This window comes from Chelonia mydas, chromosome 1, assembly GCF_015237465.2.
Source record: "Chelonia mydas isolate rCheMyd1 chromosome 1, rCheMyd1.pri.v2, whole genome shotgun sequence".
Lineage (NCBI taxonomy): Eukaryota > Metazoa > Chordata > Testudines > Cheloniidae > Chelonia > Chelonia mydas.
In genome coordinates this window covers 40004258-40225657 of record NC_057849.1, presented here as the reverse complement: position 1 = coordinate 40225657, position 221400 = coordinate 40004258, and the positions used below count along the sequence as shown (strand labels likewise).

General features: G+C 43.6%; 3 protein-coding genes and 1 non-coding gene across 13 annotated transcripts; 3 read left to right on the top strand and 1 right to left on the bottom strand.

Moving 5' to 3' along the window:
• Positions 1-13486: 13486 nt before the first annotated feature.
• On the top strand, positions 13487-97524 carry CRYL1 (crystallin lambda 1). Of its 5 annotated transcripts, XM_037890834.2 has the most exons (9): positions 17794-17999; positions 19501-19545; positions 20697-20804; positions 43717-43843; positions 57079-57240; positions 59691-59885; positions 79780-79885; positions 92763-92869; positions 95578-97524. In XM_037890834.2, the coding sequence occupies exons 1-9, from the start codon at positions 17959-17961 to the stop codon at positions 95689-95691; spliced, it is 1005 nt and encodes a 334-aa protein (XP_037746762.1). In that variant the 5' UTR covers positions 17794-17958; the 3' UTR covers positions 95692-97524. The 5 variants fall into 5 exon arrangements, with proteins under 5 accessions (XP_037746783.1, XP_007059187.2, XP_037746789.1 ...); XM_037890855.2 differs by lacking the exons at positions 17794-17999; positions 19501-19545 and adding an exon at positions 13487-13623; XM_007059125.4 differs by lacking the exon at positions 19501-19545 and having other exon boundaries at positions 17701-17999.
• Positions 97525-104099: 6575 nt separating this feature from the next.
• On the top strand, positions 104100-173685 carry LOC102936122 (gap junction beta-6 protein). Of its 3 annotated transcripts, none has more exons than XM_043530486.1 (2): positions 104100-104199; positions 170782-173685. In XM_043530486.1, exons 1-2 carry the CDS (start codon positions 104195-104197, stop codon positions 171593-171595), a joined length of 819 nt encoding a protein of 272 aa, XP_043386421.1. In that variant the 5' UTR covers positions 104100-104194; the 3' UTR covers positions 171596-173685. The 3 variants fall into 3 exon arrangements, with proteins under 3 accessions (XP_043386421.1, XP_037746733.1, XP_043386426.1); XM_037890805.2 differs by lacking the exon at positions 104100-104199 and adding an exon at positions 156016-156235; XM_043530491.1 differs by lacking the exon at positions 104100-104199 and adding an exon at positions 163586-163606.
• On the bottom strand, positions 113444-113516 carry TRNAR-UCU. Its single transcript has one exon. It is a non-coding gene; the product is annotated as a tRNA-Arg (tRNA).
• A 30482-nt stretch (positions 173686-204167) lies between the features above and the next one.
• On the top strand, positions 204168-211792 carry LOC102939285 (gap junction beta-6 protein). 4 transcript variants are annotated; one of them, XM_037890788.2, is made up of 4 exons: positions 204174-204293; positions 205698-205784; positions 206946-207041; positions 208093-211792. In XM_037890788.2, exon 4 carries the CDS (start codon positions 208115-208117, stop codon positions 208790-208792), a length of 678 nt encoding a protein of 225 aa, XP_037746716.1. In that variant the 5' UTR covers positions 204174-204293; positions 205698-205784; positions 206946-207041; positions 208093-208114; the 3' UTR covers positions 208793-211792. The 4 variants fall into 4 exon arrangements, with proteins under 4 accessions (XP_007059201.2, XP_037746716.1, XP_037746722.1 ...); XM_037890794.2 differs by lacking the exon at positions 205698-205784; XM_037890779.2 differs by lacking the exon at positions 206946-207041.
• Positions 211793-221400: the final 9608 nt, after the last annotated feature.

Genomic DNA, 221400 nt, shown 5'->3' with positions numbered 1-221400 from the left:
CAAGTTATTTAATCAACAATTAATTTTAAAAAGAATAAGGAAAAATGGGAAAGGTTAATGGAAACACATCAACCCGCTCTGTGGCAGGGAACATCACAAAGAGTGTCTCTGGAATGTCAGGGCAGTTCACAGTCTGTTCCTTGTAAGTCCCAGGCCTTCTTCTCAGGCCCTGGTTTTGCTGCAGGGATGCTGTGGGTTGGACACTTGCTCTGGTGGTGGCCACACGCTCTAAGTGTTAGGACCCTTCTTTCCAGTGTCGGCCCTGCCCTGTCAGGGTTACGATCCAAGACTGGCCTGCAGAGCCTCTTGGCTGAGGTGTCTCCCTGTGCTGGGCCCGCTGCCCAGGGTCCCCCTCGGTCTCCCCAGCTGCTCACTGCACCCAGCTCCGGACTGCTCCAGCCCCAGCTCCACCACTCTGTCTCTGCTGCTCTGCCTCCAGATCCCTGGGCTGCTTCTCTGGCCCCTCTGGCTCTGGTTGCTGCAGCTCTGCTCCCAGGCCAGGTCTGCACTGCAGGCTGCTTCTGTGACTCTGCTCCCAGCACTGACCTGCTTCATGGGCTGCTTTTCTGGTCCCTCTGGATCTGGCACAGCTCTGCTCCCCAGCTTAGCTTGGGCCCCTGCTTTCTCCTTAGCTCAGCCCCACTCTGTCTGACCCAGGCAAATCCAGCTCACACGGAGGATGGGACCTCCCTGACTCCCTGATTAGCCTGCTCGCCCTATCATTCAGGCTGACCTGAAGCATGAGCCTCTCCCCATTGTTCCTAGGAGCTGTCAGTCTCAGGGTCCTGATTCCCCATCGACCCTTCCCCCTTTTTAGTATTGGGAGCTAGCAACTAAAACACCCCAAGTGAATGTTAGTAAGGGGGCAACAGTCCCCTTACATGTATTTGACACTGGTGCAATTGCTGCTGGATCCTCTAGCCAGTTCTGGTGACAACAACTAAAGAAGGATATTGCTAAATTGTAGAGGGCTCAGAGAAAAGCCACAAGAATGATTAGAGAGTTAGAAAACTTGGCTTTAAGTGATTTACTCAAGGAGCAAACTGTATTTAGTTTAACAAAGAGAAGGTTAAGGACTGACTTGATTAGTCTACAATTACCTAAATGGGGAACAAATATCTAATCTATCAGAGAAAGATATATCACAATCCAATGACTGGAAGTTGAAGCCAGCGCTGGCTGTAGGCACCAGCTAAGTAAGCTTGTGCCTGGGGCGGTGCTGCTGAAGGGGCGGCACTCCGGCTGTCGTTGGGGTGGAACTCTGGCAGCAGCCCCGGCGGCAATTTGGCAGCAGCTCCTCTCCGTTGTTTCCCGCGGAGGCAATTCAGTGGCGACGCTTCTGACTTGGGTCTTGCCGTCAGTGGCAATTCAGCGGCAGCTCCCTCCAATGTTTCTGTTCTCTCCAACGGCGGCGTATTCGTCAGGTTTTTTGTTTGTTTGTTTGTTTTTTGGTGCTTCTTGGGACGGCAAAAAACGTAAAGCCGGCCCTGGTTGAAGCTAAACAAATTCAGACTGGAAATAAGGCATAAATTTGTAATGGTGAGAGTAATTAACCATTGGAATAATTTCTCACTGGTCATGGTGGATTCTCCATCACTGACCATTTTTAAATCAAGATTGGATGATTTGTGGGGGATTTCTATGACCTGTGTTATACAGGAGATCAGACTAGATGATCACAGTGGTCCCTTCTGGCCTTGGAATCTGAATCAATAGGAAAAAAGACTAGTGAAAACTTTTAGGCCCTGATCCTTCAAGAGAATTGCGTGGACCACTGGGATAGATCAGGCACCTAAATATTTTGGTTAATGTAGGTTGACTATTCCTGTTTGATCCTTCTAGGATTCTGTGTAGCATCCATCATCATACCATCTAAGACACCAATCCTTCAAACACTTATGCATGTTCCTAATGTTATGCATGACCTATTGAGGTCCCTTCCAGTCCCATGATTCTATGTGAGTACTTTATGGGTTACGTTAAGCATGTTTATGAATTGTAGCCTGTGTGCTTACCAAGGGGCAGCATATTCTTCTGCTCATCTTTCCTCATCCTTTAGTCCAGAAAATTAGGACGGCTGATGCTAATCCTATATCCTGTCAGAATATGCTTTCCCTCATTCACCATTCCTCATCCCCTGATCCAGGGATAGCAAATTCTGACAGATGATCATCTGTCAGAATTTGCTATAGTTGTACCTGGGAAGAAAGATAAGCATTTTGATAGGGAGGCAAAAAATGAGATGCCCTCAATATGGGATGTGTTTTCTAACTCCCGCTCTCAGCATCCTGCCAGTCATACAGTGCAGAGGCTGGAGTCCCGGATGATCTAATCTTGACTGGCCTCCAAGAAAAGTTTGTCTGCTTTATTGGGAGTGGTGAGCATTGTATGCTTAGCGTGTGTATTCTGTTTTGGTAATTCTTAATAGAGGTTAAGGATATTACTGTGTAAGGTTCTTTTGAGGGCCTTTTACCAGTAAATCTGCAGAAGATTTTGCCTTGAGCCCTAGGAATTGGGTAAGGGTGGCCCTAAGCCCTAGGAACTGAATAAGGGTAGTTTCCTTTCACCCTGAGCCCTAGGAACTGGGTAAGGGTTGGGGTGCTTAAATTAACTGGGTTATGCCTTGAGCCCACCGAAGGGTAACGGTGGGGTGCCCTAGAGTGTGTGGGTAACACATTCTGGCAACTCTTTTACTATGTTGCTCTATATTGCATATAATAGAAAGTCATAATATTTATAACTCGTTTATTATTTGTATTGCCCTAGTGACTAGGAGCCCTAGTCATGGACCAGAACCCCATTTTGGTAGGCATTGTACAAACTCAGAGAGATGGTCCCGAGCCTACACCAAAGAGTTTACAATCTAAAGCTATGTCTAAACTAGAAAGTTTTCCTGGTAGAACATTACCAGCATTTCTATGGTCAGTGGAGCATGTGCACATTTAGCAGCCTTTGTTGCTACGCTTCCTCGTTGTCAGAAGTTCTGTCAGCAAAAGATGTGGTGCAGTATGTTTACGTATCCTAGTGTACCAATACCACCATCTGGTGCACACCTTTCTGCGTAATATTTGCAGTGCATTGTGGAATACCAGCAGTACATTCAGAAAATTATCGGAGCTCAGAGTTAAATTCCTGCAATTCCCTTTCTTCCAGCCCATAACTTCTGTGACTTTTTAAAAATTTGCACAGTTCTTTGTGCTGCTCTTTCAGTGTCTGCTATCTTGCCATCCAGGATCACCTTGAACAGATTGGCATTATTGTGTTTGTTTTAAAGACAGGTCTCATGATTCTTCTATATTTGCAGAGCTTCAATGACTGCCACAGAAACTGGTGATTCTGTGATGAAGATGAGACAAACAAGAAGGAAGAATGGATGATGCAGAAAGTGCATAAAAATTGCAAGGTGCTGCTGGCATTCGCTGATCAGCTCCACATGATCAGGTGGCACTTCTGGGCTCATGAAATGAGGACGAAGTGGTGCAACTATATTGTGAGGCAGATCTGAGATGAGCAGTAGTTGCTGTAGAACTTTAAAATACAAAGACCACTTTCCTGGGGTTGTGTGTTGAGCTCGCCTGAGCCCTCCATTGCAGAGACATTAGAATGAGAGCTGCTTTGACCATAGAAAAGAGGGGCCTGCTTTGGCCGTAGGAAAGAGGGTGTGCTCTAGAAGTTTGCAATCCCAGGCTGCTATCAGTCAATGGACAATGAGTTCAGTGTTGGAAAATCCATGGTGGGGGTGGTTGTCATCCAGGTGTGCATGACTATTAAGCGTGTCTTGCTGCATAGTATTGTGACTCTGGGCAATGTGCAGGAAATAATAGAGGGACTTGAAGCAATGGACTTCCTGGACTGTGGTGGGGTAATAGGCTGCATAGCCTGATTCTGCTGCCTGCTCCCCCACACCTTACTCCTTAGTACATAAACAGAAAGGGGTACTTGTGCCTGGTTATGCAAGCACTTGCGTATTACCGGAGGGTGTTTCACTGACATTAATGATGGCTGGTCAGGGAAGACACATGACGCTCATGTCTTTAAGAATACAGGACTTTTTGAAAAGCTGTAAGCAGGGATACTTATCCTGTACCAGCACCACCACATTAGCACTGCTAGAATGCAGTGACATTTGCCAGAGTACAATCTGGACTGCTGCACAGCTGTGTTCCCTCAATTCTCCAAGCCAGGTTGCCTTTTACACTGCTTTGCTTTGAGAGCAACCTCTCCTGGCCTGCTCACAGGCAGCCTCTAGCATGTAAATTACTCCCAGCTGAGTTATAGGTGTGTTCCTAGCCAGCCACTCCTGAATTATATTCTAGAGCAATACCAGCAAATTCTCAGTACCAGACTTGTCCCCAGAAATGTGCATCTTGTACTGCCCAGCACCCTCTGCTGGGCAGTACAAGCTCACAGAAAATGAAATGACAGACTAACAGAAAATGATATATACAAACCCTCTTATCTCACATGGAGAGTCCAAACACTTCAGTCCAAACACACACAAACATGTTTATCAACTACAGAAAGATAAATTTTAAGTGATTACAAATAATGAGGCATAAAAGTCAGAACTGGTTACAAAGAAATAAAAGGTAAAACACAAACTAATACCTAACTTAAAAAGCTAAGTGAACTTGAAGCAAAAAGGTTTTTCTCACCACATGCTCACAGCACTCTGGCTGGATTCCTTCAGCCAGGACCACTCCCCCAGTTCAATGGTGCTTCATTTCTCTTTCAAACATTGCTGCTGCCATGAGCCGAAGCGAGAGGTGAGATGTGTTTTGTGTCTTCTGTTCTCCCTTCTTATAGCATTTCTCTTCTTTGAGAATTATCTCCAGCTGGGGTTCAGGCGACAAGAAGTCTGTTAGCCAAGATGTAAGTTTCTCACTCACACTCTTCTTCCTGCCAAAGAATGGCCGCTTAATCAGGTGATAGTCCATTTGATTTTGTTGACACTTGGTTGAGGCATCAGTTTTCCTTTTGTCTCTGAGGAACTGGTGTCTGTCTGCTTTTCTAAACTTGGATCATGTCTCAGCAATGTCATACAGTAGAATCTTATAACTTTACATATAATGTTGCCATACACATTTTACCAGGACAACGATGATCAGCAAATTATAAGGTTTCAAATGATACGTCACAAAGAATAACTTTGTACAAGATTTATCTTAGTTTTGTAAAAAGGATGAACACCAGGGTACAAACTGTCACAAATGCCACTAGTGATTCTGGGGAAGCTGCCCTACCCTTTGTATCCCTGGCTCATGAAACCATATACCAGATACTGGACAGCATCAAGGAACAATTTAATTACTCTCTGAGCAGGTGCAAGATAACTGTTGAATGTGCATGTGGCAGATTGGAAGGACACTGGCAATAGTTCATGAATAGGTAGGATCTTAGTGAGGCAAACATTCCTGTTTTGCTTCTATTGATTTCAATGGAAGTTAGGAGCCTAAAAACCCTTAAGTAGCTGGGCCAAAGGTGCTTCTTAATAGCAAGATATCTTTAATGAAACAAACTAATCATCTGCGGATTGTTGACTGATACATGTTTTTAAATGGTTATGGTACATTTTAACCTAGTTTAGATTATAGCAAGGAACAAGTTGTACCATGTTTACTTAATAGAAGAACATAGGTCAGCTGTAATTCTCTGGCTGTCTTGAGGGCTGGGAAAGGCTACACTGTGAAGGTATTGGACACTCAGGTTAATTAATGACACTAACTTATAGGAATTGTACCTTTTTATTCTTTCCATAGCTGTAGTGGCTCAGGATCCCAGACAGGAATTAAGACCTTCTTGTACTATACCTTATACAAATAAATAACAGAAGAAAATCCCTGCCCTAGAAAAGTGGTTCTCAGCCTTTTTGGGCTCAGGAACAATTTGTAAACTTGATAGCCTGTCACAACCTAATAAACAGCTTTAGAGCAAAACAAATAAATGAACCTCATTTACTTAATATTCTTACCCACAGTATATAATATACACATTAATATAATAAGTACACTATGTGTACCGTAGTGGGAGCTCCTGCCCCACAGGTCTGGCTGGACTTGGCTTCCTGCTCTGGGTGTTGTGACATACAGGGTCGTAGCGTCACTCAGGGGGGCCAGCCAGGCCAAATTTGTATAAGTGGCATTGCAAACTGGCACCTGGGATCACAGTACCATTCACTCAAATTTGGCATGGATGGTTCTCCATCATCATGATGGAGGGCCAAACCTGAGTGGTGCTATGACCCCTGAAAGAGGTAGCAACTCCCCAAGTGGGAAGCCGAGCCCCGTCAGCCCCAGATTTGGAGCCGCAGGAGCTGCTGCTGTGACATAGGTGCAGGGTCTGAACCCCTTCCACCACAAGCCTTCCACATCTCTGTGGAAACAGGACCCAACTCCTCTCCTCCCCTCAAGGGCCTCCATGTCCCTTCAACACATTCTGGTGATTCAATTTTGGGTCATGACTCATGACCCACAAGTTGAGAAAACCTGTTCTAGAGACTTTGCAATCTAGGATTTAGACATTTAAGTTGATACAATTTTGTAGATAAATGGCCCAATTGAGAGCTAGTTTCTAGGCCCTGCAAAGCCCATGGCAACTTTTCCCCCTCCCCCTTACCCCACTACTTCATTTTTTAAAAATGTAGTTTTCTGTCCCCTTTCCTGGCAAAGATATCCTGATATAAACTGTTTGCTATGATTGAAAGTTTGTCATCAGATTATAGTCTTTCTAAAGATCATAGTATTTATAGTCCCTCCCTGTAGCTGGCCCCTGGTGTCCACGTAAACCAGAGCCAAAGGTACTTTGATTTTTGGCAGAATGCCCATTCAGTTCATGGCTTTTTATGAGGCACTGCCTTTCAGGATTCTGTTGCTGGTAGTACAGCTGCCACAGTTCCCTTCTAGCTGTCTGCTGGTAGCTGAGCTGACTCACCTGTTGATAGCCACTGTAGCGTAAAGAAGAGGAAGCCAAAAATAGCAAGAGGAAGTATGATCTAGTGGACTAAACACTGGACTGAGAACAAGGGACTTCTGCATTCTACAGCCCCATATATACAACAGTAATAAACATGTTTAATATGGTTATAGCTAAGCCATGTTATAGCATGTTTATTCTTTCCCACGTGGAAGGAACCCCTCCCTCCACTGTTTTAGCCATGTTAAGGAACCATATTTTAGCCTAGGTAGCTATCAGCATTAAAATATAGTTTTCTTATAGATTTCTGGTATTGTTTTTATTTTTTTGTCTACAGAGGCAGTTTTTAAAAAAGTTATAATGTGGTGTGTCTACAACCATGTTTAAACATGGTTATCTTTGTTGTATAGACAAGGCCTAATCCCAGTGTTTATAACAACTCTTTCAAAGGGAATGAACAGAAGAGAGCAATTATCAATTATCAAGTGATCCATCCCCTGTCATCCAGGCCCAACATCTGGCAGTCTGAGGCTTAGAGACACCTAGAGCATGGGGTTGCATGCGCTTGGCTAATTGGCATTGATAGACCTATCTTCCATGAATTTATCTAATTCTCTTTTGAACCCAGGTATACTTTTTGTCCTTCACAACATCCTCTGGCAACCAGTTCCACAGATTGACTGTGCATTGTGTGAAGAAATACTTCCTTTTGTTTGTTTTAAACCTGCTGCCTATTAATTTCATTTGGTGACCCTACTTCTTGTGTTATGAGAAGGAGTAAATAACACTTCCTTATTTACTTTCTCCATACCAGTCATGATTTTATAGACCTCTATCATATCCCCCCATAGTCATCTCTTTTCCAAGCTGAAAAGTCCAAATCTTATTAATCTCTCCTCATACAGAAGCTGTTCCATACCCCTAATAATTTTTGTTGTCCTTTTCTGAACCTTTTCCAATTCCAATATATCTTTTTTGAGGTGGGGCAACCACACCTGCACGCAGTATTCAAGATATGGGCGTACCATGGATTTATATAGAGGCAATATGATATTTTCTGTCGTCTTATCTATCCCTTTCTCACTGATTCCCAACATTTTTAGCTTTTTTGACTGCCGCTGCACATTGAGTGGATGTTTTCAGAGAACTATCCACAGTGACTCCAAGATCTCTTTCTTGAGTGATAACAGCTAATTCAGATCCATCGTTTTGTATGAATATTTTGGATTATGTTTTCCATTGTGCATTACTTTGCATTTATCAACAGTGAATTTCACCAGCTATTTTCTTCCCTAATCACCCAGTTTTGTGAGATCCCTTTGTAGCTCTTCACAGTCTGCTTTGGACTTAACTATCTTGAGTAGTTTTGTATCATCTGCAAATTTTGCCACCTCACTGTTTACCCCTTTTTCCAGATCATTTATAAATATGTTGAACAGTATTGGTGCCAGTACAGATACCTGGGGGATGCCACTATTTACCTCTCTCCATTCTGAAAACTGACAATTTATTCCTACCCTTTGTTTCCTATCTTTTAACCAGTTACCAATCCATGAGAAGATCTTCCCTCTTATCCGACGACATCTTACTTTGCTTAAGAGCCTTTGGTGAGGGACTTGTCAAAGGCTTTCTGAAAATCTAAGTACACTATATCCACTGGATCCCCCTTGTCCACATGCTTGTTGACCCCCTCAAAGAATTCTGGTCGATTGGTGAGGCATGATTTCCCTTTACAAAGACTATGCTGACTCTCCCCCAAGAAATTATCTTCATCTGACAATTCTGTTCTTTACTATAGCTTCAACCAGTTTCCCTGATACTGAAGTCAGGGTTACCTGCCTGTAATTGACAGGGTCACCTCTGGAGCCCTTTTTAAAATTGGTGTCACATTAGCTATCCTCCAGTCATTTGGTGCAGAAGCTGATTTAATGATAGGTTACAGACTACAGTTAGTAGTTCTGTAATTTCACATTTGAGTTCCTTCAGAACTCTTGGGTGAATACCATTTGGACCTGGTGACTTCTTACTGTTTAATTTATCAATTTGTTCCAAAACTTCCTCTAATGACACCTAAATCTGGGACAGTTCCTCAGATTTGTCACCTAAAAAGAATGGCTCAGGTTTGGGAATCTCCCTCACATCCTCAGCCGTGAAGACCAATGCAAAGAATTCATTTAGTTTCTCTGCAATGGTCCTTGAGTGCTCCTTTAGCATCTCAATCATCCAGTGGCCCCACTGGTTGTTTTGCAGGCTTCCTGCTTCTGATGTACTTAAAAATTTTTTTGCTATTAGCCAAAGATTCAAAAGGTATCTGTTCTTCAAATTTTTTTTGGCCTTCCTAATTATATTTTTACACTTCACTTGCCAGCGTTTATGCTCCTTTCTATTTTCCTCACTAGGATTTAACTTCCACTTTTTAAAGAATGCCTTTTTGCCTCTCACTGCATCTTTTATTTTGTTGTTTAGCCACGGTGGCACTTTTTTTGTTCTCTTACTATGTTTTTTAATTTGAGGTATACATTTAAGTTGAGCCTCTATTATGATGTCTTTAAAAAGTCTTCATGCAGCTTGCAGGGATTTCACTTTTGGCACTGTGCCTTTTAATATCTTTTTAACTAACTTCCTCATTTTTGTGTAGTTTCCCTTTCTGAAATTAAATGCTACCGTGTTGGGCTGCTGTGGTGTTTTCCCCGCCACAGGAATGTTATATTTAATTATATTATGGTCACTATTACCAAGCGGTCCAGCTGTATTCATCTCTTGGACCAGATCCTGTGCTCCACTTAGGACTAAATCAAGAATTCTCTCTCGTCTCATGGTTTACAGGACTAGCTGCTCCAAGAAGCAGTCATTTACAGTGTCAAGAAACTTTATCTCTGCATCCCATCCTGAGGTGACATACCCAGTCAATATGACAATAGTTGACATCTCCCATTATTATTGGGGTTTTTATTTTTATTGCCTCTCTAATCTTCTTGAACATTTCACAGTCACTATCACCATCCTGGTCAGGTGGTCAGTAGTATATCCCTACTGCTATATTCTTATTATTCAAGCATGGAATTACTATCCATAGAGATTCTGTGGTACAGTTTGGTTCATTTAAGACTTTTACTTTACTTGATTCTGTGCTTTCTTTCACATATATTACCTCTCCCCCACCAGCACAGCCTGTTCTGTCCATCCGATATATTTTGTACCCTGGTATTACTGTGTCCCATTGATTATCCCCCTTCCATCAAGTTTCTGTGATGCCTATTATATCAATATCCTCATTTAATACGAGGCACTCTAGTTCACTCATCTTATTATTTAGACTTCTAGCATTTGTGTATAAGTACTTTAAAAAACTGTCACTTTTAGCTGTCTGCCATTACATGATGTAATTGAATGGGACTCTTTTTAATTTGACTGTTTCTCATCAGATCCTAACTGTATTTTATCATCTTCCATCTTCTCCTTCTAGCACATAGAGAATCTCCATTAATAGATCCTCTCCTAAGGGATGTCTCTGTTCGAACCACATGCTCCTCCGCACCTGTCAGCTTTCCCCCAGCCCTTAGTTTAAAAACTGCTCTACAACCTTTTCAATGTTAAGTACCAGCAATCTGGTTCCATTTCAGTTTAGGTGGAGCCCATCCTTCCTGTGTAGGCTCCCCCTTTTCCAAAAGTTTCCCCAATTCCTAATAAATCTAAACCCCTCTTCCCTACACCATCACCTCATCCATGCATTGAGACCCTGCCATTTTTCCTAACTAGCCCTGCGTGTGGAACTGGAAGCATTTCAGAGACTGCTACCATGGAGTTCCTGGACCTTCAATCTCTTCCCTAAATTTGGCCTCCAGGATCTTTCTCCTTTCCTTCACTATGTCATTGGTACCTACATGTACCCTGACCACCAGCTCCTCCCCAGCACACTTATCTAGATGTCTCGAGAGATCCGCAACCTTTGCACCAGGCAGGCAAGTCACCATACAATTCTCCCGGTCATCGCAAACCCAGTTATCTAAGTTTTTAATGATTGAAACCTCCATAACTATTACCTGTCTCTTCCTAATACCTCGAGTTCCCTCCCCGGAGAGGTATCCTCAGTGCGAGAGGATACTATGACATCATCTGGAAGGAGGGTCCCAACTATGGGATCGTTTCCCTCTGCTCCAGTTGGATATTTTCCTTCCCTGAGACTTTCATCCTCCTCAACAGCACAGAGGCTGTCAGACCAGGGGTAGAACTGTTCTACTGTGTCCTGGAAAGTCTCAGATATGTAACTGTCTGTCTCCCTTAGCTCTTCCAGTTCAGCCACTCTAGCCTCCATAGCCCGTACACAGTCTCTGAGGGCCAGGAGCTCCTGGCACCAAATGCACACATATGCCATCTGTCTATAGGGCAGATAATGATACATGCTACATGGAATGCAAATAAACTGGATAGCCCCAACTCTGTTGCTGGACTTCTGCCTGCATTCTCTGTTTACTCCTGCGGCTCCTTCCTTTGTTGTTTTGTTTTTATCAGGGGTGTTTATTGCCTTAAGTTTAAAGAATGTTAAGTATATCTAGCTTCCCCCTCACCCTCCCCTTCTAAACTCCCTAGCAAAACTCCCCTGTTTACTAACTCCTCTGGTTGCTTAGGAGCAGGCTGTTTAAAGCCCTAGTCTTCCTCAGTAGCCCTGCCCCCTGGTTAAGGGTTGATGGATGCTAACGGGCTTAGGGATCAAAGCCTTGTTAAGAAGCTCTCAGCCTTGCCTACCAGGCCCCTAGGCTTGGCACATGATCCCCCAAACGAACACACCACACCATATTTCAGTCAAGCAGCAAGCACACCACAAACACACATGCTACAGACAACAAACTTACCCCAAGGGTCATGTAATCACTGTTGTTTTATCCCACAATGCTTTATGTGCTGCACTCCACTATTTGTGGGAGTCCATGCAAACCTTGTAAGTTCTAAGGGAGGGGGGGGTGTTCATTGTGCAATATCTGCCTAATTAATTATTATACATAATATGCTGCAAAAGCTATTGCTTATGTAGTTGGCTACTAGACAGTTATAATCAATACAGATAATGTGTTGAAATGAGTCTTTTAAAACGTTATTTAATAAATTAACTGATAAGCTTCTTGATTGCTATATCTTGGGGAAAAGAGCTTGCAAGATGTGTCTTATGTTGCCTGTTATATGTATATGTTTTTTGTTAGAGTACATGAACAATATGGATATTTGAATCTATATACACATCAACTCTTTATCCATACTCAATTTTTTTCACCATTCTTGATATTTATTTCTTCCAATGCATAGTACTTACTATAGCAACTTTAACTTAAAGAAGCTTTTTTTGGTCTGTATGTGAAATGTAGCCCAATTAAAATAATGGTAGGAAGTATTTGCACGCCTGGCTTTCTAAAAGGTTTATTTATAAAGTGTATTGATATTATTTTGTTTTTTGATTTAAGAGAATAAAAGTCAGAAAATAGTACTGGAGTCCATAAGGCTACTCATGGTACCAGCAGTAAGCAGTAGGCCCAATAACGTTTTCAGAATTGGGCTCTTTAACGAGGGAGTACTGCAATGACATTTTTTCCTTGTCTTCCATATTACACTAAAAATGGTCAACAGCAGATATTTTTAAAAACTGATCTAGAAAAGTAAAATATACAGCACAAAAGCAAAATTAATCACAGTAATATAGTTATGAGCCTAGGTGATCTAGTGTGTATATATAGTATTCTATTCCAAACAGCAATTCAGTGTAGTCTCACTTTACCTAAATACATAAACTGATCCAATATGGAATTTGAAAATAAATAAATAAGTCTAAAATATATAGTGAAAAAAATCTTGATTATGAACAGTGCTTGTGTTGTAGTTGTGTGTAAAGCAGATGTTACCTAACAAGGAAATCCATCTTTAAAACATTTTTCTGTAAAATCACATTTATAGCATGTCCTTTGTAACATCTACCTTCCTAATACACTTGCTCTTTTGCCTCATGTAGACAGCTTTTTACAGGATCATAGTATTTTTACATATAAGATTGGTTATAAGTTAGAATCACATAATTTGCATTGAACATTACTGGCTACATTTAACTTTACAAAAGATGGATAAATGTTACTAAAACAAAAGCATTTTAATTAACTTTTCATTTTTCAGCATGATCAGTTTTGTCTGAGCTTTTAGTATTGTAACTAGCAACATACCTTAGTTTGTTTCAACTGAAACATGCTGTTTCCAATTGCTTTAGTGACCAAGTAATGCGTTTAATATTTAACAGATGTGAACTATGCCTCTGTTTTCATTCCACTCCAGTGGGTTTGGTAAATTTTTCCTAACTCAAGAAACACTTTGTATTTCAGAGATACATGATTCCTTGCTTTCCTGGGAGAAAACAAACATTTACTTTCCTGCATATATCCATTTCAGTCTTTTTAAAATAATAATTTGCTCTGCCCTGCTTTGCTTCACCAAGCTACTCTTATAGATCCCTAGCTCCTCCCCCTACAGTAAGATCCTGTCTTCAGCCAATAGCAGGTTTTTTGCCCTTATATGGTATAGAAGTGGAGCATGTTTAACAGAGAACACATACCAAAAAATAATGGAGTGGTCATCTTTGCTGCTGTCAATGAAACTGTGAAAGGCTTCTCCTACTGCTTCTAGACGAAGAAGAAAGAATCTCTGCATTGAGAGAAGAAAAGAACGCCCAGTTTGGTGAGTGCATGTTTGCTCCAGTTGGACATCTCATATGTCAAGATAAACTCTGCTTTCTTTTTCTAATTAAGCCCAGAATCTTTCATCACATCTCTGCTAAATAGGCTTAATGTTTTTGATCTTTCCACAGGGATCACAGTGTAACCCTTCTGCCCATCAGAGTTGGCAGCAACAAGGGCCGGGTTCAGTATCTAGGGGTTCCATTCCAATAACACAATGCAAAACTGTCTTTAGCCCCCACCCAGTGACCTGGGACAAACATATACCACTACCCCTGGGCACCTCTAAGAGGCAATACTTCCCCTCTCGCAAGCACAGAGTCTCAGTGTAGCAAAAGCCTTTTGATAACAGAGAGAAACAATGTGGCATTATGTTGGGGAAACACCACCAACAGGATTCATAACACAACCCATGAGCAAAAACCCACCCCAAGCAAATTGGGCCATGTCCTTTCCCTTTGGTTTTTGAGTCCAGCAACCCAAAAGTCACCCAAAGTCCCAAAAGTCCAACAACCCAAAAGCCTCTGTCCCTGGTCAATGCAGCCCCAGAGTTCAAAAGTTTATCTGCAGAGTTTTACTCCCAGCCTGGGTGGAAATGCAGGGGCGAAGGGGCACCTTACGTGGTCCCAAGCCAACTGCTCCGCCAGCCATCCCATAAGCCACCCTGCAATATATCTTCAGGCCTTGCGCCACCTAACACAGCACTCACTGATTTCACCTTTTAGTAATTTTAACTCTTTAGTAATTTCAGCTTGTAGTAGGGGAGCCTCAGTACTGGTGAATTCAGCTCACAGCTTGTAACTAGACTCCTAATAGAATCAAAATTAGCTCTGATATTCCACAGTGGAGAGAGGAGACAGTGCAATTAGAATTTAGGGCCCTCACAGGGGGACATACCACAAGACATTTAATACCTATCCCTAGCCTCTCTCAATTCACTGGATTTTGGAACCCATGACCCTTGCCTAGAGAGTGCTGCTTAGTTGATGGCGAGTCCCTCCATCATAACAAAAGGCCAAGTACAGTTCCACCGTCCTTGATTCACATAATCAGGATAATAACAGTTTATTCTTTCTGCCCCAATAACAGAGAAACTGGGGTTCCTACAGCAGCCAGAGTGACCATCTAGGTGGGGTGGGTGTGCCTATACAAATGAGATCAGCCCCTGAAGTTCTTTTCCACAACTCGCCACCAGATATCAGGGTAGAGCTCATCCTGACTCTGCTTACATCAGGAAAGAGAAGAGTCACCAGCCATCTACTCAAATTAACGGATCTGCAAATATTTATGTTGTGACAGACAAGGGAACTCTTCTTTCCTTATTCCACCCGCTCTCGTGTCATTTTGACCTTGGAAATCTCACTTCCCATGTACTCCCCTCTTCCTTTTCTAATCTTTTCATTGTTCTTCTTTTTCCTGTTCTTGCCCATCCATCTATTCATTGACCACGTGGAAGCATTAGACTGTCTGAGCAGGGAATATGCCTGTTGTCTTGTTCTTACACAGAAGAATCTGTTATTGTCTTCTGTGGAAGTTTTGCCTGGGTAATGGCTAATGGGGTCAGGCTCCAGTATAGGATTGCAAGGCATGTGGTTTTCGACCGGAATGCCCAGTTGAAAGGGGACTCTGGTAGCTCCGGTCAGCACTGTTGACCGTGCTGTCAAAAGTCTAGTTGGCCGCCCACAGCGGGGCAGGCAAGGTGCCAACCAACTCCGTGGCTCCCAGAAAGCTGCAGGCATCTCTCTCTGGTTGCTAGGCTTAGGGGTGGCAACGGGGGCCCTGCATGCTGCTCCCCACCCCGAGCACCGTCTCCGCAGTACCTATTGGCCGGGAACCGCGGCCAATGGGAGCTGCAGGGGCAGTGCCTGCAGGCAGGGGCAGCCGCAGAGTTGCCTGGCCAGGCCTCCGCCTAGGAGACAGAGGGAAATGCTGGCAGATTCCTGGGAGCTGCCTGAGGCAAGCGCCACCCGGAGCCTGCACCCCAAACCCCCTCCCATGCCTCAACCCCCCTGCCCGAGCCCTGAGCCCCCTCCTGCACTCTGAACACCTCAGCCCCAGCCCAGAGCCTCCACCTGCACCCCAAACTCCTCATCTCCGGCCCCACACCAGGGACTGCACCCCCGGATGGAACATTTAGAACATTTAGAAAATGACATTTTAAATTAATTTAATGAAGAATTAAAAAGAATATGTGAAAAATACCTTTAAAATGCTAGGCCATTTGTGAATTACCCCAACAGAGGTTCACCAGACTCTACCAAGAAAATAACAAACATTCACATTTGGTCTGAGTATAATAATTTTTAACCCAAATTTTTCTGAAACGTATAAGCTCCTGAAAACAGGTGCTTAGAATGGAAGTGTCTTTTCAACCACTACTGTAATGCTAATACCACAATGCTATAGCTTTTAAGAGCAGGTGTGACAAAAGAAGGTTAAGGGTGATGTGATCACAGTCTATAAGTACATACGTGGGGAACAAATATTTGATAATAGGCTCTTCAATTTAGCAGGCAAAGGTATAATATGATCCAATGGCAAGAAATTGAAGCTAGACAAATTCAGACTAGAAATGAGATGCAAATTGTTAATTGCTGTGGATTCTCCATCATCGGCACTGTTAAAATCAAGATTGGATATTTTTTCTAAAAAAGAGGCTCCAGTTCAAACAAAAATTAATTGAGGTAAGTCCTAAGGTCTGTGTTATTCAGAAGACCATGCTCAGTGATCACAGTGGTCCCTCCTGTCATTCTAATCTATGAATTTAAAATATTAACCTTTTTATTTTTTGTTTTCACGGAAATCCAGCGTAAGATTACAAGAGAGAATGCTTAGACATGAGGCGAATCCATTCGATTAGTGCACAATGATGGGAGACGCAGCACTACAGTAGGAACAGAGGATACTGTAAACCAATTGAAGGCATTAAATGAATATTATCAAGTCAAATGTGGCACAACATTTTGTTTTTTAAAGAAATAAGTTTTTACAAAACCAGATCAACAGAAATATTTCCATTATTTTTTCTTAGTTCTAATGGAAACTTACTGTTTTAAAATAATAAACCTCTCTTGCCATACAAATGCACAGAATGGATTTTGAAGGTTTCAACCTCAGTATGGAGCTGCTATCAAGGCACATCACTGGTTAGGCTTAAGGCAAATAGTTCATTTGGAAATGAGGACAACCGTGGTCTGACAAATTATAGTACTTCTTTCTGTCCAGACTCTGTGTTAGGAAAAGACCTGCCAATCTCATTATTGGGAACTTTAAATTTAAACAAAGAGGGTCAGCTCAGCAATTCCTCTTTCTGGGGTAAATACACTGAGTACCCTGCACTTTAATGTGTGTAGCTCTTTCAAAGGACCTTAAACACTCGAGTCCTGCCTGTACTGCATGGACATTATAGGTGGCATGGCAAAAGGGTAGGAGTTTGTCATCTTTGTAGGTAAAACAGTGGTGGGGTAGAGAGGGAAGAGGTGGGACATTGCCTGAATGACAGGCACACCAATCAGGGCAGAACAATTGTAGAACCATGTGCTCCTTTTTCCTTGCTGATGGGCAATAGCTGGAATTCCATGTCCCCCCTCCGCAGCGGGATGCTGATCACCCGCCTGTGCAACGTGCTGGTGCCCTGGGCCTCAGCAATGACTGCACTGCCTGGTGGGGAGGGCAAGGGGATGTTTCCAGTGCACCCTCCCGCTGCCCACGGAAGGGTAGGGAGAAGAGGCACCACCAGGGGGAGCTGATGTGAAGGTGGGGGCAAGCAAGAGAGAGGTGGCATTCCTGTAGGGGAAGCTTTGGGAGGAGTTTGGGGGGAAAGGTAGGAGAGATGGGAGTGAGCTGTACTGGGGGGAGGGTTGCAAGGGGGAAGGAGTTAAGACTAGGGGACTTTGTATGGGGGCGTTTGGGGGCTTGTGGTGAGGACGGGGAGATGGGGCTCCCCAAACATAGCCCAGCTGGAGACTCTCTGCCTCCAAATTCCACCCTCCCCAGTGGTTCTCACAATGAGCGAGGAAGAGAATCACGCTCCTAACCCCTGGTAATTACGGGTTGATGGTTGTCGTGCCCGCCCGCCCCTCTTTTTTTCTCCCCGTCGGGAAAGCGAAACGTCTCGGCACAGGGCCTCCATAGGAGCCGCTGCTTAGGGGCCTTTCAGAGAGCCAATCGGAACACGTGTACAGGGAGCCAATCAGAGAGGCTGTGACATCCTGTGAGGGATGGGGAGAGAGCGTCCCCAAGCAGGAGGCTGCCCCAGGAGGTTACGGCTCTGGTGGTGCGTCCCGCTTCTGCCGCTCTAGCGCCCCTCCTGCAGCGGCAGGGGTCCCTCCAGGACATGGAGCCTACCCAGGCGGGACAGGTTGTGGTGATTGGCAGGTAAGCTCCAGCGGTCTCTCCTGTTTGGAGGCAGGGTCTAGAGTCTAGATGCAGTGGCCAGAGGGAGCAGCAGGTCCCGGCGGTGCTGAGAGCCACCAGGGGCTCTGGTGACAAATGCCACAGGGAAGTGGGAAGGGTTTGGGCATTTCACCTCAACCCTGCCGGTGAAACCACAGCCCTGGACTTCGGGCTGTTGGTATCGATTCCTGATGCTGTCTGTGTGCTGCCAATAGGTGCAGGCACAAAATGTTGCCTTAGTTTTTGCTGCTGTAACAGCAGCCAGATACCACAGCGAGGTGTTAGCTGAGAATAATCTATCTAAATTGTGCAACAGTGAAGATTACTCAGAATTAGTACAAAAGGCATCAGCTTTAAAATTATTCTCCAGCTGGGAAAACTTTTGCTCTAATGTGATTGGTTTACTATATGTTCATGTGTCATTCTGTTGCTGATAAATTTGGATCCTTCTGAAAACTGTGTGCTGCAGTCCAGTGTAGTCTCGTTTGTTACGCCTTTTTATAGCTTGGTGAGAGTGTGCTCATTTTCTCCATATTCATTTACTGTGAAGCACAACCCTCCATGTATTTTTCTGCGTGATGTGTGAGTGAATAAAGTTGTGTTCAGGTTTACGTAAAGGTCATAAAGCATGCAGAGAAGCTTAGAGATAAGATACAATATCACAATGATACTTATTTGAAGCAAGACATGAAGAAGTAGCATTTTGGGACTGAGGCATTAATGCAAGTCTCATTTCAATTTGTTTTTGAGATTAAATAAAAAAGCTAATCAGTTTTAAAAAGTAGCTTTTTCCGGTTACTTCAGATTTATCAATGGCTCTGAGTAACTACTGTAAATGCACACTTGCTACTGACTGGCTAAAGTACTCTGCCACCTGCCTTGAGAGACCATTTGAGGTGTGACTTATATTTTCAGGCATGTGTCTTCATGCTGTCACATGACAGTGACTAGACTAATACCTAGGGGTCACACTTAGTTACCCGTCATTTGCCATTGGTATGCTGAGGGTCAGAAGGCTTGTCCTGTCTGTACATAATGTGTAATGCCACCATACGACATGACCTAACCAAGACAAAGTGTGGGAATGTTGTGAGAAGTGGGCACACTATAGCTACCTGAAACTAAGTCCTGGGTCCCTCCTGCACCAGTGTTGTTTTGACATCTTACAAGTGCTGTGCTCTCTGAGTGTGTTAGTCAAAGTATAGAACGGAGATTTTAAAAAGCATGCTAAAACTTGACTTCTTTCTTGGGATCAAGACACCACAATATATGGATTTCTCCTTAATATTGAAGGTGCAAAATAATAAGAAGTTTATAATAGTTTAAGAAGCACTTGACAAATACTTCAGTGATAACCATAATATAAGGATGCCACAGTGGCCAACAAGTTTTAATCCCATATCTGCATGGGTTCAGTAAACTGCTTAGAAGTTGATGAGAACTGGGTTTTTTTTTTTTAATGGAATCCTGTTTCTTTTTTCAGAGAAAGAGGAGAGAACAGCTTTGCGCCAGCTCAGCAACATTTAATGTGAAGTTAAATTCTGTTTTTGTTCCAATTATTTCCATTGTTTCCTTCTGTCTCCTTGAAAAGCTTCCTGTTTTGTTTTTAACTGAAGGCTGGAGCAAGACTTTTCCGGTTTTCTTTTCTCTTCTGCCTTTCCGTTGCCCCCTGGCCTGTTGCTGGTTCTCTCTTTCATTACCCATGTCCTTCTTCACTGTTGGTCACATGGCCTTGTAGAATGAAACTTTCCAAGTCTGTGGCACTCATGCAGTTCAAAGGAAAATACAAGAGCAGTTCCTCTCAGCAACAAGAGGAAACATGGTGTAATAGTTAAAAAACACATGAATGGAAGTAAGAAGATCTGGTTTCTATTCTTGGCTTTGTTACAGATTTGCTGTGTGACAATAGTCAAGTCATTTAACCACTCTGTACCTTAGTGTCCCTATTTGAGAATAATGGATATTGTGAAGCTTAATTTATTAATATTTGTGAATTGCTTTGAGATCCTGGGAGAGTAGATGCTATAGAAATATGAACTATCATTGTGCTGCTCTTCACTCGTTTGTACCATGCATGTTGCAAGCTGTGACATGACCTCTCCAAAGGCTGTTGACTGAGCTCTTCTGCACAGGCTACAGCCTGGTGGCACACCTCAGCATGGGAGTTCTTAGGCTGGTCTAACTCAAGCTTTGGGGTGTGTCCAGAATTCAGAGGACACAAAGATGCCTTAAAGCCATATTTGCCCCTCTTCTCATCCCCTGCTGTACCTCCTGAACTGCACTGTCCAGGAGGTGTAACTCAGAACAGAGTATTATGTTTTCAGTGACTTGTCACATCATTGAGAGCTTATTTTAACAGTTTAAATAAAAAACAAAACCACAAATTATTTGTGCCCCCCTCTTTGTCCTTCCCTCTTCCAGCCTTTCACTATTACGTCCTCTTCTCTAGTTTCCGTGCTACCTGCCCCTCCAAAATCCTTTATGATTAGTCATATAAATTATTATATTGGTGTTCAGATGGATAGAGGCCATATTGCAGTCTACTGCATTCAGTGCACATTTTTCTCAGGTAGGAAAAGTCAGTACTCATTTAAATCAATTGAGTGCCAATCCTTTTGATGGTGCAGAAGTGAACCATGTAGTTACACGCATAAACATTTTTATTTATTTCCTCTTTAGCGGACTCATTGGTCGCAGCTGGGCTATGGTGTTTGCTGGTGGCGGCTTCAGAGTGAAACTTTATGATGTTGTGCAACAGCAGATAACAACTGCTCTGGAATACATTAGGTAGGTCACCTGATTTTTTTGACTGAGATAAACTGGCACTGCAACATAAATCTCTATTCAGGTCTAGCATTTACAATTATGAAAATATTCTGACCACAGTCCCTTTTCTTAAAAAAGGAGCCTAAAGTTAGCTTGTCAGGTGGTAATTTTCAAAAGTGCCTAAGTGACTTAGGAACACAAGTACCATTGAATTCAGTTGGATTGTGCTCTTAAGTCATTTAGGGTCTTTAAAAATTACTACCTGTAGGGGCCTAAAGATGGATATGGAGCTTAATCTCCTATTTTTGAAAACTTCGGCCTACAGGATCTTAGGGTTTAGTCACCCACCAATTCTAAACTTGGTGATTTCATAATTCAGGAATGGAGTACAAGAGAGAATTTGGTACTACTCTACAATTGTAAGTTGAAAATATATGCACATAGAGGCTTTTGAATGAAAAGGAAGCAGAGTCTAAATAGTTTCCAACATGGAAGGATATCAATGGTTGTGTTCCTCAGTGATCACTACTGGATTCAGTGTTCTGTATCTATTAACAACCTGGCAGAAAGGGTGACTAGTGAGGTAGCAAGTTTTACTGATGACTCAGTTATTGTTAATTGAAATGGGGAAGTGTTATAAAGAACTGTGAGCCATCTTAGGGCTAGTGACAATCTAGCCCTTATATGATCATGTGGCGGGGGGGGGGGGGGGGTAAAGCTTTTCTCCCTTCTTCTCCAATTTGACTGCCGAGTTAGAGCTACGTGGATCTTACCTCCAAGTGCTGGGGGGAGCACAGAGGCTGAGAGCCAGATGTTACATCCCAAGGAAGCAAGTGGGAGAGGTGACGTGTAGGCTGAGCCATGGTTCTGGTGGGTGGAACATGGGGCGGCAGAGCGAGTTGACTGTGTGGGGAGAGAAATATGAACCAAAAAGGGTTGTCGCAGATTACACACCAGTGAACTAGGGTGGGCAGAAAAGCACGTCTTCTGTGGTTCTTTGTGGTGCAGTCCAGCTACCCACTGTTTTACTCAGGGCTGTGCTAAAATGCATTGTCTAGCCCTAAACTAGGAAATTGGTCAACGTGATGGGAGATGAGTCCTTCACTTACTGTAGGCATGACATTTTGTTGTTGCTTTGTGATGTTTGTTGTGACATGAAATAACCTCATATGTTCTGGTGACACCATAACCCAATATAAATACCTTTATTCCACAATATCACAGGTTGTGCCTATCTGAATTAGAGAAATCAGTGGTGGCTGTGAGGGAGTTAGAGTATCTACAGGAAAGTAAAGGCTGGACTACACTGAAAACTTCCATCGGTATAGCTACTTCTCTCAGGGTGTGAAAAATTCACACCCCGAGAGATGTAGCTGTAGACAGTTCTAGGTCTACTGAAAAATTCTTGTCAGCTTAGCTACTGCCTCTTGGGGAGGTGGATTAACTGCAGTGACGGGACAACCCCTTCTGTTACTGTAGTAGGTGTCCGCAAAAAGAAAAGGAGTACTTGTGGCATCTTAGAGACTAACAAATTTATTTGAGCATAAGCTTTCGTGAGCTACAGCTCACTTCATCGGATGCATTCCTGTGGCACCTTAGAGACTAACTTCCTGTGGCACGTTAGAGACTAAATTTGTTAGTCTCTAAGGTGCCACAGGAATGCATCCGATGAAGTGAGCTGTAGCTCACGAAAGCTTATGCTCAAATAAATTTGTTAGTCTCTAAGGTGCCACAAGTACTCCTTTTCTTTTTGCGAATACAGACTAACATGACTGCTACTCTGAAACCTGTAGTAGGTGTCTACACTGAAGTGTTACAGTGGTGCAGTTGCAGTGTTTTGAGTGTAGACATATCCTAAGAAAAGGTTATGTGTGAAATGCTGGCAAAACTCCCAGGGACTTTAATGGGGTCAGGATTTCACCCAAGCACTTTGAGCACAGAAAAAAAAGCATAAAAGGAGATAGACTAGTTGGATGTTTCCACATAGTCTCTTCCTTCATGCATAACTCTTAAGGCACTCTGTAGTAAAAAAACAATACATGTCAAGAGACTTAATTCTTCCGTAACACAATATAATTAATCGGTGAAACTGAGGCCTTGGCTACACTTGCAAATTACAGTGCAATAAAGGAGCCCCGGGTGCACTAGCTCGCTACCTGTCCACACTGGCAAGGCACGTAGCACGCTCTGACTCTGTGGCTACAGCGCTGCTGGTACTCCACCTTGGCTAGTGGAATAACGTTTGCTGCGCCCCCGCTGGAGTGCTGGGGCGCCAGTGTGGATGCCCTGGTCCTGTAGTGCGCTCTGATCGGCCTCCAAAAGTGTCCCACAATGCCTGTGCTAGCCACTCTGGTCATCACTTTGAACTCTACTGCCCTGCCCTCAGGTGACCAACCGTCAGACCCACCTTTTAAATTCTCTGGGAATTTTGAAAAATCCCTTCCTGTTTGCTCAGCCAGGCGTGGAGTGCTATCAGCAAATCTTTCCAGGTGACCATGCTTCCACGTGCCAGGCGAGCCCCAGTATGGAGCAATGGTGAGTTGCTGGACCTCATCAGTGTCTGGGGGGAGGAAGCTGTCCAGTCTCAGGTGCGCTCCAGCTGTAGGAATTACAATACCTTCGGGCAGATATCAAGGGACATGATGGAAAGGGGCCATGACCGGGACGCACTGCAGTGCAGTGCAGTGCAGGATTAAAGTGAAGGAGCTGCGGAATGCCTACCACAAAGCCCATGAGGCAAACCGCCGCTCCGGTGCTGCCCCAACGACCTGCCATTTCTACAAAGAGCTGGATGCGATACTTGGGGCGACCCCACCTACACTCCAGGGACCGCCATGGACACTTCAGAGCCCAGTGCAACGAGGCGGCAGGAGGAGGAGGAGGAGCAAAGCAGGCGCGAGGGTGCTGAGGCAGAGGAAGACACCCCGGAATCCCTAGGTGCATGCAGCCAGGAGCTGTTCTCAAGCCAGGAGGAAGGTAGCCAGTCGCGGCGGCCGGTGCTTGGGGAAGGACAAACACCAGAAGAGGTTCCTGGTAAGTGGCTTTTAGTTTGGGAAGGAAGTTATTTGGTGCGGGGTCTTGGGGCTAGGAGAGTTAGAGCTGTATGCATGCCTAGATACGTAATAGGGCGTTGATGTGCTCTCTCACATCGCAGTAATCATCCTCAGTGATCTCTTCAAAGATCTCATCCAGAACTTGGACAATGCGCTTGCGCAGGTTTCTCGGGAGAGCCACTGTGGTCCTTGTCCCAGTCAGTCTAACTTGTCCGCACCACTGTGCCGTGAGGGGCGGGGGGACCATTGCTGCACACAGGCAAGCTACATATGGGCCAGGACGGAAGCTGCATTGCAGTAGAAGACCCTCCCTTGCTTCCCAGGTACCCCTCAGCAGCGAGATATCTTTCAGGACGAACTCCTGTGGAAAATGTGGGGACAGTGTTCAGTGTAGGGGCCCCCTGCCACTGTTGGCTCTTCCTATGACACAGAAACCCAGAGGACAGTACAGCCGTGAAACAATCAGTCACGCTTGACCCTGTGCTTAGTCACCATTTAGGGGCTCCCATGGGTTATGTGCACTCGTTTTGGGATGGGCAAATTATGCTGTTGTGTAGACTGTGCTTGCCCTTAAGTACGGGGGAATCATTGCTCTGTCTGCTGTGAACAATGCTGCCTCTGTTAAGTGTTGCATTTTGCCTTTACAGATGCAACCTTCAGATCTCAGCCGTCCATGTTATCACCGTCTGAAAGACTCCAAAGAATCAGAAAGAGGCCACGTAGAAGCAAGGAAGGCGTGTTGCATGAAGTAATGAAGCATTCAAGTAATGAAAATCAAAAAGTGCAGGAGTGGCGGGAGAGTGAAAGGAGGGTCCTCCAGCAGAATGTGGCTCGCCGGCTCCAAAGCATGGAGCGGCTGCTAAGCATCATGGAGTGCCAAGCGGACTCAATAGAGGCGCTCGTAGCAATGTAGGCAGAGCACTACCGCGCCCGCCCGCCCTTGCAGCCCTTGTCCCGAAACTCTTTCCCTTGTGCCCCCATGTCACCTCCAACCCACTTTCCCCAACATCTGAGTTCTTACTGCCACCAGCTGCCTCCAACACCTGTAGCTTCACCACCCAGCCTTGAAAACTACGACCCTTACCCTCTGCACTCAACCCCCATTACCATGCAGGATAGCAATCCTGAAGTGCAGCACTCATTGCACAGCACTCCAGACAGGACATACACAAATCTGTGATTGTACTGTTCCCCACCCCCTTGGCCTTTCTGTTTCCCAAGCAGTTGTGTCTCTTTTCAATAAATGGATTTTTTGGCTTTGAAAACATTCTTTATTATTGCATAAAGTAAAAGATACCGTAGCCCAGGAAAGAAACAGGCACTGCAAGTTAGCGTAGCAAACACCGATTCCTACTAACATTGGAACAACTGCACTTCACTCCCGTGCAGGGCACCAGACATTACTGGGGGCATTCAGCCTCAAATTGCTCCCTCAAGGCATCCCTAATCCTTGCAGCCCCGCGCTGGGCCCCTCTAATAGCCCTGCTCTCTGGCTGTTCAAATTCAGCCTCCAGGTGTTGAACCTCTGAGTTCCATGCCTGAGTGAATCTTTCACCCTTCCCTTCACAAATGTTATGGAGGGTACAGCACGCGGATATAACCGCAGGGATGCTGTCATCGGCCAGGTCCAGCTTCCCATACAGAGAGTGCCAGTGGCCCTTTAAACGGCCAAAAGCACACCCCGTAGTCATTCTGCACCGGCTCAGCCTGTTGTTGAACCGCTCCTTGCTTCTGTCAAGGCTCCCTGTGTAGGGTTTCATGAGCCACGGCATTAAAGGGTAAGCGAGGTCTCCAAGGATCACAATGGGCAATTCGACTTCCCCTAAGGTGATCTTCTGGTCTGGGAAAAAAGTCCCGGCTTGCAGCTTCCTGAACAGGCCAGTGTTCCGAAAGATCCGTGCGTCATGCGTCTTTCCAGGACAGCCTGCGTTAATGTCAATGAAACGCCCACGGTGATCCACAAGTGCCTGGAGAACCATCGAGAAATACCCCTTCCGATTAACATACTCGGAGGCTAGGTGGGCTAGTGCCAGCATTCGAATATGCATCCCATCTGTCGCCCCTCTGCAGTTAGGGAAACCCATTTGTGCAAGGCCAGCCGCAATGTCATGCATGTTACCCGGAGTCACGGTTCTTCTGAGCAGGATGCAATTAATGGCCCTGCAAACTTGCATCAGCACGATTCCAACCGTCGACTTCCCCACTCCAAACTGGTTAGCGATCGATCGGTAGCTGTCTGGAGTTGCCAGCTTCCAGATTGCAATAGCCACCCGCTTCTCCACCATCAGAGCAGTTCTCAATCTCGTGTCCTTGTGCCGCAGGGTGGGGGCGAGCTCCTCACACAGTCCCATGAAAGTGGCTTTTCTCATCCGAAAGTTCTGCAGCCACTGCTCGTCATCCCAGACTTGCATGACGATGTGATCCCACCACTCGGTGCTTGTTTCCCAAGCCCAAAAGCAGCGTTCCACGGTGGTGAGCATGTCCGTGAATGCCACAAGCAAACTCGTGTCATATGCGTTACTCGAGTCGATATCTTCGGAGTCCTCACTGTCACTTTGGATCATAAGGAATAACTCGACTGCCAAATGTGATATGCTAGCAAGACTCGTCAGCATACTCCTCAGCAGTTCGGGCTCCATTCCCGCAGACCGAAAGGGAAGACAGAGTGCGCAGTACAAAAAATGTTGAAAGATGGCGCCAAATGTGGACGGAAGCAAAGGGAATGCTGGGATGCGAACCAATGCATCACGGGGCGTTGGGACAGAACCCCACCCCCTTCCCACAAGCCACAGCGCCAGAATGGGAAGAGGTGCTCTGAGGGATAGCTGCCCATAATGCACCGCTCCCAATGCCGCTGCCACAAATGTGGCCACACCAGTGCGCTTGACAGCGTGGACAGACTGCAGCGCTTTCCCTACTGCGCTCTACGAAGGCGGGTTTAACTCACAGTGCTCTACATCTGCAAGTGTAGCCATGCCCTCAGGGACACAGCATATTTTAATAGAAGTAGATTGCTGAATGATTTTCTGAAACTCATTCAATATTTATATGAGTAAGAACAGATTGTGCAATTATATTAGCTGATGATAAAAATTATATTGATAGTTAAAATTCATATTAGCATAAAAACTTTTAACACTCTGACTTTATTGCAGACTGCTATAATTCACTCTGAACCACTGCCATGATGCTGGGTTCTGCTACAGGAGCTGAAATATTTAATTGCAGTGGAAGCTGAGTAAAATGATGGTTTTACATGTTGTTCTTGAATGCATGTACTGTGTCCCCTACAAAACAAGTTGACAGCTACTCCTTTGTGAATTTGGTGTTATTGGTTTTCCTTATTTTTAACTCCTCTAAAAGAAGATTGGGCAAGATGTCAGCATATCTATCATGTTACACACCTTTAAAACTGAAAAAAGGGAATTTTGTTCCACTATAATTAGCTTTTGTATCAAATATCTACTGTTTTATGGTTCACATACCCTGAATTTATTGTATGCAATTATTTGAAACCATGAGAAATTTGAGTATACCAAAAAGAAAAAATGTAGATCACCCTTTTTACCAAGAGAAAATGTGTTTAAAAATAATAAATGACTGCAGAAGCCAAATTACTTGTGCAAAGAAATGGAATAAAACTTGGGTATTATTCATCACTTTTTAGGATGTAAACCTTGTTTATAAAAGGAAAACCCAGAGTAATGGTTTGCAAACCATATTTGAAGCAAGTGTTTCAGATTTTATGCAAGTTTTACACAATGGATATTAATGGATAATGCATCTGCAAAACAGACTAAATTATTTCCGTCATACATAGCTCTGTGACTGGAGAGGAGATCCAGGTGGAATTAGAGTATCAATAAAGCTGCCTCAATAATAATGTCAGTATTGAAAATTAAAAGCATGCTCTGTGGCAGGTGTGTTGACTAATAGAGTAGTTATATGCTAGGAAATAACAAATGAAATAATGAAATTTGGGCCCACTCTGGCAAGATTGAAAATATGGAGGTGTATTAGCAGGGAGCATACATACAGCACACCAGGTAAGGAAACAGGAATGTATAAGGCATAATACTAAGTGAGACAGATTTCCTGCCTCGCTAATCGTTATCAGGCACATAGCAGTTAGAGTCCTGACGCAGAGGAAATAGGAGGAAAAGGGGAAGGTCATGCTGTAAAAGTGACATACACCCAGCTAGAATTAACACTAGTAGCATTCTTAACAAGAATTCACTATATTGGAACAGCCTAGAAGCGCTCAGTTGAATGGACAAGTTAATGAAGAATTCTACAATTGCTAAATTCTCATGGTCTCTGTTCAGTAATGGTGCAACCTGCTGTGTAAAGTGTATACTTTATAACCTTTTTGCAATTCATTAAACTCCTTTCCTGCAAGTAGCAGTCCCTTTGGTTTATGAATACAGAATTCTTTGAGATCAGCGTGTTAAAGTTGAAAGTTAGTGGGTCAGAAAACCAAGTAGTACCCTATTTCTGATACTACACACAGAACTCATGTATATTGCATTTGCTTATGGAAAGGCAAGAAGGAAGCTATATAAAGTAATGGGAAGTCAGATTCCAGAAAGACTTTGTATGAATGTGGCTTCATATTCTGTTCTATGAAATGTTTACACATTAAAAGTGTTTCATCCTACTGTGCACTGCTTAACTATGCAACTGAGATAAGAAACGTCTGAAAAGGATGACAAGTATTTTCCCTTAGGTCACTGATTCATGTTTTATGGAGTAATTTTTGTTCCACATCAACATTTAACTTATAAGGAAAAATAATGTAAGGGAAAAAGTGAATTATCGGGAAAAAGAGGGGGAAAAGGAACTTGTGTTAGTTTTGTGGTCAGTTTTTCTTCTTGCAGAAACTAACGTATTCTGATTGTAGCTGTGCGTGGCCGGCTTTTACCCATATATTATTGTATGTATTTTTAAGGATGCCACTTACAAAATTGCACCACAGCTAACACTTAGAGATACAGAAGCAAGACTGAGTAACATTATTCTATATAAATAAAACACTATTCTCTGTATATCCTATTAATTAACTTTTTAAAAAGAATTCCAAAGCCGAAATTCAATAGAACAGACTCTTATAGAATCTTGAGTGGTAAAACATTGGACAGTAATCTTTCATCTCCTAACTATATCAATGGAAGTTACTGGCAAAATACTGGAAACAAATACCGTATATATCTTTATAAAAGTTCTTTTTTGTCCCCCCATTTCTCCCTCATATTCACCAAATAGAGATATTTCTGAGATACCCTGAGAAGTTTGTCACTTTTTGAAGTGGTCCTGAGTAAGCTTATCTGAAAGTTGTTTCTTTGCTCATGCATTTAGTGTACACGCCAAAAGAAAATCTAAGCATTTGAGTTAGGAATTTAGAACACTACAGTAAAAAATGACCTAAGTATTAGAATCTGGAAATACCTAGCCATAGCACCAGCAACGTGTTTAATTTTGGCTCTTCCTGGGGCTTGTGGTGGCTGTCCAATCAGTAAGGGAGAGCTCCACTAATCACTGTATGAAAGAAATGAAGACCAGAAGCTTTAAACCTAAAGTTAGGTTCCTGAAGCAATATTTAGGTACCTAAATAAATAGCCTGATTTTCAGTAGTGCTGAACACCCATAAATCTTATTGAAGTTAGTGGGAGATACAGGAGCTCACCATCTTTGAAAATCAATACACTTTTACTAGGAGTCTAGCTTTAGATTAAAAATTAAAAATTTTAATTAAAAATTAAAAATTCTGGCCTTAGTTTCTTTTGTTACATATATGAATTCATAAGTATTTTTCTTTGTGTTTTCTTTCTTAATATAATCTGCACCTACCTTTTTGGTTTACCAGGTATAGCGAAATCTTGCGGGGGGTGTGTGTGTGTGTGTGTGTAGCCTTGCTTAAACCAACAGACTCCCTAGCCACCCACTACCCTCAGATACAGCGGCAGGGTGCCCTCTATCACTAGGCCATGGACTTCTACTTTCTGTACTTTCTGAATCTATAGGACAAGTTAGGATAGTCCCTCCATCTCCCTTCCTCCCCACAGCTACAGGATATTCTGTCACATAGAATCCCACAATATGCTATTCCAGAACAAGACTTCATGAGCTCTACCTATCCCAACCTCACAGCTTGAATTCAGTGCCTTATTGCCACTGCTGTTCAAGCCAACCATCCATCTGCACATCTCTGCGATCTGAGTCACAGCAGGAAGGAATAGACAGAGGAAAGACAAGCTTCTGGGTTGTGATCTTGCCATGTCTCAATGCCACATTGCCTATACTTAATTTTTTTTATTTTTTTTTACGAAAGAATCATGTAAAGAAATTCTTCCTTCAAAAAACATCTGAAAATTCGCTTGTTCTGGGAAGTATCCTGGTTGTAAATAACATACCCAACTTATAGTTCTGCATTGTTTTGTACTGGCTTGTACACTTTAAAATGTGATCTCCGGGCAGGGTCCCTGGTCTCGCTGTGTATATGTATATTTTTCCCACTCCAGTTGCCGCTTATCCTAGCATTATTTGTTTCTCTTTCTTTTAAAAACAGCTATCCACACAACTCCCTTGAACAATGGGCCCTCTTCCTTTACATAACATCTTAACTCCTCTCTCCCAGCACACACACATTTGGATGCCTGTGTCAGGAATCTCCTGCTGTCTTTTGCAGTCCAGGGGTCTAGGGTGGGTTCTTACAGCCAATGGACAGAAGAGGGCAGAAAGTTCATTGGTCAGTTTTGGAATGTAAGCTCATATGTCACTACTGTCTGGGACTGTGAAGTTGCCACTGGGGCTTGTCCTTACCTACCCCTCTTCCCAGTTATCTCCACATGCCCCTTCAACCCCACACAACTGTCTCACACCTCTCACTCAAGCCATCAGTCTCCCAAAACAGCTCACAGAATCCAGAATTGCTGACTGAATGGCTTTTGTCTGTGTAAATGTGCTGCCCTCTGGTGCTGCGGGAAGGAGGAAGGCAGACTGCTGTAGCTACTGGCTCCTTGTTTGGGCTTGTCTAGTCCTTGCCCCTAATGCTGCTGAAGATTGCTTCTGTTGCTCTTTTCTTCATGCAGGATGCTGGCGGCTCACCCTGGGAAATTCTGTGGAGGGTTCCATCCACAGAGTGCTCTGATGAGGGGTATGGTGGTAGCTCTAGCGTCATGTTGTGGCTCCTGTGACAGAAACTTTTATCAGGGTAGCCTTCCCTTTTATCATAAGATAACCCCTTCACTGCCCTTCTCCAAACCCAGCAGTATTTTGTTTCGTCTCTTGCTCACTTGATCAGAAGCAATAGCTAACTAACAAATCTCAAGAAGTATGCAGTACAGATGTAATCATTTCAAGAGCTTTCAGAGGGAAAAAATGGGAAGGGACAGCATTGCTAGGAATAGTATTTTTCAAGTTTCTAAAAATCAGGGAGGGTGCCAAATGAATAATCAGTAAAACCAGTAACTTGTCAGTGTATCTCATTATAATTTTGTTTATTATGGTACTGCCTAAGGCCCAACCAAGAATGTGGCCCTATTGTGCTAGGCACTATACAGAGTAGTAGATGATCCCTGCCCTGAAGAGCTTAAAATCTAAATAGACAAGATGGACGCAGGGCCGGGGGAAGGGGTGTAGCACACAAGCAGAGTGTACAATGTGATGGCTGCAAAGTTGTGTTAGTTCCACAGTTTTTTGGGGGGTGGGTTTATTTAGGAGGGGATAAGCTAAACGGAAAGAGAAGCAAAGAGAGAGAGAAAGTTGAAGGGAAGGGATGTTTATGGGACAGGGTAGGGGAGATGAGAGTAAGAGGGGCAAGTGTGGACTGAACTGTAGTGACAAGACTATGAGGGAAGGTGGGGAGAGAAGGTTGGCACAAACAGCCAGTCAAGACAGAGAACGTTCAGTTGAAACAGTTATTAATTAATAGGATATGTTGTTACATACAGTACCTCAAAATGGACCCCATCTGACATAGATTGGTAATGTGAATATTAATAATCAGCAACAGAATTCCAGGAGTGATAATACAGTGCACTTTGCAATGCCAAAATATTCTTGCCTCTCTGAGAGTAGTTGAAAATACTAAATGCTTATGGAAAAGTACAGAAAACTAGATCACATTTCTTAATCCTTTGTAACACATTTCGTTTGAACAGGAGGTATTTTGTTCCTTACCTTCACCTTCAGGATGCTTCAGGAATCTCTTTTTGCTTAGGCTAGTTGAAGCATGGGGCAAATATGTAAGCATGGGATTAATATATCACTCCTAATGCCTTTGGCAAGTTACTAACCTCTCTGTCTTAGTTTGCACACCTGTAAAGTGGAGAAAATAATATGTAATTACCTGGTCTACAAGGGGTTGTTGTGAGGATTAAATAGTTAATATTTCTATGGAACTTTGAAGATGTAACAAGCTAATTATTAATAATTAATGGTGGTGGTCGTATTGAGTGGAGGCAATATTGTGTAGTAAATGTGGCATGAGACTCAGGTCCAGGAGACTGAGGTTCTGTTCCCAGCTCTGCCACTGACCTGCTGTGTGACCTTACGCAAGTTACTTCACCTCTTTGTGCCTCTGTTACTCTCTAACTCTTACTCTCTTTAGGTCTGTGATTGTCTCCTGCTCAGTATATATACATTGTTTAGCAAAATGGGGTCTTGATCCTGGTAGAGGCCTCTAGGTGCTACTATAATATAAATAGGAAAAACTATATTGCTCCAGCTCAAAATTGATTCAGGCATCACAGTGGTGACCCCTCCTTTTCTGTATTTAAAAAATGATTGGTAGCAAAATTTTGGCTCTAAAGACTTTTCCTTTGTAGTACATATCAGTGCAGGCAGTTCTCTGCTTCTAAAAGGCAGGATTCACTCAGTTCAGTACAGGGATTTCCCAAACACTTAGGTCTGGTCTAAATCCAGAGGATGCTAACAAAAGGTTTAATTAACGGTATTGCTTTTTTTTTAAATTGATTTAGTTAAACTGGTCCAGTTTTGTGAGTGGTGAAGCTTACATTGGTTTCAACCTGACTTACAGCAGGTTAACAAAATAAGTTTACAAATAAATTACACCAATTTAACTAAAGGTAACGTGTGTGTATACAAGACAAAAAAAAAAGGCAAATACAGTACAGCACTGTGTTAAACATAAACTGTTAAATAAAGCAGCATTTTTCTTCTGCATAGTAAAGTTTCAAAGCTGTGTTAAGTCAATGTTTAATTGTCAACTTTTGAAAAAACAACCATAATGTTTGTTCAGAGTTACGAACATTTCAGAGTTACAAACAATCTCCATTCCTGAGTTGTTTGTAACTCTGAGGTTGTATTGTACCACTTTTCAGAAAGGATGTGGAAAAAATGGAAATTATTCAGAAAAGATCTACAGAATGATTGGAGAGCTAGAAAACCTGTTTTACAGTGAGAGACTAAAAAGCTCAATTGATTTAGTTTATCCAAGAAAAGGGTTAAGAGGTGACTTCATGACTACCTGTAAGTACCTACATCGGGAGAAGATTTCTGATGATAGAGAGCTCTTTAACCTAGCAGACAAAGGCATAACAAGAAGCAATTGCTGGAAGCCGAAGCTAGACAAATTCAAACTAGACATAAGATGCATTTTTAACAGTGAGGATAATTAACCATTTGAATCATTTACCTATGGGTGTGGTGGATTTTCCATCTCTTGAAATCTTTAAATCAAGATTGAATGTCTTTCTAAAAGGTATATGCAATAGCTAAAGTTATGGTCTTGATGCAGACATTACTGGGCAAAGTTCTGTGACCTGTATTATTTAGAAAGTCAGACTAGATAATCATTATGATCCCTTCTGGCTTTTAAAAGCAATGAATCTAGATGAGTTTGTAAGTAGAATTAACACTCTGTCCAGCAGAGGTCATTGGTGCACAATACTATGCATAAGCAAGCCAGTGCATTACAAACTATTTAAAACTATAAGGAATAAGAAAGACCATGGGAAGTCTCTCTTCCTTGCCCACCAACAAGAGATTCCAGTCTAGGAAGACACGGCCCATGATCCAAAGAACTAACAGTGGCAAAGAGTCCAGACTAACACGGCTACCCCTCTGATAAAGAACTAACAGTTTAAGACAAGACACAAGTAAGTATTATAAACCATACAAGAGAACGGGGAAAAAGGAGACAAAATGTGACAGTAATAACTTTTCATCATTATATAGGGTAGTTGTGTGCACCTTTTGATGTATTTGAATAAGCGTTTTTAATAAATACCAGTTAACACTGACCTCTAGTTAACCATTGTTGATTGGCTGGGTTTTTTTGTAGACATAAGAGTAGAAATGGGTCTTGAGGCTGGATTGTAAGGCTAAGAGGGCTGTGGCCTTATAGGTTAGTTCAGGGATGGTGTTTAATGTGCACAGAGCAGTGTTTAAGAAAGAACCTGGAGGGCTAAAGGAGAGCTGAGAACCTGGAAGCTCAGTCTTGTTGAAACGTTTCGATTTCAATAAATCTGTATTCTCCAGCAGAAAAATATTCCATTAGAGAATTTCCAACCAGCTCTAAATTTCAGGCAGAAAAGGTCTGATTCTTCTTTGAGTGCTGGTTCCTGTATGTATGGGCACACATGCATTCATGTGCATGAGACTGGAGTTTTATATCAAGTAGTGTCCGTTGGTCCATATGTGTGCAATTGCTCTCCTTGTGCTCCAGACTGAGGGTATAAGGCGTGGTGTGGACCGATGTCTCTCCAGTTCCTTCTTACCTCTGTTTGGCCTGAGTCAGAATACTGTGTCCACTATGATCTTCCTCTACAGTAAATACAGATTGTAAAAAGTTTTTGACAAGTTTAGACTTAGTGTTTCGTGTTTTTTATCGTTAGTTTAGTCACCCACCTATGGGAGCTTCTCCCCAAGGAGGACTGGTCCAAGAGCCATGGGTCTCTTGCCCCTGTTTCTTATCCATCAGTGACAAGCTCCAGCACTGCCTTTACTGCTTTGGGTGGGGGGGGGCGCTCACATTGCCACCCCAAGTGCAGCACCTGCAGCTTCCGACCCTCCTTAGTCTTGTGAGGGACAGTAGCAGCTTGTGGATCAGGCCATGAGGCCCCAGTTGGATCAAGGCCGAGGAGATTCCCCCCCATATAGACTGTGAGCAGTGCTCCTCTGAGCACAAGCTCCAGAGTAGAGGCAAAACAGTTAAACCTAAGAAACCCTCTCATGAGAGTTGGGGACATGACCATAGCATAAGGACAGATCCTCATTCAGATCTGCCTCTAAGAAAAGGATTCCCTTCCCATCTTGATCCAAATTGGGTGAGTCCTTGAGCAGAGGTCCTAAGGAATTAGGCCTGCACATACCTTCCATACAAGAAGGAAAGACTCAAAGGAAGAAGATGTATCAGTGCTGGTTCTGGCGCTGTCCAAAGACAAAAAGATCACCCACTGGTCCGGTCTGGAAACACTATGCTGGACCCCCATTTGACAGATCCAGCACATTCCCTGTGGGATCCTCTGAGTACCAGACCAGTGGACACCCCTGATTAATTGGTTCCCACCTCAGGGACTCCTCAGACTCCGGGAGGGACTGAAACCTTTACCTCACCAGAGGATATTTTCACTCTGCCCTATCCACAGTCTCCTCCTCTATCGGCCTGAGTCCTCCTTAGAAACATTTCTACACCCAAAGAGACCATCTTTACCTGTCCTCCTTCCCCTCTGCTTCGGATCCCATCTGATTCACGATAAGAGAAGGAACTGGAAAGGTGTCAGTCTGCTCTGCCATTTGTGCCCTCAGTTCGGAGCACGAGGAGAACAACTGTACCTGCATGGACCAACAGACATTACTTTCACAAATCTCAGCCGCAAGGAGCACATGTGTACCCACTTGTGGAATATAGATGGGAACAACACATCTTGAAAAATCTCCAATTACAGGTCAGTCACTTCCATTTTCTGTCATACTTATGGTGAACTCTCAATATTGTAGATGCATTTGCAATCAAAACAGGCAAGAATTTATGAATAGAATAAAAGTCTCAGCAGAAGGTTAAAAATGTGCATATACTAAAATGTAAATTCTAATGCCGATTATGGATTTAAGAAACTGCAGGGAGTTGCAAGCCAAACTGACCCCAGAAATTTTGTTTTCATTTCAGACTTCTGGTTTCATTCCCCTAACAAAGAATGAATAATTGGATTTTTTTTTCAGTAAAGATGCTCAAGAGAGAATAGGAATGCAATATCTCTGGCTGTTCACCCAGGCTCGCACTTCTTAGATTGGAAGTTAAAGATCATTGTGTCATTGATCCATTTTCTTTTTGTTTTTGTTGGCATTGTCGACTCTACAGCACAGTAAAAGTTACCCAGAGTTACTTACAAAAAAAAAATGTAAACTCTATTTAAAGCAAAGGCCAAGTCAAGAGGAAAAAGTTTTTTTAAGAATCATGAGCCAGAGTACATGCTGACATCTTGCATGTTCCAAGCAATGATTAGCCTCACTTGTTCTTTCTAGTATAATAAAAATTCCACCTTCTTTATAATCCATTGAGGACATTTGGAGTTAAAGTCCATAACTAGGGCTTCTTTAGGGTTTATTAACTTTATTTTTCAAGGTTTATTTTTAGCAATTTGTGTTCTATATAGATGTAGAAAAATCAGGCGTTTTGAGGGGTTTCTCTTTGATACGTAATGGGAAGACTCTTGGTAGCTTGTTCCAATGGTTAATCACCCTCACTGTTAAAAATGTCTTATTTTTAATTTGAATTTGTCTGACTTCAGCTTCCAGCAGGGTGGATTTGATTTAAATCAAATTGATTTAAATCATGATTTAAATCACTAGTCAGGAAGACTCGATTTAATCATGGATTTCTACATAAAAGTGCATTCTTATTGGTTGTTATAACCTTTATACATATTCTTCACAACTCAGAAATAGATGTAGGTTTCATTTTTAGAAGGTATACGCTATTGATTTTTAAGTGATTTATTTTGAAAACTTTTCAGATTAGTTTTACAGCTATATCAGAAAATTACTGATTGTTTAGTTATTTCATTTACCAAAGGTAATTGAAGCAGATATTTATGAAGTCATTGGGAGGTGAACTATCTCCAATTCAGCAGGTTAGTATTTGGAGGATTTTCTTGCCATGCTGTCTTAGGAGGAGAACATCACCAGACAGACATTTAAATTGTTTTATGTAACTAAAACAACAATGTTATGTATTCTGGATGTTTTTCTTCAACAGGAAACATAATATTTTAACAAAACAAGCATATGAATTTTTGAATTTAGTTAAACATTCAAGTTTTTTAAAATCAGGTTTGTTTTTGTTAAAATTGTTTTTAACTAAAATAGTTAAATGAAATATTTAAAAAAATATAATTAAATTGACTATGGCAGCCAGGTCAACATGAGAAACTTCAAATATTGGCTTCTGCAGCTAACTCAGTCATCTTCACCTCCATTTTCCTGTTTGTTCATAATCTGGAAAAGAAAAACAAGCTTTCCTGCTTTTTCAGGTCCCAAACGATTTCTCAATTTGGAATGAATTAGTCCAAAGAAAATATTCTTTCTACACCGGCAGAAGAAGCTACTGCTGTTAAAAGTGAGATTATCACTTCAACAGTCTCTGAATCCAAGTGCTTAAGTGTGACTTCTACCAGTTCACTGGTGTGACTTTCTTTAAAACATCATCAGCAAACATATATTGCTTGAATGGTTCACCCTTAGCTCTGAAGTTTGTTATAGTTGGCATTATGGAGGGATGATTGCTGGATGTCCATGTCATAGCCAACTCCTCTTCTTCAGCAGTTAAGGTTTGACCCTGATACCGAGTACTGAGAATATTTGCAAGAAAAAGAGCTGGCGATAGTGCTTGTCCCATTTGTTTTTTTAATGCTTGTAATTTAACTCTGTTATTGCTTATTTCTCTTTAAGATCTCACTCAGTTCATTCCAAATTTCAACAGCATGAGCAATAAAACAGCTATTTCCCTGCGTTTTGTTCAAGGCTACAGAAATAGGCTTCAGCGTACTAAGCATGTGTTCAACATTTCTCTTAAGCCCATTGTTGAGAACTTTGTGACGGTGCCATCTCTTTTTTCATGATTTTGTTCACAAACTGTTATCAGATTAGGCCAGTTCTTGGTATAGTGCTCAAAACAGTCCACTATCGAGGTCCATCGCACGTCTTGTGGGAGAGTTAGCTTGGTTCCGCCCACTTTTTTCAGAGCAGCTGCTGCAAAGTGGTTGTTACGGAAGTACAGTAACTCCTCACTTAATGTTGTAGTTATGTTCCTGAAAAATGCAACTTTAAGTGAAATGACGTTAAATGAATCCAATTTTCCCATAAGATTTAATGTAAATGCGGGGGGGTTAGGTTCCAAGGAAATTTTTGGGGGGCAGACAAAAGGCATTATATACTGTATGGTACTGTACTGTACTGTGGTTGAGAGGTGCCCCTGGCTTACCCCACACAGACACAGCCCACTGCAGACAATGAGGCAGGCAAGGACGCTAGGAAGCACCTTGTGCAGCAGCAGCGGCAGCTTCCCCCCAGAAAAACAGGTGCTGACTTTGCCCCGGGATGCTCCAGGCCCACCTCTTCCCATCACTGCTCCACTCCAGGCCCACCTCTTCCCACCCCTACTCCACCTCCTCCCCGGAGCACGCCACATCCCTGCTTCTCCCCCTCCCTCCTAGCACCTCCCTGCTGCCAAACAGCTGTTTGGCGGCACTTAGGACTTTCTGGGGAGGAGCGGAGACACAGCGCTTTCCCTGCTCTCTCCCTCCCTCCCAGAAAGTCCTCAGCACCGCCAAATAGCTGTTTGGTGCCAGGGAAGCACTGGGAGGGAGGGGGAGGAGACGGAGAAGAGGAACTTGTGCAATGCTCCCTTGTAAAGTCGCTGCTCTTCCACAGAATCCTACAAGCAGTGGACAGAGCAGGCAGCCAAACAATATTATAAGGGAGCATTGCACAATTTTAAACGAGCATGTTCCCTAATGGAGCAGCGACTTAACTTTGAAATAACGTTAAGTGCGAGGACGTTAGGTGAGGAGTTACTGTATTTTGCAGTTTCAACAACATTAGCCTTTATTTCTGGAACACTGAAATCTTTGGCTAGGAGGTGCATCAAATGAGCACTGCAACTGTGTGTTATTAGCTTGGGAGTCTCTTCACTACTAAATTTTTTTCTCTTCTTGGATACATTTGCAGCATTGTCTGTGACCAACCTGCGTACTAGACATTTGAATTTTTTTCCAGTTATAGCTTTTACTGCTACTTCTTGTAAGTATTCTGCTGTGTGTACATTTCCTGATGTATCAATTGTTTCTGTAAGGAAGACATTCCCTTCTTCTGTTGTCACACAAGCACATACAACAAGATCATTGTGGACCTTGCTCCACCCATCAAGACTCAGGTTAACAATTTTACCCTCTAGACCTTTTGCACACTGCTCAGTTTCTCTTTCATACACTTTATCCAGCAATTTGCCTGCAACATCTCCTCTGTTGGGTGGACTGTATCCTGGTCTTAATGACTGAAGCATGTTAATGAAGTGTGGGTTCTCAATCATACGGAAAGGAGAGTTTGTTGCACGAACAAACCGGGCAATTTTTTCATCAATAACCTCTTTTTGTAATCTGCTGGTTCTTATCACAAACTTATCTATGGTTGTTTCTGGATGATGGAGATTTTTTTTTTCTTTTTGCTACAGGTGATATACTGTGGCTCTGTGACATACATGATGTGACTGAAACACTGTCATTGGAAAATTGTATAGAAAATTATTGTGATATTGAAGGTGGATAGTCTTCAGAATCCTGTATGTTGAGGATGGATTCTCCAAAACAAAATAAGTCAATGCAGTTATTTAATTATTATTACCATACTGCTCATTTAGTATTACTCATTGCATTCACTGACACTGGGTACTACTTTAAAGGTGAAATTGTAAAAAAAGATCTGCCTATTTCAGCCATTTATTATTTATCACAACTGCATCTAAAATGATAGTACCATAGAGTAACAACTATATTTTTTTGGTCAAACATGAGAATTCAAGAACAGTCCAGAAGGAAGAGGGACAGTCCTTAAGAAAGAAGTATGAAATAAAGTTTACCAACCTGAAGATCCTGCATGTTCAGACACGTTCCTTTCATCATGTTCAGCGCAGCTTCCTCCTAAGAAGGAACACTTCTCATGATGTTGTTTCATTCGGGCAATCAGGCCTTGCATTTCTTTGTTCCACTGTTTGAATTTTGCACACCTGCCTGTCTTACCCACAGGTAGAGGAACTTTATTAAAATATTCCCAAACTGGGTCTCTTTTACAGCCTGCTGCCATTATAGGTTTTCCCTTCTAGTGAGAGAATGGCATGCTAGATCTCAAATCAATGAAGGCTACACTCAGAAAGACCCCAAGACTTCTGAAATATGCTGCTCAAACAGTTTCACTTTTGTTTTTACTGCCTGCCCCTCCCTTCCCACATTTATCTCCAGACTTCTTCTCCTTGTTCAGATCTATTCCGCCCCCAACAATCTTCTATTCATTGAACTTTTTGAAACTTTGTACTTTTAGAGAGAGGTAAGGGATTGACTCTATGTACGCAAATTTGCAGAGGGACAATAGGGTTGAGGTCTGTTACCTCTATATATTATTTATTTATTATTTTATTTAAAAACATTTTTGCTGTTAACAAGCATGTTATCTCTGGAAACACAAATCCACAGTTTGAAAACTGCAAGAGTAAGCATCTCTGATGGTATCTTCTAGACTGAGCATTGAATCCCATTGGGTAGATAGAAAGATTAACCCATAAGATTGAGTCCCTAATCCATGAACTATTGGAACTCATTTACAAAACTTTTCTTAAACATTACATGAATATATTGTCTCATACTATAGCATTAGAATTTATAATCCCTATTCCATGATGAGATATCTTTAAGCTATAATGTACCTTAATTAAAACTATTTTTAGATAGGTTTTTTCCTCAAAAAGCATTTTATCAAAAAAATCTGATTTAAATAAAAAAAAATCTGATTTTTTTTTATTTAAATCATTGATTTTTATCCACCCTGGCTTCCAGTCATTGGTTCTTTTTTATGTCTTTCTTCACTATAATCAAGAACCTTATGGTACCCAGTATTTTCTCCTTGTGAAGGTACTTACACCTTGAAATCAAGTCACCTCTCAGTTCTCTTTAAGCTAAGCAGATTGAGCACTTTAAACCTCTCGCTATAAGGCATTTTCTCCAGCCCTCAAATCACTTGTGTGGCTTTTCCCTGCTACCTCTTCAATTTTTCAATATTCTTTTAAAAATATGGGCACCATAACTCTACACAGTCTTATCAATACTATACAAAGATTAAAGATACTGTACACCTCCCTGTTCTTACTCCCCTGTTTATATATCCAAGGATCACGTTAACCCTACTTGCAACATCATCACACTGGCATTTCATGTTGAGTTGTTTGTCCACTATGCCCCTTAAAACCTTTTCAGTGTCACTGCCTTCCAGGACAGATCCCCCAAATGCAGTAAGTATGGCCTCTGTTCCTTCTTCCTAGATGTGTTAATTTGCAGTCATTGGTTCTTTTTATGTCTTTCTTCACTTTAATCAAGAACCTTATGGTACCCAGTATTTTCTCCTTGTGAAGGTACATACACCTTGAAATCAAGTCACCTCTCAATTCTCTTTTCAATAAGCTAAACTGATTGAGCACTTTAAGCCTCTCGCTATAAGGCATTTTCTCCAGCCCTATACCGGAAACTTACTGACCGCTATTCCTACCTACATGCCTCCAGCTTTCACCCAGACCACACCACATGATCCATTGTCTACAGCCAGGCTCTACGATACAACCGCATTTGCTCCAACCCCTCAGACAGAGACAAACACCTACAAGATCTCTATCAAGCATTCTTACAACTATAATACCCACCTGCTGAAGTGAAGAAACAGATTGACAGAGCCAGCAGAGTACCTAGAAGTCACCTACTACAGGACAGGCCCAACAAAGAAGATAACAGAACGCCACTAACCATCACCTTCAGCCCCCAGTTAAAACCTCTCCAACGCATCATCAAGGATCTACAACCTATCCTGAAGGACGACCCATCACTCTCACAGAACTTGGGAGACTGGCCAGTCCTTGCTTACAGACAGCCCCCCAACCTGAAACAAATACTCACCAGCTACCACACACCACACAACAGAACCACTAACCCAGGAACCTATCCTTGCAACAAAGCCTATTGCCAACTGTGTCCACATATCTATTCAGGAGACACCATCATAGGGCTTAATCACATCAGCCACACTATCAGAGGTTCGTTCACCTGCACATCTACCAATGTGATATATGCCATCATGTGCCAGCAATGCCCCTCTGCCATGTACATTGGTCAAACTGGACAGTCTCTACGTAAAAGAATAAATGGACACAAATCAGACGTCAAGAATTATAACATTCAAAAACCAGTCAGAGAACACTTCAATCTCTCTGGTCACTCGATTACAGACCTAAAAGTTGCAATTCTTCAACAAAAAAACTTCAAAAACAGACTCCAACAAGAGACTGCTGAATTGGAATTAATTTGCAAACTGGATACAATTAACTTAGGCTTGAATAGAGACTGGGAGTGGATGGGTTTTACACAAAGTAAAACTATTTCCCCATGTTTATTTCCCCCCCCCCCCCCGCACTGTTCCTCAGATGTTCTTGTCAACTGCTGGAAATGGCCCACCTTGATTATCACTACAAAAGGTTTCCCCCCACACACACTCTCCTGCTGGTAATAGCTCATCTTAAGTGAGTTAAGTTACAGTGTGTATGGTAACACCCATTGTTTCATGTTCTCTGTGTATATAAATCTCCCCACTGTATTCTCCACTGAATGCATCCGATGAAGTGAGCTGTAGCTCACGAAAGCTTATGCTCAAATAAATTTGTTAGTCTCTAAGGTGCCACAAGTACTCCTTTTCTTATTACAATAGAGATTAATCTTAAAAAACACATTTGAAGGAAGACAGAGTAGTGGCTCAGATAATTGATTTGGAGAAGTTACATAAGGGACAGCATAGGGACAAGCCCCACAAAATTGCATTTAAAAACATAAAAAGTATTTCTAACATATATGAGAGTAGGCGATTCCTTTAACAGTGGCTTTTTCCCCCCTAGGAAAGCAAAGGTTAAATAGAAAACGCCTTCTTTCCAGGCTATGACCATACACTAAGTTCTAAAACAAACCATAGTTAACTTCATGTTATAAACACATGAAATATTAGGTTTAAAATAGTACAGACCTCCACTTTCATAAAATAGTGCTTGATGCTCTACAGTCCATTAATGCAATCAAAGTATGTTCCCTCTTTCTGTAGAAATTGATCTGTCCTAAAATACAGACACTTTATGTGTAGTCGGCTTGGTGATACAGGCCCATTTCAGGATGGACCATTTATTGACCGTCACTCTTACCACCAGTGCAACCACAGTAAGGGCCTGATCCTCTTTACATTGAAGGGAATAGCAAAGCTCATTGATTTCAATGGTGCAGGATCACACTATTTGATTATTTAAAAAATTGATGGAACCAAGAATGATCCTAGAGCCATATTGAGGAGGACATAAGTAGGGTAATAAAAAGTTGTGTGTAGGGGGTCATGTACTTTTCACCCCTCCCTCCCCAGTGATTTCACCTGTGCTCTCCTTAACTCTTTCTCTCCTCCAACTGGGAAGCATTAACTTTTAACCATGCACTTAAACTTATCAAACTCATAAAGTGACATTGCAAAATAACAAAAATACAGTTTTCAAAGGATGGCTAGATATGGTTGCCAGCTGGTAAAAAGAGCATGCGGTGTAACAAATTTATATGTGTATTCTGTGTTTTCACTAGCAAAGAAATGAAGGAGCTGGAAAAGTCAGGAATGCTGAAAGGAACTCTGAGTGCAGAGAAGCAATTGTCTCTCATTAGTGGCTGTACTGACTTAAAGACAGCAGTAGAGGGTGCTATGTTCATTCAGGTGAGTTGAGGACTTTTCCATTTCTAGCAAACAAAGGTTATTGCAATATTTTGTGGTGTTCGGTCGGGGGCACATTGTTGAATACACACCAAAGCAGTAAACTTTAAACCTATATATATCTTCATTTATCTGCTTAACTCTTTTTTATTTGAAAAAAAAATTGTCATGCAGCTAATATGAGACTTAAAATCCTGACACCTTATCAGGCCTCATAATAATATTTGCTAGCTAAGCTCTGTTATAACCCATTATCAAAGTTTGATCATTTAGAACCTTATAGTAGTTGGCTAAAAGTGAAAAATGATTTGAATTCATCTTATTCACTTTCTGCCAGAACTTAAGAATCTCTGCACTGGAGCATGTTATTTCTTTTGTCTTGGTTGTCAGTCTGCACCCTTCACTGTACACAAATTTGTAAAAAGTGGCCACGCTACGTTTTTTGTGTCTCGTGCAACAAAAATGATTAAAGGTCTAGATAACATGACATATTAGGGAAGATTGAAAAAACTGGGTTTGTTTAGTCTAAAAAAGAGAAGACTCAGAGGTGACATAACAGTTTTAAAGTACATAAAAGGTTGTTACAAGGACGAGGGAGAAAAATTGTTCTTCTTAACCTTTGAGGATAGGATAAGAAGCAATGGGCTTAAATTGCAGCAAGGGAGGTTTAGGTTGGACATTAGGGAAAACTTCCTAACTGTCAGGTTGGTTAAGCACTGGAATAATTTGCCTAAGGAGGTGGTGGAGGTTTTTAAGAGCAGGTTAGACAAACAACTGTCAGGGATGGTCTAGATAATACTTAGTCCTGCCGTGAGGCCAGGGGACTGGATTAGATGACCTCTCAAGGTCCTTGCCAGTCCTATGATTCTATAAAAGCAAAACAATAACGAGGTACAGATTTTACACCCACAACTGTTGATAGGTGACTCCTTGCTAGACAGAATGCTGTCAAACAAAGTTTTCTTTAAACATCTTAAGATCTGTGTCTTTATCTGATGGTGATAGGTACTGTTAGGACAGGATCTCCTTCTTAACAGCCCGATATTGTATTATTCTAATGTAATTTAGATGGAATGTGAGGATGTGTCTTCCTGCTTCTGGGCTCATGACTGCTGATCTCCTAATATGGTTGCAGAAAAAGCCTCGGAGCTTAACGTATGCCGCTAGTGATGGCTTCCGTCGTTCAGTCAGTAATGGTGTTGAACAAATCAGGGGCAGCCACACGCCATTGACAGACACTTCTATTGCACTCAAACCAGTTGGACATCCTAGTACCGAAGAAGACACAGCTCTCGCTATGGCAGTGCATTTCTCAGGAAGATTAAGGAGTTTGTCATGCAGATAGTGCCAAAGGGAGCGATGATCAACAGAGGGAAAGGCAGCTTTTAAATAAATAAAGACTATAGACACCTCATCTTTCCTGGGACAAAACCCTTGGACTTTTACTGTTACACAAATTATTGAAAAAATCTGCGCTGTGGTTGATCATCCAGGCATAAACCTGGTTTGTTGTAGACGGTGTAGATTGCTTTTGGCAGGCGTAGCACGTTCAAGAAGAACCAGCATGAACAGTTTGCTTGGAATGGAAAGCAAAGTGATGCTGTGTTGATGGGAACACATCAGAGCATCGCCTTTCCCTTTCCAAAGTGGGAGAATAATCCCCCAGCACCAGTCGTCCGGTCATGTGATAGAATGCAGGGAGTGAGTAGGTGAGCCTGCACTCTGATCCAGGAGACGCTGATTGGGAGTAATGATCTAATCAGGCTCGTGGGCTAGGTGGGGTAAGAACTCAATTGGCCCCATCATCCCAGAGCTGATAAAAGAGACACAGGAAGAAAGTGGAGGGGGGAGAGAGGGAGGAACAGAGCTAGCTGAGCCTAGCCATACAGAGGCCTCAGAGTTGGGAGACTTCTGTTCCCCTCAGGTCCTGCTGAGAGGGCCTAAAGCTCACCAAAGATTGTAAATAGGCAGGAGCATGGGGGACTGTGGTGATATTGGTGAAGAGAAATAGAAATAAAGTGTCACTAAGTTCACCCCTGGTGGAGTCTGTGAAGTTTCTGCAGCAAACTGGATGGGGGAGGAGCCAGGTCTCTGTTACAAGTAGTTTCTCATGAATCCGTACTTTGTTGCTAATGTGAGTCAGCCGCTCCAATATGGAATCCCTTTCACGCTTGATCAACTTAGCAACTATAAGACAAATACTGGCAGCATGGCCATTCTTGAGTTTACAGGCTGCTCTTTGAACCTCCTTGACAGGGATATCCTCTATGTTACGTGGAAAGGCAGTCACTGGACTCTCAGGTGCTCCTGCAGCTGCAGATCTGCAGCGCGGATGTGGTGGTTAAGAAGCTCGTGAAAGTTTTCTTTCCATCTACTGAGACATTCTGCCCTGGGGTTCAGTATGTTACCACATCCATCTTTGACAAGCCAAAGTTTGTTTCATGGACTGGCTTTTAAGTTGTGCTGTTCTTTATAGACAGTGCTGTAGTTGTTTCTGGCAGACGCAGCTTTCATCAACTGAGCCTTCTTTGCCCAAAACGTCTTACTGTCCTGTTTTAAAGCTGTGTTATGCAAGGTACTGAGGAGTTGGTATTCTTGGTTGGTCCTTTAAGCAAGTCATACATCATTTTTCTATGATATCCAGGGTCTGTTGACCGATCCATTGATGTTTGGGTCTGAGATGCCGTTTTCCCAGCACTTTGTGTGACAGCCGTAACAGAAGACTGGAAACTGTCCTACACATTGTTTATTTGCTTGTGTTCAAGGCTTTCATCTGCAAGGGCTAGAACATCAAATCGTTTGCAGATTTCAGTCTGGTATTCCATTTTGACAGCAGCCTCAGCATTTTCGGGGTTTGGGCTGTGGAATTGCATCATCTCCTCTCTTCCAAGATTCCCCCACCCAAAATAAATAAATACAACCTAAAATCCTCTAGAAGATTTCCCTGCATAAGATCATGCTGGATCTCTCTGTCTGTTATATATGTTTGCAATATTGTAACCGTGTTGGTCCCAGGATATTAAAGGCTCGAAAGCCTGTCTCTTTCACCAACGGAATAAAAGATCCAAATAAAAGATACCTAGCCCACCTTGTCTCTGATATACATATGTAAAGTACTTCAGCTGTCTAGTTAATAGACTATATTAAAGGGTACAACATAGAAGTGGAAGACGGGGGAGGTTAGTTAAGTAATGTAGTTCTGAAAATTAGTGTCCATGTACCCTTTCTTGTATTTTATATTGAGTAAAGTTGAACAGACACTTGTAAGGCAGTTACTTGCTCTGAACAGCATGCAGTAGGTTTCAAGTACAGTAATCTGAAATTGAAGGAACTAGAATACTGATAGCTTATTTGTTTTCTGAACTGTAGAAAAGTACAAAATGTTTCTTTCAAGATTCTGGGTTTCACCTTACTGAGTTAGTGGTTGTCTGTACAGTATCATACGGGTAGAGATTTTTCTGTCATTTTAAGAGCCAGTGTATTTAGCAAGCATCAAATTTCACATTAGTATGAGCTAAAGCATTTTGGATATCTGAGGAGTTGTTTTTGTTTCTTTAGCCTTGAGAAGACTTGCAGTAACTGAGTTAGGAGTTAGTCATATTAAAAAAAACAACTAGATTGGCCAACACTTTAATGGATGCTTTATAATACCTGTATAATAAAAAAAAAAGTAACGAGGGCTGTCGATTAATCACAGTTAACTCGTGATTAACTCAAAAAAATTCATTGCGATGAAAAAAATTAATTGCAATTAATCGCAATGATAAACAATAGAATACCAATTGAAATTGATTAAATGTTTTTGGATTTTTTTTTACATTTTCAAACATATTGATTTCTATTACAATACAGAATACCAAGTGTACAGTGCTCACTTTGTATTATTATTTGTTATTACAAATATTTGCACTGTAAAAATGATAAACAAAAGAAATAGTATTTTTCAGTTCACCTCATACAAGTATTATAGCGCAATCTCTCAATTGTGAAATTGTAACTTACAAATGTAGATTTTTTTTGTTACATAACTGCACTCAAAAACAAAACAATGTAAACCTTTAGAGCCTACAAGTCCACTCAGTCCTACTTCTTGTTCAGCCAATTGCTAAGACAAACAAGTTTGTTTACATTTCTGGGAGATAATGCTGCCTGCTTTTTATTTAAAATGTCAGCTGGAAGTGAGAACAGGTGTTCGCATGGCACTTTTGTAGCCAGGTTGCAAGGTATTTGTGCCAGATGCTAAACATTCATATGCCCCTTCATGCTTCGGCCACCATTCCAGAGGCCATGCTTCCATTTTGATGATGCTCGTTAAAAAAATAATGTGTTAATAAATTTGTGACTGAACTCATTGTGGGAGAATTGTATGTCTCCTGTTCTGTTTTACCCACATTCTGCCATAGATTTCATGTTATAGCAGTCTTGGATGATGACCCAGCACATGTTCGTTTTAAGAACACTTTCACTGCAGATTTGACAGAACACAAAGAAGGTACCAATGTGAGATTTCTAAAAATAGCCACAGCACTCCATCCAAGGTTTAAAAATCTGAAGTGCCTTCCAAAATCTGAGAGGGACAAGCTGTGGAGCATGGTTTCAGTAGTCTTAAAAGAGAAACACTCAGATGCAGAAACCCGAACGACCAAAAAAGAAAATCAACCTTCTGCTGGTGGCATCTGACTCAGATGATGAAAATGAACATGCATCAGTCTGCACTGCTTTGGATCATTATCGAGCAGAACCCATCATCAGCATGATTGCATGGCCTCTGGAATGGTGGTTCAAGCATGAAGGGATATGAATTTTTAGTGCATCTGGCATGTAAATATCTTGCGACGCCCACTACAACAGTGCCATGTGAATGCCTGTTTTCACTTTCAGGTGTCATTGAAACAGGAAGCGGGCAGCATTATCTCCTGCAAATTATAACCAAACTTGTTTGTCTGAGTGATTGGCTGAAGTTTCAATTGGTATTCTATTGTTTAACAGTGCGATTAATCACGATAAATTTTTCTGAGTTAATTGCATGAGTTAACTGCAATTAATCGACAGCCCTACTTAAAATCTATCTCTTTATATTTAATAAACTTGTTTTATTGTTTTATCCTACCCAATGTGTTCAAGCTGAAGTGTCTAGGTTACTCCATTTGGGGTAACAAGTTGTGTGCATATTATTCTGTTAAAGGAATAATGGACTTAGTGTATTTGTACTGTCCAGGAGGGGGCTGGGCAGTACAGGATATATGTTTCTGGGGAAAATCTGGAATTGGGAGTATGTTGGGGTCACCCTGTGGTAGACTTTAAGGCTGGTAAGAATCAAGGTGTGGCCAGTTGGCTGCAGCACACACAGACAAAGTTGGGAGTGACTTACAGTCTGGAGGCTGTTTGTGAACAGTCCAGGCTGATGCTACAGCAGCAAGGCATTGTAAAGTGAAACCCCTGTTACAGGGCAGGGATGGCACAGCTACTCGTTAGTCTGAATTGTACCCTGGTATGGCACAGTGGCATCCGGTCCTGAAATTCTGTGGCCTGTGTTATGCAGCAGCTCAGACTACATAATCATGATGGTTCCTGTTGGCATGAAAATCTGTGAATCCATAATATATTTCCAAACAAAAGTTTCACTAAGATAGCTGCATGTGTGCATTATACCGCATATGTGGAGATGATATCCATGAGATAAACTGCAATGGCATGTATTTATAATGCACTTTGGAACACACAGATCCATCTCCATTGAGACTGCTTCCAACGTTGCAAATGTCTGAGTTGCTTCCAACAGTTACTTTGGAGTTACTTTATTTATTTTATTTTTGACAATGACAATTGTCAAATGACAATTTTTGACAGAAAAATATTTCCTTCTTTCCCTACATATTCCACTGTCCCGACCCCCTGACATGTGATATGGGTCTGATAGCCAGTGTAGGGAATATTCAATCCTGAAGTTTAAAGTCTATTATCTCACAATGCTGAAGGGTTAGAAATGGGAGCTTTAAGGCAATGGAAATGAGAATACTCGCGTCCCAGTGCAACACGCAGCACTTGCTTCTGGGCCTGGAATGTCTTGAGATATTGGACTTTTTATATGCTGTTTTTTTAATTGTAGATGTACAAAAGTCATTTTTTAAAATCATTTTTAAGGTTTTTTAAATTTTATAATGCATTCATTCTCTCTCTCTCTCTCTGTGTCTGTGTGTCTCTCTCTGAGACCTGTATAGGCTGATTGATTAATGCAGGAGAATTCATCCCTGTACTACAGCCCTATTGAACTGTCTTAATCAGTGCATAGGGGCCATCCGGCCCTCCTGGGAATGCTCCTATATGGGGCATTCTAGATTTTATGGGGGGGGGAGTAGTCAGGGCAGTCCTGTGGTCCAGCAACACTACATACCGCAATAGCCCTTAGGATCCGCAACAGCAAGGGCAAGAGATCGGACAGCCCTCAGGGCTGAAGCAGACATAAGTTGCCTCTCCTCTTGCAATGAATCTGGTCCAGAGTAACCAAGGCATCTGGCTATAGAGATGGCAGGGATACAAAATATTAATCTTAGTAAAATGCTTAAAACTCTCTAAAATAGTCAGTACACAGACAAGTGTCAAAACTTATCAGACATGACATGCAGCAGTTTATTTACCTTACATGTATACAGCCCCTTCACATTGTGCATCGTATAGAAAACAAAACACAATTGTGGAACAAACACAGTTACTCAGCAGGAAGATGATGCAGCTGCTAACAGGTGTACAGTGAAGTGTGGGAAAATGTGTGCTTGGCATTCTATGGAGTCAGAAGCCACTGTCTGATTTCTATCAACTTGTCTTTGGTGGTGTATTCTATGGTCTTGGCAAGCTTTCTACCATTTTTTATTTAGATCAATCACTTCTGAACTATCTTCTATGTCCTGGAGATTTAATAAAATGCATGCAAATAAATTTATCTGCAGTTTTTTAATTAAAAACAAAACCATCCCAAAAGTGTATCAGTGGAAAAATTCAAAGGTATTCCCATTTTCACAATGCTGAAAGTTTTAACTGATTTGTTAAATAAGTGTAAATCTTTGGAAGCGCTCTTCTCTTTATTTAAGTTATTAGATATATTTTGGTGTATCTATCATTTAACTGTTTATTAGAATGGCAGCGAAAACTACATTTGCCAACAATATTTTTTTTTACAGTTTTATTCATGATATTTTTTGCAAAAGGAATGGGCACATATAACAATAATTTAGGATTGGAAACAAAATTGGTGCTTTCATCTTGGCTGTAATAACTACAAATAGCAATTTTGTTTCTCTGCTTGTTCCAGAAGCTGCTTTAAAACAACCAGCAAAACAAAACTTTGCAGTCTAAATGCACCACTAACTTTCATTTTGTAATCCTTCTTATACACTAACCATTTAATTTTTTTTTTTTTTGTAGACAGTAGACACTGGTGTAAGAATAATCTTAAAATTCTAGGATTTCAGTGTGTGAATTGCTAGCTTCAGGCAGATAATTATTGTTCACTGAGAAGACTGCACATCAGGATATGATATAGAATGCAAGAAAAATGGCCACCTGTTCCCTAGCTCTAATTTACATTTTCGGACTTCGAGGAGAAAAGTACGATATAGGTCCCAATCCTGCAGCAGAGGCCTGAGCTAGCAGAACTAAGAATCATAAGTAAAAGACTTTGAAGTTGGATAACCTAATATTTTAAAACTATTTTACTTAAAACTTCTTCAGACAAGATCAGTAAACTATATGTAAAACTTTCTGACGTGAAACAGCTTTTTAGAGAATATGAGTTTTTGGCGATCATACCACTATCAAAATGAATATGCCAGGTTTACCACAGTTTACCTTTGTTCATTTACCCAGTATGCATGCCCACTGTGTGTTGCTTTGGGACTCATTCAAAGCCTATTGAAGTCAATGAGGAGCCTCTTCATTAGTTTCAGGGAGCGCTGAATCACACCCTTTGTTAGTCTTATTGTACCTTGCACAGTTTCACTGGTCTGCTGTTGTGTGGTTCACTTATTATGACTGATCATGCAGGTCTCCAGTGCCATACAGACACAAATCTCTGTTGTGCTTGTGGCTTTGATCATAGACTACACCTCTTCAGCATTCTGGTGAACTCGTGCTGGGCGTAGCCTGTAGCACTGCTCAGCAGCCGTAGAATTATGGTTTCTGTTTCAGTGAACATCCTGTTTCCTGATGTGTAGCCTAACCAAATTTCTGCTTATTCTCCCCTTTTCTAGTAAGCACATTGACTAATTGGGACTCCATAGCTTGGTTGCATGGATCTTAGTCTCTTGTTTTCCTCACTGGAATGTATGAAACTGTGTGTGCAAAGAGGGGATTCTGCATATGTACTCCCATCTGTTTGTTGTACTGTTGAATCCACTTTTGTCAGTACCTTTCTGACCCACTTCATAATGAATGTATGGGTCTGCAGTTTATCTCATCATGTATTTCAGCTCTTACGCATGCATCCTTCCTATTGGAGGGGTTAGCCAAAATATGGATGTACTCCTGTACTGCCACGTACGTCCTCCCCCCCCCCGCCCCCCCAAAAAAATCTTAAATGCTAATTTTGGAAGAAAACTAGAATTTGCTCATAAGTTATAATGTTCAATTTGCCTAGAGCTAAGCTTGGACTATTTCTTGACAGTAACTTTGGAGTGTGCACATTATTTCTTTCCAGAGTGGCCTGCTTTCTACAGGAGTCACTTTTCTAGTAAAGATATGCTGCAGTCTTACAAAATTATCTTTAATTTACTGTGGCCACCAGCTTTATAGCTAAGTGACACAATGAGAGAATTTCAAGGGATTCTTGACTAAATTTCCAAATAACTTTTCCAAATATTTGGTGGTGCCTATCAATACACTGATAAGCTGCCTCCATATTCTTTATGTAGGTTTACGCTTATCAGGCCTTTTGTTTTTAAATCCAGGTGGCTTTCTTAGCTATTTCAGTAGTTGGATGATAATGCAATAACTATGCTTGAATTCTCTGTTTATCTTTTCACACTGTTTTTCTGAGTGGATTTTATCTACGAAAGAAGATGAAAGTATTTAGAAAAAGTGATTAGACTTATCACTTTATTTTTCTGCTGGAGTTTACTGAGTCCGTCTCAGAACCGTAAGGTTTCTTCTTGTGTTTTAATCCTTCCATTCACTGCTGCATCTCAACAACTGTCCCACTAGCTGAGGGCTAGACTGGACATAGCTCCTGTCACAGTAGTGCTGCAGTGGTCAGAGAGATTAATGATCTGCTGTAAAGTATATGTATGAGAAATCATCCTGCCAGGGTTTGTAGTGTAGGGAAACCTCGAGCTAATTTCACATAACCAGAGTACACTTTGTAATCATCAGAAAGTGATCAGGATTTCTTTGTCACAGCTTCCTTGGTTCAGCAGTTACTCCCACAGCCACAGGAAAGACATTATGGGCTTGATTTTTAGAAGTGCTGAGCACCCATCATTCCAGTAAAAGTCAATGGGACTATCTGTGAGTGCTCAGCATTTCTTGAAATCAGGCTTTATATGCTGAAAAGCGGAAGAGTGAGCCAGTGGTTAAGGGAAGACCTCAGGTGCCATTATGCCATGTTGATTTTTGCTTTTCCTTTCAGAGCTCCTCCCCCCACCCCACAGGTTTTTCATTTAAGAAAAAAACAAACAGCTCCTTGAGGCTAGAAGCTGAGACTCTCCATTACATAAGAGTTGCTCAACCCCATGCAAGAGAAAAATAGGCAGCAATGTGCACTGTGAGATGTAATTTCTAACGCTCACTAATGTATTGCGCATTAATTGGTCAGTGTAGATGCTGCGGGTGCACACTGAAGGTTCCCTAACATGCTTCTGAAAGCAGGCCGGGGAGCCTTTAATGCACACTGGCAGAGTCCTCACAGACCAATTAATGTGCAACTCATTAGTGTGCTTTAGAAATCACACCCCCATTGGGCGCATTACCCAACTGTACAGACAAGCAAATAGTGAAAATTGTGTTTAGGATTACTATAGCCACAATCCTGCAATGAGATCTGTGGAGTCAGACCCCTTTGCCCATGCAGAGCACCACTGCAGGATCCAGGCCAAGACTGTACGCTCTTTGAGGCAGGGACTTCTTATATATGTGTTCGGTGTCTATAAGAATGGAGCTCTGGTCCCTGACTGGGGCCATGAGATGGTACTGCAGTGAAAATACTAAATAATAATTACTTGCATGCACATGCAGAAACAGCAACTTTGGAATAGGCATTCACATTTAAACATGAAAATCTTTAATGAAAGTGGCTCATAAATATTGTAACAGCTATGAAACATTTATTTTAGCAAACGGTCATGTATTACTACTGTACATTAACGTTAGGACTTAATCACAAAAAAAACACTGATTGAGTTTTTGAAACAACTACCGGAATGTTTAGTAGTTTTTACTAAAAACGAGGATCTGAGAGAATGTCCTGATTGGTCTGTCTTACAAAGAATTGAACTAGTATCAGAAGACCATATCAATAATAATAATAATAAACACCTTTAGCTGTTATAGAGTACCAGACATTGACATAGTACCTATGAATTTGCTTTTGGCAGGTACAGTAAGTTAAGATTATGAAGGCTAGAGACGGCTTTTAAAAAGTTTGTTGAATGCACAATGTAGCAAAGTTGTACAAGATAATTCAATCTACTTGAAGTCTTTGGGTTTGTCTGCACTAGGCTTTCTGACCACAAGTTAATTGATTGCCAATTAACTGGAGGTAGCTAAGTTTTTAGAGGCTTTTGTTCTGGGTTACAAACATTTGTACTTCTACCCAAGGCTGAGGCATAGCAATAAATTAACTTGAGGTAAAAAATTCTAGTGCACAGCTACCCTTTTAGAATTGCCAGATCTCTCAGGATCAGGCTCTTAATTGGCAGGTGGAGTCAGTGTTTCCAGTTTGAACATGTATTTACTCTGAATTGTTTGAATTTATATTTTAGATTCACAGAGTGGTTTTAGATTCACTGGAAAGTTTCCACTGTTCGGAAGTTGGTTAAAATCTAAAAGGTATTAAACAAACTTTTGTACAGTGCAGCCTCTCCAGGGCATTGTTGTTGAAAGCCAACAAATTGGCATGTTCTCGTGAGGCTGTTACAAAATATGTTTATTGTAAGGTTTAATTAAGTTGAAAGTTGGGTTATAGTGATCTTATTCAAGCATTAGAGCCCTGGAATAAGGGTGTACTATTTGCAGCAAAAGAGAAGCGTGATAGCCTCAAAAAAAGTGTGGGGGTGGGGGGGGGGAGGCACAGGCACAGGTATATACAGTGTCACTTAAAATGCATTCAGATGGATTCTAACCTTATTGCACTGACTATTCCAGAGACCATATGAGAGGCTTAGTACTGTATTTTAACTACTTATTATTTGATCTCCTTTTTCTGAAGGTAAACAGAATAGCTACAGATTTCTCCAAGTTTTCTAACTGACAGCAAGTGAAGTTCCAGATTAATAGACTGTTTAGGGCTTAATTTTCTCTCTGTTCTTCAGGAAGTCAGGATCCCTGACTGAGAAAATAATTCCATGCTTCACAAGGACAGAAACTTTATTCCACTGGTCCAACAGATTGAATACAATTGTGTCACTATACAAGAAACTTCAAGCAAATGTTCCATTCAGAAACCTTACATAATCATAGCTGGTTTGGGTTTCCTACAGTTTTGAGCTTTCCCCTTTTGATTATCATATGATCTGAAAGAAGGCATAGTATTTCAGGTAGAGAGTCTCACAATAAGTTCTCACAATAAAGCAATTCAGTGCAACTCTTTTATTAGTTTGAACAGTATCTGCAGAGTTCTCTTCATCTGTGGCTTTGCTAAAAGAAACTATTTAAATTTAACCAACTTGCTATCTTAACTGATCCAGGAATTGCAAGCAAAGTATCATTTTGTTTTGATAATGGAATTTATTACAATGGACTCTATCTACCATTCTCAAATGACCTCACTTATCCTTTCTGAGTCATGGACATTTTATAACTTAAAGCTTAGTAAAATTCCACACAAACTGATTTAAAAAAAAAAAAAGATTTTTTACCTATTTGTATTCAGTCTGGTGGAATTCCGTACCCCAAACATCCACAGAGAGTCCATCTGAAGTTTTATAAACCAAGTGTAAGCCTACTCCCCCATCTCTTTCCATAATGTAACACTGGGGAGTAATGCTGATGGGTGGGTTGGGGCTCTGACCCCAGGAGATGATGGAAATGTTATCTGCCCTTTTATTGAGGGGCTAAACCTGCCTTTTGTTACAGAAATTCTGACCTCTGCCTACTGTTGGGTGTCCAGAGAGCAACCATAGCATGTAGAAAAGAGTTGTGTGTGTTTTTTGTTTTGTTTTTATTTTTTGCCATCTTCACTTGGCAAAGAGGTTGCAACTTTGGCTCTTGGATATGGACTTCACTGTAGTCATCCTCTGTGCCTTTGTTACTTCTAGACTGGCTTACTGCAGCATGCTCTGCATGGGGTTGCACTGGGAGACCATTTAAAAACTTCAGTCAGTGAAGAACATGGCTGTCCACCCATTTAGTAAAGTTTCGTACATGTGCTCCACAGACTGCATTGACTTCCAGCTAGTTATTTTGAATATTTTGACCTACAGTGCCCATTAAGGTTTGGAGACCTCTTCTCTCCTTCACAGATGAACTCATCTGGAGCACTTCAGATGACAGTCCCTAGCTTTGCATGTCTCAGGGCCACTGGCAGACATTTCCAGTGCAGGGTCCTGATCTCTGAAACGTGCTTCATCCTCCTTGGTCCTACAGATCCTGAGTTCGTCTACCTTTTAAGGCACGCTGCATTGCCTATCTGTTCACTTATGGCTTGCCTACATAGGGAGATTGACCAGCATTGCTACAGCAGAATTATGCTGAAGAAGAATAATTGTTCTGAAATAAAGTCCCTTTTATTCCAGAATAGAGCATCAACGTGGGGAAGTTACATTGGCCTACCATAGCAAAAGAATTATTTCCTTTGTCAATTTCCTCATGTAGGCCTGTCCTAAGTGGATGAGTTGATCTGAGAAGAGTATTATGGCTGGCGGGTACATCTAAATCTGTTTGCATACATATTTTAGGTTGTTTGTTTGCCTGGTTGCCTAGATCTCTTTGGAAGCTTCAAAAGTATATACATTGGAAAAATAAATAAATGTATTGATAACTAGTATTAACTGGAGGATTTCTAATGCTATTATTACTACTTTTTATTCCAGGAATGCACGCCAGAGAAACTAGAATTAAAAAAGAAAATTTTTGGTCAGTTAGATCTTATTGTCAATAATGATGTTATCCTAAGCAGCTCAACTTCCACGCTTTTGCCTACTAAGCTGTTCACTGGCCTTAAACATGTGAAGCAGTGTATTGTGGCACATCCTGTAAGTATTCCGACAGACTCTGTTAATTGCTTTATGTTTAATCCTACATGTTTAATCTGAGTCTTAATGCCAGGGTGGTATCCTGCAGGCTGCTGAGTGCTCCTGAAAGAAGTCCAGAGTGCCCAAGGGCTAATGCTGAGTGCTCAGGACCTGACTTTCAGAAGGGTAGAGGGTTCACAAATCCAGCTGAAGTCAGTGGGAGGTTCAGGTACCTGAAAATCAGGCCCCCTGTTAGCTCAGGATCTGTGTAGAAAGGCTTCTTCTTCATAACAAGAAGGATGGTCCAGTGGTCTGGGCACTAGTCTCGAATATGAGAGACCTGAGTTCAAGTCCGTGCTTGGTCACAATCTTTCCATGTGATCTTGGGCAAGTCACTTAGTCTCTCTGTGCCTCAGTTCCCCCTCTGTAAAATGCAGATAACTGTATTTTCCTAATTTTGGAGTGTGAGGTGCTCAGGTGCTGTGGTAATGAGGACTATAGGAGTACCATAGATGGATAATTTGGAGAAAGGGCCACATTGCTCACCAAAGTCTGCACTGAGATGAGCACAGTTGAGGAAAAGTGAATGTGATTACAATTGCAATAGGGGATGGGGGCAACATTGGTGCTTTATTACAATCCAGTGTATGCAAATGCTATGTATAGTGGCCATTTATAGCATTTCGGGTGCTCTTGCTGGACAATACTATTGGTCATGGGAGCTGCATTTACAAGAACTTGAGAGCAGGGCATGAGGACCAGCCACTGACAGAAATCTGCCCATGCAGACCTTGAACTGTCTGCTGAAACTCACATGGGTGCCAGTTATTTTGTGGCTCCATGGACTGCTGGAAAGGAACATGGGTACAATTTCCAGGTGTTTATAGAACTTTCTTTCAGAATTCAAGAACATTAATGAACTGTTTATTTAATTATTCCTTAATGTTTACATAATAAAGTTCTTGACTGTGGTGAGAAATGCTGTTTGGGATTGGGATATGGCTGGGAGAGATTTCTCTTTTGTTAAATGAATGGGTGTAGTTTTTGGAGGCTGTCAAAAATATAAAAGGAAGGGTAACCACCTTTCTGTATACAGTGCTATAAAATCCCTCCTGGCCAGAGGCAAAACCCTTTTACCTGTAAAGGGTTTAGAAGCTAAGGTAACCTTGCTGGCACCTGACTGAAAATGACCAATGAGGGGACAAGATACTTTCAGATTTGGAGGCGGGGGGGAACAAAGGGTTCTGTCTGTCTGTGTGTTGCTTTTGCCGGGAACAGATCAGAAATGCAAGCCTTCCAACTCCTGTGAAGTTAGAAAGTAATCTAGCTAGAAAATGCTTTAGATTTTCTTTTGTTTAATGGCTGGTAAAATAAACTGTGCTGGAGGGAATGTATATTCCTGTTTTTGTGTCTTTTTGTAACTTAAGGTTTTGCCTAGAGGGATTCTCTGTGTTTTGAATCTGATTACCCTGTAAGGTATTTACCATCCTGATTTTACAGAGGTGATTCTTTTACCTTTTCTTTAATTAAAATTCTTCTTTTAAGAACCTGATTGATTTTTCACTGTCTTAAGATCCAAAGGTTTGGGTCTGTATTCACCTGTACCAATTGGTAAGGATTATTATCAAGCCTTCCCCAGGAAAGGGGGTGTAGGGCTTGGGGGGATATTTTGGGGGAAGACGTCTCCAAGTGGTCTCTTTCCCTGTTCTTTGTTTAAAACGCTTGGTGGTGGCAACATACTGTTCAAGGACAAGGCAAAGTTTGTACCTTGGGGAAGTTTTTAACCTAAGCTGGTAAGAATAAGCTTAGGGGGTCTTTCATGCAGGTCCCCACATCTGTACCCTAGAGTTCAGAGTGGGGAAGGAACCTTGACAGAGGCACTCTGTCTTGTAATTTTCTTGGAATGGTGTTTTATGTCATATTCACTAATGCACCCAGAGTATGTTAGGGGGCAGGTCAATATAATTTAGTAAGTAAAATAAATGAATCTTGAAAAGAAGTTATGTAGACTGCTTGGAAGTGTAGGTCACTTATGACAACAGCAAAATTATTGCGGAAAATCTTTCCTTTGAGATGCTCCCTTGAAAAGAGGTATGTTATTTATAATCAGCATCTGAATAACAAACAGTTTTGAAAATTAGAAATGAATTAATTGAATTGAGTTCGCATAAAGTACACTGATAATATTGGAGTGAGCTCATGCTTGGTGTAACTCCATTGACTTCTGTGGAGTTACAACCATGGTGGATTTGTCCCCCACGGCCTGATTCTCTGATATGTTGAGTGCATGCCATTCTTGTTGTGAACTGGCTTTGTGAGTGCCTTGTACTTTTGAAGATCAGGCCCATCCTGTTTATTGGAAAAGGCCCATTCTGTTATAAAATTGTACAAGCAAAAATAGGCTTTACATTTAATTGATTCAATGTAACAATGTTAATTAATACAATTTTTTTTTGTTGGTTCTTGTTAAGGTAAATCCACCCTATTATGTGCCGCTGGTTGAACTGGTTCCCCATCCAGAAACAGAGCCTTCTACGGTGGATAAAACCCATGCTCTGATGAAGAAGATTGGACAGTCACCCGTCAGATTAATCAAAGAGATAGATGGGTTTGTTCTGAACCGTCTCCAGTATGCAGTTATAAGTGAGGCATGGAGACTCGTGGGTGTACGTGTAACTTCATTTTCTTTACATATGCTACTAGTTTTATAGGCACAACAAACAAAGAGTATTGTAGTATTTAAATTTCCTTTAGCTTTCTGTCTTCATCATTATTAAATGTTCAGCCCCTTAGATTACATGAAAATAAAGACAAGCATGTAAATTTTACAAAAATTAGAAGTTCTGATGCTATTAAATACTGAAGACAGAGGAAGAAAAGCTAAATGATAGCAAAACGAGAAACACTAGAGCTGTTCCAAAATATGGTCATTTTCAGAATAGCCAGAAGAGCAAGGTTAAAGGGTCAGAAACCACAATACTGATTTTCAGGTTGTCTCTTTTCATTTCCTGCTGCTTTCAGAATGTTATTGGCATACTTTTTGCGCTCAGTGAAAGGGTAATGAAAATAATATTTTAAATAGAAATCCATTTACCTTTCAGGAATTCCTCTCTCGGGTAGCTATTTGATACTGGTATTTAAAGACAGATTTCTCCACCTCCTTCCCATTCTGACTTTTAGCTCATAATCATCTGTTTGTGACACTGCAACTTTTCCCACAGCTACACGTTCTGTGCCACAAAGTACGATCTTTCAGCAGGAGGAGATGAGTAGTGCACCCACTATTACTGTGGGAGATTAAATTGTGTTTTGAACAGGGCTAGTTTTTTTTCTTGAAGAATGTTCTGGTTTCTCAAGCTGTTTAAAAATAAAAAAGCACAGGAATCTCAAGTTTGTAAGTCATCATAAAGAGAGTAATAATAACTAGATGTTTATCTACCACACTTCCTGAAGGATCGCAAAGCACTTTACAAATTTTATATTTATATTTCAGTTCACCCATAACTGATGCACAGCCTCTGTTCATAGTCCCACAGGAACACCATCTAATAGTTTAGATCAGGAAGTGAATAAGAAGGCTGCAACCAGTTTATACTATGTTGTGGGGGTATTGACTGACCTGGAATGTATAATGGGAATTGCTTTTTATAAACAAATAATTCTGACAAATAAGTTCAAATAGTGAACAAAATGGTGCTTGAAGTTCTGAAGTATAAGATATTTCAATGTTTTAGTTAAAGAAGAAAGTGTAACAATGCTGTGATTCTAATTGCCATGTATTATGGTGTAGGTTCCCCTCAGATATGTTAGTTTTAAGTTGTCCTCCATTTGTGTTAAGTGGGATAATAAGACAGTTACTCTGTCTCAACTCAAAAGAAAGTGAAATATAGTGAAGTGTTTAAATCGTTGATAGTTGAACCTCCAGGAACAGAACACTCATCCACAAATCTCAGGCTGCACTCAAGTTTCTAAGGACACAAGTTCATAGGGCCCTTTGGAATCTTTGGTTCATGTGTTCCCTGTGTGCTGGAAGAGTCTGGAATATATTTTTGGTTATTTTTCCTGAATTTCATTATCAAAGCCCTCAGGGAGATGATCAGCCTTCACTTTTTCCAGCAGCCTCATAAGTGAGTGTATAATGCCTGCAGCTTTGCAGTCTCACCAGTGGATAATTGTCTCAAGTGAGGCTGAGGTTTGGAAAGTTAAGGACCTTACTACTGGCATATGTTAATCATGCTTGTCTTTTTCTACTCTCAGCACCTAGTTTCACTTTTGTCTGCCATTATACTTGCCATAATTTCTGCACTTGGATCAGACCCCACTGACTTTGTTGTATAATTTTATTGTTCTTCTCCATATAAAGACGTGTGTATTACTGGTGTCAACACAATTAATGAAGAATGTAGATTAATAAGTGCTTGGGTGCCTTGGTGATATGTGCCTTTACATACCTAAGAGACAGACAAATCCTCTCCCACCAAAAACCTACAAATCTGCAAATGCCTTGCCCTGGTCTGATTCTCCGGCATTTTTATGCAGGGCAGGTGCACTGTGGACCTTTAAACAGACGTTGAAGAGTCCTTAGTCTGTCATCTCGTCCTCTGTGTGGTTAGTGGATGGATCTGTTTTATTTATACTTTGTCAGCTCCCATCCAACAGTCCATTAAGAAGTGAACTTTGAGGAGGAATTTGAAGGAAGGAGATGGAGGCTGCATGGCAAATGAGATTGAGGATGTTATTGCAAGCGGAAAGGAAAGGTTAGAGAAATGACAGAGGTGCCAGAGGATGCAAAGAGGACGTGAAGGGAAGCAGAATTAACACAACATAAATCCTGAGTGGCAGAGTGGCGCAAGAGGAAAATGTAGGAAAAGCAGTGGTATGTAGAGCCTTGAAGGTGGGGGATTGGAATTTGAGGAATTAATGTGGAAGGAGTTGTAGAGCCTTTGAAGAGACTCAGGAGGAAGAGGATGTGCTCAGAGGGGCAGCAGAGCATCTAGCTCCCTCAGGGATTATGCTTTAATGGACTTTCCTCCGTATTTTGAACTTTTGATCAAAAATATCGAGTCCACAGTTCTGAGCTATTTTTATTGCAGGTGCTTCCAACAGATCTTGGAAAGCTAATGAATTCCTCCTTCCCCACCCCTCCACCCCTTAGTGTCTCCAGTAACATAAGCATCACATCAAAACCCTGGAGTTGGGTAGTACTGAATGCTCCCTATTTAAGATAATTTTTAATGATGCACAATTTAAAAGTATTTTGAAAGATAATTTTTAAAGAATTGCACCCCCCTCCCAGAGCTTGATTACTTTATGCAGGAAGTTCTTTGAAGCAGTCAGGACAAAACCAAACTGAGTGTTGGGGTATGTTAAAAGAGCTTTCCCTTAAGCATGTGTTAACCTTTTTTTGAAGGATTCCTCTATGATGGCCAGTTTTTTAGTTGTTGGTGCACCCAGAAAAGTACATACACGTTACCTATTTCTCCCACAAAATCTGTAATTGTGAGTGCAAATACTCTTTTGAGGTCCCAAAGTGAACTACTGCACATGCAAATCAGTAGTAGTAAAGCACACTGGATTGTGCATGCAAATACCGTATCGTAGGCATGTGTGCACTTTTTATGCACACGTTGCTCCCACAGTGGAAAACTTTTGCTCACTACACTCAATATCCAAAATTTTGGTTTCTGTGAAATAAGGATACTAGGACTTTAAGTGTTCGTGGCATTGTGTATATATGGCCAAAATTTTCAAATTTAGGTACCTAAAGTTGGGCATGTACAATAAGTATATTTAGCCACCAAAATAAGTGGCTTGATTACCAAAGATGGTAAGAAAACCAATCCCCTTTGAATTCGCTGTAAATTATATGGGTGTCCAGAATTTTGGAAAATCAGGCCTCTGACTTTGTGCCTAAAGATGGGTTTAGGTGCCTAACTCTCTGAAAGTTTTGGCCATATTTGACAAAATACTGAGTACAAAGTGTTAAGAACTTGAAAGTTCCTAGTTAATTGTTAAAATGTTGACTTACAGTTTTGCATTCTCTAGCTTGCTTTTAATTAGAGTTGGACTTTGGCCCTAAGGAGATAGTGCTGACAAAGAGGCATGAAACTTGCTTGCTTAGGTTTTACCCAAACCTCCAAGTTTTACACCCCTGCCCCACCGCTATTCTGTTCTCTTATAACATAACTATATTTCAGACAATTATGGTTGTAATCATTAACCACTTGATGACTAAATGTACATTCTGTGAGATTATACAAATAGAATAACTCAAGTATTATTGGGACATTGTGATTCCTAGCTTTGCCTACTACTTTCTTGCCAATTTTTGCAATTTTATTGCAAGTTCTGTGATTCTTGGTATTTTTCTAAACGCCTCAGCTCTTGGAGTCATGTTGCTATGCGAGAATCTCAGCTTTCATTTGAAAAAAAAGTCACTTTCTAGCCCGCAAGGATGAGAAGAAAATCTTGTAAATGTGAACTCTAAAGGTACAAAAAACAGTTAAAAGAACCCCCATATATATATATACATATATTGTGTCAATGGCTTGATTTTGTGAGGGCGTCTGACTCATGATTTTTGAACTCTTGGGGTTGGCAATATTACTGCTCTTAATAAAGAAATATTATATGCCTCACACAACTTGCTGCTTAACTCCGGCAGGTGTGCAAGCGAGGTAAGACAGTGGTCATGCCTTCTTGGGGGCAAAGGGCATCACTGGGCATGCTGGCTGGTCAAACAGGCTAGCACTTAAAGGCATGTTGTGTTTAGAATCTGGGTGTCTCCTGTGACCTCTCCTCATTCACTACACCCTGGCAGGGGGATCCACAATTTAGCCCGTAAAGTATTGTTGATGGAAATGCACTAGTAGAGATACAACGGATCCTTGAAAGTGAGATCTGATTTAAGAGCTATCATTTAAAAACTATACAGTTATTTAACTTGTTTAAATTTGGTGCAGTTTCTCTCACTTTATGCTGTTTTTCAGTGGTGATCATTACTTAGCATGAACTCATTCATGGCACTTTTATGTTACAGAGCCAAATTCTGTTCAGTTATATAGGAGCAATCCCACTGATGTCAGTGAAAGAACACCAGGGTAACCTTGGTTCCATTCCTGCAAACTCTTACACATCTGCAGAAAATACACGGTCATATGCATAAGTCTTTCCAGGACTGAGGTGTATGTGCAGAATTCAGCTCAGAAGTAGCAGAAAAATTTAGAGTAGAAATGAACATATAGTAGAACCTCAGAGTTACGAACTGACTGGTCAACCACACACCTCATTTGGAACTGGAAGCACACAATCAGGCAGCAGCAGCAGAGACAAAAAACCCCAAACTAAATACAGTACAGTACTGTGTTAAACATAAACGACTAAAAAATAAAGAGAGATTTATAAAAAAGATTTGTCAAGGTAAGGAAATTTTTTCCTTGCTTGTTTCATTTAAATTAAGATGATTAAAATCAGCATTTTTCTTCTGCATAGCAAAGTTTTAAAGCTGTATTTAGTCAGTGTTCAGTTGTAAACTTTTGAAAGAACAACCATAATGTTTTGTTCAGAATTACCAACATTTCAGAGGTACGAACAACCTCCATTCCTGAGGTGTTCAGAACACTGAGGTTCTACTGTATGTATCAGATCCATCAAATATGTTAAGCTTAAGGCCCTGTTCTGATCTTCAGAACTTAGGCATGTTTATCTTGACTTTCATTTGGTGATGTATCTTGCATGTGATTTGAAGGATGTAGTTCCCAGTATTTTGCTCTTTACAGCATTGCAAAATGGCAAGTAGGAGAAGATTTAGTTCAGGACACATTTTATTGTTCATTTTATATTGTGCTATGGTTAAAGCAAACTTAAAGAAACAATATAAATACACATGCATAATTAAACAAATAATCTTATTCCTCTGTAAATATGCACTGTATGCAAGGGGGAAACAGGAATATTTTAATCATGCTGTCCTAAAAAGAAGAATTCCTTTGGAGCTGGGGATGTTGTCAGTGGTCCATCCCCTGTGCCTTCCAGAGCCTGGTTCAGAAAGATGCATACACCTAGTCCTTCATACCCACAATAGATCATACTCTAGAAGATGTTACACGAAAGCCAATGGAATCTCTTATCAAGTGCTACAATGTACAATCAATGTCAGGGGTTAAAGAGAAATTTAGAATATTTATTTAAAAGTAGATTAGATTACAAAAGAGGTGAGTTTTAATGCAAAAAAAATCATTTTGTCCAATGATTCCAAGGTTACGATTAAGAGAAGATGATGGTATGAATAAATTACTGACAACACTGTATTCAACCTGTTAGCATTTTCTTTGTTTCTTTGCTTTAAAGGGATGAGAAGCTAAGGAAAATTGCTTACTTTGTGCATTTCCTAATCCCTTTTAAAGGTGAACAGCAAAGCAAAAGTAGAGTTTATGCCTTTTCCCCCTCATTTATGCTGTAGAAGATATCCTTTAAAAATATCCTGCTTGTTTTTCCACATTAGGAATATCAAGCCTATCCTCTTCTGGAGTTCTTAGTTAGGGCTAGGGAGAGATACAGCTCAGGTTTTGTCCTTTTATGATATCACCATGCAGGCCTTTGAATGATCTTGCTGAGGTCCTCCGACAAAGAGAGGGAAATCTAGACATGATGGGGCAGATCCTTAGCTGAATCCAGTAGAGCTATGACAATTTACATCAGCTGAGAATCTGCCATGGTATTTCTAGAATAAACAAGCACACAATTTTTGTGGGCAAAACTCTGAAGACTTTATACATTTCAGTCAGCTGAGTTGTGAATTCTTAAACCTCTCAAAATTCTAGATACCTTGTTAAAATTGAATATTTAAAACACATGCATATCACACAGAAAAGAGGTGATAACTTCATTGCTTTTGAGCAGGTGCACTGTGATCCAATTTTAATACTAGCCTTCCATCACTTAAACCTCTCAGTAATATGTATGAGTTTTATATACACACAAATAAGACAAAATTGTCTTCTCCAAACCTAAGATGTTTCAATCCACATTTGATTTTGCTTTTACCCATCTCTGGGTCAATATTTCCATAGTCTCAGCACATTTACAGTGTGGTATCCACCGTGAACTTAGGGTATGTCTACACTATGAAATTAGGTCGAATTTATAGAAGTCGGTTTTTTAGAAATTGGTTTTATATATTCGAGTGTGTGTGTCCCCACAGAAAATGCTCTAAGTGCATTAAGTGCATTAACTCGGCGGAGTGCTTCCACAGTACCGAGGCAAGCGTCGACTTCCAGAGTGTTGCATTGTGGGTAGCTATCCCACAGTTCCCGCAGTCTCCGCTGCCCATTGGAATTCTGGGTTGAGATCCCAATGCCTGATGGGGCTAAAACATTGTTGCGGGTGGTTCTGGGTACATATCGTCAGGCCCCCGTTCCCTCCCTCCCTCCGTGAAAGCAAGGGCAGACAATCGTTTTGCGCCTTTTTTCCTGAGTTACCCATGCAGACGCCATACCACTGCAAGCATGGAGCCCGCTCAGCTCACTGTCACCGTATGTCTCCTGGGTGCTGGCAGACTTGGTACTGCATTGCTACACAGCAGCAGCAACCCCTTGCCTTGTGGCAGCAGACGGTGCAATAGGAGTGGTAGCTGTCATCGTCATGTCCGAGGTGCTCCTGGTCAACTGTGTGAGGTTGACCAGAAGCGCCTGGGCAGACATGGGCACAGGGACTAAATTTGGAGTGACTTGATCAGGTCATTCTCTTTAGTCCTGCAGTCAGTCCTATTGAACCATCTTATGGTGAGCAGGCAGGCGATACGGATTGCTAGCAGTCCTCTTGTACCATCTTCTGCCGAGCAGCCATGAGATGTGGATGGCATGCTGTCCTTCTGCACCGTCTACTGCCAGCCAAAGATGTAAAAGATAGATGGAGTGTATCAAAACAAGAAATAGACCAGATTTGTTTTGTACTCATTTGCAAACTCCCCCCACCCCCCGTCTAGGGGACTCATTCCTCTAGGTCACTCTGCTGTCACTCACAGAGAAGGTGCAGCGAGGTAAATCTAGCCATGTATCAATCAAAGGCCAGACCAACCTGCTTGTTCCAATAAGAACAATAACTTAGGTGCACCATTTCTTATTGGAACCCTCTGTGAAGTCCTGCCTGAAATACTCCTTGATGTAAAGCCACCCCCTTTGTTGATTTTAACTCCCTGTAAGCCAACCCTGTAAGCCATGTCGTCAGTCGCCCTTCCCTGCGTCAGCGCAACGGCAGACAATCGTGCATCTGAGTTGAGAGTGCTGTCCAGAGCAGTCACAATGGAGCACTCTGGGATAGCTCCCAGAGGCCAATACCGTCGAATTGTGTCCACGGTACCCCAAATGCGACCTGGCAAGGCCGATTTAAGTGCTAATCCACTTGTCAGGGGTGGAGTAAGGAAATCGATTTTAAGAGCCCTTTAAGTCGAAATAAAGGGCTTCATGGTGTGGACGGGTGCAGGTTTACATCGATTTAACGCTGCTAAATTCGACCTAAAGTCCTAGTGTAGACCAGGGCTTAGAAAACATAGAAAGTAGAAGGTTCTACAGCATCAGCACTTGTAGTTGCACATAGTGGTTATCACTCTAAAATGTTAGGGGGGGTGTCAACTAGTGAATAGAGAACTTGCTTGGAGAATTCAGAAATAAATATTAAAAGATGCATGTTTTTAACATAGAAAATTGTTTAAGATGATCATCACCCCAGAAATTGTGGGCTATGCCCTTATTCCAGAAGAGATCAGTTCTGTTTGATTTAGCTTCTTATTCTCTGATGATCAGAAAAGTACCTTGAATGATTAGTTCATAGGTTCCTCTTCTCATGGCTATTCCTTTCTCTTCTCGGTAAACTCAGAAGAACAGTAGGGATTAGATTTCCACAAGCGTACGCACAGCTGTGCATAAATCAGGGTTTGCATATATACATCAGAGTTTGTATCAAATCAGGTACAAACACTTCTGAAAACCTGACTCTCTCTAAATTTTCCCTCTGTAGCAGGAAAAAATAAAAACACGGGTTCCTTTCTCAGCAGGATCAGATAAACACTGTGGGCCAAACTGTGGTGTAGATCAGCAGAGCTCTATTAACGTCAATGCAGCTATGCTGATTTACACTAGTTGAACATCTGACCCTGTGGGTATGTCTTCACTGCACAATTAATCTGGCTTCTTACTTGGTTATTACTTAGCCCACCCCCTCCACCATACTCACAGAGAAATCTCTGACCTGAGTTTGGTGGTGCTTCAAGCCTGGACTAGCTTACACAGTTTGGGCAGTGGATTAGAGCCAGAGTTCCACTTTAACTTGGGCTACAACACCTCCACTCCTCTCCCACCACAAACTTTAGAATGACCATGCAGGCAAAAATCACTCAAGTGCTGATAGTACTCCAGTGTTCATCCCATAGTACCCCCTGAAGGACTGACAGGTTTTCCTGCAATTGACTGGGAAAGAATCCTGGAGTGTCTCAGCAAACAGATTCCTGGGATGTGCCCCTAGAGACACATGGGAGAGTGCAGAAACAGTGAGGACACAGTTGTGCCGATACAGCTTTGCAGTGGGAATGCTCATACGTGGGCTAGGCTAACCCAGGTGCTGAGACCCAGATGCCAATCACACAGGCTACTGTACAGTGAAGACATATCCTGTAAGTCTTCCTTTTGCACCCAGAAAAGTAGCCACCCAGCTTCATCCTTTGCTTTTTTTAGAGCATTCCATCGTAGGCCTTCTACTCAATGTGAGACAAAATTCAGAACTTTGCTGCCAAAAACCACTCTCCCCCTCCCCACACCTTCTTTATGGTTGTGTCTTAATGAGCCACACCTGAAGGTTCATTAAGAGATCTAGCTCCTTTCCTGTTCATATGGTTCTGAAGTATATACACTCCATTTATTCCATTATTTATTTTAAAATTCCAGACAATTTGAAACTGTTTGACTTAAGTTTTAGTAGAATATTTCACATGAAACTATCCCAGCAGTAAAAAATATGTGTGTCTGAAATTCAGTTTTACGGGTATGATGCAACAGTTAAAAGTAACGCACCATCATTATTAGTCAGCAACATGCTCATGTTACGAATTACACCTGATAGGACACGCACACAAATGTTGCGAATTATACCTGATAGGACACGCACACAAATGCTACGAATTACACCTGGTAGGACACGCACACAAATGCTGCGAATTATACCTGATAGGTCACGCACAGTTCGAATCTAGGCTGAGGCACGTAAACAAAGTCTACAACTGCAGAGTTCCCAAAAGACACTAAGTTTATTACGCTCGAGCGTGGTGCCCCCCTGCTAGCCAGGAGGGGAACCCCGAATACAGATTATGCAAAGGTTATATACTTTTTAGCAAAGCATGTTGCCCTCGTGCATCGGAAACCTTAGCCAATAAACAAACCCTTTTCTTATCTACCACCTATCCCTGCTTGGTGCATTCCTCGTGAGCAACTGAGCAAGAATGTTGTGTTATGCATGGAAGGATAGTTTAATGCTAATACAAGCAATTTACATATTTAACCACAACAACATGAGTAACATGGCAACTTTGAGCATGCATGTTTTACTATATTTTGCTTTTAATAATCTCTTTTTTGGCTCCCACTCAGCATGCTTCTCAGCATGAACGATGACTTTATCATAGTCATCTAAATACTGCTCTGCGTTGGGGCTGTGCCCATTTGGAACTATGGAGGGAACTATGCTTATATTAGTATTGTTAGGTAAGATTTGCTTCTAAGGAGCATGCTGCAGAACATCCACAAAGGGAATTATGTTTCAGGGAGAAAAATGGGTATTCTTGTTCTTTTGGGCGCCTAGATCCTGAAAATACATCGCCCCCCTCCAACCCACTCCATCAACCACTGCCCACCATCCAAATTCCCCAGTTCCAAAGGTCTCAAAGGTTTCAGCAAAGTTTTTAATGGTTAGTGAATAGTCCTGAAAGCATTTGTTGAGGGACCAAATGGGCACAGTTTTTGTCCTTCTCAGTTTCTAGGTAGTACCTTAGCTGGGGTACAGTTAATTGGGGTTCAGTTGCAGTGTCCTGATTTTTCCATGCAAGTTTCCCCATTGCCCAGAGATTGACTTTGCCAAAGTAGTTCTCCAAAAGGAACAGCACATAATCCATCTACAAAAATGATTAGCACTGAATAAATCCTATTTCCAATTCCAGTGTGACGCAGCAAAGGAGCTATATGTTTAGAATTTTCTAGAAAGCCTGTTGGCAGCCTGCGGAGCGCTTGCCTGTTTAAAGCAGTCAATGAACTAACAACCAGCATGTTAGGTTAAGGATACTTTTTATGGTGGATGAGGGCAATAATTTTACTTAGCCACCTGTCAAAATCAGTCTTTTTTTTTTTTAACTGACTTGATTTTGGTTGAGGCGGGTACTGAAGAAATAAATAAATAAAATATGCATTGTTGATGGAGTACCACAGTATCAATGTACGGTAACAGTTCCTTGGCGATATTATCAGGTGCTCAGATGCTGTGGTGATAAGGGCCATACTTGTACCTAGACAGACCAGCAGTCTTCATGAAAGTGTCTTGAGTCCACTTGAAGAATACATTAGTGGTCCATATAACAATATTAAACCAATTCCTTTTAAACAAGCAGCTGCCTTCTCAGTCTGCTGAGGACTGCTTCTGCTGGGAACTGAGCTAGGGAACCTTGGTCCTGGTCTAAACTTAAAACTTCTTCCAGTACAATAATGTTGGTTAAGGGTATGATATGTATATATTAAACTACAGCTTATTTCATTTGGGGAGCTGATATAAAGTTCTACCGGCAAAAGCAAACGTTTGCTGGTATAAGCTGCATCTAGACTAGAAGAGTTTATCCTTATAGGTTTACCAGCAAACCTTTTCTACTGTAGACTAGGCCTTCAAAAGCAGTAGCATTACCAATTTACTCTAAACGGAGTATCCAATAACTGCCATCAGCCACTGTGAGGCAAGACCACTGGAATGAGATGCTTAGTAATATGCTGTGTCTGACAGAAGAAAGGCAGACCATTCAAAGTCTGTCAGAAATCATTTTGTCATGCTATTTTGACATACACCTCACAGCAGCACTCAAACCGCTCAAGCATTTGTGGCCACAGCACTTCAGTATCACTTGCCTCCCCTTACTCCAGATTCACAGTGGTCCTACTTTTGCTATACTTGGTCAGTATGTTTCAAGCTCCAGGTCTCTGCCTGTGTCTGTGTTTTCAAGGTCACCCACGGGTGCCTTCCAGGAGAAGTTAACACACAAGCATCCCTTTCTTTCAGGCTTGCTTGTGGGAACAAGCTTCATGTTTATTGTTGGGATTTTTATATACATCAGCTATAGCTATTATACGTTTTTTAAAAGGGAGGAACAATTAGCATATCTCAAAGACTTTTTGCTGTTGTAATCCTCATCCTTCCACTTTACTTCCATTATCATCTTCTCTGTGTTATATCTTAGATTGTAAGATCCTTGTTGCAGGGACCTATCAATTTATTTGCTAAGCACTGTACACACCCACAGCACTGTATAAATAACAGCGGAATCCATTTACAGTTCCTTATCAGTACCCCACCTTTGTACAGTGGCATGGGACTATATTGCAAAATCAGACAGTTGGGCTCTATCTTACTCAAAAGATAACCATAAAGCTGTAGGGAACTCTTCCTGCCACCCAAGATCATTTATTACAATAGTTGCTTTGAGATAGTTTGGTCTTGTTTTAAAATTGAGGACTGTCTTCCTTTTGTTGATTGATCATCAAGACCTTATTACAAATACCAAGCTGGTGTTTGGAGTGGTTCATATGACATGGCCACGGAAATCGTGAGGAGTAACAAGGCAGTTTTTCAGGAGGTAATGATCCGCTCACACTAAGGTTCTTGAAACCAGCATCAAACTTGAGCTCCTGGTTAGAACCTTTCCCCGCCGATGAAACTTGAATGTACATTTTAGGATTCTGTAATTTTCCTCTATATGAGACCTGGAAACAGTTTCAATTTATTTTCTGTTTAAAAGTGGGTTACTTGTGGCTTGTCTAATCTAAAGGAAGAGAAGGGAAGAACTGGAAGCCCTGTCATTTGGCCTTTGTTACCAGCCTCTTGCAAAGACAGTCATTTTTGTGTCCATTCAGTTAGCTTTCATAGCAACCAGGTACTCTGGCTTCACTCCCTAGCCTCTGTACCTCTCCATTCTCAGTTGAATAGCTTTGACATTCCCTGAATATTGACAGGGATCTTTATTTCTATAATCATTGTTATGTGTTGTTTTATTTGTATTACAGTGTTTGAGACAGAATAAGGAGGACAAGGTAGTGGCTTCACTGGCTAGTTTGGCAAGGGTGTTCCATACATGAAGGGTGGCATGAAAGAAGGTTCAAAGATGCCAGTGGGAAAAACTGGACAAATGGATGACTGAGGCTAATGTTGTTGGGAAGTGGGGTGGATGAAGGGGCAATGGAGTGAGGTACATGAGCAGAAAAGGAAGGAGGCGCGGAGCTGTGCTGGGCCTTAAAGATAAAGACAAGAAGTTTGAATGTGATTAAATGGAACACGGGGGAGTTGGTGGAGGGATCAAAGAGAAGAGTGACATAGTCAGAATGACAGGACAGGAAGCTGTGTTTTTAATGGACTTGATGAAGATGAGATAGGTGTCAGCGAGGCCAGAGGAGGAGGCGGCAATAGTCAAGCTGGGAGAGGAGGGCCTGGATGATGGTCTTAGTGATGTTCAGAGAGAAATGGCTGGATCTTGAACATGTTGTGGGGGAAGAAGCAGTGGATTTGGACAAGGGGGCCAGAGAGAGGACTGAGTCAAAGATAAATCTCAGGTACGGGCCTGAGTGAGGATGGTGATGCTGTCAACAAAGAAAGAGGCTGGCATGCAGGGTTTGAGAGGAAAGGTAAGATTCAGTTCTGGCCATGCAAAAGTTACGTTGCTGGTACGCCATTGTCAGAGAGATGGGCCAAGATGTGTGATTGGGTGAAGAGATGGGGTAAAGATAGACTTCTGAGTCACAGGCATATGGATTTTGGTTAAAGCCATGCAGTGAATAAGCTCACGAGAGAAGTTGGGGACCAGAGGTGGAGCCCTGTGAGACCCCTCCCCTCACAGACAGTGAGAGAGGGAAGAAGAACCCTGCAATAGTCAGAGACCCTGAAGGAACAACAAGACAGATCAGGGAAGAACTGGGAAGGGACAGAATTGCAGCAGCCTAGGGAGAATAAAATTTCAAGGAGGATGTGATTAGTGGCATCACAAGCAGCTTAAAGGTCAAGGATGGAGCAAAGGCCCTGCAGCATAACCAGGAAGACGTCATTAACAACTGTGGTGAAAGCAGGATCCACCTAAGGCGCTGATCCTATTGCCAGTAAAGTCAATGACTATGCATGTTGCAGGGTTACCACCACCTCCAGATGAACATATATTTCACTTTTCAGAGTAACAGCCTTGTTAGTCCGTATTCGCAAAAAGAAAAGGAGTATTTGTGGCACCTTAGAGACTAACCAATTTATTTGAGCATGAGCTTTCGTGAGCTACAGCTCACTTCATCGGATGCATACTGTGGAAACGGCAGAAGACATTATATACACAGAGACCATGAAACAATACCTCCTCCCACCCCACTCTCCTGCTGGTAATAGCTTATCTAAAGTGATCATCAAGTTAGGCCATTTCCAGCACAAATCCAGATTTTCTCACCCTCCGCCCCCCCGCACACAAACTCACTCTCCTGTTGGTAATAGCCCATCCAAAGTGATCACTCTCTTCACAATGTGTATGATAATCAAGGTGGGCCATTTCCAGCACAAATACAGGTTTTCTCACTCCCCCCCCTTTTTCCCAAAAAAACACACACACACAAACTCACTGTCCTGCTGGTAATAGCTTATCCAAAGTGACCACTCTCCCTACAATGTGCATGATAATCAAGGTGGGCCATTTCCAGCACAAATCCAGGTTTTCTCACCCTCCCACCCCCATACACACACAAACTCACTCTCCTGCTGGTAATAGCTCATCCAAAGTGACCACTCTCCCTACAATGTGCATGATAATCAAGGTGGGCCATTTCCAGCACAAATCCAGGTTTTCTCCCCCCCCCCCCCCCACAAACTCATTCTCCTGCTGGCAATAGCTCATCCAAACTGACCATTCTCCCCACAATGTGCATGACAATCAAGGTGGGCCATTTCCAGCATAAATCCAAGTTTAACCAGAACGTCTGGGGGGGGGGGGGTAGGAAAAAACAAGGGGAAATAGGCTACCTTGCATAATGACTTAGCCACTCCCAGTCTCTATTTAAGCCTAAATTAATAGTATCCAATTTGCAAATGAATTCCAATTCAGCAGTTTCTCGCTGGAGTCTGGATTTGAAGTTTTTTTGTTGTAAGATAGCGATCTTCATGTCTGTGATTGCGTGACCAGAGAGATTGAAGTGTTCTCCGACTGGTTTATGAATGTTATAATTCTTGACATCTGATTTGTGTCCATTTATTCTTCTACGTAGAGACTGTCCAGTTTGACCAATGTACATGGCAGAGGGGCATTGCTGGCACATGATGGCATATATCACATTGGTGGATGTGCAGGTGAACGAGCCTCTGATAGTGTGGCTGATGTTATTAGGCCCTGTGATGGTGTCCCCTGAATAGATATGTGGGCACAGTTGGCAACGGGCTTTGTTGCAAGGATAGGTTCCTGGGTTAGTGGTTCTGTTGTGTGGTATGTAGTTGTTGGTGAGTATTTGCTTCAGGTTGGGGGGCAGTCTGTACGCAAGGACTGGCCTGTCTCCCAAGATTTGTGAGAGTGTTGGGTCATCATTCAGGATAGGTTGTAGATCCTTAATAATGCATTGGAGGGGTTTTAGTTGGGGGCTGAAGGTGATGGCTAGTGGCGTTCTGTTATTTTCTTTGTTAGGCCTGTCCTGTAGTAGGTGACTTCTGGGAACTCTTCTGGCTCTATCAATCTGTTTCTTCACTTCTGCAGGTGGGTATTGTAGTTGTAAGAATGCTTGATAGAGATCTTGTAGGTGTTTGTCTCTGTCTGAGGGGTTGGAGCAAATGCGGTTGTATTGCAGACCTTGGCTGTAGACGATGGATCGTGTGGTGTGGTCAGGGTGAAAGCTGGAGGCATGTAGGTAGGAATAGCGGTCAGTAGGTTTCCGGTATAGGGTGGTATTTATGTGACCATTGTTTATTATCACTGTAGTGTCCAGGAAGTGGATCTCTTGTGTGGACTGGACCAGGCTGAGGTTGATGCTGGGATGGAAATTGTTGAAATCATGGTGGAATTCCTCAAGGGTTTCTTTTCCATAGGTCCAGATGATGAAGATGTCATCAATATAGCGCAAGTAGAGTAGGGGCGTTAGGGGGCGAGAGCTGAGGAAGCGTTATTCTAAATCAGCCATAAAAATGTTGGCATACTGTGGGGCCATGCGGGTACCCATAGCAGAGCCGCTGATCTGAAGGTATACATTGTCCCCAAATGTAAATTTCACTATAGCTCAGCTTCCTCTTGCCATTTGCATAAGTGCTCAGCCGACAGGCTTATCACTGACTGCTTGGGAGGCAGAGGGGGACAATGCCTTCAGGAAGGTTGGGTTCCACACCCAAGCACAGTGGGTTGGGAGTCTTTCTTCTTTACTTTCTTCCCATAAGCCCCAACCCTTGAGGAAAACACCTTGCTGACTGCAGCTTTTTTCCTTTCCCCTTTGCTGAATCATTCCACCAGCTAACATTCTCCTTCACTTTAAATGGGAGCTGGAACATTCCCGAGGGAGTTAGTTTAGTGGGTTCGTTATTTGATTTTCTTTAATTTGTGAAGAAGTCATAAAGCTAAGGAAACAAAGGCTTTTGTTTTTATAGTGCTCTGCCTGGCAGCAGAGAAGAAAACATTTTTCTTTGAACAGCTGAGCCCACTTCACTAGGGTAATGTGAAACCTCAGCTAAAGGAATCTGTCATGCATCTAGCTGGAAGGCCATCTACTTCTCTTATTAACATTTTGACTGGACGAGACAGTGTCTTCAGATTCAGCGAGCCATAAAGTTTGTGGAAGATATGGACTGAGAGCAGAATTGTAGTTTAATGGTTTTGAGTGTGTTGCTCTTCATATCTCAGCATTGTGAAACTGGTGGGTCTATAGTAGCAGAGAGACTAATTTATTTCTTATTTGAAAATGATCTTACAGTGATTCAGAGCTATTGTGAGAATCCTGCCTGACTCTGGAGACCTGTGTTCAGTTCGCAGGTCTGCCGCAGACTTCCTGTGTGACCTTGGACAAGTCACTTCATTGTACCTCAGTTCCCTGTCTATAAAATGGAGATCACACTTCTTCCACCATTGTCTGTCCTGTCTAATTAGACTGCAAGCTTTTCAGGGCCTAGCAGAGAAGGGACCTGTTGTTAGCTGGGGCATCTAGGCATTACTGTAAAACAAATAATTGTATGACCTTTTCCTTGATATACAGGGTGATGTTAATAATAACAAGCCACATGCAACAATGAATCAGCTGAATGCTACATCCTCTAACAGGATCAACACCTGCTAACCAATTGAGATTTAACATTAAGACCTTTAAAGAGCTCCTTTTAAGGCTGTGGTGCTGAAATCTCCATTTCTTTGTACTCGGTGAGGATGTGCTCATCAAGTAAGGCTTCTGGTGTCATTAGCTTGTCAGTTCTTTGCTTTTCATGGTTGTGTACTTACCCAGTCTTGTAGATGATGTGAGAGGTAAAGCATCCTGCTGTTATATCTTTATGGGGTTTGCAATGAAGTTCTTGTTTCTGGACCTCAGTTCGCGATTGAATCATAGCATTCAGCGAAAGGACAGGTGGAACCCTCATGTTGGGCCTCATCCTGACAGACACTGAGTGCCCTTAACTCCCACTGAAAGCAGTGGGATTTGAGGGCGCTCACAGGCTCAGGCTTTATAGGAGGGAGTAGTAAAAAGGAATTCCTTCCATCAACCAAACCTTGTCAGCCACGGAAAAGAGGTAGGCCACCAGGAGGGGAGGAGAATAGCATCCCTTTCCCCTCAAACAGCAAGAAGGGAGAGGAAGAGGTAGAAGAAGCCTGACAACTCTTCTACCTTCCCAGCAGCCAGGAGAATAAATTGTTAGGTGTCCACTGGGGCGAAGTGGGAGGGCTTGATGGAATGGGGTAGAACATGGTCTTAGTTCAGTCTTAGCTTTCTAATCTGAGAGAGGGCAAGAAACATCCATATAAAGGAAACATTATTTTCAGGAAAAGATTTGAGGCGCTGTAACCTGTAGAAAAGAAATGATGTGCCTGTCCCAACTGGTTATGAGGTGTGATGGCTTCTTTGTAAGTGTACCCCAGGGGTGTGACTGCTGTGCTGAGCTTTCAACAAGAAGGTTCTCCATTTCACAGACTCAGTGTCCTGCCAGATCTGAGACTTGAGGTTGGCAGTGAACTCGAGAACCCAGGCAGTTTGAGGCTGAGCAAAGTTCCATACATGATGTAGCCAGTTTCCAGTTAAATGAGTGACACCTGCATTGTCTAGCTTTAATCATCGTTTTCCCAGCTAATTCCTTGGAATGGTTTCAGGGACAATGAGAAACCTGCCCTCTCTCTCAAAATGATTATTTTGCAGTAAGAGCCAGGAACTGGGGGGACAAATGCGAGAGAATAAAAGAGGGGCATGAACACTAGCTGAGATTCCTGCATTCAAAAGTTCTGCTGCAGTATATGGATTTTGATAAAATAATCTCTTGATTTGGTTCTGTCAATGATCTTATGCTCAGCAATACTATGTCCTTTGCTCCCTACCTTCTGAGAAAAGCACATAATGACTAAAATTAATTAAAATTTGTAATATGCAGATGTAGTAAATAAATAATAGAAAGTGGTCTGACAAGTTAGTGAATGTGCTTCCCCGACTACTGTATGTCCTGAGAGATCTCCCAGTTACTGTTCCTCAGTTTTATTTTAGGAAAACGCAACAAAATTTTTACAATATTTCTCTGGGGGTGGGGGGCCAAAACTTGCTTTGTGTAGATTGTAACTCCCAATCTCATCTGGATCATTATCATACAGTCTATATCTTTAGCCAGGCAGCCTGGTGGCTCCAGACGGAATAGAACAGACCTTTCCCTGGCTGCTGCTGGAACAGGAGCTGGTCCATCCCCTCCCACTCACAGGAATACTGGGTTCAGTGTGTTAATGTTTTGTTTGTAAAATGTCCCCTACGGTATTGGCTACCATTCCAGTCACTCCAACAACATTACAACCTACCTGGTCCAGCTGCATGGCATTGCCTGCATCTTAAGCATCTCTTGAAGGATATATTTGGTCCTGATGCCCTGGGAGCACGAGAAACTCCAGAATTGTTGTTGTGGAGAGAGCTCCATAGGGTCAGCCAACCAGCTATAGCCTGTTACAACTTCCTGGTCCAAAAGAACTTCCCTAATTTAGATTGTCTGTTCCAGGCCTGGAACGAAGATTTGTGTATATCTTGAACCCTAGCCAATGTGGAGCTGTCTTGCAATACATTAATAACTCTACTATTGCTCTGTGATGAAGGTTGATCCATCAGAAGATTATATTTTGTTCACATTGGCCCTTGGATAGCTTACAGTGCCTGGGCATTGTCAGAACAAACTGCTGCTGGAGATGTGGGTCTCTCAGAGCCACACTGGCTCATCGTATCCTGGGACTGTCCCAGGATACAATCTTTTTGACTAGAAGTAGGCAGGAGGATGAAGAGATAATGGATAGCCCCTTAAAAACTAATTCCCAGAATTGTGTTCTGGGATATATCCCATCATCTTGGAAACTCTCCAACTCATGGAAAGCTTGGTTCTCTAGAGCACTGCTTGTAACCAAATAACTCATGTTGCTTAGGTGGAAGAGCAGACTGCCTCCTGCGATAGAAGCATGGCTCAGCGACTTGGTTGTCCTGACAGCTAAAGAGTGGGCAACGTTCTGGAGAAGAGGAACTTTAGACAAATTTGAAAAGATTTGGTCTGACTTCTTAGAAAATTTTGATGAATCCCTAGTGGATGGAAACTGAGATGTTGCTTTTTTTTCCCATTCCTGCCTCCTTCCCTTCCTTCCTTTCCTTTTCTATTCCTTTACTTCTTGTGGTTTTGGGGTCTTCCCTTATTTTTGGGGTGGGGTGTTGGGGAAGAGAATAAATAAAATATGAATACACTTAAACAGAACTTCCAAGCAATTTCATATTTCTTTCTGGTTATTTCCCCCTTAAAAATAAATACTGTCCTAAGCAACCCCTGGGATCACAGAAGAGACTCATTTGTTTAGATTTGCAAAGAATATAATTTGGTGCTAAAACATGACAATCATATGCAAAAAACCCACCTCTTAAATTAGCTAATACGTATAAATGCTAAACAACAATAAGTCCTGTTATAAGAGAGATGTGTCTGGGGATCTGTTTTTCTATTTGGTAGTATTTTCTATTTTGCTATAACAGATTATATTCTAAATAAAGAAACTAAGTGAAATTCTATAAAATTCTGTGCACTTTGAGATTTTTCTGTCCCTCTTTTGCCACTTAGGAAGGAGTAGTATCTCCTGCTGATCTAGACCTTGTGATGTCTGATGGATTGGGAATGCGGTATGCATTTATAGGGCCGCTTGAAACGATGCATCTCAATGCAGAAGGTATGCAATTTTTATCCCTTAAGACTTAAATATAATACTTTTCAAGGCAAGGATTTTTTGCATAAAGCTTTGCTAATATTGTCTTAACAGTTCAGACCAGTGTAAAATTGACTGTAAATGTCTTTTCTCTTTTCATAATAAGGTAGGTCTCAAGTCTTGAAATCATATGAAAGCTTTCACAGTTTCAGGGTAACTGCACCTGTATTCCCCCTTCCATGTCCCTTGAGGGCAACACTTGAAGATTTCTGGCTCCCAGTCATCACCTTTCTTTGACAGAGACCTGCGTCTCTCTCCCTCCTGACTGGGGTTTTTAGGCTGCATAGCTCCCCTGGATTTATATGTGATCCTCAACAAGCCAGGCTGCCTAAACAAGCCAGTGCCTGCTTTCTTTAAGAAGGCTATAACCAGTGTATTTTCTGCAGTTATAAATTATCACACAGTTTCTAAGCAAGTACATTTATTCTTGAGGTAATAGCATTACAGAGAAAACATATAAACACCAATAATAAAAACTGATAAAAGTTCCTATGTACATGTTAACAGATTACCAGAGGTCACCCATCAATCTTATGCAAGTCAATTCCTTCCAATCCTTCCACAAGGATTACCCCCACCCCAATCCTGCTTGGCCATTTGCTAGATCAGAAAGAAGGCCCTGAGTCAGTTTAAACTCAGGCTGTTTATCTAAAAGTCCTTTTTATGTCTGTTGGTCTCTGGAGAATGTGGTTTGAACTGGTATATGCCTTTGCTCGCCAGGAGGTGGTACCTCTCGAGGACGCTACACCTGGCTGATTTGCCTTAATTGGTACCCACTGTTTATTTCCTGGATGAGCTGTGGTAGCTGCGCTCCCCACTGGAGCAGAACACAATCATACATAAATCATCCATTTAAAACAATGAACCCCAATGATATGTCTCATCTTCCCCCAGGGAGGTTACATTCAATCCCGGCTGACATAATACATAAATGTAACACAATATGGGCTTTCAAGGATATTGCAGGAGATTGCCATATCTGTCACAGAAGGGGTGGATATTGAGAAACTCTTTGTCTGAGTCTAGATTAAGTTTCTGTTTTTTAACTCTCAGTAATTTAGGCTGAGTTACTAATTTTTGTCCCAATCCCTTGGAAACATTCTCCTACATGTAATTTAGCCCGGTTTTAGGGCCAGCAGCGGAAGAACAAGTCAGAAAAGTTCACCAGAGGCTGAGGTGCAAATACAAGATCACTCTCTTCGGGTGTGTGCAGGGGTTCTAGGTTCATTCACATTGATACCAATTTGATAAATGTGTCTAGGTGCTGTGAGTACAATAAGTGTTATATGCAATGCCCTAAGCCACTGCAGTTGATCAATTAACAATACCACTTGATGTTTCTCACATGTTTTAAAGATATTGTGTTAGTCATAGTCATAGATATTAAGGTCAGAAGGGGCCACCAGATCATCTAGTCTGACCTCCTGTATGTCACAGGCCACCAACACCACCCATCACCTGCACACTAAACCCAACAACCGAAATTAGGCCACAGTATTACAGCCCACAGGAGACTAGACTATTACATGCCACAGGCAGAGAATAGGAGGGACTGAGGTGCCCCAGTGCCTGAAGCCCCTGCAGTGGAAGGGAAATGGTTAAGTGAGATATACCCAGATAATCCTGTCAGATGATCCACACCCACATGCTTCACAGAAGGGTGAAAACCGTTGAAGTCACTGCCAATCTGACCTGAGGGAAAATTTCTTCCTGACCCCACATGTGGTTATCAGTTAGACCTTGACAATGTGAACAAGAACCAGCCAGCTATGCACCTGAGAAAGAGAGAATCCCCTGGCCCACCCCACCCCACCTAGTGTCCAATCTGCAGCCAGGACCATCCTCGATGCTTTAGAAGATTTTACAAAATAAACCTCCCAGAATACTCTGGGGGAATCCCTTCCTGACACCTGCAGGTGGAGGCTGAAGCCCTGAAGCATGAGCTTGCTTAGCCAAAATACAGATTTAAAATACCTTTAGAATTTTGTTAATTTTATTAACCACAGTAAAATGAACAAAAAATGGTAAATGACAGAAAATAAAGGTGGTTACAAAATTTTAAAGAATTGTTAACACAAAATGTGACCATATCAAGAAATAAAAATCAAATCACTGCAAACCAAGAATATATATGAAATATAATCACACAGTAGTGAAATAATCACAGAATGTAATGGCATAGTTATAAATTTTATCCTAAGTCTATATCTTCAGTTAGTCACGGAATGGAAACTTGTCTTACATCTCTACTCTCTGAATAAGCAATTTTGGTACCAATATGGAATTATGGATCCTCAATGTAGATCCTTCAATTTGCCAGTCCAGTTGCATACCAATCAACATAAACACCACTTAAAGTGTCTAGTGTTGTGTACTCTTGCGAAGTTGCATCTCCACTCTGGAGAGCAAGGTCCATTCTAGATATTTTCATTTTTCATCTGCTGATTTCTTGCGGTTTTTCCATCCTCTTCAGGGTTTATAACTCAGCATATAAATCACATAGATATTTTCTCTCTGCTTGGTACAGCAGACAGGTAATGAAATGGCAAGGCACAGAAACTGTGTGCTTCTTTATCTGTTACATCTTTGTTAACTTTTCCTTTCAGTCATGCAATTAAGATCACTTGTGCCTGTGTTTCTCAACTGGGTTTGGTTTCAGAGGGGTAACTGTGTTAGTCTGCACCAGTAAAAACAATGAGGAGTCGTTGTGGCACCTTAGAGACTAACAAATTTATTTGGGCATAAGCTTTCGTGGGATATAACCCACTTCATCAGATGTATGGAGTGGAAAATACAGTATTCCTTCTTACTGTATTTTCCACTCCATGCATCTGATGAGGTGGGTGTTATCCCACGAAAGCTTATGCCCAAATAAATTTGTTAGTCTCTAAGGTGCCACAACGACTCCTTGTTGTTTCAGCTGGGTTTGTGTTTCCAGTTGACAAGTGTCTGTGAGTATTCAGTGCCTTGCATAATGACAGGTTTCAGAGTAGCAGCCGTGTTAGTCTGTATTCGCAAAAAGAAAAGGAGTACTTGTGGCACCTTAGCCCTGGTCTACACTAGGACTTTAGGTTGAATTTAGCAGCTTTAAATCGATGTAAACCTGCACCTGTCCACATGATGAAGCCCTTTATTTCGACTTAAAGGGCTCTTAAAATCGATTTCCTTACTCCACCCCTGACGAGTGGATTAGCGCTTAAATCGGCCTTGCCGGGTCGAATTTGGGGTACTGTGGACGCAATTCGACGGTATTGGCCTCCGGAAGCTATCCCAGAGTGCTCCATTGTGACCGCTCTGGACAGCACTCTCAACTCAGATGCACTGGCCAGGTAGACAGGAAAAGAACGCGAACTTTTGAATCTCATTTCCTGTTTGGCCAGCGTGGCAAGCTGCAGGTGACCATGCAGAGCTCATCAGCAGAGGTGACCATGCAGAGCTCATCGGCAGAGGTGACCATGATGGAGTCCCAGAATCGCAAAAGAGCTCCAACATGGACTGAACGGGAGGTACGGGATCTGATCGCTGTATGGGGAGAGAAATCCGTGCTATCAGAACTCCGTTCCAGTTTTCGAAATGCCAAAACCTTTGTCAAAATCTCCCAGGGCATGAAGGACAGAGGCCATAACAGGGATCCGAAGCAGTGCCACGTGAAACTTAAGGAGCTGAGGCAAGCCTACCAGAAAACCAGAGAGGCGAACGGCTGCTCCCGGTCAGAGCCCCAAACATGCCGCTTCTATGATGAGCTGCATGCCATTTTAGGGGGTTCAGCCACCACTACCCCAGCTATGTTGTTTGACTCCTTCAATGGAGATGGAGGCAACACGGAAGCAGGTTTTGGGGACGAAGAAGATGATGATGATGATGAGGTTCTAGATAGCTCACAGCAAGCAAGCGGAGAAACCGGTTTTCCCGACAGCCAGGAACTGTTTCTCACCCTGGACCTGGAGCCAGTACCCCCCGAACCCACTCAAGGCTGCCTCCTGGACCCGGCAGGCGGAGAAGGGACCTCCGGTGAGTGTACCTTTTAAAATACTATACATGGTTTAAAAGCAAGCATGTTTAATGATTAATTTGCCCTGGCATTCTCGGCTCTCCTGGATGTACTCCCAAAGCCTTTGCAAAAGGTTTCTGGGGAGGGCAACCTTATTGCGTCCTCCATGGTAGGACACTTTACCACTCCAGGCCAGTAACACGTACTCGGGAATCATTGTACAACAAAGCATTGCAGTGTATGTTTGCTGGCGTTCAAACAACATCCGTTCTTTATCTCTCTGTGTTATCCTCAGGAGAGTGAGATATCATTCATGGTCACCTGATTGAAATAGGGTGCTTTTCTTCAGGGGACACTCAGAGGTGCCCGTTCCTGCTGGGCTGTTTGCCTGTGGCTGAACAGAAATGTTCCCCGCTGTTAGCCACGGGGAGGGGAGAGTGTTGAGGGGGTAGCCACGCGGTGGGGGGAGGCAAAATGCGACCTTGTAACGAAAGCACATGTGCTATGTATGTAATGTTAACAGCAAGGTTTACCCTGAAAGAGTGTAGCCACTGTTTTATAAAATGTGTCTTTTTAAATACCGCTGTCCCTTTTTTTTTCTCCACCAGCTGCATGTGTTTCAATGATCACAGGATCTTCTCCTTCCCAGAGGCTAGTGAAGATTAGAAAGAAAAAAAAACGCACTCGTGATGAAATGTTCTCTGAGCTCATGCTGTCCTCCCACACTGACAGAGCACAGACGAATGCGTGGAGGCAAATAATGTCAGAGTGCAGGAAAGCACAGAATGACCAGGAGGAGAGGTGGCGGGCTGAAGAGAGTAAGTGGTGGGCTGAAGAGAGTAAGTGGCGGGCTGAAGACAGGGCTGAAGCTCAAATGTGGTGGCAGCGTGATGAGAGGAGGCAGGATTCAATGCTGAGGCTGCTGGAGGATCAAACCAGTATGCTCCAGTGTATGGTTGAGCTGCAGCAAAGGCAGCTGGAGCACAGACTGCCACTACAGCCCCTGTGTAACCAGCCGCCCTCCTCCCCAAGTTCCATAGCCTCCACACCCAGACGCCCAAGAACGCAGTGGGGGGGCCTCAGGCCAACCAGCCACTCCACCACAGAGGATTGCCCAAAAAACAGAAGGCTGGCATTCCATAAATTTTAAAGTTGTAAACTTTTAAAGTGCTGTGTGGCATTTTCCTTCCCTCCTCCACCACCCCTCCTGGGCTACCTTGGTAGTCATCCCCCTATTTGTGTGATGAATGAATAAAGAATGCATGAATGTGAAGCAACAATGACTTTATTGCCTCTGCAAGCGGTGATCGAAGGGAGGAGGGGAGGGTGGTTAGCTTACAGGGAAGTAGAGTGAACCAAGGGGCGGGGGGTTTCATCAAGGAGAAACAAACAGAACTTTCACACCGTAGCCTGGCCAGTCATGAAACTGGTTTTCAAAGCTTCTCTGATGCGTACCGCGCCCTCCTGTGCTCTTCTAACCGCCCTGGTGTCTGGCTGCGCATAACCAGCAGCCAGGCGATTTGCCTCAACCTCCCACCCCGCCATAAACGTCTCCCCCTTACTCTCACAGATATTGTGGAGCGCACAGCAAGCAGTAATAACAGTGGGAATATTGGTTTCGCTGAGGTCTAAGCGAATCAGTAAACTGCGCCACCGCGCCTTTAAACGTCCAAATGCACATTCTACCACCATTCTGCACTTGCTCAGCCTGTAGTTGAACAGCTCCTGACTACTGTCCTGGCTGCCTGTGTACGGCTTCATGAGCCATGGCATTAAGGGGTAGGCTGGGTCCCCAAGGATAACTATAGGCATTTCAACATCCCCAGCAGTTATTTTCTGGTCTGGGAATAAAGTCCCTTCCTGCAGCTTTTGAAACAGACCAGAGTTCCTGAAGATGCGAGCGTCATGTACCTTTCCCGGCCATCCCACGTTGATGTTGGTGAAACGTCCCTTGTGATCCACCAGAGCTTGCAGCACTATTGAAAAGTACCCCTTGTGGTTTATGTACTCGCCGGCTTGGTGCTCCGGTGCCAAGATAGGGATATGGGTTCCGTCTATGGCCCCATCACAGTTAGGGAATCCCATTGCAGCAAAGCCATCCACTATGACCTGCACATTTCCCAGGGTCACTACCCTTGATATCAGCAGATCTTTGATTGCGTGGGCTACTTGCATCACAGCAGCCCCCACAGTAGATTTGCCCACTCCAAATTGATTCCCAACTGACCGGTTGCTGTCTGGCGTTGCAAGCTTCCACAGGGCTATCGCCACTCGCTTCTCAACTGTGAGGGCTGCTCTCATCTTGGTATTCATGCGCTTCAGGGCAGGGGAAAGCAAGTCACAAAGTTCCATGAAAGTGCCCTTACGCATGCGAAAGTTTCGCAGCCACTGGGAATCGTCCCAGACCTGCAACACTATGCGGTCCCACCAGTCTGTGCTTGTTTCCCGAGCCCAGAATCGGCGTTCCACAGTGTGAACCTGCCCAATTAGCACCATGATGCATGCATTGGCAGGGCCCATGCTTTCAGAGAAATCTGTGTCCAGATCACTCACGTGACCGTGCTGACGTCGCCTCCTCGCCCCGTATCGCTCTGCCAGGTTCTGGTGCTGCATATACTGCTGGATAATGCGTGTGGTGTTTAATGTGCTCCTAATTGCCAAAGTGAGCTGAGCGGCCTCCATGCTTGCCTTGGTATGGCGTCCGCACAGAAAAAAGGTGCGGAATGATTGTCTGCTGTTGCTCTGACGGAGGGAGGGGCGACTGATGACACGGCTTACAGGGTTGGCTTCAGGGAGCTAAAATCAACAAAGGGGGTGGCTTTACATCAAGGAGTATTTCAGGCAGGACTTCACGGAGGGTTCCAATAAGAAATGGTGCACCTAAGTTATTGTTCTTATTGGAACAAGGAGGTTAGTCTGGCCTCTGATTGTTACATGGCTAGATTTATCTTGCTGCACCTTCTCTGTGAGTGACTGCAGTGTGACTTAGAGGAATGAGTCCCCTAGACGGGGGAGGAGGGGAAGCAAATGAGTACAAAACAAATCTGGTCTATTTCTTGTTTTGATCCACTCCATCTATCTTTTACATCTTTGGCTGGCAGCAGACGGTGCAGAAGGACTGCATGCCATCCACATCTCAGGGCTGCTCGGCAGAAGATGGTACAATAGGACTGCTAGCCATCCTCATCTCTTGCCTGCCCGGCAGAAGATGATGCAATAGCACTGCTAGCAATCCGTATCACCTACCTGCTCACCATAAGATGGTTCAATAGGACTGACTGCAGGACTAAAGAAAATGACCTGATCAAGTCACTCCAAATTTAGTCCCTGCGCCCATGTCTGCCCAGGCGCTCCTGGCCAACGTGGCCAGGAGCACCTCGGACATGACGATAATGGCTACCAGTCCTATTGCACCGTCTGCTGCCACAAGGCAATGGGTTGCTGCTACTGTGTAGCAATGCAGTACCACGTCTGCCAGCACCCAGGAGACATACGGTGACAGTGAGCTGAGCTGGCTCCATGCTTGCAGTGGTATGGCGTCTGCACAGGTAACTCAGGAAAAAAGGCGTGAAACGATTATCTGCCCTAGCTTTCACGGAGGGAGGGAGGGAACAGGGGCCTGACGATATGTACCCAGAACCACCCGCGACAATGTTTTAGCCCCATCAGGCATTGGGATCTCAACCCAGAAGTCCAATGGGCAGCAGAGACTGCGGGAACTGTGGGATAGCTACCCACAGTGCAACGCTCCGGAAGTCGACTCTAGCCTCGGTACTGTGGAAGCACTCCGCTGAGTTAATGCACTTAATGCACTTAGAGCATTTTCTGTGGGGACACACACACTCGAATATATAAAACTGATTTCTAGAAAAACGACTTCTATAAATTCGACCTAATTTCGTAGTGTAGACATACCCTTAGAGACTAACAAATTTATTTGAGCATAAGCTTTTGTGAGCTACAGCTCACTTAAAAAAAAAGTGGCAATTCTTCAACAAAAAAACATTAAAAACAGACTCCAACGAGAGACTGTTGAATTGGAATTAATTTGCAAACTGGACACAATTAACTTAGGCTTGAATAGAGGCTGGGAGTGGGTCATTACACAAAGTAAAACTATTTCCCCATGTTTATTCCCCCCACCTCCACCCCCCACTGTTTCTCAGACGTTCTTGTCAACTGATGGAAATGGCCCACATTGATTATCACTACAAAAGGTTTCCCCTCCCCCCCGCTGGTTGCTTGGTTCCTTTCATCATCTGGAGTGTTGATCTGCTCCCAGTCCTGCTGATGCAGGCTGGGAGTGCAAAGAATCTGCTTATATAGGATCAAGCAGACAGTGCTGCCACTGATTGCTCTCATCAGAGAGGATTTAATAGCGTCGTTTGCTGGATGCCATGCCTCATTGCAACCAATGGACATCAGCTTCAATTCTGTATCAGCTTTCTCCTTGCTCTTCCAACACTGCTTTAGATAGTGTGAGAACTAGCTGTGTTAGGTCCCTCTTCCTTCCCCAGGATAGATCTCCTGGACCTACAGCACTAGCTTCATCTTCCAATTTGCAACAAATGGGGAGAGGGTGAGGTGTAGGTGAACTCTCCCTTCCTCTTACCAGTCTCCCTAGCCCAGCAGATCCCACCAACCCAACAACAGCTGCCTGCAGCCAGCCAGCCAGCATCTCTCTTCAGCCAGAAATCCACCCTAGCAGCCTGTCTGATGCCTAGCCTTGCTTCAGGTCAGTAAGCAAAGAGGGAATCAACATAGGATTTGGGAGGTGAGATACAGGAAGAATTAGTGAGGATAAAAATGGAATTCTTTGGGAGGGGCGTGAAGGATGAAATTTTGGATGTGGGGAGAGAGGGATTTATTTTGGAAGTGGAGGAAGTGATAGTCTTCTCTTTTGGGAGAGGAGAACCTGACTCATAAGGATACTCCTGGAGGACAGCGTTGGTTTGGTTGTGGGAAGAATACCTGAAGGTCTTCCTACAAACCACCCACCTGCAAATGCTCCAACCCCCTAACCTCCCTTACTCTGTCTCTTATTTTCTTTTCCCCCATTTTTGCAAATTGACTGACCAAAGGCTATTACCTAGATCACTTTACCTTATTATTCAAGCAAGAGATTTGAACATACAGTACTGTGCCAATAGTCTTGAATACAGAACAAAATGCCTATCTCAAGTCACTAATGGCATTGAGACAGAAACTTGAGAACTGAATGGGAACAGACAGAAAGGAAGTCCATAAAAACAAGGGAAGTACTATGGACATTCAACTTAACATGATGATGGTGAATGTTGATTTCAGATCCAATAAGTTCCTTACCGCTGAGTTGGTTATTTTAAGATTTGGCATGGTACCACCTCACAGAAATGCCATCAACCCTTTACCTGGCAATAAACATCAATATCGTACTTTAGAATCTTTTCTCATTTATCTATCACAGTATTATTTTAATACACACAATACCTCCTTGTATGTGTAATGAGCTATCTGTTAATCTTTTGACGTTTGTCCAGACTCTGTAAGATTATATGTTTGTTTTTAAGCTTTCAGAGTTACTTCAATCTCTGTGAAAAATCAGCTGTCAAACAAGAGAATAAGTGGTCATAAATATAATTTTTAAATGCTTAAATCTGTAAAAAGGGTATGGGGGGATATGGGCTCTTCTGATTTCAGTTGTTTCAGTGTAGTTACTCCAAATTTATACTAGTGAAATGCAAAACCAAAATCAGAATCTGGCCCTAACTCTAGCACAGTGGTTTCCAAACTGTTTACTAAGGTGACACACCAACTGCATTTTCTCTCTTTTGGGGGGACCAGCCATTACTCCTGCCAGCCCCCGCCACCCCCTATATCCTGCTCCCCACACTGCTGCTTGCTGCGTGAGAGCATGTGGGAGTTCTTCTGGGGCATGAACAGGCTGGTGACTGATCTGCTTGCTGGCCCAGCTGCTTCCGCCCACGCTGCTGCTGCCCTTGCCTGGCTCCAATTCTCCGCACTGCTGCCCATTGCCCAGGGGAAGTCAGAGCAGGATCCAGGCAGCAGCAAGCAGACAGTCAGCATCCTCTCCCTGTCCCACCTGTGCCCAAAGGTGCTTCCTCCATGTTGCTGGTGCTGCCACCCAGACCCCGCTCCCCATAGTGCTATCTGCTGCCCAGGGGATGTAAGAGTAGTGGGATAGGGGGCTGCAGAGGGCAGCTCCAGGACATGCGTGACCAACCAAGACCCTTCCTGCAACCTACTGGTGGGTCGGGACCCATCATTTGGGAGGCAATGCTTTAGCACATGTGCTGGGTATTGAGACTACGAGGGACTTCTAAATAGTGTGAGAATAAAAATAATAATATGCAGTTTTAGGATTATGTGCTGTCCACCATCCACTGTGGGGATTTCCACTTCTATCAGCAGGAGTTGGATAGAGATTAAGAGCAGCACATGGCCTCAACTTTATGGTGAAACTTATGATTTTTCTACCACTAGTGGGCATTCTTGCTCATTTTAGAAATCTCTCCAAGATGGGTAGGGTTGTGGTGAACAGGGTGTGAAATGTAAAAAGCACTAAATATCAAAATGAAAAAGAAACATCAAACAATGATCCAGAGTCACTTTCTTTGCTGAGCTTCATAAAATATAGCTGGGTGTGGCTTTTATATACTCAGCTATAGTTGAAATATATGCTTGTTATTAATACATTTCACTCAACAGTGTAGATGATTTGTATTGTCCTGCCCACTGGTTTAGTGGTGAAGTGTTTTGTGCTACCATGTAGGGAACTAGTTTTCATCAAGTTCTAGATGGTTGCAAAAGGTGAGAGTTTCCCAAACTTAATATGATCCACTCGAGAGTGAGCAAGAACTTTTGTGCCTCTATTATGGCAGTGCCTAATGAATGATTTGAGTACTAATTTATCTGATCATGCCATGAAATATCCTCTCATCGGCCAATCATTTATTTCTCACTTTAGTAGGATCAGTAAAGCTGAAAAGTTCTGTTTAGGCTCTCCTGAAATGGAATTTTTCTTAAAATCCCTTTCTGCAAAAAGTTTCATGTTTTTAATGTTTCATCTCTTTTTGGGATTAAACTTTTTCTTAAAAACATGAAAAGTGTGGAAAGGTGTCCCCCTTTTCAGCCAGCTCTATTTGTGACCCTTAGTCATGGTGCTGTGTTGACTGTAGATTCCACGCTTCTTTGGGCAGGAACCAGGTTTATACATATTTTTGTGAAACATCTCATTTTGGGGTGACTGAAGAAAAAAGTACAAGTCTTTACATTGTTTTAAAGATCTGTGTCAGACATTCCTTTCCCAGACACTCCTTCCTCAATCCTGCATCAGCTCCACCTTCACCGTAGATATCCAGGTTTACACCACACTAGCTCCTTGGGTTTTCATGAACTGAGTACAAGAGGACACATGAGTCTCTCCACTGTGAGTCAACACTCGCCTGTTTGTGTCCGGGGAAAGGGAGCAAACTGATCTGCCAGTAGTGGACACCCTTTGGTAAAGTGCCTTCATGAGGCAGGCAGTATAGGGTTGACCTTAACTAACTACCTCGAGGTAGAAATTACAGTGCCTTAGCTCTCTCGATGTACGATCCTAGTGAAGACATCTTGTTAGCTATCTCAGTGTAAAAATAGTCCTTTCTTTGCAGTGAAAATTGAAAACATAGCCTATGTGACTTGCCCAGCATTATATAGGAACTTAGTGAGAGTGGCTGGGATAGCATCCAGTTCTCCTGGGTGGCTTTCAACAGTCTTAACCATGAGACCATCCTTTCTGTCTTTGTCCAGTGTCACTGTTTCCCAACCCCTCTCCCTAGTGGCAGTGTCTCTCTATCCCATGGCTCCTTTCCATGCTTTGTCCCAATCTACCGAGAAACCGCACCCAACTCATAGGCGCCAACTTCTCCTGGCGCCAGTGGGTGCTCGTGCCCTCCCCCTAGCCCCGGCCCCACCCCGACTCCACCCCTGTCCCGCCCCCATTCCAACCCCGTCCCCAAAGTCCCTGCCCCAACTCTGCCCCCTCCCTGCCCCTGTTGGACTCCTTCCCCAAATCCCTGCCCTGGCCCCGCCTCTTCCCCGCTTCCTCCCCTGAGTGTGCTGTGTTCCCCCTCTTCCCCCCATCCCTCCCACAGCTTGTTACGCCGCGAAATAGCTGTTTCGCAGCAGCAAGTGCTGGGAGGAGAAGCGGGGAAGGCGCGCTCAGGGGAGGAGGTGAGGTGAGCTGGGGCAGGGAGCTGCCGGTGGCTGCAGAGCACCCACCAATTTTTCCCTGTGGATGCTCCAGCCCCAGAGCACCCACGGAGTCGGCGCCTATGCCCCAACTTACTCCTGAAACTCCAGCTTTGCAAATTACATTGTAGAAATCTACAAGCTACTGGTAACCAATTCAACTGCAACAGCAAAGATTGTACAGCAGTTCTCTCCTGTCATCTTCACCACATACGTACCTGTCAACTTCTGTAGCAAATGACGCCGGGGTCCTACAAGCAACAGCCTCATTCCCTGTGAAAACTTGAGTCATTCCCAGAGCACCATTTCTCCTGTGCACTGAATGAGGCAGGGATCCCTTGGAAAAGAATAAATAAAAATGCATAAGTGGGGGTGAATGAAAGTTGCACAGGCAATCCTAAATCTGACATTTCCTAACTTTGGAGGACTCAACTTTGCAAATTTAAGTGTTTTTTTTAAACATGGTGTGTGTGTGTGTATATGTATATACTACTAGTGCTGAAAGTACTTCATATCTATCCAGACAGTCCTTAAGCACAAAGTTTTATATTATTGAAACAAACTGTAGGAATTTCTATTTTGGAACAGACCAAATACATTTTTTCACTCCTGTTTTAGGAATGACAAATTATTGTGAAAGATACCGTGAAGGAATGATACATGTTCTGAACACCTTTGGGCCAGTACCAGATTTTTCAGGTGAAATTGAGCAGCAAATCAGCCAGGTGAGTGTACAAGACTGGATTGATGTGATGTCATAAGGACAATCAAAATAACAAATGTTGGCTTTAATTTCTTTGAAGTGATCACTTGTTTGAGTGACTCTTCGAAGTGCCTCTGATCTGTATTTCACAGTGGGGGTATACACTTGGACTGATTGAAAATGCTAAAATAGAATTGATATAACATAAATCCCATTGCAAAGCGTTTTGAGATCTATGGATGAAAAATCATAGAAATGTAGGACTAGAAGGGACCTAGATAAGTCATCTGGTCTAGCCCCCTGCACTGAGGCAGGACTAAGTATTATCTCTGGACCATCCCTCACAGGCGTTTGTCTAATATGCTCTTAAAAACCTCCAATAATGGAGATCCTAGAACCTCTCTAGATAATTTGTTCCAGTGCTTATAGAATCATAGAATATCAGGGTTGGAAGGGACCTCAGGAGGTCATCTCGTCCAACTCACTGCTCAAAGCAGGACCAATCCCAGCCAGGGCTTTGTCAAGCCTGACCTTCAAAATATCTAAGGAAGGCGATTCCACCACCCTGACATGCTTGACTACCCTGATATGCTTACCCTTAAGTACTATCTAAGAGCTACGTAGCATTATTATAAGCTTTTCACTATGCCTTGGAAGAACTCTGAGAGCTAGTGTAGATGCATCTCACAGTGTTCATAGATAATTACTGGTTGTACACAACAGTAAGAGATCTGCTTTCTGTAGCTTTTGTTCCCGTCTATCTGTTCTGATGAGCTGAACTTGGAGGTCTGATTGTTGGCATACCTATGTGACAAGTTATGAATAATATTTGATAACAGTTTCTTGTTTTTATTCTTTTATTTATATATTCTACTAACTAAAACTCTAATCTGCCAAGCATTTAGACACATGGCTAACTTGATTACTCACATGCTTAAAGTTAAGCACCTCCTTATGTGCATTGCTGGATTGGGGCACACGGTTGTTTATCTTGCATCTGAGTTCATCACCAGTGTGATTTCAAATATATAATCACCGCATGGGTTTATTGCTGAATCAAAATAAATCAGGAAACAACAATAGATAGCAAATTATGCCTTTCCATCTATCATCCTTCTTAATGCCTCTATAAATGAAAGCATAAAAACAGAGTTTTATGATCTTCTCAGAGTGCTATATTCCCATTTGGCCTCAGGCTGATTCTTTCTCCTTTTTCCTTGGGCTTCATCAAAGACATGGACAAAACTAGGCTTACAAGGAACCTTCCCCAATGGCAAAACATTAAACACTTTTTATGCTGCTTTCTGCCCCCCATGTTGCTCTAGAATAACTGCAACTTGTGAATTATTATTCCTGGCAACAACAGTGCTGCAAATGACTTGGGCCCGAGTTTTATCCGGCTTCTGTTATATTGCTAATTGTTTATCTTTTAAATTTCTGAACTATGGGCCGCTCCTTTTGGCAAAGATGGCATTGGGTCTGTCTCTGTACTTTCGGAAATACTTCCCTCTCTAAGAGCACATCAGTCAGTAACATGCAGCTGGCACGAGCTTATTACCTACTGTTGCTCTTCTTGCAGTGATCCATTTAACATATAGCTCTTCAGGTCCTTAATCCTTGCACTCAAACACTAGGGTCCACTTTCCTGCACGTTGTTTTAGGTATTGTTTTTTGCCTCTAGGTGCAGCCTGCCACGTTGTCATGGCTTTTAGCACTGGAAGCCCATTTAATAATTTCAGCCTGCTCCTGACCCCACGCTTGCAAAAAGTGATAGCTTCATTTCTTGGATGTGCCTTACCTTATAATTTTATCTCTCTAAGGCTGCACTCCTAAAAAGTGACACCTTCATAAACGTGGTTTATGAGGAGTAAAAAAAAATCAAGTCTTCAAACTCCTACATGTGTACTTGGATTAGAGCACGTATCTAGCTGCCTAAAAGGCCAAGGCTGGGTCTCCTCCTTCCAAGTTAATAAAAGAGTTTTGTCAGAAGGACTTGACAGCTGCCTCATGGGCAAACCAAGCAGATAGGTTAATGCCAAGTTGCTGCTGATAGACTTACATGGCCTTGTGTGAGAGCTGGTGTATACTAGAATGCTAGATTGACCTAGCTATGCTGCTCAGGGCTGTGAGAAAGTCAAATCCCTGAGAGATGGAGTTAAGATAACCTAAGCCCCAGATGTAGACAGCACTGGGTTACCAGAAGAATTGTTCCATCAACCTCGCTGCTGGCTCTCAGCGAGATGGATTTATAATAGTAATGGAAGAACCTCTTCAATCACCATAAGAAGTGTTTACATTACAACACTGTCACTGTAGCGTTTCTAGTGTAGACACACAATATTAGGCTAGAATGTTCTCCAAACTGCAGTGAAAGGTGAGAGCTCCCACCTTCAAGTACTTCAGGTCTTTCTCACTGTCCACCCTGTCAGATCCTCACTGTCCACCGTAGAGATTAACTAACTTCTAACTAGTGGATTGGACAGCCTGCAAAAAGGAAAAAAGATGAATTAACGGTATCTTCCTTTCCATGAAAAAGAGGCATGTTGGCCTTAAACAGGCAACTAGTGGCCCTTGTGACCCTATTGTCTGTTGTCAACAGAATCAGAACCCGTATGACAATTACCAGCATGGATGTTAATTGGAAGAGGGGAGAAAACCGACAAAAACAATCTTGGTAAGAAATTTCCAACATGCAACAGGAGATTTAATCTTCTATTTTCTTTATTTCAGGCCATGAGTGAAAAAACTCCAGCTGATCCAGAACATCTAAATGCCAGGAGAGCAGGGAGAGATGAATGTCTGATGGGTCTTGCCAAATTGAAAGAACAAATGAAATCCAACTGAGTTGCATCCTCTGTAATACACAAAGGCAAATTATCGGCAGGTCTGCACAAAAGTGGGTGCTTCCATTTCCACAGGCAAAAGTCTGTATTTGCAGAACAGGTGACTCAATATGCAAGCAATGATTTTTGCCCTTGTGCGAATGCAGAGGCTGATTCAAAATGTGATCCATTTGTCATTACATTATTAATTAGTGACAGGAACTGCTTAAGAAACTAATTCATAAAAAAACTTTTTATCTGATTACTCTAAATGCTTTAATACTAGCTTATGCAGATTTGTTGTAGCCCTGTCAGTTCCAGGATATTAGCGAGACAAGGTGAGTGAGTGAGGTAATATCTTTTATTGGGCCAACTTCTGCTGGTGAGAGAAACCTGAAGAAGAGCTCTGTGTAAGCACAAAAAACTTCTCTCGCACCAACAGAAGTTGGCCCAATAAAAGATATTATCTCACATACCTTGTCTCTTTAATACTAGCTAGCATCAACATTATTAATACTGTATAATAGACAGGCAAACAATAGGTTTTAAAATTATACATTTGATAATCTTGCTTGGAGATATGTAGCCTCAGCAGCGCTTGCATTTGCTGGGGTCCAGGAACGGTCAAACATCAGCTGTTTGTCATTATGGGACAAATTCTGCTCTCCATAACCTTCTGGGGGCATGGTGAGCTCTGTCTAATTTGACTGCATTGGGGTGAGAGGAGAATTTGTGGAATGCATACAGGGAACGTCCTTGCACCCCTCCCAGGGAGAATAGGAGAGGGGTCCACTGGTCATTCTCCCCACAGAGTAGGAGCACGTTAGCTTCAGGGGTTGCTGCAACCCAGCTCTGTAGCTGTTCACAATCTTGGTGAGAGAATTACTTTTTCCTTCCCTTCCCCCCTCCCTTAGGCACTTAGATACCATGGTGATAGGCAAGGCATAAGTACCTGAATCGAATAGAGCAGAATCCCTCCCTGCCCCCCAGCTCCTATAGAATTCATCAGAGCCTCACCCAGTTTTTCAGGCTGTGCGCTTGACAGCCCGTGACTTTGCCCTGACCATAGTGAGAAGTTTGATGTCACCAGTGGTTTATTGCTACCTAAAATAAGTGTGTCCCATTTAGGCCCTCTCTAGAAGAGATAAAAAGGTGGTTAGAGTTATTTTTAAATTGTTAGCTAACTTACGAGGCAGTAGGGTCTAGTGGACAGGGCACTGATCCGAGACCTGGGTTCTCTTCCCAACTGTGCCACTGACATGCTGTGTGACCTTGGGCGAGTTACATCTCCTCTCTGTGCCTCTGTGTCGTCTCTCACCCATTGTCCATTTAGACAGTTCATTCTTTGGGGCAGGGACTGTTTCTTGTTATGGGTCTGTATAGTGCCTAGCATGGTAGGGCCCTGATCTTGATTTGAATCTTTGGACACCAGTGTAATATAAATAATAGATAAGAATGATTTGAAACACCACATAGAACTTAATGTAGCCACTGCTTAACATCTTCAAATTCCAGTAGCTGGTCATATTGTAACCTAGGTTACCACATAATGTACAAGGTGTGAAGCAGTGGCTATGCTACGTGGCGCTTCAAATCCTGTTAGCAAATATAATTTTAAAAACACCTTTCTCCCGATTCTAGACAAGGTCATAGGAGGTTTTAATAACTCTTTTTAAATATAAGATTAGTTCCTCTTTGCTATGTGCATGTCCACAGTAACAGTCTCATTATGTCTTAGCTGGTTAGTTGCTCTGCGCTAGCTTGTTTTGAAATCTTTGAAAATCTATCACATCATCAAATATCTGCCTCCATTTCTGTTCTTTGCTTATGAATAAAAGCTTGTAATGAAATATGCTGACTTCCACAAAGGTCCTGTGTGATATTTTACTGGTTACACTCAGAGCCGTAATCACAGTGGGGCAAGTGGGGCAGCCACCAAAGGCACAAAGCTGCGCGGGCGACTCAGGCCGTTGACACCAGCCACAATGGGGCTCGGTGGGGCTAGCTCTGTATGGTGAGGCTTGGGGAGGGAATGCCACCTTCACCTCCTGACTCACCTCAATGGACCACCCATCCTGTCTGGGTTGGGCGGGGGTGCAACTAAAAAATCAGTGGGGCACATGACACTGCGAGTCCCCCAATGCGTCGCCTGGGGGGTGCATATATGGTTGCTCACACTGGGTGCTAAAATGCCTAGTACGGCTCTGGTTACACTGAATGTTGGTTTGAGATGGTGCACTCTGTTAGGGGTGTAAGTGTGCTGATTTAAAATGTTGCTGAGGTCAGTTTGGAATCAAATCATCAAGAAATAATGCACAGTCTCTGAGAAATGGATGCTAGTTACCAAGTATGCACTATTGTCACCTAGTGCAAGTGCGAGGCATTTAATAGCAGTGAGTAACTTCCTGTCAAATTGCCTCATGGAAAGCCTGGGGAAGGAGGGACACTGCAGAACAGTGGCCAAAAAGGGAGATACTATGCTGTAGGATAGAGCTCTGGGGAGTGACGGTATCAGTGTGATTCCAATACCTCTGCCTCCCATCCACTCTGAAAATACCACTCTTCGAGTGTTTGCTCATGTCGATTCCATTCTCAGTATGTGAGTGCCCATGTGCACAGTCGTCAGAAATTTTTTCCTTAGCGGTATCCGTAGGGTTAGTTGTGGCGCCCTCTGGAGCGCTGCGCTCATGCACCGGTATATCAGGCACCGCCAGCCCTACACCCTCTCCATTCCTCCGTTCCGTGACAGTTGCTTGGAGCAAGTGGATAGGGGCTCTTCCCGTCATCCTTTCTCAGTGCCCTGTAAATAGTTTGTTTACAGTTAGTTAGTTAACAAGTTGTTGTTAAGTAGTGTAGTTAGTGAGTTAGAGTCCCAGCAGGGACTTTGCTCTAGGCAGGGCATCCCCCAGTCTCTGGGTTTTAAGCCCTGTTCTGCCTGCAACAAAACTTGCTCTTACTGAATCTTCGCTAGACTTGTTAATCTCCTAAAAGAAATTTCTTTTCTTGGCAAATACTGCTTTAAATTGCCGAACTTTTTCTTCTCGAATTTTTCCAGTGAATGCATCATATTTTTCATGGTGCATCGTGTCGTAGTGCCAATGCACGTTGTACTCCTTGAGAACAGCAATTGTTTGCTGACAAATAAGGCATTGAATTTTATCTTTTACCTCTGTGAAAAAATATAAATTCTCCCATTTGTCTTGGAAAACTCTCTTTTCTTCCATGAGTGTTCTTTTTTTCAAAGAAGTCATTTCCGAGCGGTTTTAATAAAATATAAACACTCAGTAATGCACCTCACTCAAAGGCCAAACCTTCATTTACTTTTAGAATTACTTCTGTTAAAGCCCCCCGCTCTGCCCCTGGCTCTGCCCTCACTCCACCCCTTCCATGAGGCCCCACCCCTGCCCCGCCTCTTCCCACCCCAGCTCCACCCCCTCCCCACCCCTATTCCAACCCCTACCCCAAATCCCTGCCCCGACCCCCCTGTTCTCCGCCTCCTCCCCTGTGCGCGTGGCTCCCTGCTCCTCCCCCCTCCCTTCTGGAAAGTGCTAAGCACCGTCAAACAGCTGTTTGGCAGTGGGAAGCGCCTGGAGGTAGGCAGAGGAGCAGGGATGCGACATTCTGAGGGGGGGTGGAGGGTGAGGGGAGTTTGGCGGCCACAGGAAATAACTCCGGGGTGGGGCAGGGGGTGAGGGGAGCATGGCGGCTGCAGGAAATAACTCCGGGCGGGGGGGGAGCTTGGCAGGCCGCAGCAAATAAGCTTGGTGGGCCGCGTGTTTGAGACCCCTGGTCTACATGGCCTGTCTATATCCCAAACAAGCACAATCTGGACCTGGCAGTCAGAGTACCAGACCACATCCAGTCATCACCGGAATGGTGGTTGGACCCCGGGTCAGTGTTGGAGGGAGTTCCCATCGCAGTCCTGTCCCTGTCGCTGACCCTGGCTTCCAACGCCTCGGACCTGGGCTGGGGAGCCCATGTGGGTGAGCTCATATGCAAGGCCGCTGGTTGCGGGACGATCACTCCCTCCACATAAACGTCAGGGAGCTCAGAGGGTTCAGTTGGCCTGCCAGGCTTTCCGGTCCCACTTCAAGGGCAAAGTGGTACACGTCCTGATGGACAACACCACCATGATGTTTTATATCAACAAGCAAGGCAGAGCCAGGTCGTCGGCCCTTTGCCAGTAAGCTCTCTGGCTCTGGGACTTCTGTGTGCAACGTGCTATTCATCACGTGGCCATGCATCTTCCGGGGACTAGAAACGTACTAGCCGATTGCCTCAGCAGAACCTTCTTGTCTTGCCATGAATGGTCACTGTGATGTTCCCCTGGTGTTATCTGGACAGGTGATCTGCTAGGTCACTCCAGTCTTTGACTCTGGGAGCCAGCCTTACCTCATCAATTTAACAAAGAAATTGATATGCACCAGGCTTGTTATCCCAAGGGGAGTCTCTGACACGATTCAAACCAAGCACATTGCTTTAGGTAGAATAAACAAACAAATTTATTAACTACAAAGATAGATTTTAAGTGATTATAAGTCAAAGCATAACAAGTCAGATTTGGTCAAATGAAATAAAAGCAAAATACATTCTAAGCTGATCTTAACACTTTCAATGCCCTTACAAACTTAGATGCTTCTCACCACAGGCTGGCTGGTTGCCCTTCACCCAGGCTCTCCCCTTTGATTTGCGCTTCAGTCGCATGGTGGTGATGTCTGTAGATGGAAGTGGAAGAGAGAGGAAGAGCATGGCAAACGTCTCTCCCTTTTATCATGTTCTTTCTTCCCTCTTGGTTTTGCCCCCCACCCCTTCAGAGTCAGGTGAGCATTACTTCATCGTAGTCCCAAACTGACCAAGGGAAGGGGGGGTGACTCACTCAAGAGTTCAACAGATCATTTGTTGCTGCCTAGGCCAGTGTCCTTTGTTCCTGTGAGGCTGGGCTGGGTTTGTCCTATACATGCCCTGATGAGGTGTGACCTGCCCCTCTGCTCTTGGAGAGTTTTTGCCTGGGCTTGTTTTAAGCAATGAGGACACATTTTCAGCCTCATAACTATATACATGAAATTACAACCTATAACATTACTATAACAACAATGCTAGGTGCATCATGAGCGTTCTGAAGACACCCGACATGACAAACTTTGCATTGGATACCACACAATCATATTATAAGGATGAACATGGGGGTGCAGGGTATTTCCCCGAGGTACAGAATGTCACAATCATTCCACCCCGAGGTGGTCAGCGTTATCTTCCAAAGGTGGGGAACTCCCTGAGTGGACTTGTTCACAACTCGTCAGAACAGGAAATGCCACATGTTCTGTTTGATTCAGGAGCTTGACAGGGACACCCTGTCAGATGCCTTCTTACTCCCGTGGTCAGGGGCTTTGATGTATGCCTTCCCACCGGTGCCGATAATCCACAGAGTCCTCATGAAGAGCAAACGGGACAGGGTGAAGGTAATCCTGATAGCCCCGGCTTGGCCTCGCCAGCACTGGTTCGGCACACTGTTAGACTTCTTGGTGGCAGACCCGCTGCAGCTGCCTCTATGGTCGGATCTGCTGTCCCAGAACCACAGCAATCTCCTGCATCTGAACCACTTGGCCGCTATATCAGCCTTTCACCCTCCATTTCAGGGCAGGTAGGTCTTCGCTCATGACATGACAGTCCGGTTTCTAAAAGGTCTGGAGCAACTCTACCCCCATGTCCAGGACCCCGTCCCTCCTTGGGACCTGAATCTAGTGCTGGTGCAGCTCATGTGGGCCCCCTTCGAGCCATTGTCTTCCTCTTCCCTGCTTCCACTTTCCTGGAAGGTGTCCTTCCTGGTGGCAGTAACGTCTGCCCTTAGGGTCTCTGAGATTAGGGCACTTACCTCGGAGCCACGCTATACAGTGTTTTTCAAGGACAAGGTCCAGCTGCGACCGCACCCAGCTTTCCTGCCCAAGGTTGTTTCACAATTTCACATGAGCCAGGACATATTCTTGCCTGTCTTCTTCCCAAAGCCTCATAAGTCTCAGGAGGAAGTGTAGATTGCACTCTCTGGAAGTCAGAAGAGCACTAGCCTTTTACATTGAAAGGACCAAGCCATTCTGTAAGCCAACGTAGCTGTTTGTCATGGTGGCAGACAGAATGAAAGGTCATCAGGGGTCCACCAAGAGGATTTCATCATGGATTACCGCTTGCATCTGGTTTTGCTATGAACAGGCAAAAGTGCCTCCACCGGCGATTGTAACCACCCACTCGACTAGGACGCAGGCCACCTCAGCGGCCTTCCTGGCCCAGGTGCCAATTCAAGATATCTGCAGGGCCGCTACCTGGTCATCCATTCACACGTTCTTATCTCACTACACGCTTATCCAGCAAGCCCGAGACAACACCGGCTTTGGTAGAGCAGTATTACCAGCCGCACGTCTGAACTCTGAGCCCGGCTCCATGGATATTAATTATGAGTCACCTAGATTAGAAACGACATGAGCAAGCACTGGAAGAAGAAAAAATGGTTACCTACATTTTGTAACTTTTGTTCTTTGGGATGTGTTGCTCATGTGCATTCTATTACCTGCCCTCCTGCCCCTCTGTCAAGAGTTGCTGGTAAGAAGGAACTGAGAGGCGCCGCCGGCCTTACACCCTGATATACTGACACATGAGCGCGGCACTCCAGAGGGCACCACAGCCAAACTATGGATACTGCTAAGGCAAAAGATCTCCAACAACTGTGCACGTGGGCACATACTCACCTAGAATGGAGTGGATTTGAGCAACACATCTCAAAGAACAACAGTTACAAAAGGTAGGTAACTGTTTTTTGTAGGCTGCACTGGAACCACTGACATGAACAAAAGACTTAGGCCTAGTCTACACTGAAAAGTTATATCAGCATTTCCACGGCATAGCTATGACAACAAAACCCCCAGCATAGACGCAGCTATGTTGATGGAAGAGGGCTTCTGTCAACGTAGCTAACTTCATTCAGGGAAGTGGTGTTTCTACATGACAGAAAGACCCCTTGTGTGGGTAGGCTGCTTCTATACTACAAGGTATGCCGGCATAGCCAGGAGTGATGGAAGCTCCCTGAAAGTAGGGGGGCCACTGGCTCCTGAACCGTGGCCCTGCCCCCTGCACTCCCCCTTTCCCTGGGGCGCTGCCTCTTCCCCCGAGGCCCCACCCCTGTGCCACCTCTTTCTCCCAAGATCCCGCCACCCCTCTCCCACCATTGCTCACCCTTATAGCCAGTAACAAGTGGTGGGACCGTGGCCTCCTGGCCCCCTCTCTTCTGGCGCCCCTGGGCATAGCTACACCGACATAACTATGCAGGTATAGTCTCAGGCCTGGTCTACACTTAAAAATTAGAATAACCTAGCCACATCGCCCAGGGCTGTTTAAAAAAAAAAGTTCACACCCTGTGCAACATAGTTAGGTTGACCTAACCACTGGTGTAGACGTGGCTAGTCGATGGAAGAACTCTTCCATCAACCTAGCTATTGCCTCTGGGAGAGGTGGATTATCTACAGCAATGGAAAAGCCCCTTCTGCCGATGTAGGAAGCATTTACATTACAGTGGCACAGCTGCAGCACTGTAGCTGTGCTGGTGTAGTGTAGACATGGCCTCAGCAGTGGTGACATATCCTTACACTACCAATCAATGGTCCCAATGCTTGTAAAACTCCTAGGATGGCATTGGGGTGTGGACACAGTTTTACAGATGATGCAAATGCTCAGTGCTACATCCAACCATTGCTTGACCTCCATTTTGCCTACTGTAGACAGGAACTGTCTGTCTTTTCTGTTCTCACGTGCAGACAGGGTATTTAAGTACACGAGAATCCTCCTTGGAGTGTTTCAGGGAGGATGGAGCTGTGTGCAAGGACATGCCTTCAAAACAAAGCTGGTACATCTCATTTAGGATCTTTATTTTCTTCCAGCCCCTTTTAGAAGCCTGGGTTTAGGGAAACTCGCCTTAGAGGGGAATGAAATGAATTTTGAGAATTCTTCTATACCCATTCCCTGGGATTTTCACTCCACTCATAGCAAAGCTTCACCTGATTTTGGCCTGGTTTATATTAGAAAAGTTTCACTGGTTTAACTAAATCAACTGAGATGCATTCCTGTAGATACACTTACACCATTTTAACCCTTGCTTTCACTAGTTTTTCTTAAGTTGGTCAGTTATCAATGCAAGACAAACTGATTTTAGGAAAGGATAAACTGGCTTAAGAGCATTTACTAGATAGATTTTGAACTGAGTTAGTTAAACTCTTGCAACTTTTCTCAGTAGGAAAGCCCTTGTAGTAAGTGCCCTGCACCATGCTATGGTAATCCCCTGAGGGTGCAACCGGCCAGTAAGTGATAAATGCTGTATTCGCATTGGGATTAGCATCTCCCCTTTCTCCTCCCTTCCCCTATCAGCCAGAGCACTGGGAGCAAGTCAGAGGACGGAGAAGAGATATCCTATTGTCACTACCCCATCGGAAGACACATCTTTCCAGAGACACCCGAAGACTGCTGTGGAGAAGAGAAGATCTTCTATGAGGTAAGACTTCTCTGCTTCTAGGGAAACTCGGTGTAAAGGTGGGTTTTTGTGTGGAAATAACCAAACTAACTTCCACCCTAGAGCAGGGTTACTTTCCCTATGTTTTAATCCATATTCAAATGATAGCTTCAGTATGTTACATACACTATTAGAAGAATTGTTCCCTGCTTTCAGAGATTTTTCAGCATGGGGCTATGTCACATAAGTGGCTACCGGTAGGGGGAACAAATTCTAAAAGTAACATTTAGGCTCCATTTATTTTCTTACCTTAAATCAAATCGCCTGTCACCCCTGCCGATTCCCAGTGTCTGAAGTGGCTTTTCAGGGCTCAGGCTAATGAGCTCCTTCCACTGCCAGGAAACATTCTTTTCTGATTTTTCTCTTGCCCCTGTTTTCTTTTCCTTTTTCCCACTCCTTTCCCCCTTCCCTGTGCTCTCCACCACCGAGTGCTTTTCCCAGAACTAAATGTTGATAGAACTTCTAGCATCTACTGTTAATACTACTAGCAATTCTTTGCTTGGACAGCGCACCAGGGTGTCCCAACTGGAGGAAGAGCAAATGATGAGGCCTGGATTGTGCGTCTGGGGTGAAAATCCTGGCTCTGAAATTAACTCTGGTGGAAGGAATCAATTTCATTAAAATAATTCTAATCTAATTACTGCCCTTCCTTCCATCCCATCAGGGAGTTTTCTTAAGGTAATATACAAATGTGTTTATAAATTGTACCTGATCTGTGTATTGAGTGTAATCCACATACCTACATAACAATTCATGTTTAACAAACCCAATATGGCTGTGTAATATTAGTGGGTATTATGTAAATAGATAGCAATTGTCTAAGTCACTTACAATCTACTACCACCAAAACAAAATCATACTCCCAGTTCTCTTTTCTGAACAATCACAACAAACAAACAACTTCCCCTCCCAACTATTATAAATGTCCCAATTGCCGCTATACATCTTTTTATGTAAGTGCAAGAAAGAAGGTGAGTGATTCTGAGCCAACTTGGGATAGTATTATTTAAAAAATGCAATCACTGTAATTCTACACCATTCATTAATTCATTTCTTCACTGCATTGAATTTTTCTTAATTTTACCAGTTTATATGTTTTGTTTTAATCCATGTTCAAATTATAGCTTCAGTATGTTACATAAACTATTAGAAGAATTGTTCCCTGCTTTATTTTGAAAGGGTGGAATATATATTCACACCCAAACCTTTATTTTAGTTTAGATTGCATAACGTCTATTTGGAAATTAAACTCCATGGTATGTGTAAACTGGGGACAAAAAGATAAATAACAAATAATATTAATTTGCTTCTTCAAAGAAAATCTAATGTCTCTATTACCTATCCCTTTGAATGTTCAAGGAAGTGGCTTAAATATAGTATATATAGAATATTTAAGCCATGAACATCCAAAGGGATAGGTATTAGAAATGTCAGGTTTTCTTTGAAGAAGCAGATTAATATTGTTTTTATTTGCCCTTTTGTCCCCAGTGTACACTGTCCGAGGAGTTTAATTTCCAAATAACAGTTATGAAATCTAAACTAAAATAAAGGTTTGGGTGTGAATAGATGCAAATGAAAACCTGCTGGTAAATTTGTGTAATTAGTGTTGCATCATAGTTGTAATTTGACAGTTATGTTATGAGCGCCTGGTGATGGTGATGAATTTGGCTATCCTAATGTTAATAAATGATGTATTACCCTATGTACCTCTTCTTGTAGGCCGGGGGACGGTGTACCTGATGTCCTGTATACATTAGAAACCAGAACTATAGTTATGGTTTATAAAACTTTTAAAAAATAATTTGAGTCAAAATAAGATAAGCTTAAGGTTCAGATTTTCAGCAGGTAGAAGCCCTGGTCAGCCCCAGTTGTGCGTGCAATGACATGTCATGCTTACAGTTCACGGCGGCATGTAATCAGGTAAATTCCCCTAGTGCATGTAATTGCAGTAACCTTACATAAATAGAGGTATAATGTTGTATGCACTAGTTTCCATAGGGACAAAGATCTGGAAATGTAAGCATGAATAATTTGTCTTTGCTAATACCATTTAAGCTTTATGATATGTTGTTATGAACCAGTGCAAAGACTACAGAGCCCTTACAGAAGTCCCGTTAACTAAACTAAATAAATATGCAGTGGAATTTGGTTTTACTGCCTACCACTTGAAGTGGTCATTTGGCTGTGTGGGTTAACTCTTACTTTACAAGATCCAGTTCACATTTTGTGCTAGGGTGACCAGGCAGCAAATGTGAAAAATTGCAGCGGGAGGGGGGAGTAATAGGAGCCTATATAAGAAAAAGACCCAAAAATCAGGACTGTCCCTATAAAATTGGGACCCTGGTCACCCTATTTTGTGCTGACGTATTTGCCCCTCACTTATACTGCTCAATAGGTTTTTCCATTGTAGAGATGGGTCCTAATCCAAAGTCCATTGAAGACAATGGAAAGACATACACTGGAATCAATGGGAGGGCTCCCATTGACTTCAGTGGATTTTGGATCAAGCCGTTTGATAAGGATTTCTTTCAGGTTTCTTCAGTAATTTCAAAGGTAGGGAAAAAATCCTCCCAGCTTTGAGTGACCACTAATAAGACTTAGACAATGGTACAGCTTGATAGGCTGCCAATTAAAGCCAGTTTTAGCTTGATCAGTGTTTCTTGTCCTGAAAATTATTGATCCAATTTTGCTCCACCCTTCCAAGAGGGAGGGTTTCCTATATGTGTCTCTGATTTGGAAAACTAACACTTTAGTAAGTCTCACAGACAGCTCATTTTAGATGTGAGGATCAAATGGACGGAGTTTGTATTGATCCTTATAATGTATTGTCTATGTATAGGAGAGAGAGGAACAATCGGAACTCAAGTATGGGCACTTAACTGTAGATAACCAAACTGCACAAGAGCAAAACTCCGGAGAGAAGATTTAGCCGAACAGCCTAATATTAGTAAGGAATGAAATGTTACCTACAGAATCCCACTGGGGAAGGTGTTACGGAGGCCTGAGTTTCCACTGCCTTGTTCCTTGTATTGTACAATGCTATCAAATCAGAAAAGTAGATACACTTTCCACAGGTGCATATGGTGAAGAGTAGATACACGCACTATGCACAGGTGCAGCGCAATAGAGAATGAGACTCCATATTTTTTGTATAAACTGGAGATCAGAAAATAATCTGTATATTAAATGTAAAACAGGACAAAACTGGTAGTTTGACAAAAAAATGGAGAAAAAAATGTCAGTGTCCAGCATTGGGGCACATTAGACGCAAAACAAGGTGACCTTGAATGAGCTGAAACCAAGAATTTGCTTTTTGCATTCATGATTTACATACTCTGATATGTTATCTTGAGCCACTCTCAAAACAGTTTCTGGCTCTGATCTGATTGTGGATGACTGGAGGGCAGCTGCAGGTGAAGCCTTGACCAATGCAGGTGGGTTGACAGCCCTGTGTATATAGCGCACCAAGAATTGGCTGGTTACACTTTTTATAGTGTGGGAAAGGCATGTCTCATTCTGCATATTTTCAGGGCCTCTTGCACTGTGGGTAAAGGTGCACCTCCGTACAATTCAATGGAAAATGCATAAAGTTTAGTTTTTGGGGGGTTTTGCATATGGCGCTGTTCACCTTTATGAAACATTTTCTTAATATCCCTTTAAATTCAGAAAATTGCTCCCCAATGTTGCTGCCTTCTCAATCCTCCTCCTTTCATATTGCTGTGGCATCACAGGAGAGCACATTCTGTTAGGATCGGTCCCAGAAAACCCTCTCCTCTGCAGTGATGGTGACATACTGTGCTTCAGAAGAGGTGTAATGTTGGGCCTATGCAATACAGTTGAAAAAAGCAGGAAAGGTTGTGGTGGTTACGCGCCCCATTGGTAAGACTGCATTGCAAGCAGTGGCAATCACTCAGCAGTTGTACAGGTGTGCAGTACAAAGTTTTGTTGGCATTGCTGTGTCCGTCGGGGGGGTGAGAAAAAGCCACACCCCTAGCTGATATAGCTGTGGTAGTAAAACCCCCAGTGTAGACCCAGCTATGCCAGATACAACAGGGCTTCTACCAGCATAGCTTATGTCATTCAGGGAGGAGGTGGCATTACTTTACTGGCAGCATGGCTTCTCCTGTTGACATGCACTGAGTCTACATTAAGGGGCTCTGCTGGTAGTGCTATACCAATATAGTTGTATCAGCAGAGCCTGTGGCCTCCATATTCCTCCCTCACTCAGTATTGCTCTGGCTAGTGGGGACACCAGGATTCTATTCCCATCTCTTCGACTAGCTTATTGGTGACCAGGGGCAAGTGACTGGGGACCAAATTTTCAAAAGTGGCCTCTGATTTTGGATGCCTCAGTTTTTGAGTGTCCAGCTGTAGATACCCAGGGTATGATTTTTTAGAGGTCTGGTGTATCCACAGCACCTTCACCTACCGCCGCTCTTTGGGGGTGGTTTAATTAAGATGATGGGTGAGCTCTCTCCCATCAGCACAGAGCAGCTACACAAGCGATCTTACAGTGGCGCAGATGCATCAGTAGTTGTTCCACTGTCAGCTCTCTAGTGTAGACATAGCTTTAGTAAATCCCCTGGTGAAAATTCTGTTTTTATCATGGGATCTGTTAAAACTTTAACATCCGATTTTGTTTGCCTTCTGGCAAAGTTATAACCATAAATGCTTTCCATGTGGGACCAGGCGTGTCTGGAAAGTACCAGCACATTGTGAGTGCTGCCATAAAGAGTAAATAAAAATAATAATGTGGGTCACACTTCTTGCAGCCCAGTGATATGATGATGAGAGAGTCACCCTGGGACTGGCCCACCTCCAAGTGAGAGCTTTGCCATGTGTCCTGCATTACTTATGAAGTTTTGTTTCTTACAAAATGGAACTGGCCTTTGGTGAAGTGTTCCAGGGAACTGGGTAGAGTTTAAGAGTTGTTATAAAGAAGGAACAAATCGATTTTAACTTTCCCAACTGTTAACTGTTTGTTAATACTTGAATTTGAATGGCTGCCATTAGTGAAAATGTGTGATACGGTTTCACTGTTCTTCAGTTATGCAGCCCACGCAGTGGAAACCTTGGGCATTTTCATATGGGGCACGTTAGCTTGTGAAACCACAGGTTGTACGTTGCTTTTGGATACCAAATGGGGAGAAACTGCATAGCAAAGCTACAACTCAACTTTCATTATAACCTCCTCTTGTCACTTTTTCTTAAATGTCTCTTTTTAAACTGAAACTTTATATACCTGATCCTCACTAAACAGTTATTTGTGTGGGGGAAGTTGGGTCAATTCAGCTGTTTTTGAATTAGGCATGCAGGAATCAAACATACTTTCCCCATGTTTCATGTATTTTTAAGACTTTTTGTACACACAGATAGCTCAGATGGCTGAGTTTTTAAAACAGCACATGTGGCTAATCCTCCTTGAGGTATAGGTAGCTATTTGTTAAGTTGGAAAGAAAATATTGTAAAGTGATAATTAAAAAAATCTTCATGTGTTGTGAAAAGCAAATTCTCTTTTGGCCTCCATTACAGTATAGTCTGCAGTTCTGTGGAGTGGCACAGCTCTGTATCTGCCACATTATAGTATCAGAACTAGGTTTTTCCTATATCTACAGTGCAATGTCATTTAAACCCCAGAACACTGTGGGAAAATGCACTCCATGGGTCAGTGGGAAGGGTTTGTGTGGAACCCAGAGTTCTGCAGTCAATGGTGTTATATAAAACAGAATTGCATAATTCTGTAAATCAGAACTATATCTTGATTTTTTTTCACTAGGAAAAAGGAATTAAAAGCAACAGCTTCCCTCCCTCCCCACCCCCCAATATGTATCAGTGGTTAAGGATGACTTTATATCTATATAGAAACCTAAAACATTAATTTTGAAAAAGTTAAGGTTGCTAAATGACAACAATGTAGTTATACATTACTTCTTTTGCAAAATATAGCTATTAAAGGCAAGGAAATTAATAGTTAAGGACATCATAAATGGTACAGTCCCCACATAAATACATTATTCTTATCCACTGCAAAGATAAACATATTTAATCACAGCAGCACAACCTTACCTTTGACCCCTGGGTTATTCTTATATATTATTTTTATTACTTTATGTTAAGGGGAAATAATCCATTAATATATTTATCAACTGATAATAAAAATTTTGGTTCTTTTAATTATTATTGATTATGATTGCACTGTAGTTATTTATGTTGAAGTAGTACACAAGTCCTCTCTCAAGATTGGTGTCCTACTGTGCTAGGCATTGTACCAATCCCATATAAACACTCTGCCTTGAAGAGTTCCCAGGAGGCAACAGAGGAATGTGATTAAAAAACCAAAAGGGACTAGGGAATGGAGGACTGACATCATGCAGTTAGGCTTTGATCCGGTAAAGAATGTTAGCATGTGCTTAACTTTAAGCACATGAGCAATTTTTTAATATATGAATGGGTTGACGAATGAGATAACTCAAGGTCAGCCTGTGCTTTGCTGCACTGGGGCCTCACATGGATTTACATTGACTTGTTACACAACTTGATGATTTCAAATCTGACTTTTTTTTTTAACAATGAATAAATAAAATTACCTATCCCTAATAGCCACACACGCTAGTTGTAATAGTGGTTTTCTGAGAATACTGTTTGTTTATATATATGTCTGTCTGTTACCGGGTTTGAGGTGCACAATCCAGACCAGTGAATGGCTGTGTCGTAACTTGCCCTGCAACCCGGTGTGCCTCACAGAGCTTTGCAGCTGCAGTTCCCAGCCTGGGTTGCTCACAACCAGCCTACATGAATGCAAGTCACAGCCTGAGTGTCTGTGTGCTAGCCGGCCCTGGTTCAGCAGCTCTGACCCAGCAATCTGTGTACAGCTCTACAGTTCCACTCTGGCTTCCACCAGAGTCGATTACTACTTGCAGGGTGACCCCAACACACTCCTGGTCCTGAATTTCCCAAAACTGTGTGCTTTGCAGTGTCCAGCCCATTTCTGGACAGTTCAGAGAAATAATAAGATTCGTTTGTTCCCTTAAAGCAATGATACTCAACCTATTTACCATTGTGTGCTGCATATGCAGCTCTCTGTTATGTGGGCCGCATCCACACAATATATATACTACCTGTATGGCCCTGAGAATGTCACATGGGCCGCAGTTGTGTGCTGATTGGGCCGCAAGCAGCCCAGGAGCTGCGGGTTGAGAACCACTGCCCTAAAGACTCAAAAACACATCACAGCTTATTAACTTAACTGGGTACATATACCCTTCCATTTAAACACGGTACTGAGTTGGTTTATAGTAAAAATAAAACAATTGTATTAACAAAAGGACATAGGTTAAGTGATGCCAAGTAAAACAAGTAAAGTTAGAAAGGGTTACAAGCAAATAAAAGTGAAAACACGCATCTGAGAATATAAAACTTAATCTAGCAAGTTACAGGGTTTGCTCAAGATGTTTTCTCACCTATATTCAGTTTCCAGAGACTTCTGGAAGGACCCATCTTTCTCAGCTTGCAAGAGCTCTGTTCCCTTGTGTCTGTCTAGTGATGGATGCCAAAGATGGTTTCTGTCTTTGCTTATACAGTAACTCCTCACTTAACATTGTAGTTATGTCCCTGAAAAATGCGACTTCAAGCAAAACAATGTTAAGCGAATCCAATTTCCCCATAAGAATTAATGTAAATGGGGGGTTAGGTTCCAGGGAAATTTTTTTTTTGCCAGACAAAAGACTATAGTTTATATATACACACGCACATAGTATAAGTTTTAAACAAACAATTTAATACTGGTACACAGCGATGATGATTGTGAAGCTTGGTTGAGGTGATGGAGTCAGAGGGTGGGATATTTCCCAGGGAATGCCTTACTGCTAAATGATGAACTAGCAATTGGCTGAGCCCTCAAGGGGTTAACTTGTTGTTAATGTAGCCTCACACTCTACAAGGCAGCAGGAATGGAAAGAGGGGAGACAGCATGGCAGACAGAGACAGAGACACATACCGTGTGTGTATGAGAGAGAGATGCGCATTTCCCCTTTAAGTACACTGACCCACTCTTAAGTATACTGCCTTGTTAAGTTAATCAGCAAGCTGAGACCACAGCTGCTGCCAGGAAGCTCCCTCCATCCTGAGCCCTGTTGTGTGTCCCCTCTGCTCTATGGAGATGGGGTAAGTGGGGTGCAGGAGCAAGGGGGAGGGGGACACCCTGACATTAGCCCCCTTCTTCTCTCCCCCCTCCCCCGCACAGGAAGCAGGAGGCTCGGGGAGCAGCTCCAAGGCAGAGGGCAGGAGTAGCACATGGCAGTGGGGGAGGGACAGCTGAACTGCAGGCAATTGACAGCCTGCTGGGTGGCTGCTGCACAGGGAACTTAGGGGAGCGGGGAGCTGATAGTGGGGCTGCTGGTCCCGCCCCTGGTTCCAAGCCCCCACCAGCTAGCTCCACCGGGCTGCTCTTCCTGCAAGCATGGACAAAGCAGGCAGTTGCCAAACGACGTTATAAGGGAGCATTGCACAACTTTAAATGAGCATGTTCCCTAATTGATCAGCAACGTAACAATGAAACGTTAACCAGGACGACTTTAAGTGAGGAGTTACTGTATCTTCGCATGTTCAGTGACTTTTGTTTCAAGAGGCAGGGTGACTTCACGCTGCTTTTTCCCTTCCTGGGGGCTTCCCATCGTGTAAATGGAACTTCCATTGTTTTGATTCCATCATGCTTATGTAGGAGACAGGTAAATAACTGCCTTCTCTCCTGTTTGAGAGGGAACCTGTTTCTCCCTATGTGGCCACATACTTTAAAGCATAATATCATTAAGTATCCATATTTCCTCATATAGTGTTAGTACATACATTACACAATTGTATAAATCACCAGTGTGTTGTTTGCGTCCAGAAAAGACCTCACTCTCTACACTTTTACGATGCAGTAATATTGTATACAATCAGTTGATTCAACTGTGTTTCACTTGAGGTTCAGTCCCCCTGCCTTTATAGACCAATACATCTTTGAAATGAATTCTTCTGAGGGTTACCCCTCCAAGTAAAGCTTATTCAAGCTGTGAGGAAGGCAACATGAAGTTTAGTGGTGAAGAAAGTCCATCAAGTGATCCATTCCTAGCTTCTCGCAGACAGATGCTAGGGACACCATCCCTGCCCATCGCCATGGATGGACCTATTCTCAAAGAATTTATTGAGTTCTTTTTTTGAACTCTGTTGTAGTTAAAATCCTGCTTACCCCAGATGGGATTTGAACCCATAAACCCTGGCTTAGAAGGCCAATGCCTTATCCATTAGGCCACTGGGACTGCTACTGTCATGAAGAAGGACAAGGAGTTGCATTTTTTCTATTGAATTGCAAGTTAGGAGTGGAAGGGAGATTTTTGTTGAAGAGTGTAATCTCCCCTGACTGGGATCAAACCCCAGGCCACTGTGGTGAAAGGGCCAAATCCTAACCACTAGACCACCAGGGAGACTAAAAGTTAACCCACCTCTGATCTACTTCAAAGTGCTATAGCAGTGTCACAGCAGCACTTTAAGTGTACGCAGCCTACGAGTGAGACCAGGTCTGGCTCCAGTTGGCTCTGCGGATGCTCAGGCAGTAAGACAACAACAGTAACAACACGCTAATGCTTCTATAGTTGATAGGATTTGAATGGGGAGATCCCAATGGATTTCTAGTTTACTGCTTTAACCACTTGGCCACAACTGTGTGATAGGCAAGACTAGGACTCAGGTCTTCTGAGTCCCAGTCCAGTGTTCTATCCACTAAGCCACACTGTGCATTCGAGTGCTATGCTCTTTCTCCTCCCAGCTGTTTGCTTAATAGCTTTGTTTGCCTAATATATAGGTCCTAATGGACCTTATTGTTTTTGCCTGAAGACTGGGCTGGTCAGGGAATCAAGTACACATTCCTTTGTCTCAGACAGACCTGTTTACCAACTCTCCCTGACATACCTGGTTTAAACACACTTTAGGCATAATTCCAGCATATGTTCATAATTAATTATCTGTGAATTATTAGTTTTCCAATGATCTCTTACATGACAACCACAAATACAGATTATGACCATAGTGAGTTGGGGCACACTGAATTGGTCAGGCCAGCTGCAACTCACTACCTGATACCAAAGGAGTACTTGTGGCACCTTAGAGACTAACCAGTTTATTTGAGCATGAGCTTTCGTGAGCTACAGCTCACTTCATCGGATGCATAGCATATCGTGGAAACTGCAGAAGACATTATATACACACAGAGACCATGAAACAAAACTTCCTCCCACCCCACTCTCCTGCTGGTATCTACAGCATTTGCTCAAGAAACTTCCTGAAAAAGCACAAGATCAAATCCGCACAGACACACCCCTGGAACCCCAACCTGGGATATTCTATCTACTACCCAAGATCCATAAACCTGGAAATCCTGGGCGCCCCATCATCTCAGGCATTGGCACCCTGACAGCAGGATTGTCCGGCTATGTAGACTCACTCCTCAGGCCCTACGCTACCAGCACTCCCAGCTACCTTCGAGACACCACTGACTTCCTGAGGAAACTACAATCCATTGGTGATCTTCCTGATAACACCATCCTGGCCACTATGGATGTAGAAGCCCTCTACACCAACATTCCACACAAAGATGGACTACAAGCCATCAAGAACACTATCCCCGATAATGTCACGGCTAACCTGGTGGCTGAAGTTTGTGACTTTGTCCTTACCCATAACTATTTTACATTTGGGGACAATGTATACCTTCAGATCAGCGGCACTGCTATGGGTACCCGCATGGCCCCACAGTATGCCAACATTTTTATGGCTGATTTAGAACAACGCTTCCTCAGCTCTCGTCCCTAACGCCCCTACTTTACTTGCGCTATATGATGACATCTTCATCATCTGGACCATGGAAAAGAAGCCCTTGAGGAATTCCACCATGATTTCAACAATTTCCATCCCACCATCAACCTCAGCCTGGTCCAGTCCACACAAGAGGTCCACTTCCTGGACACTACAGTGCTAATAAACGATGGTCACATCAACACCACTATACCGAAACCTACTGACCGCTATTCCTACCTACATGCCTCCAGCTTTCACCTGACCACACCACACGATCCATCGTCTACAGCCAAGCTCTGCGATACAACCGCATTTGCTCCAACCCCTCAGACAGAGACAAACACCTACAAGATCTCTATCAAGCATTCTTACAACTACAATACCCACCTGCGGAAGTGAAGAAACAGATTGATAGAGCCAGAAGAGTTCCCAGAAGTCACCTACTACAGGACAGGCCTAACAAAGAAAATAACAGAACGCCACTAGCCGTCACCTTCAGCCCCCAACTAAAACCCCTCCAACGCATTATTAAGGATCTACAACCTATCCTGAAGGATGACCCAACACTCTCACAAATCTTGGGAGAAAGGCCAGTCCTTGCCTACAGACAGCCCCCCAACCTGAAGCGAATACTCACCAACAACCACATACCACACAACAGAACCACTAGCCCAGGAACCTATCCTTGCAACAAAGCCCGTTGCGAACTGTGCCCACATATCTATTCAGGGGATACCATCACAGGGCCTAACAACATCAGCCACACTATCAGAGGCTCGTTCACCTGCAAATCCACCAATGTGATATATGCCATCATGTGCCAGCAATGCCCCTCTGCCATGTACATTGGTCAAACTGGACAGTCTCTACGTAAAAGAATAAATGGACACAAATCAGATGTCAAGAATTATAACATTCATAAACCAGTCGGAGCACACTTCAATCTCTCTGGTCACGCAATCACAGACATGAGGGTCGCTATCTTAAAGCAAAAAAACTTCAAATCCAGACTCCAGCGAGAAACTGCTGAATTGGAATTCATTTGCAAATTGGATACTATTAATTTGGGCTTGAATAGAGACTGGGAGTCGCTAAGTGTGTGAATAGGTCAGACCTGACAAGAGTTGCTGACACAGAGTAGTGAGCCACAAATGGGCCTCTATGTCACACTGTTTTAACAGGAAAAGTGAATAATATTGTCAAGGTATGGTAAAATTACAGTATGTATGTATGTATGTATGTGGACTTGTGCTTGAGACTGATCAGTGTGTGTGTCCACATACAATTGTTATGTCCCTTTTACAGAAATGGTTTATATGGTATATTTTGTCAATGGTAAGGATATGTGTGATGAAACATGCATTTTGCTGTACTTGATAATAATAATGTGCATGAATGTTATGTGGGCAATGTAAGATTTATGATGTCCTTAACCAATCAATTCCTTTCTTTTAAGCCCTTGGGTTGTGTGAACGATTGTTACCACTTAACAACACTAGTTGGTTTTTGAAACAAACATTTCATAAGAAAGACAGAAAAAAGATATCAAAATATTGTTGTATTTGATACTCTGTATAAACTTATTGCAATAGCTTGATCCAGATACATTATAAATGACATTTATAATATTTGCATTTATTTATGTAGTTTAGAAAATATAAAGTTGTGTTTACTTACCTGACTGTGCAATAATCCTTGCTCGATTTCTTTTTGTATCTTACCAAATGTTTGTTCAAGCAAAATTGTGATTTCCCCCTCCCCCTTCCCCCGTGTAGTGTCTTATGAATCACAATGTGTGTTACAGTGGATTCTTGCTAAACAACACTTCACTACTCTACCTACCCTATAATTCACACACAAAACATGGGACTCACATAACAGAGTCTTCTACTGTGGTCTCAAAATACCAAGTGCTACTTCTAGAATACTATGAAGTAATATCCTAGACAATCAAAGGAAACTAAATTTGTCTAAATGAACAAAGTATATCATGTGATAGACTCATAGAGTTTAAGGACCTTCATAATCATCTAATCTGAGCTCCTGCACATTGCAGGCCAAAGAACCGCCCATTCCTGTAGGATGCCCATAAACTCTGGCTGAGTTATTGAAGTCCTCAGATCTTAATTTAAAGACTTCAAGTTACAGATAATTTGACATTTATTCTAGTTCAAACCAGCAAGTGACCTGGGCCCATGTTGCAGAGGTGGGGCAGGGGCAGAGCTTCATGGAATGGGTGGAGTTGGGGGGGGGGGCAGAGACGGGGGTCAAGCACCCAGGGAAAAGGGGGGAAGTCAGTGCCTATGATCAGGTGGGTCTGGCCTGATCTACCTTTTGTAAAACCATCTTGTATCTTATCCCAATTACCATTTACCTCTGTGTTTTTAATTACTCTCTCTTTCAAAATTTATTCCAATACCTTGCATACAATTGAGGTCCAACTGATAGCTCTATATTTTTCAAGATTCCATTTTTCCCCTTTATTAAATATAGGAACTATATTTGTAATTCTACAGTCATAGGGTACAATCCCCAAATTCATGGATTCCTTAAAAATCCCCGCTAGTGGACTTGCAATTTCATTGCCCGTTCCTTTAATATTCTTGGATGGAGATTATCCGGATCCCCTGATTTGGTCCCATTAAGCTTGATTATCATACACATTGTAAGGAGAGTGATCACTTTAGATAAGCTATTACCAGCAGGAGAGTGGGATGGGGGGAGAGAAAACATTTTGTAGTGGTAAACACCCATTTTTTTCATGCTTTGTGTGTATAAAAAGACCTTCTATACTTTCCACAGTATGCATCCGATGAAGTGAGCTGTAGCTCACGAAAGCTTATGCTCAAATAAATTGGTTAGTCTCTAAGGTGCCATAAGTACTCCTTTTCTTTTTGCGAATACAGACTAACACAGCTGTTACTCTGAAACCTCCCATTAAGCTGTTTGAGTTTGGCTTCCACCTTGGATTGGTAATTTCTACTTCCATATCCTTGTTCTCATTAGCCACCCTGCCACTGCTCCTGAGCTCCTCAGTATCCTTATTAAAAACTGAGGCAAAGTATTCATTTTGGTGTTGGGCCATACTTAGGTAGGTTATCTTTAATCTCCACCCCATTCTCAGAGTTTGGCAGTCCCACTTCTTCTTTCCTTGTTTTAGTTTTATTTATATGGCTAAAGAAGCTTTTACTATTGGTTTTAATTTCCTTTACAAAGTCCAACTCTGCTTGGCTTTTGGCAGCTCTCACTGTCCCTGCACCTTTTGACCTCCAAGAGGTAGCTTTCCTTGCTGATCCCTCCCACCTTCCATTCCTTGCAGGTTTTTTGCTTTCTTTGAATCACCTATTTGAGATGCTTGGTCTGCAACCCTTCCCTACAAATTTTTCTCCTTGCTTGGGATGCAGGCTTCAGATAATTTTTGCAACTTTGACTTGAAGTAATTCCAAGCCTCCTCAGATCCTTGAGTTCTTCAGGCCAGTCCACTTCCCTAACTAATTTCCTTAATTTTTTAGAGTTTGCCTTTTTGAAATCAAGGACCCCACTTTTAGACCTATTTTTCTTTATCCTTCCATTTAGTTTAAACTGAATTAACTCATGATCACTCAAACCAAGCTTGTCCCCAGTTCATCTATGAGGTCCTCAGTACTTACCAATGCTAAATCTAAAATGGCATCACTTCTTGCTGATTCAGTGGCTAGTGAAGAAATTTGTCAGACATCACAGCCCTACTATTATTAGTAGCAGTTTTTCTCCAGTCCATATCTGGGAAATTAGTCTCCTGTAATCATACAATTCATTATAATCACTTTTTTTTATTGTTACTGCCTTCTGGCCAGATTCAGCTCTCACCAGTGTGAGTGAGAATCTTTCCATTGACCTTAGTGGGTGTTGGATTAGGCCTTTACTCATCTATTTAAAAGTCAGTGATTCATATTAGACTGCTACCAATCAGTCTTGCCATCCCACTTTGAGGTTGAAGAACCCTAGTCTTCATCTAGTTTTTCTTACTGATTTTTAGTTAACTTACAAAATTTCTCACATTAGGTTCAGTCATGAGCCACTGAGCACCTGTGCAGGGGATTAAGGAAACATAAGAAGACCCTTATTCCCCTGAGTAGGGCTTCTGGATTGCCAAACCCTGCACTCATAGGCACCGAGTTTCTAATCTGACCGGGGGGGGGGTGCTCCCCCAGACCCCACTCCCACTCCACCCCTTCCCCCAATGCCCCACCCTGCCCTGCTTCTTCCCACCCTGTTCCACCCCCTCCCCCAAGTGCGCTGTGCCCTCACTCCTCCCCCATCATGCCCCCGTGCCTCCTGACGCCATGAAACAGCTGATCCATGGCAGGCAGTAGGCACTGGGAGGGAGGGGGAGGCGCTGATTGGCAGGGCCCGCGGTGGGCGGGAGGTGCTGGGAGGCGGGAGAGGAGTTGATCGGGGGGCTGCCAGTGGGTGATACACCCACCATTTTTTCCCGTGGGTGCTCCAGTCCCAGAGCACCCATGAAGTCGGCGCCTGTGCCTGCACTAGTAAGCTACTATTTGTAGTCCAGTCATGGGCAGTGTGTGAACCGCCAGCTGGGGGAGGCTAGGCTCCAGCCCCGAGCTCACCCCCCACGCCGCTCCTGACCCTACTGCCTCCTCCAGTCCCCAGCTATGCAGTGGGACACTGGCCCCGGGCTCCTCTCCCCACACATGCCGCCCCTTACCCCATTGCCTCCTCCAGCCCCCGACTCATCCCTCCCCTCCCTACTCCCCTCACCTCCCTGTCCAGGGCTTAATTTGTCCCCCAGCTTGCTGGGGCTGCGTAAGTCTGCTGTGAAAAGTGATATTAACAAATATACAACTCTCAGTTTTCACAGTAGCAGACTTCCTAGCTAGCAAGTCTGGGGAAAAAACCAACCAAAAAAGCAAACCATGCAAAGCACCTTATTTGTATTTCTAGTCTGTGTAGGTCCAGTAAAGAAGAGAGACAACTGTCCCTTATTTTTATTATTGAGTCTGCAAAAAAAAACCCTCCACATAAATTAATTACAATGATTTGGATGTGTAGATGTGCATATTTATTTGTTTTTCCTAAAGTTAATAAAATATTTTAGGAAAAATTCAGAGCAGCCACCAGCAAGAGTTGGCCACCAAAAAATTTGCTGTGAGAACCCCTGTTCTGGCTCCTGTCCAGTGCAGGTGAGCAGGGAGTGAGTGGGCAGGGGTGGTGAGTGGGTGGAGCCTTGGCCTGCATCAGAGGTGAAAGTAAGCCGGTACACCCCGGTGTGGCGTACCAGCAAGAGCCAATGCACCGTACTGGGGCAGCCCGGCTTCCCCGGGGGCAATTTAAAGGGCCTGGGGCTCCCAGCAGTGGCTGCAGCCCCATGCTGTTTAAATTGCCTCCAGAGCCCCGCTGCTGGAGCCCTGGGGTAGCGGCTGCGGGGCTCCGGTAGCTATTTAAAGGGCCTGGGGCTCCCCTGCTTCTACTGCCCCGGCCCTTTAAATAGCCACCGGAGCCCCGTTGCCGCTACTCCAGGGCTCTGGGGGCTATTTAAAGGACCGGGGCGGTAGAAGCAGGGGAGCTGCAGGCCCTTTAAATAGCCCCCAGAACCCTGGAGTAGTGGGGGCTCCAGGGGCTATTTAAAGGGCTGGGGCTCCAGCTGCCTCTGCCACCCCAGTCCTTTAAATAGCCACTGGCGCCCCGCCGCTTCCCCAGGGCTCTGGCGGCTAATTAAAGGACTGGTGCAGTAGAAGCAGGGGAGCCCCGGGCCCTTTAAATAGCCCCCTTTAAATATATCAGAGAAATAGAGAGTGAGGGAATGACTCTAGCTTTATTGTTAGGACAGCCACTTGGGAGTGGGGAGACCATGGGGCCAGTCCCCCTGCTCCAATGACTCTTTCATTATTTAGCCACAGTGGAACAGCTTCAAGAGCAGAGACTGAGGAAACCCCACCTCAGAATAGCCCATAGCTCAGCAGTCCCAGAACTCTCCGGAAAGGTGGGAGACCCCGACTGAAAAGCTTTCTCCTCCTTTGGCAGAGAGGGGGGGAATTGGTCTCCCACATTCTAGGTGGGTGCTCTAACCACTGGACTCCAAGTAAGAAGGTAGGTGACACCACCCCCACCCCGAGTTCTGTGTGGAGAATTGCAGGCACCTACCTCAGTCCCACAGCGAAGTGGCTTACGTGTCTCACCCACCTGACTCCAGGCAGCAGGTTCATGGTCATAGATCTCAAGCAGAGATAGGTGCCTCCCTGCAGCCTGGAATTAGGCACCTATCTATGCCCCATGAGGGGGCAGGGCCTAGCACACACCCTTCTCATCAGCGTCTCCCATTACGTAGTGTCAGCCACTCCTCCCCTAGCGTGCCGGCTTTTGTGGATCGCATTCTCAGGTGCCTCTCTCTCCCCATCCATTGTATAGGGTGCCTAGGCATCTAACTTGGCTTTGTGGATCTCAGCGTTGTAGCTGATTTTCTAGATGGCTAAAAGTTAGGCATTGTGACAGTCAGAGCTGCAACACCTAAGTGCCTTCGTGGATGCCACCCCAGGTGCTTATCTTGAAGCATTATCAGGAGACTGTGGTTAGACACAGGGTAAAGCGCAGTGGTAGGACCCCATGGGTTCCTCAGCATTAGCTACCTCCTAGACTATCGAACCTTAAAGAACCGCTGCCTCAAAGCATACTTGTAATTTACCAAACCTAATCAGGGTGAAGCAGCAGTCACGGCCTGAATTGTGTAAATAATGCTCCCCAAGTACAGAGTTCCCTTTTCTCTGCTGCTGTGTTGTCTCCCCTCTACCTAAGGCCCTGCAGAAATAATAACCAGACAAAAACCATCAGGCACCAGAGAATGGGGGCCGTGAGGAGGAGCATGCCACCAGCCCTCCCTTGCTGCAGGCTGACTGTGGACTAGCCACACCCACCTGACTGTCCTCTTTCCCCACTGCAGCTCATACAAAATACTCATGTTTTATGCAAACGGGAGGTGATGAGGATATTGAGGCTGGCTAGAGACCACAGAAGCTCCAAGCAGGGTGGGGGTCATTCCAACCAGCTGTATTGGAGCCTCTGCATTCACTGTGGCTGCAGGTGTTATACAGACCTGCAGGAATTTCATCATTATTACTGCCTGAATGGAAGCACATATGAAAAAAATATAGTCCAGTTAATTAGGTCTGTCTGAGGCCATTACTCATCAGTGGTTTCCTTGTTTTGTAACTATGCTCTGAAGACATGTTTGACTCATCTTATTTAAAACATCTCTGATGGGGCGGCTGGTACCAGCATGCAGTGACCACATCCTTTTCTTGCCCATGATCTTAGGCTCTGGCAATGTCATTTAGAAGAGAGGAAGTCTTAGGTGACTTTAAAGACTGACTTCAGTGTAGAACAGTATTTTAACGTATCCTTTCAGGTATGACAAAAGCCAACTAAAGGAAGATGACAATTACTTTAAACTTTAATCTATCTTAAAATGTACTCATTTCAGTATAGCAATCCTGGGTCACAACATTACTGTTTATACGCTGGTTCGTGCTCAGTAATGGGATTGCCACCTGATGGTTCAGTTTCACTCCTCATTTCAATTCAGTTTTTACTAAAATGCAGTATTATCAGTAGTTTTTTAAGATAGTGCAGGATTCTAGTTTGCTCTTATACACCAGCTGGCGAACTCACTGTAGAGCAAAAAAGCAAGTTCCTATCCTGATCCTACAGGTCGGACTACTCAGTCCATGGAGCTGGCATACTTCAAGGATTTACGCCCACACCCACACGGCATGTGATTTCAATATCACTCAGATAATCTTTCATCATAAATCAGGCTCAAGCCTGCATGATCAGGTACGATTAGCTGAGCAAACAGAAGAGAGAAATACGAGTACCTATTGAAAAAAAAAAATAGAAACCTACTTACTTGAAATGTCCTGTCTTGTAAATAAAGGTTCATTCTAACAATGACTGATGTTCATTAAAAAAGAAATTGTATTTCTTTAAATACATTGGCTGGTTTATATAGAATAAGATCACTACTGCAATGAATTCGGGGACTTTGCATGAAGAATCAGACTTTATTGAGCTATTTGTTTTAAGTGATGTTGCCTATTTCCTGTTTCCTTCTTTTTTGCATGTGCAACTGCCCTGCATGTTAAGGGAAGTGGCTTATGCACACTTTGAGAGGACAATTGAGAATTTTACATGCAGGAGGTGCAGGGCACGAAGAGTTAAGTTTAGACTGGCCGATCTCCTTTTCATTGTGTTGTGTTAACTGGTGCTACACATTTCCTAGGGTTATCTCTTACAGAACATTGTTTTAGTTACAGATCCATGATAATGAATGGCTGAAATCTGGATTTGAGTTGCTGTATTCAGATGACACAGCATATTTGGATGCCCCTGAATGTAGGCCCTCAAATACTATGCACAGCCAAGTACTGGCCTATTGGACCACCAAATATTCCTCTCTAAGCCCTGGTCTATACTAGGAGTTGAAGTCGAATTTAGCAGCGTTAAATCGATTTAACCCTGCACCTGTCCGTCCACACGATGAAGCCCTTTTTTTCGACTTAAAGGGCTCTTAAAATCGATTTCCTTACTCCACCCCCGACAAGGGGATTAGCGCTGAAATCGGCCTTGCTGGGTCGAATTTGGGGTACTGTGGACGCAATTAGACGGTATTGGCCTCCGGGAGCTATCCCAGAGTGCTCCATTGTGACCGCTCTGGACAGCACTCTCAACTCAGATGCACTGGCCAGGTAGACAGGAAAAGGCCCGCCAACTTTTGAATTTCAATTTCCTGTTTGGCCAGCGTGGCAAGCTGCAGGTGACCATGCGGAGCTCATCAACAGAGGTGACCATGATGGAGTCCCAGAATCGCAAAAGAGCTCCAGCATGGACCGAACGGGAGGTACGGGATCTGAACGCTGTTTTGGGAGAAGAATCCATGCTATCAGAACTACGTTCCAGTTTTCGAAATGCCAAAACATTTGTCAAAATCTCCCAGGGCATAAAGGACAGAGGGCATAACAGGGATCCGAAGCAGTGCTGTGTGAAACTTAAGGAGCTGAGGCAAGCCTACCAGAAAACCAGAGAGGCGAACAGCCACTCCGGGTCAGAGCCCAAAACATGCCGCTTCTATGATGAGCTGCATGCCATTTTAGGGGGTTCAGCCACCACTACCCCAGCCGTGTTGTTTGACTCCTTCCATGAAAGTGCCCTTACGCATGCGAAAATTTCTCAGCCACTGGGAATCGTCCCAGACCCGCAACACTATGCGGTCCCACCAGTCTCTGCTTGTTTCCCGGGCCCAGAGTCGGCGTTCCACCGCTTGAGCCTGCCCCATTAGCACCATGATGCCCACATTGCCAGGGCCCGTGCTTTGAGAGAAGTCTGCGTCCATGTCCTCATCACTCTCGTCACTGCGCTGACGTCGCCTACTCGCTTTGCCGGGTTCTGGTGCTGCAAATACTGCTGGATAACGCGTGTGGTGTTTAATGTGCTCCTAACTGCCAAAGTGATCTGAGCGGGCTCCATGCTTGCCGTGGTATGGCGTCTGCACAGAAAAAAGGCGCGGAACGGTTGTCTGCCGTTCCTCTGACGGAGGGAGGGGCAACTGACGACATGGCATACAGGGTTGGCTTACAGGGAATTAAAATCAACAAAGGGGGTGGCTTTGCGAGAAACTGAATGGCCCCCTCAAGGATAGAACTCAAAACCTCAAGGATAGAACTCAAAACTGGGTTTAGTAGGCCGTTGATTTCACAGAGGGAGGAGAAAATGAATGCAAAACAAATCTGGTCTATTTCTTGTTTTGAGCCACTTCATCTATCTTTATACATCTTGGTGGCAGCAGACAATGCAGTACGACCGCTAGCCATCGTCATCTCCTGGGTGCTCGGCAGAAGACGGTGCAGTATGACTATTGGCCATTGTCTTCTGCTAGCTGCAGATTAAAAGACAGTCCACTGCTGGTAGGACTCAATCGCCATGAGACGAAACAAGGGAAATGACCTGGTTGAGTCACTCCCATGTTTACCCAGGCGCCCCTGACCTCATCGAAGTCGGTTAAAAGAGCACCCAGGACTATGTCGACGACGGCTAACAGTCATATTGCATGTCTGCTGCCAAAAGGCAATAAACTGCTGCTGGGTAGCAATGCAGTACCGCGTCTGCCAGCACCCAGGAGATGTACGGTGACCGTGAGCTGAGCGGGCTCCATGCTTGCCGTGCTATGGCGTCTGCACAGGTAACTCAAGAAAAAAGGCTCAAAACGATTGTCTGCCCTTGCTTTCACGGAGGGAGGGAGGGAGGGAAGGGGGACCTGACGATATGTACCCAGAACCACCACGACAATGTTTTAGCCCCATCAGGCACTGGGATTTCTACCCAGAATTCAAATGGGCGGCGGAGACTGCGGGAACTGTGGGATAGCTACCCACAGTGCAACGCTCCAGAAGTCGATGGTTGCCTCGGTACTGTGGACACACTCTACATGCACTTAGAGCATTTGTGTGGGGACACACACAATCGACTGTATAACAACGCTTTCTACAAAACCGACTTCTTTAATTCGACCTAATTTCATAGTGTAGACATACCCTAATGGTACCTCCCCTGTGCCTGCAGTCATAATCTTGGTGAGGGCAGCTTGGAGCAGTGGCATTGTAACAGTTTGTATAGTGGGGGTACTCAGGGCCATTGAACAAGCTGTACACCCTGTATATGATGGACACCACTTCAAGCCAGGGGATGTAGCTGTAGCCCCAGTACCCCTAGATCCAGCACCCCTGGCTTGGAGGCCATGTATATATTTTTTCAAATCTCTTTGAGGCTGGCTTGCTGGCATGCCCTCCTCCCCCAGTCCCATTTCTCATCAAGTGACTATCTGGCCCATGGCTCTCATGCACCTGATCCTTCCAGCAGCCAGCAAGTAGACCCACTGCCAACCCCAGTCCTGCAGTGATTTCATGGGAGGGGTGAGTAAGAATGGACAGCCTTCCTACTCTCACCCTTCATTCAGCAGAAGTGAGACTGAAAGTCTCCTACTGGTCTCAGGCTGACTGAAATGCCCTGGGCTGTCACATGGAGAAAACAATATTATTACTGATCAAGCGAGTAAGCAGCTCTGGTTTGGACATGCCTCTGCAAGCATCTGCTTCAACTCTGCAAGACTAATCTTTGGCGCATTCACCTTCGGAGACATTCCCAGACATGCACAGTGCAACCCCACGGTGAGGTCATGGGCCCGTGGAGCAGCAGCGGCAGGGCCAGCTCCAGGCCCCAGCGTTCCAAGCAGGTGCTTGGGCAGCAGTGAAAAAGGGCCGGCAGTTCCTCCGGCTGCGGCGGCAATTTGGCGGCAGCTTCTCTGTTCCGCCCACCACCGTGGCAAATCGGCAAATTGCCATCCGCAGAGGCAGTTTTTTTCACTGCTTGGGGCGGCAAAAACTGTAGAGCCGGCCCTAAGCAGCAGCTGCACTGGGAGGGCCTGTCCTGTCCCATGGCTGCTGAGCGGGGGAGAACCAGGCCACCTCACAGAACCGGACATGTTAGTCTCTAAGGTGCCACAAGTGCTCCTTTCCTTTTTTTGGTATTCAGTTTGCCTCTCCCTGCATTCTGCTTCCCCTCAGCTCCCATGCTATAAGAGGCATCTTATATGATAGGCAAAGAGCCCTGTGTAAATAAGACACAGTGGGTCGACCTGTGCTCTCACTTGCATCCATGCAGTCCCACAAAAGACAGCTTTGCTGCAGTCATGCAACTCAGGGCTGAATATGAGCCCTGTGTATTAATCATAATCCTTCCCCAGTACTTGGGAGGGACAGAGGAAAGAGTGTTTAAAACTACATGGGACTGGCCTAGAGGCAGGATGGTCTTGGGTTAAAACACAAGGCCATGGGTCAATAGACTTAGGGTCTTTTTTCTGGCTTGACACAGATCTCCTGTGTGACCTCAGGCAAGTTATCTTACATCTTGGGGCTTCATTGTGCCCCAAGGAAAGAACACTTCCCTGGCTGAGAGGGCCCTTTCATTAATGTTTGTAGAAGGCTTTGAGATCCTTAAGTGGAAAGGGCTCCATAAACATAGTGTTTTCATTTGTGTTCTGCAGTGCCAACAACGGTTCAAGCTTGATTCTGGCATTGTATCCAGAGGTCACGTGTTCAGCCCTTCTGGATATAGTGCAATTGATGTCACTTGACAGTGACTGATTAAAGAGGTAATGGGCATCCCACCCTCTCTCTTGCTTAAAAGGAGTTGCGGTTGCAGCTTGGGTCCTTCAGGGTGGGAAAGTAAGAGGAGGGGTCCAAAGAATGCTGATCATTCTTTGGAAGAACTCTCTCCCCACAAGGATAAAAGCTGCTTTTATTTTTTTTCTGTTTTATGTGGAATGAGACCTTTCTTCCCTCCTGAGATCCTCCCCAACGATGGAAACTCTAGAGAACAGTCTTAGGTAAAATGAATCTTGGATACAGAAATGCAAAAATCTGTATTGTCCAGTTTTGTCCAGTTAAATCTGCATGTTTCAGGGCAATAGCCAACCTCTAGCTGATCCTTAGCTCATCCCCTTGTTATGTTCATGGCAGCCAAACAGAGAAATTAGATACAAATATCAAATACTCTTGCAGGAAGGTTGCAACGTAATACTACTGTATTACTTAGAATTCAGGACAATAACGCACAAGAATCCCAAACCAGAGAGACACAAAGTAGGCTGCTCCCTAAACCAGAGGCACAATGCACCCCATCTTACTCTATGCTGACTTTCTGAAAACTGACTCTGGATCTGATTACATGCTTCCCTACATAGAGTCCCCTGCCTGCAAGCAGGGCCAGGAAATCCCTGAGCATTTAAAATACTCCACACTCCTATTAGCAAATTATCCCATAACTGCCTGCTGCAGGGTTTCTTGCATCTTCCTCTGAAGCATCCGGTGTTGGTCACCATCAGACAGAGAATATTGGACTAGATGATTCATGGGTTTGAACAGGTTTTGCAATGCCTATGTACCTGTCAGTATTGTTTCATTCATTCTGTACATCTTTGAATTTCCAGCCACAAAATGAACACATTGGGCTAGTCCCTGCTACTATGAAGATAAGATCTCTGTTTAGATAAGGCTTTCAATTCAAAATGCCTGTAATCATACACGTAAACCAAGGACATGCTTTCTAAATAATTCCCCTTGTAGAAAATCACCACTTTGCACTAACTGTTCACAATAAAAACTCCTGAAGTCTTTCCCCAAGCACGAGAGTGAAGTGATCCCAGGCCCCTGGGGCGGAGCCTTCAAACCAACACACCCCTGAGTGGGCAGGCATTTTGCAATATGGGAAAGCCACACCTTTTGTTGTTGTTCTGCTGCATTTGATATAGCAGGAAGAGTTGGGAACATGTGCTTTACTGGCCCACAGGGAATGTTCCCCAACTTTTTCTGCTCCTTTGTGTGCATCTCTATGTAGCAATCTAATCCTTCCAGAAAGTAGAACGTCAGGATTGCCAAACAGACCCAAGTTACGTGAAGGTTGACACTTGTTCTCTCATGACGCACAGATAGTCCTCAGATCCATGTCCCAGTGGCACTGTGGAGTTCCCTGTTTATAATGGCTCCAGATTAAATGTACTCAATTGACAAGTAAATGGATGGGTTTTCTAACGCCCAGCCCTGCAATGTCATTCTGGGGTTTGAGAGCTTTCCAATTTGTACATCATCATTACCATGGTAATAAATGTTCTGCAGGCCAGACTATGCACTCCGTTTCTTAGATTCCAAGGCCAGAAAGGCCAATTGTGAACATCTAGTCTGACCTCCTGTGTAACACAGGCCATAGGACTTCCCCCAAATAATTTCTAGAAGCAATCTTTTTGAAAAACATCCAATCTTGATTTAAAAATTGCCAGTGATTGAGAATCCCTCACAATGCTTGGTAAATTCTTCCAATGTTTCATAGGAATTCCTGTTGTGTCTGTGTAACCTCATTGTCTCCAGATTATGCCCTTGGTGACACCTGTGTAACTTTATCGCCCATAGTGAGCTTGCACTATAAATGATGGGACCTGTAATTAGAATTCTGCTGACGATGTGCAAGAAGGAATTGAATCTGACAATATCTCTCATAAGAACAGCCATATTGGGTCAGACCAATGGGCCATCTAGCCCAGTATCCAGTCTTCTGACAGTGGCCAGTGCCTGATGCTTCAGAAGGAATGACCAGAACAGGGCCATTATCAAGTGGATCCATCCCCAGTCATCCAGTCCCAGCTTCCGCCAGTCAGCTCTTTTGGCTCTGCAGAGCTAGCTAGAAAGACTAAAAGGTGGTACAGAGTAATCTGAAGTCACTGCTGTCAGCAGATGTGACTCTGAACATATACATCTGGTGAATAAAAAGCTGCCAGTCTTACAGAATCACTTTTCAGACTAGAACCACAGTGTATTGGCCTAGACCCATTGTACAGCTCAAGCAAATCCTGAGGAATCTTCCCTACTAGGCCACTTTGTGTAACTACTGCAACCTCAGAGTTATAGTGGCTCCTGTGCCTGATAGTTCCCCCATCAGAAACATGGGAGGGTTGAGTCAAGAAATCAGTCTGGTCACAGATCCACCAGCCACACCCTTTCCCCAGCCTGTGCCTCACATGTCTCTCCACATTGGGACGCAGGTGGTGTATTTTATGGGACCCAAGGCTTGTAAGCCCCTTGGCAAACTCCTCATCCTGCTCTCCTTGCCCCCATGCAGCAGAGCTGTTCAGTTTCTTCTGTGTTCAGGGTCTTCCATGAATGAGGAAGCAGGATTTGCCCCTTCCTGAGGAACCCAGGACCAGGGTCTTCTGTAGTGACAGACTTTTCCTTCCCTCAGTGACTGCAAAGCTGTGGATCTTTCCCAAGGCTTGGCTGTCAAATCAAAGATATTGTGTTCAAGTTTTTCTGAGACTGATCATGGTCACAGACTGGGGACACTAGGGAAAGGGAAAACAGGTCATCTTTTCTACTGATTGGGCAGCCAGGCCTTCACCTGATGGGCTAGCCCCTTTTATGAACCACAAGGCGAGATGTGTGGCCAGCTCAGTGGCGTCTGAGCCTGAGCAGAGGGAAGTACCAAATAGTGCTCCTACTCATCCTGCATACAGTTCTATGCTAAACCCCCAGAACCACTGTACACTGGTCTCCCTGATACTGGAAAACCCCTGCCCTTGCCATGAGGGGTGAGAAAATGTCCTAACAGTTTCGTGTTCTCTGGCCCACGAAGGGGAATGAGAACAAAGCATCGCCTACTTCTGTAGAGGCCTCCCTTGGCTTGAAGAAGAAGAGGAGATGCCTGTGGCCTGGCCACCTTCTCCTGTGGGAAAGAGGAGAGAAAGCTTGAGCTGATTTTCCTGGCTGGAGCCCCTCTCATTCCCTAAAGGGGCCAGGGAAGAGCCTAGTGCTGCTCCCCAGGCTGTAAGAATCCTGGGACCAGCTGCCAAGTCCCTTTCACCCTCCTTGTGGTTGGGTTGGGGAAGAGGAGTGGATTGGAGGGTGTGTGTGTGGTGAGTGGTTGTGGAAGAGGAGTGAGATGGGCCATGGTGCCAGGAAGTTGTGAGAGTGTGAACGTAGGTGTGCCCCCTGCTAAACTGCCTTGGTTTTAGGTTACAAGGGTAAATGAGGCAGCAACTGGCTGTGTTTGCATTGTCACGTTTTCATTTTGGCATTGCCAGCTACTCTGAAATAATTTCTGTCTGTTACTGTTTGGTTTTTACCAGGCTCAGCTGTCAAAGGCCCCCCCTTTACAAACACATTTCCTTGGGGCACATGTTGATGCACAGACTCTGGTTGGCTGCTACATGCTTCAGATTAATCCCTCCAAATCACTCTACAGTACGAATCAGATGGTTGTCATTGCTAGCTAGTAGTCCCATTGACCCTTCAAGTCTGGCAAGACAATAAGCAACGTTTACAAACCCATTAACTTTCCCCTCTTTACAATTCATCAGTGATCGGTTTAATCCCAGTTGCATGTTACGATGACAGCAGGCAGCTTATTCTGTAAGATGCTGCTGTGCAGGGCAGCTTTGGGTTTCCATCCATGAGGCACTCCCGTGCTCCATAGTACATCTGCAGGTGTTAGCTCAGCTAGTCCATTCCCTCCGCGGTGTAGGTTTGCTCCTGCCGCAGAGATTTAAGAGCCAAGTATGTTAGTGAGATCTCATATTACCCAGAGTTTACTAATGGTCACAGAACAAGCAGTATTATCATAAACGATTACTGCATGAACCGAGATCGTTCTGTGACGTTGTATCACTGCTTATATTTTTGTGTTTGCTCTGTTTGGTTATGGCTACGCTACAAGTACTCCAGTGGCTCAGCTAGAGCTCTGCAGCTATCCCGCTGTGGCGTAGACCCATTCTACATTGACTCAACAGAAGGGTTTTTCTGCCCTTGTAGTAAATCCATCTCTCCAAGAGGAGGTAGCTAGGTTGGGAGAAGAAGGGAGCTAGGTTGAGGGAAAATGTCTTCCATCCACCTGGCTGTGTCTGCCCCAGTGGTTAGGTTGACCTAACCACTGCACTGGAGGCATGGCATTTTTCACAGCCCCGAGTGACATAGGTAGGTCAATCTAATTTTTAAGGGTAGACCAGGCCTTATTTTGTTAATTTGCTGATTCCCAGGGAAAGGGTCTATTGTGGTATATTCTCCAGGGCTTTGCTCAGTCTAGTTTTAAATCACTCTTGTTACAGAACTTCCACCATTCTCACTAAGAGGCTCGTAAAACTCACCATTAGATCTCTGTTTTCATTCTCAAGCCCACATTTTCTTGTGCTCATTTTCATCTCATTGATCTTTAGTTCTACACTCGTGAGACACCCTAAACACCTCCTCTCCCTCCCTGGCATCAGTATTTGGGCATGAAAATGGAGGGGTGAGAAGAAAGAAAGGGAAGAGCAGGAATAGTTACATTTCATGTAAGGGACGAACAAAAATTGGCTGCTCCACCAAGGTGGCCACCTAATAAAGGTGGTAGCACAGGGGTGGCCAAACTGGTAAAGTGCAGCTCCCAGAGCCCCCCGCATCCCTCCTATTCTCCGCCTACCAGACCTGGCGGGAGGCTGGGGGAAGAGAGCTTGGGATCTCTGCCTTGCAGGTGAGCCCCGGCTCTCGAACTTCTGAAGATTGTCAGATGGGGTTCAGAGGGTCAGTAAGTTTGGCCACCCCTGGTGTAGCAGAACTGAACTCAGATTTTTGGGCTGTCTCTTAATTCAAGAACTGCCTTATAAAGGTAATTGCTTGTACGGGTTTCACTGTGTAGTGCAAAAGTAAACGGGAGAAGGGCAAATGCAAATATAATATTGTTATGCAGGAAGGTGCTAATGGCTGCCATCAGGCATTTCTTTGATCTATAGATAAAGTACAGACCTGTTAAATACAGTGTTATTGTAGCCATGTTGGTTCCAGGATATTAGAAAGATGAGGTGGGTGAGGTAATATCTTTTATTGGACCAACTTCTGCTGATGAAAGAAAGAAGCTTTTGAGCTACACACAGTTCTTCTTCAGGACTCCAGATCCTGGTCTCCAGACCTGAAAAAGAGCTCTGTGTAGCTCTGTGTTGCCTCTCACCAACAGAAGTTGGTCCAATAAAATATATTACCTCAGACATGGTTAAAGTCAATGGATGTACTAAGTACCCTTCATTCAGGCTAAAGGGAGGGAACAATTTAGCTTCTTTAGTGTAGTGATAGCTGAAGCAATAGAAGTCACTGGCCAGTATGGTAAGTCCTGAGCAGAAGATAAGCGATGGGTTTTCCTGGGGACTGATTACAAATGCAGGAGCTTGTGGATTGATTGGTTACAGCTGTGTGTGTGAGAGACCAAAAGCAATGAGAAAACCAAAATAACGATACATGCAGCTAACAAGAGAGGAAGTTGTCAGAGTGGTCCTGAGAGGGAGCAAAAAACATAGTTCCTTGGAGCACAGGACTGGCTGTAGAGGCGGGTTTGGAAGTTGTGAGCAACAAAACTACCTGGTGTTGTTTGTTCCTACTGTGTTCAAGGAAACAGGACTTTGTGTACAGCCTTTTTAAGTAAGTCGGATTCCACCAATCTCTCCTCCTAACAAAAGGCCAATAGAATATTACATAATTATTAGTTATCTTTTGTATAAAGCCAACAGTGCATTAGGCACCCTCCTGAAAGACAAGAAGACAAAATCTCTTCCTTTAAGAACTTACAGTCTGATGCCAATACAAGAAAGGGAGCGGAAGTTTGACTGCATTGTGAAGTTTAGCTCATACCTTGTTAATACTGCTCCATTTTTGTTTGGATTGTAAGATAACAAAGAGAGTGGGCAGAGGAGACAGGTTCAGGCCCAGCAAATTTAGCAAAAAACTGTATTTAATAATGTTGGAATGTGAAGGATGCAGCTTTTGAAAAACCACGACTCTTCTGCCTAAGAGGGACATGTAAGTAGCCCCCTGCAAACATTCTTGAGAGCAAAACCTGCCCAATTTACTTTCTGCTTATTTGTCCTCCTGGTCTTCCATGTCTCCAGTCTCTTCTTCTGAAAATGGAGCCTCAGAAGTTTTCATGGAGTTCTTCTCTGACTGTTTTCTTGCAGCCATTGGGTTAAGCATTATACTCACATCAGTATATGGGCAGGAGTTTCTAAGGAGAGCTTTCAGAGTAACAGCTTGATGATCACTTTAGATAAGCTATTACCAGCAGGAGAGTGGGGTGGGAGGAGGTATTGTTTCATGGTGTCTGTGTATATAATGTCTTCTGCAATTTCCACAGTATGCATCCGATGAAGTGAGCTGTAGCTCACGAAAGCTCATGCTCAAATAAATTGGTTAGTCTCTAAGGTGCCACAAGTCCTCCTTTTCTTTCTAAGGAGAGCATTTCACTCATCCCACATTCCAAAAAATTTCTTTAAACTTTCTGAATCCCATTTTCCTCAGGCAAAATTGCAGTTTTCTTTCTTTACAATGCTTTGAAAGCACAGCAGTGGGAGAGCAGGTATGTTATTACTGACACTCCCTTTCAACTGACATTTTTGCCTTTGTTCAGCAGATGCTAATGAATGCTGAATTTTTAAAGAGGAAACTTACTGTTTCCATCCTGTTAAATCTCTCTGCAGTGTTTTGCAAAGGGAAGAATCTCTCTCTCCCTCCCCCACACCTTCCCATCACCATAGTGCGTGAGCTTCCACATTTATAAAATTAATACCTAGAAAAACCGGAATACAGATTATCCTTGCTCCGCAGTGCATGCAAAATGCTATTGTCTTTTTAGTCATAGAACAATGACACTGATAAAGGAGATACATTCAAATTTGGCATTTCCTCTAAGGAAGCCATTGCCTGCTCTGACAACAAATCTATTCAATACAGTAACATGACAAAGAGCATTGTCCATCCATGGAGGAAGAGTATATTATAGTGCTAAAAAAGAAGATAATATTTTCTCCTATACCTTTTCTTATGTTCACATGTGGCTATATACTCCATTAGGCCAACCAGCTGCAATTTAACTAAGAAAAAAATATATAAAAATTTCAGAGTTCACCTAGCTGCCTGATGGTTCCATTCTAAATGGTAAGCACAGAGTTAAACTGAGAGCCATAGGTGTTCTGAAAGTTTCAGTACATCTGTGTGATTATCTGAACCAGTTTCAAATGTGTCCATCAGCCGGGTGTCCCTGCAATCTGGGAAGAATGGTATCCATGCTTAGCTCTTACATAGTACTTTTGAGCCATAGGTCTCAAAGCATTCTATAAAAGGAAGCAAGTACCATCGCACCCATTTTTAGAGATGAGGAAGCTGAGCCACAGTTACTTGCCTATGACCACGTAAAAGTTTGGTGGCAGAGCTAACCCTAGCACCCACATCTCCAGACTCCCAGTCTAGTGCTGTATCCTCAGAACCATGCTGCAGTTTTAGCAGCTTAATAAAATATTCTATCATTGCCATTTTTGCAACCCATATTCTGTATCTGTCATGGGACTCAGGCAGTGTCCCAACTCTTGTTCTCCCAGTTTTACAGCCCTTTCTATTACACTTTTTCCTCCTGATTTAAAAAAAATATTTTGTGTGAATAGTGCTAAGTTGGCAGCCCAAACCTAACACAGACTCTGAACCTTTAGTTTCCCCCATCACTAGCTGCCCTCCTGCATGACCTCTTCAGCTGTACTAGTGACCTGTCTGTGGTTCCACTTCACTGATGTATAATAAAGATCACACAGGACATACAATGGGAGTAGCTCATACTTGGCATGCCTCACTGTTTTTATTATGACTCCTCCCACTCATCTGCACTGTTGTGATATATAAACAGTCTGTTTAGAAAATTAGATAGTTTTCTTGACTTCCCCATTTCATCATATGTTCTAGGGACAAGGGTGCTGTAGCCTGAACCTGGAAAAATGGATCTGTACTTTTCAGAGTTATTTTACGAGGGAAAACTTCTCTGAAAAAATGAATTAGTAATAAGAAAGGCACATTCTGGGCTATATATTGCAATATTTTTTCTCTTTACATATCTTTTCTATACTGTACTTTTCACAAAAGTGCTTTTTTCCCCCTTAAAGTTTCCATGATGTTTCTGTGAATAGAAGTTGGCAGCACAATGTGTATATGCTGGAAATAGCTCATGATAAAAATTTGGCACGTTACAAAGTCTTGCAGTTGATGTAAAACTGGGGAATCAAAAAATCTAGTGTCATAATTAGTGGTAACTAATTTTAACAAATGCTTCACAAAAACAAATAAAAAAATATGATCCTTGCCCTGAAAAGTGCACTGTCTAGATTTGACATAATACCACAAAGGGCATAAATAGACATGGGGTGATGTGGAGAAGGAAGCGCAAGGGCAAGAGTGACAGTAATAAGACTATGTGGTAGCTCACATCTTCAAGCATGTACACATCTTCAAGGTTTTGGTCATTGTTTTCTTTGGGGGTCGTTATCATTCCCTCCAGTGAGATGCCAAAAGTGAAATTAATGTGCAATTTTTGTTCCTTGAAAAAATAGATAGTAAAGAAAAAACTATTGCACCATTTTGGAATCTTGGCAGTCCGTAAGAGTAGAACTAGAACACAGAACTCAAACTGAGCATTACAGGAAAGCTGGGAACTGATACGGGACAGTTTCTTTGCTCTTTGTCCTGAAAAAGATAAGAGTAAGCAACAAGTTAAACACTGGTAAATATTTGTTTTAGTTAATGAGAAAAAGTGGGATCTCAGCTAGATTTTCTATTCTTGACTGCTAGATCCAATTTCTGACAGGGAGATTACTGGCTACTCTGTCTTGTGCTCACTTAGTCAAAGAGCTTAGTGGAGATTTCATATATTAGGACAGTTGTAACTTTGGTTAATGCACCATGAAGTCACCATGACTCAGGTTAGGTGGCTTTCCATAGTTAGGGCTCGATTCTGGAAATACTTCTGTACGTAAATACATTTACTTATGCCAGTAGTCTCGGTGGCTGCTCACTTAAGTCTACATGATTTTGCAGGATCAGGCCCTCAGGTATTAAGGGGAAGATACCCAGCTGGTATATATTGTACCAGAGCCCCATTTGAAGTCAAAGGAGATATGACAATTGATGCCAGCTGAGGATCTGTCTCTTAGTCTTTTGTTTTTTCCTTATCTGTCCTCCAGGAAGTTGGGGAAGTTAGAAGTGATCACAGAGTTAGTCCCCCACCTACTCCCTGTAATAGTTAAGGTTATTTTGTTGTGAATAATTATACTTTCAGCAGTAAACATGGACTCAGGGTTAATAAGTCAGAGACCAATGAAAATATTCAATACATCTCACCATAATCATCTTTTTCTGATCTTTTGTGACTGTAACATACTGGTGGTCACAGTTCAGGGCAGTTGCATCTGTATTCTCCTTCCATGGTCCATAGAGGGCACCCATTCTAGACTCCCAGCTCCTCAGCCATTGCCTCTTTTGGGCAGACCTGTGTCTTTCTGCCTCCTGGCCAGGGTCTTTCCAGGTTGTGTGGTTCCCTGCTTACACTGTGGTACCTCCTGCAAGCCAGACTGCCTCAAGTAGCCAGCACCTGGACTTGGCTTTCTCTCCCAAGGGTATTAATAGCATAATTGCCTGCAGTTACCACACAGCTCTTTCTAAGCAAGCACATTTATTCTTAAGGTGAAAGTGTTACAGAGAAACATATTAAAAACAATAAAAGAACCTACACCCATGCTAAAAAGCTTATCAGAGATCACCCAACTCCAACCTCAGGCTCTGGTAGGTGTTAGTTCTTCAAAACCCACAGTTGTGTTTTCTCTGTGGTTACAAGTTCATAACTGTCTCAGATTCAGAGCCAGAACTCCCATGAATATCTCAGTCCTTCCTTTATACAGCTTGAGCCTTTGAGCTTGGCCTCATCTAACAGGTGATCAGCAGACAATGGCCCACTCTTCAGCATGTAGCTCCAAAAGGTTGGGTTTTTATATAACCAGAGGTAGGGAATTTGCATTCACCTCCGCGTAGATATTCCCCAGGAAAATCACTTAACACTTTTTGTTCCAAAAGTCTATTCTTGTGTGGCACATTGTTCAGCACATTTGAACCCCCCTGGTCTCACCCCTGTACATCTCCCCCCTTAGAGGTTACATATAATAATACATAAATCATTCATTTTATACAATGCACCCCAAAGATCTTTAAATGTACTTCATTAAGGTCTCCCAATGATATGATAGGAAATTGCCTTATCCGTCTAGTCTGGTGATAGCTGCCATAGCTGGTCTGATCAAAAGTCTTTCATTTATAAAAAAAAAATAAAAAATAAGCAAGTTGGATAAAGAACAGCAGGCTGTATAACAATGTGATATCTAGAAATAGCCATAGAAGAAGGGAGTAAACATTCTCTAGCAGCTACATTCTCCTAAGCTTAGCTCCTCAAAGGTATTTAGCTGCCATTCCCATTGAAATCAATAGGAGCCTAAATATATTTGAGGACCCGAGCCTAAGTTAATCAAGACACAATTAGGACTAATTTGGATTCCACACTCCTGGGTTTCATAAATCCATGCGCAAATTACAACTCTAGGACTTGATCCAGCAACGGTTTAAGAGTTAACAATCAGTCTATTCTTTGTATAGCATCTGTCCTGCAGACTATAGCTCATGAGCACAGTGACAAGCATTTAATAATATGCTCCCTGCAGATGGAGAAAAATAGTAGACCTTGGAAGAAAGATCTGCTTTTAATAGAGTGCTTAGATACTATGCTGGTGAGTGCTATAAAATCTAAGATAGCAATTGGGTTGGAGCTCTGAATAGGAGATGTCTGGAATTAAGATGCAGCAATTGTTCTGTTAAACTTGACCATTGGAAAATGGCTCTCATACCTAACATGGCTTTTGTTTCATATCTTAAGATGGCTTAATTTATTTTAAACTAATTTGTTTTCTTTTTTTACATGTGATCAAGTCTAAAGCAGTCATTTTTCTCCCTCCACAGAATGGAGCCTAATCACAGCAACACAAACAGATGTTCAAAATAAAGCTATAAATAGTTTTGCTAACTCACAAAGCTAAGCATTCACTTCAGTTATGAAAAAGCTGATGGTAAATGCACCTGACTGAACTAGTGAAGGCAACAGATAGCCTATCTGAATAGAAAGTGTGTGTCCTTGATCAAACTCCTCTACCAGAGCTGTCTTATTTTTAGCAGATAGAAATGTTTAAAGTTCTTAGGCCAAATTCTGCTCTGGTTTACATCAAGGTAAATGTAGCATAACTACATGGACATTGAGTTACTCCAGGTTTAACCCACTGTAAGTGAGAGGAGTATTTGGCCCTTTGACTCTGTGTGAAGTACAGTTTTTATCCTTATTTTGTTATTATAACGTTTGTTTCTTTTAAAAGTGCTCTTGTATGCGAGTCACTAGTTATGGGCCTGATCCCACAACCCTTATTTGCACTAGTCAGGACTATGCACGTGTGGAAGGGTTGTATGATCAGGTCCTGTGACTGTTAATACAAAGTAACGTTTTCTTTTTAGTTCTGTGGTCTCCATGATCCCGACGACAGCAAAATACCTTTAAGTGCTGTGGTGGACAATGAAGCAAACATACTTAAACTAATATTTAACCTGGAAGGCTTAAATTGCAAAGAAAAAAAAATCCTTCCATTTCAATAGAATACAGCAATGTATTCCAAATGGGGGGTACTGAATCACTCCTGGAGAGATTCAGAGTGGGTATTTCCCAGCACTGATTACCTGGAAAAGTTTCAGATAATAAACATACTCTGGTGACATTTGAAGATTGTCTAGTGCAGTGGTTCTCAACCAGGGGTCCGGGGCCCTCTGGGAGGCCGCGAGCAGGTTTCAGGGGGGCCGCCAAGCAGGGCCAGCCTTAGACAGGCTGAACCCTGGGGCCCTGAGCAACTTAGCTTTGTGGAAGCCCCTGTGATATGGGGCCCCAGGCAATTGCCCTGCTTGCTACCCGCTAACGTTGGCCCTGGCTTTTATATGCAGAAAACCCATTGTTGTGGCCCAGGTGGGCCGTGGAGTTTTTATAGCATGTTGGGGGGGCATCAGAAAGAAAAAGGTTGAGAACCCCTGGTATAATGCACATGCACAGGAGGAATCAGGCTTCCCCAGTTACAGCTTAGCTTTGAAAGGATTAGATTTTTATTGGTAAATGTCAATAAACATGGATTTCACTGTACACGCACAAACTGACAAAAAATGTTTCATTGATAATTATTGAAATTTACAGACAGGCAAAGTCAGAAAAATGCTGCTAGAGAATGTAGTGTTTGATTTAAGGCTGTTTAGTTTGCATAGTTTGACATGTAACATTGACAATGTGCATGTTAGAGGTTATAAAGCTTTCACTTTTGAATCTCAGCGTCTCCTGTCATTAAATAATTGTCTGACCCCCCCCCTCACAGTTTCCTACAACTGTGAACATTTAAATTGAGAAAAATAGAAATAAAAATGCTTAAAACCCATAATTTTGCACAACTGTGAAAATGTAAATAGATAAAAATAAAGCTTAAAAATAAACATTGATAGTATTTGTCAAAAATAAATGAAATAAAAATCTAATTCTGTCAGGCTTATTTATATTGTTAATAATAACATTTGTAGCATTTGGCATTTTCAAACTGTTGTGTAAGTTAATTAACAATTAGCATGTTACGCAGAGTTCAATACTCTCACAGTACCCCTCTGAGGTAGGCAAGTATTATTATTTTAATTCTCAAATCTCTGCTTTTCCTCCTAAGACAAGACTTAGCGAGTGAAAACAAGGAGATTCCCCACGTTAAATTTTTGTAGTTTGAACAATATCAATAATGGGGTTTTAGAAAGCTATGGGACTATTCTCCCTTTAATACATGGGTTTCCAGTTTTAAGCCTCAAAACATGAATTATCACCCAGTCGTGATACTTTGTGATGCTTTGGCAGAAAAGCTCTAAATATTGTAAAACTCCATAAAAATTATGAGACACTCTTATTTAAAAAAAACTGCTCAACTCTTAAAATATCCCAAAGCTAAGGACAAACCTCTTTGAAAGAGCTTTCTTGAATGAGTTGTGTTTAGAGATTGGTAATTTGGAAGGTAGGTTATCTGCACAACCGAGGTGTCTATTGATAAGATCCCAAGAAAAACCTAGGACTGGAGAAAGAAAAGCTGATAGTGCTACAGTTGTCATCGAGGATTGAAAAGTGACAGGGAACTAGACACTACTTTTCCACCTGTAAGGAACAGGTTTTTTAAATCTTCATAATCATTCCCTAACAACCAAAATCTACCATGTACTCACAGAGAACAACTGATCCTGAGCCATTGCAGTCAGTGGAACTTTTCCCTTTGACTTCAATCAGTATTATTAGTGTTTTTGAAATGTATCTGTATTTCACTAGATCAGTGATACTCAGGCTGAGAGTCATGAGCCGCAAGTGGCCCTTTAATGTCTCTCATGCAGCTCTTTGCAGCACATGATATTAAAGTTATTAACTAATCAGGTTGCTTTTACTGTTATTAACCAATTAAGGTATCAACTTGCACTAAGTTATTAACCTATTTGCTGTGAGAATAATATATAAAATGAAATATTTCCCCATCATACTGTTTGAATATGAATATATAGTACTATAGTAAATGAAATAACGAATTCACACTACTGTGGCTCTTTTGGGTAATGTTGATCACTAATTTGGCTCCTGAACCGCTGATGTCTGAGTATCACTGCACTAGATCCTTGTTCAATGGATGCAGATTCAAGCCCATAATGAGTGATACTTATGAGGGTCTCTACAATGTTAAATTTTCCAAGGACACTGTTCTGATGTATTATAGCTGTAACTAGGTTTTACAGTTTAAGATGATGGACTATAGGTTGATTTTTTTTTTCATTTCTTTACTAGCCATATTGTCTGATTCAGGCCTATTGGAAGTGTGTGGGGAAAATGCATTGAAGTGCCTGACATTTACTCTTCTGATACAGGCACAGAATACCAGTTAAGCACTGGAGGGTTCAACTCAGTAAATAAGATCTACATATGGCCACAGCCATTGTCTGCTGGCAAGCACCACCATTAGATCACTGTGATGGTGTGATGCTCCTCGGGGTACCTAGGACTGAGAATCACCTTGTGTATCCCCCCCCCCCTTTGTTTCCAGCGAGAAGGAGAATTATTTGTACTTAGCTGGGTGTTAGCTCCCTGACATCACCAGCCTGTCAGCCACCCAACAATCTCCTCTGAGCTATGCCAGCCCTTACTTTGCCTTGCAGGTTAACAACAGGTGTACCCCAGCACCTGAGCCCCTTTGAAATGTCCCCCTGTAGAGTCCAGCTCCTTATCGACTGAACACTCACAGTAATAACAGGTCTACTATCCACAAAGGAACAATGTACAATGATTCAGCTCAGGATCAGCACCTTGTATAATACCACAGCACTGAGATATATTTATAGTGAAAATAGCAATACGTTTATTATCAAAGATTCAAGATATAGTGAGAAGGGATAATAGAAACAGAAGGGTTACATATAAAATAAGTTTAGTCTCTAGAAATGATTATGATTTTAACAGATTAACCTTCTATCTAAAGAAGTTTATCTCACCCAAATGTCCTTTGTAGAGTTTCCAACCAGGACAAGTTCCGATCTCGTTTTTCATCAGTGTAATCACACTGGTCAATTACTTCCTAGCTGCAGGATAAATGGGTATCTCCTTGCCTTCTCCTTCCCCAAAGTTCATTGTCTGTACCTCAGAGTCAGATAACCTCCCGGAGCTTATTCTCCAGTGTGCTGCCTCCCTGTTGATTTCACATCCCCCTGTTCACTTTATATGTAAATAGCTTATAATGCTTGATTGCATGCAGACTGAGAAAGACAGGTAAATAAACATCTTTTGTCTGTCAGAAGCCTGTTTATCAGCTCTGCCTTGATACAGACTTTATGATCATATTTTCACTTCATACGTAACTCCTTACATAGTATCTGTACGTACATTTCACAACCATGTTAATGACCAGTGTGACCCTGGCTTTTATTGAAGACCGCCCATGATATTTTTTGGGGAAGCAGAATGTACGTATCAGAATATTCTGGTAAGCCCATTGCCAGCTGGCATTGAGTGGTTTGTGGGCCACAAATGGGGTTTGGGACTGGAAGTGGAGGTCCTCCCTTAGATGTGCAGCCAGGGCCATTTCTAGGAGCTGTCAAAGAGGGCTGTCGCCCTGGGTGCCAACTTCCAGCTGGGTCCTGAACTGCTCTGCTGCTTGGCATTTATGTTGCTCAGCTCCCGGCTAGGGCCACTTTTGTGTTCAGCAGCTGGAATATTGGCACTAGAACTTGGCATTCTCTTTGGAAATGGATTCAGTAGAACCTCTACTGCACCTTTTTAAGCTCTTTTCCCCCTTCACATATATCGAATGATATGTCATGGATAAACCCATGGCACAGGCTTGTCCAGAAATGTGGGTACAACCGATTGCTATATAGCATGATTCCCAGCTGGATTCTGTCACTAATGGTAGACAACCCTTCATTTTAGTTCCAAGAGGTCCCACTATGCACTATGCTCACACTAAAGGGAATGGGACTCCTCCTTTACATAGGGTCCTAGGCCTAGCTCCTCAGAGGTATTTAGGCATGTAACTCCCATTGATTTCAATGGAGTTAGGTACTTAATTACCTTTTGAACATCTGGATTCTAAATCTTTTATACAACAATGACATCATTTCAAGAGGTGTCCAAACATCACACTTAATTTTGATCAAGACTTCTCCCTTGAACTTAGGCCAGTACACAATTGAGTATTAGGTCACTAGCACTGAGTATGCTGGTTTAGATCCTCATCTCATGCAAATCAAAGCTCCATTGAACTCAATGGAACCATGCCAATTTAAATTAGGTAAGGGTCTGGCCTATTACATTTTTATATTAATAAAAAACCTCTGGCCCCTAAGTAAGTTGAGGTAAAAATTGTCATTTCTTCCTTCCTGGTATTTGTTTATGCTAAAACAACATACCTTCAGGTTTAATTAATTTCTTAAAATTAAATTAACATGTTTGGATCCAGTTCAAACATCTTCATTGTCCCAGAGCAAACTAACCTTCTAGCTTGTTGTATTTTTAAAGCTTGCATTCAAAACCTTGCTTGCATTCTTATAAGGGAAATTCATTAATATGCAAAACAGAAGAGTCATACTTCACTTTTCATAGAACTTCATTAACAGGAAATAAAGGTAGAACATTGCCTGATTGCAGCATAGTTCAATTCGGTAATATTGTTATAACAATCCGGGAACACATGCAACTATAAGGACCTATCTGCATTGACAAAGCTATTGGATTGATGGATCATGTTTTAGATCATTGACTCCAACCTTGATATAAAATGAGTTGGTCTTACCTTAATCATGTTCAGAGTTGAAACACAATTTGTTAATATGAGTATAATGCAGTATGAACCTATCTACATTGGCAAGATCAACTGTTATAACACGTTATCTAGTAACAGGCTCCCTGATTTAGCAGTTTTTATTCTACCTTTCTATGGCATCATCTATATTAGGAATATTTGCACTAGTATAATTAAATTGATTTAATTATACTAGAGAAAACCATTAATATAGAGCAGTGGTTCCCAAACTTGTTCCGCTGCTTGTGCAGGGAAAGCCCCTGGCAGGCCAGGCCGGTTTTTTTACCTGCCGCGTCTGCAGGTTCGGCCAATCGCGGCTCCCGGTGGCCACGGTTCACTGCCCCAGGCCAATGGGAGCCGCTGGAAGCAGCGGCCAGTACATCCCTCGGCCCGTGCTGCTTCCAGCAGCTCCCATTGGCCTGGAGCAGCGAACTGCGGCCACTGGGAGCCACGATCGGCTGAGCCTGCGGACGTGGCAGGTAAACAAACCGGCCCGGCCCGCCAGGGGCTTTCCCTGCACTAGCGGTGGAACAAGTTTGGGAACCACTGATATAGAGGCATTACAGTGGTGTGAAGTGGGGCTTATACCTAAAAAAAAAAAAAAAAAAAGCTCTATTTAGCTCGAAAGCTTATCTCTGTCACCAACAGAAGTTAGTCCAATAAAAGATATTACCTCACCCACCTTGTCTCTCACAGATTTATGTGGTAGTTTAGGAAATAAATCTATAAGGCCTTAGATGAGAGGTTCCCACACTGTGATCCATGTACCATGCTAGTCTCTGGAGCCTGGGGAGGAGAAGTTGAAATGAACAACTAAAGTGGTCTGTGTCATTAACATGTTCAAAAAACATCAAAACACCTATTGCACTCAATAGAGCTAGCAGGCCATAAATACTTTCCCAGTGTTTCTTATCCGTGGGAGCAATTGCTGTTGTTGCCTATAACAGGGATGTTATGTGAATGTGAAGGGAGCTTGTCAACACAGTCAAGCCTAGAAGAGGAGGTGTCAACAAAGCAATCTGTATTGAGAACCCCTGTGTTAGATGTAACAGTGCAGTAATGGTTGGCAAATGGTGACTTCTTAATGGCAACCACTATGTAAATGGTACAATATCAAACTGGGAGAAGAAATCAAGTCCTGTCCAGCAGTGGCTAGTTCTAGAACCAGCGTTAATCACTATTTTCATTAGTATCTTGGAGAATGGAGTGAAGAATATGGGCCCCAATCTTGTTCCCACAAAAGTCTATGGAAATTTACCTTCAATGAGTGCAGGATCAAGCCTTATACCTGTGAACACTACTGAAGTGAGAGGGATTGCAAAGGACAGGACTAACATATGATCCCAATAAATTGAAGAAATGGGCTGAAAGCAATAATGTGAGGTTCCATAAAGAGAAATGCAAAGTGCTACACATAGGCATGAATATTATGCAACACGTGAGAATGGGGAAATACTGTCAAGGCAGAGCCTGACTAAGGGAAAGAGACTGGGTGTTAGAATGGATGACAAACGACAGGGTGGAGTCAGTACACTCATGCTGTCACAGACAGGCAGCTGGCATAATAGGTTATATTAATTAGGTGTAAACAGGTTCATTATTCTGCTTACTCACCGTCGGAGAGGCCTCCATTACAGAACTGGATTCAGGTTCGGGCCCCACATTTTTGAAAAAGAGAGACAAATTGGAGAGAATTCAGAGGAGAAAAAAAGAATTATAAAAGTTTTGGCAAAAATGAGGCCTATGCGTGGAATTTGCAAAAGTGCCTAAGTGACTTAGGAGCACAAGTCCCACCAGCTTTCAGTGGGACTTGTTCTCCTAAATCACTTTGGAAAGATTTAGGAAATCCTGATTTAGGAAAGACTAAGACAGGACATGCTCAGTGTAAGGGAAATTAAGACAGCAGGGAGGGAAGATTACTGTTTATGTATACAAAAAGGGATATTCTAAAAGGGACAGGGACCATGTATTGTCATTAGCTAATGAGGATGGGAAACAATGGTATGTTTGCAGACTGTGAGGAAGGAGCCAGATGAAAGGGAATTGGTGAAGATGTGGGAGGCAGATGAGGGGAAGATGAGGAGTTGGGGCTGCGTAGCAGGTGGAGGAGTTCTTCCAAATCAGAAGCTGTTGTGGAATAGAGTTGATGAAGGAATGAATGAGAGGAAGGGGGAGATGAAAGCACAGTGCAGCTAGTCAATTTTCTCTTAAAAAAAAAAATTAAGATCCTGGGCAGAAAGAGACCACTAGGGGAAGTGGCTTAAAGAGACTCAAAGATGAAGGAGAGGCAACTGGGAATGAAGCCACACACCCTAAAAGAGCTCCAGGGGTCACAGAAGACAGCCACCAGCCTACTTTCTGAGCAATATAGGTCTCTGTGTAACAATAGACTTGCACTACAGGAAGTCCCAATGCCTCTTGGACTTTCTCCAGAGTGGCTCAGCAACATGGTGCAAGAGGAGACTATAAAGTATGAACCAGGATTGTTGGAACAATAGGACCATAAAAGGGACATGTCCACACTAGGAGAAATGATGTGGTTTTTACACAGACATAGCTAGTGATTGCCAGCACATTGTAGAATAATAGTGCAGACAGGACAAGATGTTTGTGTTTATCTTGGTGCAGCTGGTTGAGGTGAGCCATAGAACAGAGCCTAGAATTCATCTTGACCAGCTACATAGAGGACAGACTTTACAACATGTTAAGTATCTCGTTGTAACAACATACATTTATTTACAGTTTAGATATGGCTTAAGAGAGTGGAGAAGAAAAGGAGTTCAAGTGGAGAAGAGAAAGAGGGTTGAGCTGTAACAGAGGCTATGGACTCAGCAGAGGAGAGGGAGAGTAGTGAGAAAGGGAGGAGGGTGGAGAGAATCAGGGTGGTCAGAGATGTTGTGACTTGGAGATCCCAAAAGTAGGAGATGAGACGGGGGTGGGAGGAAGGTGGAAGAGGAGAGTAGTAACACAGCAGGAGATAAGGAATGGTCAAAGAGTGGAAATTCACTGAGGGAAGGGTCATCCAGAGAGCATTTTGGGGTGTGAATGAAAGGTCAGAAGCCCAAGCATTGACTTGGATGGGGAGCTGTTTCAGAGCTGCAGGTTGAATGGGTAAGTTAGGGAGAAAAACTGACAGGCGGCAGGGTTGGAGGGATCTTTAACATGGGAGCTGAAATCCCAAAGAATGAGAGTGGAGCACATGAAGGAAAGGAAGAAAGAGGAGCCAGGAGCTGAAATCAGAAGAGAAGCCTGGAGAATAGTAGCTAACAGCTATACAGTGGGAAAGGGGAGAGAAAGCTGGTTGGAGGGTGCTTTGAAGGAGGCAAAAGAGTGGCTGCAGAGAAGTGTTGGAAGTGGGAGGGACAGGAAAGGACTAGGCTGGTGCTGCTGCAATGTGAGAGAGGAGGGGAGACCACTAGCGAAGGGCAGCCACCGAAGCAGAGGGAAGAGCTAGGTTTCGATATGAGGGGAGTGAACTGTAAGACAGCTTGCTGAAGATGGAGTGGGAGTTCTAGAGTGCACAGGAGAAGGGAAGGAAGGTGATGTGACCGGTTACTGTGGGCCATGGTAGAAAATGGAGAGAGCTATGGGAACAGACAGGATTAGAACTAGGCAAGTATGAGCCAGAGGAAGAGATGTGCTGAGTACTTGTCGGATGGGGAGAGGATGGGGTGGGGAGAGAGCTGTTGCGGCAGAGCAGAGCAGCATCAGGAGAGCAGAGAATGTTGGTGGAATAGAGAGAGATAAGGGAAGGGAGCAGGAGGATAGAGGAGAGGCACCAAGATAGAATGTTAGAAACATGGTGGGGCAGTGATTAGCAACAAATTTGGAGGGGAACAGAGAATTAAAGTGACAGTCAGTCCAGTGAGGCAGCAATCTGTCAGTTAAATCGGGTAACAATGTCTCAGTTAAATCAAAGTGGGGAACAATTAACCAATTACAGTAGCTTGGAGCCTCCATGGGTACATTTGAAGACTGGCTTGCTGCCACAGAGTAAAGGAATGAATGCTACAGCTGGCTGCTTCGTTTAAAATATCATAGAGACAACCTCATATTAGTGATGACAGCTCCAGCTGCTCCTCATTTCCTCATGGAAAGGAGAAGGGTGTTCCAGACTGGCAGTAGGTCTGAAGAAATCATTTATAATAACCCCTCCTCCCTCACTGGTTTCAGAAGGGGCCATCAGCCTTTCAAACTCGCAAACAGCATCATAAGGTCACCAGCCTATCTGAGGGTGGAGTTGCAACTGGGAAGAAGTCCTACCCTTCAGAGCTGGCTGACAATTGGTATCCAGAGCCGTCAGTTACAGCAAGTGACCTAAGGGACTGAGAGGCTCAGAAAGCATGGTGACAGGCATGCTATAAGAAAGATAGATAGATTGTGCAGTCCCCAGATTTGAGTATTTAAAATCAGTGTGGAAGCAAGACTAGAGACACCAGTGAAAGAAGCTAGCAGAAAATCAATCAACCAAGGGAAAGTGAGAAATTAGTTTCTTGCAGTTCCCACACATGGCCAGATTCTGCCACCCTTACTCCCATTGAGTAGGACCTTTCACAGTGAGTAGTCCCATCTGAAGTCAGTGGAAGCATTTGACAAGTAAGGTACTTCTTAACATGCGTGAGGGTGGCAGAATTTGGTTCAAAGTAATATTAAACTGGGATTAATGACATGAAGAGATAGGAGGTATCTTGAATGAAAAACAATAGAAGGTAGCAGAAGCCAGGAACATCAGGATAGAAAGGTGTAAAACACAGCAAAATCAAAATATGCAACCGAGTAGGGTATACTACAGATATCAGTAATACAGATAAGAAAGAAATAGTTATAACTGTTAGGTAGACAAGGCAAAAGAAGTAGGAATTATCTTTACCAATGTATATAAGATCCTTAAAGAAAGCAGTGTAAATTCAGACTATTTTAAGCAATATAAGTTTTATTCATTTCCTGGTATGTAAGTTTAAATTACAACCAACTTCAATTCTATAGCCACAGCACTAAGGAGAGAACACCACAGCACCACCTAATGTAGAAGGGCAACCTACTTTTATGTTTACCTGGCCAGTGTACAACGTGTGGGGAGCATGGTTTACTGTTTATGGGGAGAGGGTTAATTGTCAGGTGGGAGAAAAGAAGTAAACACCTGGAGCAGACTGATCTGGTAGTGAGATGGTCATTCCAAGAACTAGCAACATCAGATGATAGTAGTTATCATGAAGACAAATCTCTGAAAAACCTGTACATCTTGCTAATTAAACAGCAAGTTACTTAGATGCCAACTAAAACTGTTTTTTAATTGCCTGGTGTCTTTAAGTATCAGGAGTAACCTGGTGACTGTAGATAAAAAGCAACTTGGGTCTGCAGGTTTCTGTTTTTTGACTACCACTTCCCACTTTGCAGAGAGACACAGTATTCCAGTCCTAACCCGTCCACATCTTAGAATGGTTTACACATTCTCAAAAAGAAAGGGAGTACTTGTGGCACCTTGGAGACTAACCAATTTATTTGAGCACAAGCTTTCGTGAGCTACAGCTCACTTCATCACTGCATCCGATGCAGTGAACTGTAGCTCACGAAAGCTTATGCTCAAATAAATTGGTTAGTCTGTAAGGTGCCACAAGTACCCCCTTTCTTTTTGCGAATATAGACTATTCTGTTACTCTGAAACCTTACACATTCTCATCACTTGTTACTAAGAGCTACCTGTTACAGTAGGTGAATCTCAGTAATTAACAAACAAGTGATTTTTAATTGTGCATTACACAAGGAATGTTTATAATACTACAAGCTCTTATTAAGGTGACTATATTGAGAAGGAAGTGAATGTTTAGGTGTCACTCTTGCGTAAAAAAGGTCTTTGGCTATGTTGGTCATGACCATAGTTCAGAATGAATTTTCTCATTATCCCGGAGGGGCCAGTTGAGATTATTCTTGAGGGTGTCTGTCCTCTCAACGTAGTCCTCCCTTCAACAAATCCCCTTTCCCTCATGTCTACTAATCCCTCTCCTCTACTTTGGGCTTCTCTGTGCTTAAAAACTGTACTGCTTTAAATATACCAGTAGAGTTAATGCAGTACAACCCCCGAGTGTGGATAGAGTCATAGCAGTATAAGGGAAGGAGAATAATTGATACAGTATAAATTCAATTTTAATTTTTTTATAATTTTGACAGATAATACTGTTTATTGTTAAGCATTTTTTTTTCAATTTTTTATCTATTTTAATTTATTTTATCTATTTTAATTCTATTTTATTGTGGGAAATTATGGTGGAGGGTCGGGCAGGTATTAGACACTATTTTTTTTAATGTGGTAGATATTGAAATTCAAAAAGTTAAAGCTTTATAACCATTAAAATGCCAGTTGTCAATATCACATGTCAGAAGATACAAAGTAAATATCCTGAAATCAAACTCAACTAAGTTCTCAAGCAGAATTTTTCTTACTTTGCCTATCTGTAAACTTTAGTTATTATCGATGGAAATATTTTTTCACAAGATTGTGTGTATTCAGTGAAGTTAACACTGACCAACTTTTACCGATAAAAATCTAATCCATCCAAGACTAAGTATAAATCACCTTTATAGCAGTATAACTATGTCCACACTATAGGTTGCACCAATTTAACTTTTGATTAAAAAAATAATATTAATCAGACCCCATTCAACATATCAAAGCTGTGTGTAGAGCAAGCCTTATTCTCTCCTCCACATGGCTGAGTGATGGCTCTCCCCTTCATTCCTCTCCAAATAATCTCTTCCTCTATACACAGAGTGATTAGTAAGAAGGAGAAGATTGAGGCCTTGTCTCTATGGGAAAGGAGCATCAGTTTAACCTAATGTGTGAGTTTAAACTGGTTTAATTAAACATGTGCAACTCTCCCATACAGACAAGTCCTTGAGACCTATTTTTCCCAGTGTGAACTAAAGGAGAATACCTTATACCTCTTTATAGCTATATTTACATTAGGACAAAAGGTATATTTTAACATGTGTTAACTAACATGTTAAATCCTAGTGTAGACAGGGCAAGGTGTAATTTTAACATGTTAACTGGCCAAAATAAACTTTAAACTCCTTCTGAATTTACCTACAACTGCTCTGTCTGCACTAGGACTGTAATGTGTTAGCTAACAGGTGTCAAAAATACACCTTTTTTCCTAGTGTCCTAGTGTAGACATGGTGTTTGTGTAGACTGTGGAATTCTACAATTTGACCACAGTCATAGGTGGAGCACTGTGGGAACTTCCCCATGTCTAAGATAAAAGTGACTGGAATCTGCTCTATTTTATTCAAATTAGGTGCAATCCTAATCCTCCAGGCATATTGCCTAGGAGGCTACTTCAGCTGAGAAAAATTGGGCACGCCTCATATTAATATAGATGTTTGAACTACATGTAAAATATTAGGATGTCTGAGCTGCAATGGGTAATAAATGGATGACTTTAATAGTGCATTACGTAGGAGATCTTTATGATACTGCATGTTGTCATTAAAGTAATTATACTGAAAAGGAAGTGACTCTTTGGGTGTCATTTTTGGGCCTAGCACTTTGTTGTGATTTGCTGAGTGTGTGTGAAGAGTCCAGTGAGCATTGTATGTCACACCCTTCCAGCTAGTCCATCAGATTATATTTATGCAGAAATTACCTCCTGCTGCTAATTAAATTTAAACAGTTATATAGAAAAATAACTCACCAATGTAACAGACAATATTAATAGTGTTGTACTCAACAGTTAGCTTATAGCATTAACTCCACATGGAAGCCTGGGGTGCCCCTAATAAAATGTGTCAGAGGAAAGTGTAGTTTTAGTCATGTCAAAAGATATCCCCTCACCCACCTTGTCTCTCAGAGAAAAGTATGCATTTGAGACCTATCTCCACAGCAATTCTATGTTAACTTTCTACTTGCTGGAGCTAGATTTTCTGACTGAACTACATAGTCCTCCTCTAGTCCAGTTCTTAACTGTCATACACTCTGCATCCTACAAGACAAGATGTGTGAGGTAATAGCTTTTATTGGATCAACTTCTGTAGGTGCTTCTGTGGGAGAGAGAGACAAGCTATATAGCTTACACAGAGCTCATCCTCAGGTCTGGGCAATATGCACCCTGAATAATTGTTTATATAACTGCAAAATAAGTGTAGGACACTACCAAATTAGAATGGTAGCATTTTACACCCACTTGGCAGGTTGTAGACATTCGTAAATGATGACAAAAAGTGCTAGGCAGTGGAGAATTACAGCCCTGCATCCACCGTATGCACAGTGCTTCCCAGCTGCAGCTCCAACACTTGGTCACTTTTTGAGCCTAGAATACGACTAAAGGCTTTGTCTTCACTGCCAAAAAAGATGTTTTTACTGTGAGATAATTAAAGCTAAGTAGCTGTAAAATTCTAGTGGAGACAAGGCACTGTCATTTTTACGACAAGGTAGCTAGGTGAGATCAACTCTATATCCCCACCCGTGTTTGACTTCATCTAGCCTACCTTGCAGTGTAAACAACAATATGCTGTCTCAGCAAGGAACAGCTATCACTTTTTTGCAATGAAGACTTAGCCCTGGTCTACACTACAGAGTTAGATCAAAGCAAGGCTGCTTACCTTGACCTAACTCTGTAAGGATCTACACTAAAATGTAGCTCCCACCAATGTAACTCACCCATTACACCGACTTACATTACTCCACCTCTGTGAGCAGCATAGCGCTTAAGTTGATGTAGTTAGGTTGATGCAGTGTCAGTGTAGATACTAACAAATTTATTTGAGCATAAGCTTTTGTGAGCTACAGCTCACTTCATCGGATGAAGTGAGCTGTAGCTCACGAAAACTTATGTTCAAATAAATTTGTTAGTCTCTAAGGTGCCACAAGTACTCCTTTTCTTTTTGCGGATGCAGACTAACACGGCTGCTACTTTGAAAAGTATAGACACTGCGTTGCTTACATCTACGGTGACCAGATGTCCCAACTTTATAGGTGATGTCCCACCAGCCCCTGTCCCAATTTTTCACACTTGCTATCTGGTACAATACTTACATCAACTATTACTGCCTTTTAGAAACTGTCCCACAATGCCCCACACTGGCAGTTAAATCAGTGCAAGTGCACCTGATGAGGATGTGCACCACCAACATAAGGAACATAATGTGGACGTGTAAAACTGATTCAATTACTACCATGACTGTATGTCAACGTAACTTAGGTAGACTTAATTTTGTAGTATAGACTTGCCCATAGCTAGAGCCCTACCAACTTCACAGTCCATTTTAGTAAATTTCACAGTCATAGGATTTAAAAAATCTTAAATTTCATGGTTTCAGCTATTTAAATTTGAAATTTCACTGTTTGTAACCGTGGGGGTCCTGAGCCAAAAGGGAGAGATGAGGTAGTTGCAAAGCTATTGTGTGGGGGGGGGGGGCGGGTCATAGTATTGCCACCCTCACTTCTGCGCTGCTGCTGGCAGTGGCGCTGCCTTCAGAGCTGGGCTCCCAGCAAGCAGCCAGGGTGCTTCCTGCAGCGGGGGATGGGAGGAGGTTCCTAGGGGTGGGTCTGACTCGGCCCTGGGAGTGGCCTGTGCAGGGGTGGAGGAAGTCCTGTCCCTCCCCAGCCCAGCTGAAACTAGCAGCTGGAGCCAGGGACTAGCAGCAGCTGCCACTCTCTGGCCACCCAGCTCTGGAGTAGTGCAGAAGTAAGGGTGGCAATACTGCAACCCCCATACAAAAGCCACATTTCATGGGGGAGACCAGATTTCACAGTCCCATGATGCGTTTTGCACGGCTGTGAATTTGGTAGGGCCCTACCCATAGCCTAAACAGTCCTGCTTTCTCAAGATCCTCCAGTTCAGCTAAAACTAAAAGTGTCCATTGTTCACAGTATTGTCGACCTTTGAATGAAAAGGGTTGATGGAGGGGGTGGAATTAGTGAACTAGTGTAAATTGCAATGATCTGTTAATGAGACTAGGGTGTGATTTTCACAGTGACCCATAGTGCAAATAAAGAAAGCTCCAGATTTCATTTTAAACCTTTTTTTACATTGGGAAATGGGTTCCTCTCTTCCAAAGCAAGGACATGTTGCTAAAGCATCAGAAGTTCATGGCTGTAAAGAGACTACATCCTTTTGTTAAAATGTTATGGGACTGATCCTGTAGGCACTCCACGCACATAGAACTCTCAATGAGTTGAGGAGAAGGATCAGGCCCCAGATATTTGCTTCTTGTCTAGTTCAGTTTGCTGTCACAAAACTGTGGGCATGATCCTGACCCCACTGGAGTGAATGGCAAACTCTCTATTGACGTCAACTGATAATTTAGAATGATCCCAGTATATGATTAAATTGCTCATTCTGATGGACTGATATTGCCTATCATCTATTGGCTGCTGGAGAACATTTGTCTGGGATTGTTATTCTTGTAAGTGAAGGGCAGAGGAATTTAGCTAGATGGTGTTGATATTCTGGGCCCTTATGCTGGTATTCCTGGCAAGTATGAACACGCCTTCATCTAAAGCAAGAGGGAACTGTGCTAGCTGCAGCACAGATCCAACTGTGCATTTTGTTTGGAAGGGGAAAGGGTTTAAAACCATTGCATGAAGCGTATGTGTCTGACAGAGAACTAAAAGTGCAAGGTACAAAGTACAAAGATAGGGAATTTTGTTTCCTATAGATATGAAAAATAAAGCATTTCATCAGCAATTTGATGGGAACTGAAAACTGGATTAGCCATAGCCTTGCTCTGATGTTTCTGCACTGGATGAAAAATTTAATTTCTCGATTTATTTCAATAACATCTCAGTTTCCTTCACAGTAAACACATTTCCCATCCAAAACAGACTAAAACCTCACAAACCAAGGACTGAGCCTTCTCCCATTTGCCAGTGGCAAAATTCCTATTGGCTTCATTGGGGGAAAGACTGGATCCCTTTTGCTATGAAAATTGCCAATTTCAATATTTAGATTTGGAAGAAGAAGGATGCAGTGATTTTAAACCCTTTCATCAACACCATCTACAAATCCTTGTAATTTAAGGAAAAAGAAATTTCAGTAGCAAATCCACTTTGGGAGATTTGATAGTCCAAACCAGAATTCTTTAGCCCACACCAGATTTTCCTGTTACACCTGGGCAAGCCCAAAGAAAAGAGTAGAGGAGAAATTTTGATTGGTGTTCCAACCTGAGAAGAGAGTTTAGCACTCAGTTAAAACTCCTATTGACTCTAGTAAGGACTTGAGGACTGGGCCATTTACCTGCACTTCCTGCCTTAGAATCATAGTAGATTAGGGTTGGAAGAGACCTCAGGGGGTCATCCAGTCCAACCCCCTGCTCAGAGCAGGACCAACCCCAACTAAATTATATACTGTACTTTGAGTTTTGAGCATCCCCAGTTCAGCCTCCCTGTCCTTGAATAGTTTGGCAGAAGGTTGTCTTAATCCAGACAGCATGCTAGACACTGTCCTGGCAGGAAGGGAGCCCAGTGAGGTGCAGCAGTCATCGTTTAGCCTATGGTGAAAGGACCAAATGGCTAAGCCCCTCTTTTCCTGATGCAGGGAGTTTGAATTTGGAGAGGCAACTCCCAGAACGGGCTGCAGCATTTCCAAGGTTTTGCTGTCTGGGGAGAGTGGTGATATCAAACCTGCCAAATGGGGAGTGATAGAATTAATTTGAAAAATAACCCGACTCCTAGACAGGGAGGGAAAGTTCCCCTGACTTTAGCGCCCCCCCCCCCCGTCCCGTTGGACAGCCCCCACTACACTGAAACCAATGGGCCAGGGGCCCCGGGCTGCTTGTTGAGTAGGGCTGTGTCTTCACTGCAAACACGGTGGTTTGCAGCCGCTGGGGTGGCTGTGGCGAGGGGGTGAAGAGGCAGTAGGGGGGCAGATGTGGCCCTTCGTCTCCTGGCACGCAGCCCCCCTGGGGACGGGGGAGATTCCCGGCTGCCACGCGGGGGCCCATGGGCCGCAGGTTTCCTACTGCCCCCGGGTGCCTGGGCTGGGAGAGGGACTGGGGCAGGGCGGCTGGAGCCAGGCCAGACGGAGGAGATGGGGGCGGGGGCAGCGCCTCAGCCGGGCTTGCTCCGGGGATCGGGCCTGTCCTCTCCGCCCGCCCCCGGCCCCGGGCTGCGGCGCTCAGGGGAGGAGGCGGGCATGGGGCGGCTTAAAAGCAGCTGCCGGCTGGGAAGCGGCCAGGACCAGGAAAGCTCCGCGGGACTCAGGCACCGACACCCGCAGGCGGAGCAAGGACCGCGCACAGCGAGGCAGCTACTCCTGCCCCGGGCCCCCCGCCCGTGCATGGTGCCCGGCGCGCAGCCGGGGCTCTGGTCTGCGCGCGTGCCTGAGGCAGGTGAGCTCGGCGCCGCTCTCCCTGCGGGGCGGCCGGGGCGGGGGCAGCTGCCTGGGCGCCCGCTTCAGGCGCAGGGGGAGACGAGGCGCCTGCCCACGCTGCAGCCGGGCCGGGGAGCCGGGCTCCGGGGCCAGCCCCGCGCGGGGGGTGGGCTCGTCTCTCGTAGCTCTGAGGAGCGAGGCGGGGGGCGCTGGGGCTGCGTGTGCCGGGGCAAGCTCTGATCCTCCTCGCACCCTTTCTGGCCTCTCCCGGGGACCGCGCTGGGAACAGGAGCGAGCGAGCCCCCTGTGGCCAGGAGTTAGGGCCCGATCCTGCCGGCTCCTCCCTCAGAAAGTAGGAAAGACTGCGGGGGCGGGTTGGCAGGATCGGGCCCTTGAGCCCGGCGCTAACCCCGTGCTCTGTGGAAAGGCGTTGTGAACCCCGGGGCGGTTATAAAACTCTCCTATTCGGTGGCTCCTATACTCTGCTCTTTGTTTCAGAGCGACGTGAGTCCTGAATCTGACTCCTCCGTGTTAAGTCGCATAAGTTCCCCCTCTTCAAGTCCTGTTCAGTGAAGGGGCTCTGTCTGTCAGTCCATTATGTGTGTCCCTTCAGCTGCCCAGTGGCCTTCTGCCATGACTGTCGCTCTGGGCTCATCTTTTACACTTGGCTCGGGTATTTCTGTCTTCTTTTCTGGATAAGCTTAGGGTTAAGGGGTTGTTGGACTCCCAGGAATCTCAAGCACTCTTCCATTGACGGACCCTATTGTATTCCATGAGGGTTTCTGCGTGCACTCCGTGCACCCAGAGTTGGAGAACTTCTTTTAATAAATTCATTCTATTTGTTACTTGCAGCTTTTAACTAGTTTAAAAGGCCTCAACCTCTGTCAACAAGACTGTCTTAGCTTGCCTATGAATATATACAGGGTTTTAGTTAACTTGGACAAGATTTGTAATGCGCTCAGCATCCAAAGGACAGGGTAAATAGGGTGAAGTGTCTGGCTGAGTTTTGTAAAAAGACTGGTTTTTAATTTACTCGCATGACAGGTTTGGTAAATTGACTGTTTGAAAGGGCGCCCTGCTGTAATATCTATTTTTGTATGCTGCTCTTGCTCTTAATTTTCTTTCCCTTGCTGCTAACTTTAACCCAGGGAAAATGAAATACTCCAATGCTGCACTCGAAGGGACACATTGTCTGTGGATTAAATGTTAAATTAATTCCTGAGAGAAAGGGTAGCCTTATGGTTAGGGCTTGGGAATGGGAACTAGGGCACCTGCATTCTTTTCCTGGTTCTGCACAGGAAGTCTGAGGTAAACTTTGGAAAGTCACTCAATCTTATCTATAAAATGGGTAGAATAATACTTAAACCTACTTCACAGGTGCATTGTGAAGCTAAATTCATTGTTGTTTGTAAATCACCTTGATATTCTTTTACTAAAGGCTCTCCAGAAGTGCAAAGAGTGTGTGTGTAGAACATATGCATTCTTTACCTGTTTTACCAATAAGTGGGTGGAAGGCCCAGACCTGACTTTCTGTGGAGCCTGAAAGTTTGTCACTTTCACAAACAGAAGTTCCACCAATGTGAGAGATTACTTCCCCACCTTGTCTCTGTCATATCCTGGGACTTACATGGCTACAACAACAGTGCAAACATTAAATAAGAAAACATTTAAAATATCTTCCTGTTTCATTCCTTCACTCAGCCTGGAAAATGTAAATAGATTAGTAAATTTTCACTTTTGCTTCCATTCTGGTTGTTTCTAGTTCTCCTGCACCAATCCAATGTTGCTGGTTTGGGGATGAAGATATTTAAGGGAAAGTTTAAGTCCCCAAATCTGCCTTAATTTAACTTTTCATGAGACTTACTTTTTTTAAACACTTCTATTACTATTAGCTATCCACTTAACACTGGACAATGTCTCTATAAGTTCACAAGACCATGACTTCAGAGAATTAAAGCAACAAGCAATATAAAGGCAACAGCTATTAAAGGTTTCGGAGTAGCAGCTGTGTTAGTCTGTATTCGCAAAAAGAAAAGGAGTACTAGTGGCACCTTAGAGACTAACCAATTTATTTGAGCATAAGCTTTCGTGAGCTACAGCTCACTTCATCGGATGCATCCGATGAAGTGAGCTGTAGCTCACGAAAGCTATTAAAGGTAATTTGTAGCACGCTTATGTATTTGGCTTTGTTTTTTAAAAGAGATTCTCATGAAGGTAAACAGGCTTGCATAAATGGACAGGTCCTATCCGCACCGTTACCCCAGCTCAGAGTAGACCACTATTATAATTTATTGAGGAAATAGGAAATGAAAGGTGTGAATCAGGATAAATGTTTCCTGCTCACTGTGCCTGGCTTTGCTGACATCGGCAGGAGACTTGCCTGAGTTAGGGCTGCAGTACCTGGCCCTAGACCATAGGCAGTTGAGTAGATGGTGGCTGAAAGCTTCCCCAGGGCACTTTGGATAGAATTGCCTTGTCCCAATCAAGGTCTCTGGGCAATCAGGTCACAATATCCGGGTCTTTGGATTGCAGAATCTGTTTCCATCCTATTTCCTTTTCCATCAATAAAGCAGGGTGTATCCTTTTTTCTCATGTAGCACAGAAATGTTCTGAGTGAAGAAGGATGATTCAAGGGATTGGGTAATGGGCTAGAGAGTCTTTCATTTTGAGGGTGCTGGTTCCAATCCACCTCTTGTTGATAGTGATCACAGATTGTTACCCTCCGATGCAAGATATAATTCTGTTGAGTTCAGAGTCACTGCATCCACTTATAGTCAAAGTGAATTTGTCTTCGGGAACTCAGAACTCTTGCAAGATGAGTTTTGCAAGAAAAAACATGGTTAACTTAACAGTGGCTGAATTCCGGCAAGAATTCTTCTGCCTTGTGTCCTACTTTGCATAATGAGACTGGATCTCATATGGAAAAGTATTATGAATGGCACCTCTCACCAAGCAATAGTAGCTTAATTAACAGTTATGGGGAGAGTGAAACAGTGGCAGGTATTTCTAAAAACTATTCAAAGTTCATTTTAAATCTATATTTTTTTAGACATATCAACAGAGCCTTGCCAAATCCATCCTTTGTGGTGCTGAGTCACTGTGGGAGCTGAAGACCCTTCATCTTGCAGGACTGAACCCTTATTCAGTAAATAATTAATTGACAAATGTATATTTGCTTGCTACATGCTTTGCAGTGTTACATTTTAATCCAGCAAGTAAAGGTCTAATTATCTCTGAGTCTTTTGCTTCTGGGTTAATTAGTACAGTGACTCTCAACCTTTTCAGGTTACTGTATCCCTTTCAGGAGTCTGATTTGTCTTGTGTACCCCCAAATTACACCTCACTTAAAAGCTACTTGCTTACTTTTGCATTTTTATGTCTGATTTTGTATCACAGCACACAATTACCGAACAATTGCTCACTTTCTCATTTTTACCATATAATTCAAAAATATTGTATTTACATTTCAGTGTATAGTATATAGAGCAGTATAAACAAGTCATTGTATGAAAATTTAGTTTGTACTGACTTCGCTAGTGCTTTCTATGTATCCAGTAGTAAAACTAGGCAAATATCTAGAACAGTTGATGTACCCCCTGGAAGACCTCTGTGTAGCCCCAGGAATACACATTCCCCTGGTTGAGAACCACTGAATTAGCACACACCAGGCACCTGTTTTCCTAAGGCTAGAAGTGCTTGAGATCCAAAAATATATCCTTTCAGCTAATGCTCAAGCCTGCACCTATCACATGCTGGCTGTGGAAGGTACTCAGGGCAGACAATAGACTTTGCATACCACTGATTTAAGTCAGACATGTGATCCTTACCTGTCATTGTAAATTTACAGCAAATTTGCAATTTCTTTCCATTACCAACTGCCTTAACTTAAAGACAGAACTGTTACTGTACTTGTAGGAGAGCACTAATGAACTGCTAGAGAGAACTTCCCTGGCTTCTAAGAGGGTGGGACTGTTGTTTTGATCTTTATCAACCACTCTGTAATTCTTTAATAAAAGTTGATCATTTTGTTTTGGGTGTTCCTATGGGGCACTCTTTGATTCTTCCGTACACAGCAGCAGAATTACAAATTGCTGTAAATTTCTTTGCGTTGTGAAAGGAAAGGCTTTTTAGCTGCCAAAGCCTGAGTTCAGAGTTAAGTTTTCTTCCACAGCAGAAGATGCTGCTTAAAACTAAAGCAACGTAGGGTGCATCATTCTCTTTCTGAGTGAGAACAGTGTTGTCAACTGCTGAAGGAAAGACGCTGAATTCTGTTATAGCCGTGTCTATATTAGGCTTTTACCAGTAATTATTTTTGGCAAAAATCATACCCCTACCTGAGTTATGGTGGTAAAACTTGGAAGTGAACACCAGCCTTTAGTGCCATAGAACTACAGGTTTGAATGGGGGTTGCAACTAAGGTCAGGCTCTTTCTGTCAATGATTTGGGATCCTAAGCAGTTTAAAGAAAAGGAGTGCTTGTGGCACCTTAGAAACTAACAAATTTATTTGAGCATAAGCTTTCGTGAGCTGCTCGTGAAAGCTTATGCTCAAATAAATTTGTTAGTCTCTAAGGTGCCACAAGTACTCCTTTTCTTTTTGCAAATACAGACTAACGCGGCTGCTACTCTGAAACCTAAGCAGTTTAACAATTCTAAAGCTTTGCTGATGGAAAAAATTAGCATGAGAATTGCCACACCAAAACAGAGAATCCTGTATGGTGTCCTGTCTCCCAACACTGGCCAATGCCAAATGCTTCTGTTGAAGATCTGATAATGCACTTAAGTGTGTGATGGCTGGTTTAACTGCAGATGCTATCCTTAGACATATTTATCTAAAAGCATGCTGATGAAGGCAACAAAGGGGCTGTCAAGGTTCCTTCCCCACTCTGAACTCTAGGGTACAGATGTGGGGACCTGCATGAAAACCTCCTAAGCTTACTTTTACCAGCTTAGGTTAAAACTTCCCCAAGGGACAAACTATTTTACCTTTTGCCCTTGGACTTTCGCTGCCACCACCAAACGTCTAACCGGGTTTATTATTGGGAAACAGCCGTTTGGAAACGTCTTTCCCCCTAAAATCCTCACTAAAACCTTGCACCCCCCTTCCTGGAGAAGGTTTGATAAAATCCTCACCAATTTGCATAGGTGACCACAGACCCAAACCCTTGGATCTTAAGAACAATGAAAAAAACATTCAGTTTCTTACAAGAAGAATTTTAATAGAAGAAAAAGTAAAAAGAATCACCTCTGTAAAATCAGGATGGTAAATACCTTACAGGGTAATTAGATTCAAAACATAGAGAATCCCTCAAGGCAAAATCTTAAGTTACAAAAAGACACAAAGACAGGAATATCCATACCATTCAGCACAGCTTATTTTCTCAGCCATTTAAAGAAATCCTAATCTAACGCATAGCTAGCTAGATTACTTACTAAGTTCTAAGACTCCATTCCTGTTCTGTCCCCAGCAAAAGCATCACACAGACAGACCCTTTGTTTCTCCCCCCCTCCAGCTTTGAAAGTATCTTGTCTCCTCATTGGTCATTTTGGTCAGGTGCCAGCGAGGTTATCCTAGCTTCTTAACCCTTTACAGGCGAAAGGGTTTTTCTTCTGGCCAGGAGGGATTTTAAAGGTCGTTACCCTTCCCTTTATATTTATGACAGGGGCAGTTCAAGGCACACCCAACATCAGAGGAAACCTGAGCTTAACTAGCCAGTGGAGGCACCATAGACATCCATGTCCATATGCAAGCCTGGGGAAATGAGTAAATCAGGATACTATTTGTAGGAATGGGGGAGAAGGGCGTGATCTTATATTCTGAATTTGTATAGCGCCTAGGGCAATAGGACACCATTACTGACTGGTTCTTCAGGTGCTACTGTAATACAAACAAATAATATTACATATGCTGCTTTTTAAATCTTACTAGTAAGCCATTTGCTTGGGTAATATCCTGTGGCAGTGAGTTCCACAAGTTAGCTTTACATGAACAGAATAAACTTTTTGTTTTATCTTTTTCACCATTTTATTAATACAAACCCAGCATGCCTACATACACTGCAATCTCTAACACACCTGGTTTGTTGAAGCTATATTGTTAACTTCTGATTAAAGACCACCTGCTGTACCCAGCTTTTAACTGAGGCCTTGTCCACATTGCCACTTTACAGCGTTGAAACTTTCTCGCTCAGGGGTGTGAAAAAACACTCCCCATAGCGCTGCAAGTTTCAGCACTGTAAAGTGGCAGTGTAGACAATGCATCAGCGCTGGGAGCTGCTCCCCTTGTGGGGTTGGGGGGTTTTTTTGTTTTGTTTTTTTGTTTTTTAACAGCACTAGAAGAGCTCTCTCCCAGCGCTGATGCCCTGACTACACAGCCATGTTAAAGCGCTGCGGCTAGTGAAGACACCCCTAAGAGCATGGGCATGTCTTCACTAGCAACATTAAAGTGCTGTTGCCTGAGCGAGAACATTGCAGTGCTGTAAAGTGCCAGTGTAGACAAGCCCGAAGAAGGACATCTGCTACGGGGGGAGTGACTATAATCTAACCACTGGATCTTGATGATTCCAGCACTAAGCTAGTATCATAGGGGTTAGCAGGGCAAGCACATAGTGCCCTCTCGCTTTGCAACTGCAGCTCTCAACTCTAGCATCCTGATGCTGTCTTATGTAGGTGTGCAGTAACCCTCTGCCGCTAGTGATAATGTTGATAGTCTGGTCCCGCTGGCAGCTCCGCTGGAACAGCAGAATAACCAATGGGGTAGTGCAGCTGTGACTGGTGCTGAGATGTGCAACCGCTCGATCCCCATTTCAAACCATTTTTTGATATAGAAGTGCTCTTTTAATTTTTTATTTAAGGGATGAGTTTCTCTACAGTGGAGACTGAAAGCTCAGTTACTCAATGTCATTGAGTTCTGTGGCTCCCTCCCTGCACTGTGGTCTCCCCAGCTCCTGCCTTTGACTCTAATCTCCCTGTATATCTCTGCTTCCCTTTTCTGCCTTCGATTCCCCCAGATGCTCTTGCTGCTGCTTCTGCTGTTGCCTTTTGCAGGAAATGTGGGGTACACTCCCAGGCCTCAGTTCAGCAAAGAATTTAAGTCAATGGGGCTATTTGTATGCTTTAAGTTGCTCATGCTTAAGTGTTTTGCTGGTTTGGGGTCCTAATGCGTGTACAGTGGCATGGCAGTTACAGAGCTGTGCTGGCTATATGAAAATAAAGGCTGCCATCAATTAAATTGAATCTTAGTTTTCCTTGCCTTAGTTTTTCATTCCATCAGAGAGATGGTTGATATTTTATTCGCTTTGTCAGTAAAAGGGTCTGAGAAGCAAATATCTGAAATAAAGATGAACAATGGTACTGAGTCAGCAGAGTAACCCATAATACTTCCACCTCACTGTAAGTAAATTAAAGCAATTGAACTCTTCCAGAACTCTTTCAGTTGGGACTACTGTAATATTTTGTTGTCATCAGCCCCACATGTTGTTGTGACCGATGTTTGATTCAGGGCTTGACCAGAATAGGGATAGCTGGTGTGTCCTATTTGGACTGACTGGTGGACTGATGGCACTAAGGGGTTGATTCCTCACCCACTGATGTCAATGGCTGTATTGACACTGACTTCAAAGGTTGCAGGATCAAACTGTAAGTGGCTGTATAAAGGGGGAGTGTTGCAGGTGCCACATGGCTTTCAGCCAGCATGAAAGCAGGAGTGGAGCCTTGAAAGGCAGAATATGAGAGGGGCAAATGGAGGATGCTGGCAGCACCAGCTTTCTGGATAAGAGGAGAGATCCCTGAATGAGGTGGAAAAGATGGGTTTTTAAGTGGTGAAGGGGCAAAAGAGATTTGGGCATGTGTGTGGTGGAGATGGGCATGTGTGTGGTGGGGAGTGACACTTGGTGGGGCAGGAGGAGGCAAAAGGAATAATGAGACCTGGGAAGCTGAAGTGGAAGGGGGGGAGAGAGAGATGGTCTGGTGGCAGGAAAGAAAAGCAGGGCTGGGTGGAGAGACGGCAGTGAGCCAAGTAAGGCCAGGTCTACACTATCATCTTACATCCATATAACTATATCACTTTTGTGTGGGAAAAATCCACACCCCTGAGCAACACCGTTATAATGACCTAAACCCCACCCCACCACCAGTATAGAAAGCTACAGCCTCTCGTGGAGGTGGGTTAACTACGCTGACAGGAGAAGCTCTTCTGTCTGTGTAGTAGCATCTTCACTGAAGTGCTACAGTAGCGCAGCTGCACCGCTGCAGTTTTTTAAATGTAGACCTACTCCAAGAAAAAGGGCATATGGAATGGAGGAGATATGAGATAGGAGGAGAAGGAAACAACAGACAGGAAAAGAGATGCAAGAAAGCAAGCAAAACTGGGAATGCAAAGAAACTGGTGGAATTCAGAGAGGAGAAATGAACCTCTGTTCGTGTGTACGGCGACAAATGTCTATGTGGCAGTTCTGTTTTTATAAATGATATATATTTAGCTGTATAGAAGCATCTCTAATCTGTATACAAAAGCAATTACAACATTCCAATATCTAAAGCTCAGTTAGAGCCTGATCCAAAGCCTTTTGTAATTGATGTGAGTCTTTCCATAGATTTTAAAAGGCATTTGATCTGGCCCTTGTCAAGGAAAGATTCGCAATACAAAGTTGAGAGCCTTGCAGATATCATAAAAAGAAAAGATTACTCAGTTATAAATTCAGTATCAGAAGAGAATTTGCAACACATGATCCCCAGGGTAAATCCTGACATTCAGTCTTGGTTAAAAATCATGCAGCATGATAAATAACAGGTGAAGTAAAGCTAAATATTCAGAAATCTGACTAATTATCCCCTAAAAAATCTTCTGGGAATTCAGGATCTTTTCTGTGCTGCCATGAAGTATGAACCTAGAGAAACTTTTTCTTTTATATGCTCATGAAAAATCTACTTTGCTCCTGTTAAATAACTTTGCAGGATAAAAGAATGTGGCTTGTTTCAAGGGCTCCATTTTGCAAGGTGCAAGATCCTGGGAATTGCAGTCGGCATCTTGAAGGAGAAACTCTTCACGTCTCAAGACGGGGTTAGTTCAGTCTAGAAAGAACTTGATCTCTAGCCTGCAGATAAGGACAAGAAGAGTTTCTAAAAACTTGCATCTTTGAAGTAATCCCACCAAATCTTCTAGTTTTACTATATCCACCCGAAAGGGGCCATTACATTTAATTGCAATAATAACTCAGAAAAAAATCTTGTATTATCTTCACAATTCAATGTCCTTGTTTCCCTGAGTTACCTAAGATTTTTGACTTTATTCATTCTCTATACAATAGCTTCCAACTCACAGTGCAGTTACCTTTAACCAATAGAGCAGAAAGGATTTTGGCCCTGCCTGGAAATAAAGGTGTGACACAGAAGATTGCTGGTAAGAGACTGAGCCTTATTTCCTGACTCATGCCATGGGACCCTGGGTCAAAGTTCCAAAGGGTTTTAGCCATGTTACATGACAGTCAGTATCCACCAAGCCAGCATCTCTTGTTTTATCTTCCTTTTTATTTATTTATTTTTTAAAAGCACACATAACATCAACCTGACATGAAACTAGCCAATTTATGAAATCCAAACTAGAAGAAATTGTTAAAGGGGAGATCTAGGTTATTGGACTAGAATCTCTGAATCACATTGGCTCACTGATCACATGGCTGCTCCTTGTTCACACACATTCCTTCTGCCGTGGCCTGTTCAGTCACAGATTTATTTGCTATGGTGAACCTGTGTTTGCTGCTCCTGTTGTCCTTTCCTTGCCAGTGACTGGATGGTTACTTCTGTCCAGTGCATGAGATTGTCCTCAGCATCCTGAACATCCTCAAGAAATGAAGCTGTAGTCCTCTTTGGTTTTGTCAAGCGCTTTCTGACCGTCCGAGGCGGCTGTGACCTGTAAATCTTGGTGCAGATGGTCTAGCTGTTATGTTGGCACACTGCCAACCACTTTCTGTTTAAAATCCTGCATTTTCTCCTACTTGCAATTGGAGTGACTGTCATTCTTTTGATAGTATTTCTTCTATGTTGGTTTCCTTGTAAACCAGGACCTTTTAATACCTAAATCAGGGTTAATGATCTTTGTTGGATGTTGGCACTAAGGTTTTGTCCTAGTGCCCATGGATCTCTGAACCAGTGATTGTAATAAGGTGTTGTTAAGTGTGATATACATAGCTAGAAGTTCTTTGCTATTTGTATTCACTCGAGCTGGTCAGAAATTGTTCAATGAAATTGATTTCTGATTGGAAAACGCTGTTTCATCAAAACCACAGTGTTTTGTGAAACCAGGTCAGATGCAAAAACAATTTCGTCAGAGACAAATATTGCAGCCCAGCAGTTAGGGCACTGGCCTGGGAAATGGGAGACCCAGGTTCAAGCAGAATTGAGCAGAGACTTGAATTTGGGTCTCCTGTGTTCTAGCCCAGTGCCGTATAAACCAGACCAAAGTGTCACTTGTATCAAAATGAAATTTTTTATTTTTTTTATTTTTTTTTTTTTTGAAACTTTGAAATATTTCACTAATAAGAATTGTCACTTTCAAGCCAGTCCTATGATTGATCTTCCTACTGACCCATTCCACAGTATGTTTGGTGCTGTAAATGATACTAAACAAAAAGACTGACTTGGAGAGCTGACAGTCTAGAAACTGTCAACACCATATTTTTTTTAAAAGTAAAACCAACATCAGAAAAGTCTTTATATAGAAATTTCTGAGCCAAGAGAAATCATGGAGTGAGAACTTCAAAGGATGATGCCTGACACTGATAAGGATGGGGGGGGAAAAGGCTAAGCTAGCTTTGTGGAATGTTTTGGTTTGGTTCGTTTGTTTGTCTGCTTGTTTTTTTTTCTGGGGTCTTCCTCTTCTAGGAGGTATTAAGATAATGAAAATAATCTCTATAAAAAGCTATAGCCCAGTACAGGCAGTCCTCACCCATTTCCTTCAGGGTTATGGGAAAAATCTCTGGAGAAAATTGAGTGTACACCAAATTCAAAACTTTCTCTCCAGCTCAAGAAAAATTCATTTCCTGCTGGGTTTGGTGCTCGTTCCATTCCCCCAGCATTTACAGATCAAAATGTTGCTAGGGTTCTTACGGACAAAACAGTATTCTTCAGTTTCTAATGTGTGTCTTTTTATCCTGTAAAGAATAAGTGAATTAAGTTAATTGCTAACTGGACTTCAAACAAAATTTCTGTAAATCAGTGAAGGAGAGGAATAGTAGTCAATATTCTGTGTGAGGACAACTCCATTCTGGTTATTGGGGGTGTGGTTTTTGTGTGTGTGTGTGTGTTTTCTTCTCAGTTCCCATAATCTATTGCAATGCTTCTGTACATAGACAAAAGGACATAATCCATACAACACTATCTCAATTTTCTGAACCTCACCTATTAGAAGCTCACTGTTTGAAAAGTTCCTGACGTTAGTGTTGGTGATATGACACTATCAGCTTAGTGATATTAGGTAATGGAGCTGGTTGGCTTTCCTTGTGGCTGCCTGATTCAGCAGGACACGAAGATGCTTATGGCTAAAAATCTCAATAGCACAGAATGGCAAAAATACTTTGTCACAGAGCTGAGGAGCTGGCTAGCCTCTCTGAGGATACTGGCCAACAGGCTTTAAAGTCCCTGCTCAGGGTCACAAACTTCAAATTCTTCTAAGCCAGCTCCCCTGATTATCTGAAACCCCAGTTACTTTGGGTGTCCCTTGAGGATTATAGCATAATATCATACATTTATATGGTGTGTTGGAGGATCCTTTGAGAAAGAATTTGCCCAGAACTTTATGTGCTACACTTAAACGAAGGGAGGTTGGCAGCCGAGTGGACAGCACTTTGCACAGCAGAGGAGGGAGGGGAAAGTTTGGTGCAGGACATCAGGTTAAACCCCTAGAACATAAGAACGGCCATACTGGGTGAGACCAAAAGTGCATCTAGCCTAGTATCCTGTCTTCTGACAGTGGCCAATGCCAGGTGCCCCAGAGGGAATGAACAGAACAGGTAATCATCAAGTGATCCATACCCTGTTGCTCATTCCCAGCTTCTGGCAAACAGGCTAGGGACACCGTCCCTGCCCATCCTGGCTAATAGCCATTGATGGACCTATCCTCCATGAATTTATCTAGTTCTTTTTTGAACCCAGTTATAGTCTTGACCTTCACAACATCCTCTGGCAAGGAGTTCCACAGGTTGACTGTGCGCTGTGTGAAGAAATACTTCCTTTTTTTTGTTTTAAAGCTGCTGCCTATTAATTTCATTTGGTGACCCCTAGTTCTTGTGTTATGAGAAGGAGCCAATAACACTTCCTTATTTACTTTCTCCATACCAGTCATGATTTTATAGACCTCTATCATATTCCCCCCCTTAGTCATCCTTTTTCCAAGCTGAAAAGTCCCAGTTTTATTAATCTCTTCTCAAACAGAATCCGTTCCATACCCCTAATCATTTTTGTTGCTGTTTTCTGAACCTTTTCCAATTCCAATATATCTTTTTTGAGATGAGGTAACCATATCTGCATGCAGCATTAAAGATGTGGGCATACCAGGGATTTCTGTAGAGGCAATATGATATTTTCTGTCTTATTGTGTATCCCTTTCTTCATGATGGCCAACATTCTGTTCGCTTTTTTGACTACCGCTGCACATTGAGTGGATGTTTTCAGAGAACTATCCAGAATGACTCCAAGATCTTTTTCTTGAGTGGTAACAGCGATTTTAGACCCCATGATTTTATATGTATAGTTGGGATTATGTTTTCCACTGTGCATAACTTTGCATTTATCAACATTGAATTTCATCTGCCATTTTGTTGCTCAGTCACCTAGTTTTGTGAGATCTTTTTATAGCTCTTTGCAGTCTTCCTGGGACTTAACTATCTTGAGTAGTTTTGTATCCTCTGCAAATTTTGCCACCTCACTGTTTGTACCCTTTTCCAAACCATTTATGAATATGTTACATAGGACTGGTCCCAGTGCAGATCTCTGGGGGACACCACTGTTTACCCCTCTTCATTCTGAAAACTGACCATTTATTCCCTTTGTTTCCTATCTTTTAACCAGTTACCAATCCATGAGAAGACCTTCCCTCTTACTTTGCTTAAGAGCCTTTCGTGAGGGACCTTGTCAAAGGCTTTCTGAAAATCTAAGTACACTATATCCACTGGATCCCCCTTGTCCACATGCTTGTTGACCCCCTCAAAGAATTCTAGTAAATTGGTGAGGCATAATTTCCCTTTGCAAAAAACATGTTGACCCTTCCCCAGCAAATTATGTTCATCTATGTGTCTGACAATTTTGTTCTTTACTATAGTTTCAACCAGTTTGCCTGATACTGAAGTCAAGCTTACCGGCCTGTAACTGCTGGGATCATTTCTGGAGCCCTTTTTAAAAATTGGCATCTCATTAGCTATACTCCAGTCATTTGGTACAGAGGCTTATTTAAATGATAGGTTACAGACTACAGTTAGTAGTTCTGCAATTTCACATTTGAGTTCCTTCAGAACTCTTGGGTGAATACAATCTGGTCCTGGTGACTTATTACTGTTTAGTTTACCAATTTGTTCCAAAACCTCCTCTAATGACACATCAACCTGGGACAGTTCCTCAGATTTGTCATCTAAAAAGAATGGCTCAGGTTTGGGAATCTCTCACACATCCTCAGCCGTGAAGACCAATATAAAGAATTAATTTAATTTCTCCACAATGGCCTTATCGTCCTCGAGTGCTCCTTTAGCATCTCGATTGTCTAATCACCCCACTGGTTGTTTAGCAGGTTTTCTGCTTCTGATGTACTTAAAACATCTTTAATGTAATTTTTTATATAAATATAATTTTTAAAAAAGACCTTTTATGTCTATGTAGAGCAGACCAGGAATCATGTCTTTTGAGGTCTCCTCCAAAAGACTTCACACTATAACTTCATAGTGCTCCGTTATCCTCTTCAGAAGGATGAAGAACTAGGGGGCATAAATTGGTTTGTATCCATAAAGTTAACTTGTTCTGTTGTAGTGTATTGCAGGCAGTGATTTGAGATTTGGTGCATGATAACACAACTACCCATTATCAGTTCTTTCTGTTTGAATCAGAAAATTAGAATTCATGGATTACACAAATCCGCTATCTTAGTATAGCTAAAATATGATCTCTTAGCAGCATGAAGTGCTTTGGAGAAGTGACAGAAGGTATTGTTGCCCCTTCTTCTGACACCAATGTCCCCCCTCTGCTGGGTGAAGCAGAATTCTGGGGCCTTGCACGTAAGCTTCCCAGTGAAATAGAAAATCAGTGATAGAGCTTAGTTTATTATTCTAGGTATAACTTGTTTTATTTACATATCTACACTAGTGCTGGAATGGAGGTGGTCAAACAGCATGCAGACAATCCCTTTTGACGTTTATGGCTACTTGTAGTGACAATGTAAGACAATGATATGCCAACAAGCTGTGAAACAGTTACTGTAGCCCATGAATATTCTGCCATTATATGTCTTGTATCACAAGTTTTATGGCATTGATTTCCTAATCCATGATTTAGAATAATTTGGTGTATTAATTTTGTCTTGTTAGGTCAAAGGATTCAAACGAGACAATGGACTGGGGAACACTGCAGGCCATTTTAGGAGGTGTAAACAAACACTCCACCAGTATCGGAAAGATCTGGCTCACCGTCATGTTCATTTTCCGTGTTATGATCCTTGTGGTGGCGGCAGAGGAAGTCTGGGGAGACGAACAAAATGATTTTGTCTGCAACACTCTGCAACCGGGATGCAAAAATGTTTGCTACGACCACTTCTTCCCCATCTCTCACATTCGACTATGGGCCCTTCAGCTTATCTTTGTCTCGACTCCTGCACTTCTCGTGGCCATGCACGTTGCATACAGAAGAAACGAGAAGAAAAAACAGTTCAGAAATGGAGGGAAAACCTGCGAATATAAAGACATTGAAGAAATAAAAGCACAAAGATATCATATTCAGGGTCCCTTGTGGTGGACCTACACCAGCAGCATATTCTTCAGAATGATCTTTGAAGCCCTCTTTATGTATGCGTTTTACTTCATGTATGATGGCTTCCAAATGCCACGCCTAGTGAAGTGCAATGCGTGGCCTTGCCCCAACACAGTGGACTGTTTTGTTTCTCGACCCACTGAAAAGACAGTGTTCACTATTTTCATGATCGCTGTGTCTGGTATTTGCATTTTGTTAAACGTGGCTGAATTCTGCTATCTGCTGGTAAAGGTTTTCCTCAGAAAGTCTCGAAGAGCAGCATCTCCAAGACATCACCACAACCATGAAACTAAAGAGGAAACTAAACAAAATGAAATGAATGAGCTAATATCTGATAGCTGTCACAACACAGTCTCGGGATTTCCAAGCAGCTAAGGTGATGCAAATGTGAGGAGTCACTTGGTGTGGAGTGAATATTCCTCTTACAAAGCTACAAATGAAATCAGCTACATTAAACAATAAAGTGGGGTGAAGGTTTAATATGTAATGTCAGGTGGGAATTAAACACTTAGTTCAAAAGAGTCAAAGCAGCATAAAAATGTGAAAAGTATATAAGGATTAAATAGGAAACTGTCTTCATAAGAATATCCTTAAGGCAACTATGACAAGCGAAAACTCACTAGTACCTCGAGGCTAGAGTCACAGAAGGGACTTCGGAGTTAGGCAACACCTAGGGACCCTGCTGCCAGTGCATGAGGAGAGTATGCTGACCAAGAAGAGGATTCTCAGAAGCCTGCATGCTGAGTGGGGAGCTGCCTCAGCTAGCCAGACATGAAATGCAGAGGAAAAAGGCAGGGGTTTAGGTGCTTAAGCATCTTTAAAGATTTGGACCCTAACTCCATTTGGGATTCTTGGCCCTGAACCCTCTCCTGGAGTTAGGTGCCTAAGCCAGGTCAGACCTTTTTCATAATGAGAACAATACAGAACCCATTATAGCCAATTGCCCAACAGGGTTAAGGCACTCATCTGGGACGTGGGAGACCTGTTTTGTTTTGTTTTTGTTTTTCAAATCCCTGCTCTGCCTGATCTCCCCTGAAAGGTGGGAGACCCGATCAGGTAAACATCCTCACCAGTGGGCTGTAGATTCGATCTCTCATGGGCCTACTGATTATTTATACAAAGGGGACCTGTTTCAAAAAGAGAGACTGAGGCCTGATCTACACTAAAAAGTTATGTTGACCCAGCTATGTCGCTCAGGGGTATGAAAAATCCACATAGTTAAGCTGACTTAGGGTATGTTTTCACTACCTGCTATCTTGGCCGGCAGCGATCGATCCAGCGGGGATCGATTTATCACGTCTAGTCCAGACACAATAAATCGACCCCCCCCCCCCACGAGCGCTCTCCCGTTGACAGGGGAATGGCAGCAGTTGATTCACCGCGGTGAAGATACCACAGTAAGTCAATCTAAGTATATCAACTTCCGCTATGTTATTCACGTAGCTGAAGTTGCATAACTTAGATCGATTCCCCCCTCTTCTCTTCCTTCCCCTCTCCCCTCGCCCCCCCAAGTGTAGACCAGGGCTAAAATCCTGGTGTAGATAGCGCTAGGTCAATGGAAGAATACTACTGCCTGTCAAGGAGGTCAATTAACTACAGTGACAGGAGATCCCCTCCTTTTGCACTAGTGTCTACACTGAAAGCGCTACAGAACGTGGACATTTGTTGTACTTTGAAGATGAAAAGTGCTCTATGAAACTGAAGTGTTAACAATAATAGTAATCCTGTTGGGAGAAGCAAACACCTTGTATACCACGACTCATCCCCAAATACCCAATAGCCTGGTGGCTAGGGCATTCTTACCAGACATGGGAGACCTGGGTTTCAGTCCCTGCTCCACCCAGATTTAAAAACAGGTCTCTGACATTCCAGGTGAGTGCCCTAACCACTGGTCTATTGGGTATTTGGAGGAGTACACACTTGCTAGCCAGGCCCCAAAATTTCTGACTGTCTCTTGTGCGGGTTAGGCATGCTCTGGGCGTGTTCCCCTGCCCATCTCTCCAGAGACCAATTTGGTAAACACCTAGTTTGAGAATCCTGCTATGCCTTAGGTGTAAGGTAGGGCTCCAAGCAGCTCATTAGCTGTCAGGTGGAAATCTAGACACCTTCAAGGTTAAGCAGTAGCTGAATGGTGCTTTTGTGATTGGTCATAAGCACCTAAAGAGGCAGTAAAGCAACTGAGTCCCTTTGTGAAACTAGCCTTTTATGCAGATTTCAGTCCTGAAAACTTTACATTCAATAGCAATAAGAACAAACTTTTTCCAGGCAAGATATTCTAGTATTACAAGATGTTTTTACTTACTTGTGAATTCATAACTAAGGTATTTTTGTAAGGTCTGAAATTCCATGTTATTTAGAGTGTGATAGTGTGTGTGTGAGTAGTATGGTTTTTTCTTTGTTTTGTTTTTACCAGAAAAGCAGATGTAACCTCCAATGTCATTTTAATAAAGTATATCAACTTTAAACATCTAGTACACGTGCTGTAAATAATTCTATTAACATTTTACATTTGTGACGGGGCAAGGCCATATGTCTATAGAAAAGTAGTGAGAGATTAGCTCCAGGCTAAATAAATTTTTGGTACTTGGATAAGTTAAATGGCAGCTGCTCCAGGTCAATTAAGACACCTAGGGCCAATTAAGAACTTTCCAGAAGGCAGGGAGAATGCTAGGTTGATTGGGACACCTGAAGCCAATCAGAGACTGGCTGAAACTAGTTAAAAGCTTCCCAGTTGGTCAGGTGGGTGCAGATGTCAGGAGCTGTGGGAGGAAGTTGTGTGGTTGGAGAGACTGAGCAGTACACACCATATCAGGCACAAGGAAGGAGGCCCTGAGGTAAGGGTGGAGTGGAGCCTGAGGAAGTGGGAGCTGCTGTGGGGGGAAGAAGCTCAGGGAATTGTATGTGTCCTGTTTCTAAAAGGTCAGCTCCATAGCTGATACTATTAGGGTCCCTGGGCTGGAGCCTGGAGTAGAGGGTGGGCCAGGGCTCCCCCTTTTCCCCCTCCCTGATTAATCACTGAGACTGGGAGACAACAGAGACTGTGCAAGGGAGCATAGCTTCTCCTCACCTCCCTCACTTGCTTATGATGAAAATGGCTCAGTAGACTGTGACCCTTGTCTCTAGAGAGAGATGGGTTATGTGGAGGCTCCAGTGAGCCTCTGAGGCTAGTGAAATCTGCCAGGAAATGCGGGACCCACAGAGACAAGGACAGAGCTTTGTCACACATTGCATACTGCCAATGTTATAAAATCATAGCTATTATGAAAATAACCTTTATCTTTTCATTTCTCAAATGAATTGTTTCTTGTACTGTAGATAGTCATGGAACCGTTTTGGTTTTTTTTAAATTGTAGACTGAAAATGACAAAATGGTATGAAGCTAGGAGCTCTCTGGAATTAGCATGAAGAAATGTCTCAGCTAGTATAAGGAAAAAGCTAGAATATTAATGAGGTCTTCTGAATAAAAGACAAACACTGTAACCTTGTGTAATGGAGTGAAAGTTTATATGTGAGTGTCTTGTAAAGATTTTTGCCAATGACCTATAGGACTTGGTGAACCTTGATTTTTACATGCTGAGAGTTTTTTTTCCACTTTCCCTGCTTTCACATACTTCAGTTAAACTTCAAAACAAACCCTACAGCCAAATTCTGTCTGTCTGGTGGAAATTCCTCTGTTTTGCTTAAACAGACATGTTAAACAAAAAAGCTCCATTGGCCGGGAACGGCGAACCGCAGCCACTGGGAGCTGCAGGCGGTCGTGCCTGCGGACGGTCAATGTAAACAAACTGTCTTGCAGGCTGCCAGCAGATTACTCTGATGGGCCACAGGTTGCCCATCACTGACCTAGGAGCTATTTCCTGGTTAGGGGCTATACAAGCAAAAAACACATGGCCCATACCCACTACCATTCTAGCTTCACCACAGACTACCCCTTTGCAGCCCCTGTCACAGAGAGCTTGCAGAATGGCTTCTGCCTGGGTTAGAGGGGAGCCAGGATTATAGCATCATACACTGGATCCTCGCTAGAACGCACATCTATATAATGCGAATTCAGATATAACACGATCGCAGGCATGGATCCCAAAGTTAAGTACTGTACAGTTTTGAGTATAGATGCGATAAATCGACTGCTGAGCACTCTCCTGTCGACTCTAGCACTCCACCAGAATGAGGAGCGCAAGCGCAGTCAATGGGAGAGCATCAGCTATTCATGTAGCTGAAGTTGCGTATCTTAGATCGACCCCACGTGGTAGTGTAGATAAGCCCTAAGACGATTGCCGTAGGCCTAGAACGCCATACATATGTAATGAAATAAAAATTTACAGGTATAGTATTTATCTTTAGGAAGGTGTCAAAAATGTCGGGCAAAAGGAAGGCTTACTCGGTGCAGGAGAAATTGGATGCTATTGAACAACTTAGAAATGGCAAAACCCAGGCAAAGATTAGCCGCAATATTGGCATTAACGAATCCACCTTTTGTGGATGGCTAAAGGATGCTGACAAGCTTGGAACTTACATTCATAACCTGGATGAAGAGCATGGTCTTCAAAGAAAACGAGCCCGTTTAGCGAATGATGCCGATCTTGATTCTGAGGTGTACATATGGTTTGTGCAAGAACAGCAGAAAGGCATTCCAATCTCTGGTCCGCTTATAGCCATGCAAGTAGAAAAATTCGACAGGGAACTTAATGGTGAATTCAGCAATTTTAAGGCAAATTCAGGTTGGCTATGGCGATTTCAGAAAAGACACAATCTCTCAGATTGCAGTTTCGGGAGAAAAATGCTTTGCTGATGCCGACGCCGCGCAGTCGTACCCTGTGAAGCTGAGGGAAATTTTACAGGCAGAGGGTTACTCAGAGGAACAGGTTTACAATGCAGATGAAACAGGAGTTTATTATAAAATGTTGCCCAATAAAACCCTGGCTGTCAGAACAGATGAACGTAAGAAAGAAGGATACAGACAGGCAAAAGATCACCTTACTTTATTGTCTTGTGTGAATGCAACAGGCAAGCATAAATTAAAACCATTGTGCATTGGCAAGTCTCGCATGCCTTGGTGCTTTCATCACGTAAATGCGAATTGCCTGCCGTTTTAGTACAAGAACTCCAAAAATTCCTGGATGACGAGTTTTTTTAACAATGGTTCTTCATTGAATTTGTCCCTTCTGTGCGAAAGCATTTGCAGGCAAAACGCTTAGAAGAAAAGGCCGTTCTTTTACTAGACAACTGTCCAGGACATCCTCTGGCCAAAAGACTCAGAACCCATGACGGTAAAATATGGGTTGAATACTTACCTAAAATCACAACTTCCAAAATCCAGCTGCTTGAGCAAGGTGTTATTGCCTTTTTTAAGCAGCACTATCGATGGAACTTGGTACGAAAAATGATAGAAAGCAAGTTGTCTGTCACCGATTTTTCTGAAGAAGTTGACTATAAAAGACTTTTACAGTGGCGGCGATTCCTGGAATTTATTACGCGCTGAAATGATAAACTGCTGTTGGATGGTGGGATTTAGTCGTTTGGTCACCCGGTCCTGGAAGAAAACGAAGAAAACTAAACACAGTCTGAGGAGGAATTTGACTTTGAGGGATTTACAGAGGAGGAAGTTGGAAAAACAGACATGGAGTGGATGCAGGAGCTGTGCCAGCAACTCTCCGGGCTTGGGGTAACTGTTCTGACACACAATATCGAGTCCTGGATAAGAGGCGACCATGAAGCAGAAGAATTTTGTCCCATTGCTGAAAGTCTAACGGATGACCAAATTCTTCAGGCACTATGACCAAACAACATTCCAGAAGCTGAAGAATTGGCCTTCGCCATGGAAGAAGAGGAAGATGAAGTGGACGTAGTTCCAATGTCAACTGCGACCATAGCCGGCCTAGACTGCTTTGAGATGGTTTGAGACACAAGACGTTGAGCCTATAAAAATTATGCACTACTTAGTCTTTTGGAGTTTGCTAAGTGGAAGTGGCACAGCAGCAAGAAGCAAAAGCAACTCACCAACTTTTTAAAGAAAAACTAGAGTAATTTATTGTAATGTCTACTTTAAATCTTTAATAAAGCAACTTTTTTTTTTCATTTATTGTTTCCTTCAAGTAGGAGTTTATTTTCTAAGGTTTTCTACACTGTATGGAGGAGACATTTACTGTATACAGTAATTTCATTTTAACATGGTCCCTGCTATAGCGTGGTACTTGGCATGGATCCCAAATCCTGCATTCTAGCAAGGGTCTGGTGAATTTCTAGCCTGTTAACCTCCGGTTAGGTACATGCCATATGGTGGAGCACCTCGCCAGAGTGTTTTGCTTTAAGGGTGATGATCATGCACTTAGGAGAGCAGTGCAGTGCTCAGGGTGAGGGCAGGCAAAGCAGAGAACACATTGCTCTGGTGTCTTGTTCTCCTTTTCTGTCTCCACCCAAAGGTTGTGAATTTCCTCGTACGAGTATAAACATGTAAACCCATTGACCTCACTACTTCCTGCTCTCTTACACTAGCATAAATGACTATACCATTGGCTCCAATGGGTTTATTATAGTGGCCCTCCTTAAGATGACCAAAGTGAGTCACTAGAGAAAACAATTTAAAGTGTGTTTTTTGTGGGGTTTTTTTCTTTTCTTTAAAACACTAGGAACAAAGGGTGCTGCCAATGAAAATGACACTGATCTTAGATCCCTAACTCACACCCTCTATTCTACTGGGAGAATCAATTGCTTGTTGTTGATATTGCAGAACTCTGGTAGAAGAAAACTGCTGTTAATTTCTAAGGTTGTCTGTAGGCAACTGGGGTAAAAGCAACACTGTAAATTACAGAGGCCTGAATTGCTCCCTTGACCCACTGAAAATACCTACCCAAGGAGGATCTGCTTGTGGATGTCTTTCTGGAATTATTCCTAATCTCTTTAGCTGTGATTCATTAACCCACTAGTACACTGTACGTAGGCTGAAGGGCATAGGGAACAATATTGTGACAATGCATGAATGTCCGTGCCTTAGAAGGAATGATAAGGCCATAGCCTATTAAGTGGAGAAATATTTCTCCTATGGATGAAAGAACATGGCCCCAGATCACTGAGAGAATTCAGACAGCACCACATACAACAAGCTTGGATGAGGATGCTTTTGTAGCAGAGTGATATTCCTCAGTGCAATCCTTTCTATGGGCTTTCATCTGTGAATCACATACTACTGCATGTAAATAAACTGAGGTCCGTTAGACACTATCAGAAATAATCGTCTTCAGTAATCTACTTGAAATAACCTTAAGTTAAGCCTCACTTTGACTCATTCTGGAGAATCTTCCTTACACTACGCTTTCCTTAAATAGGACATTCAGTTAGTTCATATTTACATCAAAGTGCAAACCAAGGTGCAAAAATTGGATGCGGCAATAACTCTGTATGTGGTGGGGTGTTTTTGTTTTTTTTTCACTCTCTGCTTCTAATATTTATAAATGGCAGTTTTCTTCTAGCTTTCTAGCAGACTTCAGTGCAGTTTTACAGCCTGTGCTGCTGTTCTTGCTGCGTCATTATTTTAAGCCTAGTTAAATGGACAAGAGAGTGAGCTGTATGCCAGCATTACCTAAAACTGCCACAGGTGACAGAAGTGGAGTCCCTATATAAATCACATTCTGTTCAGGCTTGTATCCCACACACATTACTTTGATATCCAAGGCCAGAAGCTAATGTACTTATAACCAGCTCCTGTCTCATCTCTATTCAGGCTTATCATAAATAAACAGGCAAATTCTCTTCAGTTACATTGGTGCAAATTCATTGACTGTAACAGAGTTGCTCAGTTGTTACTGAGAAGAGAATTTGGCTCTGAAGTTGTGAACGATGTAATGACTGAACTGCACACCACAGACCCGTAAATATCTGAAACAGGTTCATGTCCCCTGACTCCTGTTAATTACACAGAAACATTGCTTATCTAAACTGACCCTCCTCTGTTATAGTAAGCTTCACTCAGACCTACACTGAAATTGGAATTCCATCAGAAACCTGTCTGATTTCCTGCCAGCATGCTCACTCAGCAGCCAACCTGGTGGGGAGCTATCAGCCTGGAAGCTCTGGCTCCCAAATCTATCTTAGGTACTCATATGACCCCTAGCACTGTAGTATCTGAGCCCCTCAGAATCTTTAATGGATTTATCCTCACAAGGCTCTTGTGAGATAGAGAAGTACTGTTATTGGCTCCATTTTACAGATGGGAACTGAGGCAAAATGCTATGCCAAGATCACAGGAAGTCTAGCAGAGCAGGGAATTAAATCCAGCTCTCCCAAGTCCTAGGGTAGTACCCTGCTTATGGACCCACCCTCCTCTGCAGCTTCCCTAGTAGGGAACTGGGCAGTGCTGGCTCCCAAGCTCCCTGCCTTGCATCACATCGACTTCCAGGACCTGCAACTTCAGGGCAGCCAGCCCAGCAGACTGCCCATGTCAGGATCCTTCTTCTTTCAGAAAGAATTTTGGAGTTTTTGGTTTTCATTCCAAATCAGAATGAAACCAGATTTCAAAATGTCAAACTCCTCCACAAAAGGGAATACCTTTCTCCTCCTACCTGTACATCTAGGCTAAATCCTCTAGCTCTTGCCTCACAACCAGCTGACAACTAATGCCAGAGGAAAAAAATCAAGCCGTGTCAGCTGGAGATGGGCAGAACAACATTTAGATAATTTCTCTTTATCTATGGAAGTATATGTCAAAGGGAAACATGTATGTAAGATCCCACTTCAGCTGAACAGTTTAGATGTCTGGCAACCCAGTGTGAAAATCTGGCCCAGTAAGTTTATTCTTGTCCCTAGTAGCACATGCCACATCTGGAGTATTTCTGATATGGCATTTATTCCTATCATTTGCACCCACCATGATCTTGATTTCAGACACAGACAGAATAATTGAATTTGAAACAGGGGCATGTTAAGGTAAAAAATATCCATTTGGCCATTCCATGCCCTCTTTCCATCCAGACTTGCTAATGCCAACACAGATGTGGTGGGCAGTCATAGCTTAGGGCTTGTCTACACATACCGGAGGATCGACACTGCGGTGATCGATGCATCGGCGGTCAATTTAGAGGGTCTAGTGAAGACCTGCTAAATTGACCACCGATCACTCTCCCGTCGACTCTTATACTCCACCTGATCAAGAAGAGTAAAGGTAGTTGACGGGAGAGGGTCTTTTGTTGACATCTCGTAGTGTGGACCCCACAGTAAGTAGATCTAAGCTACATCAATTTGAGTTACACTATTCACATAACTCAAATTGCATAGCTTAGATCGCCTTTTCCCTTTGGTGTAGACAAGGTCTTAGGTCAGGCATCCCCATACCTTTAGAAGTTGAGGTCTTCTTGGAAGCCTGAAAAGACTGATGGTCTCAGTCTACTTTCAGCAGATGAGTATCCATATTGCAAACATTCCTATGATGATTGTCACTGCTGGGAGATGTCTTAGCAGAAACCCCCAAGGAAGGAATTGGCATGGAAACTCAACTACCATTTCACCTCCTCGAAATGATTCCTCCAGGGCAGGCGTGAGGCACATTGATGGGCCTCTGTGGGGAAACTTGGGTTGCTGCTGCCCATTCTCAAAGTCTCCTGTTGAGAATAAAGAGCTGCATTTCCAGTGCTTCCAACCAAGAAATTTGCACAAGCACTAAATTCACACTACACCACGCAGTTTGCCAGCGGCACTCAGGGATCATTCCAGCAGCCATGGATGTAGGGCCTCACCAGCCATATTCTATTTCTTCCAGCCATGCTCACCCCGCAGCCAAGGGGAAAGAGGGCCTCAGCAGGGCCCTGTGCAGGGATTGTCCCATGCTGGGGAAATCCTCAGTAGGCTGGATCCATGGGGTTTTTTTTGTTTGTTTGTTTGTTTGTTTTTTTCCCCCCTCCCCTACCACCCCTTTGTATCTGCACGCTGGAGCACAAGGACCACAGGAGGCTGAAGCAGCTGGTCCATTGGATCTGGTCCATGCAGCACCTGGACATTCATTGAAAAGTGTTCCATTGTGTTCATCATCATCATCCTGCCGGGAGAAGCTAACACCTTGCAGTCCGGCTCTTACTGCACTCAACCATGCTCTTTCATGGCTGACGGGCAGGCCTTTCTCCTAGCAAGGCTTCCCACTCTTTCGAGGAAAGACCTCCCAGCTGCATTTGCTAAAGTGGGCCTGGGTCATTATTAACTTAAGAGGCCTTCCATGGTTTCAAGCAGCATCTCAATGCCCATTTCCTAACCCATCATATGTCCAGGGGTGACCACCCACTCCTCTGGAGTCATCTTCCTTCCCCAACCTATGGCGGCCCATGGAAAAACATCTGAGGTGGCATGAGCTATGTGGGGAGAGGGAACACAGCGACACTCACAAGCAGCCACCTCAGAAGGGACTGTTGGACACTGATGAAGGTGTTAGGCAGTTTGCCGCTATTTTCACTCTGGACAGTCTCCCCCCATGCTGTTTGGCCATGCCCTCCAAATTCCCCCTCCCACCCAGTCTCACTCCACCAGCCCTGCATTCTCTTGGCCCTTGTCTTCTCCCCTGCCTCTCTTCCCCCACCCGCCTCCCTTCTTTGTTGTTTTTTTTCCATTCAGCTCTGGGGTCTCAAACTCAGTTTACCTTAGGGCCAGTGCCAGTCCTCAAATCTTCCCAGCGGGCCAATAATGTCACTGAAGTTGGTGTTCAGAAAAGAAAACATTTATATTGTATTTCTTTCAAATTTCTTAGAAATAATAAAACTGTCATACAACTTTATACAATTCTTTGCCTGCCAGAGAGTTTTTAGTGTTTGCCAGACACCTGGCAATGCTTCAGTTCTCTCAGTTTGTTGATGTTTGGCCCCAGTGACTGAGCAGTTGAAACCTTCAGGATTGCAGCAAGGTGTGCGTCCGATAGCTGTGGTCGGTATTTTGACTTGTTTATATTCATTGGGGGGGGGAAAAAGTGATGCTGCCTCCATGGCTGACTCTGCCCAGCAACTAATGATGCTACCTCCATGGCTGACTTTGCCTGGCGACTAGTGATGGTATCTCTGTCCCTGTCCCCCAGCCAACGGGAGCTGCGGCGCGTGGCGCCTGCAGCCAACATTGCCGGCAGCATGTCTGCATGCGTCTCTCCTCCGCGGGCTGCAGTGGGAGGTTCTCGGGCCGCAGATGGCCCACAGGCTGGGACTTTGAGACCCCTGATTTAGCTAATCCCCAAGCTCCAAAATCCCTTACAAAGCATTAAATAAAACTTGTGGCATTAGCATGTTTTCAGACCTTCACGCTACTTATGTGCTATACTCCTTCCCTGCACCCAAGGTCTGTCTGGTCTAGAGTGTAAGATCTTCCAGGTATCGCGTGTCTACTCCTCAGTGTTTGTACAGTACTAGTATGGGGTGGAGGGGGCGGGGGAGGGAGGCAATCTTAGCTGATCCCTAAGCATTACCATAATAAAGCCAATGAGTAATAATAAATCATCTGCTACGGGACTAAACTACTGCCCCTGATTGCCTCAGACAATTTTCTTAATTAGTTTCCTGTTTCTAAATTATGCTGTCACCTGAGTTACTACTTCCTGGTGGAAAAGACCGGGTGTGGTAGCTACTTTCTGTCACTCTATTTCTGAGAGGAATCAGGTGCGCTTCAGCAAGTAATCCTGTGTCAAGTCTCTGTACTGCCCTCTGCTGTAACCATGGGTCTCTGCAAGTCATGTTATCATTCTAATGGCATCATCTGATTTCCTACATCTGACAATAGAGTCCCATTATTTGGCACCTATGGGTTATAATTGCTGTTCCCTTTAAATTCCAGCAGCTGGACCAAGTTAGCTGATTGATGACAAAAGTAACAACTGATAACCTTTATTGATTTGGGTCATCTCGCCTCTCATCTTTGTCATCTGATGCCTGCTGGACTTTCCTTACTGGCTGTGGAATCCATGGAACTCTCCTCCCACTAGTGGTTTGTCTTCACTGATGAGTTATCACGTTATAGCTCGAGTGTTCGAGCGACTTGACACCCTCCACACACAGCAACTCAACTCCTGTCTCCCAGCTGGTGATGGTAATAGCATGAGTTGGGCATAGAACACACATTGAGAGAGCTCAGCTGCTTACACCACCTCTCTGCAGCCTGCATACAGGTTAGTGCTGCAACAGAACACTCAAGGACTGCTAGTCTGCCAATGTCTTCCTGCAATTCTGCCAGGACCCTCTCACCCAATGCCATCTACCTATTCCCTGCTTCTGAACCAGCCCTCCCCTATCACTGCATATAACCTATTCAGCAGTTGTTCCCCATGTTTGCATGCAGCTTCCAGTACCAGCAACTGCAATTGCATTCATCCAGCTTTTTAATTGTGTGTGGCCAGTGTTGACTCAATCGGATACAACCTACAGCATGTGGTAACTCACGGGTAAAGACAGGCCCACAGATATCCTCTGAATGGGAGAATGAGAGCCTGTGGCTGCGGACTAGCCCATGTTTGACTTAGGGTATGTCTTCACTACCCGCCGGATTGGCAGGCAGCGATCGATCCAGCGGGGATCGATTTATCACGTCTAGTCTAGATGCGATAAATCGACCTCCGAATGCTGTCCCGTCGACTCCTGTACTCCACCGCCGCGAGAGGCGCAGGCAGAGTTGACGGGGGAGCGGCAGCAGTCGACTCACCGCAGTGAAGACACCACGGTAAGTCAATCTAAGTACGTCGACTTCTGCCATGTTACTCACGTAACTGAAGTTGCGTAACTTAGATCAATTCCGCCCCCCCCCCCTCCGCCAGTGTAGACCAGGGCTTAGCTTCTGCCTCCAAGCATTTCTCTGTTGACATGTTTAGCATAGAAAACTTCTCCAAGGCATAGCGCTGGTGTTTTTGCCCTGAAAACCCCCCTTTTTGGTGAAAATATAAGCTGGTATAAACAGATCACTCAAGCTGAAATTACAGTAATAAGCAGCTGTGTTCTCCTGCTGCAGTAGAGGCTGGAGTTGAGTGAATGCACACTTTTTATGTAAAATTAGTTCATTGAGGGATTGGCTGGTAGTGGGATAATAATGGACAGAAATATATTATTTTTTTCAGAGAGTTTAAAATCAGAAGGGATCATTAGACCTGCTAATCTGACCTCCTATATATCATAAGCCATTAACTTTCACCCAGTTAGTCCATTGTTTAAACCAGTATTTAGGAGAAGGGAAACCACCAACTGTTTCAAAAGTGCTGATGACAGCTCAGCCAAGGCCAGAGGGAGAGACCATATCCACTCCAGAAGCTATCTGTCCAAGCATCTTGGGCAGCTGACATCTAGTGTCAGGCCACTGGTGTAGGAGCATATCACTTGTTCGAGGCAATGCTTATCAAGTCTTCACAGGCAGCCCTACATTTTACTCCACATATCGGGAAGTCACCGGACAAACCCTGAAAAGTCACTTGATGTAGCTGTTTAAGGAGTAAAAAAATGTCACAGAACAAAATTTAAACAGAGAATTATACACACACACACAGGCGCGCGAGTATCGTCACAAAATCATTCACAAGCAGCTCAACAGTCTTAATAAAATCCATTCCAGGGTCTTTCTTATTCTGTTGCACACCAGAAGCAACTACAACAATACACTGTCATCATCAAGAGGGCGCCCTCCTTGGGAAGGAAACTGCAGCCCTCTGCTCAATGGGAAGGGTGCTCTGTACACTGCAGTCCAGGTTGGCTGGGGTTGGTTATTTTCAGCTGAGCCTCCCTTTCTTGCCAACCTGGATTTGAGCTGAGAGGTTAGTGAAAGGGAGAGCCCAGAACCAGGGGGACAGAGCAAGTGCCACCAAGACTGGGTTTCTTCAAGTATAAAAACCTAACTCCTTCACTAGCATGAGCACTGTAGACAGGGAGAGAGAGCTGCAGAGGTACCAGTCAGCCTTCTGCTCTCTATGTGCCAAGTCAGGTGTACAGACAGCACTGCCACTCCCTTAGTCTTGCCAACCTAAGCAGATGCACAGCCTGGCTGTAGTTCAGAGCTGGATCTGCCTGTTATGTGCCCAGATTTCCACTTCTATCTCTCACAGCAACTGAGGTATTTTAAAATGTTAAAATTTTCCAGCTGCGCTAAAATTTTAGGACCTGATCCAAAGCCCATTGAAATCACTTGGAAGACTCTCATTGAGTTGCTTCAGTGGGTTTGGACCTTCAGGCCCTTAAGAAGGGCCGTCACCCCTTCCTGACACCATATTACATACTGTGTAGTATTTTGCATCATCAAAGCCTTTTACGCACACCTATCTAGTTCTAGTGACACTTCACAACACCCTTTTGAGCTAAGAAATAATTATTGCCTTTAAACAGGCATCCACCCTGTCAGAAATTAATGCTGTCCAGGTGCAGTTCTAACTGACACACCTACTTGGATATCTACATCAAGCAGAGTGCCCCAAGGGTCGGCCCTGGGGCCGGTTTTGTTCAATATCTTAATTAATGATCTGGAGGATGGCGTGGACTGCACCCTCAGTAAGTTTGCAGATGACACTAAACTGGGAAGAGTGGTAGATAGGATACAGAGGGCCCTAGACAAATTAGAGGACTGGGCCAAAAGAAATCTGATGAGGTTCAACAAGGACAAGTGTAGAGTCCTGAACTTAGGACGGAAGAATCCCATGCACCGCTACAGACTAGGGACCGAATGGCTAGGCAGCAGTTCTGCAGAAAAGGACCTAGGGGTTTCAGTGGACAAGAAGCTGGATATGAGTCAACAGCGTGCCCTTGTTGCCAAGAAGGCCAATGGCATTTTGGGATGTATAAGTAGGGGTATTGCTAGCAGATCGAGGGACGTGATCATTCCCCTCTATTCGACATTGGTGAGACCTCATCTGGAGTACTGTGTCCAGTTTTGGGCCCCACACTACAAGAAGGATGTGGAAAAACTGGAAAGCATCCAGCGGAGGGCAACAAAAATGATTAGGTTTCAGAGTAGCAGCCTTGTTAGTCTGTATCCGCAAAAAGAAATGGAGTACTTGTGGCACCTTAGAGACTAACAGATTTATTTGAGCATAAGCTTTCGTGAGCTACAGCTCACTTCATTGATTAGGGGACTGGAAAATGATTAGGGGACTGGAACACATGACTTATGAGGAGAGGCTGAGGGAACTGGGATTGTTTAGTCTGCGGAAGAGAAGAATGAGGGGGGATTTGATAGCTGCTTTCAACTACCTGAAAGGGGGTTCAAAAGAGGATGGATCTAGACTGTTCTCAGTGGTAGCAGATGACAGAACAAGGAGTAATAGTCTCAAGTTGCAGTGGAGGAGGTTTAGGTTGGATATTAGGAAAAACTTTTTCACTAAGAGGGTGGTGAAGCACTGGAATGCGTTACCTAGGGAGGTGGTGGAATCTCCTTCCTTTGAGGTTTTTAAGGTCAGGCTTGACAAAGCCCTGGCTGGGATGATTTAGTTGGGGATTGGTCCTGGTTTGAGCAGGGGACTAGATGACCTCCTGAGGTCCCTTCCAACCCTGATATTCTGTGATTCTATGATTCACTCTTTCAAACTCATTCTAGTCATTTCCAGCCATGGAGCAACTGAGCAAAATAGCCACTGACTGCTGTAGAAAACTCTCCAGGATTGTTGCTTAATGGATCAAAGTGAAAGGAGGAGAAGGATTTGATAAGATGCTTTGGATGTGATCCCTTTAAAACAAACATGGGGTCTGATTCTCTAATGCCTTACACATTGTTTAGTCATCAATTCCTGTGCTAAGTAAGTGCAAAGTGGATATAAAATACTTTCAAATCAGACTGGTAGTATTTTACACTCACTTTGTAAAAGGTTAAATGCATACACAAGGTGCAAAGCAGTGGAGAATCAAGTTCATGTACTTTGTTCAAACCTGGTGAAGCAGGACTGATATAGAAATGCAGGACGGGAAGAGACCTTGGTAGGTCATCTAGTCCAATCCCCTACACTGAAGCAGGATTAAATATTATCTAGTTTTACCAGTTAATGTTCATTTTAACATGTTCAGCATTACTGCGCTATTATAAAATACCTAGAGGGGCCCTAGCTAATCTAATCTCTGTTCTATCCCTTTTCTCAGTCCTCCCCTCTATGTTGCCTTTTTAAATGGTCAACTCATCAGGGCAGCGGGCCTGTTTTAAGACAAGTCTACACTACAGAATTAAGTCAACCTAAATTATGTTGATATACAGCCACGGCAGTAATTACATTGCTTTTGCATGTCGACACTATACTCCTAGTGTCGGCAGCACGGGTCCCCATCAGAAGTGCTTGCATAAATTTAACTGATAGCATTGGGCATTGCGGTATGGTTTCTGAAAGGCAGCAACAGTTGATGTAAATAACACAGTGTCTACACTGACACTGCATCAACTTAACTACATCGACCTATGCCTCTTGTGGAGGTGGCGTTATTAAGTCAGTATAGTGGGCGAGTTACATTAGTGTGAGCTACATTTTAGTGTAGACGCTTAGAGAGTTAGAGCAACGTAAGGTGCCATATCTCGACCTTACTCTGTAGTGTAGACCAGGCTTTATTCTGTGTCTGGGCAGCATCTAATGAACTGTTGGGGAATTGCTAAATAAAAGGAACATAAGAACAGACAGACAGGGTCAGACCTATGGTCCATCTAGCCCAGTAGCCTGTCTTCCAGCAATGGCCAATGCCAGGTGCTTCAGAGGGAATGAACAGAACAGGTAATCATCACGTGATCCGTCCCCTGTCATCCACTCCCAGCATCTATCAATCAGAGGCTAGGAACACACACAGCATGAGGTTGCATCCCTGACCCTCCTGGCTTATAGACATTAATGGACCTGTCCTTAATGAACTTATCTAGCTTTTTTTTTTTTTTTTGAACTCCATTACAGTTTTGGCCTTCACAACATCCCCTGGCAACACGGTCCACAGGTTGACTGTGTGTTGTGTGAAGAAGTACTTCCTTCTGCTACTCTGGATCCTTCCTTCTGTTTGTTTTAAACCGGCTGCCTATTAATTTCATTGGGTGACCCCTGGTTCTTGTGTTATGTGAAGGGGTAAATAAAACTTCCTTATTCATTTTTCTCCACACCATTCATGAGTTTACAGACTTTTATCATATCCCCTCTTAGTTGTCTTTTTTCCAAGCTGAAAAGTCCCAGTCTTTTTAAATCTCTCCTCCTTTTTAGTTGCTCTCTGTTCCACACCCAGAATCATTTTTGTTCCCCTTCTCTGTATGTTTTCCAATTCTACTATACCTTTTTTGAGAAGTGGCGACCAGAACTGCACACAGTATTCAAGGTGTGGGCATACCATGGAATTATCTAGTGGCATTATGATATTTTCTGTCTTATTATCTATCCCTTTCCTAATGGTTCCTAACATTCTGTTAGCTTTTTTGACTGCTGCTGCACATAAAGCAGACATTTTCTATCCACAATGACTCCAAGTTCTCTTTCTTGTGTGGTAAAAGCTAGTTTAGACCCCATCATTTTGTATTTATAGTTGGGATTATACTTTCCAATATGCATTACTTTGCATTTACCAACAGTGCATTTCATCTGCCATTTTGTTGCCCAGTCACCCAGTTTTGTGGGATCCCTTTGTAACTCTTTGCAGTCTGCCTGGGACTTAACTATTTGAGTAATTTTGTATCGTCTGCAATTGTACTGTTTACCCCTTTTTCCAGATCATTGATGAGTATGTTGAACAGCTCTGGTCCCAGTGCAGACCCCTAGCGGGGCACCACCATTTACCTCTGTCCATTCTGAAAACTGACCATTTATTCCTACCTTTTGTTTTATGTCTTTTAACCAGTTACTGATCCACGAGAGGACCTTCCCACTTATACCATTACTGCTTACTTTGCTTAAGAGCCTTTGGTCAAAGGCTTGCTGAAAGTTCAAGTACACTATAGTCACATGTTTGTTGACCTTCTCAAAAAATTATAATAGATTTTCGAGGCATAATTTCCCTTTACAAAAGCCATGTTGACTCTTCCCCAACAAATTGTGTTTGTCTATTTGTCTGAGTCTGTTCTTTACTATAGTTTCGACCAATTTGCCTGGTACTGAAGTTAGGCTTACCGACCTGTAACTGTCAGGATTGCTTTTAGAGCCTTTTTTAAAAATTGGTGTCACATTAGCTATCCTCCAGTCATCTGATACAGAAACTGTTTTAAATTATAGATTACATATCACAGTTAGTAGTTCTGCAATTTCATATTTGAGTTCCTTCAGAACTCTTGGGTGAACACCATCTGGTCCTGGTGACCTATTATTGTTTAATTTATCAATTTATTCCAAAACCTCGTCTACTGACACCTCAACCTGGGACAGTTTCCCAGATTTGTCACCTAAAAAAAATGGCTCAGGTGTGGAAATCTCTCTCACATCCTCTGCAGTGAAGACCGATGCAAAAAAATCATTTAGCTTCTCTGCAATGGCCTTCTCTTCCTTGAGTGCTTCTTTAGCACCAGTTGCCTGACTGGTGTACTCAAAATTTTTTTTGCTGTTTGTATTTGAGTCTTTGGCTAGTTCCGCTTCCAATTTTTTGACCTGCCTAATTATACTTTTACACCTGACTTGCCAGAGTTTATGATCCTTTCTATTTTCCTCAATAGGATTTTACTTCCAATTTTTAAATAACTACTACTATTACTTATGCAATCAAAGATGGCCAATAAAAGAAAAGCATTGGGCTTGTGCCCTTTTATGCTTCTTCATGAGGTATAAAAAAGTCCTGAAAGGATAGCACCAGGACAGCTTCTCTGTCTAGGTTAAGTTCCCATTGTGCCACTGGATTTCATAGATTCAAAAACCAGAAGGGATTATTAAATCTTCTAGTTTGCCCTCCTGTATATCACATGCCAAAGAATTTCACCCAGTTACCCCTGTACTGAGCCCAGTAACTTGTGTCTGGATGTATCTATAATGGGTGTGTTCCCAGAGCCTGGCTTGCTTGTTAGCCACACTCACCTCTGAGAGTCCATATGGCAGAGCCACACACTCATCAAACACTGTATACCTCATGCTTAGGGGATCTACCAAATTCACAACCATGAAAAATGCAGCACGGACTGTGAAATCTCTCCTGTGAAATCTGGTCTTTTGTGTATTTTTACCCTATGCTATACAGATTTCACAGGGGAGACCAGCATTTCTCAAACTGGGGGTCCTGAACCAAAAAGGGGTTGTGGGAGAGGGGGGTCACAAGGTTATTGTAGGGGCATCATAGTACTGCCACCTTTACTTCTGCACTGCTTCAGCGCTGGGTGGACAGAGAACAGTGGCTACTGGCCGGGCACCCAGCTCCTGAAGGCACTGCCCGGCCAGCAGCAGCACAAATTTAAGGGTGGCAATCCATACTAGCCCACCCTTACTTCTGCGTTGCTGCCTTCAGAGCTGGGCCCTCGGCCAGCAACTGCCACTCCATGGGCTGGAGAGTGGCAGTTGCTGGATGAGGGCCCAGCTCTGAAGGCAGCAGCACAGAAGTAAGGGTGGCAATACCATACCAGGTTATCCTTACTTCTGCACTGCTGCTGGCGGTGGCTCTGCCTTCAGAGCTGGGCTCCCGGCCAACACCCGCTGCTCTCTGGCCACCCAGCTCTGAAGGCAGTGCTGCCACCAGCAGCAGCACAGAAGTAAGAGTGGTAATACCGAAACCCCCGCTACAATAACTTTGCAACCCCCTGCCCCCACAATCCTCTTTTGGGTCGGGACCCCTACAGTTACAACACTGTGAAATTTCAGGTTTAAATATCTGAAATCATGAAATTTACAATTTAAAAAATCCTATGACCATGAAATTGACCAAAATGGACCATGAATTTAGTAGGGCCTTACTCATGCTGCAGCGACATGTGTTTCGTGGTAGGATTTCTAGGGATATCCCAGGAACCCTAGTGCTGCACCACCGGGAGCTCCTATAGGAATTGGTTGGTGGTATGTTGTGGGAGAACTTGTCTGTCCTCCCCAGACCCCTGTGGAGAAGTGAGTGCCAGGCAGGTCTTACTGTGACTTACCAAGGGGTGGTGGCCATTAGAAATATTCCTGAAATACTAGCAGGCTTTCAGAGAATGGGGTTCCCCAGCTGGCTGGGACCACTGTAGCCTATAAGTCATGGGTGGGCAAACTACGGCCCGTGGGCTGCATCCAGCCCGCCAGCCGTTTTAATCCAGCCCTTGAGCTCCCGCTGGGGAGGGGGGTCAGGGGCTTGCCCCGCTCTGGTGCTGCAGCCAGGGAGCAGGGTAGGGGGCCACTCCACGTGGCTCCCAGAAGCAGCGGCATGTGCCCCCTCCGGCTCCTACACATAGGGGCAGCCAGGGGGCTCCACTCCACACGCTGACCCCACCCCAAGTGCCACCCCCACAGCTCCCATTGGCCGGAACCATGGCCAATGGGAGCGGTGCCTGCAGACGGGGCAGCGTGTGGAGCGGAGCCCCCTGGCTGCCTCTATGAATAGGAGCTGAAGGGGGGACATGCTGCTGCTTCTGGGAGCTGCTTGAGGTAAGCGCTGCCCAGAGCCTGCACCCCGTCCTGCTTCCCAACCCCCTGCTCCCGCCTTGATCCCCTTCCCGCCCTCCAAACCCCTTGGTCCCAGCCCAGAGCCCCCTCCTGGACCCTTAACCTCTCATCTGCAGCCCCACCCCAGAGCCTGCACTCCCATCCAGAACCCTCACTCCCCCTGCCTCACCTCACTTCCCCAGCCAGAACCCTCACCCCCTCCCACACCCCAACCCCAATTTGGTGAGCATTCATGGCCCACCATACAATTTCTATACCCAGATGTATCCCTCGGGCCAAAAAGTTTGCCGACCCCTGCTATAAGTATACATATTTGCTAAGTGAGGCTTGAAGGTTCATTGCATTTCTGCCTTAACTTATACCTTTGCCTTAAGTCCTGTAAGACAATAGCTTAGCTAAACAAGGCATACAGCCATAAAAGCCTAATCATAAGCCGCTAACCAGTAGTAACCCCAGATCATAAGCTACCACAAGAATGAATGCTGTAATACGCAAGTTTGTGTAATACGCACTGACAGGTAACAACAAGATGCTAGTTTCTACCAGCTTGAGACCTTTTAAACTTAGGAACATCAGCAGATGTCTGACCACAAGAATGCCATGGTAACTAATGGACATATAGGCTAAGGAACTTGAGGTAAAAGGCCTAGTAACCTATGGGAGAAAGGCACCCCTGCATTAGTAGAGTGAGGAAATACAAATAAGGAAAAGGGGATGACTCCCCTACTGAATATGCATTAGGCACAGTGGCGTCAGTATAACACATTATAAAAGCTGTATCCCAGCCTGCAAGCCTTGGGAGGGGCCAGAGTGACAATCACTGGTGCTGGTGACAAGGAAGATGATGAGGACAAGGAGGAAGATAATGACTAACACTGCAAGTTGTTCTGCAAGGGATGGTGTGAGTTAGTATATGGGAGCTGAGACTCTCAGTCTGTGTTATCTCTATCTACCTTGCTGGGTGGATTTTGCTAACTGTGTTAATAAAACTATTGAAGCTTTTCCTTAGCGTAACTTTAGCACCCTTGTGGCCAAGATGGAATTTGCTCTGAAGAAAGCTCTGGCAGATGGAGGGTCTGTGGCTCCCGCATGGCTCCAAGGCCCTGTCACCCGGCTGGAGCCTTGTCGGGGTAAGAGCCACGTGGGCAGCTCTGGGGAGCCGCGGACCCTCCTGCCCTGGGAGGGGGGACCACAGGGTGGGGACATGGTGTGACAGATTTATGTTACCAATCTGCCTGAGGTGTCAGGTGATCAGGCTGAGGCCGCAGGATCGTTAGGGGAGGAGCACACCAAATGACTAAGTTTTAAAGCTTTACTAATAGAATAACAGCGGTGAGTGCTGAGAACGCCCCACATCACTCAGAGGAAGGAAGAAAGTGTTAGTGCCTGAGTCCTAACCCACTTTCATACTCACACACGCACAACCCAAGACTGGCCAAGCCTGGGTGTAACGTAAGAAGAAGAGGGGGAAGGGTAGATGAGAGTTCTGTCCTGTGCATAGGCCATCTAGGGTCCGCTGTTAATCTCTGACTTGCTTCAGCTCTCAGGAGGGTTTTTAAGCCCTGGGTTCTTCTGGGGGCATTTCGTCCAAGGACCTCTGTGCTCTCCGCACGAGTCCAAACCAGTCGTCCATGGCTCCCTTCATTTTCCCAAAACACACTGGCTTCAGGGACGCGAGACTGTTGTTTTCCAACTTGCTTACCTTCACAATCTCACTAGTTTTTGCAGCCCCTGCAGTTCTGTTCAACTCAATCCTTTCTTTCTCACGGCTGGCCAGGGTTGAGATATGGGCTTCCAGCTTTTTGGCATCAGAGAGTCTGTCTGTCTGTGTGTGTCGGCCTTGGATGGCTGAAATCAGCTTATCTTCTTATCTTCGGACCTAGCTGGAGCGTCGAGTTAACCCCTTCTCTTCTCCCTTCTTCCCTCTTCAGCCTCTTGCAACCTGCAAAGGAACCTTTCACTCCACACTCATACCTTCAACGCTTCCCAAAATACACTCCAATGCATGTAGAAGCATTAGCAGTATACAGTGCTGATCTGCTTACCCGGGGACCCCATGGCGGGGGGGCATTTTACTGTGACAACGGGCTGGGGGCTGCTCTTGGCCCCTCCATCCTGGGCAGATGGTGGGTCCACAGCTTCCAGCTAACTCCAGCTTCCGGCTTGGCCAGGGGTGGAGCCTTGGGGGGAAAAGGAGGGGCAGCGGGGGGGCCACAGAGGGGCCTCTATTCCCCTCACACACACACTTTTGGGAAGGCTCCACTGCCCCTAGCAGACACTGAGCAATGTGCCTGCACTCAGAGTTCAGGAGTCAGGGACAAAGTTTCAGTCCAGTGGTGAGTCATGGGTATTCTTAGTCATCTCCAACACCAATAATCTTTCCCCAATGAACTCCTCCGGTGCCCTCTTCTGCCGCTCTCTGCAAACCCATTCTCTAAAGTTAGCGTCATCTTAATGGCAAAGCATCATGGGAATCCTTGCTCCCAGGGAATCCTTAAAATCTTTCTTGGCTTATCTTCAGTGTCAACACAGTGGTAGATGAACTTCACTCTTGACAAAAGCAAATAATATACAGTGGAATATTCAAGGAATAATTTGAACTACTACTCCTCATTACTGGCTTCTATATTAAGCATAACTGTTCAGGAGTTGGACCTGGGTGTCACTGATGACAATTCAATATGTGCAGCAGCAACCAAAAAAGCAACCAAAATCTTACGATGCATAAGGAAGGAAAATAATAATGAAAAATTGATCATACCATTATGGCAGTCAATGGAACATGCACCCTTTCCTGGAATAGAGGATGCAGTTTGGGATACCCTATCTCAAAAATAAAAAGACAAAGCAGAAATAGAGGGGTTCACAGATAGCTGATGAGAATGATTAGCGGTATGAAGAGACTCCTGTATGAGGAGAAATGGAAAAGAGTGGACTGTTTCATTTAGGACAGAGACAAATAATAGGGGACAGGACAGCCATATACTAAATAATGAATGGACTAAAAAAGGTAAGTCAGGGATTCCTACCCCTTTCTCAGTCATAAAAAAGAGGAAAGGGAATTCAATGAAAATGAAAGGCAGCAAATTTCAAACCGTAACTTTTTACACAACACACAGTCTATGAAACTCTTTGCCATACGATATCGCTAAGTTCAAGAGTTCAGCAGGATTCAGAAAAGGACTGGACTTTAATATAGTTGATGGGAACACTCACATTTAAAGAGGATTCTTTTAAAAGAAAAAATATTCTCAAAGTTTGGAAGAGATATAAGCTTTCCTACTTAAGAGAAGAAGCCAACCTCTTTCTTGGTGAACAGATGAAAAAGAAATTTCTCTTGTGAACAAATTACAATTACCCACCTCAGGGTTCTCTCACCCTCCTCTGAAACATACAGTATTGATTACTGTCAAAGACAGGATACAGATCCAGGTGACTCACAGGGCTGGGAGTGTAAAGCTGCCTGGGAAGCTTAAACTGACACTTTTCTTACACCATTTTAAAATCTGTGCATGTATGTGTTCAGATTATGGGTCACAGTGAGCTCTTCTCCAGCCATTACTCTTATAAATAGGTAGAATGTGATTATATAACCAAGTAAGTTGATGTACAATTTTCCTTTTGAATTCTCCACATAGTTGTTATCCAAAACCTAAGCTTCCACTTAAAAAATATTGAGTTTCTTCTCCTTGTTGATACCAAGAAAACTTTCAGAATATGAATTCAATGAATCAATCCAATACAGTGATGTCTGCCTGAGTCTGCAGACAGGCTGGGGCAATAACACTGAAAGGTGTGACCTATGCACTCCCCAAAGTGCAAAATTACTTCTACCTTTTCCCACAATTCCCTCTCCAGTGTCCACACCTCCAACTGTCTCCTGGTTGACAACATGGGTGGTGGGGAGACATGGGTGGTGGGGTGGCCCCAACCCTTCTCTGAGGTCCCATCCCCACCCGCCAGAGTCTCAAGCCTCCCTCCCCCAACCACCACCCCGTGCCATAGGAGCCCCAGGCTGGATCCAGCTGCGAAATGAGAAATGTGCCATGCAGCACGTCCCCTCCTGAGACCCCAAGCTGCCCACTGGGAAAAGCAAAAGCTCTTCCCTAAGAACCTGAGCTTTTTATATGAGCCATGCAGGTTCCAGGGCAGCTGAGGAGGTGGTATCTACTACTCAGCTTCCCAAATTTATCAATAATCTCTCTGGAGTCCAGGGAGATTACTGATGAACCTGGGAAGCTGAGTAGCAAATACTGCCTCCTCAGCTGCCCCTACCCTGGAACCTGAATGGCACATAATAATAAGCAAAAACTTCCTCTGGCGAAGCCCAGCCTGTGCAAACCGCCAAAACCCTGCCTCCCCTGGCCTATGCCTAGCCCTCCCTAGTCTATTATGCTCTATGGTTGCCAGAAAACAAAATAATTTCTGAGGCCTCCCTGGGTGCCAACCCAGCTGCTAAAACCTTCAGCTTCTCCCTGTCCCTCAACACCAATTTCTACAAAATAATTACATAGTACAGTACCAACACCAGCAATTTATTGAAAATGTGGGGCAGTGTAAAATAAATTGAATATCAGAAATAATAAGCAACAAGGGCGCGTGTACTGATTCTATTATACTACGTAGGAGATGAAGGACAGAAAAGGGTTTGAGGTGAAATGCTGCATAATTTAGGTGTCCCTACCTCAAAATCTAGGTCTGCCATATAGGAAACTGAGCCTGGCTTGTATGTGTGACCATGAATGTCCATATTGGCAATGCATATGTAAGCAGAATCTGAATGAGCTCTCCTCTGACATCTAGTGGTGAGCTGTGGAAAGGGACTTCAGGAGCTGATCTCATTTGCATGGGCACACCCACCCTGCCTAGGTGCTCAGCTTGATGGGATTGCTTACCCAAATGGTCACTTTTGGCTGGTGTGGGATCTCCAGTCTCCTTGTTATTGGGGCAGGAGTTTATCCTTGCTATGTGAATCAAGGGTAGCAGAACTGTACATGGCATTTCCCAACTGAGGGACTCACCCTCAACCAAATAGCACTCACTAGGCTGGGGACATGCGTTCTAAAGCTCTGGTGAGTGGAGAGAGGGTAGAGGCAGGTACTTGAGTGTGAGCCGGTGTGGGCCCTTTCTAAGGGTATAGACACTATTTTATCCTGTCTCTGTCCAATGTGTAATAGAGCTAATTTAGACCTAACTGAGAGTCTTGTTACATGCTGCAGACCTGAAATTGCTGATACCTAGGTGTAAGAATTAGACCTCCTTTGGTACAATGTCTTTTATGCAAGAGAATGCCCCCTGTGCACCAGCAATAAAGCTTTTCCACTGAAATCACTGGGAGACATATTAAGTGGGGGGCCCTGAAGATATCTTGGCATGGGCAGCTGATGGAGAGGCGTGGTGAGAAGCCAAAAGGGGTGCTGATGTAGAGGCATGGCAAGCTGTCAGCAGGGCGGCTGGTGGAGAAGCGCTGGCAGAGAGATGCGGCCAGCAAGGTGGCTGGTGAAGAGGCGTGGCTGGTGGAGAGGCGTGGCAAGTGGCCAGCAGGGCGGCTGGCGGAGAGGTGCGGCCAGCAGGGCGGCTGGTGGAGAGGTGCAGGCGGTTGGCGGAGAGATGCAGCCAGTAGGGCAACTGGTGGAGAGGTGCAGCCTTCAGGGTGGCTGGTGGAGACTGCCAGAGCAGAGCCCCTCAGAGAATGGCAGCGAATGAGTACCTGAGCAACGGAGCGAGTACGGTGCCTCCTTACTCTCCCAACCACCCAGGGTGGGAGGTGAACTCTGCAGATGCACCTCTGAACTCTGGGTCTGTACTGTCCAAGGACAGCATCTGTGAGTGGGGTGCAGAGAAGGGATGGGAACGTTAAAGGGACTTTTGGGTTACTCAACTTAAGAACCTGAGGGAAAAGGACACTGCCCAACTTACTTGGTGGTGGGTTTTTTGCTCATGGTTTATGTTTATATATCCTGTTTGTGGTGTTTCCCCAAATTAATGCTGCGTTATTTTCCTCCTTTTATTAAAAGTTTTTTTGCTACACTTAGACTTTGTGTTGCAAGAGGGGAAATATTGCCTCTTAAAGGTGCCCAGGGGGTGGTGTGTAATTGTCCCAGCTCACTGGGCAAGGGGCTCAAGCCGGTTTGCGTTGTATTGTTGAAAAGGAACCCCTTGATATTGAACCCAGCCCTTGTGCTGCCAACTGACTGGCAGAAGGGTTACACATATGTTGTGCACATAACTGGCAACACAACCAACCAGACACCCTTCTTGATGTCACTTACACCATTTTCCTGTACACACTGAACTATTTGGTCCCTTGATCACTGTGCACCATATGGGCCCTGGCACTCAAAGAATAATCCTCAAGACAGCTATTCACAGAATTGGGGGGGAAATATTCTATATTTACAGATATCTTTTAAGGGTTGAATTCTGCCCTTGGATGCTACATCAAGAGCAGAATTTGACCCAAAGATGAGACATTTTCAGGCTCTTGATCGCAGCATCCCTGGGCCTGACAGCAGCAAATGCATCTTTTAATCCTGTTTTTAAATGTTAATGAGGAATGCTGCCTTTTTTCTTCAAACACAAAACCCAAGTAAAACATTACGCACTTTAAACATAATAAGGCCAGACTGTGTCTTCACTAGGCTTTGCCTATACTAGAAAAGCTGCACTTGCTTGACTAACTTAAGTTTAAATTCATCTAGTTAAATTCATCTAGGTGGAATCCCCTAGTGTAGATGCACTTAAATTAGTTTAAACCGTCGCATTAAATGAGTTAGATTAATTTGGTAAGGGCTGCTCTACACTACAGAGTTAGGTCTACACCAGCGGTCGGCAAGCTTCGGCACTCGGCCCATCAGAGTAATCCGCTGGCGGGCCGCAAGACATTTAGTTTACATTGACTGTCCGCAGGCACGGCCCCCCCGCAGCTCCCAGTGGCCGCAGTTCACCGTTCCCGGCCAATGGGAGCTGCAGGAAGCGGCGGCCTGTACGTCCCTGCAGCCTGCACTGCTTCACGCAGCTCCCATTGGCCGGGAACGGCGAACCACGACCACTGGGAGCTGCGGGAGGCTGTGCCTGCGGACGGTCAACGTAAACAAAATGTCTTGCGGCCTGCCAGCGGATTACCCTGATGGGCCATGTGCCTAAGGTTGCCGACCCATGGTCTACACACTACCCTGTGTGATGTAATTAAGCCAACATTAGCCCCTGTCTAGACACTACAAGGTCAAGGGAAGAATTCTGTTGACCCAGCTAGTGCCTTTCAGAGAGGTGGATATACTGCAGCAACGGAAGAACGCCTGCTATTGCTGTAGTGTCTACAGCTGCACCACTATAGTGTGTCTAGCGCCAACATATTCTGCTGCCGCATCTCCCATTGGCCAGGAACCGCAGCCAATGGGAGCTACAGGGTGGCGCTTGCAGACAGGAGCAGGAGGGGGCACATGCTGCTGCCTCTGGGAGCTGCTTGAGGTAAATGCCGCCCGGAGCCTGCACCCCTGACCCCCTCCCATGCCCCAACCTTCTACCCCAGCTCTGATCCCCCTCCTGCCCTCTGAACCCCTCAGTCCCAGCCTGGAGCACCCTCCTGCGCCCCCAACCCCTCATCCCCAGCCCCACTCCAGAGCCCGCACCCCCAGCCAGAGCCCTCACCCACTCCTGCAACCCAACCCCCAATTTCGTGAGGATTCATGGCCTGCCATACAATTTCCATACCCAGATGTGGCCCTCGGGCCAAAAGGTTTGCCCATCCTGATCTAGAACAATAAAGCATGCTGAGGAAAGTGCCTCCCACAGTATTTGGCTAGGAAGTCTTTTTTTTAATAGACAGCCCTCTTGTTTTAACAGCTAATGACATATTAGTCAAGTTTGTTTTGCAAGACCTTCTTTGCAATTCCTTCAGTTCTATGTGACTTTTCCCTAGAACATGTTTCCACAAACCCAGTTCAACTTCCTTGTCTCTGAATAGTTTGGCAAGAGGAGAATGCACTTGTCATATCTGCATGCATGAAAGTATCAGAAAAGTATGATGCATAGACAGGTGGAACTATTTAATTGTCAAATCACACTCACTATTCCTGTTTTTTCTGATTCAGAGTTCTTGAACTTGGAGTATCAGGTATCCTCCCTTGGCATATCTTGTTGAATTACTTTCCCCTCAAAGTGAGCCAGCTGCTGACAACAGCAATAAAAGAATGATTTTAAATATCTAATTACAATGACAATTAAACGTGTATAAATATCAAATCTCAGTTTCCATGGAGGAATTCTTTTACCAAAATCCCACACACTGCATCTAGCTAGTGTGTCAATCTGGCTTTTATGCCCCCACCCCCCCATGCCAATGAAACCACCATCATCAAGGATTTCAGTGACCACTTCCTGACCAAATCATGTGGTTTCTACTCCATCCTTATCCTCCTGACCTCATTGCTGATTATGATTGAATCGATCGCATCCTCACTCATGACATCCTTTCTGCTTTTGTTGCACTGCCTGCTGCCTCTATAACTGCTCCTTCAGTATGGCCAATAGCAGTTTCTCCTTCTCATTGCTGTGAATTCCTAGAGGGTTCTGTCTTTGCTTCCCTCCTCTACACCTTACGTCTGAACAAGCAAACTCATGTGGCTTCAGCTATCACCTGTACACCCTTTATATCTCAAAGAGATACAGCAGAAATACAGGGGGGCCAGAGACAGACAATGAAAATCATTAGATACATGGGGAGACTTCCATAGGAGGAGAGGCTGAAAAGATTGGGACTGCCTAGTTTAGCGAAGAGACAAATAAAAGGAACATGACAGCCGTATTTATTTTTAAGGTCAGGCTTGACAAAGCCCTGGCTGGGATGATTTAGTTGGGGATTGGTCCTGCTTTGAGCAGGGGGTTGGACTAGATGACCTCCTGAGGTCCCTTCCAACCCTGATATTCTATGATTCTATGATTCTATGTAAAATAATGACTGGTATAGAGGAGGTAAGTTGGGCACTCCTATTTATCGTTTTGCATACTACAAGAAAAGTGGGTCTGTCAGTGAAGTTGAAAGACAACACATTTACAAATGCTAGAAGGAAATACATTTTGTGCACCATAGTTCCTGTGGACCTCATTTCTGCAAGATATATGGCTCAGTTTAGTAGGGTTCAGAAAAGGATTAGGCATTTTAGTAACATAATCCAGTTACATTAGATAAATTTGATAACATAGAAATAAACCCTCATGCTTCAGGGCATAAGCATCCCCCAGTTGCCTGGGGTTAAATGAAAGTTTCCTCCCTGGGCTGGTTACTTCATAATTGTCCGTCAGAGGGTTTCTTAGATCTTCCTCTGAAGCATCTGGATCTAGTCACTGACAAAGAGGACACCAGACTAGCTGGACTACTGGTCTGATCCAGTATGGTAATTGCTTTGGGCCTATGTTACGTTCATCAATCTATGCCTGTCAGGGATAGTCTATGTCCTACCCCTGCGTAGGGGATAGACTAGACAACCTCTCATGTCCCTTCCAGCCCTACATTTCTATGATTCTCCACACCTGACCAATCCCTCTCTGTCCAGTGCCGTATGTCAGTTATCTCACCAACATTTCTTCCTGAATGTCTCACAGACAACAAGTTGAACACTGTTACAAGAGAGCTCCATATTTTCCATTGTAAAATCTTTGTAATTATCTCCCCCAATCTCTGTAATTATCAGTGAGAATACTACCATCCATCCCATTGCCCAGGCTCAGAATATAGAAGTGACAGTCAACTTCTCCCTCTTCTTCACCCCACACATTCAGATTGTGTCCAGATTTTGCCCTTTCTTCCTCTGCAACGTAGTGAAATCCAATCTCTCCCCTCTGCCTGACCACTAAAACGCTTGTCCTTGCTCTGATCATCTTGTGTCTTGATTACTGCAACCTCCTCTTCTCTGGAATTCTCAATGCCTTCATCATCCCCTCTGGTCCATCAAGAGCATGGCCACTAATATTATCTTCTTGGCCTGTTGATCTGATATCAGTTCCTCTCTGGATCTCTTTCCTGACTTCCCCTTAACCACTACATCAAGTTTTAAGTTTCCTGTGTTCACCATTTGCCTCCTACACAATCCATCCTAAAACTATATCTCAGAACGTATGTCTTATTGTGTTGCCATACCCTTCTGCTTCACCAAAGATGCCAGCCTATTCATCTTCCCCTACTCCTTCCTCTGTGTGTGTTCCCATGCTGCCCCATTTGCATGGCAGGCCTGCCCCATCCTTACTTCCCAGCCCACCAACCTCTCCTTTAAATTCCTCCAAAAGACTCATTATTCTTGGGCTATGTCTTCATTGCAGAGTTAACTTGACTTATCTACACTTGAGTTATTCCTCTCTGAGTTAGCCGAGCTCAACTGAAAGCAGCCATGCTGAGGACTAACAGTTGAATTGTTGTGTATACATTGGCACTGCATTCACTTGTGTGGGGCCCTAAGACTTCTGAGAGAACATCCCATAGTTCTTGACAATAGAGTAAGCAGAGTCACTCTTTGAATTCTTTCCCAGTAAATTGTGGGAGAAGTTATCTATCCTTTCTCAGTGCATGGGATGGGATGGGGGATGAAGGTGGGGATTGTGGGAAGCCATTGGAAGACTAGTAGCACTTGAGTGTCACTGGCCCATCATCACACTTACAGTGTGGGTGTGTTAGCAGCTAACAAGCTGTACTTACTTGAGATTTAGGGCTGGTCTACACTGGGAACTTACATTGGCATCGCTACATCTCTGAGGGGTGTGAAAAATCCACTCCCTGGAGAGACATAGCTCTACCGACCTAATCCCCAGTGTAGACAGCGGTAGGTCGACAGAAGAATTGTTCCATCAACCTGGCTACAGCCTCTCAGTGAGGTGGATTACCTACACCAACAGGAGAAGTAGTAATAGCAACCCAAATGCATGGTTTCTACCTTCAGCACCCCCACAATACAAATTGTTCAAGCACCACTGGTAGGTAGCGTCTACACTGAAGTGCTACAGCTGCAGTGCTGTTGCTGTAGCAATTTAAGCATAGACGTACCCGCAGCCTTTACCCCCTCCAGTTAAAAGCACCACTGCACTTAAGGGTTTGTGTGTATGAACTAGAGTCAAATTAGGAGCAACACAAGTTAACTGGAGTTAACTGTGCAGTGAAGAAACGCCCTCTGCTGCCTCAGTGTAATCAACATACAAAACCTCCAAGTGATTCCATTAGACCTGATTGCTTCCAACCCTGATATTCTGTGATTCTAAGAACCTCTCTTGATAGCTCAGTGGTTTGAGCATTGGCCTGCTAAACTCAGGGTTGTGAGTTCAATCCTTGAGAGGGCCATTTGAGATCTGGGGCAAAAACTGTGGATTGGCCCTGCTTTGAGCAGGGGGTTAGACTGTCCCTTCTAAGCCTGATATTCTATTATTTAAACTAGGAAATTAGCTCAATACAAGGGCACCCCAGAGCCTTCCCCTCCCTGAGGCCCCTTGCCTATGTCCCTGCACCCTGGGCCCCCTACCCAGGGCAGGTGGAGGGATCCAGGATCCCCACAGCTTCCCACGCATCTCTCCCCTACCCAGCTCCAGCCAGGGATGGGGGGGCCTCGCAGCTCAGCCATGATAAGAGCCATGCTGGCAGCTGTGGGGAGTGCAGCGGGCCCTCCACCTGCCAAGAGCAGCCCCTGGTCCATGTCTCCATCCAGGGCAGGTGGAGGGTCCACTGTGGCTTTCCACAGTTGCTCAGGGTGTGAAAAATCCACACCCCTGAGCAACGGCGTTATACCAACCTAAGCCCTCCGTGTAGACAGCACTATGTCGGCCAGGAGAGCTTCTGCTCACATAGCTACTGCCTCTGGAGGCGGTGGGTTAACTAAGCAGATGGGAGAGCTCTGTCTGTTTAGTGTGTCTTCATTAAATCACTACAGAGGTGCTGACACAGCTGCACGGATGCAGCATTGTAAGTGTAGACATGTCCTTAGGTTTCCCAGCACATGGCCCTGTGTGTCTCTTGGACTGTAAACTCTTTGGGGCCCAGGCCTCTCTCCTTTCCCGCCTTCTGCAGCGCCAGGCACACTGTTGGCAGCGAGCAAATACTAAAGAGCCCTACAATAATAATATTGTGGCAGTAAGAAAGCCTGCGGGGGCTGCAAGCCTGTTTTTACACACAGGGAGAGGCGACGGCATTTTGGCCCAAATCCATTGCTTTAGGGGGCTGAAAGGAGGCGCGGGGGAGGCTGTGAAGCAACTGGGAGGTGCAGAGGGCTCTGTGTCAAGGGTCACTCTGCCATGCAGGGGGCAATTGCCCCCTTCCCATGGGTGGCTCGGCCCCTCTCCGAGCTCTTGGGAGGGGCTGGGAGAGGGACTGGGGGCGCTGCGGCGGGAAAGGCGGGGTCCAGGCCCGATGGAGGAGATGGGGGTGGGGGCAGCGCCTCAGCCCGGCTCGCTCCGGGGAGGGGGAGGAGGCGGAGGCGGGAGTTAAAAGCCGCTGCCGGGAGGAACCTTTTGGAGACAGCAGCCGCTGGGACCTGAGGCGCCCGCACCGCCAGCAGCCCTGCCTGCTCCGGGGCGCCGATCTCCCGCCGCCGCAGGCTCCGCGCGTTGCTGAGACAGGTGAGGGTCCCTCGCGGCGGGGAATCCGGAGTAGAGCGGAAGCGTGACGGCGTGTGTGTTTGCGCCCACAGGAGAGGAATCCGGATTAATATGTGTGGGGTGTGCTGCTCGCACACGAGGGGGGATGCGGAGGGAATACTGCGTGTGTACAGCAGGGGAACGCTACGCAAAGAATCCAGATTAGAGGGCAGTGTGTCTGTGACCGTGCAGGACTGGAGGAATCCGGATTAGAGGGGTGCTGTGTGTGTTACTGAAGGAGCAATCCGGATTAGGGGGGTGTTGGGGGTGTGTGACTGCTCGAGGAGTCTGGATTAAAGAGGTGCTGGGGGTGTGACTGCAGGAGCAGTCTGGATTAGAGGGTTTGAGGCAAACTCTTGCCGTATTTATATGAAGTTTCCTTTTTCAGGTTTCAGAGTAACAGCCGTGTTAGTCTGTATTCGCAAAAAGAAAAGGAGTACTTGTGGCACCTTAGAGACTAACCAATTTATTTGAGCATAAGCTAAGTGAGCTGTAGCTCACGAAAGCTTATGCTCAAATAAATTGGTTAGTCTCTAAGGTGCCACAAGTACTCCTTTTCTTTTTCCTTTTTCAGTTCTTTTTCTGATTGGGGTCTCGTTTGTGGATATCCCAGCCCTGGAGCAGTGAGGGTGCCTGGTGGCAAGAACGCAGGATTTGCAGGCTCTTTACTAAACGGGGACATCTAATTTAAAAAGACTAACCACAGCAGAATATACCAGGGAAGGCTGAATTAGGGGAAAGTTGAGGCTTCAGGGGTAAAAGGGAATTTTTCAGTGTTACGTTTAACCCAGTGCATTTTGATCTCCTTCACTTTTGTTAATACTTTATCATGAATTGAGTGCAGAGAGGTTAGCAGCCCGGGGTTTGAACTGCTCAGCATTCCTTGAACGAGTAAAGCGGAAAATGTGCTAAGACAGCTCAAGCAATACTGACATGTCAAACCTTACTTGGCTTGTACATGCAAAGTCTTGTATAGGAGAAACACCTGGTTTCCTTGAGGGTGAAAGGAGTGAGTTCTTAAAGAAATTATCATGCATCGCTGCTTAATGACAATTTGCTTTTAGCGTCAATATTTTAATTAAACTACCTGTCGTTAAACCATCCTACTGTTTACAATCTTGAATTTTTCTAGGAGTCAATGAGAGTCTGCTATTGATTTAAATAGAAGCCGGACTAGACACATGAAGAACATGTGCTGTGATTTTTATAAGATTTTTATCACTCTGTATATTTTAACTATAAAAATGGGATTTTCTAATAATTTCTGTGAAGGTAAAGACAATGTGAGTATTCAGGATACATGTTGTCAGTTCCAACAACTGATTTAAATGCTCCCATAGTGGAAGGAGAGAAGGAAAAAGTGTTTCATGTCCAAAATCTCTACAGGTTCAAGTGGATTCATATCCACAATGCAAATTTGCTCTTCGTCAGCACTCCTGTTGGATATCAGACTGGCAATTTTAAAGAGACAAGGTGGGTGAAGTAATAGCTTTTTCTGAAAGAGACAAGCTTTTGAGTTTACATAGAACTTACACAGAGCTCTTCTCCGGGCAGTTTTAAACTCAGATGTGTGATAGCACATCCAATGCATGCGATGAAGTGAGCTGTAGCTCACGAAAGCTTATGCTCAGATAAATTGGTTAGTCTCTAAGGTGCCACAAGTCCTCCTTTTCTTTTTGCCAATATTTGCAGTTCTTTTCCTACTTTCAATCAATTCGTACTAGTCCAGGTTTTTTTTAACAATCCTTTTTTAATTGCTGAGATTTTATGTGATGAGTGAGAGTAGGTTGTTAGCAGAAATATACAGCATCTGATCATGGTCAAGGGAATAGGTCATCACAGAAAGCAATACAGAATGGGACCAACTTGTGTGATGGGAAAATAGAGGGAGGCTAAGAATTTCAACCACCTTTTCAGGGCTGCCTTTTCTCCTTTATCATTCAGTTTCTCCTTCCCTTATCACAGCAGTAAATCTCTGATATCTCCTTCTGCTTTAAAGCTTATCCCCACAAGCATATCTGCCATGTCAAGAGATTGTGTTACTGTTATAATGTGCTAGTCCTCTTTGTTGGCATACCACTTGGTCTTGCCTGTGTAGACTACAATAAACCCTGTTAGAATATGTTCAGGGAGTATAGTGTTATAACATGAGCTTTGAGTACAGTAGACTTGCATGTGTAGACAGGCCTTTAGGATAGACATTCACCTCCCATGTGGCAGAGAAGCCCAATAATTGCTGCATGTTACAGAACAAACACAGTGCATGATCCTTCCTCCCCTGGTGGAGGGTGTATCACCTTCCAACAGGCTTTTATCCATGGCCAGCTTGGCCCTCCCACACAGCAGAATTGAACATTATTCCTAACGGATAATGAACCAGCCCTGCCCGAGTTTTATCTGCTGTTTCAGAGTACTTTGTCTACTTCATCAACAATTTCCAACAACTGTGTTCAGTGAATGATCCATGTCTCAAGGCAGCATATCAGCATCAGCAGAATTTACGCTTTCATTTAAAAAAAAAAAAAGTTTCTCTACTGGATGTGAAGAAAACTTTCCAAATGGGAAGTAGTGTAGCACTTGCTGTGCTTTAGAGAGACTGAAACAGCACTAATGAGAGGTTTGACTTACTCCCAGGGCTTGTCTACACTTAAAATGCTACTGCGGCACAGCTGCACTGCTTCAGTGTACACACCATCTACGCTGACAGGAGGGATTCTCCCATTGGTGTAGGTAAGCCACCTCCCTGACAGGCGGTAGCTAGGTCGATGGAAGAATTCTTCTATAAACCTAGCACTGTCTACACTGGGGCTTAGGTCAGCTTGACTGCGCCACTCGGGTGTGGATTTTTCACATCCCTGAGCGACATAGTTACGCTGACCAAATTTTCTAGGGTAGACCAGGACTTATTTATCTCATTTTGGTGTTAATTCTGAAAACTAAGGCCACATCTACACTAGTGAACTTACAGTGGCACAGCTGTACCAGTGCAGCTGCTCCGCTGTAAGATCGCTCATGTAGCTGCTCTGTGCTGACGGGAGAGAGCTCTTCATCGACATTATAACACCACCTAAATGAGCAGCGGTAGCTATGTCAGTGAGTGAAGCTCTCCCGCCGACATAGTCCTCCTCTGCACACCCCTGACCGACATAAGTTTTGCCGACATAAGTGGTACTGTAGACCTGGCCTAATTACATTTCAAATGTCAGCATTAACTGTTTAGCTGATTATTTTTTAGCATAAACATCCACCTCCTATAATGTCTGTATCCAGTCTGTGGATGGAGGCAGTGGTGATACATGGAGGTGGGTCAGCCATATCCTTCTGGCCCCTTCAGAAGCTTAAAAAATTGCTCTAAGAGGGGGATGTCCTGCAGTGCCAGCCTTCTTTCCCTGACTCTGGGGTGGAGGAGGGTTGAGAGGGAAGCAGCAAACCACTGCTGGACTTTTCCCACAGAGATGGAGAGCTCTGAGAAAGAACTGAGGACACAGGTGAGAGGAGGGCTCACTTATTTGTTGGCCTAACCATATCTTAACCAACAACTCCTTTGGAAATGTCAGCACCATCAGAGATCAATATAATTAATGCACTAATAAAATGTTTGATTCCATCATCTTTTTAAAATATGGGCAGTGCAAATTAAAATGACTTGCGTTTGTCTATTAGTCTGTTTACCTGCAATGCTGGGCTAGTGCCAAGAAACCTCCCAGTTCACGGAAGTTATGGTATTGATTTTCTAACCCTTGATAACTGGTCCTTTGGTATATTCCTCTTGTCATATTAGGTCAAAGGACACAGAAGAGAAGATGGACTGGGGAACATTGCAGAAGATTTTAGGAGGTGTGAACAAACACTCCACCAGTATTGGGAAGATCTGGCTCACTGTCTTGTTCATTTTCCGTGTTATGATCCTCGTGGTGGCTGCAGAGAGAGTCTGGGGAGACGAACAAAGTGATTTTGTCTGCAACACTCTGCAACCGGGATGCAAAAATGTTTGCTACGACCACTTCTTCCCCATCTCTCACATTAGACTGTGGGCCCTCCAGCTCATCTTTGTCTCGACTCCTGCACTTCTGGTGGCCATGCATGTTGCGCACAGACGGCATGAGAAGAAAAGGCAGTTCACAAGTGGTGAGCAAGTGGATATTGAAGAACTGAATAAACAAAAGTTTCATATTCAGGGCCCCTTGTGGTGGACATACACCTGCAGCATATTCTTCAGAATCATCTTTGAAGTTGTCTTCATGTATGTGTTTTACGCCATGTATAATGGATACCAAATGCCTCGCTTACTGAAATGTAGTGCGTGGCCTTGCCCCAACACAGTGGATTGCTTTGTTTCTCGACCCACTGAGAAAACAATGTTTACTATTTTCATGCTTTCTGTGTCTGGGATCTGTATGCTGTTAAACTTGGCTGAAATGTGTTATCTGGTGATAAAATTTTGTATGAAAGCACCTAGGAAACCAGTAACTTTTAAATAGCTCCCCACTTATCAGAATATTTTCTCCCCCAATGTCCTGATAGGTATAAAAAACAGTGCTGTTTTTCAGGCTGAATGAAAACAAAATGTAAACATAAAATGTAATTTATTTTAAAAATCTGATAGCCCTCCCATGAAACTTACTGAGTTTTTAAAGATCATGTATGTGTGCTGAATACTCCCTTAGCTGAATACTCAGAGAGCCTGATCCTGCAAGCTGTAGCTTTTCAAATTTGCAACTGGTAGAAGAGTAAACCCTGTGCTGATTCTAATGTTAAGAAGCCAGTGGAGTGTAATCATTTTAAAAAGGAATACACTTGTGTGCATCTCGCTGTGGGAGAGGCCAGAGAGGGGAGATCCACACGTTCCTAGCACATAGTGTGTGTTGCACCAATCACTTTCAGTGATGAAGCTGCTAAGAAGGGTTTGTGTCTGAATGGGACAGAGATTTGGTTTGGGGCATTTTTAGGCATTCTCTAGTTTTAGAGACTCTCCTCGCTGCACTGGGGAAAGAGGAAGGCAGAGAGGCAACTGCATCTATGGTAGGGTCCTTGTTTCTCTCTCCAAGCAATCCCCGCATTCATGGAGGGAATGTGTATGTATGTGTATATATATATAGTATGCATGCATACACAGCCTAGTACCGTATTTTTCAGCAGATTCCTTCTAACTGATCTCAAAGGGGGTGGCTTGTTCAGTTCAGCCAGTGGTGAAACAAGCCATGGCAGTATTGCTTCCATGGAGGCAACCACATGGAAGTTAGCATTGTAGGGGGTGGAATTGGAATCCCTTGCTCATTCCCTGGGAGAGGCAATCAGGCAAACACCTCCTTCCCATATAATAATTTAGAGAAAACATGAGGCTGGGGTGCCCAAAGGCTTTCTTCTTCCACTCTTTCCCTGCAACACATTTTTCCAGGGAAAGGGGTGGTGCTGAGGGCCTCAGTTTGGTAGGTTCAGTTCTAACATTTGAAAAAGATTTTTTACCAAATAATTGGCCCTCCTTCAATTGCTTATTTTAAAAGTTTGTGCTGACGGAAGAACAAGGAAAATTGTTTCTTTATCATTCCATTTTGTATTGCTCAGGACAACTACTGTACTTCAACTCTTATTGCATAATACATAGCAGGACGCACCCTCCTAGTGTTCCGACACAGTTCTCTTCTTTCTATCCATTCTAGGTAGCACTTAACCTTAAAGCCTTCTCCAAATCCTTAACTAACCCACAGTAGGGTGTATCAGTCTTCAACACTCGCACTTACAGTGTGAGTCACTCGTCCCTCATTTCACAATGTACACAGGAGGAGTTAGATGATCCCTAAAGATCTAAAATAACACTGTCTTGGCATGAGAGATGTATGTTATAGGAACCTTCTTTTTCTTTTAAAGTTCCCATTGTTAAGATGTAAATTGCATGTAACCAAGTGGAGGAATAACAAGAGTGCATCTGGCCCTGTATCTTTACAATATTCTCAGTAACCATTAAAATTTACATATTTACATTGGGAATTTCAGCATTACATGTAGCAATACAATTTCAGCACTTCTCCCAAGTTCCTACCCATTAGAAGTAACTGTAGAGAGCCAGTTACTCCTGTTATGGGCTGCAATAACTTGGTATGCCCAGAGAGGGCATATTTTAGGGGCAGCATGTAGAGTATCTAGGTTTCTCCCCTTACATCTGTTGTCGCCTGCAATACATCCCAATTTATTGCTGTTGGAGGAAATGAGGATGCACTGATTTAGGCAGGGTAGCATGTGGAAATATTGCTAACCTGCATCACCTCATTGTGCACTGGAAACGGAACACAAACAAGTTACTACTACTGATGTATTGAGTATCAGCTGGTATGTCGGGCCCCATACCAGATATGTTCATTACAGGCTTAGGTTGGGTGGACTTTCAAAATGTACAGTCAGAAATCTGATACCTAATGGGGGAGGAAAAGAAATCAAAGCAGCATTATCAGAAACAGGAGCAAAACTTGAAAAGTAAATAAGAATTAAATGGGAAACTCTGTCTGTATGAGAACATCCTTCATCCAACTGTGGTGAACAAAAGCTTTGGCATGCAGCATGCTTTTGCTTGGTTCCTGCACAGTTACATGTCCAACTACAAAAAGAACAAGCTGTTTCTACACTCCCAAAGCTCTAGTATTATGTTTGTTTTGTAACAATTATCATTTTTACTTCATTCAGAACCCATAACTAAAGCACTTGTAATGGCTGAGGTTCTGTGTTACTTAAAATGCTATGGTGTACAACTGTCTAGTGAAAAAGTAAATTTACTGTCGAAGGAAATGTAAGCTCTAACACCACTTTCAATAGCCAAGAGATACTGTAAATAGAGACATTTTTAACTTACATGACAGGTTAGTTAGTTTTATAAATAGTTACATGGCGTGCTATAATGCCAGCTTTATGAGCTGGTAATGGAATGATGTGTATGTAACCTGCAGCAGAAATCGGTTGTCCCATCTACCGAAGGCTTTACAGCAGCAGAGCAACAGCTGGAAAGACTGGTGATAAAAGGTTTACCTCCTTCGTGGAAAGGTGGTTTTACTACGGTCTGGCATTGGGTGAGGGGGCTGTGTTAGGACGTGCTAGCTTGACAAACTACAGATTTAAAGGAATTTGCAAGTGGATGAAATGAAGATGGTCCACAACTGATGGGAATCTCAGGTTAATTATTTTCATCTAACAATTTGGCTTTTAGGTCTCCTGAAGCAGTTAAATAGAGGGATTGGAAAAGCAACTGGGAGTGCCCATGCATGGTTCTCATCCTGAATTGTAATGTTAGTGATACTAACCCTAGCTGGGTTTTATCTGTAAGATTTTCTTTGTTTATATTTTTATTTAGCTAAGGAATTGATGTGTAGAAACATGTGTTGTTTGGACATTTCCATGGGAAATAAGCCTTGTGAACCCATTTTTGTGTGGCCCCATTGCATGCCTGACTTGTTACAGAGAGATACTGTTCAAATAAAAAATATAATTCTCTACTGGAGTTGTCTTGTGTTTTTTCCTCAAGTGCATTAGAAATGTTTGTTTCTTGTACATGTTGCCTAAAATCTTTTCAGATGAGTTCAAAGGCTATTTGCAGCAAGCCTGGCAAAATGGTGGGAAGGGATAGCTCAATGGTTTGAGCATTGGCCTGCTAAACCCAGGGTTGTGAGTTCAATCCTTGAGGGGGCCATTTGGGATCTGGGGCAAAAATTGGGGATTGGTCCTGCTTTGAGCAGGGGGTTGGACTAGATGACCTCTTGAAGTCTCTTCCAACCCTAATCTTCTATGATTCGATAGGGTCAGAATTTCATGCAAAATCTTCTAACTAAAACGACAAACAAGGCTATAAACAATCCTAAAAGAAACATTCAATAACACTCCAAGTAAGGAGGGGAAAATACTAACTTCTTCTAGTTCACAAGTCAACTTTTTTTGGTTTTGTTTTGTTAGTGAAAGACTACATCCTCATGAGATTCACACTGAATTATATGGAATGAGCAGAAACTGGCATGCTTCAGCTACAGTCATAAACCCGTTATTACAGGGTTTCTTGGACAAAGCAACTTGCAGAGCTATATAGTGTAATGATATTTGATCTTTGCCACAATATTTTGCAGTATTTCCTCTTCTAAATGCTAAAATCTTGAAGTCCATGCAGAGCGTTTACTCACTCCTTAATCTATTAAAGCCAAGGAGAGTTTTGCCCAAGTAATGCATGAGTAAGGACTTGACTTAACTAAACAAATCCCACAACAATCAGATTCTGGTATTTTGGACTATGGGTAGCAAGCAGGGGTAGAGCACTGCCTGCTGCCAGGAGTAACCAGCAGCCTGTGAAAGAGCTTCCTCCCTGTGAAAGAGCTGGTGGTGCTATTGCTGTCCCCTCCAGCTGATTGCTCCCCATCCTAGGAGGTCTCCATATGCATATTTTCAATGAGTTCTTTGTGTGTACAGATGCTCCTCAGCCTAGCTACCTTCTCCTGTAGCTCTCCCACCTGCTTCCTGAGAGATTCTACAGTAGGCACCTCTTACACGGGATGGTCTCCCCAGCCTGGCTTTCTAAGGGTATGTCTACAGTACGAAATTAGGTCAATTTTATAGAAGTTGATTTTTAGAAATCGATTTTATACAGTCGATTGTATATGTCCCCACTAAGTGCATTAAGTCGGCGGAGTGCGTCCTCAATACCGTGGCTAGCATCGACTCACAGAGTGGTGCACTGTGGGAAGCTATCCCACAGTTCCCGCAGTCTCCGCTGCCTATTGGAATTCTGGGTTAAGCTTCTGCCTTATGGGGCAAAAACGTTGTAGGTGGTTTGGGATACATGTCGTCAGTCTCCCCTCCCTCCCTCTGTGAAAACAACTGCAGACAATCATTTCGTGCCTTTTTTCCTGGGTTACTCGTGCAGACGCCATAGCACAGCAAGCATGGTGCCCGCTCAGCTCACCATTGCTGTTGTGAGCATTGTAAACACCTCACGCATTATCCTGGAGCATGTGCAGAACCTGGCTAAGAAACGGCAGCATGAGGACGATTGTGAAGAGGACATGGACACAGAACTTCCTGAAAGCATGGGATGTGGCATTTGGGACATCATGGTGGCAGTGGGGTTGGTTGTTACAGTGGAATGCCGATTCTGGGCCTGGCAAACAAGCACAGACTGGTGGGACCGCATAGTCTTGCAGGTATGGGATGATTCACAGTGGCTGCGAAACTTTCGCATGCATAAGGCCACTTTCCTGGAACTCTGTGAGTTGCTTTCCCCCACCCTGAAGAGCAGGAATATCAAGATGAGAGCTGCCCTGACAGTTGAAAAGTGAGTGGCGATTGCCCTGTGGAAGCTTGCAATGCCTGACTGCTACCGGTCAGTCAGGACTCAATTTGGAGTGGGCAAATCTACTGTGGGGGCTGCTGTGATCCAAGTAGCCAATGCAATCACTGACGTTCTGCTATCAAGGGCAGTGACTCTGGGAAATGTGCAGCTCATAGTGGATGGCTTTGCTGCAATCGGTTTCCCTAACTGTGGTGGGGCGATAGACGGAACGCATATCCCTATCTTGGCACCGGACCACCTTGCCAACCAGTACATAAACCGCAAGGGGTACTTCTCAGTGGTGGTGCAAGCACTGGTGGATCACAAGGGACGTTTCACCGACATCAACGTGGGATGGCTGGGAAAGGTGCATGATGCTTGCATCTTTAGGAACTCCAGGCTGTTCGAGTAGCTGCAAGAAGGGACTTACTTCCCAGACCAGAAAATTACCATTGGGGATGTTGAAATGCCAATAGTTATCCTTGGAGACCCAGCCTACCCCTTGCTCCCATGGCTCATGAAGCCGTACACAGGCAGCCTGGACAGCAGTAAGGAGCAGTTCAACTATAGACTGAGCAAGTGCAGAATGGTGGTAGAATGTGCCTTTGGACGTTTAAAAGCTCGCTGGCTTTTAGATAATCATAGCAGGGACAAAGGAGAGACTAGAGGGAATATAGAGGGGAAATCTAATGAACATCTTAGATGTCTGTATACTAATACAAGAAGTATGGGGAATAAACAGAATAACTAGAAATACAACTAATTAATCACAATTATTACATAATTGGCATCGCAGAGATTTTGTGGAATAATTTGCGACTGGAATATTGGTATAGAAGGGTACAGCTTGTTCAGGAAGGACAGGCAGGGAAAAAAGGGAGCAGGTTTTGCCTTATATATCAAAGATGTACACACTTGCACGAAGTCAAGATAGACGTGGGAGGGAGACCTGTTGAAAGTTTCTGGGTAAGAATAAAAGGTGTGAAAAAACCCAACAGCAATATGGTCGGGGTCCACTGTAGATCACCTAACCAGGAAGAAGAGATGGATGAGGCTTTTTTAAAACAACTAACAAAATCATTCAAAGCACAGGAGTTGGTGGTGATGGGGGATTTCAACTACCTAGACATCCACTGGGAAAATAACACAGCAGGGAACAGATTATCTAGCAAGTTCTTGGAATGCACCAGAGGCAACTTTTTATGTCAGAAGGTAGAGAAAACAACTAGGGGAGAGGCTGTCCTAGATTTGAGTCTGACAAATAGGGAGGAACTGGTTGAGAATTTGAAGGTGGAAGGCAGCTTGGGTGAAAGTGATCATGAAATGATAGAGTTCACGGACAGCAGGAGGGAAAACAGAAGAATCAGGACAATGGACTTTGAGAAGGCAGACTTCAGCAAACTCAGAGAATTGGTAGGTAAGATCCCATGGGAAGCAAATTTAAGTGAAAAAAGTGGTCAGGAGAGTTGGCAGTTTTTTAAAGAAACGTTATTAAGGGCACAAGAACAAACTATCCCAATGCATAGTGTCAAAGTCAGATTCAAGACTCACAAACTTTGTCAGACCACTCTGTTTATTAGCAAAGCGCTTTGCCAATGCACCCAGATATGTGAGCCTCCTGCAAAGGCTCAAGCTAACTTATTTAAACAGATAAGGGAAAGCCAATTTAACATAAGAGACAAAAGGAAGCAGAAACTGACAAATATACATACATATCTTATTTGCGTACTAACGTTTACCAATCTCCTAGCTCAGTAGGAGCTCTAAGTTAATTAGTTTGAGGACCCATTGTCTCACACTCCTTAATGTTTCTCTTCCTGACAACTATATTTCAACAAACCCTTCAAGCAGCATTTCTTTAATGAAGTATAATTTCAATATAATTCATTCTACTTTCATAATAGGAAAGATAGGAAGTATGGCAAGAGACCACCCTGGTTTAACCAGGAGATCTTCAATGACTCAAAAAAGAGAGTCATACAAAAAATGGAAAGTAGGTCAAATTACTAAGGATTAATATAAAATTTTTAAAAAACCACCACAAGCTTGTAAGGACAAATTAGAAAGGCCAAGGCACAAAATAAGATTAAACTAGCTAGGGGCACAGGGGATAACAAGAAAACATTTTACAAATAAACTAGAAGTAAGAGGAAGACCAAGACCAGAGTAGGCCCATTACTCAATGAGGAGGAAAGACAATAACAGAATGGCTGAAGTGTTAAATGTCTTCTTTGTTTCAGTTTTCACCAGCAAGGTAGCAATGATCAGATGACAAACATAGTGATTATCAGTGCAAATGGGGTAGGATCTGAGGCTAAAATACGGAAAAAACAAGTTAGGAATTACTTATGTATTACGTCTATATGTACAGCGCTGCAGCGGCATGGCTGTACCTATACACCTGTGCTCCTGCAGTGCATGTGGTGAAGCTGGTCTATGCCAATGGGAGAAGCTCTCCTGCTGACATAGCACTGTGTACACAAGCGCTTATGCCGGTGTAACTTACGTCTCCAAGGGGGTGGAATATTCACACTCTGGGCTACATAAGTTTAGCTGACACAGGTTGTAGTGTAGATGTAGCCTTAGGGCTTGGCTTCACGTGCCACGCGACAGCGGCGCAGCTGTGCTGCTATAGCGCTTTATGGAGATACTCCTATGCCAACAAGAGATTTTCTCCCGTCAGCATAGTTAATTCATCTCCCCAAGAGGCAGAAGCTATGTCAAGGGGAGAAGCTCTCCCGTCAACATAGCACCATCTACACAAGAGGTTAGGTCGCAGCCCTGGGTTTAGACAAGTTAGATGTCTTCAAGTTGTCAAGGCCTGATGAACTACATCCTGGAATACCTAAGGAACTGGCTGAAGAGATCTCTGAGCCCTTAGCAATTATCTTTGAAAACTCATGGAGGATGGGAGAGATCCCAGAAGACTGGAAAAGGGCTAATATAGTACCTAGCTATAAAAAGGAAAATAAGGACAACCCAGAAACTATAGACCAGTCAACTTAATTTTGGTACGGAGAGAGATAATGGAGCAAATAATAAAACAATCAATTTGTAAGCACGTAGATGATAAGGTGATAAGTAACAGTCTTCATGGATTTGTCAAGAACAAATCATGTCACACCAGTCTAATATCCTTCTTTGACCGAGTAACAAGCCTTTAGTGAGGCTTTTTATACTATCTCACATAACTTTCTCATAAGTAAACTAGGGAAATATAGTCTAGACTGGTGGTTCTCAACCTATTTATCATTGTTGGTCGCATACGCGGCCCACAATGTGCTACCTGGGCTGGCAGGTTGAGAACCACAGTGTGCCTGCTCAGCTGCCCCCATGCCCATTGCTGCCCACCCAGAGACCCCTCCACAGAGTGGGGCCAGGAGTGGAGCCTTGGGTTGGTTGACCCTGGACCCTGCTGTGGTAGGGCAGGCAGGCGGTAGCCTGGAGCCTGATCCTGCAGGGCCAGCCAGCAGCCCTGATGTTGACCCCGGACCCTGACCCCATGGGGCAGACCCCAGATCCCGAACCCCGTTGGGCTGGGTGGCAAGCCCAGGCTGGCAGCCCCGGATCCTGGTTTCTGCGGGGTTGGGTGGCAACCCCAAACCCTGGACTCTGTGGGGCCAGGCAGCAGCCCTGGACTCTGCAGGGCCAGGCGGCAGTCCTGGACCCTGGACGGCCAGCAGGCGGCCCCGGATCCTGGATTCTGCGGGGTTGGGTGGCAACCCCGCACCCTGGACTCTGTGGGGCCAGGTGGCAGCCCCCTGACCCTGGACCCCATGGGTTAGGCCAGCAGCCCCGGACTCTGTGGGGCCAGGCGGCAGCCCCGGACCCTGGACCCCTTGGGTCCGGCCAGGAGGCCTGGATTGTGCAGCGCCAGGCTGCAGCCTCGGACCCCAGACCCCAGAGTCTGCAGGACCAGGTGGCAGCCCCAGACCACAGACCCCTGCCATTCAGGGTCAGCTGGCAGCCCCGACTCTGCCTCGCTGGGCAGCCCAGACCCCACCTCGCTGGGTGGCCAGGCAGCCAGGAACCTGTACCCTGCCGCGGGCCTATGCCCCCTCAGGTTGCGGGTTGAGAACCGCTGGTCTAGACAAATCTACTATAAGATACATGCACAACTGGTTGGAAAGTCATACTCGGAGAATAGTTTTCAGTGATTCACCGTCAAGCTGGAAGGCTATATCGAGTGGGGTCCATTTTTATTCAATACCTTCATTAATGATTTGCATAATGGCATAGAGAGTACACTTATAAAGTTTGCAGATAATATGAAGCAGGGAGGGTTGCAAGTTCTTTGGAGGACAGAATTAGAATTCAAAATGATCTTGACAAACTGGAGAAATGGTCTTAAATAAATAGGATAAAATTCAATAAGGACAAACACAGAGTACCACACTTTGGGAAAGAATAATCAATTGCACAAATACATAATGGGAAATGACAGTCTAGAAAGAAGTACTGCAGAAAAGAACTTGGGGGGTACAGAGGATTGCAAACAAAAAAAGAATCAAAGAATGAGTCAAATATGTTACACAAAAAGCAAGCATCATTCTGGTATGTATTAGCAGGAGTGTTGTAAGCAAGACATGAAAAATAATTTTTCCACTCTACTCAGCACTGATAAGGCCTCAACTGGAGTACTGTGTCCAGTTCTGGGCATCACACTTTGGGAAAGATGTGGACAAAAGTGGAGAAAATCCAAAGGAGAGCAGAAAAATGATTAAAGGTAGAAAACATGCTCTATGAGGAAAGGTTGAAAACATTGCATTTGTTTATCAGGAGAAGAGAAGACTGAGTGGAGACATGAAAGTCTTCAAGCATCTGAAAGCATTGGCGGCAGGTGGAGCCTCCCCTTTGGGGAGGCTAGCCACAGCTCCACCCCTTCTGCTCCTCCCCCCACGTGGCCAGAGCCCCGAGACCTCCTTCCCCCCCTACCCCACACCAGTGTACTGCGAGAAACTGCTATCTGTAGGAATTTGCTATGTCAGACAGCAGGGTTTTTTTTACAATCCCTTACATATGAGTAACTGCTACAGGTAGCAAATTCCTACAGGTAGCAGTTTCTCGCACTACACCAGTGCCCCCAGATGCCCCCCCACACACACACACGGGGGAACCCTGAGAACCCCCCCCTACCCTCCCCCCCCGCCCAGAGGAGCCCCGGGCCAGCTGAAGCCCTGAGCCTCTGCCCCACCCCAGTCCACCCAACCTGCGTGGAGGAGTCCAGGGCCAGCTGCAGCCACGCCGCACCTCCCCTCCCCAGACCCCAAGCCTCCTGGAGAAAAGTGTCTTTCAGACTCTTCTCCAGAAGAAGCTTTTAAATAGTTCTGTCTCAGCACAGGGGACTGCACTTGGTGACCTACTGAGGTCTCTTCCAGTCTTACATTTCTATGATTCTTTGATTTCCTGGTCTTCCAAGATTTTAGTATAGGAACACCTGACATTCTGGCATGAGGCAATGCTGGTCAACCTTTATGCTGCATTAACAAATTTTTGAGTAGTAAATATTAGAGCTGTCAATTAATCGCAGTTAACTCACTCAATTAACTCAAAAAAATTAACGGCGATTAAAAAAATTAATTGCAATTAATCACAGTTTTAATCGCACTGTTAAACAATAGAATACCAATTGAAATGTATTAAATATTTTGGATGTTTTTCTACATTTTCAAATAGTTGATTTCAATTTACAACATAGAATACAAAGTGTTTAGTGCTCACTTTATATTATTTTTATTACAAATATTTGCACTGTTGTCATAAATATAAAGGGAAGGGTAAACCCCTTTAAAATCCCTCCTGGCCAGAGGAAAAATCCTCTCACCTGTAAAGGGTTAAGAAGCTAAAGGTAACCTCGCTGGCACCTGACCAAAATGACCAATGAGGAGACAAGATACTTTCGAAAGCTGGGAGGAGGGAGAGAAACAAAGGGTCTGTGTCTGTCGGTATGCTGCTTTTGCCGGGGATAGACCAGGCATGGAGTCTTAGAACTTTAGTAAGTAATCTAGCTAGGTATGTGTTAGATTATGATTTCTTTAAATGGCTGAGAAAAGAATTGTGCTGAATAGAATGACTATTTCTGTCTGTGTGTCTTTTTTGTAACTTAAGGTTTTGCCTAGAGGGATTCTCTATGTTTTGAATCTAATTACCCTGTAAGGTATCTACCATCCTGATTTTACAGGGGTGATTCCTTTACTTCTATTTCTATTAAAAGTCTTCTTGTAAGAAAATTGAATGCTTTTTCATTGTTCTCAGATCCAAGGGTTTGGGTCTATGGTCACCTATGCAAATTGGTGAGGATTTTTACCAAACCTTTCCCAGGAAGTGGGGTGCAAGGGTTGGGAGGATTTTGGGGGGAAAGACGTGTCCAAACTACGTTTCCCAGTAAACCCAGTTAGAGTTTGATGGTGGCAGTGGATATTCCAAGGACAAAGGATAAAATTAATTTGTACCTTTGGGAAGTTTTAACCTAAGCTGGTAAAAGTAAGCTTAGGAGGTTTTCATGCAGGTCCCCACATCTGTACCCTAGAGTTCAGAGTGGGGGAGGAACCTTGACATGGTGGCAGCGTGGTGGGATTAACCTGAAATCATTTTGAGATCAATTTGAGATTTTTTGAACTAGAAATACAGATTTTAAAAAGGAAATTTTTTTTTCCTTTGGAGCTGCTGGAAAGCAGCTTGTTTTTTCTCTGCTTTGGGGCCAGAGGAGAGACAAAAGGGGCTTAGCTTTGTGAATTGCAGGTTTTCTTTGCCTGGAGGCAGGGTACTTAACCTCCTGCAGGGAAATTCACTGTCTTGGTGTCAAGGTTCCTCCCCCACTCTGAACTCTAGGGTACAGATATGGGGACCTGCATGAAAAACCTCCTAAGCTTATCTTTACCAGCTTAGGTCAAAACTTCCCCAAGGTACAAAATATTCCACCCTTTTGTCCTTGGATTGGCCGCTACCACCACCAAACAAATACTGGTTACTGGGGAAGAGCTGTTTGGACACGTCTTTCCCCCCAAAATACTTCCCAAAACCTTGCACCCCACTTCCTGGACAAGGTTTGGCAAAAAGCCTCACCAATTTGCCTAGGTGACTACAGACCCAGACCCTTGGATCTTAAGAACGATGAACAATCCTCCCAACACTTGCACCCCCCCTTTCCAGGGAAATGTTGGATAAAAAGCCTCACCAATTTGCATAGGTGACCACAGACCCAAACCCTTGGATCTGAGAACAATGAAAAAGCATTCAGTTTTCTTACAAAAAGACTTTTAATAGAAATAGAAGTAAATAGAAATAAAAAAAAATCCCCCCTGTAAAATTAGGATGGTAAATACCTTACAGGGTAATTCGATTCAAAACATAGAGAACCCCTCTAGGCAAAAACCTTAAGTTACAAAAAAAGTACACAGACAGAAATAGTTATTCTATTCAGCACAATTCTTTTCTCAGCCATTTAAAGAAATCATAATCTAACACGTACCTAGCTAGATTACTTACTAAAAGTTCTAAGGCTTCATTCCTGGTCTATCCCTGGCAAAGACAGAATATAGACAGACACACAGACCCTTTGTTTCTCTCCCTCCTCCCAGCTTTCGAAAGTATCTTGTCTCCTCATTGGTCATTTTGGTCAGGTGCCAGCGAGGTTACCTTTAGCTTCTTAACCCTTTACAGGTGAGAGGAGATTTCCTCTGGCCAGGAGGGATTTTAAAGGGGTTTACCCTTCCCTTTATATTTATGACACTTGGTAAACCAGAAGTTTTTTTTTTCCTAAAAGTAAATGGGGGGGTGTTCTACCCATTT

Excerpts from the sequence above, each read along its gene's own strand:
- LOC102939285 (XM_007059139.4), top strand. The coding sequence starts at position 208,115 with ATGGACTGGGGAACATTGCAGAAGATTTTAGGAGGTGTGAACAAACAC.
- CRYL1 (XM_037890834.2), top strand. The coding sequence starts at position 17,959 with ATGGAGCCTACCCAGGCGGGACAGGTTGTGGTGATTGGCAG. Across the intron at positions 20,805-43,716 it reads ACTGCTCTGGAATACATTAG|CAAAGAAATGAAGGAGCTGG; the intron begins GTAGGTCACCTG and ends TGTTTTCACTAG. Across the intron at positions 92,870-95,577 it reads TTGAGCAGCAAATCAGCCAG|GCCATGAGTGAAAAAACTCC; the intron begins GTGAGTGTACAA and ends TCTTTATTTCAG.